Here is a 284,085-nt window from a genome sequence, read left to right as displayed (position 1 = left end):
TATGGACATGACGCTTCTGCTGTAAAAATGCCCAGAGACTCTAAAAAGTTGCATGAAATTTGGGCTGCACGACTTGGTGTGCTGTCCTGTCCAAGACTTCAACTAAGACCTCCATGTGCCAGCTTCCCACCTGCCGAATGGGGGAAATAATCCCAGAGACAGAGAAGTGCAGGTTAGAGGGGACCTGCTCCACTCTCCACAGCCCCATTGGAGGGTCCTGACATTGTGATCTCTGACAGATGTTTGTTTGACTAGTTCTTAAAGACTTTCAGAGACAGTGATGTCACATCCACCCCAACAACCTTAATCACTAAGAAAGTTTTCCTTGATACGTCACTTCATTCTCTCCTCTCTAACTCCTCATTTCTTGTCACCAGGGAGTGAACCTTCTGGCTCTTTTTTGAGGTCCCAGTCATTCCACACTGGCACTAACCATATTTTCCTCTTTCAATTTGTGCATGCAAAAAATTAAATAACAGAAATATAAGATCAAGGTACTTTTCAATAATTTTCATGCTATTTATTTTGTGGTATTTCTGCACTGGCTATTCTATTCATGATAAAACATGTAAAAATTTTTTCAAATAAATTGTCTTCTTTCTACAGTTCACCAAAAGCATAGCTTCAGATGCAGTATTTGTGAAATATCCACAGAACTTACATACACGCTATGCCTTCTATGCCCTGCTGCTTAGAGTCAGGCTGTCATACAACTTCTGAAAAAATTACAGGTTTTATCAATTTCAAATGGATAGGATACATGCCATAGAAAATGTAGACATCAGATCCTGTTCCCCAGAAATTTTCTCAGCCTACATAAATTGTTAATAATATACAGCAGAAATACTGACATCCTGCAAATATGCACACATTTTTCCTCCCATCAGGTTAGAAAGGCATGGCAGCTTTGGATAATATGTGTCATCTCATCATACAAACTCAGCTCTCTGGTTCACACTCCTTCACTTGTTACAAAGCTTACTTCATGTGTTGATCTTATATACACAAACAATCACTGCATGGACCACAGACGATTTCTGTTATGGGATACAGAATTCCAGACAGAAAGTACCAAATTGGCAAGAAGTTCCCAGTTACATGCACAGCACAGGGTAGCAGCAGTGTAAAAGCACAGAAAGTTTCCAGGTAGGCTGCAAGACTCCATAAGGGTCAGTAACACAACAAGAGAGGCTCAAGATGAACACTTTTTGAAATGTATTAGTTTTTGGAAAGCCTGTTTAAATTCTTCATTAAAAGCTGTATAAATGACTGGATTGATCAATGAGTTTAAGTAACCTAACCATGTAAAAAAGTCCAGTAGGATGGGATGAAACCAACAAGCATCTTGGCAGATTGGTAGGACTAAGGACATGACAAAAAAAGGCAGCCAGCAGAAAATGAAAGCTCCCAGAATAATGCCTAAAGTTTTGGTAGCTTTCCTTTCTCTTGCAGCAGAAATTCTTTTCCTTTCCAGGACACTATCTGCAAGTTTTATTTTAACATGATTGATAAATATGGGGGATCGACCTGAATCAGAATGCCCTTCATGAAGGCTGGCATTAATGGAGCAGAGGGAAGACCCAGCAGAGCCGGTAATCAGGTGTGCAGTAGTAAAACGTTTCCCATATAATGAGGGCGGCTTCAGAATCCTGGATCGAGCTGCTACATAAATTCTACCATACAATATCAGAAGGAGCACAGTCGGGATGTAGAAAGCTCCACAAGTGGAATAAATTGTGTAGGAAATTTGATCTGTGTTCACAGTACACTTTGCAATTTCTTCATGAGCTTTCACTTGCCTCCAGAAAAATGGTGGCACAGAAATACTAATAGATATCATCCAGACCACAGCAATCATGAGCGCTGCTCGGCCAGCAGTCCGGCGTTTGGCATATTCCAAAGCATCTGTGATAGCCCAGTATCTGTCCAGTGCAATAACACAGAGGTGTAGGATTGAGGCTGTGCAGCACGTGATGTCTGATGATAACCAGATATCACACAACACTTGGCCAAAGGCCCACGTGTGGGTGACAGTGTAAGCAATACTGATGGGCATTACCAGGACAGACACTAAAAGATCAGTCACTGCCAAGGAGCCAATGAGGTAATTTGCAGGTGTGTGGAGCTTTCTAGTCAGAAAAATTGTAATAACAACAAAAATGTTTGCAAGGATCGTTGCCAAAGTTATAACAGACAGAAGGACTGACAGTGAAATCTTCATCCCTAATAGTGTCCTTTCATCCAAAGCCAGTGGTGTTTCAGTGAAATTTAATGACTTATTTGCTGAGCTCTGGAGAGAGAGCTCTGCTGAATGGTTATACTGAGTCATCCTCTGCTCTGATTTCACTTTTCACTTTCCAGTGTAATCTTTCTGGGATGATGAAGAAAGATGCTTACTTTTTTGCTGAAATAGAATGTTTCATACTAGAGTCCAACACTGAAGAAATATTAACTTGTTGAAAACTTCAGCTTACACAGTAGATGAGGTACTCTCCTAAGCTAGACTTTCCATCACATCACATCAATGACATCATTGTTAAAGCAAAATGTTAACATAATCATGCAGACATGATTCTGGTATATGACAAGTGGTACTGTAAGTGGTGGGAATTTAGGTGGTTTTCATTTACATCTTGCAGATGACTAAATCTTTCTTTATTATCTTTTATTCACACCTCCTTTCTGAACTAATTTTCTGCAAAGCTGCATAAGTCAATACTGAAGAGTGAGAGGCTGAAAACATCTGGGCATACAATTGATGCCCCTGTGCTTGGAACAAAGCTATCCTCAGGAGTATTTTCCCTTCCTCTCTAATAGCTGAATGTCGCATTTTTGATATTTATAAGGGACACTTTATTAGTAGAGTACCCAAGATATAAAACAATACTGTCTGGATTCCTTCTGTAAACATAATTTCTGCCAGATTTGTAAATCAAGACCTCTTTTTGAAAAGTGCAGAGCTCTATTTTCATTTATTCCTCCAGACCATTCAGATTTTCTCTTCAACACTCAGTCTTCAAATGCTGAAGTCAGGTGTTGAGTATCAGAATTCAATACGCTGGCACTGAAGCTCACAGCATGTTCCAAGTACTGAGGTGTTCCTTATGCACATGGTGAATGATTGTAATGCACGCACTTGTGGAGTGGTGATTCCCTCAAAAGACGAAGAATAGACTGGTTAAGGGGATCTGGAAAAAGAAAGTGAATGTTTTAGTCCAGAATGGTGATACAAGAGTTGTGGAAGTTGAGGTATCACAGTATACAGTCTACAGCCTTTCCATACTTTTCTTTAGATTCATTTAGTGTACCCTGAAATCTTTACAAACCTGAAGAAAACATCCTCAGACAGATTTCCTTGCGACCTTTCACTCAGATCTGCCCCCTGAGTACCAGAATGTCACTTACATTATGCGAGCCCAAGCCTTCTTGAAAGAGATCCTGAATATGGGTCATGAACAGCTTTGAAGCATGCTGTGAGGGCTACAAGGAGAGACACCAAACTTCTCCAAGAAGATAATCACCAGGCAAGCCTCCTCCCAACCATTGAGGAAAAACGCCTCTATCAGTCATAACTGGTACAGTTTCATGCCATCTGACACAGAACTGAGAGTCACCGGTTAGGAATCTGTGGAGAAAGAGCATCACATATTCTACGTGAAACACTAACACTTTGGTGTCAAACAGCCTCTCTTGAGCTCCTGAATCCTAACATAAGAAACAACACTTCTTGGTTTTGCATGTTTGATTTTTTTATAAACATCCACCTTCTGTGAGTCAAACTTATTTTTAGCCATGCTTTTTCTTTTGAGGTGTATTTTTCCAATAAGGGGACCTAGAAGAGTCTCATATTTCACACTAGACTATTACTTTCTTGATTTTTTTTTCCAGTAAGGCTAACCTCTTTTCCTAATGACCATTTTTGTCACACTGAGCAAATTTTCAACTTATAAGAATTTTTGCACGTAAGAATGGCGATAGTGACCAAAGTCCATCAAATCCAGTCACCTGTCTCCAACAATGGCCCATACGTTCAGCTCAACCCTGCTGACTTTTTCTGATGCTTTCCCAACTCTGATACATTCTTTTTGAGACAGAGAGACCAGAACCACAAACAGTGTTGAAGATGTGGATGCACCATAGATTTATACTGCAGCATAATCGTATTTTCTGTTCTCTTCTCAATTTCTTTCCTAATGATTCCTGAGATTTACTTTGCTTTTTTAATCATTATATAGCACTGATTTGACATTTCCACAGAACAGTCCCAATTAATATAATTCCAAAGCCATGAGTGGCAACATCAGCATTTTTCCTGTTTGCTCACTTTTTACATCTATCTGTATTGTATTCCTTCTCCCACTTTTTAACTAAGGTTCTTTACAAGTCTGCACAGTCAGTCCTTGTCTTTATTACCCTGAAAAGCTTTGTTTCTTCAGCAGATGTCATCACCCCATTCATGTACTTTCCAGATCACTTAAAGTCTCCTTAAAGTCCAAGTAATTATATCAGTTGGACTTCACTCAATCCATATACTCATCAGCTTTTCTTAATTACTTCAACAGATTTGTGAGGCATAACTTACCTTTACAAAAGACTGTTCCCCAAAACACCATATTTACTATGTGTACAATAATACTATTATTTATTATAATTTCTGCAAACTGGCTAGGTACAGACATCAGGCTTATGGATAAGCAGTTGCCCAGATCTCTTTGGAAACTGGTACCACAGCAGCTGTCTTGCAGTTGGCAGGTGCAAGGGGAGTTTTAAGTAGAGGCTGAACACCCTGCTGATACCATTGCACTTTGGATCTTGAGTTGCATCGAACTCTTTAGCTGAGCACTGTCCGATAGTGAAGATTCGTTATGGTTCGCTTTGGCCAGAAATAAAGGTTCCACTAAACATCCTCCAAATTCTCTTCAGTGAACACGGATGCTAAAGTTAATCTAGCTTCTGTGTGAGAAATTTCCTTCATTGTCCCTGTTGTTTTTTTCCCCATACCTTTACCATCCCTTTAACTCTCTGACTCAGTGATAGAGTTGTCACTTTTAGAGTCTAAGAAACCTCTTTACCTGAACACTGGGCTGATCACACATCCCACGCAGGAGAAAATCTAAACCAAAACCACCAGACAGATTGATTAGCAATATTAAAGACAATGACTGTATTACTTAAAAACTAAAGCCAAGTCCAATCTTGATTTCAGTTACTGAGAAAAGTGATATCGAGCCTTTCCCATATATTGCAAGTATCAGCCATTGTTCAGTGTTAGAACAATTCCAGCAATGTGAAATAAAATGAAGTGCACATCACCCACCCACCCGTATATGAACAAGCCTATTAGTAGTCCTATTGCTTCCAACTGCTGTCAATGACTGTGGAAAAAAAAAATCTGATGTGAAACATGGTATTTTCAGTCAAATTAACTAGTCCAGAGTTCAAATGAATTATTAATCTTCAACATACCAGTAAACAGGACAGCCTGACACTGGGAGAAAGTCTTGCTGAAACCAAACAATGCCTCAACAGATACTGAGTTACTGAATTAATTTTTATAAATAAATGATGTTTTCCTGTGATGTGATCACCAAAGGAAAAGAACCATTTTTTTACAAAAATTCTCCAAGTCAGTTATTTATCATGTACTCAGAAAGAGTGCATTGGCTGTTTCCTGCACCACAAATAAGGCTATCATGACTGAAAGTAATTTTTAGAAGTAACTCCAGGTCACGTTTCTGAACCCCACAACAGACACATCTTGTAGGATTTCTGCTGGGGTCTTCAAAACCTTAATAGCATATATTCTTAAGTTTAATAAAATCATGCACTTGTGCATACAGAAAAAGTCTTTTGATTGTGAGTCATTCACCAAGAAATACATATAGCATATTGAGCAGCTGTTATCCATTCTGATTGGTAGGGCAGCATCTATCAGAGATGTATCAATAACCATGCAAGGCAGCTAGTCAATATTACTCATTGGTTTCAGATTAAAACAGATTATGAGAGTGCATGGGACTCACATAATTTTTGTTCCCTACTTAGAGCTTTATTCTGGATGTTTGCTGTGCTGACATTAAAATATATTCCCCATGTGCTAAATTATCACCAGGGACTACAGACTTATGCAGAATAATTAGTCAAAATAATCCTTCGCTTACAAGCAGTAAGGTGCCACTACGCAGTATAACGTATGAACTGTAAATATGCAAAATTAAAAAAAAAAACCAACACAGTTTAGTATCTAAACAGAACTGTGATCCACTTCAGCTGGTTGGAAGCCCCTGGGCTCCATGAATGAAACTGGAAGGCAGTGGTCTGCTTGGGGATGTGCACAAGGTCAGATAGGATGGTCATAAAAGTTTCTTAAAATCTATAGCCCCTCTATTGCAATGACTTATGCATTTGCTTAATGATATGACTTCATATACTATAAGTAACTATTAAATTCAATGGACTACTGAGAACACAATGTAGCTTAAATATGTGTTTAGGAATCAGGGACTCTGAATCTGCTTTTAAAAGTTCATTTGAATGTACTTCCCTGCGATGCCTGTTACTGTTACTTAATTTGTGTGAGTTGGTGATCACTACCTTTGATATAATAAAAAAAAATTAGTAATGGGACTCCAGTTAGAATTAGTATGTTAGGATGTAATGAATTATAGTTACCATTTAGACAAAATGAATGTCTTCCCAATAATTTAATATTTCAATTAAGTTACCTTTTACTCAAGAAAAAATCCTGAAAAAAGATAAATGATTTTCCTGTTGACAAAAAAAAAAAAAATTTGTTTGCTTAAACTACACACACTGAAGAAAAATAACATTAAATCTCAAGCAGTCATTAAATTAAGACAAGTACAAGGTCATACATATAGTTGCATATTAAGGAAAACAGAACACAAATGTATAGACATACACATCTGACACACTCAGAGCCCAGAAGGAGGAAGAGGCCATCCAGCACCTTCAGCTGAGAGCAATCTCCCAGTGGGACATATTGCCTAGGCACAGTTTACATGATGTCTGGAGCATGAGGAGTATTGAGTAGAACCTGATGATGTTATCATATCTAGATAGTATTATTGTCTTCAGTATGTGCAATTTACAGTCTGGGTAATTGCAGGCTGTTAGCTGTGTGCCTGCAGTTATGTTTACAGTGCTGAAGGCATCAGCCCGTGTCATGCCTCTGGCCTCCCACCAGGCAAGACATGGTATGTTTTTCGCCCACACTTCTTCAAGATGGAAATCCTCTCAGGTGAGTTGGCTGCATCAGCACTGTCCTTGGCCCATCTCTTCTTGGGCTTCACCTGGTCTCCTTGGCCATGGGCTGTGGGTATTTTTTCAGTTCAAAGTGTCTGAAATAAATCTAAGGTGGTGCCGCAGCCTACCAGAGTGAGGTTTTCACAGCACAGCACGTGTGACGTACAATGCATAGTTTGGGGTAAACTGCAGGGCTGTGTTGGATACTTGCAGGCAAGGCTTTCTACAAAGCATGGAGCAAAGGAGGCCAAACCTGTCCTTGCTTTATTCATGCTACTGTCCCTGTGATTTATCCACACTACCATTCCCAGAGTGGCATGCAGGTTTGGCAGTCAAGGGAGGATGGGGCAAACTTAGACCCATGCAGTGAGGATGATGAGAAACGATGGCACAGAGTGACCCTGGAGTGAAGATACTTGACAGTGATGATACAATCACAGCAAGCAGCGCAGTCACCAGAGCCTCTTCTGTAGCCAGTGGGGAGAGAACAGCACCTCCTCACTGAAGGACCACCAGAGACCAGGACTGCCCTCAGCAGCTGCCACTCTCCTTCACCCTAGATGTGACCTGGGCTGACCATGTCCCTCATTTATACACCTCCAACAGTACCAAAGGTTGCATGGGGAGGGACCTTTTGGTCAGTTCCTGGGTCCACATTCAGTGGTTACTTGGAAAGTCCAAGAGGTGAGGAGGTGTGTAATGATACCTTGATGTCCTGGAGAGATTGGGGAGATTCTTTTTCATTCATCAAAAAGAAGGAAAGAGTATTTAAATGGAGAGACAATTTTAGACAGTGCAGTGCTATTTAACTTAGCAGAAGGCTCAGTTCAGGGTCTGGAAGGTGAAGCGAGGCACATATTCAATGTGAAAAGAGAACACACTTTAGCTGTTAGTGATAACCACTGGGATTGCTTCACAGTTCAGGGTCCTTACGTAAAACCAGGTACTTCTTTTGAAAAGATACTTGGTGTTCCAGCTCTGCAGTTAAACTGACACAGTAAGGGCAAGGCAGCAGGAGAGGGTCTCTAGCCTGGTTAAGTCAGAGGAGAAAGCAAGCGCCAGGCTGTGACAAGGCAGGTAAACTTGCAAGCAGGAGGCTGCGTGGGACTGACAGCGCGTTACAACCAAGTGCCATCACGCGGACACGGAGCTGCAGCCCTGCAGGGAGAGCGACCACCAAGGATTGCCGAAGATACTTAGTCCCGAGTGTAAACAGTCATGACACATTTCTGTCTCTTCCAGAGCACAGCTACTATTTCTGGAGAACAGGGCGATTCCTGCAGACAGCAATTTTATGGTGCAGCTGAAAACACTTTCTGACAAGCTCAGCTGCTAAGAGAATGCTTTGGTGCACCCAGGCAGATTGGTGTCAGTGAGGTAAATAAGTGTATACAAAAATAAGTATGTTGAAATGAAAATACAGAATTTGCTCTTTCACTGAATAGAACAAGGAAAAAAAAAGAACAAGATGAAATGTGTTCTAATAAGTTGAACATTTCCTTTAAGTTCACACTGAAGTTAGAGGAATTAGAGAATTCATTCTCTCCCCTTGTAGCTGGGTAAAAACCAGGGGAATTGCAAAGGGATGGCTGAGAAAAGAGCTAAGTTTCAGCAAACTACTGAAAATCCATTTGGTCTCCCATCTTCTTGTAACTAATTCTAATTTTTCATTTAAATGTACAATCTGCTGCTATCTTGCCTAAATAAAACAGGTATATTCTATCATGCTGAAACCTTGACCAGTAATAAAGCTACTCCCTGTGTAAGCTGACAAACACCAGATGGCACTCCTAACAGGAATCACACCTTTGAAAGATACATTTCATAGAACTCGAAAGAGGGAGAAATTTTTGAATACGTTCTTGCATATTTAGGACACTTGACTCAAGCATGCAGCGTAAGAGTGTCTGTGGAGTCCAACTTGGAGATGAGAACCCTGTTCAAACATGGTGAAATACCTTTAGAATAAGCTATAAGAATGTGCAAGTCCATAGATCATAATCAAAACAGGATGCAGCTTCTGGGAAAAAAAACAAGGCAATGCCATAGTGTATTGCACTGAAAAATGAGATCCACAGGAAAGGTAGAGTCTGTGTAAAAGTGAAAAATTGGTAAAATCTGTAAAATGTAATGTGAGTAGGTTTGCATGCATCAGTATAAAGGACTGGATATGCCTCAAAAGTAACCACAGTCCTAACCAGTTTCCTAGCCTTGGATTAAGCTGCCTGAAATACATAACATTTTGCAAAAGCTATAAATAAGATAGAATAAACCTGACAGGAAATAAAATATATATGCACCTTGCACAATAAAGTAGGATTAGGCTGCACTATGTACTGAAAAGTCTGTCACACTGCCATCACAAATAAAGAAGAAAAGTTGGGGGGGGGGGGGCGTTAGTTTAAGAACTGTAATGTGAGCTTGGTTACTTGCTGTCCATTATGCACAAGCTAATGTGCCATTCGAACTTACAGTTAGCACCTTGAAAAGAAAGCAGAGTATCTAGAATAGAAGTAAGTGTCCTCATATGATGAGGAGATGATTTCAACATTGGCTACAAAAGCTAAACTCAGAGCAAAACAAGGGGAATCTACAAAAGTGTCCCTGTTGCCCTGAGACAAGCTGCCGTGTCCCTGGGGGAGAGGGATGAGCACGACTGCAATTGCTCATTTGTTTTCTGCTCAAGCAAGGATCACAAGCTAGAAGGAGAAGCGAAGATCACCTGCAGGAAGCGGCAACCCTCAAGGCCACAGGAAAGCCATGCAGCGTTTATGACAAAGTCTTTCATTGCTCCTCTATTCTCACCCACTGATGTACGTGGCAGAGTGATGTTCTTTACACCTCTGGTTCCAGCTCCTCCATTGTCTCATGCTCCAGCCAGGGAGGAGCAAGGTTCAGGTTTGCAGAGCGCAGGACCACTTTTGCTGGCAGGAGGAAAGAGGTACTGCTCAGTCTCAGCCTCCTCTCCCTCTCCGACAGCCTCCAACCAGGGCTGGGTGCTCTGGGCTGCCAGATCAGGGTCCTGCCCCCAGTGCAGGCTCTCATTTGGCCACAGCTCAGTGGGTGCCTCTCATAGCATAGCATGAAGGGTGAATTCCTCCTACCTACATGCCAGGCAGGTAGTGCACACACCTGTAGACACCAGCCAGTGTAGACATCTAGACACATACCCAGCTCTACTCACACCTCCATGCATTTGGGGAGTAGTTTTCACTGACTGATTCCACCCTGACATTTTACACAGGATCCTGATTCCTGATTTTTGCAGGTGTTAGGAGAATAAATGATTAAAATTCTTCAGACTCTGAGCTGAATCAATAAGAGCATGAGTCTGCACCTGAATTTCTCATGTGTTTAGGGAGTAGCAAGGCTACTTTGTTACTGGCTAGACTGGTTATTCTGATAATTCAAGATGCTTTTGAGATCTCAGGTGTACTTCGCATCAACACCAAACAACTTTTTAATACTGGAACATATTTCAAGAAACAGAGCTCTAATACTCCAGTCATAGCTAGTTTGCACCCTCCTGACCTTTCTTTGCTCTGAGATGTCTTCAACAGTGTTTCGGAATTCAGTGTGCTGTTGCATTTAATGAGTTGTCCAACCAACATGGGGAAATTACAAACCTCAAATACCATAAGTATAGATTAACTGTTGATCAATAACACTGTATTGTGTTAGTTGTGATACAATGAACTGTACATTATCTAAGCCTTTCATTAGAAAAAAGTTATTTTCTTTGTTTTATTACATTAGGTTTATACTGATGTATCAGTTCTGTTTGCTATGGATATAACATTTTCCACCGGTTATGAAATCAGTAATATGAGCCCTGTTTTCAACATTCCCCTCCTTGGCCCCTACTTCAGTCATGCATCACAAAACAACAAAGTTAAGGTGGGATTCAACACAGTCCACTTAGACATCTAAAACCCAGCCAGAGCTGGTCAGCCCGGACAGGCAGCTGAGCCATTTAGGGATGAGCATCTCTCTTTATTGACTGTAAGGGGAGCTGGTACAAAAGAGTTCATGCTTCTAGAGAAGTAGACGCTGTGTATGTTCATTCCAGCATGGTTTATGCAGCACAACTAAATCTCTAATGCTAGGATTATTGTGACTATTTCAAAGCAAATCAGGTATGCCTATTTTGTTTCTTTGATACAGGGAACAGTACTCCGTATGATAAATTGTATACAAAATATTTCCCATTCTAAACAAGCAAATATGACAATTGGCAAGCAAATATTGGCAATGTTTAATACCTTTTCTCCCTTCTCCCCACCTTTTATTTTTTGCTCAGCTTTCAATAAAGTATTGCTATTTTTTCTCTCTTGCCTTTATACACAGCCAACATGTACTAGCTACCCAGCCTATTGTTAACTACCAAGTTACAACTGCTGTTACACCTTATAACTAAATATTACTTAATATAACTAAATATCAACAAGAAAGGTTGGGATTTAGTGGGCAGTGATGCTGGCAAATACTACACTGCAAAAACATACTCCACAGTAAGTTACCAATAATTTCTTTGGAGGGAGCAGGGGCTAGAGCACTTAGCTCTGGCATTACCTAGACTCCCTCAGCTGTAAAATCTCTGATAACAAACATGCACAATGCAAAATCTCCAATAAACTTTTTCTCTCTCACGTTTCCTCCCTCATTATTACTTGATGTCATATAATACGTGGAATTGTAAGAGCCAATGAAATACAGTTGGGTGTGAGATTGTAATGTAGACTATGTCCAAGTGCCTGCAAGGTGGGATCTGGGACAAGCAGAGTGACACTGGCTCTGATCTGGATGGTCTAACTGATGCAGAAGGCCTGACCTGGCACATCTGACATCTAAAGAGTGGCTAATCATCTCAGGCTCCCTCTATGGAGATTACTTTTCCCTCCTGTCCTAGAAGCCTGTTTTAGGTGGTGCCCATTTTTTTCCAGTACCTGCAAAGGAAGCCTGGAGTGATGTTAGCACTTAAAAGCCCTGATAGCTTGAACCTATCAGCTTTGCCTGGAGTCTGGAAGCAGTGGTGGGTAGCAGGAGAACTGGAGCAAGGACAGGAGATCAGTCAGGGGTCTCCTGAGTACCTGCCCTGAAGTACTAGAGCCTGTTTAGAAAAGGATGGGGAATCACTGTTACAGCTTCCTACAGAGTGCCTCTAGACTGTTTTCAGACTAGGGGACTTTTCCAAGTGTTTAATGATGTTCTAATTCCTTTATTTTTAAGCCAACAAAATGTTAGCATTCATTCAATGGAACAATGGGAATTAGGCTCACACTGAGTGCTCTGGAAAAGCCCAGTGCATTCGAAGAAGCCCTCAGTGCTCAAACCTTGGCACTTTTAAAATCAGCTGGAATCTATAACAATAAGTGCTGGAAAGAGATGCAAAGAAGGAAAAGTTCTTGCAGGTCTCATGCAAACTATTTTTGCTCAGTTCAGCACTGCACTGTGCTCTGCGGATCACCCATTGTTGCTTTATTTAACTTGGTTTCAGCGTGCTCAGCCATTCCCATGAGACTTCATCTCTGAGCACAGTGGTCTACTAGGATGTCTCAGGGCCATACATAATGCACCAAGTTTCACTTTTACGTTTTAGCCATTTTTCCTTGCCTGACCTTTCCTCCAGTCCAGAAGTCAAGAAGAATTATATTTTTTCCAGAAAGTATCCTACAGCTTTGCCTGTAGAGGGTTTTGGAAAGCATTGGTTGGTGTGTTAATACTTGCACTTAAATAAACAGTCAAGCATTAAAAATGCAAGCTATGATGGTAGAATTGATCTGCCTAACTATAGACATTTAATCAGAGCATACCCCCTTATTGCCAACACAGAGAATGAGGTAGCTTCAGAAGGCAGCACACTGACCTGTCATGCAGCACTTCCTCACCTAGTAAATAAATTCAGAATGCACTTTTGAAGAAACATGGTCTTGCACTTCTTGGAAGAAGCACTCATCCACCCTGCTTCCCCTTACTCTCTGTCCCAGAGGCAATTCAGGAAGAAACTGGGAATAACTTTTGCTTGAACAACGTCTAGTTGGCAGCTAGATGTGTCAGAGAGCACACAGGGATTTAACCTACACACATGCAGAATGAAACACACAGCAATTCTACCGTGGTGGGAACAAGGAGGCCCAGAAGTTGGTACTTTCAGTAATGGTTTGGGTCATGAAGTGGATGGCATGCTTCATCCAGTGGAATGACACTGGAGGGGTTCCAGCACACTAGGGAACAGGATTAAGAAGCTTAAACACAAGTCTAAGAACAAGTGCAAGATATTTAGTTCAGGTAGAAATGAGCAGCTGTTTTATTGTGTGATGGAGAGTAACCAGCTTGGTAAAAGCTCTGCATAGTGTAGGACCAACATCCACTGTCAGCAGTGTCAGTGATATTGTACCCCAGCAAAACGGCAAAGACCTTGGCAGGTGTGTAACTAGGAATAACACCTCAAATAGATTTTGTTCTGTTCACCTTGGATGAGGCCAATTGGGAGCCCTGCGTTCAGCTTTGGGCACTGGTTCCCAAGAAAATACGGACCACACAGAAAGAGATCAGAGGAAAGCAGTGAGAATCATCAGAAAAGTGAAGGTATGGGAACAAACTGAATGAACAGGACTGTCTGGGCTAGAAAGGACACAGCTGAAGGAGATGTTCAACAGTCTTTATATACATGAAAGCCTGCTGCAGAACAGGAAGGAATAGTCCGCTCCGCATGCCTGTGACTAATACCACTGAAAGGAGAGGGATTTAACCGCAGCAAGGAAGACTGAGCCATTAGGAGAACCTTCCAGATGGTAAGGGTAGTGAAACTCTTAAAGTATTGCTTGGGGATGCTGTGACATCTCCATCATAGAAAGTCTTTAAGGACAGGTCAAACAATCTTTCTGGAATGTGATTTCCAATAACCAATTCAGCACTGGAGAGCAAAATGGATTAGACAAGTCTGCCCTGTGTAAAATGGTGCAAAACATAAGATTTTTTTTCGACTGCAATACACTGTAAAATTAGCCAATTCAAAATGAACAAAAACCCAAGACAGTGCAAGCTTTGCAGAACATCACAGTTCAGATCTGGAACTGGCTCAGGACTCAGCACTGTGGTATTGTGGTGCTCCATGTGGGCAGAGGAATTAAGATAATTTTTATTGCCTTCAAGCACAGACTGGTGAGGAATGACACAGTTGATTGTAGCAACTGTCACTGGGTGTCATCTGGGCACCAGAGCCCCCAGCCTCCACTATTTCAGAGCATGAACAGGAGGAAGGAACTCCCCATGATCGTGCCAGGTAGGAGCACTGTACCAAAATGTTCTCTTTATAGACAACTGCACCAACCCCAGCAGCATTTTTCACATGTCCTGGCTTTCTGAGTGTTGTTCCTTACTAATTCTCTACCCTCCTCTCTCACTGCACTCTCACACTACACTCCTCTGCCTTCTTACTCACTTCCTTGGATACAGACACAGGGTCCCCTGACATACAATGCTTGTTCCTTTTATTCCTGAACATTTGTAAGGCACTGTAAAGTAGCATTCCCGTATATGACCTCTTAAGAGCTCTCCAGCTATAGAAACATAGGCAAATAAGAAGCTGAACAGTTATTGCTCTGACTACAGTGTTGATAGCAATGATGATGCTTATTTTTTCCCTGGTTTAGAATAAACTCCTCTAGCCACCCCAATTTCAATGAGCTCAGAGATGGTAAAATTTCTAAGTTCTCCTCTGCACAATGTCTCTGTGCTTATATAGGGTCAGTAATGGTCAGGTTGGGAGCTGGCAGGACAGACAGAAGGAACATCTCAGATGGGTCCTGCACTGCAACTCTGGGGATCATGGAGGGTGGATCATAATTTGTGTGCACTCTGAAAGGTATCTCTCTTGACATGCATCTCTGAGTGCATCACCAAGGGGGCAGAAAGGAATCTTTACTCAAAAGGCAGAGGAAAAAACAGTCCATTTTTTATGCTAACTTATTATATCAGGATGGTTCCCCTCAGAGCTGTATGTAGGACAACTCTAGCTAGGCAAACGGCTCCAAGATGACTGCTTTGCCTTGCTGTGTACATTCCAGAAGAGAGTGATCTTTGCCATTGGTGTTTGTTCCACATTTAGGTGAGCACTGCCATCATGCTTACTCTGTGTTAGACACTGAAAGTAGCCAGGCCCCTCACATCTTCCTGCATTCTGACATGTCTCAATTTGAGAAATATACTTCCCAGATTTCTAAGAAAGCTGCAAACCAGCATTGTTCACACTGCAGAGGTTTCTTTTTTTTAAAATTTCCTTATTCTCTGCCATGTACTCACACACGCCTGCATTACACATGCTCAATCTCCTCCCAGTCCATCAGAAGTGTGATATAGGGAGTGACCATCAGCTGCAAAGGGGACAGAACAATCTGTAATTTCAGGAAAGATGGATGATTGATGACTGGTGAGGATGCTACTCTGAAACCATCAGGATCTGGGGGTAGATGGGAAAGCCAGAAAATGTTACATGAAAAACAACAGATTGACAATTTGCTTGATATTTGGTCATTTTAATATTTGAGAAGCATGCATGATGTACAGCCTAAATCATGATGTACAGCCTAAATCCTTTGTTATGATGCCACCTTAACTTTGGGGAGAACATGAAAAACAAAAGCAAATTTGTCTTGAGAAACCTCACAGATCCCAGCCATTGCTTCCTGGAATAATCTGTTTAACGCTCCATTGGCAACAGTTCCTGCAATGAGGAAGTTACAATTACTGGCAAAGTAATTCCTACCACTCTGAAGTCAGTTGTCCACTTAGCTTTGCAAAGGGAGTTTCTTCCTTGGGGTTTACGTCAGGCTCACAACTGGGAAAGGGACTGTCTTTGTCTTTGGGGGGAAACGTTATTCTCCTTGAAGTCCTTGTTCAAGTCTCATGCATTGCTGCCCACAGTATCCTGGAAAAATCAGGACCATCTCATGATCACAGGGCAATGCTGGCAGTCCCTGTCCTTGGCTGGCTCCTGCTCTTTGCTGTAGTACCAAAGCTCATCCCCAAAGTGGTTCACATTCATAATTTGCTGCAACCTGTGACATGGTGGCAGTCCACTGGCTATAAGTGAGAAAACAGTGGGCTTTGCCCTGGAAATCCTGGCTTGCATCCAGGCAGGTACACAAGCATGGAAGGGTGAGGACTCCAGGAGCACAACGTGACTGCGAGACTCCTGGCTGTGTGCTAGCACCTAAATGGAGGTGACATTTGGTCACCACCATATGTGAAGAAGGAGTGAGGAAGAAGCCAGGCAGCTGGGTCACTCGTGGTATGCAAACCAGAATGGTGTGGGATAATGCTGGGACGACCGTAACAAGACAAATCTCAGAGCCGCCGTCACCCAAAGCTTTCCCCAGAGCAATCCACAGAAATTTACACTTTTAAAGCGGTGCCTTCATTTACCCAATATCACCCTGTACCTGGAGGAAGAGACCTGCAATACCCATTTAAATTGCCCGTGAGAGCAAAGCCTCCCTTCAAGATAAACTTGCACGATAAACGCCCATGACCGGCGCCGCCTGCATCCCCGCTCTCCGCGCTCAGCCGGGGCTCGGGAGGGCGATGCCGACGCGGGAGCTTTCCTCGCCCCATCCACCGGCGCCCATCGAGCCGGGGCGATGCCGCCGAAGACCCCGGCCTCCACCTCCTGCCCGCCCCGCTCCCGGCCCCCGGCCCCCTGCTCCCCGCTCCCGCGCCGGCACCGGCCTCCGGCGGCGGGTCGCGGGGCGGTGGCCGGCTTGTCCCCACAGCCGCCGGGGCACGGTCCAGCCGCGGCCGCAGCGTCGGGGCGCCGGCGGGGAAGCCCCGAGCGCCCCGTCCCCTCCGGCGGGGCCGTGGGGAAACCAACTTCAACCGGGGCCCCGCGGGCGCCCCCCCCGCCCGGCCGGGCCGAACGGCGGCGGGAGCCCGCCCCGTCGGCGCGGAGGCATCGCCCCGGCATCGCCCCGCCGGCATCGCCCCGCCGGCCGGCACTCACCTGCCGTCCCCGCCGTCCCGCGCCCGCCCGCTCTCGCCCGGCTCTGGCAGCGCCCGCCCTAAATACCGGCGGCCCCGGCTGGGCTCGCCTGCGCCGCCGCCGCGCGTCCCGCTCCGCTCGGCGCCGCGGGGCCCGGCCGCTCCTCGGGCGCGGCGGCGGCGGCGGCGGCGGCGGCTCGGCCCCGGGGGCCGGGCCGGGGCTCTGCCCGTCGGGCTGGGTCGGGGCAGCGAGCGGCCCCCGCGCCGCCAGCGACACCGGCCCCAGCCCCCCGGGACGCGCCCGCGGCGCCTGGAGAGGGGAGCCCCGGCTCCGGGGGTGGGCGCCGGGGCCGCGCTGCCCCGGCGAGGGGGGACGGGGATGGGGTTTGCGGCCCTCCTCCGGGGTGGTCCTCGCACCGGACCGTGCTGCGCCAGCCTGGGCCTTGACCCCAGTGCCGTGAAACACGGCTCTGGCAGGCTGCCGTGTCGCAGACCCTCGCGTTATTTCGGGTGATCGAAAGATAAGTAACCAGGCAAGATCATGATGATGCCCTGAAGGGCAACAGGGCATCATCTACCGCCAAGAGTAAATGTGGGCTGAGAGCTTCGCTGGATGGGCTTGCCGGACTGCGGCAGGCGACGCTTGTATGGGCTTACCTCCGACTTGGGCTCGTACCCCTCTAGCAGTGCAGACATCCCGCACCCAAACCTCAGAGACCCAGAGTGTTAATTCCAGCTCTTCTGGGAGATGCAGTTAGTGTTTTTAAGCTGGTTTTAGTTGCTAATGAGAAATGAAAGCTGTTTTTTCGATGAAGTGGTAACTTCGTTCACACTAGACAAAACGTTTGTATAAAAGCAATTCAAATAGAGCCAAGGTCTTGAAAGAGCAATGCTGAAGTCACAGTCCCTTTGCAGTATCGTTTGGCCTTAAATAGATTTTAAATTAACCATTGCCAACCAGCTGTCTCCAGCTCCCTCTGGCAGCTAATTTACATATTGTGTTATTTTCAGAAAACAATCGCATCGGTTTTGAATACTTACTACTGCTGATAGCCAGGCTCTGCTGTCTACACCATGTTGTCTCAATGTGATGGTCTGAAACTCATTAACACGCAAAAAGTTTGTGACTCTGAGCCAGTCTGCTGTAGCTGCCCTGAGGTCAGTCTCAGAAGAAATGTTATGCTCTCTCCAAAGTTGTCCCAACTTCAGCACCTCAAATAGCTGGCTACTGCTAGGAACAGCAGCATTTTATCTATTCTCCATTGCAATTCAGGACTTAGAACATGTTTTTAAACCCAAAGAAGAGGCTGGGTATTGTGTAAGTCATAAAGCTACAACCTCACTTAAGAATGAGAGGAAAATGGGGGCTTTTCAAACTGCACCACCATGGTGTGAATCTTATACAAAAGAAATAATAATTCCCTGCAGCATCACTTCACTTCCAGGCTGGGAGATGATATGTGGTGAATCTTTTGAGCCTCCAGAATTTCCTAGAGACAGACTGAGGCAAATGTAGCTACAATAGATTTTCTTTGAAAGTCTAGAGAAGATGCCTCTCAGTTTATTTTCCTTCCAAACAATGTGGGTGTTTTTTCATGGGTGGAAATGTGTTTGGTGTGATACAATGTGCAAGGAAAGAGGTTGGCTCTTTTATATCTCCAGCTGAAGAATAAATTCCCCTCTCAGGGCAAGAGATACTTCAGAGAATCTTGCAGAGCTTTGCAGCAGAGAGTGCGAGCTGGTCTGAGGTCTGCGGCCACCCCGAACCAGCTACTGCTGTCCTGCCAGTCACTCAGCCTGACTGGGGAACTTGCATGCTGTAGGCAGAGGACAGATTCCTCATAGCACAGGAAAAACATTTGCTGTAAAGTCGTTGGTCTGGTCTCCCATGCCAGGGCTTCACAGATGTTAGATATTTTTCAGAAACATTCACTCCATGCAGAAAAAGGAAATGTCTGGTGGTTTTCCTTAGGCTGACTGGGAAAACCAGAGAGAATTTTGGGGTGCAAACTGGTCTTCAGGTATTTAAGAAAAAAGAAAAAATACATTTTTCTTCTCCCTCTGACTTTGATCATCCAGCCACTCTCTTGCCTAATAACAGCTATAGCTCGTTTCACTCATGCTTTATAAGGTCAAACTCAGTGTTGTATTTAATTTCCTGTGTTGAATGTCCTGTTTAGAAAAATAATGCAACTATTCTTTTTTGAGATAAGTTATCTTTTTTTTTTTTTGGGCGTGGTGGATACACAGACAGAATTTGTGCACATGCCCAGAGACAGTAAGAATGTGCACCCGTGTGACAGGAAGATCTACAGATAAAGGAGCCTTTGAAACGAGTCTACTCTTTGGTTTAACACTAGGAAAAAAAATATAGCTGCATTGGCAAGGTTGACAGAATCACAAGAAGTGTGGTAGTGATGCTCAGTCTGTAGACTCCTGTGTTGGAGCAGTTGTAGCTGTACATCAGTGTAGCTCAGGTACATTTGCAACCACTTGGTGCTGTCTGAGGCAGGTCCTTTGGAGAAGATCTGGGCTTCACACACAGCTCTTAGTGAGTTTCTTCCTTGCATCCATTTATTTGACTTTCACATGGCTGATTCCATTTTGCCTTTTCAAATTGAGCCCATCTCAGCTGTCCTACCCCTCTAATTTTGTTTCCTATCATGCATGATTCTAAGAATTTCTCATCGCTGTTTCTCACAGCTTGATAATTTCCTCAGCAGTCTGAGCCAAGGTTATGATGCAGCTGAGCCTGGGTCCCTGGGACAGTGGGAGGGGGTAAAGGTCCCAGACATGGACAAGGAGAATTAAACTTAATTCTTCAGAATCTCGAGTGAATGCCTCACCAGTATTGACTAGACTGTTGATTGCTCTAAGGTGGTGAAGTGCATCTCCTGGGTGTTTGATTTCAAAAGGCTCAGATTTTTATTCCCTTGCTGCAGAAGAAAGGCTGAAAACTGGAGGTTTTCATGGTGTGAGAAACAGTTTCCTTCCTTGGTGTAGCTGGAAGGCAATCAAAGATAAAACAGATGCTTTTCTTCGCAAGGGTAGGAGAGTATTGGCTGTTCAATCTTAGGAGTGAGCCCAGGATCTTTGGTTCTGAGCCCTCCTCTGGTCTGATCTAGCTCAAGATCAAACAAACGTATTAGAGTGATGCTGCTTCCTCTACTGTGACTCCCCAGGGAAGTGAGATGATGATTAATTATTTAACTTTTCCAGATATGCTAGGGGAGTGTTTTTACTTGTTTGAGCTGACAGGAGGGGTGGCAATTGGTCATAAAGACCTCTGTAGCACTGTGCATATGCACAAACTGATCTGTTCCTGGTTTACTTAAAGACTGCTGTGTTATACTGAACGTCAGCACCACTGACACAAGTCAAGACAAAATCTCTGAGATTGGAATTATTTTGCTGCCCTCGTTGAAGCTCTCCAAGAGCTGGGAACTGTCACAGTTGCATCGCCCAGAAGATGGGAGGGTCAGTGGACAGGGCAATTCAAGTGAATTCTGAACAGCATGGAAACCACCACCTAAATTCATCCTCCTCGGGAGAAGGGAAATGACATTAAAATGGCTACAGCCTGGATGACGTCCAAGTAAAAATACTTCCTTCCTCATCAGCGGTGTGGCTCCCTGTGGATGCATCACAGTCAGATCCCTTGCTTATGAGAACAGAGATAATGCTTTTTCCTTCTGTAAATCTTGCCAAGCCCAGACTAAAGAAGAACAAGGGGGCTGACATCATCCTGAGAACTACACGAAGTACCTCAAAACTGCTTTTGCTCACTGTTAAACTATAGTCAGAAAACAAATATATAGGCCCCTTCTAATTTTCAGCCTAAGTTTGTCCATTGCTAATTTACATCTATTTCTTCTGTGTCCAGTGGTGTCCTTCCTTGAGGTTTACTGTTGTGATTAACCAACCAACTCTTTTTTGTGTCAACAGAACGTACTGGCTTCTTGTCAAAGAAATTTACTTTGGCTAAGGAAGGCAGATGCATCAAGTGAGGTCCCTCCTCTTGGTTCAGGAATTATGTCTGCTCTTTGGTACTTGATGTCACCTCACTTTTAACATTGAAAACTGAATTAAAGACCTGGACATTCCCAAAAAAGGAGGAATCTCACAGTACTTACTTTTCCTACATGAGTCATTTTCCTCTGAATTCCACGTTTTTGTCACATTCCAAACCTCACAGTTAGATGCTGGCATATGGAGAGTTCTTCAGGCACTGCTTCTCTACAGAAGGTGTATTTTGGCTTTACAAAGCTTTATTCTCAGCCTTGCAAAGGACTATAGCCCAGAGCCCAATCGATCCTTCCTTCTCCTGAGGCTCCTCTCTTTCCTCTCTCTGTATCAAGCAGAGAAATGCTCAGAAATTGGTACAGTATCAAAATACAAAACCTGTCTTATAATTGCTAAGGTAACTTGTACCTTCCCCAAAGAACTAAGGTACTTGTGCCTTCCCCAAAGAGTTGCTTGAACCTGTTTGAACTTTCTGATTAATTCAGAAGATGGCTAAGGAATGCAGCCAGCTTCCAAGAGGTTGTGTTTACTCAATGAAGCTCCATGAGGTCACAGGCCTTATTTACACATAAAAAAAAAATTATGTTACAGCTAAGCAGTAATTTCCTTCCTCAGGGGAGAGGAAGTCTCTATCAGCACTGTTCTTCCACTGATTTAGTGAAGCATTTTTCTGGACAGAGTATATGGTACTGGCTTCAGGGCTGGAGACAACCCACTGGAGGGCACTAAGGCAATCAGGGCACAGGAGCACATTGCTTGAGGAGAGGCTGAAGGACCTGGGCTTGTTCATCTTGGAAAAGGTAAGGGAAAGGGGGATCTAACTGCAATCTTCAGCTAACTAATGGGGTTATAGAGAAGATGATGCCAGACTCTTCTCAGCTCTGCACAGTGAAAGGGCAACAGACACAAGCTGCAGCAAGGGAAATTCCAACTAGACATTAAGGAGAGTGGCAGCTCCTGCTCATCAGACTGTCTCACTGGAAAACTTCCCATTGTCATAAAGGAGTAAAACAATTAAAGCTCTGGGAAGTGTCAGTTAGGAGTGTGGTGGGGACAGAATGGTGCAAATCAACTCATTGAGCCATGGAAGCAGATATCTGGACTTGGAGGCATGCTGCAAGTATCCTTATCTGTAACCAGTCTTGTGATAAACTGCAGCACTGCAGTCAGAGGAAGAGGGAGAGCACTGCTTGGCATAGCAACAGCTTTGAATGATTCATGACATGAGAGCAGATTCATGAGCGAACTCCCAGACAGGGTCCCTCTCTTGTGATTTCTAATAACTGCCTCTGCCAGTTGATTCTTCTGAGGCAAAGACAACCCACCCTGAAGCTCTCAGTACTGGCTAGAATGAAAACACATATGTCACACTGTAAATGAAGAACTGTTCATTTTGATCCTGGTCATCTAGTGAGATTCACATAAGCTTTTCTGTTTGTCCTGTAGCTGATGTCCCAGGAACAAAATGATACATGCCAAGCTCTGTAAAACACATCTGGCTGAGGCTCCATGCTCTTATGCTCGCACTTAAAAGTGGATATTAAAAAATTGGAAAGGATTCTAAATAGTTTGAACTTGAACCAGGAGCTCCCTTGAACCAGACGCTCACCTTGTCCAGATCTAGTAAAGAGACTCAGCCCATCCAATGTCAGAAAAAACAGTTTCATGGAAAAATAGGTTTTGGGAAATAAATTTTATTTCATTCTTTAGGGTTATGCCATGATTAACAGCTATAAAGATGCTGGCACATCAGTCGTACACAGCATTTTAATTTTGCGCGATAGTTGCCTATGGCAGGGCTGTTGCAGAGTCACGTATCCTGGGAGCCTTCCCCAGGTTTCCTAGCCCTCACACTGCTGTGGGGAAGAGGGACTGTCAGGTCTTGCTGTCCATACTGAACTCCCAAGATATACAGGTTCCTGTTTCCAGGTTAACAGGACACAGGTGCTTGCCTTCTGGCTGCTCAGAGCCAAAGGTGAAGGCAGCAGTCCACCAGGAATCAAGGACAAAGCACTCATGATTCACTGAATTGGAATATTTTTAAATTAAAACCGTCATCAGCTGTAATTGCAACTACTGCTTCCCCTCAGGTAAAACCCATCCAGGAACAGAGCAGCACATCTTCTGCACCCCACTTACAGTGGGACAGAAATTGGATGGGGCATCCAGTGAGTTTCACTTTGAAAGAGATGTTGAGAAGACACAGGGGAGTACCCAGAGCCCATGCAACATGTCCACGCACAGTCTGGTTATCGCCATATCCATTACTGGCTGGATCTGGACTCATTGCACATAAAGCAATCATCAGTCACAGCATGGAAAGGAAAGGGCTATAAACAGGCTGAGTCAACATTTATTTCTTTTGACAGTGATCCCTGCATACAACAGCCAAGAATCTTGGATTTTGGGCTGACATTCAGCTCTGACGTTGAGGCCAATTCTCTATGGAGGAAATGTCCCTCTGCCCCAGGTGCTCATTAATGTAAATGCTATTGACTAAATATTTGTGTTCTTGATTACAAGTGATAGACCTGTGTCTGTTATTTGCCATCCTTGCCTTGCCTTACAGGCTATTATGAAATTAAGTGTGTGAAGAGAAGAGCAAGAGAAAATACTGAATACTGAAGCACAATACACTTTGATTTTATTTACAAAACCACTTGTCCCTGTCAACTCCCATTATGTCCCTAACAATGTTTTGCTAAGAGAAATTCAAATATTCAAAGCTGTGAGAAAAAGCAGTCTATGGGAAATGCATGTTCCATTACTCTCCAATAAAGACCTACAGCACACAAGAGTGTGCCAGGCAATGTGACAAGGCACAGGGACAAACAGTGGAGATGTCCTCTGTAGTGGTATCTCAGCTTTGCTGTTATTTTCATAAATGTCAGAGACCCTGAAATAGCCCCTGTATAAGGAAACACAAGTCCAACCACAGAATAACTGGAGGGGGTGCCTGGAGGTCTCTAGTCCAAACTCTTGCTCAAAGCTGGGCCAGCCTGAAAGCTATAGATGAGGTTACTCAAAACCTCATCCAGCTAAGATCTGAAAACCTCTGAGGATGGAGGGTCTTAAAGAGGTAGATTCATAGACTGTCATTTGCCATGATAGGAGGGGATGAAAAAGAGGAGGGAAGTGTTGCATCCCTGTGGAAGCAGTTCCCTTGATGGGAAGCTACCAGTGGTCCCACTGGCACATCCCAGGGGAAGGCATTCCTCCAACAGCACAATGGGCAAGCAGCCAGCAAGATGGTTATGTGTACATAGACAGAGGAAGGAGACAAAACAGATACTGAGGAATAATGCAAGCAAACAAATCAAATTATGTCTTTAATGCATGTTTCAAAATTATGCATTTAATTGTTTCAGTGGCAAGAAGGTAGAGTAGAAAAAAAGGAGAAGGATTAACCTGGGAATGGAAGATCTGTGATCTTCTGGTTCATGATTCATCTAGAAGAATCTGGCCTCCGTGTTTTTAGTCAGGAGAAAGACAGAATGTACAGACAATAAGTAATTCCTCATAATTTGCAAATTTATAAGTAATTACAAATTAGAAACCATATCTGGAAAATAATATTGGGAAAAAAATCTTAAAATAATTTCCATTTTTTTGCATTGGGAAAAAATACATTTTTTCCAAAATCTTTTATGAAATTTTTGAATATTTGGGTTTCTAAATTCTTGATTGGCTATTATTTTGGGGGGTTTGTGCTTTTTTTGTCCAAAATCTTGAATGAATTTTTGTTACTTTTTGGTTCATCTTCTTCTCTTCCTTGTATTTGGCATTGTCTCATTGTGGGTTTTTTGTGGGGGAGCTGAACAATGGAAAAAAGAAACTACCTGTGCTGATCTAAAACCTGTCCAAAATTACACTGCAGAAAGAAAATTTTAAAAGGGAGAAGATATACAACCCATCTGATCAGACAGAATCTAGACTCATAAAGAAGAAAAGACAGGAGGCAACTTCTGGAGACCACTGGACACACCTCCCACTCTGAGCAGATTAGGCTGTTCAGGGCCTGGTCCAGCTGAGCTTCAAATGAAGGATCAGGAGTCCACAACTCCTCTAGGATCCTGTTCCACTGATTGACTATCTCCACAATGAAATTATTTCCTAATATCCCATTTGAATTCTCAGTGTTGCAGCTTGTGTCTGCTGCATCTTGTCCTTTCATTGTGCACCTCCAAGTAGAGACTGGCTATGCCCTTCCATTAGGTACCTGCAGACAACAATAAGATCTTTTTTTCGTCTTCTCTTCTCCAGGCTGAAGAAACTCAGTTCTGTGAGCCCCTCCTTGTACATAATATGTTTCAACCCCCGATCATCTTGATGGCCTCTGTTGGACTTGCATCAGTATATCAGTGTCTTTCTTGTACCACAGACAAGATTGGACACAGGGCTCCAAATATAGTCTCAAAAGTGCCAAAGATGGGAAGATTCGCTTTCCTCAACTTGCTGGCTCCAGAATCACAAAATCGTTTGGGTTGGAAGGGACCTCATGAGATCATCTTGTCCAAGCCCCCTGCTCAAGCAGTGTCAGCTAGAACAAGTTGCCCAGGACCTTGTCAATTCAGGTTTTGAATATCTCCAAGGATGGACCACCCTCATAGTAAAGAAGGTACCTCTGAGCAGCAGCCATGCTCTACAAGGTGTCGACCAACGTCCCATCCATCATCCATGAGCTTGCTGAGAGTGTACTCTGTCCCATCATCTAGGTTGTTAATAAAGACACTAAACAGTGTTGATCTCTGTGTGCTTCCCTGAGGGACACCACTAGCAGCTGGCTGCCAACTGGACTTCGTACAGCTGATCACAACCCTTGGGATCTGGCAATCCAGCCAGTATTCCATCTGCTTTATCACCCACTACCTGACCAATCTGGCTGTGAGGTGACAACAGGAGACCATAGAAACATAGAATCACAGAATGGTTTTTGTTGGAAGGGGTCTTCAAAGATCATCTAGTCCACCCCCCCGCCTCCCATGGGCAGGGACACCTTCCAGTAGATTAGGTTGCTCAAAGTCCCATCCAATCTGGCCTTCCAGGGATGAGGCATCCACAGTGTCCCTGGGCAACCTGGTCCAGTGTCTCATTGCTCCCATAGTAAAGATTTTCTTCCTTATATCTGATCTAAATTTAGCCTCTTTTAGTTTAAAAGGTACCCCTTGTCCTGTCACTACAGGCCCTGGTAGAAAGTCTGTCTCCACCTTTCTTATAAGCCCTCTTCAAGTACTGAAATGTCTTCCTGGAGCTTTCTCTTCTCCAGGCCGAACAATCCCAACTCTCTCAACCTTTCTTCATAGGAAAGATGTTCCAGCCCTCCAATCATTTCTGTGGCCCTCCTCTGGACCTGGTCTAACAGGTCCCTGTCAAAGGCATTGCTAGCACTAAGGTGTAGTTCCTTTTGGTCCTTTGGAACATCCACTGCTTCCTCCTATGACAACACAGCTAGTCTTGTCACAGAAGGCAATCAATCAGGTTAGTTTGGCACAATTTTCCCTTGGTGAATGCCTGCTTGTCTTTCACATGCCTGGCCGGGTGGAAGGTTTCCATCACTTTCACAGGGACTGACATACAGTTCCCTAGTTTCCCCTTCTTGAAGATGGGTGTAACACTTGCCTTCAGGAATCTCCTCCAAATGACTTTTCAAAGATGATAGTGGCCTCACAATGATGTCAGCCAGCTGCGTCTGCACTCTTGGAGGCATCCATCCAATTAGACCCCATGGACTTGCATATGTCAAATTGGCTTGGATGCTCCCTAGCTCAATCTTCCTCTGCTGTAGGACACACTTCACTCCCACAGACTGCGAGAAGGGTCAAGGACATGAGAGGCCTGAGGGCAAACCTTTGTAGTAAAAGGCAGTATCTCAACCATTTCCATGTCCTTTGTCACCAGGTCCTCTGCCTGATTAAGCAAGGGGAGGCAGTTTCCTTACCCTTTCTTTTGCTGTCAATGTATTTATTTATTCTGCACATACCTCACTAGTTCCAGCTTCAGCTGTGAGGACTCTGAAGCCGGAGTAGTGGTTTTACAAGTCAATGTCAAAGATATGCCCTGGGCCATGTTGTGAAGATGTGTCAGGGTACAGGGGGGTAAAAGGAAAAAGCACTGGAGAACTATGTGAGGTGTAGGGACCCAAAATTATCTGGCTTTTCTTTTGGTACCTACCTCCCAGTTTCCAGGCACAGCTTAACCAGACCTTAAAAGACCGCCTAAGTGGAAAGCATGACTGTCTGAGTGAAAAAGTTTAAAAAATTGGCATACTGTTGAGGGACTGCATGTTAAGGACATTTTACTGAAACTAATTAGTTAGCAATGGCTATACAAAATATGCAATGGAAAAGCAATAGTTCTCCTGCTTCCCTGGTTCTAGGGATTTACTGACTGCTAATTCCTTTCAAAATCTAATCAATGCCAACTAAGACACAGATGGCAAAAAGACAGCCTGGAAAGCCCTCTCAGAGGACCTCACTGAAGAAACTGTTTGCCCCAGTAGGAGACTAAAAATTGTGAGAGAATATTTGAGCATGACCCAATGGTCTATTTCAAATACACCCATTCAGTCAGAGCAATACTCCTCTACACAAATTTTAGATGCCTACATCTTGCCATTCTGATGTCCTTTTCCAGACACAAATGGCTTTGGCCAGTGGGATGTAGGGTGGTTGTTAGGGTCTGTGGCATCATTCGTCAACCTTGGGGACATCTGCCTGAGGATGAAATGAGCTCTATGTTCTGGATCCTTCTCAGTATAGGGAGCAGATGTTGCTAATTGACTGTATTTCTGACAGGAGAGCTTAATGTGGCTGCACAGCTAACATAGAATCATAGAATTGTTTGGGTTGGAAGAGACCTTAAAGATCATCTAGTTCCAATCCCCCCTGCCATGGGCAGGGACACCTTCCACTAGACCAGGTTGCGCAAAACCCCAACCAACCTGGCCTTGAACACTTCCAGGGAGGGGGCAACCTGTTCCAGTGTCTCACCACGCTCACGTAAGGCATTTCTTCCTAATATCTAATTTAAATCTACCCTCTTTCAGTTTAAAACCATTAGCCCTCGTCCTATCACTACACTCCCTGTTAAAGAGTCCCTTCCCATCTTTCCTGTAGGCCCCCTTTAAGTACTGGAAGGCTGCTATAAGGTCTCTCTGGAGCCTTCTTTTCTCTAGGCTGAACAACCTCAACTCTCGCAGCCTATCCTCATTGGGGAGGTGCTCCAGTCCCCTGATCATCTCTGTGGCCCTCCTCTGGACCCGCTCGAGCAGGTCCATGTCTTTCTTAGGCTTGGGGCCCCAGAGCTGAACACAGTACTCCAGGTGGGGTCTCATGAGAGCAGAGTAGAGGGGCAGAATTACCTCCCTCAACCTGTTGGCCACACTTCTTTTGATGCAGCCCAGGATATGGTTGGCTTTCTGAGCTGCGAGCACACATTGCTGGCTCATACTCAGTTTTTCATCCACTAATACCCCCATGTCCTTCTCCTCAGGGCTGCTCTCAATCCACTCATTGCCCAGCCTGTAGTTGTGCTTGGGATTGCCCAACCCATGTGCAGGACCTTGCACTTGGCCTTGTTGCTCTTCATGAAATTTGCATGGACCTACCTCTCAAGCCTGTCAAGGTCCCTCTGGATGGCATCCCTTCCCTCCAGCATGTCGACCACACCACACAGCTCAGTGTCCTCAGCAAACTTGCTGAGGATGCACTCAATCCCACTGTCCATCTCTCCAACAAAGATGTTAAACAGCCCTGGTCCCAATACCGACCCCTGAGGAACACCACTCTGTTGACGCGGAAGTCACGGACACTGCGCACAATCAATATGATCAAGCAGATGCCACTTTATTGCCAAGATAGCTTGGTTTATATGTTCATTCTAGTTACTGTTCACGCATAAGCAAATTAGAGATTGGTTAGCATGTGCTGTCCACGCACCTAGTTACACCTAATGATTGGTTATATCAACACTGTACACGCGCATAAACATAAGGCATAATTGGTTGTATTAACTAAAACATGCGAAACTTGTCTCAGTCTAATTGGTCAAGATAAGCTGTGGAATTGAGGTTCTTTGCCAAGTTCCGTTTATCGTGGAATGCGCACCTGTGTTCTTCTAATTGGCATCTTTCTTTTTTTGTCTTCTTGTTTATTCTGTTCAAGGCCTTCTAAAGGCATCTGGAATGCTCTTACTACCGTTAGCTAAATATGTGTCCACAAGCAAAGCATCCTTGAAGTCTGCTGCCTACAAAACATCCTTGGCTCACAAATTGATCAATTCTATCGAGTCTGGATTGTTCACTATGTGCCCATTACTTTCCAAGTATCCCACACCACTCATCACTGGTCTCCACTTGGACATCAAGCTGTTGACTGCAACTCTTTCAGTGTGACCATCCAGCCACTTCCTTATCCACTGAGTGGTCCAAACATCAAATCCATGCCTCTCCAATTTAGAGACAAGGATGTCACGTGGGACAGTGTCAAATGCTTTGCACAAGTCCAGGCAGATGATGTCTGTTTCTCTTCCCTTATCCACCAACACTGTAACCCCCTTGTAGAAGGCCACCAAATTCATCAGGCATGATTTGCCCTTAGTGAAGCCATGTTGGCTGTCACCAGTCATCTCCTTATTTTCCATGGGCCCTAGCGTAGTTTCCAGGAGGATCCGTTCCATGATCTTGCTGGGCACAGAGGTGAGACTGACTGGCCTGTAGCTCCCTGGGTCTTCCTTTTTTCCCTTTTTAAAAATGGGGGTTATGTTTCTCCTTTTCCAGTCAGGGGATCTTCATCAGACTGCCACAACTTCTCAAATATGATGGATAGTGGCTTAGCCACTTCATCTGCCAGTTCTCCGGAGGACCCATGTGTGCATCTCATCAGGTCCCATGGACTTGTGCACCTTCAGGTTCCTTAGATGGTCTTGAACCTGATCTTCTCCTACAGTGGGTGGTTCTTCATTCTCCCAGTCTCTGCCTTTGCCTTCTGTAACTAGGGCGGTGTGGCTGGAGCACTTGCTGGTGCAGACTGAGGCAAAAAAGTCATTGACTACCTCAGCCTTCTCCATGTCCCAGGTAACCAGGTCTCCCATTTCCTTCCAGAGAGGGCCCACATTTTCCCTCATCTTCCTTTTATCACCAACATATCTACAGAAGCTTTTCTTGTTGCCATTGACATCCCTGGCCAGATTTAATTCTATCAGGGCTTTTGCTTTCCTAACCTAATCCCTGGCAGCTCAGACAATTTCTCTGCATTCCTCCCAGGCTACCTGTGCTTGCTTCCACCCTCTGTAGGCTTCCTTTTTGTGTTTGAGTTTGTCCAGGAGCTCCTTGTTCATCCACGCAGGCCTCCTGGCATTTTTGCCTGACTTCCTCTTTGTTGGGATGCATTGCTCCTGAGCTTGGAGGAGGTGATCCTTGAATATCAACCAGCTTTCTTGGGCCCCTGTTCCCTCCAGGTCTGTATCCTATGGTACTCTACCAAACAGATCCCTGAAGAGACCAAAGTCTGCTCTCCTGATGACCAGGGTCGCGAGCTTCTTTTTTAGCATTCATTTATTCACATCTTCATTTATATCAATGAAGCCCTCCTTGGAGTACCCAGATTGTTCCATCCTGCCTCCTTCTGACCAGTGCAGTTGGTCCCAGTCCCACCATCAGAGCACAAGCTCCTTCTTCTCAGGCTCCCTGCAGTTCCTCAGCACAAAGCCACCTGCCCACTCATGGCTATGTGCATGGATGACGTTCTCACTTGTGACTACATGGCTACATGTAGACCATTTGTAGCCCTGGCTTCTTCCCAGAACTACAGAGCTGGCCAGATTTTTGCTGGCAGCTGAGGAGGAAATGGTGCTTCCACATCACTAGAAGACCGATAGAAGAACATGCAACAAAAGTAATAGGCATCAGCCTTCTCTCCTCTTCCAGTTCATGCTTCAAGACCCAGCTGTGAGCTATCTGTTTGCATGCTTAGAAATGTGCCCATAATTAGAATATTTTTAAAAGTCCCCTCCATCAAAAGCAAAATAAGGGAAAAACATAGGGCCATATGCCCAGCCAGAGTGGGACCAACATTTGGCAGCAGCAACTGTCCCTCCAGAGCCATAGCATTAGCCTCCAGGCATGACATTACCACATAGCAGCCAGCCTCTTACTCCACTGGGAAACTGTACTGGGGCTGTCTGGCAACCAGAACCCTTGCACCCAGAGGTAGGCAGAGCTTCCTTTAGTTCACTGAACAAAGATACAGTCAAAGCAATCAGGTTGGTTTTGTTGTGAGGTGAATGTTGACATAAGGACAACAGGCTACTTATTGAGCTTTTGTGTTATATTTGTATCATACCTTAGATAACATCTGAGCCTGGGCTGCTTTCTATTGTTCGTGGATGTTAGTGAGGGTTTTTTTTCTATTACTATCTCCCTTTTTATAACCATGGAGCTACTTACACTTTAATATCATATTTAAATTCCATGCTTTCAAAATAATTGCTTCAGTAACTGGTGTTGTCATTAAAGTAAGGTATTTTGGATGTTTCCCCTGGGTCTGATCCAATTTTTTCCTAAGGAATTTAGCAAGTGCCCCCAGCCATACAGAGGCATGTCACAATGGAGGTTTAGTGCCTAAGAAATTTAGTAATTTACTTCCTTTAAAATTATAGCAGACAGCTAGAGTAGATAAATGCTTTGCTCCTGAAGTTCAACAGATAAAGACATTGCTCATTTTCATAGCACTGGATTAAAATACCTCAGAAACCTTTAAGCACAGCAAAAAAAGAGCTAAGCATTAAAATAACATTTAAATGTCAAATAAAGAAGGAGATACTGTTTATTTTGCCTTAGGAATAAAACTGCTTGGCCCACAGCTCCTCAGACAGGACCGTGATGATCTGTGACGGTAGCAGCTGGCTCTGCACAGCCCTTGAACACCACCACCCAGGCCGGGCAAAGGGCTGCTCCTTTTGGAGAATCCAAAGACACTGGAGACAATGTTGGTGGAGATAAAGTTGTCCCAAAGAAGTGGATCCAAAATCAGACCAATTCCAAACTCAGAGTGCTCCATCTGTGCTTCCTAGTTCCCAGTCAGGACATAAACTGCAATTGGGCAGGCAGAACTGCCCTGGGGCTAAGCTCTGCTAGAAAAAGGTGGGATCACACAGAGATGGGGCAAGCACTAGCACTGACCCATGGAGCATGCATTTCTCCTCTCCGCTCAAGTCATATGTGTGAAGGTAAAGACTGCCTTATATTACACCGCTTAAGGATTAAGCACAAGGGGACTGTAATACAGAATAAGGTCTCCAGGTGGTACTCTCAGAGAATTATAATTGCTGAGCTGAACCTGGCCCAACAGTTCCCCTGGTCACTTATATGTGAGTATTGCCCAGGAGCAAGGTGAAATCTACAAAGCAAATCAGAGCAGGCAGCAGATAGACCACTGTCAGGTAAATGTCTGAAGGATATTTTCGAATTATTACTTCCTCCTTGTATTTATTGTGCCTGCCCTAACACTTGCACACACAGCAGGCACCTTACCAATGGCAAAAATCTCCTGAAAAAGTGGGTGAGTTGAAATGGCACTGCAGCTGCCTGGGGGACTCAGATACTCACCCATCACTCCCTCATTGTAGGAATACTGAGGCTGCAGTCATGCATATTCAATGTCAGTGGGCTATGTGCTATATTCCTAGAAAATGTTCACTTTGAAAATGCTTCAGATCTTCTGTGATGCAGGAAAGCTCCTTAGCAGTTACCTGGCAGTCTGTAGACACTTCTGTTCTCACAATGGAAGAATCCTGGCTCTTGGCAGGGCTTTCTCCCACAGCAAGTTTCCTTACAAGTTGCACAAAGTAAAGAAAATAAGAGTGGTGCTCAATTTCCCTGTTTTGATTCCTGCTTCTAGCTAGGAACAGGGCTTACAATCAGTCTTCCTTTTAAAACAAGCACTGGCAGGTTGCTAGTTACTGCCCTGTGTAGAGCACCACTGTCCCTGCCGAAATTTTAATTCATCGTCCTTGCTGTGGGTGAAGTCACAACCTCTTTGCTTGTTTATCTTCACTCGTTCTGCTCTCGCTTTTTGTAGCTTTTCTCATGAAGCAGGATTCACATCACTTGCTTTAAGCGTCTACAGCATTGCAGCCATCTGAATGAGTCACCTAAACACGCTGGAAAGTCAGTGAGAAGTAGACTCTCCCAGGAAGTGACTGATCTGACCTGGGTCCTCCTTGGATTTGGGTAACTGCACCTTCCAGTGAGTTCACTGCTAAGGGGAGCTCTGGACTGGAAAACCCCACCATTTTCATCCACCACTTCCACAGTACAACTGGGGCATCCTCCAGTGTACCACTGTCCCCAGCATTGCCCCTGCAGAAGAGCAGAAAGAACAACAGCCACCTTCCTTTGGAGCTCTGCATTTGCACCACTGCTTTAATGTGCCAGCTGGGAACCATGTACCAGGGAGGGGACACCCCCCAGCCCACCAACCATCCTTTGCATCACAGCAAGGGAAGATCGAGCCAGGATTGCTACCTCAAATAGGCTTCTCCCAATCTTTCCGATCCAGATCTACCAGCAAACACTGTCCAGAGGAAAACACTGCAAGCCAGCAAGCAAACCTCCAGTGAGGAGGTTCAAGAACAGAGCACCAATATGCTTCTCAGCCTGGAGCATGGGTGGGTGTTTGTCTGGCAAGCTGGCCCTTCACCCTGTTCCTCTGCCTCCTTTGCTAGACTCTTATTACATGGTGTAAAAAGCCCAGTCCATCGTTCTCTCCTGCTCATGGTGAGAGGAGCCACAGTCACAGTCTCCTCAGACATAGCCCCTCTGCTGGTCTTTCCATGGGAAGCAGGAGACTCTTGGTGGAAGTTTCCCTTGGGTGGGGTGAAGCTGCAGCCAGCAAAGCAAAGGGGATTCTGGCATGGAAGCAGGTTCCTGGTTGGGGCAGGAGTGGTGTGTATGAAGAACAGAGCTGGACCACTGCTTATTGAGTTAGAAATTCTGTGATGCCTGTGGACATGACCTCTTTCCTGATGTCATGGTAATGCTGCGATTCTGAACATGTGTGACACAAACACCACAGTTTGATTGGTGTTGATGATTTCACAGTATCTGCCATACCAGTCTTCTCTGCTTTACGTTTCTCTGCAGAGCCGCCACTAAAACATGCAACCCTGCTGTGATGCTGGCTTCACCCATGCCCTCTTCCAGGGCAGGGACAATGAGTGCTGTCACACTGTGTCTCAGCTGGGATTGCGTGTGGAGGCAGACTGGGCTTTCCCTCACCTCCTCTGCTGTCCCAAACTAAGCATGCTTCTTCCAGTTTCCAGAAAACTTCATGGAAAGAGGAGAGTAGGGAGCAGGAGGGCAAGGCACAATGCAGCAGGTTTTGCTTGGACAGAGCTTCCAATACCTCCTGAGTGCAAGAGTCTCAGAACTACCTTGGTTCTATCATGGAGCTTAGGGAGAGGTTCCAGTCCCATAGCAAGAGCAAGTCATCTGAGAAGAAAGGGATCAGAGGAAAGGAAGAGCCCACCCACCAGAGGCACTGGGACATGCCATCTCATGGGCCTCTGCTTGCTTGTTCTTACTGCAGATGTAATTGCTCAGGTGAAAATGTCCTGTCTGCTCCTGGCAGCTGTCCTGTGTGTGAGAAGCTCTGTTAAATGTTCAGGAGCAATTTGTCAGTTTGGGTTCTTCTCCTACTGCTGAACCCTCTCATTAACTTCTGCTTCACTGGAACTAGCTGCATCACTGACTTCTGTACATAATTATTGTATTTCATGCTCTGCATCCAGAGTGGAAAGAAAATCATGCTAGTATAATTCAGGCAATTAAAGACACACTGGCTTACGCTTTGCACACTTTCCATTGCTCCCTCAAAATTTCCAGCACAGAGATTTCTTGCTTTAGAGTTAAGAACACACTACAAGCCCAGTTTTGTTGCTCTCTGCTGAACAGTTATTCAGTAAAATGCTTTTCTGGTGGTTCACACACAGAAAAGAGCAATAATCCAGGCGAGCTGAGGAGACAGATGTGATGTCTTCCTGTTACATGACTCCTCTGAAGGTACTACCTACCAAAAACTTCTTTTGACTGTCCAAACTTGGGGAGTCAGCAGACCCTACTGCTTGTATTTTTGTATTTTCATAAATGTGCTTTCTTCTGCAGTCTTTTTTTATATATATATATACATTCTACAGCTACTATCCAGCTCTTTTTTTTATTAATCGTACTTTGTTCTCCCTTTAATGTCCAACTTTTGCTTGCCTTTCCTCTTGGCTGTCCAAATACAGTGGGAAAGTCTGCTTAGATTTCTATTATCATCCCCAGGTCTGTTGGTCATGCTGTTTCTTGGGCTTTTCCTTATCACTGGAGTCTTGATTTGGCTTTGCAGTTGGGTAGAGGTTGGGAGAGCTTTGCAGTGAGGAGAGAAAAGGTAGTAGTGGGAATATCACACAGGAAACATGGTGAGGGGAGACTGAACACTTGTGCAGACCTGTCCAGGCCACCTGTCCTTCAAAGCCACAAAAAAATAATTTTTTATAATTATATGATCACTGCATTTTAAGAGGCATAAACCTGTCTCACAGGCCATTTGGGGTTTAGGTGGAGGCCTGAGTGCTTCTCTGCAGAAGGGGTGCTGGTTTGCCTCCACCAGAGGAACAGCTTTTCTAAATCTCAGCTGATAGCAAAACAAAACTCCACTCTGCAAAGCACTGGGAAATATTCTCCTGAGCTTCATTCCCTACCACTTCTTCAGACCTGCCTACGTGCAACTTTCCATGTTAATCTGCTGCCTCTGGAAACAACTTACCAGAAAAGACTGCTCTAGTACTGTCTCAGGTCAGACTTACAGATGAATCCCTGGAAACAAAAAGTTACTAAGAGAGCAAGTACAAAACACATCTCCAGTCTCTGTTTCACGGTATGTCTGTCTGAGTGTCTCCATTTCTAGGATGCTTTTCAAGGTGCCTTCCTGGTGAGACCTGGTCTCAGAGAGACAGCCTACCCTGCCAGCCATCTGCTAAACATGACTCTTTCTAGCAGTTCTGCCTGCAGGACTTTGGATAATTAGAATGGAACATTTTGGCGAGTCAGGCCCTTCCCAGATCCACAGAGCTGCCATCCAGCTCTCCCTGGAGCTTCTGGGTCACCTCTCAGCACCCATGGTGAAGAGTATGCCCTTTGTTTGGATGCCAAATGGACTGTGATGGAAAATAGGCTACTCTCATTCAGGTCTAACCTCCAAGGAGGCACACGTGTTCATGCATTTCTTTTGTTTCATAGTTTCGCTTGGTGAAACCTGCAGAATCTGATCCAGGTGTGCAAATGAGACTGCTAATAACCAGCTTGCTGTTCATTTAGACACTCAAGTAATGGACCATAGGCTTATAATAACGGGTCAGAGAGTTAAGGACCTGTAGGAAATTCTTTGTCAGCATCTTCTTTTCCTGAAATAAATTTTTTATAACTATAGCAGAGATTCTGGCATAGTCATGCAGAAACCCCAGCCTGCAACTAGCCATGCTCGTGCCAGAATCCTGCTCTGTTTCAAGGAATCACAGTTCCAGACAGGTATTTTCCAGGACAAGAAATTGCACAGAGTGCTACCCAAGAGGGATGGAGATATATTATTAGGGTGAGGAACTCCAGAGAGATTCTCAGCTTCAGCTTCTCTGAAATCTATAGATATGTGAACAAGAGAAGAGTCAATCTTCCTGTTAGACAAGGGCTGTGCTTCTGTGCTGTGTCAGGTTCGCTTTCCTGAGCAGGCGGGGTGCCGTCACTTCAGATGTGTCAAAGAAAACAGAAGCTATGGGGATTTTGCCATCAGATGTAGAAATCATCTGTGCTTGCCTAAGAAAACTTGCCTCTGAGGAGCAATTAGCAAGAAAATGCAAACCAGTCTGTTTTGTGTTACATGATCATTAGAACTAGAACAAGACTTAACAAAGTGTGTAAATGACACTGCAAGTAACTGACGGGTCTCTCCTGCATCAAATGCTGCTGCAGTGAAAGCAGTATTCCCACAATGATAAAGCACATTGTGGGACTTTTGTGAGATGGGTGATGTTATTCTGTATTTCACTGAATTTCTAGTAAGCTAGTTACGCTTTTGCAGTTCTTGATGTTTACCCTAAATATTTGCTCCTTGAGGTGACTTGTCAACATCTAGAGGAAGAGATCTTCAATGAGCAAAGTAAATATCCTTCTGAAAGAAGAAAGGGGTGACTCTTCCAGGTTGGATCCCTGGGGCATCAAATGGATCTCAAGCAGCGCAAACCACAGTCCTTAGCAAAAAGCTGTAGCTTGACCATCAGAAGCCTGTCATGATTGTGAGCTTCTCTGTAGTCCTTGGAAGAGGAGAAGCTGCCAGAGAAGTGAAGGACAACATGGAATGGGTCTGCTTTTCCTTGGCCAGCCAACACAGTGGTAGAGATAGCTAAGGGGTGAAGTAACTGATAACCACTGAAAATAGGGTATTTAACTGAAAACATTCCTCTATGAGAGGAAAGATCTCTATTTTTATATTGACCATCTGTAGCAGAGCTGGAAAAAGAAATTGTTCCACAATTACTACTTCCTTTTCTTGTCCATAGATCACCCTTTTACATTTTGGGGGGGGGGGGGGCAGAAATGATGTACTGCTGTGACAGTGCATCTATATTAGTAAATAGCTTCTTCTGGGATATAAACATTTTTCTCTTTTAAAAAAGTCCAGAAAAATGACCTGTGACAAACTCAGATGGACTCCAAAGCTGGACAATACAATTTGAAAAGAATGGTAAAAGTGAGAAATGGTTAATTCAAGGCAGAGAGTTGAGAAAAAAAAAAAGAATGCATATCTGAAAGGGCAAAAATTACTCTCTCTCACCCATTAAAACCCTTCTCTCTAATGCACATTCTAGTGATCTCACTATCATGCCATGCTTCACTGGGAGAAAGAGGTAAGCAAACAACATGTGATAACTTCTCTGCCAGAGCAGTTATAGACTGTACTTTCTGTCTGGAAGCTGCTAGGCCATGGCAGAGTCCCTCCTCACAACTACAGACCACCCTCCTAGGCACACACTTGGCACAATCTCCACCTCAACCTCCTCCTACCCCCTTCACCTCGATCTTTGTGAACAAGGCCAGAACAAGCTGCTTCTAGTTTGAAGAGTATCCTGCAAGGGTCACTTTCCCAAGGCAATTTTTTTTTTCCTTGCTGGCAGGAGGGTTCAAAGCTGCTTCCCAAAGAACAAAGCCCACTTGCCTCACGAGTAGTGGAGAGAGCTCAGTCTTTGCTGAGCTGCCACTAACACAGCATGTAAATCACTGAGAGGAACATCTATGGCAGCACAGCTGTCTCCCTGGGAGGGCGGATGAGAGATCTGAATCATCGGCTGGAAGTACTCAGTCTCTCTCCAGTGTCCTAGCTAACTTAAGCACTGCAGTCAAGTGCCAGAGCAAATCCAGCCATAGAGGCTCTTGCTTTTGGTGCAGATGGTCCTTATCCTGATGGTACCCCAAGAAACAGTGCAAGAGAAGGTCTCACCGCAGCTAGCCACAGGCACCCAAGAGCTAGTTGTCTCAGTCTGAGCTTGTCTTCTGGGCTTGCTTTATTGTCAGCAGAAACTAATATATCTGAGGGGGTTACCTGGACATTCAAAAGCAGACAACTGAGCAACCCTCAGGAGGATGAGGTTGATCTGTCCCTCCGGTAATAAAGAGGATTATATAGAGTTACATGAGATTAACCCCACCTGCTTTAGGAGGTGTGGGAAACAGATTCCATAAAGAATCATGTAGCTATGATAAACCTCTATCAAAATGATGCCTTAAGATATTTGCACTGCCTGACTTTGGAGTGACAAACCACAAAGGCTTACTATATTTCATGGGGCTTCCTCCATAAGCAGATAGGAAAAAGAATTTTTACATCTCAATTGTTTTGGGACAGTAGCATTCAAAATATCATTCTTCTGCACACACTCTCAATCCCTAGGCTGTGTCAGAAGTTATCTTAAGTTAGATGATGTACCTGTCACCAGCCAAGGACAGGGAGACAGAGGTGGGACTAGCTGACATTGGCCCCCAAGGCTGTATGAAAGACGCCTTCCCCTGGCTCTGCAGCAGCAGCAGGTCCTGCCTGGCCCAGGGGGTGATGGGGAAGCACAGGAAGAAACTGGTCACACTGCATCAAAGCTGACCCATATCCTGTAGGGTCCATGTTGGTAAGTCTGCCATGGCTGTCAGCACAGTGTAGTCTGGGCTTCAAGTACCGGGGGTGGGCTCATTTCACTTTAGACCTTTACAAGGGAATTGTCAGACATTTGAGGCCCTTGTATAGTTACTGGTTAGAAACGGACCACACAGACCTAGTCAGTGGTGTCAGGATGTCCTGGAAATTCCCATTGTAAGCCACTCTGGCTGAGGTACCAGTGGGTCCAAGCCCAAAGGATAAAACAGAAACTTTAATTACCTGCCTTAAATATGGAAGAACTGAAGCATAAGAGGATGTAGTAGACTCAAAAATCTCGATGTGAGAGACTTTGGTTGCAAAAGATGTCAGGGCATAGGATTATTATGAACTAAAAGAAGACATGCCTGGCATTTATATGGCCAGAGACTACTTGGTGACAGGCAGGATCCATTGCTTTAGAGAACTGTGCTCCACCTGACTTAAAATTGCTCCCCATTCTTAGAGTTCATCAGAAGATGCCTGAGAAGAAAAGTGGGATCTTCACCTTTTTGTGAAACACAGCTGCAAGTAGAAATGTGCAGCTGGTAGACGTGGAACTGTCCTTGTCTTATCCTGAGAGCTGTTGGTGACTTGGTGGGGAATTTGTACTACTCTAACACAGGGGAATTTTTGCAACATCCAATTCACTGAATATTCCTGAGAACCCATTTATTTTTCCTCTGTAGTTGTGCAGTCTTCTTCCTACTGTTAAATGGAAAGATGGAGATGACTTCATCTGTTATATTAAAAATACATTGACCTTAAGCTTCAAATTATACAATGACCAATTTACAGAAATGTCATATTTTAATTACTCTTCACTATGCCAGAAAAAATCATTTTTAAAAGGCAGTTCTAACTACATTTTTTTGTCAGTGGGAGAAGTGCAAGCCAACATTTTGTCAAATGTGCTAAACTTCATGAGGAGGGAGCTGCATATAGCTTTAACTGAGGCTACTGTTTGAGGACAGGCCTGTGTGAAGAGGGCTCTGGCATAAGAGCAATGAGTGATGGCAATGCTTTCGGCAAGAACTACTGGCGAAAAAATCATACAAAGCAATGTCCATCACAGCCTTATATTACTCCCAGTGCAACCCCTTGGGACTTCACTTCAAACCCGAATGACCAATTAATTTGTTTTCTTTGTTATTTGTTTATGGATTGCAGAAATACAGAATAATATAGGTTGTAAGGGATTTCTGGGGGTTATCTGGTACAACCAACCTCCCTAAAACAGGGCCAGCTTTGAAGTTGGATTAATTTTGAAGTTAAATCAGGTTGCTGAGGGCCTTGCATGTTGAATATCTTCAAGAATGGAGACTCCACAACCTCACTGGGCTCCTCTCCCAGTGCTTGACCCCCCTCAGTGTGGCAAAAAATTGGTATTTAGAAACCTAGAGATGATCATTCATATCCCTCTAACAGCCTGAGCATGCAAGTTCCAGCCTATTGGCTGTTTTGCAGGACTGAAAAGTTTGCAAGGCACTTGAAGTAGTTAATGAGATCAAAGTTTCCAGCTCCTTTAAAGCCTGTGAAAATCCCAATCAAACAAACAGCCCATTTTTCTCATGTTTTGAAGTTTTTTTCAGCACAAACTAGACGGCATGCATCCAAATTATCAGAGCAAGTTTTCTTGGGCAGAACATATTAGCCTGCACTTCTTGCTGTGTTCTCTGGAGATGCTTGATAAAGTCTTGAGTCCACATGCTCTGACTCACTCACTGGAAGAGGCTGGGGGAGCTCTCATAGTTAGGTGATTGGCAAGTTGCTTCACCTCTTTAATTTATCCTATCTGCCTGTGAGCATGTTTGTATGCAAAGTAAGACATCTTTGATATGAGATCCAGCTTTATCACAGTTCTGCTGTGGCAGAGAACATCCCAGATGACCAGATAAAGTCAGATTCTGGTATGTTACCCTTAGCGGCACCGAATGCTTTGCACCCAGTGAGAGAGGCCCGTCTTTCTAGCAGTATAGGAGCAGACAGACATTTTGTAGCTTAGGCAGATCCAGTCACTCTAAAATCATGTTTGCAGACTCTGGGGTGTGTAGGTCTATCCATGCACAAGGAATGAAAGCCCACAGTGGCTTCCACAGGATCTGGTTGACTGAGCATTCATGGGAGCAAAGCAGTGAGCTGCAAGTTGAAGCAGACTCTGCACCAGGTTTTCCCAGCGCTGTCAGTGCCAACCCATCGTCCTGGGACAGTATCTCCTTTTGGGGGAGCCACAAGACCATGCCACATCTGCATTGGCCCAGCTGCAGTATCTGTCTGCACAAGTTCCAGAGCAATTCCCAGTCCATCAGCCAGCAGGGAGAAGTGGGAAGCACCTGCCAAGGTTGTCTGAGGGGATGAGGACATCCCCAGGTCTCTCTGTCCATCCCCGCCTGCTGCCCATTGGCTCTGTTCCCTGCTCAGCACTGGGGTCATTTGTGCAATGGCTCGTTTCACGCTTGGACAGCCCAGCCTCTTTCTACTGAGTTCTTCATGCAGCGCAGCCTTTGAGAGCTGCACCCCTTCACTGTCCTGTTTTCCTTCAACACCATGACTTACTTCTGTAGGCTCTACCATCATGGATCAGAGATATTTGTCACAAATGAGGGGAATTGTGGGTGTCTTCTTCAGGTACAGGCAGAAGATGAGAGTGCAAGATCAATTGCAGAGGAACGCTTAAAACTGACCACTACGGTCTGTGACCATGAGGCTTCTTCCAGTTGTTTGAAGAAGGCCTCATCTACTTCATCTTGATCAGGAGGTCTATAGTGGATAGACACTACAACAGCACCCATGTTGGTCTGCCTGCTAAACCTGACTCATAGGCTCTCAACTGGCACCTGACCCATCCCCAGGCAGAGCTCCCTGCATTCTTGCTGCTCTCTCACGTAAAGGGCAACCCCCTCCTTGCCTTTCTGGCCTATCCTTCCTATAGACCTTCTATCCATCCATTACAGCACTTCATTTGTGTAAGCCATCCCACGATGTCTCTGTGATCCCAAGAGGTCATAGTCCTGTATGCACATTTCTGATTCTGCCTCTTTGATCTCTGTGCTGCATGCATTAGCGTAGAGGCATTTCAGAGAGGCACCCAAGCATGCTGATTCCCCAGTATGGGCTTGAGAGCTTTATTTATAGACATTGATGCATTTTTCCAAGTATTCATCTTTTATAGAACTAAGACATTTGGTTGATATTGATTCTTTCTGGGTCTGACTGAACTGATAACCCTTTTCCCTCAGAAAGCTCCAGCTCAGTTTTGTGTATGCTGGGTTTCTTTGGTTATAAACTGATATTTTCAAGTCTAAGCCTTGTCCCAAGACCACACCCAGAAAATCAACTCAGCTGTTTGGCAACTCTGTGAACTACCCATGCTTGGGAGTGATGATGCAAGTATTTTAACAAAGCAGTGTGTTAGAGAGAAGGAAAACAGGAAGATAAACAAGTTACTCTGTGATGAGCAGCTGCTCATCTTCCAAAACGTAGCTGTAGCACTTAAAGCCTCTTTTTTTTGTTGATCTTTTAATTATGAAACTGTTTGGAGAAATAGCTGCTCCCCACATCCTGCAGAGTCACCCTGCTCATCATGGGTGACAACCTATGTGACCGCCTGTACCGGATAGCAAGACCTTCTCACTGCTCTGACCCTGTAGGCTAGAATTCCCAGTAGTTCTTCTGGATGTTCCAAAGACCCACTATTTAGTTTGAATTTCCCAATGCAATGGACCACGCTCAGTCTTTCCTACCTCAGGAATGATTATCAGATAAAACCTGCTGTTCTTCAGGTGGGAGATTTGCATCCCAACACCAATTAGGTAAGGGTGATCACTTGCCTCAGCAATTTCAAAAGCCTGATTTGTCCTTTTATATTATTTATAAAAGCTTTAAAGCTTTTCCACCTTTATTTTAAGAGATGTGACTCCAAATACCACAAAACAAAATGCAAATAATTGGTTTTAAGCTCTTTTGAGTAGTCTAATGCTACACTGATGGTGGATGGTGCGGACCTCTGGAAAGATCTCACAAAACGAACCTTGGGCAAATAGGTGGCAGATGAGCTTAAGCGTGGATAAATATAAGGGAATTCATCTAGTGAAAAATAATCTACACCATATTTAAACAATACAGAGCCAGGAACAGATTTATAACTCAGGAAAGTGATCTTGGGAACATCACTGACACCATTAATTCAGTGTGCAGTGGCAGTGAAAAAAAAAAAAAATCTTGAGCATTATCAGGAAGGGTATTGAGAACAGGACAAAGGACACCACCCTGGCCTATATAAAGCCTTGTCATACCCTCATTTCAATGCCTACATCTTGCAGTTCAGGTCTCTGCATGCCAAGCAGGAACAGAGAAAGGCAAAAATGGTCTAGAGAGGGGAGCAGTTGCCTTCCAAGGAAAGACTAAAAAGGCTGGGACTCTTTAGTTTGAAGAGGGAAATACTGAGGAAGGTAGTGTGATCAAGGTTCACAAAATCCTGAAAGCAGGAGATGTGCTGAAAGTGGAGCTGCTCACCCAGTCCTGCCATACTAGGACACTCAGCTCATTACAGCTCATTGGAGGTGGGTGTAAGACAACCAAGAAGTTCTCTATGCGGCAGGTCATGAGATGCACTGGGCAGCCGTGGGAGCTGCCGACAGCAGCCGGTTCAGAGAGGGACAGAACAAATTCATGGGAAAAAGGTCCATTGGTGGATGCTGGAGGATGAGGCAGGGATGTCCCCTCTGCGGTCCCATGCTTGTGGCTGCTGGAGGGGCGTGGAGGGGGTGGTGGAGAGCAAGCGGCCAGGCTCACGCTCTCCCTGCCAGTGGCATCTGCTGTTGCTGCTGTTGGAGACAGCGCGCTGGGCTGGGCTAGTCAGACCACTAGGGTATTTCCAATGTTCTTACATTTGAGGCCTTTCCACCGGTCCCTTTCATTCATTTTCCACCTCTCCACAAAGAGAATATACTTCCTGCGCCTTTCACAGGGCTTTTGGTAGACACTGCTCTTCTCTTTTGGGCCTCAGTCACAGGCTTACATCTACCAGACCCTGCAGGTCTGAAGCACCTTCACAGTACAACTGTGTCATTCCAGGAGCATTATATTTGGCAGCAATGCCAGTACAGGCAACACCACCCTCTCCCTTGTTTGCACCACAAATCCAGATTAAAAATAACCTATAAAGAAATCTGTCAGTCCAACTTATTGCATGACTGCACTGCACCAGCATTTCAGAAAAGGTACCATGGTCATTTGTGTGAAAGGCTGAAAGGGAAAAGCTACTTAAAACTTGATGACCACTGGAGTGCTTATGAAATTAGGCTTTAAAAATATTATTTATTAAATATGTTTATTATATAAAATTATAATTGAGGTGATTAAATTTTATCTTTTACATAATATTTCATTAATTACATTTATTATGCAGTCTAAAACCTAGGGCCACAAGAAGACAAACTGGGAAAGTTTTTGGTGCAGAAATTTTATAAAGGAAAATTTTCAACACTTGCTTAGAAAAAACAGCTTTGTGTAAAAATTAACCGATGTCCAATGCAAGTAATTAAAGTGAAAGGGCTAGATAACCCCAGAATATAAAGCTGAACATTTATTATGGGTTGAGAAAGACACCACGTTTACTCAAATGTTTAAAATCCTCTTAAAATGTCTGCTTGACTTCTGTCTGGGTTGAATTTTCTACTAGATGCTTGCACTGACTGCACAGTCAAAAATGTACTTTTGCATGATGAGATCTAGGTGATGGTGACTCATAGAGAGTTATGCAGGGTTAGATGAAGACATGTTTTGGGGAACAATTGTGTTGGCTCTTCTCTCTTGTGGGATGCAGCCACTGTGGCAACCAGACATCAGCATAAGTCTAGGATGTCTAGGAGAAGGGATGACTCTGTAACGCAGCCTATATTTGTCACAGTGGATATGTGAGCACATACAGAAAAAGCAGCTGACACACACGACACGTTTAGTGTTCTATACATAGAGTGGATGAACTTTCCTATCTGTGCACAAATATAGATCCAAATGCTGCATCACAGGACTCTCTTCTGCTAGAAAGCTGCTCTGCAAGACTAAACTGACACTCAGGAGTTAAGTAGCAAGATTTTCACTGACAAATGTCTCTCTTGGAGACCTGCGGATACCTTTGACCTTATCCCAATAGTGTGAATGGGGCTGTATCCCTCTGAGTGCTTTGGCTTCTCTTACCCAGCCTAAATCTGCTCTAGAGGGGCTCAGTGACTGCGCTCTGGGAGGGTGCAATGTGATGACAGGCCGGTAGGTCAGCTCAAGAGGAACTGAGCCAAGCTTTGCTGGCAGGTGGGACTGAGATCACTACTTTCTCAACCAGTAATTCACCCAGGCTGGAAATGCTGGGAAAGAGTGACAAGATGAAAAGGGAATCTGTGGTCATTTTTACCAGGTACATTGCGCTGCCTTCACCCGGCCCCAAGTATCAAACTGTCCCTGGTACCAGGGTCAAGGCAGAAATGAGAAATTTTGCAGGAGGCAAATATGAACAGTTGTGTGAGGTGCACCCTCCTTCTGTGGATTAGAGAGTAACATATCTCAATGTACAGGGCTGTAGGGAGAGGATCAGTTTGGAGAAACAGCTTTCAAGCACTGGAAGCCTCCTGGGATCTCTAGATGCAGCTGTGTGCAGCTCATGGGAGTAAATTGCGTATTCCTCTTTAGAGATCTTTTCACTTTCAAGGTTCAGCCCAAAGACATGTGGTTTGGTCTGGTATGGCTGGGGCAACACTGAGGTAAATAGATTCCTGCATCTTTCTCTGAAACATCTGCTCCTGCACAAGGGGGAATGCAGATAGTCTAGTTTCAGCAGCATGGAAAACCAGAAATGTTTCTTTGGGGACCAACAGAAAATACTCTGTTTGATCTGTAATACAGTATTTGCCTTTTGCAGGAGTGGTGGGTTGGGAAGGATGCACAGGTGGAGAGGGGGAGGGGTCTTATTTGCCCATTTTTGTTGACATAGTTTGCTTTCCACTTAGATTGATTTTTAATTAAAAGTATCGTTTGAATGCAAAAAATGGGGAAAAAAAGCCATCATTCTGAAAATGTCAAAAAGAAATGCTTCCGTTTCAAAATGTCAGAAAAAATCACTTGTCGTGCTGAGGCTCTGTTCCAAGGGAAGCATTTATCTCCATTTCAGAAGCTATAAGAATTTGCTGCTTAATTTTCCATTTCAGGGGTCCAGTCTGATCTCTGATGCAAGGGAAACAGCACATAGCTGCTATTTCCCAGCCCTACCATGCAATCGCACCAACACAGTGCTCCCACCCAGGACACTGGCTCTGATTTTCCTGTTGCTGAGTGATACAGTTTTCTTATATTGGAGACTGATGTGACAAAACTCAGCTCGAGATCTTTTTGAGGAGGGGGATTTTTATTTTGTTTAGCTTTTCTAAGTTGACTTTGCATAGTCTGACTCTCACACCCACACTTACAGGCACCAAGACATGTCTCTCAAGGTGGTCTGGACAGGATCACTCGTCCCGAGCTGGAGGACAACTGACACTATTACATCCTCACTGTGTCTCTCCTTTCTCCCTGGTGGGCAACAGTGAACTAAGTTTTGGGCAGTTCTTTCCCTCCCTTTAAGAGTAAACAGTTACTGTGCTGACTCCACTCTCCATGTATCTCAGTCAAAGTTGCTGCCCTTTCTTTGTGCTTCCTCATTCGGGGTATCTTATAGCAGCCATCTGTCTTCCGGTCAGCATAACAGGAAGAGGAAAGGTATATGTGATGTGTGGTACCTTGTTGCCATCTTCCTGTTGTTGGAGTGCATGAGATCTGCTGAACTCATTGCATCATTTTTTGATACTAATGATGCTTTTCGCAGTGCTAACCAATTTGATCGCTTGGTTATCACTGCGCTTAGCCCTTGCCCTGGTTTTCTTTTGGTGCTTTCACACACAGACATTCCCATTAATTCAGATCGAGCTCAATATTTCTATTACAAATCTCTAAACCAGGATGTATTTCAGAGCTGCCCAGACCCAGCTTTTTCATTGTCTTGCTAGTCCGTTTACACTTTACTCATCACCAAAGGGAATAAACCTCTTAGCCAGGTTGGAAAGGGCTGTGATCCATTACTGGTGTTGCCAGTAGGTCTTCAGAGGAATTTTGCTATTTGATTCAAAGCAGCCTTTACCCTTTGCGTCAGCATTTATCATGTGTCTCTAATAGATGATGACAGACGACTTTCGAGCACTTGGTCCTGGAGCAACTATTTGTACATTCCAGCAAGTTTTGCCTTCCTGTAAGTGAAAAGCAAGACTGTCATCTGTCTGCTGTGTTCCCTTGTCACTTCTGTTTACAGCTGCTGCTTTTAAAGCTTCAGCATGTAGCCTGTGTTTTATAGCTCAAAAATAAAAAGTGAGTCAAAGTAATCCCACTCTGATTCTCCTTCCCTTCATTGACCATGTAGGGAACACACAGAGGGTACTTTCAGATCTGAGTTAAAACCACTGCAAAGGTACAAGCCCTATCCTGCTGTGCCTGGCTTTGCAGTTTCCCTCAGTGGGAACTTGGGGACTTTTCTTGACATTAAGAGTTGCTCTGGGGACAACAGATTTGGTGTCGGTGATTTCCTCAGCAAAGAATATAACAAAACTATCACTGGTGCTGGAAAAGCAGTAAAGGAAAGGCTTTTCAAGGTATGTTTCTATAGTTTTGTTATTTTAAATGGTTGTAATAATACATATTGCCTCAGCTGTAACTCAGCAGTTGGTGTACAGTGGAGGAAAGTTGTGGGAAGGCAGAGTGCCTTCTCTCAGCCTATGGCAGGTGTTTAGGGTACCTGAACACTGAGCAGAGTTGGAGGTGCTGGTAGGGCATACATCGTCTCCTCTTGGAGTATTATCTGTAGCTGTTGTTGAGCTGTTGGCACTTACGTTATAAATGCTTAGGGCATCTACAGATTGAAGCCCATTTGCAGTGATGGCTGGAGACACAACACGATTAATATGCCACACTGTCTGCCTTCAGTGGAACCCAATCGGTTGCAGACTAACAAGCAAAGCCCAGCTGGTTTCTGCAGAGCTGCCAGTTAGTAAAACTGCTAGGGCAACTCTGTATGACTAGAAATGTGTTTTCTTGGCATACTAAGGTAAAACAGCTGAAGAAGGCAGAAGCAGAAGAGGATCATATGAAATTAAGAACTGGATGGAGGGAATAACTGCAGTTCTGGAGACTGTAGGATCCTTGAGTGCTTCTACCCGGAACAGCTCAGGGAGCTATTATCAGCTAACTCTGATGGGTTTTCTTTGGACCTGGCTGGAGATCGACCTGCCACCCAAAGTTGGGTGAAACTCTGTTGTTATTCTGCATATGACATCCAAGCTGCCACCAAAGGCAGGAGTTGATGCTACCTTCCTTTGCAAAGCACTGTTCGTCTGATACACAGGGTGCTATGAAAACCAAGGTTATTTGCAAAACTGATGTCCTGTTTAGCCACTCACTGCCTCCATGAGCAAAGATCCATATTCTTTCCTGGTAGCACAGACACCCCCCTACTCCTCTTTGCATGCAAATAATCCTGTTCACATCCTCACTAAGTCAATATATTGCACTTGACTCTCAGAAAATATGATGCTAGGAAGCCCGGTGGTGTCCTTGGTGGACCTGTTCTCTTCTTGCTTGGGATTTTATGGCCATATTCAGAGGAGTTCTTGAATGGCTTCAATAGATGACATCATGGATGTTCTAGGGAAAGATTTATCAGCTGGAGCATGTTGATAATAGTAGTTACAGATAAATATATACTTTTAAATTTAGGCTGAAGATTGTAGAGTCAAAAATCACTGATTTTGACTTGGATATGTGAAAGGCTTCCTCTGTCACTTGAGTGAGTGGCCACACAGATGAACTGGCCTCTCAAGAGGTCCTAACTGGAAGAAGTCCCAAGCAAACTGTTACAACTGGTTTCTTTCAGCTCCTTCCATCCATCACGGTTTCAGCCCAACTGGCAACAAAGCACCACGAGGCAGCTCGCTCACTCCTCCTTCCCTCCCTGCTCCCCTCCAGTGGGGTGGAGAGGAGAACCAGAAAGGAGAGAAAAAAAAGAAGGTAGAACCTCGTGGGATGAGATAAGGACAGTTTACTGGGACAACACAAGGAGAGAAGTTACAATAATAACAATAGTACTAATAAAACAAAAATACAACATGAGTGATGCACAATGCAATTGTTCACCATGCACAACCTGACGCTCTCCCACTTCCCCTGCTGTGATACCACCCTCAACCCCCCAGCCCACTCCCTGGTTATATACTGAGCATGATGTCACATGGTATGGAATATCCCCTTAGCTAGTTTGGGTCAGCTGTCCTGGCTGTGCCCCCTCCCAGCTTCCTGTGAAAATTAACTCCAACCCAGCCAAACCCAGGACACCATCCTATATTATCCCGTGATTCCATGATCTATTAAACAATCCTTTACAGTTTATGGAATAAACTGGCAGATGTTTTTGCTAGCGTTTCAGATGCAATCTTGAATTTTCACCAGCCAAGTACTCATTAAAGCCAGCTAAGTGATTGCTTTTGGTGAGTATTTACATGAGCAAAACAGGAATATTGAAACTTTGCAAGGAGAAAATGGAAAAGGACATAGAATGCAAAACATGAGTGCTCAATGGAGAATGTAGTGTTTTCATATAAACTAGCACTCAGAACTGGTCTTACACAGCATTTTCCACCCAAATGAACCAGTGGCACCCAGTCAGCATTGCTGGAGCTCTTATTGCTCATCCTTGAAGCACTCTTCGAGGCAGTCCTGTCCCTTGGACTAAGGTTGTGATGTGATGCTTCAGACAGGCCAGCTAAACCTCGTGCCACCACCAAAGACGCTGCCTCTCTCTTTGCATGGACACAGGTGCTGGTCTGCTCCTGCCATGAGACAAGGCAGGAGCCCAACGTGCAGAAAATGGTTCAGTCTTTTGGATGGGCTTAGATCTCTGCCAGTGCAGCTGCCTGCCCTGGCTCCCTAGGGATCGAAGAGTGCTGAGGGGGAGCAGCAGGAGGGAGGGGGAATAGCACAGCTCCACTCAGCAGTACCCTCTCTGTAGCCTTCAGGAGTGCCTGGAGTGATGCAGCTACTGGAACATTTCCTGACGTTATAAGCTTAAGAGTGTGCCCAAAGTCCCATGACAAGGTAGACTGCAGGGAGAGGAGGTCCCTACTTCTCACTGGGAGTTTGAGGAGTGAATCCTTAACCCCAGTGCTTCTAAGCCTCAGCCCGTCCTTCAGTCAAATGTTCCCACAAAGACTGTACTGATAATTATTTCATCCTGAAATGCTACACTACTAATAATAGGTAATGTCAGAAAAGGAGAAACCAACTGAACCAAATATTGGCAGAAGATGGGGAGAGAGTGAGCTCTGCTGTCCCAGATGTACAGCTGGTGTGAGAGAGGAGAACATGCCACTGTGGGAACCACTGTCTGACTGGTATCTGAGTCACATTAGGAGACAGTCTCGATTAGCACTGAAGCTGTTGTCACTTGTCACAAGAAGAGGACAGAGTGTGGAAATGCTGTTCTTACCGTTAAATAATATGACTCCTAGTGTCATTGTCCCTGATGAATTGTCAATAATTAGTGCATGCGCTAATGCCATCATCCCTGATGACATGATGGGTTCAAATGCATTTTTTGCTGTGGCTTTCCTTGAGGTCATGTGTGACAGTCTTCCACAGCTTGCTGCTCAGTCCTGCTGCATTTCAGCTGGCAGAGCAATGCTGAGCTCAAGTGCCTGTCAGCATTACAACACAGAGCAGTGCATACGTGCAGCACGGGACGCATACATGCAGCACGGGACACCCAGTGCAGTACAGTTCTGAGTGACAAAATAAGCATCCTTCCAACTTTGATTTGGTTTCCTCAACACTAGGGTGAGCATTCAATGGTCAGGACATGTGCCACTATGGTTGCATGGTGGCTGACCATTCTATGTTCAACATAGGGAGCTTACTGAAGTAAAAGAAAGACACTTGGCACAAGCTGCACTGCTTAATTTACATGTCTACTTTGATGGAAAGGTGTAAACCCCTCACTCAGGTCCCTTGATAAATCTCTCACTCAGGTCATGAGTAGGAGCACAAGGCCTCCAAGATCCATTCCGTCTCCACTCAGTTGACTTGCTCAGCCAGTGTTGTGGCCCATAGTCCTGGCTTGCCTCTTACATCATTCTTATTACATTATTCCTGGCTTGAAAGGGTAGATTTAATAATTTTCCCAAGCATGTAGAAAAATTCAGAATTTACTCTGCTACAGCTTAGGCCTCTTCCCCAGCAGCATCTTGTCATAGGTCCCATAAAGTTTATGCTGGGAGAAAGGAAGGGCTCGCAAACAAGGTGAGAAAACTTGCTGGTGATGAAGAATAACTGATGGTAATCCCAGGGAGGCATGCTGAGAAACACTGCTAGAGCACATCACAACACAGAGTGACAGGTGATGAAAACAGGAGTTGAATTTAATTGGCCATGGATGCAGAAGTGACAATTCTGAAGATCTGCAATGGAGAGAAATTGTCTACTCACACATAGTTTGTGGGGGCAGTTTTCTGCAAAAAGGAACTTTGTGCTCAGCTGTAGCTCAAAACCAAATTATGGAACTGCTAGTAGAAGAACAGAGAACAAAATGCAAGTGATGACATATGTGTCACCATTTCTTGTGTCCACACACATTTGATGCTGGATGGAGTTCTGGTACTCCTATTTCAAATGGGTGCGAAGTCTTTGAAAGGAAGGACAAAAGATCAGATAGGGAATAGTTTTGCAGTGAGAGGACACTAAACAGACTAGGAGCCATCAGGTTGGAAGAATGAGTAGAAGACCACGAATGCAGAGAAGACAACGGGGAAATAATTACTTACCTTCTCACAATTCAAAGACCAGAGCATTCCAGTAGAGTTACTTGATAATGGGCTTAAAACCGGAAACAGGGGACACTTTATCAATTTAGTGTAAAACTTACCATCCCAGAAAAAATTGTTAAGTTTCAAGGGAAAAAATCTCCATTAGATGTAAATAAATTCTGTAGCTGAATTTGGTCCCTTGTTCAGGATGTTCTCAAAGCACTGACTGCCAGAAGCTTGGAAAGGATATATGCTTGCCTTTGCCAAAGAACTTACTAGCTAGTGGTCCTTAATGCCACTTTCATCTTCTTGCATGTAGCCTTTTGCTGATTTAGGCCTCTCTGGGCACTAAAATAACCTCTGACTCCTTCCTGGACTGGAAGAAATGTTGTGTGGAAGCCAGACACCTGGGATCCAGTTGGGTGCTTCTGTGCACCCCAATCAGCAGGGAGGCAGCAACTCTCATATGCCAAAGCAGAGGGCATCCTTCACCTTCCAAGGCTGCTTTCCTCCTTCAGGATAAGATGGAGATACTAACTCTCCTTGCAAGAAAATACTCCTGATGCATTCAAGAAAGCAACCCAGGCAGCCAAAAAAGCAGTGATGGAGAAAGCTCCTTTGCTAGTGAAGCAGTCAGAGGCAGATCCCAGTGACGAGCCGTGTGCTTACACCCAGGGTGCTGCACAGACCTGCAAGCTGACAAATCCAAATCCAGACAAATAACACGCTGTGGACAGCCAAAGGACACTCCCAGTAAGAAAAGCTGAAAATAAGCAGAATTTGGTTGGTACTTACTTTGTAGGCCTGTCCTGGTTTTTGCTGGGATAGAGTTAATTTTCTTCCTAGCAGCTGGCACAGTGTTGTGTTTTGGATTTAGTGTGAGAATAATGTTGATAACACACTGATGTTTTAGTTGTTGCTAAGTAGTGCTTATCCTAAGTTAAGGATTTTTCAGTTTCCCATGCTCTGCCAGCAAGCAGGTGTACAAGAAGCTGGGAGGGAACATGGCCAGGACAGCTGACCCAAACTAGCCAAAGGGATATTCCATACCAGAGAACGTTGTGCTCAGTATATAAACTGGAGGGAGTTGGCTGGGGGGGGTGTATCACTGCTTGGGCATCGGTCACTGGGTGGTGAGCAATCGCATTGTGCATCACTTGTCTTTTCTTGGGTCTAATTTCTCTCTTTTTGTTATATTCTTTTTCATTACAATTTTTATTATTATTATCATATTATATTTTATTTCAGTTATTAAACTGTTCTTATCTCAACCCACAAGTTTTACTTTTTTTTTTCCAATTCTCCTCCCCATCCCACTGGGAGCAGGGAGGAGTGAGCAAGTAGCTGCATGGTACTTAGTTGCTGACTGGTGTTAAACCATGACAGGGCCTCATGTCCATCTGCCCACCCTGGGTCACAAATCATGGTTCAGGTCTGGCAAGAAAGAGAAAATTAATTCATGGTTAAACATGATTCCAGTCCACAGGGCTCTAAGATAACCCCTGTAGAAGGAGGCTGCCTGGACAGCAGGGTTAGAAACCTCCTCTCCAGAGACTTTCTTGCACTAAAAGCTAGTGAACAACTCCACACTAACTATGGGTCCTTAACCATGCTTGGTTTTTCCTTTGACCATATCCATTCAGGAGACAGCCAATCAAGCTGAGACAACAGGACATTTGCTGACTTTGCTGCCAAGTGAAAATAAATTATCACCTTTTTTTTCTAGTCCTGAAGTCTGTGAATTACAGAGACGTTGATTAGAGTTAGCTCTTAGGGCTCAGTCTCTCAGGGTGGGTTTTTTGAGAAATGCATGATTGATTCCCCATGTCCTGCTGTGCTGCATAAGGGGAAGAGCGAGGTATTGGCTGAAGGCTGGGAAATTCTAGAAAGGTGATTATAAAAGGGCAGTCTTGGCAAGTCACTTCAAGCTGTTCTAAAGACAAACTATCTATCAGCTAGTCATAATGTGTTATCTTCCTCCAGTCTGGCAGCAGAACAAGTACTTATATCGTACAAAATGAACAGGCAGCATCACAAAGAGTGCATTAGAAGCAGATACTGGACATCTTTAATTCATCTGACAGCATCACCAACACAGGCTCTTACCTTTTTTTATGGAGCCAAGGCTTTTGCCTGAAACACTGGTCAGTTCTCTCTCCTTAAAATCCATCTTGCGGGCAATCTGTAAGCAAACAGGATTCAATAAACTTATATCTGATTCTTCTGCATACAGGAATGGACTAGTCTCTTCCTCCCACAGGAAATGAAAGAGAACATTTTGAGACAGGAAGATGAAGGCCAGACCATGAGCGAGATCGAAGATGAGATGAAACCATGAATCTCCTGTGCAGCAGTGCCAGCGGGAAGAACAACATCATGCAGCGATTAGGACACAGCAGTCACTGCTTAGTTCCTCCTGTGCTTCAGAAGAGCCATCACAGCCCTGGGAATAATGGTTCCCCAAAAAGGGAGAGAGTAGCAGCTGGATCATGGTTCTTCTTTTGGGTATGTCAGATGGGTAAGCACAGGAAGGCTGAGCTACCTTACCTAAAGGACAAAGATGACTCAAAACGCATGGGTTTGAGCTCATGCGTTTAAGCTCAAAACTTACGTGCTTGTAGCTCATAAATAGATTTACATTAGAAACCAAATGTGCCCTGCCATGAGATCAGTGAACACCCAGAACCTCCTCACTGCAGGGAAGACAGGAATAAACAGCACAGCTGGATCAAGGGTTTGATGAAGAGGAGGATGCGACACTGTCATATGTGAGCTCTGGGATTGAATGGTTGACCCTGGAGACCCCTTTCAACACCACTTTTGATGAGAAGTGTGACAGACCACATTTGAAAACTGCCATCAAAAGATCCATCCCAAGACCACCACCAGTGGTCACTGCTTTGGAAATTTCTTTTGGATCGTACTTCCTCTGTACTGTCCTAGATACCAGCCCCAGTCCAGTGAATAACACTTGACAAAAGTGTCCAGATGGATGGGCAGAATCCATATGTTTTGATGACTAGAAGTGGGCAACAGTTTAATATGTTCAGATTGTGTTAAAAACATTTGAGAAAACTGATAGGCAATTTTTCCAGTAGCCCTACTAAAGCCTTGATTTCTTTTACTATAGTTCTAGTATCTTTAAGCATTACCCTTTTTTCTACATCTCTAGGTTGATGAAGATCATTTTAACTGCAGGTAAATAAAACTGATTTGCCCTACCTGAGCATCCAATGTTAACCCATACCCAGTGATGGACAGCTTTAGCTACCTGTAGGACCTGCAGATCAAAAAATGACCCAAAACTTCTCTTCAACTTCTTGGCTGCCAGGGCAGCCAGTTTCAAATGAAGTGTTATTGCAAGGACTGGAACAAAGTATGTACAAGTTTTTTTGCTTACAAAGGCTTTTTTTTTGTGGTGGTACAAGGGAAGCAAGAACCCAAAGATAATCTCCAGAGTGCTGGTGCCTATGGGAGGCTTCAGGAACTGTGTAGAGGGAAGAAAGTTCATTTGTTCCCATTCAAAATACTAGGGATTTCTACTATCTCTGCAGAAAACTCATCTAGGTGTCTAAATCCAGCTATTCTTTCAATGTAGCTTATTTAGAATACGATTTCCTACACATTTTAAAAAAGCAACCTGAAAAAAAGAAGAAATGGTGATTTGCAAAGGTTTATCTTCTTGACATAGGAACCTGACATTTGAGCTAACAGAGTTTGGCAGCAGCAGGAGTTTTCTGTTTCTGTTTCCAACATCCAAGATAGGTACTTCAGCAGATTTCACAGTTCATGGCTGCCTGCTTGTCTGCAGGTTTTGAAGAAGATGCTGCTTTCTGAGGGCCAGTGTGCCAGGAGCTGAGAGTGACCCCAGCACAGCCATCGCCTCACCGACAGGGTGAAGTCTCACAGGGTCTGAACACAGTGGGCAGAGCTGGCTACTGGTAACTGGGTCCTTTGTGACAGACATGGCAAGTGGTGAATGATGTCCAAGGTCCATCCCTGGAGTCCAGTCAGGAACAAAAGGAGACAGAGCCAGAGGCAGGGCTGGAAACAAGACTACAACATGGGTCCACTGTCCACCCAGGAGTTGGATGCTTCAAGCTGGGCTGGCTTGGAAGAAAGAGCAGGTCACTAAGGACCCAGTCAAGTTTTGAAAACCTCCATTGATGGAGACCCCTCAACCTTTGCAGGCTTCTGCACTTGTGGTTGGCTACTCCAAGTAAAGTCTCTTTTCGGTTCTGTCCATTCAGGCATTCCCTTTCTGCAACTTGTGCCCATTGCCTCTTGGCTGCTATTCAGCCAGAGTAGCCAATGTGTGAAAATGCTACCTGACAAGGCAAGGAGCTGTGGGAGGCTCAAGTAGATCAGAGAGGATGAAACCTCCTCCCAGACCCACCACTTAGCATGATACAAAACTTTTTCTGACTGAACTTTCTGGCTCTTCACCAAGGTGTGGGATGCCAGAGCTCTCCAGGAAAAGATTGGGAGAACTTAACTGCCAAAAAAAAAAATTCCTATCTTGCTGGAAATTGTTGTGGAATATATTCAAGCTATAGAGAACCACTTGGAATAAACAGGATTGTGCAAGGCATATAGAGCACAGAACATTTCAGAAAAGGTTCAGTGTGTAGGATTACATGAGGTATAACCAGCTTTAAAGTGGGAGAAGAAAAATAAAGTTGCTGGTGCAGGTAGCTTGAATTTTCGAGCAATATAATGTTCACAGCTCAGATTTGGAAACTGAGTTTGGAAGCTTGAGTGTGGATAAGAAAAGTCCTACACAACTTGTTGTGCCTGGCTTTTAGGCTTCCTTGCTATCTTTGAACAGAAGAGTTAGGCCAACATGTCAAACTCAGATACCCCCAGTAAAGATTCAAAGTAACTGCATGTAAGTACTTAGATGTATGACATGATTTTCTACAATATGGAGCAGCCATAATTCTGGACCATCCATGGAAAGTGAGCTTGCTTGGTCCTACCAATAACTTTCTAGCACCCTGAAGGAACCAGCCTTCAATGTTTATGAAATACTCTGAGATCCCTGGTTGCACCACTTGCTAGAGTTCTTGAATTTTGCTATGATGGGGTTTCTAAAACTTCCAGAGCAAAGGGTCCAAACCAATTTGAAAACTGTTTCTCCTTCCTCATGGTAGTTCATCAGATTCAGGGTGGATTTTTAGTGCTAACTTAGTGCTAAATTACTTCTAACATTTAGATGCCCTAAATCAGCACACAAACCTATAGGTTTGCATCACTCCAACCACTTACATGCCACTGCCAGTCATACATGACTTTGCTCAGCCCCTGCAATGATCCAAATGCAGCACCTTTTTCATGTTATGGTCTTGACAGGATCTACAAATGAGACTTTCCTCCATTTCATCTTTGGGACATGATCTGTCAGATTTTGAATTAAAAAACAAGGACTGCAAACTCCACCACGTGGCACATGTCTCCCCCCACTCCTGTGAGCCTACTGTCCCTGGGAAGCCTGTCCTGTGCTCTGGGAACCCAACAGGTCAGATAGAGAGAGAATAAACACTCTGAATGCAAGTGGGTAAAGCCTGGCATAGGGGATTTAAGCCTTTGCTCACTGCCCTTGGGAACCACAGCTTGAGCATGAGGCAAAAGACAGTGGAGCAGAGCCCAGTGGAAGCTGGCACAGCTACGCTGTTGATCTGACACAAGCTACTAAAACTTTTGCCTTGCTTTTGACTACTGAATCTGCCAAGCAGAAGAAGAGCACGTACCGATGGGCTCACCATGGTGCGACCAAAGCAGCCATCCTGAGAAGAGACCTTCCTATTTGAGGAGCTGTCATCAAACTCTGCTAAGATGGGCCAGGAAGGAAAGCCCTGTGTGCTTTAGTAAGTGGCTGAGGCTTTGCACACCTAATATAGAGTATTTTGTATTTTACAGACTGTCTAGCAACCTGTATCTCCTGCAACATACTGATGTCATCCATAAGCACAGAACTTCAGTGTTCCCAGACAAACATCTGATTTATGAAGATGGGTTACAGCAAAGCTCAGCTTGAATATGCCAGTATCAAAAAGACAGTCTACCTCTCTTCCATGAGAAAGCGACAGGTTTTCTTATCTCTTTTCCCAAAAGGTACTTACAGAAATACACTCACAGAAGGATGCCCTGCAAGAACACCCTGACTGACCAAAACAAGCTCTGGGATCTCAGGAAAATTTCTGTTAGCAGAAGATAAATGGAAGACTACTGTTTCAAAGAGGAATAATAAACACTATGGAAATCACTTCTGCTTGGAGATGAAGAGTGCCCCTGTCTTTTCTGAGCTGGAAAAAATTGTCATCCTCTTATGAAGAAATGGAGACCACAGCCTCTCCTGAAGACCCGGACTATTAAGTATTTGTAGGCACTCAGCCCATCACTGTTTTTTAATTAGTTACAAATATTTCAAAAGCAAGCACTTTATTTCAGGTCAACTGGAATATTTTTTGGACTGCCCAAAGAGTCTGTTCTACTATTCCACATTTTTATCATAATTTTAGATTAACTTCTGCGGTGACTCTCTGCCACCCCAAAGCTTCCAGCTTTGACAAAGGAAATATAAACCGACTAAAGCATAAATCTGTTAAGCTCTAATTTCAACACAGTGATCTAAATTTGTATTTTTAAATAATTTGAAACACCAAGCAGTGTTCCCAACATAGACCATGTTTCTGCATTGTTTCTCCTGGCAGTGGAGACATCTCAAGGAACATTGTTCTCTCTTAGGCTTCTAAGGTTGGGTTTTTTTGCTTGCTTTGGGAGTTCTAGTGAACCCAGTTAGCTTTTAGAGCTGCACTGATGAAAAACAATTCAAGAAAGACAGGAAAAGAAAACTGGAGCCCTCAAAAGGAGCCCAACAGTCTTACTGACTGTAAGGCTCATTCATTAAATACTAAAACCAGTCCTATGAGTACGAGGAGTCCAAAATGCTTCGCACAGGTGGGCGAGTCTCATGATGTGCTGTGAAGAGAGCTAATCTCTTGTTCTCCCCACTAAGAAAACAGAGAGGCATTTGAAGCCAAATCCAGAGCACACTGTGGTGCTGGTGCCAGGAGATGTCTTAGATGAGTCAAGGCTCCCTTCTGGCTCTCGGAGCACTACTGTGGAATTATCAGCAATATGGTCTGGGTGACTCTCGAGATGCCATACGTGATGGCTTGTTCTTTCTGCCCTATCCTATTGGTTAAGATAACCAGGAGAGCACCCTCCCTTGGAGAACCCCCTAACTATGGAAGTCCTCTAAATATGTCAGAAGACTGAACACCTTGGTGCAAGGACCCTCCTTCCCATCTTAAGGTGCTGCTTCTCCTAAATAACCTTGTGGCCTTTGTATTGGGCTTTGCCACCCCATTAACAATAGGAGTAAACCCCTGACACAGCATCACCCAGACATAATCCAACCTAACACTCAGCCCAAGGGGACACAAAGACACTTGCAGAGGATCACTAATGATGAAGGAGAATGATGAGCTTGGAGGCGCTGATGGAGGTCAGGGGTCTGGGATGAGGTGGGGTTCTTGGTGCCTGCTGAGTGGTGGTATAGGGTATTGGGGGGCTAGGGATGGGGAGGGGCTAAGGACCCCATCCCAGTTGGGGAGAGGTTTAGTGCATGCAGCCAGGGTGTCCTTGGAGTCTGCCCACTGCTCCAAGGCAACAGCCGCAGGGGTGGCATTGGGGGACACCCCATGGCAGGTGGGTGTCCCTGTAGGAAGACCAAACTCCTGAGTGTGGATGCAGGAGGAAGAAGGAAAATGGTAATAGGAAAGAGGGGAGAGAGCTCAGGGACATCTGACCACCAAGGTTTTCCAGGTATGTGAAAAGAATGAAGACAACTCCCCAGGAACCCCTTCTCCACCGCCTCTTGGCCAGAAACATCTGCCCACTAGCAAGGAGAAAGGGCAGTGGCCCATGGCTGCAACACAGGTACAGCCACTGTGGTGAGCTGCAGTTTTTGTTCGTGGTCCCTACCCTTCTTTCCCTGCATCCTCCTGCCACCTTAGGACACAATGATGTGTCTTGAGGTCCAGGCAGTGAGGTCCCTTCCTGGGTCTACCTGTCTTAAGTGGGCTTGGTGTTCAGCTGTCTCTGGAGATTGACTTCAACAAGGGGGATTGTTAAGGGAGACTGATTCTGAAAAGGAATTTCCCTCCCCTCCTTTTCTCTCTGCCCACAGCAGGGCAGCCTCAGGTGTGTTCAGGGCAGGACTGGCACTTTGCAAGAAAAGAGCAACTTGTAGAGGGCAAAAGGAGTGAACTATCAGAAGGATGCACAGATGTGTGGTTGTAACTGTGTGATGGAAATTAAAAAGGGGGAAACTGCTCCTCTGGCTCTGCCGTCAGTGACAGAAGGGTTATGGGGGCTTATAAGAACAGATAATTGCACTCAGGGGCAAGGAGGGACGAGATCACAGGAAAAGGAACTGCATGAGGGGCTAGGGCACTGCAATCATAGAATATCTCGAGTTGGAAGGGACCCATAGGGATCAAGGTATCTCCACTTTAAGATGCAAAAAATAAGCCTCCTCTATAGTGCAGAGGAGAGAGAAAGTGAAGGGAAAAATAGGGATAGCAAAGGCCAAGAGTGGATGGAGGGGGACCTGCTTTCCCTTCCCTTCTCTGAAGCCTTTTTCTGTGCAGTTGGCTGAAAGTCAGGGAGGTCCCAGCTGTCCTGGCGGGCAGGTGATCTGGTCTGCTCCACAGTGTTGACAGGACAGCTGTGAGTCCTTGGGTCCCACCACATCCTGTCCAGTACTGGTCCTGGGAGACACGTGAGGCTGTCAGCAGAGGAGACAGTGACCAAGATAACACAGGTGGTTCCTGCAGTAACAGTCATGAAAATTATGTTGATACACTGTGGTAGGATCCATCTCCTTCTGGACATCAGTGGTGGATGTTCCTGTTGTAGCCAGCAGCCCCAGCCCCCAGAGGAAGCAGGTATCAGGCAATGCTATCCTGTCTCCTGTGCTCCCCACTCATGCAGCAATCCCCAGCAGCGCCATTTCATCTCCCAGTAGGTTCAGGAGAAAGCCCAGAATGAAGGCATCTTGCTTTGCTTCTTCCCATACCAGGTCCCATCTGCTGCCCACCTGCTGACATCTGCATTTCGTAGAGAAAGCATCTCAGGGAAATTAACCTTTGACTGAACCTGACACATCCACTATTTGATTTTATGGTAAATATCCTCTGTACAGACTTCACGAAAATTCTTGTTGAATTAGAAAATTAATAATGAAGCTGGGAAAGATGGGAGTTTGTATAGGAAATGCAGAGTGGGCAAGGAGCTCACCCACAGGGACTCAGTGAAGGTAGAAGTGGAGGTGGCAGGCTGGCAGTACCTGCCTAGCATAGTTGTTCAATGGTCAATGGGGGGAACCATCTCCTTTGATATGCCCCTCTGAAGCATTTCCTTTCAGTGCCTGCCAGTGGACAGACTGTTGAGGGGCTCTTCTGGGTGGGACCTGCCCAAGGTGGGAATGGGAAGACTTGGAAAAGGAGGAATCCAAGATCACTACAGAGGGGGCCAGCTAGGAGCACTGCCTGAGAGCCAAGGGGTGTTCTCAGGAAATTCTGGACTTTGATGGCCTCTGCCTTAGCTAGCTACATTTAGTCATTGGCTTTCCAGCAGGCTAGGTGCATTTGAGAAGTATCTTCCTCCTAAATGGGACTAACTGAAATACAAGCAAAACTCTACCTTGAAAAGGCATCAAAACAGATCTTGAGTCACATAGGTCTGTATAGGGCATGTAATGGAAAATGATGCATGTTGTACTGCAGGAAAAGAATAGAGTTAAGGTATGCAGCACAGTCAGATGAGCTGGATTGCTCACTCTTCTGGTCCCGTTAGCACATACATTCTGCCCATCTGTTAACACCTTATTGTGCTGTCTCATTCCATTGCATCCTTTTCTAGCCCATACTCCGTCTGCAGTGTAGAGAATGTATCGCCTTCAGAGAGTATTAAATGCCCTCCTAATCCTCATTTCTTTTGAAGTCAAAGGGACTGCACTATTCAAAGCCAGCACTGATGAAGAGTCATCCTTTCATCAGAGAGCCTTTGCAAACTGTCTCATCCACCCTAATTTGGGGACTAGATGCCACATGGATAGGTGTCTTGACTAGCCTTCTTCAGTCTTGCACTGAGTACATCTCCACAAGGCCCATTTGTATGCAGAACTATCAAGGAGGTTCATAGGCCTAGGTGAATTGTCATTGCAGCTTTGTCTTTGAGTGGTGCAGTTATGCATCTCACAGAGCTTCAACTCTGCCCCAGAGTGGGTTAAAAATGCAAAGTGTGCGTGAAAAATCTTGTTACTCCAATTCAAGACAGGGGATCAATTCTGATCCCTGTCAAACTGAATTACACTATGCTCCTTTCTATGCCTTGTTTTTACTCTTGCAGTTATTGTCTGCCTTCATGGCAGAATGGAATGACTAATGCCATATATATCCAAATTATTTTGGATTTAGTAAAGAATCAGTCATACACCTGGATTTCCCATGCCTTTTTCCATTTGGATTTCATAATACAATCACAAAGACTTAGGCTGGTGGGGATCTCTGGAGGTCACCTCATACGACCTTCTGCTCCAAGCAGGGCTAACTTCAAAGCTAGAGCAGATCTAGCAGGGTTTTCTCCAGTCAAGTTTTGGAAATCTCCAACGATGGACACTCTACCAGCTCTGGGCACCTCCTCCAGTGGCTGATGCCCTCTTGGTTAACAATTTTTTTTCCTGATGCGCAATCACACTTCTCCTCATTGCAATCTCTGTGAGCTGCCTCTTGTCCTTTTGCTGTGCACCTGTGAGATGAGTCTGGCTCCATCTTCATTATGACCCTCCTTTCAGGTAGTTGAAGACAGAAGTTTGATCATCCCTAACACCTTCTCTTCACTGGGCTGAAGAAGCCCGGTTCCTTCAGCTTCTTGTACATCACGCATCCCCATTCCTGATCATCTTACTGGCCCTCTGTTAGATTCTCCTGTTTGTCAGACCTCCCTTGCCCTGCAGAGCCCCAAGTCATCTGCTGTGATGAATAAGGTCATGTTCCCAGGGTAGCTACAAGAATCAATGCAACTGCACAAACTCAGCAGGGCTCACTGCAGCAAGGATTTCTTTCTTGGCTGTGTTTTAACAACATGTGACAGTAAAGCATGAGATATTGGCAATATCTTTCTGACCAGGCTCTCCCAGAGTGACAGCAGATGGAGTAGAGACAGTCTGCCCCTGAAGCATGTCTGGGATCATCCCTTATTTGCTACTGGAAAAGTATCAAACAGTGTCCAAAGAGTCTTCACCAACAACTGAGAATGGACAAGAGGCTCACAGAGGCAGGACTGTGCTTGCTGTAGGTAAGGCACTTGCTGGATCAGAGCAAAGGCCCATGTCCCCAGGGTACCTGCCAGTGGAAACACCACAGTCAGGAAGGTGGGTCTCCCAAAATGAGGTCTGCCTTTTATGTTTCAGATGTGCTGGTCCTGGGAAATCAGAGCAATGTGCTACATCAAGTGTGGCAGCAGGGACGGGTTTCTGCAGAAGGTGCTGGAGTACAGATATGGCACTGGAGGGTGCTGTGCTGTACTAGGTCTGCACAAGTGATCCCCAGGCACCAGGGCCAGGTGGAAGCTGTGAACCAGAATGACACTGCAGACGGAGATGCTACCTCTATATGCTGCAAGAGGCACCCACACTACATCAGAAAGTGCTGCGCGGAGCTGGCCACAGCCACAGCAGACACCAGCACTACATCTTCTTCCTGCTGGCCAGGGAGCGTTTGGGATGTGGAGATGTGCAGAGAGGATGTGCTTTGGCAAAAAATTCTGGGGGGGTGAGGTGGTGATGTGCCTGCTATCAGGACAGGAGGGTACCCAAACCAGTGTGGACTACCAAGACTGGGTATATTGAACAAAAGAGCAAAAAACACACTGAAGCCCTGAGCTTCAAGGGAGCTCTCCCTTCTCCCAGCACTCGTCTATGCTGTCCCCATTCCCCTGTGTATAAATATTCTCCATCCCAACCCATGAAAAACAAGTGTCCCAGGGCATGGTCCCAGCAGAAGGCATCCACTTTCCTCCATAAGCATCCAGTCCTTGGCCAGAAGGAAAGAGGGACTAGAAAGGACACCCCACACACACCCTCACCCCCCCTCCCTGTGCCCTGGTGCAGGCAAATCCTTCAGCTTACACCTTGGTTTTGCTGGTTTTCAGAGACTTGGCAGTTGTGTGGTAAGTTAAAACAGGACTAACCTGGAGATTAACCTGGGGAAGCTGGATGTGGAAGTGCTGTCAAACCCTCTGTACTTCCCTGCTGGGAATGCACTCCTCTCCATTTCAGAGAGGATTTATAGGCCAACTCAGTGTGGGACCCATGCAACCTGATTGTGTAGTGCCAAGTCATCATTAAAAAGTGTGGGGTTTTAATGGCATCTGGCTGGTCTGGGGGAAACTCAGGGTAGTGTTACTGTGTTATAAATAATGATAAAACTGTTGTCTGGCCATATAAATCTCTATTCTAATATCTTTAAATACTTCACAATCATTAATGAAATGCAGAGGGGAAGAATTAAATTTGTGCTCTACTCTGTTTCTAAAGAAGGCCTGAAAGGATTAGAAAAATCAATACTTTTTCTGCTTGTTCTTTCATTAGAAATTCTGGCCCTGTGTACGCAGCTTTTCTTGGAAGATGCTAAGGTCAGTTGGAGAGCTGCTTAGACTGTAATAACAGAGATTTCATGCAAATTAATCACAAAAACACCCTCTGCAGATATTTTTTGTCTGTAAGTTTTAAATATAATGAATTGGATCTTGTTTTCAAATAAGGAAAATTTTCTTAAGTATTGTGCTATTACTGCTTCTGCATTGCTGCTTTTATCCATTGCTGTTGAAAAATCTATATCTAATTTTGTACATCCTGAGAAATCAGCGAGACCAAGGGAAAAAAGAGATACTTTGCAATGATGGACAAAAGGGCACATTTTAAGCCCTCCTTTCTTAAAGCACTGCGGTTACTGCCCAGAGACCTTGCTTGGTCCATTCAAGTGTGATTTAAGGGGAACTGCAGCACCTAAATCTAGGAAAACCACCAAGAAATTTTCCCCACACTGGTTACATCTGAGGGTGGAGACACTTATCAGTGTGTGAGCCCCCTGTTCAAGCCCAAAGATTCCTACCCTGGAGAAAGAACTAAAGGATGTAAAAATACCTTTTGACAGACTAGCTGTATTCTGTCCTGGGTTTTATTGTCCTGGTGGGTGATGTAAAGTGTCTGTGCTTCAACATGTCAAACTCAATATTTTGATAGGCCTTGAGATGTCCTGTGGTGGCAGACATGATGCAACAGCCTCATGGGTACTGCTGATGCTGCTGCATGCCTCCCCAACCTGCACAGGCTGCACCATCCAGGACAACTCATGCTGTGGCACAGGCAACTCTGGGGGGGGGCAAGGGGTGATCAGCTTTGTTGTGGCATTTGTCCTCTTCAGCAACAATGGCAGAAGCAGGTTAGAAGGGACATGTCCCCTTCTTGCTTGGTTCATGGCCGCAAAGTCAAGACAGGCTGTTGGTGTTGGAGAGCTGGGGGGGATCACACTTCATCTCAGGCAGACAGAGGTGAGGTGCCAGGGTGGATGCAGTCCTAGGGTGGAGAAAGGGCAGTACAAGGCAGCCTACAGTAAGGGGAAAACCATCCTGCAATGCTCTGACCCTCACTGTCCCCTCACCTTGTCACTGTCCCTGCCTGAGACTCTGTGAAGCCCTGGCCAGGCTTAATATACCACAAGGTCAACGTGGGCAACTGTCTCCAGCTACTCCTGCACCTCTCTAGTGCTTGTGCTCAGACCCTTGATCTCCAGAGACCTGCAGGGAGTTGTGCCCTGTCATACACCTGCCTACTGCCCCCAGCCCAGATCTTGCATTTCTTAACCTTTGCCCTCAGGCTTTGTTTTTTTCATCCAATTTCCCTGCCCCAGACTACCATCACTTGGCCTCCCTACTCTTGTGTCCCCATCCTTTCCTTGCCCTGGCAGGGTCCTTTGGGTTTTTTTCTGGGTTATGCCAACATAGTCATAGCACCTCAGAAACACTCTGACTTTCCTTCAGCCGTCTAGGGGGCATGTGAGATGTGAGTCACAGGCTGGCCCATCATGTACCTCCAGTGGCCCACCCACCATGACTGTGCAACTGATTCTGCACAAAAACTGTCCTTTAGGTCTCCAAACAGCCCTTCAGAAGTACCTGCTAGAATTGAACCATGTGTACCATGAGAGCATCTCTTGACATTTGCCACTGTGCAGGCACCTACCATAACCTCCCTGCAGGTAGCTCAGGTCTTCTCCCTTCCCCTGTTGCTTTCTCTGCAGTCCGATGGGGCTGAATAGAGTTAGCACAGCCAGAACATCTGGCATGACCATAACTGCAACAATAGGGCTGTGCACTGCATCTGTCTTCTGCTAATGGTGGGGGCAGCCCCATCTCCAGAGCTCAGCCGGGAACCTGGCCATGGCAGCTACAGCCACCTCCTGCATGGCTGGAGTCCAGAGCTTAACCTTGCAGAGAGAGGGGGCTGGTGCAGCAGTGTCATGAATTCCTGCCACCTCCTGGGTGCTAGGGGCATGAATAATATTCCAAAGTATTGTCTGTAACATGCAGCAACTTCAGCATGTGGCAGGAGCCAAGCAAACTCCTGCTTGCAGGGCCCTTAGCTAGACTTAGCAAATTAACCGGATTCTTCCTTCTGCTCCAGTAAAGATGCTACCATCCTCACTGTCAGACAATAACATATGTTCACATCTCAGCACATGGTCCTAGTCTCTGGCTAAAAGCAGTCCCATCCCATATATAGGGCTGATGGTTTAGGTATCTTTCCCAGTTTGCAATGCAGTATTTTTTTTAACAGTTTCTTATATTTGTTGTTCCCTGGGGTCATAACCACTGCTGTGGAGGATGTCTGGAAGGGTGAAAGGGCAGGCAGCAGGGGGGCATCACGCAATGGTCTCTAAGACTAATCACATCTGAAAGCTGCACAACAACCTTCAGCAAAAGCCAGCTCAAGGCTTCTCAGCAGTCCAGGCAAAATCCACTTTTGTGACTGTGGGAGAGTTGTACAGAAAGACAAGGGTGAGCAGGGGTTACACCCGGGCTGCTGATTCAAGCGAACCATGGCAGGGGAAGGAGGACTGTGAGAGAGCAGGGGGAGATCTGCATGGGCTCAAGAAGGGGCTTCCTCCTCCGTTCAGCAAGCACACACACCCTGGTTCAGCTTCCTGCTCACCCTCTAGTAACACCCCGGCTTCTGGGGACAATGAACGACAGGACCGTAAGGATCAATGAACTTGTCCTACAACCATGACCTCATAATATTAGTAACCCAATCAGTCTAAGCCGAGAGAAATGATACCAAGCTAGTGCTTATAATTAAAGTTTAACGGACTGTGCAGTGAATTTCTGCTTAGCAAAGAGTAGAGCAATTATCATCTATCAGACTTTTTTGCACTGTGCTTGTCATGTTCTGAAGGCCTAACACTGTACTTTAAATTAATAAATTGCCCACCCTGGAACATGGTTTCTAGTGTAACTGCTTTGCTATTTAATTTTTCTGTGCCTCTGTATTAAATCATTCTGCACTTAAACAGCCAGCCAGTGTGAAAGTGCAGGGGAGCAATGCCTCCTCCCCACCAGCTGAAGGACTCTGTTAGTTTGGCACAAGATAAGCGTACGTCAGGACTAGGACAGCATGGGAATGATAAAGTTCTAATAAGGGTGGTTGAAGCCCTGATGTAACCAGAAAGCTGTGTCATTTGCTGCAGTGGTGTGTGTGCCACAGTTGGCAGTTTTTCCTGTGCTGGTGCACAGTGATGCCACCACTGAGGCTGGGGATGGCATGACCAGACAGAGAGGAGCAACAGACTTCAAGGACAATTCAGCTTAACAGCCAGGAGCATGCAACACAGGGCGATGTCAAATCCTGATTCACCATGGCTCTGAATCTTCCCTATCTGCAGAGCAATTTCACTTGGATCACAGACCTCTCCCCACTACTGCAAAATAGCCCTCCCCCCAGTCCCAATGTTGGACAGAAAGTTGATTGTCCCTTTAACCAGTGAGCTATCTTCCAATTGGCCAAGCACCAGAGATACATCTCTAATCCCAAATTCCCTGTTATTCCTCTCCATTCTAGCACTTTCCTCCACGTCTAGTTCACAGGCACTAGTCCTTTCACACTCCCATGATCAAAGGAGACTAATTTTGCTATACTAAAACCCAAGGATAAACTAGAGGACATTCCCAGAGCTGTGCTCAGTTTCCAGGAGAAATCCCAGAAGCAGAGACTTGTACGTGAGAGCAGGAGCAACCAACACTGGTCTTCATGTGGGATTTCATCCCCCATTGGCAGCCACAAGAGTTAACAGAAGCAAGAAAGTTGGAGTTAAACCTCACTTAGGAATGGTTGCAGTGAGATTAACACCATTCATTACTATAGTTAGTGTTATGAAGAGAACAAGGATAAATTCATAGCCACATGAACACCACAGCCTTGCAGGGGTACCACACTTAATGGCTACAGCTGGCTAGGGCAGCTGTGTGGAGAGGAGGACAGGGCTTATGTGGTGCCTGGAGGGTGGTGGGTGCCACTGCTGGGTGCTGCCTCCCTCTGTGTCTGGCGATGTTGATCAGGGGGCCAGTGTGGACCAGCCATCTGAGTTTCCTTTTTAGCTGGTTTTTGGGAAAAAATATATGTGAGATTTAAATACACCTTAAGCTGCCTGTGAGTTCAACCCAAACCTGCCAGCACTGCACCTGAGCTGAGCTGGGTTACCAAAGCAGGAAGAACAGCATCCACCCAGGGCACTTCTCCCAGGCACATGCACTAGCTTCATCCAGTTCCCTGATCTCTCTGCCCACAGGATCTGACCCTCCAGGTGTGCCTCAGGCACTAGCTGTCTAAATATTTATGTTGTGCCACTTTTTTCTGTGTTGCCTCGCTTTGCCTGTATTTGCCAGTCATGAAAAGAAGGGCTCTGTGGTTCGCCCCACTGAATTCACAAGTGATCCTGGCTGCAGCCTGCTCTAGGATCTGCAACCCACCATCCCCATCTCTGCTAGCACACTTGGATCTCCCTGCTCCTTACAGCCAGCACATGCCCCCTTCAAGGACCAGACTGTGAGAGGTAGTCACCTTTTCTCCCTTTTTACCGGGGTTTTTCATTTATATATCTGCTGTCTTTACTATTCAGACTCCATTCTTGGCTACCCACCATACAGCCCTCCACAGCCCAGCCCTTAGCGCAGGCCCCCATGGACACCACCCCCAAGAAGCAGCCGTTCCTGGGCAGAGACTGCTCTGGCCTCTTCGGGATGCTGAGTCAGGAGGAGGTGGGCAGGTTCTAGAAGCACCTCTTTCTCTCCCATGGATGCACCCATGTATCTCACCCCAGGGATTTTTTCCCTTCACCATCTCCCAGACACAGTCTCTTGTGTTCTGCCCTCATGGTGGTTACAGCTGCCTTGGTCACAGTTTTTCTCTGGGGAGAAAGGGTGTTGAAGCACAATAATTTCTACCCTAAACAAGAGATAGGTACTTGGACCCCAGTGCTCACATATTACCTAAGTAGGAGTGGTTCAGTAATTGGTGCCTGGTCTTCTCCCCACCAGTGCCCCTCCCTCATCCACAAACCCTTGGGCCACACAACCTCCACTAACCTTCTCCACTGCCAATCCACAAATGATAACCTGGAGCATGTGGGAACCGAGTGATCAGTCCATGCTTTCCAGGCTTAGATTTAAATTGGGGACACCAAAGCCAGTGTTGTTTGTGAGGCAGACCCTGGGGCAAGCCCACCAACAGATCTGCAGTTTGTGGGACTCAAAGATCCCAGCACAGCCTGAGGAGTGAAGGGGATGAGGATGCGAGCACTGAAAGTGGAGTGTTGCCCTTCACATTTTGGTCAGGTTTACTTTGGACAAACTAAGACAAAGCTAAGCCATTTAGAGCTTAACTGAGCTCTCTTCATCACCTCTCCTTCATCGCCTCTCCAAGACCACCATTTTCCATTCTAAGTGCTATATTCAGGCCCCAAAGTGGAAGCTTCTGTTCCTGTTTCAGAAGTGATCAGGTGCCAGACAGCACCTGAAGCAACTGAACTTCACAACATGAAATCGCTCAAGTAGAAAACCAGAGTGACCTTCTTTAGCAGCCAAACTGCTGAATGTTTTATTTCTTTCTGAGGCCCGAGGTTCCCTCTAGGGGTGCCTTGAGTACTGGGAGCACCATTGTGTGCGAGCTCATGTCTGCCTGGAATGGGTGACCTTCTTATTCCCACACTTGAGCATAATCAGAGGCAAGGCTTTCCCAGACAAACAGACCCAAGAAATTAGGGACAGGATGAGAAAGACAAGGGACCTTATCCCTAGGAACAAATCCTTCCTTAAATAGTCATATGGGTTCAAAGACACCTTACTGCACCAAAACACACTTCACAGGGCTCGTGCCCACAGTTGTAATTCTGTATTTGCCTTGCTCCCTTCTCTCAGGATGTTAAACTCCACCACCTTATGGTGCTATTGCTATTGTAAAGGCTGATCTCCACCTTCACACCCCAGCCAGCTCTTCCTTGTTTCTGAGTAACACATCCAGCAGTGCATCTCCTGGTTCATTGATTATCAGCACAAAGAGATTGTCTCCAACATGCTCCAGAAGTCTCCTGGATTGCTTGCACCCAGCCCCGTTGCCCTTCTGCCCCATTGGGGTGGTTGAGGTTCCTGATGAGCACCAGGACCTGCAATCGTGAGGCTTTTTCCAACTGGAAGGTTTAATTTGCTTCCTCTCCTTGATCAGGCAATGGCTATCTGTGTTGGTCCATCCTCTGAGCCTTACCAACAAGTTCCTGGCTGGCCCACCACCTGTCCCCAGGCATGGCCTGTGCTCTCCAGCCACCGCTTTGCACAGAGCATGCACACTCTCCTCCCGTCTCTCCTGAGCTGCCTGCATCCAGCCATGTGAGCTATCCCACCCATGGCACCTTTGTCTCTCCTCAAAAGTCCTTATTCCTCAGACTCAGTAAATGGATTTTAAAATAAACCAGATATTAATATTTGAAAGAAACAAACTGAAGTCTTGTATGGCTTGCAAACCTCACAGAACTGATGACAATGCACTTGAAATGGTGCTTTGCCCACAGCAAACCTTGCCCTGGTTTTAAGAGGTATTGAGATGTGCATTGAAGAGGACTTTAAGGGAAAGATTATTTGAGTCCTTAGCCCAGGAGCTGTGACCAGTATTAGTTAACTTGGTGAGGACTTGCTAGATCCAACCAACCATCCCCCCCTTCCCCCCTCACCAGCACGATCAAGGAAAACATCCCCAGGCCCATGCCCATGGCCCTCACCCCAGAGCCATGTGGTATCCAGGCATGCTGAGGGTCTCCCCAGGCTGTGTCCTTGTGCACACTGGAGTTGTCCGCTGGGTGCTTCTGGCTTCTCCTCCTCGTTGCAAAGGAAGATGATTTTGTGCCTGCCATTTCCACATGAGCATGACCCATCTGTTTTACCTTCACCTTTGAGGTCCACGATAAGTCTATGCTTTCTATCAGACTGCTCCCCAGACTGGTGTTTCCTGTTCTGTCTTGTGTGTTAATTATTCCAGTACCAGGAAGATAACAGGCAGCACTTCTACTAAAGATCATCCTATCACTTTCAGCTAAATCTCCAGTTTGTCCAGGTAAGCTTGAATTTTAATCTTGTCTTTACAGTTTCTCCTAACTTAATGTCTTTTTCAAATTTCTGCCTGCTCCATATTCCATCTTCCACAATGCACTGGTTATTAATGGGAGTGGATGAAGGATGAATCCATCCAGGCCCTCCCCTTTCCAAGTACCTTTCTGCATTGACAGTGAGTGGCCACTCTCAGAGCACAGCTTTCCCACCAAGAGCCCAACCAAGTGCTGGAACCAGGTGCAGCAACTGACCCTGCTGATGCAGGGGCATGGGATGGCTGAGCTGATCAAACCACATGCTGCTAGTTAGCTCCTCTCCTCCTGGTTGCTCATTCCCAAGGTGCAGCTCTTGGACCATCCTCGCTTTCATCCCAACACCTCCTTGTATGTAATGAGGAGCAGAACTGCTGGTCTGCTGAGCTGGCTGGCATTGTCCCACTTTGCACAAGCCCTCTGCACGGCATTAGGCTGCATGTGACAGTTCCTGGGCTCCAGATCAACAGTGAAAACTGTGGGTGCATGATGAAACCCCATATAAATCCTAAGCAACACAGACATATTTACTAGATAGATTATGGTGCTCTCTAACAGGAGTAATGTTACCTTCATCAATAATTTAACGCAATGACTGTTCCCTCATAAGAAACAAAGACACTATGTGTACTTCGTTGAAAAATTATGGAATAATCTTATTTTTAATGCAGAAAGAAATCAACAGTGATTATTTACAGGGAAAAAAAGCATGCAAGAACCCGTATCTCTAAGAAATCCCCATAAAACAATAGTGTCTGCGTAACACGGAGAGGAAGAGGGTTGGAGAATATGTCACAGATGAGAAAGCAATCAGGAACTGGTGCGTAACACAAACCTTTTAAAAATTAACTTCCATATTGTCCATATGTTGCATTATTTAACATCGTGTGGTTACAATACACTTTGAGTTATCCAAGTTGTCAGCTCTGAACCAACTTCCTATGGCTCTAGAGAGGTCTGGGACAGAGAAACATTTTGGAAAACTTCCAGTTAAAGCTGCTGTTTGAGAGACTGAGGCATGAGAGTTGGGGTGTCCTCTGGGTAAGAAGCAGGTTCACACACAAGGCATCGTCTCTGCAGTCTGGCAATAACAAGCCTTGGGTACCACTTGCAGAAGTGAGTCTGGTACTGCAGGATGCGTTCAGGGATGGTCCTACCTGGGCTGGCACACAGCTAGCAGGAAACAGCCTGAAAATACCTCTCATACACTTACACCAAGTGATCTCTCAGCTGCCCAAGGAGCTTCACTAGCCTGGGTCAGCTGAGCCCTCCATTCTTCACACCCAGCCCTCTGAGGCCATGTCTTACCCAAAGGGACAAGTCACAGAATCTCAGCAGTGCTGTAGTGGGAACCCCTGGAGGTCTCCAGTCTACCCTCCCATGTGGAGCAGGACTATCCCCAAAAAGAGATCAGGTTGGCTATGGCTTTGTCTAGCCAGCTCTTGGTGGAGAATGGAGGTGTCCCACCTCTCCAGTGACCTGGGCCAGGGCTGCACTCTCCTGGGAAAGAAGCTTTTCTTCTTCCAGTCCTTACTGCACATGCAGGCATCACGCCCCACCACAAGCCGGGCAGTGGCCCTCTGATTACAGAGAAGAGCATGACCCACTTACCCTCCAAAGCAATCTTCCCCCAACACGCAGGCTGTCTTGGGAGACCTCACTCAGATGCTGCCTCGACCTCCTCCATCAGCTGGAAGAGGAGGTGGCTGAGACCGGCCTCACAGCTCATGCTCCAGGTCCCTCACCTGGCCCATGGCTGCACAGGCTCCTTCTTCTTCCACCACCACTGGCTATGGTGAGCTTTCAATGCACAGTGTTCTTGCAGGATGACATGTGGGTCAAAGCATCCTCTGCCTCTGTAAAGCAGCTCAGGCAGCCAGTATCAGGCATGCAGCATTTAATGACACTTCCCCAACAAACCCTTCCCCTCTACAATTCATCTGTGGCTCAGGGACTGTACTTTGTAACAGTACTGCTAGAGAAGGTTTTCTTCTCAGACCAGTTTCTGAGAATATGTAAGCCCTTAGCCTCCATACTATCCTACATAACCATGTCTACATGCTTCACTATGTGCCAAGAGGAGGACTAGTTGTGGTTTGGTTTGCATCCACCAGTTTCTTCTGATGTCCCCAGCTCTTACTCTGAAAGAGGTAACAGGAGATCTGAGCCCTCCAATCTACCTGGGATAATCCTTAACACAGTCCTCAGGCATCTTCCTTGCAGTCTAATCTGTTCTTATCTATTCAGTCACTTCTCTATCACAAGTTATTCCATAACGTCTGTTACCTTTGCTGCTCTTTTCTGAATTCCTCCCTGGGCTAGTTTAACTTCTTGAAACAGACAGGAAGGCTGCAGACAGCATCACTATACAGACAGGCTAGGGATTTACACAGCATTGCAAACAGGTGTCTTGCATTCTTTTTAAGTGCTTATCTAATAGTTTCTAACATTTAACTCTAATTCAGAGCCCACTGCTGCCTCGGTAAAATCAGGATCACGTTTTTTTACACTTATAGCTTCTCACTTCCAGTAACTTTCCTAGCCTTGCTGAGTAGCCATCATGGCCTTTATAAAAAGAGATATAAGCCTCCACTGTGTTATCTTCAAACAGGCTTCACACCTTCTGCAAGTATTTTACTCTGTGGTTTGTTCTTTTATTACATTTTTAATAAGACTTTTTATTTTGATTTTTCATCAAACACTACTGCAGATGACTTTTTGTTATTTTACTGTCCCTGCACAAATAGCATATTAAATACAAGTGAGTCAAATCCTGTGCACTAACCGGGCCATGTCAAAAGTCACTTCTCCTCCTGTGGGTTCCCTATTCTCTGCTCCACAAAGCAGTTGTGCATGGTATCCCTAAATTTAACTTCAGCATCACACCCAGTCTCTACTGGGGTAATTGAAGTCTCTCTTGCTACCCCTTTTCCTGCTTTCAGCCTTTCCAACATCCCTCTGTGTCCTGAGCCAGTTCTAACACTGTTCCTTTAGCTTTTAGGCCTGTAACTTCATTTCAAAAAGGCCACGTGTTATTTGTTGAGCCACTTATTTAACTAATGTGACTTTAATGTTTCCTTAACACATGGCACCACTCCTACACTGACGCTGGAGATCTCTGTTATGTGCCGTGCAACCTGGCATCAGAATGACTTCCTCACACCAGGTGCCTGATGTAATGTACTTTTCAGTGTCCTCATTTAAAACTAGGCCTTCAGCTCTTTTCTTCTGGCATCTGCGAAGAAGAATGAGCCACTTGCAGGGCTACTAGGCTTTAAGTATGAAGCATCACAGCTCCTGTAGCTCAGGATTCTACCTAAGAGGCTCACCTGACTGCCTGCATCCCACTGGCTATCACAGAGGCACCTGCTCCTAAATCAATTACATTTTACAAAATCCCAGCAGCTGCCTTTGAACTACAACCACATAAGCTCTGTCCTCAGCCTTCTGATCCCTCACACTTATTTCTGCCTAAAGCAGATCTAACGGTTTCTGCAGCATAAGCAGCAGATTTCCACTCTGCAACCATCCTTTCGTCCCCCATTGCAGGAAATCACAGCTAATGCTATTTCATCAGTGCCTTTATCTCCCAACACCTGCCAGCTTTCTATTGCAACAATCAGGAAGAGTCAGCACAGCAACATCAAATACACCAGGGCAAGTTACAAGCAGCTGCCTGGGATGAGCATTAGCAGTTTAAATGCCTTGGTAATAGATGATAAAAGCCCTCCTGTTGCCCACCAAGAGTAGCATAAAAAAAGTGAATAACAAAATGTGTGTGCCATGCAGGGGGCATGGGCTACCAAGTCAGCCCCACCTCCATGTTTGCACTAATGGCCCTGCAACAGCACTCTTGTTAGAGGTGTACTGAAGGGCTGCATGTGCATTATTCACTCCAGTCCTGCACACACCATTCTGGCCCTTGTGTCCTTATTCTGTTGGTACTTCAGTCTGGGTCTAAGTGCAACTTCCAGGTAAGTCTGTCTCCCATAAGGAAGCCTCTTTCTCTGGATGCAGCAGAATCCTGTGCTGTGTTGATGCCTGACTTTGGGGCACCTTCCAGCCCAGCCCACCGCTGGAAAGTCTTCACAGTGGAAGCTCAGTCACTCTCCTCCCATCACACACCTGCATGCACCAGAGCCGAGATTTCCCATGCCCTTGTTGAAACCACCAGGTAGCAGAGCACAGGGCTCTCCACACCCAACTATAACTGGCCAGCTGGGACACAGCCCATGGGGACAGTTCTCTGTGGTGAGCTGTGAGCCCCACATCCCTATCCTGGCAAGAGATAGCCTCTTGCTTAAAGCAGAAAGCCAGCTCAGAGTCTTCTGGACACAACAGCCAGAGCAATGACCAAGGATAAGTAATGAGCTCTGCCTGGCACAGGACTAGCAGAGGTGACAGGAACACCTGAGTTGTCGAAGAAGGTCATAGCAAAGGTCTCCTTTGCCCGAGAGTGCCTGGCAGTTGCTCCCAAAGGCACGCTGCAGCTACAGGACGGGGAATGATTTCTTCACATTTTATCTGCAGCTGATTCTGCTGCTTCTTGCTTTCCACATCAATTCCCAGCCCTTTTCTTTAGCTCCCCAACTTTCCTCTCAAGAGTAGCACATGGCAATGCATGGGAAAGGCTTCCTCAGCCTTTCTGTGCAACTCAGGTACCCCCTTCACCACGGTCCCAATTTGCTCCCATTGCAGATACTGCTCAGGCGGAGCTTTCCTTATGCTGCTGCTGTTTTAGCAACATCCACCACCCGAACCTTCCTGTGACCTCCTCAGGACAATTCTGAGGGTCTCTGTAAGCATTAAAAACAGGCAGACATGCCTGTAAAAAGATGGCTTTAGCATCTTGTTTGTGTTTTATAATCATTTTCAGAAGTGACTTTTCAGAAGGCATCATATCCCCAACTGAGGATGGTGCAAAATCTCCCCATGAGGAGACCATCCTTTACTCTCACTCAGCACGTTTGCATTTGTCCTACTTCTATTCCTGTAGACCTCAAAATCATCAAATTCCTCCTCTCTTATATGCAGTCTCCTCTGTACCATTCTTCCCAGGATGCTACACCACAGCATTTTATCAGACTATGTCAGGACTACACAGAAAATATTTTTAAAGGCTACCATGTGTCAGGAACTTCCCCCACAACTCACTTCTGTTTTGATTTCACTTCACCCCAAACCACGTGAATGGAGCCAACAGAAGAGACAAAATATGAACATGAACAATGCCTGTATTTTATTTTACAGCTTCCCTGTACAATTAAAAAAAAATGAATACATGATACTAAAAAGCAAAAATTCAGGCTGTTGTGCCTGCAATGAACACCAACCGGCTGGCGCTGCCTACAGCTTGTCTGCAACCAGGCTGTGGTCTGTTTCACCACAGGTCTTTATTTACCGTGAAACTTCAGAAATGAGTAACCGAGAGCAAAAAGCTGCAGCCAGTTGATCTTTGTTATGCTGAAGACCACAACCTTCCCACAGAGGAACAGGCAGGTGTAATGACTGCCACAAGCCAGGAGGACCCAAGGGCTCTTGCAGGAAGTGTCACATATCCTGATGGCCACCGAGAGCTTCGAGGGCTGGTTTTGTCTTGTCCCCTGTCTCCAGGCTGCGACACAACAGGGCTCGCACCTTCCCCAGGACATGGCCTCCTGCCACTGGTGCTAGCTAGTGCAAGGGCAATACTGGGTCACATTTTGCAGGCTCCTCACAGCAGCCACCATCCATGGTGGCAGGATGTCCAGCCCTGCAGACAGCAGTATTTTTTCCTGCAGTTCGTAGGGAGTTTCCAAAGTCACTCCCCTCCCTAAGAGCAATCACTGAAGATTCTTAACGAGCCAAGATTGGTGGATTTCTTCAGCCCCACTGTCTTAGGTGAATGATGTTTGTCACAGTTGGGCAACATCTACAAAATGTGCTGGCTGCAACAGTCCTGAACAGTTTCTACAGGGATAATGAGCTGTGAGTCCAACCTGCTTTACTCATCCCCTCCTCACAGAAGTGTTTGGTGGCCTGGGGAAGCAGCACCAACGCCAGCTGCTGCCAGCTGAGCCATACCCGAGCCAGTCCCCAAGGAATGGCACCACCAGGACACGTCACCATTTCACACAAATGTCCCAAAGCAGGAGTGTGGCTTCTTCCAAGCCTGTAACCAAAAGGCTGGATGAGGTCCTCTGCCCCGGAGAGCCAGAAGACTGAAAGCAGAGGTCTTCTGCTCCCATGCCAGGGAGATGCTGAAGCCACACTTCAGTAAAACAGTATCTCTGAAGGGACACACAGATCCTGCATTAACCTCTTCTCCTATTCAGAGGTTTCCAAATGTGCCAAGACAGTCAGATCCCATTTGAAAAATCTCCCCACTTGGTCCTCTTCAGCAGCTCTCAGCTCTGCTGAGGACATGCAGTTGTGTCCTGCCACCAGCCACGCAGTGGAGTTGTGTGTGTACAGGTCACAGCATCTTCACTGCACGTATCTCCTTGGAAACAGCATCTTCACTGCACATGTTATCCTGCAGGCAGTTCTCTCCTGCCAGGAGCCTGCTGCTCAGGAGGCACCAGCTGTCTAAGAGCAATTTCTGCAGCCCAGTCCCAGCCCCAAGCCCTCCTGGAGCCATGTTTGTGCAACTGGATGCACATCCACAATGAAAAGGGGAAGAGAGCACCCCAAAAGCCTGAAGCTGGTAACAGCTGGCCCCTGCCTGGCCTTTGAGGAAGGCTGGTCCTTGGGAAGGAGGTCTGGCAGGGTCTTCACAGGCTGCATGTGGACCAGCATCCATAGGGAGACCACCCCTGTCTTAGATGATGACAGATGGGTCTTGTGTTCACCCTGCGAGAACACAGTATGTCCAGTGCTTCTACAAATATAAGACCATCCAGACCATGCATCCAGCCCACCAAGTCATGAAAAATCACACCATGGTTCAAAGGGGAGTGTATTCAGAGAGGGGGTCCTTGCCTGCGGGGCCTGGCTTGGCCAGTTCTCCAGGCACAGCCACTGGGCTGGGCTTTGCCTGGAACAGGAGACTTTCTGGGTTTAGCATGTGCGTATCATATCTAAATATGGATATAATATACTTAACTCTATATAGGCAGATCACACACAGTGACTTTGCAACTCTCCACTCTGTCTGCTGTGACCAGGGTCCATACCTCCCACCCCCCAGGGAAACACTTTTTTTTTGCTAATAAGTGATAAAGAAAGAGGAAAACCAGAGCACGGGCCCCACCACGAGTTTACTCCTAGGCTGTTGTGGATCTCTTCAGCACTGCTCTTGAGGGAGTCCATCTGTGAGCCCTGCATGAGGGGTTGGGGAGCAGCCCCCCCTGCACCATAACCCACACAGCACCGGAACAGGCACACAGGATGCATGGAAATCATTCCTAATTCACACAAGGCAGATGAGGGCAATTGCATATTTAAATCACAAACCCCCAAATATTTTAATGCACTCTAGGTGCCTCAGGATTTCTAATCTGATTTGAAACACCTTCTGCCCCGCAGAAGGTAGCTCCTATTTGCACGGAGGTGCAAGAAGCCAGGGAACCCCCAGACTGGAGAGGGGAAGCAAAAGGCAGGCAGAGCTGCAGGGTCCCAGCCGAGGCAGCCAAGGCACAGGAGTTACAGGTTTTCACAGAATTTCAGTGTGAAGACCTTCTCCCTTGAAGGCACTGCAAGTTTTGGGGTAGGAGGGAGCTGGGCGGAAGAACCTAAATGTGGGAGGCAATTATGGCAGCCATGCCAGACAGATAATAAGACAGATCATCATAGCAGACAATACTCAGGTAGAGGAGCTGTCACACAGATGCAGATGGTTTCACAAAGGGGATAATGGGAGTTCACTGAAGTTCAAGACCACGAGGCGTGCTTTGGTTTCTAACTAGGACTGGCAGACCATCACACATGCACACATGCATGCAGCCACCTCTCTGCACATGCTTTTATTCTGCTGCCAGCATTTGGATGCTACCAATGATCAGCTTCCAGTTAATCATGGAGGTTACTCCAACAATGAACTTTGTATGCTGGGTGCAACAAAGAACAATGAACCTGTCTGGTGTGTAGCTAACTTGAAGCTATTTAGGAATTACAGGAAGGATCATACAGGACTGGACCCAAGCAGGTCCACAGAAGGAAAAGTACTTCACACCGTGATTGGACTATGTCCACCTCCACAATGCTATGGGCTATTCAACTCAATGCAGAGGGAAAAGAAATGGCTCATATCCAGTTTATCTTCTTTTTGATGGATAAAGAAAGATGAAAAGTTTATTCCTCGATAATCCTAACCTCTTTCCTTCTCTTGGTGCCCACTGCCCAGCACCACCTATACCTAAGATGCAAAAGAAATCACCACAACCCAGGTCCAATACTGATCCCTCTCTCCACTGTTCCCTTTGTCTCTCAGGAGACATCATGGAAGGCCAACCACACATGGCTGCAAGCTCTAAAAGCACAAAGCTTGAGACAACCCATAGATATGAGGTGTTGATTCTGCCTGTGAACTACCTAGACTTTTAAAGCAGGCACCAGCTGAGGATGGGCAGGCACCTGGAGGATCTCCTGCCCCTGCTCTTGGCTTTTCACAGCAGCTGTGCAGGGAGAAAGAAACACCGTCTTGGAGAAGCACACTGGAGAACGCTCACAGTCCCCATGCGGGTGCATGAGGGGCTCTGCAGAGCGAACTCCCAACATTTCGCTCGCAGCCCCTGTCCCTCCACATCAGCTCAAAGGCAGGACGGAGCCAGCCTGCATCTCACAGTGCGCAGCTCGGTCCAGCAGCGTGGCAGTGCTCATCTGCCGCCTGGGACACAGACCACAGCACTCCCTGGCTGGCATGCTGCTCTGGTGGGAACCCTTCTAACTGATTAGACTCCCAGTTTAATTAATTAACAGACATAACTTTTTCAATCTCTCTTCCACAATTTGAAGCTCCCTCCCTGCAATCCTTCCTCATTTCCACACTTCTCCCCAATTCAGCTACATCCAACGTTTTCTTACCCACAATTGAGTTGCCCAGCTAGGGAAAAAAACAACAACAAAAAAACCAGAAATCATTTGAGACAGAAAAAGCAAACACTTTTGTGAAAAACATAATTCACTGTCTTGCTACATTTTCCACGTACAACCCCTGACTACTAAGCTTGAAAATGAGGAAGGATTACAGACTGTGACAGCAAATCACAGCAGCATATGCTCCTCACATGGAAAGAGCAGGAGAGGACTGTGTTTCTTACACTGAAAATACTAACGAACGCCTCCTTTCTCTTCCTTTGCACACTGCTGGCCCCACTGCCCTTCTCTGGACACAGATATTGGTGGAGAGGGGAAAATAAAGTGTTTTGAGTTACGTCGTTGAAATGCTAAAGAGGGGCAAAGCACCAAGAATAAGTGATGGATGGGAACAGACTGAAAGAGGTAGCACTATGGATGGTGGTGTTCAGTCCTGTAATTGGCTTCATTTGAGCTCTCTATTCCTTTACAGTAGTTCATAACATCCAGCTTGTCTTTCAGCCATTCCTGAGCACCGAGCTGCTGTCTGCACTGCATCCCCTGTCCTAGCTCTAGGGTCTCACTGCTGATCAACGATGGCCAGCACCAACACCACGGTCTTATGCAAGCAAGAGCTGGGTTTCCTATGTCTGACACAACTTCATCCCTGGTTTTGTTGCCCAGACCCCCAAGCCCTTCAGCCTGGTTCTCATCCTCACACTGCAGTATACTCAGAAAACTTGGTCACATATTACCCAGCCTTCTGCCAAGACTATTTCCATCCCCAGTCCTGTCCTTTAAAGTGGATACAGAACTTCCCTCACATTTTTTCCTCCATTCTTCAATTTTAAAATCTCACTAATGACATTGTTAAGCACCAGCAGAACTCCATCCCTGCTGTACAGGCTGCCTTTATTACCAAAGTACTCCCCCTTCCTGTGGTCCAGCTCCTGTTCAAACCTCTCTCCCCTCCTACAGACACTGGATGCACTTGAGGAAGCTGCAGGACAGGTCTTCCATTGCCTTTGACCACAGTGTTTTTTTAACCTTACATAAGCATTACCACTCCCTCTCCCCACTTGCAAAACCCCAGGAAGGACTTTGTGCAACACCAGGGTAGGACAGCACCTTCTGCTCCCAAATTTCCATTTTCTGTCATTTGAGGTCAAAGAATCAGCTTCAAATTTACATGCGGACTCCAATTCACAAGCTTTGAAACTTCCTACCAGGGCAGTCTGAGAGGTTCTTTCGCTAGCTTCTCTTTTCTTGTCCATCTGCAGAGTTCCTGTCCTGTACCAGGACAAGCTGAAAAGATAGGGCCTCCACTCCACTACGGCTGCAGCACCGAGCCCAGCATGTCCATTTGCATCCCTGTGTTCAGTGTGGAGCACTGGACACCATCAGCCAGCAGCTCATGTTCATAGCCTCCTCCATCCATCATACATGAATTCTATTATCTGAAGTGTCAGCTCTTAGAGACACGATACTGGACAGGACAGACTTAACTAGTTTTATTGCATTATTTGCATTTTAAGGAACAGTTTCAAAGTAGTTTTTCAGTGATCAAACCCCTCCTGGACCTTCCCAGCAGAGACACAGGAATTGGGTTACAGGAGCTGTCAAGGGACCACATCAGTCCCACTGACCTGGGCCAAGAGGGGCTGCAGGGCCTAAAGGGAAGAGGAGAAGATTGTTACTTCTCTTTCCCCAAGCAGAAGGGTTGGCTAATGCTGGAGCTAGGGGACATTGCCTGGACAGTGCTAGCCAGTATTTCTCAGTCTTCTTTTTTCCCCTCTCATTGATGCAGAGAAAACAAAATCACTGTGGGCAGGGACAGTACATCCTTTATTTATAACCAAAGAGGTTAAGTTTTGAATTTTAGGGTTTGGAGATGTTTTATTTTAAAGCCATCCCCTATTCCATTTGCTGCTTATTTGCCACTTTGGGAAAGAGCTATCACACCTGCATCATTTCTCACATTTACTTTCCAATGACCTACAAGACCACAAGTTTCAGATGGAGGAAGGCTAGCTGAAGAGCATCACTCATGTGGCCCAAAGTAAAGTTTGTTATTAAAAAAAAAAAGTGGGGGGGTGTGGGGTGTGTTAATAAACAATTTTTCTTCAGGTGGCAGCAGGTTTTCATTCCACTCTGCAGCAGAGCCCTTTCCTGGTAGTTGGAAAGCACTTTTGCAGATCTCTCATCCAACTTCAAGCCTCAAGTAGGGCAATCCCCCACCCAAGCTCAGGACTGCAGGGACGGAGATCTCCCCAGCCTGTCCCACTGTTGCACTGCTCTCCTCACAAAGATGTTGCTTATGTCCAATCTGAAACTCCCACAACACTATTTGCAGGCATTGAATCTCGCTACCTCCCCTGCTCAGCACATCATCTTGGTAACTGCCCTTCAAGGAGCTGCATGCTTGCCGCTGGATCATGCCCTAGTCCCTTCAGCCAGGCTCTGATGTTTCAGGTTAAGAGGCATCTCTAACTTCTGTCCTGGTAGAAGACCATGAGATCAAGAAAAGATTTAGAGGTGCTGTGTGCTTAAGTATTCATAGCACATTTTTCTGCAGGCCAGCTGGCAATTAAAGATCACCATGCTTTTGCAAAGGGCTTGAAGCTCATTGCTCACGTCAGGCCAGGGCACTTGGCTCTGTTGCAGTATTGAAGCTGTCCTTTCTCTGCCATGCTGCTGGCAATGCTGCAAGTCAGGAGACAGGACAGGCTGAGGCTGATACCAGATCCAAAACACACCAACTCAGGTGCCTCAAAACCAACATATCTTGGAAAAGACAGCCAAGCTCTGCTGTCTCCAGCACAGAAAGTAATTTCTGTTCTCAATTATTTTTTCTTTCTTTCATCTGATCACACCAGATGGAAAAATTAAAAGGCTTCATCTGAGCACAGCATTGCCCAAATGCCACCATGACAACCCCAGCAATGCTGCTTCTTTATTCACACAAAGTCTTCCTGGGTACAGAAATGAATGCAGCTCCACACTGCACTCCTGAGCACATGCCCAGAGACACTGCACTCTTCATGGGTTCCAATACCAAGGCCGTAAGTGCAGCATGATCCAAACAATTCCCCAGGACCTCTTTTTCACATAAGGAGAAACCCTGCAGGAGGTGGTACAGGCTTCACATGAGAGCAGGTCAGGTCAAAGCCTGGAAAGCAGACAGGGACCCAGTTTCCACCCTGCATCAACGAGCGTGCCCTAGGTTGCTGTTAGCTTGACTTTGCCCACAACATGCGCTCCAAAACTCAGAAAGTCATCCTCATCCAGGAAAGGCAGCCCTGGAACTCCTGTGCTGCAACCACCCTCCCCACGCCAGGTCCTGGGGCCCAACCCTGCCAATCTCTGGGCATCCACCAGCCCTCTCAGGGCTGTAATTCAGCATCTTCAGACACACAGAGGCCCTCAGAGACAGGCAGAGAGGACTGTGGCAGCTGCAGCTAAGAACTTAAGTGTTTTGTAGTTCTGGAGAGGTCATGATCCAAGAGATTTTATTACTTTTTTTTTTTGCAAGACTCCATAGGAAATCCATTTATTTGGCTCAGGAGAGAATTTCATCACAAGGCAAAAAGAAGCTGCACAGAGAGAAAGTACAGAAAGAAGTAGAAACAGTGAAGTCTAAAGCAGAAACCAAGCATGAATTTTTGGAGCACTGGGAGTGATCATCAGGTCACAACTGACAGTTCACGAACTATCAACAGGAAAACAATCATTATCACCTACTTTCCTTTAGTTTAACCTTTTTCTGTAAGTTCCAGGTGGTCCAGGTTCCCCCAAGCCATCCATGGCATTTAACTTTGCACTAGCTCCCCCATAACACCCTGAGGCCATGGTGGTAGAAAAAGGGGTTTTACCGATCCTGGTAAGAGGTTGCTCTCTAAGCCCAGCTTCCACAACCATCCAAAAAATCAACAGCAGCAACATTAACAGCTGCCAGCGATCTGGGCTGCTGGCAGCACTGGTTCATGCAGAGTCTGGTCAGGGGCATTAAAAGCAGCACAGACTAGGAGAAAGCATTAGTAACAAATTTATACTGAAAAATTGTCCAATTCCATTGTAAAGCCCCTCCCAGATGAAGGGCAGGCCCAGGAACACAAAATCTCAGAAATTATCATCAAGGCTGCTGCTCATTTGATTGGAAACAGTTGTTTCTGGAGTTACACTGGCATGAGGCAGGTCACAGCTCCCCGTTGCTGCCCTGTCTCTCTGTGGAGTCCCTGTTACAAACCCCAGCAGAACAGGCTGTGTGCAACCTATCAGCTTACAACAGTGAGATTTCTACACCATTTTTCACAGTTCATTGTCAAATTTTTCAGCTTTCCTTCTGAAGAGAAAATTCAAACACTGGCCTTCGTGTGTTTTCTCAGATAAAATTTATAAAGGGAATGATTTGACTTTTGTAATGTCACAGTGTTTCTGGAAAGGGATCAGTTAGCCTGTGTTTCTTTAAACACATCTCTAATGCATCTGCCCTCATCTATGTGCTTTCAGGTAGGCAAATGTGCAAGTCAAAATATAAAAAAAAAAAATCCAAATTTTAATTTGAAATCCAGTAGGTGGAAATAAAGGGACCTGTAAAGAGTTGCAAGAAACAGGAGACCCAAATGTGTCAATTTTTAAAGTGTGAGAGCTGCACAGCATGAAGAATTTTGGCTATGACTGATAAAGTTGAATTGGGGGGGGTTGTTTGCACCATATGTACCTTCCCTATATGAAGTATAACCAGTTCTTACTCCAATACAACTGGTCGTTATCACTTTCAAAGCAATCTGCACACTGGGAGCAAGAAGTTCCCCAAAAAGATTAATTCCTACCTTAAGGCCCTGCCGTGGTTTAACCCCAGCCAGCAACTAAGCACCACGCAGCCGCTCACTCACTCCACCCCCCACCCAGTGGGATGGGGGAGAAAATCGGGAAAAGAAGCAAAACCCGTGGGTTGAGATAAGAATGGTTTAATAGAACAGAAAAGAAGAAACTAATAATGATAATGATAACACTAATAAAGTGACAACAGCAATAATAAAAGGACTGGAATGCACAAATGATGCACAATGCAATTGTTCACCACCCGCTGATCGACGCCCAGTTAGTCCCCGAGTGGCGATTCCCCTGCCCCCACTCCCCCCAGTTTATACCCTAGATGTGATGTCACATGGTATGGAATACCCCGTTGGCCAGTTTGGGTCAGGTGCCCTGGCTGTGTCCTGTACCAACTTCTTGTGCCCCTCCAGCTTTCTCGCCGGCTGGGCTTGAGAAGCTGAAAAATCCTTGACTTCAGACTAAACATTACTTAGCAACAACTAAAAACATCAGTGTTATCAACATTCTTCGCATACTGAACTCAAAACATAGCACTGTACCAGCTACTAGGAAGACAATTAACTCTATCCCAGCCGAAACCAGGACAGGCTCTTTAAATATACCATGTCATTTTCCTAATTAAAAAAAAAGTACTTTCAGTGTTTGGCTTATACCACTTCAGAGTGACCCAGAGCACGTAAGGAGGATCACAGCCTGGATACGTTTACACAGGCTGAGCTAGATTTACCCAGCTACACACACACACTAAGCTGAAGAAAAGCAAGGCAAAACTGCCTGACATGTTTCAATACTTATCTTCAGTTTTAATGGTGCAGTATTAACTGGTAAATCCCACTTACAGAGTGTGAGGAACAACAGCTCTGAAAAGGGTGATGTTCTCCTTGCAGTATCTCAGCAATCCTTATTCTTACAGTGTAACATCTCGTTTGACTACTCACTTTACCATTTCATTCCTCAAAGTGTAGCAGAAATTGAAGTAACGCCATCAGCCCAAGGTCTGCAATGACAAGAACCGTTCCCAGCTACAGTTTATAGTTTACTGCATCAGAGCAACATCACTGTTGTTCTTCAGCCAAGAGAACAACCAGAGGATGTGCACACTGAAAGTATCCTCTCAGTCTTCTCCCTTCCCCAGCATACAACTTACGCACAAGATTTATTTCCACTTCACAGGTCCCTTTACAAAAAGCAAGAATTCATACAATCAAACACAAACATGAAATATGTTTATTCGTGTTCTGGTGGATTCAAAGGGCAGTGGATGGCTCCGCATCTGGAAGCAGCTAATGATTCCTCCAGACCAGTCCCGGTTGAAAAGTGTCTCCCCTCTCACCCCATGAAAGCAATACGCTTGGTTATTCACAGGATGGTAAACCTACAAGATTTAATCTAACCTTTTTCTGTAATAGGAGACATTCATTGAATTTTGACTGAATGCAACTTCACATCATCCTCTTCCCAGGGAGCAAGCTGCCTGCCAGCACACCACACCAGTTATGAACCCAGAGCTGCATTCAGAGGACTGCACACACAGCACTAATGCCACAATTGTGCCAACTCAAGGTATTCGAGAAGGTTTTGTTTGTCTGAAGAGGATTAGAGCTGAGTCAAACTTCAAAACTTTTGGATTTTTTTTTTTTTCAATTTGCCAAACATGTATGTTACAGGACTAACTCTAATACTTCTTTCTTGGCCAAGTCTCCAAAATAATCTCATGCCAGCTCCTGAACTTACACTTCTGTAGTAGTTGTTTTTAGGAACCATTAATTCCTGCTGTTCAGCAAGACTAGTACAACGTTGCATATAAAAAGGATTAAGCATGGAAAAAACGAGTGTCTTTCTGAGTGATTCTGGTAATGTCTGCACAGCTGAAAAGAAAAACAAAGCCAAACTGAACTACATGACATGTCAGAATGCTTCTATAGAAGAAAGGTATTTTTAAGTAAATACACACATGCACACACACAAATTCTCACCTCTTGAAAACATATCTATGCCGGCACACAGGCCATCTTCCCCCTACTCCCTGGAAACAATCAAATGGAGGAATATTGCAAACACAGTGAGATACCGCACATTAAAGACCACTAGGTGCATTCTGCTCTCTTCTCAGTCCCCCCCTGAAACAAAAACTAACAAGCCAGGATGAAGCCAAACCCTTGGTATTCATGTAAGTGTGAGGTAACTCTCAACTTCATATGGCTGAAGTTTCCTGCAGGACTTGGCACTTCACAGGAATAAAAATCACAAGATCACAACTTCCAATTTGTTTCATCATTGTTTTCCAAACAAGCATTTGGAATTAATTTTGCTTCATGAGAAGTTTCTTCAAGTTTGCTTAAATTGATTTTCTGTCTGATCTGAAGCATCAGGACACTCCAAGAAAATACTCAAAACAGAGAAACTATGAGAAAAGGTCTTGCATTTTGACCTGGCAGCTTAAAATAAAAGTTGCCACCCAAAGGAAGTGATTATGAGTTTCTCTTCTCCTCTTCCCTGCATGATCCAAAGAGAATATGTCACTGAGGACAAGCAACACATGGGAACACTCAGACCCTTGGAAAACAGCCACAAAGCAATGACTTCAAAAGATGTTTATTAGAAAAAATGGACATTACAAGAGGACCGGGTAGGAAACAAATTATACAAGGCACGTGCAGTTTCTAGTACACTGCACAGAACAAGAGAGAAGACTGCAAATACATATAACACACCCACCTGAAACTGCTAACACGGGTAAGTCACTGCTCAGATCACTTGCCGTGACAGGCAGATGCCAAGGTTCTTCTAGAAGACAGTTTATCCATGGTATGTTTTACATTTACTGCAAAAGTACAGATTGTATGCATAGTTTTAATGACAGTTAAAACAAGAGTCATTCAAGAATTTCTACATCATTCTTCCAAGTTGTGGCATTAAGATACTGTATGTCCTAAAATTTTGTTTATTTAATTATTTTAATTCAAGGTAATGTAGATTTCATGTTCTTACACTACATTTTTCCCCTTGAATAATAAAACACACTTGTTGTCTACACATGGTCCTACCTAGCAAAGCATATCTGAGACTATTTGCTTGGTTACCCAAGGAAGAAATCCAGACACTTAATGATCTGTTAAAACAAGATTCACAGGCAAATCCTCTATAACCCAAATCAGAGAATCACGATATATGTATTAGCTAATGCTTTCATCAGGCTTCAGAACAAATGTGACCTCAACTTGACTGAAAACAGGAATTCTTGTTTGTAAAGCACAGCTAATAGCAACCAGCAGTCCCCCACCATAGAGCAGAGAGGAATACTCAGCTGAACTCACAGGACAGAAATAAATGCGCATGAGCAACTCAATAGTTTCTAGCAACAAGCATTACACAGACACTAATTCTCAATCAGGAATACAAACAGAAAAAATACCCTCACTGAACAGATTGGTGACTTTGTATCTGGGTCTCTATCTCAAAGGACAAAAAAATATTTCAGGAGGGGTTAAAAATCTAATCCTCAAATTGATCTCTTTTCCTCCCCAATGCTAAAAACATGCCCTGTTTCTTGACATTTTGTTACCGTTTCAGCAGCTGTCTGATCAATCCAACAGCTGTCCATAAAACTTTAAGGATTATATAAGAAAAAAACAGAACAGATTAACTATTGAGGGCTTGGTTGTCAACCCACTCCCCCCCACCCCCTAAACTTACCTTCTCTGTTATAGCATATCCAAGAGCTGTGCTGCAAAGACAAACAAACATTTCTATCAATGCTGAAATTAATAAATTGAGAACAGAGAAAACCACGGCCAAGAGACACACGGCACCTAAGCCTTCCCCAGATATGTCAGACCACTAGGACTCGACACAAGTACCTGCCATCAGAGTTCACACTGCAAGTCCGTGCTTTAGTGCCCATCACAGTGTCTTTCCTTCATCATCTAAAAACAGTTGAGAGTAGAAATAATTAAGTTGCAAACAGAAGAAAGTTATTATAACAGACCACATGTCCTCTAACCCTATGACAAGGAAAAGAGGAAGCTGGCATTTAACAAATACAAAAGTAGCAAACAAGATCTCTCTTTATTACAAATAAAGTGAATAAAACAGACTTCACAATCTCAAGAAAGGCTCTGCTGCCCTCTTCATTAATGTGGTGAAGCATTTCATTGAGATTGCTAGTTAGTAATATTAATATGTAAATAGCTAATCAACTGTCACATACACATGCAGTTTAAAGAAACCGCAATTAGACCGAGGTGGTGTTACATTATTCTCCCGCCTCTCTGGGAGCATAAAACCAACAGGTAAGTGAAATGAAGCAAGTTGCCTTTTTTACATGCCATCAAATATCCTGAATTACTGAGGTATACTTGGGAAGATCCTGATCAGTTTTTCAAAATAAGTTATAACTCTTTGCATCTGTACAATTGTCTATAAACTAAAACTTAGGACTGAATCTGGAAACAAGAAAACAGGTGACAGCTACCTGAGTTACTGCTTCAGCTCACTGAAAGAAATGTGACATACTGCCAGAGCTGATTTAAGCAATTTTTACACATTTGTCTTTGACACGTTTGTCTGAGGCCTGGTTGAGGATAAATAATCCATGTTCCTTGACTTTAGTGGTAAGGCGTTCTTCTTTTTAACTGTTTCTCCTACACTATGTTGGAAGCTTCATTTAAGCATGCAGAATAAATAAATCCCAACTACTCTGGAACAGATCATTATTTTTTTTCCAAACTGCCCATTAAGGACAGAGAAACTGTTCAGTCAAAGATGGATCAACCTGAATATCCTGCAGGTGAAATAAAATGCAAGTCACTTCACCAATGTCTACACAGGAATTTCATAAAGTTGTGCAGCTGTGACATTAACTGGCATTTACTTGCCCCCCCCCCCTTTTTTTTTTTTTTTTTTTAAGAGAAATCCAGTAGGAACAGGTAAGGATTTAAAATCCTAAATGAGTTTGATGTACTCACATGAATGACAAACCACCAGGCTGCAAGATCTCTTGTTGCCTATGCGAGTCGAAGTGATGATACCTGTCAAGATATCATCAACAAGGCACTATTACAAGAGGCAGTGCACTACCACACTCTCCTGAGAGCATCTTCTAAGCCTAATGGCCAAAAGCAGCAAACAGAACAACCACCAGTTTTGGAGAAACTATGAATTTTAAGATTCAAGAGCTACCTGACAGCTGTGACCACAACATGCTGTTTCCCTAAAAAAGGAATGAAACCAAAGAAATCTTCATTTCTCAAACCCTAAAGAGATCAAGAGACATACATAAAGCCAAGCTGATGACCCAGCATAGGCCAGAGATCAAGGGATCTAGAAAAAAAACACTTGCCTCAAATGGATGTGACCAACAAATTAACTGTTCCAAGAAAGAAAAACGGTTGCTGGGTTTCTGCCATGAGTGTGTAGGTATAAAACTCTAAAGCTCACTCAAACCAAGCTGAACTCTGGACCTACCTAAACTCTTGGGTCACAAGAAGTGTAATTTGCATCAAAAAGCAGATTACCATACCTAGGACTCAGACAATAGAGCAAAACCCCAGAGCCAATAAAAGCTTCATTTCACCCTTTCTGCTGCCTCTTGTACTGTTCTGGAAGATGGAAATTCTTCTGAGTTGGCACTCAGCAACGCTAGGATAACAGCACCGCAGAGGTGGGAAGACCTCAACAGAACAGGAAGGTATTTAGAGTCAATGAAGCAGGATGACCTCAAACACCATCACCTCAAATGTTACCTGCTGCTGCCACACCTCAGGCATTAACCAAGGCTCTAAAGTGATGTCAGGAGGTTCTGCTACTATCCACGGACAAAAACCCACCACAGGTAATGAGGGGACTGAAAAGATTTTACTTATTGTAAACGTAAGATGGGTAGGAGGCTGGAAGACCAAGTTCTGAGAAGTCATCATAAAAAGGGGAAAGGGTCCTAGTCCAAAGGGGAAAGGGTCACACAAAGAGGAAGCACAAAGAGACAAGCACAGACCTCTGCGGCAAAACATATGGAGAGCTGAAAAGCTGCAAGCAAAGCTACAGGGGTTTTTTTTGTTGTGTTTGGGTTTTGACAAGATCAGGAACTTCCATCTCACCAGGCTCTTAAGAGAAACTGGAAAGGATGCAGGTGTACAGGGCCCACCACATTTGTGAACAAAGCAGGAGAAGCTGCAGGCACAGCAGCTTCAAGCCACCTCCGGTCCAAGCTTCTGCTATCAGGCAGAACATTAGTATGATCATGCTGCTTTCAAAGTTACATCCACTCTGCAAACAGCCTGGACACATCTGTGAGCATCCTGATATAACACTGCTCCATCAGACCTGAAAGATGATAATCCAGCACAGTCAGCTCCAATCAGCACCTCAGTGGCTCCATGCAGGGACAGGGATTCCTGCCCCAGCTCCCTATGACATCCACAGTAACAGCTTTACTGAAGAAATTCCATCTTCTCAAACTTCTAGGTATTGGGGGGGGGGGGGGGGGGCGCAGTTGTTGTTAAGAACATGCTAATACCTCCCATCTGTAATGCTGGCAAAACATCAGGAGGAAGAACAAAGCTAGAAAAGCAAAACTTTTAACACTGCAAGGGGCACTAAGGCCAGCAAAGAAAAGTTGCACCAGTGTCTTACCGGTCTTCAGCTCCCAAAGGTCTGCCCTTCTCTATCCAGAAGATGCAGTGCTGTGCAGTTCTTCATGAGATGACCAATGAACAAAATACCAGAACTATCCTTTCAATCCTCCTTCTCTCAACCCAAATCACATGCTGAAAAGCAGGCACTGAACTCCATTTCTGAGAACACAATTGATTTTCATCCTGCTCTGCCTTTCTTGTTGCGTGGTATTACTAAGTCTCACAAATATTCCATGTGAGCCTTGCAAAGCAGCGGGTATCTCAGAAGGCACTGAGGTGAGTCAGGTGACACCCAAAAAGGTGTTTTCAGGCAAAAATAATGGGCTGTTACACAAATACTTTTCTATCCCACCTCCACTAAAAGCTAATTAAGACCCAGCTTCCTAAACGCTTCAATTTAAAAGTATAGAAACCTAGGAAAAAGTGAAATATCATTCAGTTCCTTTTTTTTTTTTTTTTTTTGTTTCAAATGTTTGCAAGGAGAATCAGTTCTAAATTGTAAGGTAAATATGAGTCAAGCCTTCTGACAGAGTGCTGACTGGAGTGCATGAGGAACCACAAGACGTTGAGGGACAGAGCCTAAGTCCACAAAACCTAGAAAACACCTAGAAAAGGAAAAATATTGAAAAAATACAATAAATATTGAAAAGAAACTAGAGTTCTATAATCTTCTGTCCTATTTCTCTATCTGTCAAGTTTGTTTTCTTTGGGTTTTTTTTCGAATGCGGATTGCAAAAGGGACATTGAAGAGCCATCTACTGGAATGCTAAAATTTCTTAGATCAGGATACAACTGAAATTTGTGTGCAAAACTGTAAGAAGCAATTATAATTATTTCAAAACAAAGGTTTGCCCGAGTCATTTCAATTCAAAAAGCACTGGGCTAAAATTAAGCTTGATTTAAGTAGTGAAGTATAGCTTGATTATACCAGGCATTATTCTAACAAGTTTAAGAACATAGTACCCAGGATAAGAAACCATGATGTGATCGCTATTTGTGCTCTGGTAATTCCTTTCACCCCCATTTACTATTCTGCAAAACATCAGCTGACAGATGCATCAGTCAGAAGGTGAAGAGCAGCTTTTCCCTGCAGGCCACGACCCACAGCAGTGCCACAGGCTGGGATTCACCCACAGGTAAACATTTATTTTTAAGTATTTTTATAAATTTAAAAGCATATCCAGGATCCAATTCACTTGATGCTGTGACACTGGTATGTCCACAGAGGCTTTAACACCAGACTGGGCATAAATGAAGTGCTAGGAATGAAATATTCTCAGAAAAGCTTGCAATCAAACTTCGCCAGAGGTATAAAGACAGATAACTTACCAGCCAGCTCAATTCATAGGGCATCATGAATATTCTTCAGGGATTATGAGAGACGAGATGAGAATGGAAGCTAAAACATTATTAGTAGATGAAAGGGACCAGGCACTTGCATACTGCAGATACCAAATAAAAACATGAAGTTTAACTTTTTTGGAGCCTAATTTCTGATTGCTGTTCAATCAACTATAATTTCTAAAATACCTTATTTTATTTAGACAACTAATTGACAAAAAAAAAAAAAAATCATTTTACACAGCCATAGGCTTTTGCTTCTCCTTTCATTCTGCCACCAGACATCATCTTCCAGACAGCAGTAACACACCTGCACTGGCTGAATTGTTATAATGACAGGACTGAACCACGAGTACAGCAAACAAATATATGTTTAATCACACACTACATCTCAATTTTCATCAAGCAATCCTATCTCTATAAGTAACTGCAATCATTCCCAGTCTTTTGTTATTGAAGTCTGATTGTGGGGGTTTTTTTCTTGCCACAGATTTTACAGTCTCAATTTGGAACAGAAAAGAATTTACTGGTAACACAAGCAAAGGCTCCGCGCATCAAAAAGAAGTCTGCCTTTGCTTCATATCAGTGTGGCTTTGCCAGTCCCACGTTTCCTCCTGGAGGTCCTCTTACATATTTACATCCTGCAGTCCCTCAGTGCACAGGGGATTCATAAATTCAGGCATCATCATCTAATTTTTACCTACCAACACAGTAACTGCCAATAGAGAATCAATGTGAGTTATGTAGCCCCCATACTCCTGTTATGCCAAGAGCAAAGCTCACAGTCTCTACTGCCAGATCCAGCTCAGTATCTGAAAGACAGGCATTTTTATATAGCAAAAAAGTCACATGAGACATCCTTGTGGTCTGCTCTGCATTAATTTACTTATCATTGGAAGCTCTGTAAGAAATACATGATGGTTAAAGAGATGTGAAACACACAACATCTTTGCATTTCAAGCTTCATAGAATCATAGAATACTTTGGGTTGGAAGGGACCTTTAAAGGTCATCTAGTCCAACCCCCCTGCAATGAACAGGGACATCTTCAACTAAATCAGGTTGCTCAGAGCCCATCCAACCTGACCTTGAACACTTCCAGGGATGGGGCATCGACCACCTCTCTGGGCAACCTGTGTCAGTGTTTCACCACCCTCAGCATAAAAAATTTCTTATGTTCAATCTACATCTAGCCTCTTTCACTTTAAAACCATTACCCCTTGTCCTATCGCAACAGGCCCTGCTAAAATGTCTGCCCCCATCTTTCTTATAAGCCCCCTTTTAAGTATTGAAAGGCTGCTCTAACGTGTCCCCGGAGCCTTCTCTTCTCCAGGCTGAGCAACCCCAACTCTCAGCCTGTCTTCATAGGAGAGGTGCTCCAGCCCTCTGATCATCTTTGTGGCCCTCCTTGGGACTCACTCCAACAGGTCCATGTCCTTGTGTTGGGGGGCCCCAGAGCTGGACACAGTACTGCAGGTGGGGTCTTACCAGAGCGGAGCAGAGGGGCAGAATCCCCTCCCTCGACCTGCTGGTTATGCTGCCTTTGATGCAGCCCAGGATACGGTCGGCTTTCTGGGCTGTGAGTGCACATTGCTGGCTCATGTCCAGCTTTTCATCCACCAGTACCCCCAAGTCCTTCTCCGCAGGGCTGCTCTCAATCCCTAGGACCTCAACCTGAAACATATACAGCTACAGAAGACAGCACAGATATAACAGAGTGTTATTACTTGCTACTCCTCTGCTGGTTACCAAGCCTACAAGCAACATGTTACTTTTGAAAGTTCAGATTTCACACTAGGAAAAAGCTGTTCCATCGCTGTCATGATTTTTACCATACACTTGTCAAGTAGTTTACCTTGTATCCTTACTCAGAAAGGGTGCTCTCCTCTCAGTGAGACTAATTGAACTGCAGAGGAAGAGATTAAAAAATGGAAAGATACAGTCCACTACAACACTCCCTTAAAAAAAAAAAAAAAAAAAAAAGGCAGATGTTACTTTCTTAAAAAACAACAAGCAACTTTGTCAGGCTTTCTTCTCCCTACCCAAATACTGCTGCTACTTTGTCCCCAGTTATGGTATTCAGAAAAATCTAAGACCTATGAACACAGAAGACCGAGACTACATCATCTGACTATATCAGATTTCTTTTAATGCAACTTTGATGTTACTGCATGTGGTCCTTCAACTGCCCATGCAAAATTCTTTTGGAAACTTCTACAGAGATTCAGGATTTTCAGAGACTTCACATGCATTTTTGCTTCAAAAAAAAAAAAAAAAAAAAATCTAAGATTACTTTACTTGCTTGACTTACACATCTCAAAAGCGGAAGCACTTTAATAAGGTCTACTGTTTTTGTGATGGGCACACTGTAGGAAAGCAAGACGACTCATTCCAGGAGCACACCATCCGAACATGTTCTTCAGATACCTTATAGCGAGATTCAAGTCAAACAGCAAGATCCTCCAGCATGCTGACTGCCAGCTGATTTCATAGCACAGAGTTAGAACACAGTCCTTCAAAAAGATCCTGTATTGCACAAGAGATGCCACATCTTGACATCTTTCCAGTCTTTGGGTGGAATTCCCTCACTCACCCACACAGATCTGTATCACTTGCTTTACTCCCCATCTTCAGCCGGCAGAAAGAACACCCACTATCTGCTGGATACGCATCTCACTATCACTCATTTTTTCTAGCCTTGTGCATGGGCATTATCATCAAATTATTTTATTTTTAACACAAAGGAAAACCTACAAAGAACTTGCCAGCTGTTGTCCTCAGCTGGAGAACTGTCCATCATTACCTTCCTGCACTTTCAGCTGGACACCCGAAATCCTTTCACCTATTTCCCTGTCTTGGCCTTCCTGCTCAATTCCTGGCAACTTCTTCATGGCACGCTTGACTGAACTACTCATTCTTGGAATGAATGTCCACCTGCCTAACACAAAAACATGGCCATATGCAACATCAAGGAGATGTCAACAACATGCTCCCAGTTTGTAACATCAGCCTAACAGAAGTATTTCCCCTTCAGAAAGTAACATGGTCATTGATGGGATCCACCACACTTAACCATTTATAGTTAGTGAGAAGAAATAGGTTGTACAAGTCATTCTCCCACAGCATTTACTTGGGACCACAGCTGTAGGGATGTACACCAAAAGCAGTATTCCAGCCCTTCCACAGCTATCATTGTCAACACTACACAGAAACTGCACTAAAGCCAAACCAGAAAATCAAAGTGTTAGTGTTATCTGAGTTCCCAAAGCAGACTACAGCACTAGCAGAAGAGATACCTGCATTAGAAAGGCCAGCTTCTTGCACTGACAAACATCTGTAAAACTGTATCATTAGATACTGATCTATATGAGATGACGCAAATCACTGTTTGCAAGAACTTCCTTCTCACTCTGATTGCTGGTCAAATAAGGAGTTCTGGATGAGAAAATAAGAGGAAAAAGTGAAAAAACAAAACCATTTCCTAAATTTAGCAAAAAGTCCAATACTTGGCTGTTGAAATTTCTTCAGATAAACAGGTCTCCAACTACATCAAGTCTAGATGAACCTCCCCAGTCTGACCAGCAGGAAGGAAGGACTTGTACAACTACATGGAATGATCCAGAATTGATATATTGTACTAAACAAAAGATGTTAGGAGAACATGGTTCTTTTATCATCTTTAGTAAGCCTGTTCTTGTACTTTGTACCTTTTATAAGCACACTATCTTAAATTTCTTTTCCTGGTACGCTGGGTACAGCACATGTGCAGTTCTCCAGGCTGTATCACTTAATAGTGGTTAATCAACACATATGTATTGCGTTAGGAAGAGCACGACACACATCAACTGTGGAGGTTTTATTCCAGTGGTTAACGTATACATCTACAACATGCACCTTAAAAACTAAAACGCAAAGGCATAGAAGCAGGGAAAAACAAGTCTATTCATGTAAGATAATGGCTGGGTGTATGAGATTAGTAAACAATGCTGCTCACTGCAATCTCTTTGAAAGGAAATAGGTGGTTAAAGAGATGCACAATATGGTGTTCCAGAAATATTCATGTGAAGTACAGTTCTGCTCACTTTTGAAACTACTGTTGTGTCTGTATTCTAATAGACGGGGATTCTTAAAGACTCTACACGCTGCATGGTTCAATGCACGCTGCTTTCCTAGTGGCCCCTTCCAGTGACAACACCAAAATGCAATGCAAACAGACTGGGCATATACTTGAATTAACCATATTCCTACCTTGGCTGATTAGGGAAGGGTTTATTCACAAACCAAAAGTTTCTTCAGAGTTACTCAAAGTCCACTAGAAGTGCAGCAGGAGGAAGATGGTGTCACAACAGGAGTGGTAGGATGCCCGAGGTAAGTGTCACTGTCCTCCTCCAGGAGGTCTTCTGGAGCTCCCCACCCCTAACTCTGGAGCACGCTGTATGCACCCTGCAGTTCCCCACAACATGGAGCTGGAGCCTAGGGACAGTGAGCCAGAAGGTCTGGACACTGTCCTCATTGTTTTGTATATTTGAGGATTACTGCCACTTCCTAAGTAATGGGAAGATTCTCCCACTGCTAGTGAGAAATGAGTGAACTCAGTTTTGTTCATGAGAAGGACCTGTGTGCACTTGAACACAAAATATTTGTTCCAGCCAGCTCGAACAAGCTACACACCTCTGAGGCAAACTACATCCTTCCCTGCTAAGAGACCTTCAGAAGGGAAAATAAGGTCCATTAATGAAGGAGATGACTGGTTATACTGGTCTAATGTACAACTTTCCTTTTTTCCCTGTTTTTCTAAAGGTTAATCTTTCTGTAGAAGTCTTGAGTAGAAAACGTTCCTACCTAATTCACCTCAACTCTTCTCTCTCATACAAACAGCACTGAAAGAAGCCTAACTCAGTAGAAAAATCTTTATGCTCAAAAGATCACATTTGCAGACACATGCTTTCAGTTATACTTGACCGCTCAAACAAGACAAGCCTACCAAAAAAATATGCAATTTTCCTCAGTCTGTCAGAAATCTCTACCTTGCAGGAAAAGTCTTCATGGAAAGCTAGGTTATCATACCTCAATCCCAAAGCACTCGAATTCACGGCTTTTATGTAATTAGAGGGCAGAAACACTGGATTAATGTAAAAAGTTCAAATAAGTGAAAATTAGTAAAGTTAAAGGAATAAACATTCTAAGTGTTGCCTCTGAGAAGAAGGATGGTGACTCCCACCACAGAACTGGGCTCTAAACCCTCAACGCTAGCCTCTAAACTTTGTGCTATAACAGAAGAGCACTGATTTCTAATTTATTTCTTACATTCAAATTTAATTTAAAAATCCATTATTACTAATTCTTGGTTGAGGGAGTAGTGGAGCTAATCACAGCAATTAAGAGCTGGACAACTGCACTGTTTTTCTTCCATGTGTATAAACACACTGCCATTCCCACACTACACAGATCTTATAATATACTAGAAAAAAAAAAAAATTACTTTGAGCTACTCAAGTACCTGCACGTTTATATCTCATTTCAGCAACTTCTACTGATAGAGCCAGACATCTGATGTTCTTTAGCTGCTTCTATTTTAAATCTCAGCTCAGTTGCTAAAAGGATTTTTGAAGCTATTTCCAATGAAAGAGAAAAGATGACCTACATTCGTGGAACTGCCTCTCACATCTGAACAGCCTCTTGCAATGTGGAACATGCAGTCTTCACTGCATGCATCCCACTTTGGCCCAGTGAAAATAGATTTAATTTATGACCTTTAGATTTCACATGCTGCACTGCACACCTTTTTGAACACACTCATAAGCATGCAGTTGAAGACATCTATCTGACATGAGAGAAAGTCTAAAAAACTGTACAACCAAGAGTCAGTCAAGCAACAAATAAAAGGGGAGGAAAAAAGCACATTTATTTTCTATGGACCGCCACTGGAGAAATTACACAGGAGGAAACATGTTGTGAAATATTTAATGTTTACGAGGAACATTAAAGAAAATGTATATTTTAATGCTTTGCAGACATGAGGAATAATGAATGTTTACTCCCATAAAATGGGCAAATTAAGTGCAAAATTAGCTAATAAGCATGTCTACATTCCATGCATCATCTAGAAATGCTGACAAAATTAGTAACTCAAGATCTCATACCTCATGTAGATAAGAATAATATAAAAGAAATTCAAAGAAGAGAATCCTGCAGTATTTTGACCTTTACATACCACATCAAAAACTCATTTGAAAATAGCAAGGTCCATTCAAAAAACCTCAAACCTTGCAAGTGGACTTTGCATCTGTAGTTTGCTGGCTATACAGATCCAAGATACTGCAGGTAACACTTCTGTCTCTCTGCAAAGACAGACAAGCAGAGGTGTACATCCAATCCAAGAAGGGACAGTAAAGAAAAAGTAGAAGAGAGAAGCTACAGATACTACCGTTAAGGCTTTAAGTGTCCTCATTTCTCAGGAACCTTCAATCTGATGTCTCTACTAGCATCAATTGGTTTGTACATATCAGAGTAGCAAGAACTGCAAGCAGCAAGTATACTTCATTTTAACAAGGGATAACAGCACTGATGGTCGAATACTGATTTGAATGTGAATGAGAAGTAGCTGAGAAATTTTGCTAGCAAGCACATTCACTGTGAAACACTGCTAAGGACTCCCTCTTCAACCTGAAGTTTATTTTCCTCTGACCTATATGTTAGGCTCTGCAACACTACCAAAAAGCCTACAGACTGCTTTCTTAGAAGTATGTAATGTATTATCATCCTGTGAAGGTACAACAATTAAAAAAAAAAAAGAAAAAAAATCAAAGTTACAGAAATCTGACACAAAACATATGGCATAAAGACTGACTAGCTATTAATTAGTAGGGTTTTTGTAGTAAACCCCTAAATACTATCTGAAAGAAAATGGGTGGGACAGAAAAAACAAGTATTTGACAGAAATGCTTATATTAAGAGTCTTCTTTAAAGTCACGTTCAGCAAAAATTTTACATTGAATCCAGAACTGTTGGAAAACACAAGGCGAATAAAGGTGGCTGCTCAGCTTACTGGAGTAAGCATGATGGAGTAAGCATGATAGTGCTTACTTATGAGGTTACTGCTCAGCTATCTGGAGTAAGTATGATAGTGCTTACGTTATCTGAGGACTCTTATGATGTATACTACTCCAGTTTTTGACCCTCTTAAAAATTACTTGCAATCCTAAGGTATGCCAGTTAGCTATCATCTTCCTAGTTTTATTTTTAGCACTGTATGAGATCTTTGGATACCCAGCATTAGAGTTCCATGAACACCTTACCAAAGACCTTCCAACTTTGATCTTCCTGAAACAGCCTGAAGTACACTTCAGATGTGGTCACAGAACCCCCACTGCAGCACAAACCAATTTATCAGCTACCTGAAAAATGACCATGCTTGCAAAAATAGAAAGCAAAAAGAATTCATAGCTCTTCTACTCTTCCTGGACAGGCACACAGCAAACTTTGCATACAAGAGTCCAGAAACTTGATGTCCAACTAGAGCCATCCTTGCCAATAACTAACTTGTATTGAAAAATGATCAGCCATATGTATGTACGTTCTTGAACTGCTGCATTAGTGGAGTGTTCCATAAATCTGACAGGCTAACATCTACCTGAAGGACCACTACTGCAAATCACTCTGCCCTTCACAGACAGGAAAGGTAAAGATGCCCAATATGAAGTGCGTTGTGGGCATGGCCATATTGGCTTTCCTTGTTTAGCATTTTCATTTTTTGTGGGGGTTTGTTGGTTGGGGTTTCTTTTGTGTTGTTTTGGGGTTTTGGGGGTTTTTTTGGTTTTTGTTTTTGTTTTTTAAGACCTGCAAGTACTAAATGTTAATTTAATTAACTGGGAAAATAATGAACAAATAATCCACTGACTGTTCCAGGTCTGAGGCCATCAAGTATAATTTAAGAAATCTGACTCAACTTCACAAGCTGTTTCAATGGAGACAAGGTAGTTCTAACTTTTTGTAAACTGCTACGTTTTGAAACTGGAAAAACCCTGAAAAAGGGTTAGACTAGAAGCAGACTTTTACGTACTATCCAGGACTAGTAAAACCGAGGGCCTGATTCTTCCCAACAGTGTACTCTCTTCTCTCTCAAGTCTTCCGAGACCCCTTTTTATAAGTTGAAAGAACTTTAGTTCACCCAGTCCCCTTTCTGAAGGCACTAAAATGCCCAGTAACTAGTTTTAGGTACTGATCATATGACTGGAAAAATACAGATTAACTAAACTGGATTATATTCCCTCAGTTTTTAATGCAAGTACTTAAAATAAAGCTTATTTGGAGGAGAAAAAGCCTTTTGCCCCACCCATATAAATATTCTTAAATATTTTTAAAGACACCATTGTTACAGCTCTGCCAACAAACTCAAGCAACTGGTTACCTGGCGCTTTAAGGAAATTATTTCTACAAGCAAGAATAGAAATTATTTAAGTGGTTCTAAAACCACAGCTAAATAATTTGCCTCTTGCCTATCTGGAGATTCCCCTATTTAGTTTAACCTAACTTTTCTAGGTAGCTCCTTGGTATCAAAAATGTCTATACACCCCAGCATACCAAGCCACTGCTCTCTTTTGCTCCAACACTTTCAAAAGTACTCCTGATGGAAGCTCAGAAGCTTTTCAGAAGTTGATAGAACATAATCCTATGTTCTCTATCATGCAGGTAGAACATAACTAGCAGCCAAAGAACAGGCTAACTTGTCTGTGTGCAAGATGCTCAGTACACAGCTTTGATCTCCTCAACACAGCATTCCAAACAAAGTGGAAAGATAAGTTGCAAGCAAGTATAGCAGGATAAAAACTAGTTTCAAGACTAAAAATTAGGACTACTTTAGTTCAATGCAATTCACCACAGACATGGTATTAGTCAGAACACGTACACTCCTTTAAAGAAATCAGAACTGAAGTGTCTATGCACTGACTGTAGCCAAAAGCTTTCTGTTTTGTCAAGAAAAACCACACAAGAGACTCCTTACATTTCCAAAGGAAAAACTAATCTTGTTGAGGCATCACATGCAAAAAGTTAATCCACATGCTTATCTGTGGATTAGCGTATTACAAAGATATTAAAGCCTCTCCTGTACAACTGATCCACTAACATGGAGCACTTAGATCAGACAATTTATTTGAGCTTTGGAAGGAAGTGTGTGTAATTGCCTAGAAGGCTTAGCAGCTGGGTCACAAACATTGCACAAGGTTGCTCTTACTTGATGCACAATAGCTAGAACCTGCCTAAAGACATCCACAGGAAGAGTTTGTTCTACATTTAACAAAGTAATTTTATTCATTTAATTTAACAGAGTAATTTATTCCTTTGCACTGAAATAAAACCAAAACTTTGCCTTAAGTGCATCCCAGTCTTCAGGGCAGCAGTTTCCAATACACTTCCCACTCAGAGCAAGCTCACAGAAAAGCTCTGCAACAAAGACCTGGTGAGAAGTACCAGATCAGCACAAGCTCTTCAATATGAACTTTATCAGAAGAGGAGGCAGAGGAAATTTTTCTTCTAACTAAAAGCAGGACCCGTCACAGCTGCTGATAATGGGCTGCAGGCTTAGACTTCCTCAGCTATACAGCTTTTCTACCTCTCCTCTTTCCAATACTTTCAAGAGGAAAAAAATAAGCAGAACATATTTGCTCCCACTCCTCCAACTGGAAACAACCTAAATACCCGAGAGCACAGTAACAGCCAGCAAACCAGCAGAAACAAAGAAAATAGGAAACATGGGGAAGATTGGAATGCATATTTCATACCCTAAGAACACCTACTACTGCTGGCTATTCAAGGGGGAAATAAAGTGATAAATAAAATATTAACTAACAGGCTGGACCTGCTGCCTTACAGGAAGAATCATTTATGCTCAGTTCTCAGTTTTACTGGGCGAGTGGAGATGTCAGTGACTGATAACTGAATTAACAGCAACACCAATATATTTTGTCAAGCTGCTCATCAACAGCTTATGAGGTTGTCTTCAGCAGCTTGCAACCTCTTCCTGCTGTTCAAAGCGGAATGCTCCATGCTGAATATCTGACCTCAGCCAAAATCTCTGGGAAAACTGTATTAACTGAGATGGTTTGGATGTTGATACCAGCAGCATTTCAACATAACTGCATATTAAAAATTCTTGCAGATAAGTTGCATACTGGCTCCAGTATTTGCATGTTACAGAGCAGAAGTCACTCAGTAAAGATTTGCATGAAAATAAAGCTCATTGCAATGATTTTTCCAAGCTGCCACAACCTCATGGATGCACAATATTAAGAGTAGGAAGAACTCCTCTCCTGTGATCTCAGTGTTGCTACTGCCAGCACTGAGCAGAACAAAAAGGAGGAAAGAGCTCACCCAGAACAATGGGGAAAAAAATCTGTAACTGCAATTGATTTCAAGTGAAAACGCACAAGGATGAGTTCAAGATCTCCAGTCTTGATAAAACAGACATGAAACTTAAAACAAGGTGTTCTTATCCTTTTTGGTGTTTGTTCTATAGGTACTACCAGCAAAAAGTTACACTAATTCTCTACCTCAGTGGTTCAATATATTGAATTTTAAAACCTGATTAAAGTAGGGTTCAACATGGCATCTTAGAATGTGCATCAAAGAATTCTTTCAGAAAGTAGTCCGCATCCAGGAGCTGGTTAAAATGTGAGCCTAAGAAACATCAAAAATTACTGCTCGTGCAACTTGTATTCAGTTCTCCTGAGTACATGCATTACGATACTATCTTCAATTATGCACTTGAACTATTTTTAATCACAGGACTTTTAGCGGCATTTCACTTCCCCTTTTTCTGTAGAAGTTAAAGCTGCACAGTAGGGAATTTAAAAAGAGAAAAGACCATCCACTACTAAGACAGCTGAATGCTCTCCGGAATTACATTTCCTTTCCTATCACAAAATTAACGCTTATACCACATCCCCTCTTAAATTCAAGTTGGATATGCATTTTCTGCATGCCGAATTTGAAATGTCTGAAGACACATCAGAATAACGCCACAGAAACAGGTACTGATGCAACAGATACTCATTCCTTGAAATTAAAATGGAAACACAACCACCTCTCAGAGGCTGCTGTGAAGATTTAAAAAAACAGAGAAAGAAGTAATCGTGTATCTTACACAAGCTCTGCAGGAAGTTCAACAGGAAAGTTAATGAGCACGATTGCATGCTCACTGGTGCTAAGGAAGGAAAAAAAATGAAACTGTACTTGAAGCAAGGAGGGCAGAACTAAAGTTTGGTCCGCTCTTCATTCTTTCTTCCTTTTTTTTTTTTTTGCATTTAACGCAATTTGGTAGATTATAATCACAGAAATACATTTTGAAGTTGTGTTTTAAATTCATAAATCTCACTGATGAGAGACTGATGTTTCTGTTTTATGAAAGGAGTACAGCCCATTGTGTATTCCTACAGGTATCTCCAAATTCCATGTGTGCAAAAGCCAATCCACTTAGGGGCTCCCCCCCACCCCGTAACAACCTTGCTGTCTGCTTCATTTCCAAGAGACAGGCCACCTGAGCATATTCAACAAGTCCTACTACACTTCATATTATCAGTAATTCCATGTGACCATGCAGATTGGACAATCCAGAGTTAAAAGAGATCCTCTTATTTCTGTTTAAGATCTTTCAAGTGACACGGCATTGATGAGTTTGTGCGATCAAAACTGTTCTCAAATTGAGGTATGCCAAGCAAAGTTTATCTCAAATTAAACAAGTATTTCACATCTGAAAAATCCTTACAAAATACCTCTACTCACCAGTTACATTTCTTCTGTAGCTGGCATCAGAACTGGCATGCTATTCAGTTCCACAATAAAGAATGACTGAACCTGGAATGCTCCTATAGCCTAGTAAGCTCTTTCCGACTTCTCCGCTCCTTTCAAAGTACTGCATAAATGTACAATCAGGAAAAGAAAGGTCTTGACACTTCTGGCTGAGAAAAAGTGCAAGATGAGCAGGTGTCATGAAGGATTCAACATGTCCAAGTATTTCAAGCTTGATTTGCAAATCTGTTCTTCAGCTTTTGCTATTTCTTTGTCTAGAATCAACGTATCATGCCCTCCACAAAAAAAGATTACTAAACTCCAGCGGTTTTATAATGGGATCAACTACAACTGCCCCTTGGTTTAACAGCAATTCTCTCTCAATTAATGCCTTCTAAGCATTATCATGTTCAATAGAGAAATGATCCAAACTCATGATATGCCAGTTTTGTTGTTATTTTCAAGATAAAATTATTTTAGAGATCTACTTGGACACATTTCTTAAGAGCATTCTTAGACTTTGAAGAAGTGTGCTGCAAGTCCTTTGCTTTTTCATGGGGGCAGGGGGAACAAACATACCTGGATTTAATTACAGAGGAAAAACTTAAGTGTTCAAAATCTTTTCTGCTTCCAGTATGCCTTAAATAGCATCCAGTTTTCTTTCGAAGCCCAAGTCATCTTTATTTTCAAATTGATTTCAGCTGTAAGAACCTATGCCATGCTCCTCTTGGACATGGACAAATTTAAATTTAACCTTTACCTTCAGCACTTGGAATCTCTCCATGGTAATGGCAGATTTTCAACAATATTCCAGTGATCAGGTCTGTGGAGCTCATCTCCTCCCTCCTCCCACCCCAGCCCTTTAATCTTACTGAATGAAATTAGAAAGAAAGTTGTCTTACCGATAACTCCAAGGTTAATGTCCCTTGCGAACCCCACCTAGCAAGTCGACATCATGACATGTCAGGTCAGCCTCAACCACGCTTCCCTGATAGTCAGGTAAAAGGAAGGAGTTAAAATACAAAATTGACACTTGCAGATTTCTGGACATCAGAAAATGTGATGCAATATATTCTGAACTGTCTTTCAGAGCTTCTGGTAACCTCCAAGTTGTTAAAACACTTCTTCAGACGGATTCTCCTGTTCTAAAATTTCAAACGTTCCTGATCAATAACCAAATATTGCAGATCCACCTTGACTATTTTGTTTGAATGAGAAAAAAAGCTTAAGATTTCCCTTTAACACGAATGATTTCCCCCACCACCACCACTCTACACATTTTATCAACTAATATACGCTCAACTTAGCCACTCTGGGTTTCAAAAGACATTTTAAGCCAATAGACTGCAACAGCGTCATTCAAATTCTAAGTTAACAGAAGCTCTAACTTTTTTTTTTTCTTTTTTTATTTAGAAAAAACAGGAAACACAACTTGGTACACTCTTTCTATAAGGCTCTGATCTACTTAAGTAGTTCATGTGAATGACAGAATTCAATCTGGGAAACCTTCACTGCACAAGCAATCCTTAATCACACAAGTATTCCAACTCGAGTCATGCACAATCAAAGATTATTCATGACACATTTGTAGGATAGGGTCCTTGCTGTTCTACGTATGGGCCACCATCATTTTTGGATAACAATTAAGTCTTACCGAAAATACATACATCTGCATTAGGGTCTACAGGTCTAGATGTCAAACATGTTTTACTAAGAGGTTTAAGACTTTTTGCTCAATACTTCACATTTATTTTTCTGCTAGCCTTATAATAAGAGTGCCTTCTGTATTTTTTTTCTGTGTAGTTCAAAATACAGAAATGGGCTTCATGTCCAAATGCAGAGGGGACAAAAAGTAGTCAGGTTTTCATACAGAGTCACCAAAATCATGTGGTGATCTTCTACTTAAGAGTTTATTTTGAAAAGGTTTAAGCAATGCAGATGTCATTCTTTAATAAATAGACTACAGAAGCTGAGTCCTGAAAATTAAACAATTGCTACAAAAAATTAAACCTTTAATGCTTTGAAAAAATGCAGACTATGTTTAATGAATTAGTAAAATTAAAAGCTGAGTTTAGTAAACTGATTTTGTTAATAATGTGAAAGTAAGTCTATAATAACACAATAGCTGTAAAAATCTTTTGCTCAAGTTTTGGAATTGCTAGGAATCTGGCAACCTACTTATTTTTAAGTCAAACACCTTATCAATAACAGACATTTAAGCAACTGCTATAAATGAGTGATCAAATGATTATTAAAATCCCATTTCATGGCTCCTCCTCCAACGCCAGCAGGACACTCATAAAAGTTTAATATTGGTTTGCAAGTTGAAATCCATTTTCAACATGTTCTAGAAGAGGATTTTTGCTAAGTTATACTGAAGAAACGATCAAAACAGTGCACGAGAGTAAATTTAAATTTATTTTTTGTTTTGACTATGTATCAGAATTGTGCTGAGAAAATAATGAAAAATTCTCCCCTTGAGTATCTGTCATCAGGCGTGGTAGATTTTTCCACTGTGCTACAATATCTTTGTTCAATAATTTTTTTCAATAATTTTGTTAAGTTCTTCAAGTTCAGTATACACCACTACTCGAGTAAGTTGTAGTACACATTATCTTTAAGGATTCAGTAAAGCATTGCTGCAAATTTAAATGATGAATTTGAGTATCCATAAATCACGTAAATCGAAGAACTTGATATATCTTGTAAATATAAACTTTTAATGATTTTAATTTTAAATTATAAAAATGTATAGCTCACTTCCCATATTCAATAAAAATATTAGGATAAATGGTGATTTGGGCAGAAATAAATACAAGATGCAGCTTTACAATTCTTGAGGAAGACAATTTTAACATTTTTGTTCCTTAGTTGTTTTGTAAACATTATAATTGAAGCATTTCACTTCCTCCCCACACCCCCCATAAGCATGCACTGACACTTCACCTCTCCTGGGCTGACACTTTAAACGTGCAGTATGTGAACACTATCTTTCTTGCATAATGGAGAGTACTTTAAATTTGATTCCAATTAAGCTCCCTTGTACCAGATCCCCTTTACAATGATTACTGAAAAGCAAATACTTATTGGGACTACAGGGTTCTGCTCAACACCACACAAGCTATGTAATTATTATAAAGTCATACTGATAGGACAGCAAATCCTTGTATTAAAACAAAATTACAAGCCAGATCCTTACCACAAGTAAAAGCCTGAAACATATACCCAGGCAATACCCCTCTGACTTCACTGCTCAAGTAAGGAACAGAGAGGACAGGATTTGGTCCCATTAACTTTATGAAGAAAAAAAAAAAGAACAACAAAACACACAAAACCAAACCAAAAAGGGCTTTAACATACTAAATACTAATTTTAAAAAGCACTTTAAATTATTTATGAGTAATTCTATTAATTTGAAAGGAAGAGCCTGACACAGGGGCAAACCCATTTTTGAGAACCAGATACACATCCTCACTTCAATTCAGGTCAAAACTCAAACCATGCAATCGTATACCAGACCCACAACAGTAAAGCGTGGGAAGGCTCATCTGTTTACATTCTGACATAATACACTTGAGAGACACCAGACAGGAATAGAAGACAAAGGGAGGAGTATGACCACTGAAGTTTAACTTCCTCAATAGTCTGTGTTTAGAATGCTGTAAATCAAGTATGAGCAATGTATTTGATTTGGATATTTAGAAGTCCGGCAATAGTTTTCTTTAGGGAAAGTTTAAATCCGTTTGTTTCTCTCTTTTCTTGAGAAGCAAATGTTCTTCATTGGGGTACAGAATGGCTCAGATGCAACAGAAGAGTAATGTCATGACTTGCCAGTTAAAATTGACATCTGGGAATGTCCAAGACAAGGGTCAAAGCAACACATAATACCCCAATAATGTAGCTAGTAATGCCCCCAGAAGATATTACTTATTTTTTTTAAACAGCCTTTATTACAAGGCATGAGAATTCTAAGGCAAATTGTTCATCATGGCAGAACATCAAATTAAATGTCAAGACAGAAATAAGCAGAATATGGAGAGTATGTTTGTGTTATCTGTAGCAAGAAGTTAGTTTACTGTGCCACAGCACTTAATTTATAATTCTCATTCCTAGTCAAATATTATCTTAAATTAGACTAAGATGCTTGAGATCAAAACCATTTCCCTATGTGTTTGTACACTGAATAATACACAATGCCTGGTTCCTAACAGAATAGCCTCTAGAGGGACTCCACAGTACATAATAAAAAGGAACAAAATTAACACCATTGTAGGCTCTGCTTCCTTCTCCACATTACATTAGAATATTATATTTAAATTAGATCTCTGAATGTTTGGATACATTTCAACACTTTTTAAAAGGAAAAAAAAGTTTCAAAATTAGATGCTGGTAAGTTATTGAACAGCAATTAAACAAAGAGTGCCCTTTGGGCTATCTGTAATTTCTCCTAGTTTTCAGTCTGATGTCCACAGTGCTACATGTTGGAAAGCACAAGAAATTTTGCATGAATTTGATCACTCACATAGGCAGTTATACTTTGAAAACAGTGTTTTTCACAAGAATTACCAATGAAATAATGTTTTAGGACACAATTGAATTTGAAATAGGTAATGTTTTGAATAGATTTTTGAGTTTTATTGAAATCTTACATGAACAAGAAATTGGAAATACAATCACATCAAGGAACAAATTGCCACGGCTTTGACGTTTTAAGCCAAACAAATTTTGTAGGGCAGATTTTCAAAAAGGTGTGAAGTTATAACAATTTAAAAACACAGTTAACCTACTTCTAGGAATGCAAAACATACAATCATGTTATTTTCAATACAAGAAAACTTAATTTGTTGTAATTTCTTAAAACTACTAAGACAAAGCACTAGCTTTTACTTTTATGTACAGCATACTCCTATGTAGTCTATCCCAAATCCAAAAAAAAAAAAAAAAAAAAAAAGGAAACTGTCCAAAACCAGAGGTTCTGCAAAATCATGATTGAACAGTGTGCCATTCCTGCTTTTAAACTGCTAAAATGAAGCCTAAAATGATAAAAGCATTGAAACCCCATATGGAGTTCAGGAATTCTGCAAGCCCAGTAATGTCCAAGTGCGTTTATGAAAAAAGAAAACTAAGAGACTCGAGTATATACACAATAGAGTGATTCTTCAGCCCAATACAAATGGCAGCCAATCGCTACTGAAGGATGAAACATTAAGCCAATTTTGTTTTGAAGGATGTAGAGCTATAGCCAATTCTATGTTTCCAATATTCTCAATCCCTCCTCACTTGTCTACTTCCACTGTTGCCCATAAGTATCCTGATAAAATTCCTGGTTGTCATTATTGTAACCATAGTTACCGGCATAGTCACCACCTTGCTGGAGCGGCTGTTGAGCGATGGGTTGGGAGCCCCAGTTCTGCTGGTTGTTGGTCTGACGGCGCTTGGAATCAGGCTGGTTGTACCCATCTGCCTTTCTCTTGCCTCCTACGTTGCCCCCACGGTTGCCCCTGGCTCCACGAGCACCGCGTCCTCTCTGCTGCTGTGCAGGACCCCCTCTCCCACCCCTGGCTCCTCTTGGCGGTCCCATGGGTGCCCCCCTCTGTGAATATCCAGCTCTACCTCTTGGTGGTGGTGCTCCCCGCCCCCTAGGTGGTGGAGGGGCACCTCTCCCACCCCTTCCTCCTCCTCCTCTTCCTCTTATAGCATAGCCATCGTCATAGCCATAATAGGGATCTTCATAGCCACCACGGTAGTCATGATAGTCATAACCATAATAATCATCATAATAATCTTCATAGCCATAGTAATCTGGGGGATAGCCATATCCACCTCTCCCTCCACGGCCTCTGCCTCTAATAGGAGGTGGCATGCGAGGTGGAGGGTAGTAATAATAGTCTTCATACCTATTAAGAAAAAGAAACATGCAATTATTTATCTTCAAAAGTCTCCCAAAATAAAGTATAAATTTCCCCTTGTTGATTAACAATACATAACATAGAAGAACCTAAATGATTTTTCTCCAAACTAGCTCATATTTTACAGCAGAACTTCATTCTGCAGTATTACAGTAGTGAAGAATGAACACTCACGCAGTACTTCTGGAAGCCTGTCTGGCAGCCTGACGTTCTTTCCTTTTCTTATCCGGTGGCTTTGCTAACACTATTTCAATTTCTTCCCCTTCTATCTCTTTCCCATTCATTTCATTCATAGCCTGTACAAAAATTAGAAGAGAAACATCTGAAAATTTGTTTCCATTCAAAAGGAAACTAAAACTTACTGAAAGAAACCAGATGGTTAGACTGCTCCAGGCAGAACTATGCCATGTGCTTCATTTCTGTGTTACTTAAACAGAAAGTTACGTATCATTCTTTCAAGTCCCACTTTATTCCCAGTTACAGTGAAGCAGCATTTGAAAAAAAAAAAAAAATTCTCTTTGTATCTTAAGGTAAAAGAATGGGATTAAAACATATTGAGCATTATTTTTTAAAAAATCAGACATAACACCATCCCTTTTTATGTTCCTACATCCCCTAGAAATGTTTCGGAAATACATTGACAGAAGTTCTCACTATTCACACTGACATGAACACTCACTGTACTTGTAAGCCACGTAGAGCGCACGCACACAAAAAAACCAGTATTTTTTTTTGTGCTTCATAGCTAGTTGAATGTGCTACATGAGTGCCTCTGAGGAAATAAAGTATTTCTGAGGACGCATACTTAAGGGGAAGAAGAAAAAAAAAACCAAAAAACAAACCACTGAAACTTGGTGATCTCACCAAGTGAGGCAAGAAAACTTTTCCTCCAGAATTTTTCCAAGAAAATTTTCCCAAAATTTTTCCAAGAATTTTTTCCTCCAGAAAAGTAGTGCATTAATTATCAAATGCATGCACAAAAAGAACTTAATATACATAGACAAAGCATGATTAGAACTACACCCCACAGTTCTTTACCTGGCATTATGTGCTTTGCGTTTAACATTTCTGGGTATTAATATTTGCATTAACAAAGGCTTTACATGTCTGTACAGCTACACGCCCCAAAAACATTAGAGATCATGAAAATTTATTTTAAAGGAGGTATGCAACTAAGTAGACACTGGAATCAATGAGCCAATTCCATGCATTCCGCACATTAATACCATAATGCTTTCATTAAAAAACAACGCGCCCATACACAAAAATATCTCAAAATTCATAAACCAATTTAATGGCCATAAATCAGTCACATGGGGCAGATGTGGTAGTATTCCAACTTGTTTCAGAGAAGATGAGCATTAGATATGCTCTGCTGTACTGCATTTGATCTATCTTTTCTCATCTGCTACAAGTTTTCAGTTGCTCAAATCTAACAGAGCATTTAGAAGTACGGTCTACTGGGAAGGGACTGGAGCGTGTTTAAAGACATACTATAGTAAAACATGTCAGGAGGTGTTGCAGACTTACCCTTTCTGTCAACAATCTCCTACCTTCTCTTGGACATGGTCTAAACCTATCCAAACTGACTTCAACTTCATTAAATATGAGTGACAGTCATCCTAAAGCCAAACTCAAGAGTATTCTAAACCCTATTTTGGTGGGTAGGAAAATTGTAAGCGATTAAATGGTTATAAAATTATTAATAAAGGATGAGTAAAGAGCCTTTGAACTGTCTATGTAGCCACAAATACCACATACAGTATACTTGCTCAAGACTCCCAGGTGCAAAGCATTTCCTCCCATAAACTGTGGATTTAAAACACAGATGGAGTAATTTCTATAGAATTCAACCCACTGAAGTACAAACAGCAGATATTAATGATCTTCTCAACTGCTCTTAGATACAAAGGAAGACACCTTTGAAGCTTACAATAGTGACCTCCGATGTTTAAGAAGTCATTTAAAAGAAACCTTCTAAGGAGCACATAGAGTTAAAAATAGCTAATGCATTAAGGGAGTTGCTAGTGCCATTCTCCTCCCCTTCACAAGGCATTTTTTTAATTACCTTGCAATTTCTATTCAATACTTTTGTCACTCCAAAACTACACAGAGCCTTTAAATAGGGGTCTTTGAGAGACAACTGATACCTTCTGACAGTGTTTCCTCAGAAAAATTGTCTAGGTTGATTTTTTTTTTTTTTTCCTTCTTCTCTAAACTCTCCTGCATTGGTCTATACCTCTTTTCCAGTCTACTTGTTAACTTGCTACATCTGCAAGTTTCACATCCTCCTAGCTACTGAAATCATAGGAACAAAATCATTAGTGTTAAAATTCTCACAATGGGAACCTTATTAAATGGGCTGTACAAATCGTCTTATCTAGATATTTACTGTAGAATTTCTTAAAACCATTTGTACAAAAATAAACTGCTCACATCAATTTAGCTAGGAAAGAATAATCAACCTACCTTTACTGCTGCACCTCTGTCCTCAAAATGAACAAAAGCATAATCCTTCAACTTCTTTACTCTTTCCAGCTTTCCAAATTCAGAAAAGGATTTCTCAAGGATTTCTTCTGTCACAGTAGTGGCCAAGTTTCTTACAAATAAAACTTTCACCTGGTGAAAAAATAAGAATGAAAGCTGTAATCTTTAAAAGTCAAACCTCAATGGGAACTAACAAACTAGTAAGATGTTATTCCCTCCTTCTCTGCCTTAAGAAATTTTGGGTAACCTTGTAAATTCTGTACCTGTTTCAAAAAAAGAAAAAAAAAAACAAAAAAACAAACCCCCACACAACCAAAAAACCAACCAACCAACAAAAAAAAAAAAAAAAAAAGCCTTGTAGCTACCTGTATGAAGTTTCTACAACTTCTCTCCTTCCACAGTTCCCTTCCATGACCAGAAGAATATCCAGCTTTGATTTTCTGCTTCTGGGATGCTACAAATCCCAGTAAAATTTTCATAATAGGCCTCAAGAGCAGCAAAGAGTTATCCCAAAACACGGGGATAAAGAGCATGTCATTCCCTACCCTGAACTTCACCTTCATCTCACTCTGGAAAATAGTTTTATAAAATACCCACCTAGCATTCATTATCAGCAGAAGCAGATAATGAACAGACTGATGTGCCAATCCAGCAGGGTAACACTGTACACTACTAGTTTAAATGTGAACAGTAGGTTAAAACAGCATGTTCCCAATGTCTTAAAATGGCAACTAATCTGCAGTGCTCAGACCATGCCAGTTCACATGGCTTACTATGCAAATGCCCTCTAACTGCTTTTTGTGCCTCAAAACTAGCACTGCTCAGCTGGAGCAAATCTTGGTCACTATAGCATAAAGAAATTCCTCCCAAAGCACAAGAACATCCAGTTAAGTTTTAATTTACCTTTGCCATGACTTCTGGATCAGGTTCCTCTACTGGATCAGCCCATTCCACTGTCACAACATTTCCCCAGACTTTTACTTTCCCACTCATCAGGCGGCGGCGAGCTTGTGCTGCTGACTTGTGATCCTCATATTCCAAGAAGCAGAAACCTCGATTCTTCTTCTTATCATCAGGTTGATGATACAAGATTACATCCACCAAACCCTCTGAAAAACACGTCTTTAGTATTAAGCTTCAAAAGGAAAGAAAAAAAAAAAACCTAGAGTTTACTCTAAAATGCCTTCACTTGTTTTTTGTAATACACAGCCTTTGAATTTAACACCTGAAAGGGGGAGGGAGCATAAGAAAAGCAAAACAAATAACAGATATCCATCCAATTTACCCAGAAACAGGTCACCTAGCAGGTGAAATTCTCCTGAACAAACTTACCTCACAATTAGGCCCTGCAAAACATCAACCTGAACAGTTCACACAGTGTTAGTTTTTCTATATTTTGTGTTACAATTTTTACATTTTAAAGCAGTCAGCATTAAGACGTGGCATCTTCCCTGCCTCGAGGGGAAGCTGGAAAGAATTTCTTTCACATCTCTCCAAAAAGAGAAGAGACAACTAAACGAGTATTCACCTTCTGCTTTCACCACTTCCCTGAAGTACTTATAAATAGCAATCCTAAAAAAGAAGCAGTAGGTTAAAACTCTCCTACAGGAACAAGACCAGGCAATCAAGATCTCAATCTCTTATTTAAAGCAGAAGCATCCTTGCAGTGATGAACTGACTTCTTTTCTTCCTACTTGCTGCATATACTGGGAACAACACTGAAGAACTGGGACAGAAATTAATCTGTCATTAACTATTTCTACAGTATCATTGCCTCTAAACTGATCTAGTATTCCCTCCTCCCCATCATTCCTCAACATTACATCTGTTTGAGACTCCCCAAAAATTTCTCAGTTGTGAAAGCAGAATCTACTGTAGATAGTTACAAATACAGAGCTTTCAACAGGAAGCTAGAACAGGTAATATAGAATTAGGACCTTCACTTTTTTCTGAGTTCATTTGTGCTGTATCCATCTCAAATTGTAAACCTACAACATCATTCATTTAACAATCAGTAAAAAAGACACTAGTCCCTTTACACTCCACCATAAAATATATTTGATACATAAAATTTATACCAGAAACAAACTTGGAATCCAACTTGGAAATAATTTAAATGATAGCTGAACGCATCTGTCAAGTAACTAGACCTACAAAACAGAGAGACTGAATAGGATCACTGTGAAAAACTCATTAAGGAGGTCTTACCTGTGACTTTACTGAACTCTTCCAATATGTTTTCCTTAGTCTTGTTCTTTGGAATTGACCCAACAAATAACCTGTTGTTTGCCACGGAGATGCATACTCCAAGGTGCTTCCCAGGACGGATTTCATAGTTGTCACACTGAGAAAATAAAAAGCCATTCATTTGCTTTATCCACAATAATATGGATAAAAAGATCCCCCAAAATCATAGAATCATCTATTTTCTTCATGATCTGCTATTTTTACACGTAGCATATTTAATCTGCATTGCAAGAGAATTACTAGAACTGCAGTATTTGGGTCAGCATTCACTTGGAAAAACATTGCCGAGCTTAGGTTTTCCATAGAAACTTCTGAAGTTCTGCTGAATAGAAAGCTACAAAGAAACTGATGCACAAGGAACAATGTGTAACATACAAATTGCATGGGGTAAATTCATTCACCTACTGTTTATCTTAAACTTGAAAGATCTTCCTAGACAACTGGTGACTGCTTCCTGTGCTGGGACTCAATGTCAGTCATTGGGGCTGTTATTAATAAGCAAATACATAGCATTATAGATACTATGAGTTCTTCCACTTCACTTTGATAGCTTTTAAACACTGAACATATTTGCTGTGAGATACTCAAAAGTGTGAATCAGTGTGTGACCTTGTTCCCACCACCACCACCTCCCACAACAGGGATTTCTTGGACCTTGTAAATGCCAGGACTCTATAAATTTTACTGTTAAGTTTTAAAACTTCCCATTAAAAAAAGTTAGCCTGCTGCTTCATGCTTGTCCCCACAGTTGGATTACTCTGAACACCAACACTCCTGACAGGTCTTTAAAGGTACAAGAGTTCAACCTTTAAAAAAAAAAAAAAAGTAAGAATTCAAGATAGACATCATCTTTGTTTTAGGTACGATTTTCAAACACGGCCTAAGAGGATGGATGTTTGATCATCAGCCAGCTTCTGAAAACCTCGTCCAACCCTTTAAAAGCAAGTTTTCAGCCATTTTTACCCTAGCTGAGACATAGCCATACAGATGACAGAGCAATACCTTCAGTAACCTTCATGTTCAAGAACTAGAATAATGTTAAGGTACCATAAGCTATCAAACAAGATCACTTTAAGGAGGACAAAAACATTTCAGAATTTTGCTTCATGTACAACAGTGATTCACAACACAATAAAAATTTGTGTTCCAGTGCCATGAACTTAATCTGAATCCGCTTTTCAAATTATATCTTATCTTACAAAGCCATTTTACATGCAATCAATCCCATTCCCGATCCCTGGTACCTGCAAACACAAGCAGAAGGCCCACCTGGTGTACAGAAACCAAGACTTCAAAATTTCAAGTTTGTTTTCTGAAAGAACCTCACTTTGCTATCAAGGTTTAATTAGCTCCAAAATTTAGCATGTGTCTGTCCCATTTTCCTTTCCCCCAGTAGTCTGTGGAAAACATTTCACCTAAATATAAGCCTGGCCACATTTCCAGATAATAGTAGGGTGGAAGAGGGAAGGGAAGGGAATCCAGATATAGGACTTAAGGAATATATTCACACAAATTCACTTATTTGGTGCAATATCCAGGGTATGGAGGCCAGTCTTCCACCAGTGGCACATCATTTGTTACATCTACTGTCACTTCAGCGTTTTCCCTTTCATCTCCCTCAATCAGTAAAAATTTAAAGTAACAACTCTGAGCACCTTCAACTCGGTCAAAAAAAGAAGTTTCAAAACAATTTTTCCTTCGTAAGTGACAGTAACTCATATCCACCATCTTCAAACACTGAAACCCAGAAGCAATCAATTGCAAAAAAACATATTTTGTGCATCTCCTTCAGGAAACATCCAAGTGGGTTCTAGAAAGGAAAAAGCCTAAGCAGGGACATGCAATTCCCAGCCCTGGAAGGGCCTAACATAACAACTGTGACTATTTCTAAATACATGAAAAAATTTGAGGGAACAAAAACTGGAACATTTGGAAGCAACAACTCCTTCTGAAGCCTTTACAATGCATCAGAAGCAGTTCTTAAGTTTCTCTAGGTTTCATTGTTGTTTGGGGGTTTTTTCCCCTTCCCCCAGCTTAACTAGATGTTTAAGTTCCCTACCACCACCATCTTCTTCATACAGGATCAGCTGAATTCTGCTAAGGCAAATGAGATAAAGCATTTCACCTGTTTTGGTTCAAAGTACAAGCAGTATTTCAGAGCCATGTCCAAAATCTTGTGAGATACACATTGATCTTTCTAATTCTACTTCCTCTTCTCAGGCAGAGGCAAGGCCAAATGAACCAGGGCCCCAATCAGACTGCTGTCTCTCATTTTAATTCTCTATGGATTGCTCTGTGTCCTGTGCCAAACTGTCTAGATGCAGGCCAAGTTAGGTTTCCATATAGTGAGCGGACTGCATGACTGCCATTGGAAAGAACTAAAGGCCACCGTGAACCAAAAAGAGCACCAAGTCAGAGACCTCATCCACACCAGCAGCAGCAAAACAAAACATCTCTAATTAGCTCTTTATAGTAGGAAGGGTGATAAAACTTAAACACAGCGAAGCTTAAAGAATATATTTTCCAGTCGTAATCAAGTAAGCTCTTACTATAATCACCCAAGTACGCTAGCAGACTGCAGTAGGCTATAGCAGACTACAGTTCTAAAAGTAGAACATTATTTGTATATACTAAATCAAATCAGAAGGCAATTTTTAAGAAAGTAAAATTTTGAGTCTGTCAATGCATGCTTTAATGAAACACTTCAAAGACTTCATTATCTAAAAGATTACCAACGTGCCTGCTGTTTACATTATCTCATCCAGTCTGAAAATAAGTTACTCACCAGTTTGACTGCTTCCTGTGCTGCATCTTTACTACAAAAGGTAATGAAAGCGTAACCTCTGTTTTGACCAGAAAGAGGATCCATCATGAGGCGCAGATCCCAAATTGGACCAGCTTTCTCAAAGAGTGGTACCAATTCATCTTCATACAAGTCTCGGGGAATCTTACCAACAAAAACCTAAAAATGAAGAAGACGCTTAAACAAAGCTTTTTCAGAAATCCAAACTCACTTAATACTTGAAAGTTCCTGAGAAAGGAGTACATTGAAGCATAAACCATCACAGCAGAAACACTGTAGCCATCACTGCAGCCAATGTTATTGTATGTCCTACTAAGTCTTCTAAATGTCCCACTGTTAGTACCAGGTTTTATATATGGAAAACCTGGTTTTGTTATTTATATTGAAGAGGCTGTAAATTTCCACCACTGAAGAGGTAAACATTTCTTACCTGGTTGTAATTTTGGCAATTAAAAACAAAGACCTTACAAGACTATCTAGTCGGGTATCCTATATTAATGCAGGCCAAGCACTTCCTTGCTCTTGCAGTATTTTCAAATCATTTTGTAACTCAATCTTCATTAGAAAGCTACAGAGACAGAAAAAAAAAAATCTACAAAAATCCTTAAATCGCCCAATGCACATTTTCTACTTTTAATATATACCGTAATCTTATTTCTTGTCTGTGTTTGTTTCAGCTTCCACCAACTGAATGTTTTAGTACTTGTCTGAGAAAATCTGCAGTCCTCATTTTTGTTCCTTAAATAGAATGACAATAAACTTTGGTAAAGTTTTGTTAAGGAGTTCAATCTCTTCAGCTGAGGTCTCCCTAGAAAGCTTCCCTCCCCAATTTTTTAATCACTGCAGCTCTCCTCTGAATTCTCAAAATCTCTGAATTGCTAATACTAGCAAAATATTCCAAACTCCCATTAAGATCAAATTCTATTTATTTTAGTTTCAAATATTTTTTTGTAGCAAAAAAAGCTAGGATTTGTCAACCTTTTCCATCAAGGTAAGGCCTTGCTGTAGTCACATCTGGCAATGAAGGCTTAGCCGATAATTCCAACACTGAAGACACTCAGAATGTTCATGCAAGCATTGATATGAACAACCTCGTGAGGACAGCATGATGACTCTGATTTTGAAAATGTGGAACACAAATTATTTTCCTCCAAAGGAAAACTAGAACCTTCAGATGTTTCTGTATGTTATACAGATATTCCTGAAATTCAGTTTCCAGAACATTTCTTTCACTTAGCTTAGCCTCTCTCAGTTCAGTGTGAATGCCAACTATGATTTATTTGCTACTGGGGAAAAAAAGGAACTGATTTATCATACTGAGCGAAACTTTAATGGCAGAGCCAACAGGCCTTCCCTGCCCCCGTCTCCCCAAAAAGCTTAGAAACCCCTACAGATAGGTATTTCCATTGTCATTACCCAGAACATTTCATTCTAAAATCCATGTGCAGTTTTAAAGACAAAAAAACTGATACCATCATGGAAATGCACAAGACAACTTGCTACTAAGACAGTGAAACTGTCAGCTGAACTGTCCACAAACTGTAACTGGTTTTAAGTCAATCAAATGTAAAAAGTCTGCATTAAATTCTGTTTCATATGCCACCATTTCCAGCTGAAACTGAAGGTGACACACCAGAACAGAAGACTTGAGGAGAAGAAAAAACCCTAATCCAAATACAAACAAAGTCTACTTTTCCAGCTATTTACCAAAGATTTACCATCCTGAAAGCTTCCGTTTCCTTCTTTCTGTCCAGTCTCTTCGGCTCACTCTCTATAAACTTTAGACCACCGACAATTCCACAAGACTGCTACTACAGTTCAGTTCAGGTAATACACTCTAGGAGCTAGTATGAGAAACAGAATTAAGGATTTAATTTGAATACATTCATATCTGACCTATATTCTAGAGTAACTTCCATCTATACTGGAAGGACTAGATAACTCTGTGGGAGTAATTCGCATCTAAGTGAATTTGCTTTGAGCCTGTAAACTTAATATGTTAATGAACTACAAGATCAATATTAGACGTGACAAACACCAGGTGAACATCTTGCAAGGGACAGAAGAAACATCTGCAATAACTTTTTTTAGATATGTTAATAAGCTTGAATAAAGTTGCTGAAATAAAAAATAATGTAAATATCGGATGTCTTATTTCATTTTTTAGTTCCACAACAAGAGCACTGTGGAAAAACTTTGGAAACTGGCATAATCAGTGAAACAATATAAGAGATCTTGAGTAGGTAGGATGCAACCGCATCACTTCTGGGCCTTTGTTGGAATTGCTGACCATTAGACTTACTCTTTCCAGTTTTGCTTCCTAAAGAACCTGTACGAAGTACTCCATTTTACTTCTTCCTTATTACTGTTTTAGAAGATGAATTATGAAAAGCCTTAACTAGGAAAAATTCAATTTCAGTTTCATGAACAACTTTAGAGAGCATTATTGGGGGTGCAATCCACTTCTGCACTCTAGATGATGCATCCTTCAGTTATTTCAACAACTGAGCCTCTTCTGTTGTCATCACAAGCTAATAGAAGTGTACTGCAGCATTGCAAGAGCTTCTTCAAAACCTCTCTCCTTCCAATAGTGTTTTTCATGTGCTTTGCAGTCAATCTGTCCTAAATGTCAGATTTAAAGTGTTAATTAACATAGGCCGCATGACTGCTTCATCTCATCCAAATCTACAATCTTCATTTAAAAAAAAAAAAAAAAAGTGGAAGTGGAAAAAAATTCTGACACAATGCAAAAACCTTTGAACCCCCACGGTTCTTCCAGTACAAAAGCAACATTCCATTTGTGTATTAAATCCAACACAAGCTTTGTCTAGTTCAACTCCTGCTGAGTTTATTATACCATTGCTTCTTAAGTTAGAGTTATTACAGTATCTGATTCTTCCCATTCAATTTATTATGGACAAAAGCAGTTTAAATTGCCCCAACATCTTCAGTAACATAACGTTTTCCAGATTGCAAGTTAGCCTCACAAACTTTCTCTGACTTTTTATTACAAATTCTGACCATGCACCCACAGAGGAGCAGATGCAATACCAACTTACCATTCACAGAGCTAAAAGTAATTCTGCATTCTTGATAACGACATTCAGAGATGATGTTTATCATATACTTATCCAATAAATCTCAGCTCTGAAAAGGACATGTAGCAATTCCTCCATTTTATAGTCTAAACTGTTACATAGATATCTAAGCTTGCACATCATCTGAGCACATCATGGGCAAATGGTCTATTTACAGAATTTTCAAGTTTTTATTTCACATCACTGAAAAACACTGAAATAGAAGTCTCTCAAAACTTTAGGAGTAGAACTTACTTTACCTGGAGACCCCTCAATAAAACTGAAACCAATCCAGCAATCAGTACAGACTTAAGTCAATAACTTTCTTCATGCTAGCTGCACTGTGCTAATTTTGAAAAGTGCTTTCCCCCATCTCTATTACAGTGGGGTAAAGGGCTGGTATTTTACAGTTACCAATGAAGCCTTCTGTTCTTCAAATCATGCCTTAAACGGTACTATATTAATTTACACCAAGAGGTGAAAGATGGAAATCAAGTACCACACCAGTCACCACCTCAATTTTTGGTCTAACAGTCTGGACAGGCCATAGGCATGTCAGGTATTTTTTTTTCCCTCCTCTGAAGAAAAAAAAAAAAAAAAAAAGATCCTTCAATTTTCCTCAATTTAACAACTAAAAGCTCCTCAGTCACCAGACTGAAGATAGGAGTGAAAAATATGTATTTTAACCTGTTCAGCAAATACAGCTCAACTTCATTAGATATTACACACAAATGCAGACACTACAGATATGATGTTGGATTTACCATCCAGCATTATCCAACTGAAACACTGAATGCTTGTCTTGTTTGCATGCAAGCTTCATCATGCCTGACTAGTAGTGGACTTAGGACTAAATTCCTTTTGCTCCCCATACACTTAAACTCCTCCTTGCTGTGACTGAATTTAATGAAATATTTATAACCTTGTCTTTCCTTGTCTTGTCTGCACTTAATTTCAGAAGTTACTGAAATTGCTATGTAGATGTTACTACTGCCTATGCGTCCTCCAATGTTGCTGAGCAACTGGTTTATTTTAAACCACAATTAGACAACTTAAAGTAGTTTTGTGTAGGAAAAAAAAAGGAATTTAAGAATACAAAAAAAATTCTTTTTTCAGCATTGCTTGCGTATACACTTTAGTAAAATGATAAACTACAATTAGCATAGAGCAAGCATACTTAAGCAGAGCTTGAGAAGTTATGCAAATCATCAGTTACTGTCTTCCAGTTCAAGGACCCATTCTAATCATTTCCCCCTGCCAAGGAATTTATTTTTCTTCATGGAATATGAATATTCCCTTTAGAAATCATCCTTACTGTGACCCTTTTAAGCATCTTCTTGACAGCATACACAAAAGCTTCAGCATCTCAAAGGGTACAAAACTAATCTATAAGCTGAAAGACGTTCAAGAAATTGACCATTTTCTTAAATCTAATCTGGTGGTTTATAGAAGAATCTCCAAAAGAACTCCTCTATCAAAGACTAGTCACAACAGTGCAATTAAAAGCGTTCAGAGTGTTTAGAATAAACTACAAAACAACCTGCTAGAGACCAAAACCTTGCAGAATAGGTAAGTGAGGAAATACACAGCTCAAGCATTTTCATAACCAAACTGAAGTTTGCTCATAGCTTGCTAGCAAGATGCACAAGTTCAAACATGACCTCGAATTTCCACATATGCTTACTGACTAGACTTTGTCCTTCAGGGGACAAAAAAAAAAAATATATAGATATAGATATATAAAAAAAATTCTTTAAAACTCTTCCGACCATCTTTAACTTTAAAAAGAACAGCTGGTGTAACAGGGAGTAAGAAAAGGCAGAGAAAAAGACCTTAGAAATTTTAATCAAAACAAAGGAACACTGTACAAGCCCCTTGAGGATAAGCAGTTATCAATGTCTGCAGATGCAAACGACAAAGCCAGTGTGAGGAGGAAACACCCAAATAATTGTTTCCATTCTTACCCAATAAACACTCCCATAAACATCTCCAAGCATCAACATCATGTGACCTCACTATGAGCAAAATGCTTTACATGGGAGGAGCAAATCCTTAAATAAAATGAATACTCAAGTTTAATATCAAAACCTATTGCAATTATTTTCTCCTCCAAGCTTCTGCACAGCTGTAACTACTTTGTCTTTATTAAAGAATTACATTCCAAAAAGGTCCAGCTGCTCTTAAAGCCCACCCACTTGAAAAAAAATACATTGGACAGTTTCACCCACATAATCCTTTCAGCAAAGTGTTCACTATGGCAATTTGTGAATGTTCAACATGCTGAACATCCATAAGATTACATATCAATACTGTAGTTTTACTGCACGATGTTCAAGTACATATTGAAAGAGAGTTAAAGCTGCAGTTAACATGTAATGAATTCCACTTTATGTTTTAAAAAGACACATTAGTTGGTGTACAAATATTTACAGCAGAAACATCTGATACATCTTCAGGGAAAAAACTCCACATAGTACATATCTTCTTGAAATCAGTAACAGTACTTGGGTATCCTTAAAAAACAGAAGTTTGCCATTACTGACATCAATGACAGCTCTGGCATCAACATACCTGAGCTGGCACAAGCTGAGAGCTTCAGTATTTAAGTAAGTTTCAAACACAAAAGATACACTGCTGCAATCCAAAGGGATACATCTTGTGTTTTTTCATATTTTTACCCACAGTATTAGAAAAGAGGCATTTACATTCCTATATAACCAGAACTGTTGTGGACAAAAGAGAAATGGTTCTCAAAAGCTTAAAGAAAAAACAAACAAACGAACAAAAAAACCAAAAACAAAAACCAAACACACTCACCTCACTTTGGGAAAAAAAAGTGCCACAATAATCTCCAGTCACTTGTGTTCAAACACACTCTGCCCAGTCTACCAGATCATAAGATCATGTTTAAGTTGTTGATTACTATGCCTCAGAGCTCAACAGCAAGAGCTAAAGACTAAATTTAATAGAGCATATACCAGTTTCAGCAAGGTGTTCAGCATCTCAGCCAGTCAAACCAAGCAGCATGTCTAAAGCAATAATTAGTCTTTAAATCCCAGAAAATGCCAGCAATAAATTAATTTGTTAGAGGTATGGTTTCTATAAGTAGTTGGGTAGGTATTGTTACAGCCTCTAATGCTGGATTCATGGCAGAAGCATTTATGTTCTTATCTTAAGGGAGTTTCCACAAGTTACCCATTCTAGCAAGCTTCAGGAAACTTAAAAGTATAAAAACATACTCTTAATAGTATTAAAGCACAGCCAACTTCACGGGTACCATCACCGATAGGACAAAATACTTAAGATGAGTCAAGTATTTTCAGTCATGAATAGAACAGTTCAGTTCAAAGGGAACTACAACAATCATCTAGTCCAACTGCCTGATCACTTCAGGGCTGACCAGAAGCTAAAGCATGTTATTAAGGGCATCGTCCAAATGCCTCTTAAACACCGACAGGCTTGGGGCATCAACCACTGCTCCAAGAAGCCTGTTCCAGTGTTTGACCACCCTCTCAGTAAAGAAACGTTTCCTAATGTCAGTGAAGCATGGTGCAATTAAATAAAACTATATACCATCATATAATCACCCTGGCAACACTACTAAGTTGGTAAACAACTTTTAAGCCACCTTTCTGAATGCAGAAATGCAAAAATTTACAAAAGAAAACAAGCTACATGGACTCTTTCAGTGCAGTACTTTCACTGTCAGTCCATGCAAGCATTCAAGGATGTTTTCAGGTAGACTGAAACAAAAGCAAACAAAATTCCTTAATAATTACTAATCTCAGTTGTCCTCTTCAAAACTCTGTGAGTATCTTTATACAATACACAAGTCTTTTTCACTTTCAGCACTTTGCATTAAATAAACTTTGCTACTGTCACTTAAATACCATTTATGTTGTAAACAGAATCAAGTACCTTTGAGTCACACTTTTACCTATCTATATAGCTAATACCTACATTGGTCACTTTTTAAGTGATGTACCATAAGCTCTAGGGTGGACCATGAAGTCTGACAATTTAATGATCTATTTTACATTTTAAGAAATTTTACATAGTCTTTCCTAGTATATTACACCTGCTTTTTCCCTATTATCCTGTCTTTTGCAGAATACTGAGAGATAAGAAAGACTAAGACACACATAGAAGAATGCTTTCCTCTACAATACTTGAAACTTTCACTTGTAATATAGTTTATTTTCAAGGATTTCTTATTTATCAGTTTGCACAAACACACAAAATAACAGTCAGATTCGTCTGTATATACTAACCTCTGTTCCAATACCAGGCTGAACACCAGAATATACAGTATCTGGAGGAGGGCCCCCATACTTCCTCTGTCCTGTAGTTACATCCAAAGTGTAGCCAGTCCTCTCTAGCAAAGCCTGTAAAAACCCGTCACATTAGCTACATGGGGGAGGATAGTGGGTTAAAATATAAAGAATAATAAAAAAGCGTCCCAAGATAAGCATTTGCTTATCTGCTCCTTGCCACATTTGATAACAAGGCATATATAGACAGACAGAACCTACAAAAAACCCCCATTATTTTGGAGGTTTAAAAGACACCACCTCAAACAGCAACATTTGTTTTACACTACAAGGTCACTGGAAAGAACTAATTTTTCTTTTCCCTTATTTTCCATTCTGTATGTAGTACCCCAAGAACTCCAGAACACCAGACAATTCTTTTCACCCACTCTGTACTTAGGTGTTTGCACAACAGAAGAGTTACTTAATATACTAATATCTTGCTGAAATACCCAGTCAGTCTCAAAGTAATTTTACAAGTGCGTAAAAGCTTAAGATAAAAGGACAACTAAGACAATTCTTAAATAGATATCAATGTTTTCATAGACCTTACATAACACTAAGTTCATGCATTTTTGGCAATTGTGTCATCAGGAATATCTGCATTTCAAACAAGCACTCCCTCTTTTGAATCTCTATCATGTGTACATTTCTTTAAAGCCAAGTGTAAATATAGTTATCCAGGTAGTATTGATACTTTTTAAGGACATCCAAAATTACTTCAGTCTGTGTACAGGTAATATACCAGGTACTACAGGGTAATCAGTATTTTCTAAATGTTACCTTAATCTTTGCTTCATCTGGTCCCTTCGTTGATTCCTGTACTTTGCTGCCTTGTTTCTCTCTTTGCCTGTAGGTCTTCATAACTCCACATAAAAATGCACTTTTGTTCTGTAGATACAATTTACAAAATAATTCAATTGTGTGTATGACAAGCCCTGGGAATCCACCGAATCTTACACTCCACACCGTGAGGTCACTATACCAAGCCAATGCAATAAACAAAAATGTCAAAAGAATCCTTTACAAAAATATAACAAGTAATTGAACAAACTTGTCAGACTGAAAAAATCATCAGATTCCAGATAGTATTTTTACCTTATTTTCTCAATTGCACGCTCATTTTTATTATCTGGGAGCTTTTGCTTTGCACTCAAATACCTACACATATAAGGCAATTTTTAACAGGCTTGTGATTTGGATTTGAAATATAAGAACACAGCAACATCAAAGAATTTCTAAGTTACAACTCTCCTGCCAATAGTGCCAGAACACTATTTATACTTATGTGCTCAGACTCCTGGAGCTCTCACCTTACCTGTACATGCGACAGGTCACTTTCTTTAAACTGCTGTAATACAGAGAGGGCTCCTTCTTCATTAAATTCCCTAAGAGCATCAATTGCTCTTTCATCAAGATCGACATAAGCTACCAACCCTAAAAGTTAAAGATAAAGAAGTTACAGGTTTTCTATTGAATTTCATACAAACTAAGAACTATGCAGTTTGCTTTTAAAGTCAAAAAGTTACGTTCCATAGCAACAGAATTATACATTTAATATAATTACATATTCCTACACAAGTATATGAAAGAACATGAGTACAACAATGAAAAAAGTTAAATTAAAATGTATATACCTAAGCACTAACTGATGTGCAAGATTATACCCCATGTGTAAACAGTTTTCTAACATTCAGGAAGCCAATCTGCTGCATAAAAGCAGTATTACACACCAGGGTTTGAAACAATGAACTCTGGCTCACTTCTAATAATTTGGATTTTGTTTGTTTGTCTTTCGTTTTAAGCTTCACAATTCTCTTGAATGGAGCTGTTCTAGAGTAAGCTGACTTGAACATTACAGGTATCCTATTGTACCTGGAAAAGGAGCTACTTAACTGATGAACAAATACTTATGAAGCTCTACCCCACAAAATATTAGGAAGTAGAATGGTTTGTTCACTCTTTCCTCCAGCTTCAAAAAGCAAAAATCAGTGGGCTACCTATATGTCTAAATTATTCTTTTTAAACTCATTTTGTTGCTCTATGCAGTTCCAAGAGCCAGAATTCAAAAAGGTATTATTTCGAGCCCTGCTATGTATCCGAAAAGGCTAATGTTAATTTCACAGGTACAGACTCCCCCAAGAAACACTGGACCAGTTCTGAAGCACTTCTTTTTTAAGAATCTTTACAGGTTATTTCTTTACTTTTGTAATGCATTTGCATAAGCTGTGGAGCATGAGAAGTATAGATTTTGAGATTTGCACTTTTTAAACGACACAGCAAAATTTAGGACAGATACCAAGAACTCCACACACTTTGCAACAGCTTGATCTCCAAAATACACAGATTATTTAACTGCTACTTGATTTCAAAAATGCACAGTAGTGCCAAGCCCAAGGACTACATTTCAGAAGTGATCCTGCATATTGGAAGGCACCTGTATCTTTCATGTAAGACCTCAGCAGATTAAAAATCCCTAAATTCAACCCCAAATTTAGCTCGGGTGTCAAAAGTAGTTTGCTTCACTGACAAACCCCTGCACAATGCAAACATCTTCAGTGGCATTAAGGAAGTGTGATTAAATGTTTTCAGGTTACTCATGCAGTGGAATTATACTAGATAGTCAGGTTCTGGGCTGAAAAGCTTTTAAATCCCTTGAGAACTCCTCACAACACAGCCTAACTGCAACACGTTAGAGCCCCACAAGTTCCTCTGCCCAGGCATTTACACCTTCTCTCAAACCATCAAGTGCACATCATCGTGACCCACAGTTAGAAAGTGCATGTCTAAAGCCAATAAAAGCTGGTAAAGGCTTGATGAAAGCTCACTGTGAATGACTTCCAAAAGACATCACCCGCGTGAGCCAGAGTATCATACTGAAGATTGGTCAGGTATTGTTTTTGAACTGCCTTCACTTGATCAGTGGAATTTTGACTCTTTTCAACAAAAACTGTCATCTTGCCACCAAGGCATTCAAGATCAGCACACAGAGCAGTTCTACTGCTTCTTGTAAATCTGTTCACAGAACACACTCTAAAGAGGAAAAGGAAGCCTCTGTCTATAGGACAAAATAAGGGGGTTACAAAAACAAAATAGAAAAACCTTTGTATATAAAGAAACCTCTCTAGAAGTTGCAGAGAGCACTTGCTACCAGCAAGGTATTACTCGATTTGCTAGATAGCTTAGTCCTCAACTTTGTTGAAAAGCGGTTAATGTCAAACTGAACATTTCAGTGTAATAACCAACATGGATTAAACTGTCCACTCAGAACTAGAGAGAACAAAAAATCCACAGGCAGACTCAATTCAAATGTAGTCCCAGGCAAGACAAGCTAGTAGCTTCCCTTGCTAAGTCACCTATCCAGCTTCTGAGTGTTTAAGAACCACTGTGAGGAGTTGACAGTAGAAAAGTAAAAGCAAAATGATGATTCGGATTGAAGAAAAAAAAAAAAAATGTACAGTTTAGTATGCTCAAACATACATCTTTATTTGACATCTAAGAAACTAGTGCTCTGTGCCCTAAAGCAACTAAGATATCACATACAACACTAAGGATGTGTCAAGTAATTAGTCAATGTCAAACCCAATTTGCCTTTAGGGAAGTCAAAGTAGCAAAACATTCAGAGCTACACAGATCAAAAACAATGAATTTTTAAACCTTAATCTATAAAAATTTGAAAATGGTATGCCCTCACTTTCATAACCAATCAGAAACAAGAAATGCATATTATACCTGTCTGAAATATTTCATCAAGTCTCTCTGCCACCTTCTGTGGGAGGCCTGCCTCTATCAGTGTCTTGTAGTGTTCTGTGTGAGTTACACTGGAAGTATCCATTGGTTCTTCCTCTTCTTTTAACTGTACCGCATTACCATTCACCTGATTAGCCATTTTATTATGCTGCTGGAAAAAATTCAGGAGCTATATTACAATAAGCCAGAAATAACTAGTTTGTAGGACAATGCATGATTTATCTAAACTAATTTGTATACATGCTGCAAATGACCTGTATAAAAAGTTTTATTTAATACTTTTTGGATGCAGCTGATCTAAGTTTCAAAAGAAAGTACAACCCTTAATACTGTGGAAAATGTACATGGAAGAATTTACATAATTTTTTTAAAAATGTACTTCATGTACATAACGATGTCTAAACTTTATCTGCTGATTGTCAGTAAGTTAACTGGTTACCATAGCAGCTAGAATGTACGGGGATACAATAATAACATCCTTCAACGAAGAATCAGAAGAGCTAGTGCTATTTTCATTTCCCATTCCTCTACTTTTAAAACAATTGTTTAAAATGTAGTGAACACATAACCCTGCAGGGTAGCGTAATGTATAAAAATGTCAATACTTGTTTGCTAATTTTCACTTTCTTGGCTTGTTGCCATGTCTTCCTTCAAACCCAACATGCTGCATAAGACTAGCCAAATACTTTCTCACAACACTGTCAGAACTCAGTAAGGATAGAAAGAGAAAAATTGCACTCTAATGCACATTATGATTTGAAGCTGCAACTGAACTGTTTCCACGCTTTCGGTTTTACTCAAATAGGAGCTCTACAAATCACAGCTACTTTTTTTATAATATATAATTTATTGGTTTAAAAGGAAGCCATGACTGCAGCATCTTCAGTTCTTACATTAATAAAAAGACTTGCTTTCAGAATTAACAAACTGATTCCAAATATGCGCACTGAAAAATGCACAACTATAGTCTCAGACAATTCCAGTGGGCTTTGCCAAATTCATTAAAAACAGTTTCAATTTCTCAATTAGCCAGCCAGCTGATATTTAGTAGTCTCAAATAAAAAGGCTGACAAGAGACAATTCAACTACCCAGCAGAGAACATTAGGATGATCAGCTGTTAAGTTCAGAAATGAAATGAGCCTTGGGCTTTAAAAGATAGGGAAGAAGTCGATGATCAGCAGTGAAATGATAACCAGATAGACATATGCAGCATGGTCAGAGCAATGCAATTAAGTACTGGAATACAGGTATGAAGATGATTCAAGAACAGTTGTTTTTTTTTTAAAAACGCTGAAGCCTCAAGCTATTTACTATGCTGCAAAACGAGTCTCCAAACATAACCACACCTCTAACAGTCACTTGTATACCCATCCCTTCTAGACTACAGCTCATGAACTTTTCGTAAGATATCCTATGAAGATTTGCAAGCTTGAGCAATGAAAAAAAATAATCATTTTTCTTCAGACAGAAAAGTAATGATTTTACTAAAGCTGTCTTGACTTGAAGGGCAATTTTAGAGAGATGTAATGCAGCCTCACATTGCTTCTCTGTCAGATGCCACTTCTTTATGCAATTAGTGAGGAAAAGAAAGGAAGTTTTCTGTAGCTACATAGCACATATAAATGTACACACACACATTCTGTTACTTGATGAAGAGGAACTGCTTTCTAACCCATTCAGTTTACTTAAAAGCAACCGTGACTATGGCTAATTACAGAAGAAAAAAAATGCTACCTGAAGACTACAACACTGCTTACCTATTATTACAGGTATTAACTGAACTCTCAAAATACTAACTGAACGTGAAGTTTCTATAGGTTACAAACATTACGGAAAACAAATCAGCTAGATGTCTGCTTGCTAGATAGCCTCTGCAAGATCTCAAATTTGAAACAGTGCAGGGCAGGGCAGAGGGTGCTTAGTTAAGCTTAAAGTGCTTTAGGTACAGTATCATTCTCAATCCCTCTTCTCAAAAATGCATAGGATGATATACACAAAAGAGATACATGGAGGGGGTTATTTTTGTGTTCACCTTTTTACTGCCTTATATCTTTCACCTAGAACTCCTGCATCTCAAAAGAGTTACACATATATTGTCTTCTCTGTACACAGCAAAAAACAAAACCCACCACCAAGAACTGTGAGGCTAAGCCAATACATAAAAACGGAAAAGTTATTTAAAACAACTACAAGTACCTAAACTTTAATGGCTTATGGTGATGCTCCTGGACATTTTTTTTTGTGAACCCAGATCAGCTTTCAAATGCCGCATACGCAGAAGTTTAGCACTGTTCTCAGTGTTGCCTAACTGAACAAAATGTTGACAGCTATTCTGTGTTGAGGCAGAAACTCATCTGCAGTTCAGTAACTCCTGACAGGCAAGATTTGCAGCCTAACGGCATGAAAAGGTATCTACCTTTATCACAAACGCACACCAGTGTGTGGAGCAATATCTAACCCCTAAGTATCAGATTACTACACAGCACCACAGTTGATCAAATGCTTTTTTAAGTAGGCTTTTAGACAATGTAAATTAAGTCTCAGCATCTTAACTCACTAGCTGTATGGTTTATTTTTACTTAATAATTAGTATCCTCATAAAGAACTTAAGTCAAATGCAGTGCACATTCACCACCCAAAAAAGTTCAGTTTGGGTGTTCAAATCTTAGCTATTTCCTGTCACACAAACTTAATTTAAAAGACTTTCTTAAAGAAATTTACTCTGGAAAATTTTGAAGTGACATAGCTGTCAAAATATTCAGGTCTCGACAGCATCCAGAAGAAATATATTTCTTTTCACAGTTATAGTAGAGATTCCCTGCTGGCTTTTCAGGCTTGGCCTGAAATCTAAGATTAGACTGACTTTTCTTCCTGAATGATCACCAACAAGCAAAACTACATCTCTTACAATACTGAATCTGCACTTTGAGTTCAGCAGAGATATGTGGGTGAAAGTCATAGCTGAAAAAGATCATTTAGCTCTCCCTCTAGATAACATCAACTAGATGTAGCTATCAAGAAAAATATTTTTTAACTGAAGTTTATCAGTAAGGAAAACACACTATGATTTTATTAGCACTTTTGTTCTCCTCTAAGAAAATATTAAAAGCATATTAAAGAGGAGCGATATCTACATTTGCATGCGCAGTGTGTCCACGTGACTCAGCCTATGACAGGCTGGGCCACAGAGAAGAGCACCCACACGCACTCAAGAGTTTTTCATCTGCATTAAGTAACTCAAATATCTAGGAAAGAGGGAGACTGGTTGAATCAAAAAGATTTTAAGTGTGGATTGTAAGTAAAGGATTATGTATATTAGTATGTGTGGCATATGTATTTGTTTTTAAAACATGCAGAAATGGATGAATTTAAAACAGTGTCCACAAAAACGTGCTTACCAAATGAGCAGCAGTAATAAATACACATTGGGGGCAACTTTACACAGGCAAGGAGAATTTCCACTGGTACCCGAGAGGTTACCTAGCTTTACCGCCTCAGAACTGTGTGTACGGGGAAGGGGAGGATTGTCTTGTTTCAAACTTCACACTGTTGTTGCCAGCAACGTTTTTCTGAAGACCATGAATACTTCATGAAATAAAACATGTTTTTAGCCATCCACTATCTTTCACCTAGAACTCCTGCATCTCAAAAGAGTAATTTGCAAAGTGACTAGTCCCTTTTTTAAGCTCTAATCATATGACTAGTAGGCGGTTAAAGCTACAGGTGCTTCTAAATTACCCAGAAACAACCTTCTTTTTCATGTTCAGTAACTCAAATGGCTCAAATAGTAGTTTTCCTAGAAAAAAAAATTAACACACAACTGAGCCTGATAGCGTATGGCATGCTGAAAACAGAAACTTGATCTCAGCCTCAATCTGACAGTCACTGGTTAAACAGCCATGATGTTACTATTCCCTGTATTTTATACCATGCCTCTAACAGAGGTTGCCACCCACAGACTATCTAAGTATAACTCCATCCAATTAATTATAAATTCACAGTCTAGTTAACTCAAAACATGCTTAGTAACAGCTTAAATGAGAAGGAATGGCAATTTCTGGCAAAGGGACAATATCTCAAACTACCATAACCAACTTCACAGTGATTATACATCAATACTGTTTTCAGCCTTCTGCTATGTAACTTTTGATTTCACGTAGGAACTAAGCTTGTTTAGCTCAGGTGCACAGCAAGTATAACTAATTCATACCTAAAAACTCCACACCATGGTCATTCAACTTGCTTATGTTACTATTCCTTCTATCCAATATATTACCTGTGTCAAGCATGTAAGTTATACCATATTAAAAACAGCATTGAGGGGAAGTTTTTGAGGGGTTTTTTTGTTTGTTTTGTGGTTGGTTTTTTTTAATGAACCACAAGAAAACAAGTGTAGTCCCTACAGTTATGCCTTACACTTCAAGAAGGTTCTTGTCAAAACAGGAAGATAAGAAACACATGAGCGAGGGGAAGATAAGAACTTACATTAAAAGACTGAACTGGGGCTTTATTAAAGCCTCACTTGTTCACAAACATTACTGGCACACCCCTTTTACATGAAGGCATTATAGCCACTTCTTTTGTACCATGGCTTATTCAATCACAGAAGGTACATTTTAATAGCTTAATTATGATATACTACATGTTTATTAGCATGAATTACAAGAAGACTTGTTTCAAAGTTATCACACCCTGAAGACCTTTACACATTAGCCAGGTTTCCATACCAGCATTTCAGTGGCAGACTATCTACAACAAAGTATAGTTAGCACCCTCATCCCTCCAGCACAGAGTTCTCAGCCTTTCCCACTCCACAACCCCATGGAATGAAAAAATCTGAGAACCTCCATCATGCTGCTAAGCAAGAGACTAGCACTGCCCATACAGAAACTATGCTTCAGTATCTACACAAGCGTCATTGGGAGATGACTTTACCACAACAGGTTAGCAAGGTGCACATCAGTGCCACCAAAATACAACACTGACTGCATCAGCAGCTACTACATTTTGCTAACCTGAACTACAAAGTCTGTACATGCTCGTTTCTAACTGGAGTTGGCCATTCATAGCTCCTCTGGTTGTTTCGGTTGTACAGACCAACATTTGTGGCACTCCAGTCCAAAGCAACACTTCAACAAAAATGAGCTTTGTTCTGACAAATTTATCCTCAAAGAATTTTTCAGATCTTTGCCTAAGAAAGCAGGGAGTACTGCTTTTTTAGACAAAACTAGTAAGTTGAGTGTTAGCAGGAGGCTCAAATATTATTCCAACAGTGTTCACATCTAGACAGAAAAACTGAGAGGTAAGGACATTAAGTACTCATGGGAAATACAGTTTCTGGGATACAAAATTATCAAGCAGACTCTGCTAGTTTGCAAACACCACGGTTTGGATAGGTAAAAAAAGAAAATTACACTGCAAGATGCAGAATTCTGGTTGGATTACCTTTACTTTTAGGAGACATGTAAAAAATTCAGTGTCAGACAAAGTGTAAAGAAGAGGAAAAAAAACCAAACAAAAAAACAGCTTCATGAGCATTATTAACATCCTTTGCAGCACAAACTGCTGGTGGGATCCTTTAGTGTAGTATGTGGGGGAAAGGGAATCCAAGCAACTTTTTCAAAAAGAGCAGTCCAGCATAGCTTAAGTACATAGTTAGCCACATTCAAAAACTGACACATAACAAGGCCGCTAAGACCCAGTAACTACAGCCTTATTTTATAAATAAGAGTAATAATGATGTATTTAAGCAGAACTTCTGAAGACCTGCTAAAAGGCCATTTAAGAAAAACAACGTCTTAGCAACAGAATTCTGGAGAACTCCTTCGGAGCATCTGACAAGCGTCACTCTGTCAACCGGAGTGTGAAGCGCGAACCGGTGCAGTGCAGTTCTCCCTCCCCACAGCCGGCTCTATCGCGATACGCGCCACGCAGAATTTCAGAGCGCGCTACGACAGCGACGCGTTTTCTGCGGGAAGCTTTCCTCAGCCCCCGCAGGCGTACCGCAGCGCGGGCCGGGCAGCGGCCGCTGCCTCCCAGGGCGCCAGAGCGGCGACGGCATCGCGGCTCCGTGGCGCGGGGACGGGGACCGAGGAGGGACCCGACCCCCGCGCACCGGACGCTCCGCCGCTACCCCTCGCGGCGGCACCGCGAGAAGAGCGCATCCCGGCCCCCCGCCGCCTGCAAGCCTCACCCGCAGGGCCGGGCGGAGCGGGGGGCAGCCCCAGCCCGCGGCCGCGCCGCCCTCCCCGCCGCCAGGCCGCAGGGCCCGCCCCCGGGCCGCTCCCCGCCGCCAGCTCCCGCGCGCGGCCGGCCCGCCCGCCCCGGCCTAGCGGAGCGGCCGGGCCGCGGCCGGCGCCCAGCGACGCCCCCGCCTCGCTCTCCTGCGCGGCGCGAGCGCCCCGGGCCCGCCTCCGCCAGCGCTGGGCCTACCCGGAGCCCCACAGCCACCCGCCCCGCCGCAGGGCCTACGCGGGAGCCCTCGCGCGCGCCCCCCCCCCCCCCCCCCCGGCCGCGGAGCCCGCGCCGCACCCCGCCCCCCCCACCTCCGCGCGAGGCGGCCCCCCGGCGCCCCCCGGGGACTCACCGGAGCGGGGCCTGCGCGGCGCAGCTCGGGCCCAAGCAGCGACGGCAAATGGCGCGCGCTCCTCCTTCTCCTCATGGACGGCGGCGCGACCCCGGCAACACGCGGGGTTTCCCGGAACTGTTTCCAGGGACCACTGCTTCACCCACTCAGGAACTCACGCTCTAGACGAGCAGCCGGCGGCGCCTATGAGACTTGGGAGGCGGGATGCGCCGTTCCTCCCGGAGACCAATGAGAAGGAGACGCCGTAACCAATCGCGCAGCGCCTTCACCCCGGCGCGCCGGTAGGGCCGGAGCTGGGGGGATTTAAAGGGGCAGCGCCGCCCGTGGCCTCCCGAACAAAGGGAGCGCGGGGAGCGCGCAGGGCGTGCGCGGGGCCGCCCCCGCCCCCGCCCCGCCCTTGCGGCGGGCCGGGCCGGGCCGGGCCGGCGGTGGAGCTTCCGTCTGAGGGGAGCGGGCCCGGCGTTGGCTCCCTGCGGCCCGGGGCCGTCGGTGCGGGGGCGCTGCCCGGCAGGGTTAACGCCGGCCCGGGGGGCGGGCGGCGGGTGGAGCAGCCGCCGTGCGGGCCGGGCCCAGCCCAGCCCAGCCTCCCACGCTAAGGCTCCCGTCCCGCGGGTGGCGCCGAGGGGCCGGCTGTGGGCACGGGCGCTCTGCGCCCTAGGTGCCTCGTGCTGCCGGGCGAAGCCGTCCGGGGCCGGGCGGGCTCTGCCGGTGCCCTGTCCTGCTGTGAGCCAGCCGGTGCCGCGGCCGGCCTGCAGGCCGGGAGGGGAGAGGGGAGGGCGAGCAGCAGGAGCGGCGGTTCGGGTCCTTCTGAGGATGTCGGCCTGCGGGACGCTGGTGTCTGGGCCTGCTAGTCTGTAATTAAACCGTGACTGAACGTCACTTGCTTGCTTACCTGATTTGCTCGATCAGGCTCTTGATGAGCACGGGCTTGATGCAACGAATACGTAAGTCTGGAGGAAATCAGCTTGCTGGCGCCCATGGGGTTGCGCTGCTTCATCTCCTTGTCCTGCTGTTGCACAACATGAAAGTAAATGTGTGCTTGGTTGGGTCAAGTCGCGTCCCAGAGTACTGCGCCAAAGTGAACCCATATGTCTGTATGTATATATACAGTCATGTGAATGGTCCCTCTTGAGTCTGGTAAAGAAATAAAAACAGTAGCTCTCATACTCTCAGAGAAGGTCCTTCCAGGAGTTTAACCACAAAATGACTCTCCTGAAGACTGCATGCGTCTGCACAGTGTATTAAGTGTGTGTATTTCCATCACTGTTAATGTGGAGCATGGGTAAAAATAATATGTGTTGCCTGATGTAAATAAAAGAAGCAGCTTTCTGATCCAGAAGTTGAGGCAAACTCGTACAGATATTGGAGGCGTTCAGTCTATCTTGCTGAACTTGTCTGGTGGCAGACACGCTGCTTTTCTTGTGAAAGTTGCACGGCCTCTGTGACTTCCCTCTCCAGACTAGGCAGTAGTGACAGCTCTTCTGTGCTGAATGTAGGGTCTACTGTAGCACAAAGATGGAAGGAGATAAAATTGTTCATTGCCTTATCCATTCAAGTTCACTGCAGCAGTTTATTTTACTAGGAGTTAAGAATGGTAGGTTTAAGGAGTTCTCGCAGCACAAAAATTGAGAATTGAGGGACCTGAGCATCTGTTGCTTTAGTGGTGCTTAATAAATGTCCTGCAAAGCTCTTAAATATTTTATACTATAGTACCCAGGACTGAAATATGGAGTATACTGACATATCTCCTGTCAGCTGACAACTGAACGTGATGAGACTATAGCAAAATGTATATTGAGGTATGTACGCTTCTGGTAGTATAATAATTTCAGTTGTTGAGCACTACCAGATCTTACAGCAGGAAGATTCCTAATGTACTAATTGCCAAAATAAAAGCCTTGATGGCGTTGCTGACAGTTTCTTATCTGTTCTTCACTGGTATTTCCCAAGCCCCTTGTAGGTAATTAATTATATGCAGATAGTTGTGAGCATTAGCAGGCTGCGGGTTTTGGGAGTAGGGCTTTTTTTTTGGTAGTTCTCATTTCCTATCCCAAATCAATATTGATTTTGTGTTAAACCTGGCATGGTTTTGCCAGTACAGGACTTTAGCATGCTATTTTTCTGCTAAGAGATTAATAATTTAAGCAATTCATAAATTGGTGTTCATAAGATAGAATTTGTAATTAAACGTGGATTAACTCTAAGCTGCCACTCTGATGAGATTTCCACACAATAAAATCCTTGTTACATTGAGAAAAATAGTTTGAAAAATTGTCTGCTGCGTGCTACAGACTGCACATACGTTGTCTGTAACAGGCTCAACTGAATTCTGACATGAAGGCACATCCGCATCCTTCAGTACATTTAGGGTTGTCTGCCTATGCCACCTGGGAACAGGTTGTTAGTTCTGAGTGAATCATGCTGCACTTGTCCCAGTCCTTTCCTTCCATTTTTACCTTTGGCTGTTCTTGCCCTCCATGTTTCAGGGGTTCACCATCCTTTCTTTATAAGCAAGCTCTGCCCTGCTTTTATTCTCTGGGTGCTTGACTGTTAAAGGCAGCAGGACATCAGAAGAAGATATCTTCTATGTGTACTGCCATTTAGTATAAAGGTGCTAGAGCTCCAGACTGGCTGTAGACCTCAGCCCTTTGGCTTATGGACCACGTTCTGTTATATCACTCCAGAATATCTGCAGCTACTACCACTCTAGCTTGTGTGTCTGTTTTGGCAGCCATTTTGCTCTTTGGTCTCATGCTCCATACAATAGCTTCAGTCCAAAATGATCTGAATATTGAACACCAGGAAGTTCTAGCCAGGAACAAGCTATGGCCTGCAGGTAGTAGGATTAGTCCAGTGCCAGACAGCAAGCTGAGCCTGAAAGGAGGTCCTAGATGCTCTGGGATGAAGAGTAATTTTAATTTTTTGCTAGATTTTCCAATTTTAATTTTTGCTAGAAAATCCGGGAATGATAAGAGTTACAGCTCTCTCTAGCTGGAACTAAACAGATGCACACAGGACCTGATTTAGTCCTGGGCTGAGACGAGGCAGAACAAAAACCATCTTGGAACCAAGGACAAGGTTAACCTCTGCTGCAGAGAGCTGGTTTGCATCAGTCTGAGAGGGCAGGCAAGAAGTCTCGCTGCCTCATGAACATGCAGAAGGTTGTGGTGTCCCTGCAGTCACCAGCTGATAACGGAGAGGTGAGACCATGGTGCCTGGCAGTTACCCTGCCTTTGTTTTCCTGATTCCTTCAGCACCCAGGAGTCCTAGGGTGCTACAGGGGAGAAAGGTGAGCATATCCATTAGCCAACAGAGTGAAGGAGGTGAAGGGATCAGGCTTTTCAGCAGCTGTGTGTATTTAGCCTGTGACCTGTTGACATATTCCTATTGTCTTAATGGCCAGAGGTTGAGTTTTGCTGAGGCTCAGCCTGTTCCTGTCAGTCTGTCACTCCTCTTCCAAGCTTGCACTGAAATTCTTTTGTTTCCACATCAGTGGCAAGATGAGTTGATTCTGCTGTAGCTTGCGTGTGAGCTGTTAACATGTATATGGAATATGACATTTTCCAGTGCTTTAGACTTTTTATTCTGACCAATTATCAGTGCAGCTATTATGGATAACGCATCATGGATGTGCCTGCTTCCAGCAAACATACCATTCTCTGGTGCTTTTCATGCAGCTCTTCTCACATGTTTGCTGAAGCCCAGGCTTTGAGAGGAGGTTTGTCTTAAAACAAATCTACAGGCTTTATTTATCAGTGAGGAACTTTCTGAAAGCTCCCAGTGTGTTCCACCCCTCTCTAAAGCAGGGAAACGCTCAGGAAAATTTCTACCTACAGAGGCCATCCTGCTGTTATTAGCATGTTATTTTTTGCACATATGTTTATTTTGCCTTGCACAGAGCCAGTGTAGTTGATTTTGGGAAAACGTAAGTATATGCTTTGTCTTTGTTCTACCTCGTTCCCCTTATCTGCTCTGGAGTGGGGAGGACTAGTGTGACGAAAAGGCCCAAAGAGACCAGACTGGGCAACCTGGGTATCTTGCACTAAAACCAGCTTGCTAAAGATCTTGGATGTATCGCTTTTCTCTCTCGTCACTTCTGTGGCCACCCCTCAGCCAAGGATTCTTGGCAATTTCTGTTATATTTGTGTAGGACGCAGCACAAACTAAGCACCTTGGGAAGAAGCTTGTTTGCTGCAGCAATAATCAACAGCTCTGCTTTAGCTGAAAAAAGTGCACTTTTCCTGCTTCTGCAGTGGCCAAGAGGTGTTGGGCCATGATCTATAAGAGCAAGATACAGACAGAGGATCTGGGGGTAAGGAGAGAACATAAAGGCCATTCCAAGAAGTGAAGCTTTTTCTTCACGAATCTGCGCTGTAGGTGGCTGTTGAGTGTTAGGGTGTTATGAACGGGTTCAGTCCAACCCTGAGGAAGAATCGAATGACGAGGGTGCACCAGTGCTGGCAGGGAAGAGAGAAGAACCCCTTCCTTTGTGTACTCCTGTGCCTGCGGGACAGAGGGGGGACTATTCATGCCATCAGCCATTCCAGAGCAATTGAGGAAACCCAGAACAATAAGCCCCTCTATGGCCTGTTACCCGAGTTAAGCACCATCCTTGCAGCCTTACCAGCCTCAAACATCAGCTTTGGGTTTTGGTTGCTGTGCGCCAGAATTGCCTGAAAACAGCTGGCAGTTTGTAGCTACTGATTTCTGAAAGACAACTGAGCCCTGTCCTCCAGGTCACACTGGACTGGGGGGCAGTTCTGGGAAGGTCTCTAGACAGCTCGTACCTTCTTAAACCCCCAGTGATCACATCAGGTCTGAGGTGTAATCCTGTTTTACTCTTCAGCACTCCTGCTCTGAACTGGAGATCTACAGCAAACCGCAGGCACTGAAGTGGCGGCAGTCCATAGCTGGCATCTCTCCATCTACTGGCCCTGGAAACAGATGACTGAACCCCAGATAAACTGCTTGTTTCTAGTCATGCAAATGCTCACATAATCTGTCAGAAGCCCTACGATAATGCAGTGCGCTCCAGGATACCAAACCCTGTTGGTAAAATGTCCATCAGATCAAATGCAATCATCTTAAATCATCTCTGCCTTCTTGTAGCTGAAATGCTTCTGTTAAGATGTCTGTCTGTAACTCAAACTCAGGCATCTTTCACATTTACTTGTCTCATGTTTTTCATCACAAGCACTGTCAAAGGAGCTGCAGAAAAAAACGTTACAAGCCTCCAAGCTGGTGCTATTGCCATATTGCACTCCACTTGGAAGAAAAACCTTAGTAAAGCACCCCAGATCCAGTATACTCACCTGTGATGGGTTGCCGCTATATTTTAAGAATCAGTAACAAGAGACATACATGGAATCATGGAATGGTTTGGGTTGGAAGGGACCTTAAAGATCATCTAGTTTCAATGCCCCTGCCATGGGCAGGGACACCTTCCACTAGACCAGGTTGCTCAAAGCCCCATCCAACCTGGCCTTGAACACTTCCAAGGATGGGGCATCCACAACCTCTCTGGGCAACCTGTTCCACTGTCTCACCACCCTCACAGTGAAGAATTTCTTCCTAGTACCTAATCTAAATCTACCCTCTTTCAGTTTAAAGCCATTACCCCTTGTCCTATCAATACACATCCTTGTAAAAAGTCCCTCTCTGGCTTTCTTGTCGGGCCCCTTTTAGGTACTGGCAGGCTGCTCTAAGGTCTCCCTGGAGCCTTCTCTTCTCCAGGCTGAACAACCCCAACTCTCAGCCTGTCTTCATAGGAGACGTGCTCCAGCCCTCTGATCATCTTCGTGGCCCTCCTCGGGACTCGGTCCAATAGGTCCGTGTCCTTCTTGTGTTGGGGGCCCCAGAGCTGAACACAGTACTGCAGGTGGGGTCTCACATCTGTGTCATTTGGTAACTTACTGCAGAGGCTGACAGTTCAAAGTTCAATAGGAGAAAAAAACACTTCTGAAGAGATGCACTGATGATGAAACTACACAAAACAGGATTATTTATCATCTCCCTTGCCAAAAAGGAGAGGTCTCTCTCAAACATTTACATTCAGCCACCTTTGCTAGTGATCAGACACTACACAAACACATTCTTCTTACTAACCCCAGGGAAGAGGGAAAGACATTTCTGCAATTGAATCTGCATGTAAAAGGTTTTAATGAGCACCAGAAACAGCACAAGAAAAGGGTCAGGGTGCTGCGGCCAGGGCTGGGTGCTGGGAGCTCTTGTAGGAGCTCTGTTGCTCACAGAATTGCCCCTGGTAAACAGTTGGTATAAGAGGTAGGGTGGGTGAGGTGCTTGTGATTTCTAGAGACAAGTCCAGGAGAGCGGTCTTTTGCTAGGCAGAGATATTTGCATTTCACGGAAATGAAACAGTGCCCGTTAACTAGGAATGGCCAGAGTGTCACCAGCATTAAACTAAAGCAAATTGGTTTCAGGGATATTTAGGTTATTGGAACTCCCTGGAAGAGGAGGTCAGTGGGTAGAACAGAGTAGAGAAACCTCATCATGAGGACAAATTGAACAGACGCTACCCAAGGCATTAAGGTTCACAGCCAAGTGGAATCCCTGGTAGGAGGATCGCTGCAAAATCAATTAACATGCCAGCTGGATAAAGAGAGACCTTTCTAGTTTAGCAAAGGTAATTTCATGAGATGGGAGAACACTGCTCCCACCACACACCCCCCCGTCCCTCCTCAGTACTTCTCGCATTTGCTTGGTGGTGATGTTGGCACTTTGGGGCTCCACAAGCTATACAACTTGCTAACCTAGCAAAAGATTGATTGGGCTTAGAACAAAAATACAGGCTATTGAGATGACAGGCTGAATGACTCCGCCAGGAGTCCAACACACCTGAGACAGTGAAAGGGAGGAGAAGAGGTGGAAGCAGGAGGGAGACTGTCCGCTTTACACAGCAACATCGTTAATCCATTCAGCTTCTTCAGCAGCCGTAGTCTGTGGGCATGGCTTTATAATGATCATCTGCCAGTCAAGCCACTGCTGAAAGGGACTTCTCTCTCCAGCCCGCTTGCTCAGTCAAAATCTACAGCTGCCTGTCCTCATCATGTGTACTTCCATTGCCATAAGCTGAGAGAAGTTCAGGGTGACTGCAAAGTCATGAATTAACTAGACGTTCCTCTTCAGAAAATGGGATGGGTTTATGAAAATGTGGGAAGGGACCCAGCACATCTACCAGCGTAGGAATCCCCGCTGAAACCTGTGCAAAGTTGAAACATGAGGAAAGAGACGTGTTTCAGAGTGCTGGTCGGCAAAAAAGCTCTCTGCTGTGTAGCAGGATACTGTACCGCATACCTGAGCTCTGGGGAACTTCAGAGAGTTTGTAACACCTCTCCCTGCGGCATGGTAGATGATAGCAGTCCAAATCACAACACACTCATACTCTCACAGCAAATCCCCTCTCCCTTACAGGGACCTGGGCAGAGGCTCTGCAGCTGAGCTTACATGGCATAGTTAAGATTTCAGTGGTGCACAAAAATGCAGAGTAAATCACAAAGCCATGAATTTAAGCTCTCATCTGTTCCCTTCAGAACATAAACTCATCCTAATATTTATTTCAGTTATTCCATAGTCCACAGTAGTTGCGATGCCAAGAAATTGGTCTTCAATGGGGACATCTCACGAGTGACTCCACAGCTTTTGGGGGAAGCCAACCAGCTGACAGATATAATAGGGAAAAGATTCTGAAACAGGTAAAAATTCAGATTTTTAAATGGGTATAAACTAAACAGGTCAATAGTATATTGCTTTTCATGATGCAGTTCTTCCCACCAGGTTTCATATTCCCAGGGAGGTGGGGAGGGGGAGATATTAATATTTTTGGCTCATGTTAATCAGCCCCAACTAAAACCAACAAACCCCACAGACAGCTCTACAAACAACCTCCGCACAACTGACTGCAACACCATCTCCCATAGACTGAGCAAAGCCAGGCAGTAACATACTTCACAGCGCAGCCTCTCTCTTTCACAGCTGATCACACGGATGACATTTTCATTAAACAAGAACAAGAGGTTTTAAGGGCATAGACTCTTCATTAGAGTGAAAGTGCTGTCATTTATAATGCAGACAAGACATACCACCAGCTGCAATGTCCCTCAGGTGAAAGAGAGTGGCCCAAGGGGAGCAGCTGGTTGGGGATGCACCAGTTAACACAGGAGAAACTAGGACACCTTCAGACAGCCAGTCACACCCTTGTCAAAGCACTTTCTACATCAAAGGCTCTGATTTGCCTCCTGCTGTTTCAGACAGGGCAGTTCCAGCCATTTATACCCCGGCCCCACATCCAGCTTCACTGCAACACTTCACAGTGTAACATAATGTACCCTAAGGTAGGGTGCCTTTTACCAGCAGTAGAAACTAAGTCTGTTCAGGCAGATTTACAGGCACGGCAGTGCAGGTGTAGAAGGAAAGGCTGTTTTCGTACCTGCCCATTCTTATTACACAAAATCCCCTTCTTGTCAGGGCTTAGTGCAGTAAGGCCACACTATTTCAGTAGGTCACTTGCCGTATGTTTTATGATGGATTTCTTACATTAAAATCACAAAAGTGACTGAACCTGCATAGAATTAATCTTAATTGATCCTTCTTTGGAAAGGGACTTAGATAAGGCATATCAAGAACTAGAGACAAAAAACCACCATCGGGCAATTAAAGTCTTTGCAGGAAAGACTACTTCACGTAGCAGTCAGGATGTCAGCTGTCACACTCCAGGAACTCGCACCACCACAAGTGAAATCACCATGACTTAGAACAGTATTTTTCTCTCTCAGTTTATGGCACTACACACTAAGTGCAACGAAAGAGCCTTATTTTTTATACTCTGCTAGTCCAGTGAATTGCCATCTTGCCCCTACACCACAGGGACAGTTGAGACAAAGCTATTTCTGTGTGAACGGGTCTCTACACAGGTACCATTTTTCCCCAACTTTCTTGCAGCTTTAACTGTAAAAGTTACCACCCTAAGTACAAATGGTCATTTCTTTGAAATAAATCTAAAGAAAATAGTGAAGTTCTGTACAGGACTGCCTCCTCAAGAGCATATCCTTATTTTGGAAGCGCAATGAAGTTTAAAACCAGACAGTGCATTTTTTTTTTTTCATTAAACAGTTACTGAACAGAAGAAGAGAGACCGAGTAGTTTATTTGATGTTATTGCAGACCACAGTATAATTGGACGAATTTGGATTATGTTGGCCAAAGCATACAGTCTTCAATGCTGTTTTACACCACAATCATATAGGCCATGCACATTCAAGAACAGCATCCGCTTAGTCATCGTCTTTAAGCTTCTTGATCTTATACTTATGGCGCTCAATTTCTTTCTGCAGCCGCTCTATCTCTTTCTGGTGGTGATGAATCTCTTCCTCGTGGTGTTTCCTTAGGGCAGCGAGCTGCTCCCTCTCCTTCTCCCTGCAAGAAAGCACGGCACAAGGTGCAGCACCCGCACACCCGGGGGTCGCCACAACCCTTTAGCGTGGGGCTCGGGAGCCGGCGCAGAGGCCGGACCTTGGCTACAGGTGAGGCTGGCGGAGGCCCAGCGCTGGGCCGCCAGGCCGGGCCCGCTGGCGGTTACCCGGCGGGGCGGGACGGGACGGGGTGGGGGGAAAAGCTGCTTGTGCAGACCCCGCGGCGACGGCCGTCAGCGGGGGCGCAGGCCCCGCCGCACCGCGCTCACCTGAAGTACCGCTCCTCCTCGGCCGCCTGCTTCTTCCCGAAGGCGCCCCCCGCCTCGCGGATGGCGCCGCCGCCGCCGCCGCCCTTCCCGGCGCCTTTGCCCAGCTCGCCCAGCTGCGGGGAGAGACGGCGGTGAGCGGGGAAAGAGAGAGGCAGGCAGGGAGGGAGAGAGGGAGGCCCCCGCCGCCCGCGCCCACCTGGTCGGCGCCCGAGCCCGAGCTCCAGCGCTGCTGCTGCGCCACCAGGGCCCCGCGCAAGCCGCCCCGCGCCGCCGCCACCGCCACGGCCGCCATCGCCCGCCTGCCCTTGGAGCGCCGGGCGGACGAGACCCACCCCTCGCGTCACGGCCCGCGCATGCGCGGCCTTCGCTTCCCCACACACGCCTTTCCCCCGGCGGCGCGGGAAGCTGGGGGCCCGTACGGCCCCGGGCCCGCGGCCCCCCGCCCCCTCCGCTCCCCGCGGCCGGGCTGCGCTTCCCTGTCCCGCGGCCCGGCCGGAGCTCCCCCGGGCGGGGCGGAGGGCCGGGCCGTTCCGTCCCCTCAGGACGCGCCCCCGGGGTCCGGCCGCGGGGCGTCAAGCAGCGGGGAAGGGGTGGACGATGGTGGTGGGAGAGGGGGGGGGGGGGAGGGAGCCTGTTGCTATGGCGCGCGCGGCGGTCACGTGCCGAGGGCGCCGCCCGCCTCGCCGGCCTCAGCGCCGTGCTCACGTGCGCGCGCGGCGTCACGTGGTGCTGGCGATGGCGGCGGCGGGGGAGCCCGGGGCGGGGGGCGCCGCCGAGGAGGCGTTCCTCACCTTCTACAACGAGGTACCGGCGCCTTAGCGCCGCCGAGGCGGCGGGCGGCCCCGCCTCGCTTCCCCGGGCCCTGCCCGCCCGCGGCCGGCGGGCGGCGGCCTCCCCTCCCGGCGCCGGGGCCTGGCGGGCCGCGCGGCGCCTGGCCCAGCCCGGCCGCCCTGAGGGGAGCCCGCCGGGCCCCGAGGCTGGCCCTGGCGGGCCGTGGGGCTGCCCCGGGCCACTGGCGGGAGGGAGGGTGGGGCGGGCGAAGCCGCTGGCGGTGCTGGGCAGGGGGCGAGCGAATGGCCGGGGTGGGCGAGCGGCGGGTGCCGGCGGGTTCGTGGTCGGCCCGGGGAGGGCCGGGCGTTCCCCCGGCTCGCTGCCGCCGGCCCCGCGGCGTCTCCCGCCCTCGGAAAAGCCTCTGTTGTGGCTGTGGGAAGGAGCCAAGCGTTAAGCTCTATCTCGCTCCCTCGGATAAACGCGGTGGGAGTTGTGAGCTCCGCAGCCTCTGAGTGTAGCCCTCCGCTGTGGTCCCCTGCTTGGCCTTTTTGTGGACAAGCTGTCATTCGGGAAGGTGCGTGGGGCCCCTTTCTCTCAGCCTGTGCTAGTCTCTGTTACTTTGTGCACAGCTTGGACATGTTTACCTGAGCCTGCCCACAGAAAGGTAGTGCCAGTCTGGTGGACGCTTATTTCTTTAAATAAAGGTGAACGTTAAATGTAAATGCGTGGTTTGGTTTGGCTTAATACTGTAAAGAACAAAAAGTAAACTGACCTGAACCAAATACTGTGTGGCCAGAATGAAATGGACTTGTATACTTGCACCAGTATCACTTAATGTGTTTAATGGGCTATCCCACCAACAGTGGGTTAAAAGAAATGTTGCAGTAGGTTTCCAAGGAATCACGATGATGGTGCTGGTGTAGGAGCAAAGGTAGGGGAAAAGCCGTGGTTGTTGGGCCAGACATAGGAGAGACAGGCAGAAGTGCTTTATAGGGTTTTTTGTAGTTAAAATGTAATGTTAAAAATACTGTCGTGCTGTAGAAAAGGCTAAAAAATGTTCTCTGCTAGTGCTTCAGTAAAGTAACTACAGGCTTAGGATGAGCAAGAGGTATTGTGAATTGTAGTACAGGATGATGATGGCTGGTGGAGTAATCACGTGGGAAAACAGGTAAGCACGTTGTGATTGTCAGTTCATATAGGTCTCTCTTGTTCTTCAGGTAAAGCAAATTGAAAAACGAGACTCTGTTTTAACATCAAAAAACCAAATTGACAGGCTGACCCGACCTGGATCTTCATATTTCAACTTGAACCCTTTTGAGGTTAGTTTCAACATTTTATCCTCCCTTTGTACTTGGTATACCAATTTGCAGATTTACAGGGTCTTTATTTTAGTAAAAGGACTGAACATAAAGAAAGGAAAAAATTCTCTAGATGTAGATTACTGTGCAGAAGGCTTACAGAAGACAGAAGGATGGTGTATATGTGCTCGCTCTCTTTTTCACTGTTTTATGGCAGGCACAAACTACATGCTTTTGTCCCATTTCCCCTGTGCAACAGCACTGGAAGATTTGGCAGATTAATGAGAATGTAACAGCTACCGGTACCATGCTTGTCAGGTTCTGTTCTGAGCACTCTTGACTTGGCGTTTCTAGTTGTGTCTTCTATTTTGGGTGTTCATCCCACTGAAATTGCATAGTGCATAGAATGAGAGAAGGACTCTCACTGCTCACAGTAGCGAGCAATCTTTTGAGGAGTCACTGGAAGACAGGTAATTCCCTTGCACATTACATAGTTTGATTCCACTTGCTGTCAGTTATAAAGTCTTAACGAGTATGAAAGCCTGAGGAAGACAGTAAATAAAACAATCTGGTGTTCATGTGGAGCTGGCTTTCCCTGTGTGTATTTCTTCCCGATGTCATCTTTATCCGCCTTTTTAAAGCCTCAGGTGCTTTTTGTAGTCCCAATTCAGGGCTGGTCAGCCAGATCAGTCAGCAGATTCACCTTGACAATGTTCAGTTCTGTGTAGGTCTTAGTACTTGACTTGGAAAGTACATTGCGAAAGCCATTTAGAAGTAGACTGTAGCTTTCCTGCGAGAGAGTGGTTTTTATTTACAGATTCTTAGTGTCAGACCATGTGCATCTGCATTGCCTAGGCTCACTTTTTGCTTAGGGCTTCTGTTCAGTAAATTAATTCACAAAAGAGCTTCTAAATGCTGCCACATCTCTAAAGATCAGTAGACAAGTGGGCTCGTTCATGGAAACCAAACAGTAAAACTCCCCTGTCTTCTTTTAAAATGATAAAATGAATGAATTCTTACGAAGTAGTGTGTTTCCTGCCCAGAGTTCTCAGTTATGAATGATCTGACAGTGTCCCAAAGCCACCATATGCTTCCTCCTCTGCCAGACTAAGCATTGCTACAGGACTGGTTGAAGATTTAGATCTATTGTGGCTATTTAGGGATGGCAGCTGTCTACATGAGACTTGAGTGTGGAAAGGACACTGGCATAGTCGGAGGAATCTAGCATTGCTAAAAGTAGAATGTCCTAAACATGGTGTCTCTTAAAATGTTTCTGTTTTACTAGGTGAAAATTCATGTCCTGAAGCAGCTCCCTGATGGGGGGAGCTTTCTGGCATTGTGTCTGTATGCCAGTGAACCAAGTGTTTAGAGCTTGCTGCTAGGAACCTGAAATATGGGGAATATCATTGAACTTGCTCTGCTCTCATGGTCTCTTTTAGGTACTGCAGATGGATCCTGAAGCCACAGATGAAGAGATAAAGAAAAGATTCCGGCAGGTATTTGGCTTTTTGCACTTGAAGCCTCTGGAAGGAAACTAGAAGCTCTGTAGAGATTGTGCAGCTGTGCTTGGGAACAAGAAAAATGGTGGTAAAGCTGTATCTGGGTAGAGGAGTAGCCATTTTGGGAAGAAATGCCTAGAACAATCTTTGTGTCAACAAGAGGAGAGCTGCAGAATGTCCCTGGTCCATGCATGGTATGCTTCTTTGCCTGTAAAGTGTGTGATGGGGCTATTGCAAACTGATATGCCCTTGTATAATCAGCTTATTGAACTTTAGTTCAAAGAGAAGGTCAAAATTCATCAGAAATTAAGAACTGAGAAAAGGTGTTTTTCTCAAATGTATGGACTTGGATCCAGAAATGTATTTTCTGTGAGGTTTCTTTAAGAATTTCAGTGGTCATTTTTGGTGGCTGGGTTACCTGGAACAGCAGCAAGTCTGCTCACAGACCTGTCTGCATTGCCCCATGCAACACAGAAAACATTACCCCAGACTTACCCTGCTGACAGATCTGCAGGAGAAATTTGAGTTTAATCAGTGCATGCAGCAAAGAAACACAATATTTGGAGAGCTGGAGCCTCACACCTGAATTAGTGGTGTAAACATCAAGAACTGTCTTTAGACAGGAAGCTGTGCTGGCTGTCAGAGGAACACGCCTGCCAAGTTGGTGATGGGATATGGGCTGCTTCTATATGTGGGAAGTCGGAGGATAACCTTTTAGTCTGTTGCTGACTTCTCAGTTCTGCGAATCAATAAACCAGGGCTGTCTTAGCTTTAGGCTGGTAGAATACTACAGGGAAGTGTTTTGAAGTCAATGGGATGAAATGAAAAAAGTGCATGGAATTGTGTATCGATCATCTAAAATCAAACATCTAAATACAGAATGTGGAACAGCCAACAGAAGGAAAAAGACATTGGCTGTATCAAATCACAGAGTAAATCAGGAGCATGGTGCTGTTCAGGACTGGAGGCAAACCTTTTTCCTGTGAACTAGGAAGTGCCATCTGTAGAGTTCAGGAAGTAATTATTTTGCATTCTTTGGCACTGATGCAATTTCAGTTGCCGCGCTGTGACTGGTTTTGAATGTTATACTAGGAAAGATGCAGATAAACTAGAAAGTCCGTACAGCAACACCAAAAATAAGAGGTCTGAAAAAAAAAAAATGCCATATGGGGAAAGTTTGAAAGAACTTTCTCTTTCTTTAGAAGAGGAAGGTGGGGGACGTATGCTTTCCAGCCCATTTAAGGTTGCCCTAAAGATCGTAGTGATCAATGTCCTGTCTCTGCTGGGTAAAGAGTACAGGAAGGTGTTTTCTTAACTCTCAGTAAAGGAGCCTAAGGAAAAACTTACCCACTCTATTAAATAGTTTGATACTTGAACAGCCTTAGGGATACTGGAGAACTTCTTGGGAGACGTTGTTGAGTAAAAGGTAAACTTTGGTTGAGGATGATCTTTGTAGGTTTGTTTCTTCTTAAGACCAAGGATACAAAACTTGGGTGACCAAGGGGTTCATAGCAGCTCCAGGCACTGCAGCTGAAAGGTGTTTATATTGTTCTGCACATCCCAAGCTGCAGCTTTTCTCAGACAGCCTGTTTATTACAGGGATTGTATTTGATTTATAAGCTTTTACTGATGCATACTTCTATGTGTTGTCAGCTGATTTGTCTATATACAAAGGAATGTGATCCCCTGTGATTCCTTCTCTCTGAGACTATTTCCCTCCTGTCACAAAAATCTCTGAAATATTCTTCATATTTGGCAATGATCTTGATGGCAAGATCCTTTCTCTTGCAGCTGTCAATATTGGTGCATCCAGACAAAAATCAAGATGATGCAGATAGAGCCCAGAAGGCATTTGAAGGTAATGCTCTCACCCTTTTTCTGGGCTGATAGTAGTTGGACTGCCATTTTTCTGTAGCTGGTTTAAATGTTTATTAGGGGCGGAGGCCCCAGTGACAACAGAAGGAATTGCTGTAGAGGCACTTTAGATGAGGGAGGTGTGTGGGGTGGCATTTCAGCAGAAAATTTCACTAGGTGGCAGTAACTGCATTGTCAGATCACAACAGGGACAAACATGTCCGTTGGGCTTTGAGATTGTTCAAGAAAAACTGCTTAATCTGTGCATTAGATTTTATTCAAAGACCACACGACAGAAGTAATGTGATGGTTTTAGGTGTATGCTTTGCATTATGGTGAGGCATTATGCACCTTAAACTTACGTCATGCCCTATAACTAAATCACTTGTTAGGAGTGGTACTTTCACCCTGCTAACTCCAAAAGGTGTCTGACAGTTTCTGCCATTATTGTACCCCAAATCTCATTTGACTAATCGTGATATCACTTACCTAGATGTATTTAAAAACAAACAAACAAAACCCAACCAAACAAAGCCCCTTTCAATTCAAGGAAATGAAATTTGTATGGTCAACAAGAAGCAATCTTGTGATCCCTTGTGAATGTGACTATTGTTGCTATTAATGTTGATGCTTTTTGTTAGCTGTAGATAAAGCATACAAGTTGCTGCTAGATCAAGAGCAAAAGAAGAGGGCTTTGGATGTGATACAGGCAGGAAAAGAATATGTGGAACACACTGTAAGTATTCTGTAGGAACGTCTGGGGTGGAGGTGAGTGGTAATCAGTCACTCATAATTTGCTTTTTGGTACACCCACTGCATGTTCAGGTCATTAAAAGGTGAGCTGAGCAAACCTCATAATGAAGCTGTGCAGGTGGACTCTGAGCTCTTCACGGCATGAACAAATGTGCTTTGTCCAAGACTGCTGTTGAGCTCAGTGCAAGATAATTCAGTGAAATTCAGTACTTGAAATAATTAGGTCAGACCACATGATCTGACCTAAATATTTTTTTTCAAGTCTGTGAATGAATAATGCAGTTCAAATGTATGTAGGTGGAAGAAAATAGGTGATGACAGCAGGAGACTGCAAAGTTTGGGGGAAAATGACCTATAAGATAAGAAAAGGAGCTTGGATTGCATTGGCCAAGAAGTTAGTTGAGTGATCTGGATGGACTAAAACACAACAAGCTTGAGAAAGCAGATGATATGGGAGAGCTCAGATACTCTAAACCAAGGAACACTTCATGTTCTGCTTGTTGTTGTTAGTCTTTTGAATGTTACAAAGCAAAATAAACTTCCTGCTGGTTTGGATGGTGTGTATTGGATATGAATATATCTTAAAAACAAACAAACAAAAAAACCAACAAAGGGATTGTGTTGAATGAATAGTATCTAACAGTATTTTTAATTACTACAGTTCATGTGACAGTGATCTTGTATGTGTTTATCTGGACCTAGGATGAGGAGGTTTTGGTCTAAAATAAAACATCAATCCAAATCAAGAACTTACTGTCATCCAGAGTTCTTCCCACACAGTGGAGTAGAAATGCAGAACTACTTGGATACAATTATGTAAGCCCTATAAAACTTTTTAGGCTCTCATTTTTGTTCTTAATCTTTAGGTGAAAGAAAAAAAGAAGCAGTTGAAGAAGGATGGAAAACCTCCCACTGTAGAAGAGGATGATCCTGAAGTTGTAAGTCATATACTGTTCAGAGAAACTGGGGAGTACAAAACATGTTTCGAGGAATTAAGAGTCAAAACCAGTACAGAAGTATTTATTAGACTTGTTAGTGTTGTAAATCCTTGCACTTACAGAAGAACAAATTCTGAGAAGCCACTGTAGAGTACCATGTGTTGGGTAATACCTGTATATTTTAGAAAATAGTTTAACTGTAGTGTAAAGAGTAAATATATCATGAGGTTATATAGGTCAAAATACCCAATTCTTTTCTTGGAGCAAGTCTTCATTGCTTGCACATCATGCGGTCTTTTTTGAATTTAATTTATTGTTGTATTCTGAATGCTGGAACTGTGGTGTTCTTGCTGCCAGCAGAGGAACATATAGAACCCACAGCAGCATGTCTAAAATGCGTTAGTGACGTTTTGTAGTAAGAGCTGTTTCAGGTGTTTCTTCCATATAGCACTTGAGGATAGATGTGCTGTTCTGCAACAACTCACTTTTATTAAAAAAGGCATGACATAACATAGTTCTTCTTGCCTGGTTTCTAGTCTGAAAAAGTCAAGTGATATTAGAGGCTTTAACAGAATGGTAGATGATTATCGAACACTGACATCATTAGCCTTACTGTCATCACCTTTTTTTTTTTTCTTACAAAGTCATTTTTTCCTCTTGATATCACCACAGTAACCCCATAACCATCTTATTTTCCATTGATTTTCAGAAGTCTTTGCTGTTCTTTAATAATGAAGTTTGTTTTAAGTATACTGATATTTCCTGGAAAGCAAACGCTAGACTTTTAAAAGACATCAAGAAGATCTGCTGGGAAATTACTATCTAAACAGTGCCCATTTTGCTTTTTTTTGTCAAATGTAACATTGCAAGACTTTACAGAAGAATAAGAGAGCTTGAAATGAACAATTCTATTTAGGCACAGCTTCATGAATACAAATGAAAATTAGACTAATATGGGGCTAATAAGTAGTTGTTTCCTGGTGTCAGGGCCAGAATTTAGTCAATAGTGTTTTATACCTTTTTGTATGCCGCTGCTACTGACTGCTGTCAAGGCAGGATACGGAGTTATATGGACATACATATGCTTTGCATTCTTTTTATGCTTCTTACATTCTTACATAAAACAGACTTCTCTAACTGTGTTAATGGGCATTATTTTAAGACTGGATTTGTGTTTCACAGTTCAAACAAGCTGTATACAAACAGACGATGAAGCTCTTTGCTGAACTGGAAATTAAGAGGAAAGAAAGAGAAGCTAAAGAAATGCATGAAAGGTATGAGCAGCATTCTGCTTGTGCAGTTCAGGCTCTTCTTCCCCCCTCATGCTTCCTCGGAGAAGATAAGGAATCATAGACTCTTAGAAAAGTCTAAGTTGGAACAGACCTCTGGAGATCATCTGGTCCAACCTCCTGCTGAAAGCAGGGCCTTGGATTAGATTAACAAGGGTTCTGTCAAGCTGATTTCCAGTGGTGTAGATTCCACCACTTCTCTGGGCAACCTGTGGGTTGTAGAGCTCTGCGCTTGAGAAATGCAAACAGGAAACTTGCCCTCCTGTATTTAAGGCATTGATATATTTGGTATGCTTATATACTTTTATGTGTATACATGGAGGCCAGCCAAAACAGTGAAATAGTGACTCGTTTCTGCATGTTGTTAGCACACAAAGAATTGATTTTTAATTTTAATTAAGTGCCAGAAATACCCTGTGGCGTGTGTGATCCTGAACTCTCTTAGGTGTTTTGATCACATGTTGCCTGAGCGCTCACTGTGGGGGCACTTCATAGAGTGGCGTTTCAGTACTGGTCAGTGAAGGCAGTCTGGGAGATGGTTGCAGGGCACTACTTTTAATTGCAGATGAAAATTGGGGGGGGGGGGAATTTCATTCTTACCTTGCATGCTGAAGTGTTTATTAACTTCTCAAATTGTGTACTCTCAATAGTTGTAGAGACTTAGAGTTATGAAGGAGTCCAGCTTGTTTTGCCGAGCAAGAGAAGCTGACTCACTGTCAGTGGTGCCATGTCACAGACATGCTGTCAGTGGTGCCAAACCCATCTTCTCTGCTCACTGCTCTTCCAGATTTGAAATAAAATTCTATTTGCTGTGCTCTCTTAGGTGCGTGTATTTATCTCTTCTGATAAGCACTTCAATCTGTCAAGAAACCAGAAGAGCTTTCCAAGATGTTTTGAAAGTATTACTGTGTTTCTTTGAAGTAGCCACTTTTGGGTTCATAACTACTTTCTGGCTTCCCTTCCAGGAAGCGGCAGAGGGAAGAGGAAATTGAGGCACAAGAGAAAGCTAAACGAGAGCGAGAATGGCAGAAGAACTTTGAGGTAATCAGCAACTTAACTTACAGGATGGGCCTTGGCAATTCTTGGCCATGCTGCAGGGAATGCCCCCAAAGAGGGACTTTTTGTCTGCAGGTACTATAAGATAATTTAAGTAGACGCTTAGTAAAGATCCTGCACAAGCCTGGGTTTTGCCCTTGTGTGGGGAGAAAAGCCCACCAATGGGGCTTTGGTATCTCTTTCCAGAACCAGGTCTGGTAAATTAAGGTGTAGTATTTTTCAGCTCTGTCAGCAGTTCATTCCTGTCCCTAGTCAGAAATTTGAATTGCTGCTTAGCCCAGGTCACTGGTGACCAGTAAAACTTAATCTGGCAGCTGTTCAGCCACTAGTGTGGACTGTTGTTGGTACTTTTCAGTCTGGTTGCTAACACTTATGGAATCTGTATCTCCTGTGAGTATCAGAGACCTGAATGACAGTCACTTCCCTTTGACCCTTCCACCCTGTATTCAGGGTTTAGGCGTATCGAAGTAGCTTTGTGGTTGTTGTGCTGCTATTCTATGGGTCAGACCTACAGCCTGCAAAAATACTTGATCAAGCCTGTAACTCTTCCCTCATTACGCACCAGAGGTGAAGTCTCGTGATGTGCCGGGGGTGGTGGGCAGGAAAGAAGTCAGTAACGGTGTGCAGGACCTCATAAAAAGATGAGCTAGATTGTTCATTTAATCCAAAGCCGAATCCCAGTCTATGTTCAAGAGGACTTTAAAAAAGAGGGTGTCTGGGAGAGAAGGGTATAAGCTGGACTGGCTTCCTGTGGAAAGTGGGCAACTAGGACGTTACTGGAGACTCAGCTGGGAAGAGTTTGCGTTCATGTGCTATATAACATGGATATAGGAAGCTGGATATTCTGGAAAACTTGTGTAATGCTGTTACGTTGAGTATGCTATGGGTTTTGTCATGTAATGCCAGAGAGAGAAATGAGTATGTCACTGGCCTTGCTGCTGGCAGAAGTTCTGTGTTCTCATGCCAGAATGGCCACAGAAGTTGGGTGTCATTGCTGTAGGGATGCAGTAAAGCATAGCAGCTGAGGAAATGTCAGCAAGCATTACAAGCAAATAATGATAGACCAAACAAGGGAGCTGCAGAACTATTGGTATTGCAGCTCTGAGTACCTGCATGTCCTCAACCACTCCTGGACAGCTGAACCTCTGCACTTACAGGTATCTTCTCCAGCCTTGCTGGTGACCATTTAATCCATGTGAAAAGAGAGTATCAAAGTTGGGTGTTAATGTCCAAAATGAGTCACTGGAGTGCACAAGAATAAGAAGCTTACTTCTGCTAGTGACCATCACTGAGAGAGGGTGATTGGAGACAAAATAAGACATGAATTCTTGGCTGCTCCTGTATGTGTACTAATTCAGTGGCTGCCTTTAAAATCCATCCAAAAGGAGTATGTGTGTTGCTGCTTCGAATGATATTTAAACCATAAGGGAAAAAAGCTGATATTCTGCAGTTGTGGTTCTGTCTCAGTTTCAACAAAAAACCCCACCCAACAAATAAAGCCAAGATAAAAATCCCAACCTTTAAAGATGCTTGCGTTGTACCTGTGCATTGCTCTTCTTGGCTTTCCTGCTCCTAGTGATTCCAATCCTTGTCTGCATACTGCATCCTAGTTCTGATCCTGTCTCTTTACCCTAAAGACCTGTAGGTTTTGTCCCTCGTGTATGTTCTGCAGTATTTTTGAATCCTTATAGGAGTATTTGTGTCATGCAAGTGGTTGCCTGCTGTTTCTAGGAGCTATTCATAGGCTGCTTTCAGAGCTGAATTACATCTTGATGTAGAAGGAGCAGGTTGGAACATTGACTTTCTCCCACCCTACCCTCAAAATTCACTTTCTTAGTAATTTCAAGAGTAGCTTCCATGAACAAGTTGTAAGAAAGGTTAGAACAGAAGTTGCCATACAGCCTTATCCCTAGCAAAAGTGTGACCACAGAATGGTTGAGGTTGGAAGGGACCTCTGGGGTCCATCTGGTCCAACACCTCTGCCCAAGCAGAGCCACCTAGAGCCAGTTGCCCAGCACGATGTCTAAGGGGCTTTTGAATATCCTCAATGATGGAGACTCCACGAGCTCTCTGGGCAACCTGTTCCAGTGCTCAGTCACCCTCAATAAAAACATGTTTCCAGATGTTCAGATGGAGCCTCCTGTGTTTCACTGGACATCACCCAGAAGAGCCTGCCTCAGTCTTCTTTCCACCATCCTTCAGATACTTGTACACGTTGATGAGACCCTCCCTGTCTTCTCCAGGCTGAACAGTCCCAGCTCTCTCAGCCTTTTCTCCTATGAGAGATGCTCCAGTCCTTTAATCATCTTTGTGGCCCTTCGTTGGACTCTCTCCAGTATGTCCATGTCTCTCTTGTACTGGGGAGCCCAGCACTGGACACAGTATTCCAATTGTGGCCTCACCAGTGCTGAGCAGAGGGGGTGGATCACCTCTCGACCTGCTGGCAATGCTTTGCCTAATGCAGCCCAGGACACTATTTGCTGTCTTTGCAGCAAGGCAAGGGCATGTTGCTGCCTCATGTTCAACCTGGTGTCCACCAGAACCCCCAGGTTCTTTTCTACCAAGCTACTTTCCAGCTGGGTGGCCCCCAACATGTGCGGGTGCCGGGAGTTGTTCCTTCCCAGGGGCAGGACTTTGCATGTCTCCTTGTTAGCTCATTTCTCCAGCCTGCCAAGGTCCCTCTGGATGGCAACACAACCTTCTGGTGTATCAGCCTCTCCTCCCAGTTTTGTGTCACCTGCAAAATTGCTGAGGGTGCACTCTGCCCCATCATCCAGATCACTGCTAGTGCTTGGCTTTCCCCCATCCTGCCATGGGGAAGGAGGGGAGTGAAGCACACAGTTGCTGTAGCCAGAGCCTGTGTGCAGCACCACTATTGCAGGCGTAGCTATAGTCACATGGGCCTTGAGGGTATGGATCCCATGCTGTGAAGTGGATCATCCCTGGCCTTGTTCTGTCCGACTGTGTGAAACCTTCAGCCTGTAGTGATCATAGGCTGGCTTTGTGGGGAGTCTTTTTTTTTTTTCTTTTTCAGCAGGGGATTCTGCTGCTCTGCAGGTAAGCCAGGGAGGGGAGAAAAGAGTGCACCAGAGGTCTTTTCTCATTGTGTCTTTGTGATGAAGCTTGGGGCAAGAAGCATGAGAGAAGACAGCAGTACGTTTCCCTTCTCTCTTATCTGCAGCACAAGGAGAGCTGTCTCAAGGATGTGAGACAGAGTAAGGAAATGGCATGTTCTGGGCTGATGGATTACGAACATCCATTGGGGATGAGGTTTCTTGTTTTCTTTGCACATCAGAGGATTCAGTAGACTCTAGCCAGGGCTGCACATCCCAAGCTGGATGTGCTTATGCTGTGTTTGTAAGCTCACTTGTAGTTCCACTGTGCTGTGTCTGTTGCTCTGGCTCTTCACCGTGTCTGTATGTCCTGGCAGCCAGGGTGCTATGTGCTGGATAAAGGGGAAATTGCTATTGGATCTCTTGAAACTGGTATGTACTGCCTGTTCTCTGGCTCTTGCACATCTTAACTCTCCATTTCCTCTCTGTTGTTCCCAGGAAAGTCGGGATGGTCGTGTGGACAGCTGGAGAAATTTCCAGGCAAATACAAAGGGGAAGAAAGAAAAGAAAAACAGGACCTTCCTGAGACCTCCCAAAGTAAAAATGGAGCAGCGTGAATGATCCTGGCAGCACTGCCCAAGTGCAGCTCCTCAGTCCCCTCCCTGCTTTTAAGGACTCATTGGCACCTAGAGTAAGAATTGCTTTTTAGTAGACTGTTTGTTTCCAGTACAATTAATTATTGGTCAAAGTATTTTTTGTACTCTGTCCATTTGAACTAGGGCCGTAGTATGAACTCGGCCAGGAACCCGCTACATATAGAACACTTGGCTTAGGAGGGTCCCCGCCATTATTGCTGTCCTGTTTGTCTGCTGCCCCGTATCTCGATGTTTTGTACTTCACAGAGATTGTGTTGTTTCACCACTTCCATTTCTAGTTTGAGAGCTGAACAAAATATTGGAAATGCATCTGTACCTTTCCAGGCATCATCTTTCTCAGAAAGTTCAGCTTCGGAAAGGTCCGAACTGGCTCTGGGAATCTGCTCCCAGCACTGTGCAGTGCAGCTGACTTGCAGTTGAAGTCCTGCAGCTCCTCCCTGAACTGAGTGGTGCTTGGAAGGACCCTTCCCCCAAGATCTGATTTCCAAACTAAAATCCCAGCTCTCAGGCTTAGACTTCTGTTAATCTCAGACCAGCTGGTCACTTCCTGTAAAGGAAAAATAACTTCTCTTGATTAATAGTTAAGTTGCAATGGTCTGTATGTAAAATAAATTTTTACCCAAGTTACCGGGTTTTTTTCTTGGAATTATTCAAAGATACAGTTGCAAGGGTGTGAGTTGAGTGCTGGCCACTGAAATGGTGCTGCTCTTCAGCATGAACACTTTCCCTGGTAAGTGTCTGCTATCAGCCCAAAGTCTGTTCTGGCTTGAATTTTGAAGTGATGGTCCTGCAGCGTGGCACCCAGGAGGACAGGGAGAGTATATCTCTTCCCTGGATGCTGCCTGGCTGTATGCAGGTGTGCCAGAGTCTGTGCTGAAAACTGAGCTTGTTGCTGCGCCTTTGGGGAGCATGGATGGGTTTGGCAGGACTTGGGCACCTGTTAAGAGTGTAACTCCTTAGAGCTATGGGATGAGCTCAGACTCATGAGTTTCGATTTTTAAATCCTACTTTGTGTGTATATTTTAAGTTTTTAAGAAATTCTCAACTGTTTAAAGGCATTCAAAATGGAATATACTATGGATTCACATGTGCCTGGCAGACTCCTCTGGAGACCTTTCCGCAAACTCTTCCCATCTGTCCTGATGGCCGTCCCCATACTTGGGTCCCGTGGGTAGATGTCTCCATGAAGATACTGCTGTTCTTCCTCCTCACTGCCCTTAGCCAGCTCCTTTCACTTGGACTTGCTGTCTTATGTGCCCTCATCTTCAAATGACCACAATCCTTTGTGTCTCAGGCATTGGCGAGGTCTCTCTTCAGAAAGATTGGTTCTGCTGCCCTTGAAGAGAAGCCTCCATCTTCTGGTGTCTTAACTGTTTAAGTTTTGATTAATTGCTTTCTATTTCTGCCCGCTAGGGAGGAGCGGCTTGATCAAGTTGTTGTGTTACCAAACAGATTTCTGCAGGAAAAGCAGCTCCCAAGGAAGGTAGTGCTTTCTGACATGGCCTAGGACTTAGATGAATCTGCTGAAAGGTGGCCGGTGCTCTCCACTCGCCTTTGTTTCTTCTTTTCCTCTCATGCACTGGTCAGTGTGACCAGATGTAAAGTGAAACATCCTTCCCTAATAAAACTAAGGTATTTTGGTGTTTTATACATTAACTACCTCTTAGAACAGTAGAATACAGTTCCTGTTTTCTGTGTAAACACAGGAATACAGTTTCTTTACCTTATTTGTCCTGCTAGGTATAACCTGCTAGATAGGTAGCTTGAGCCTGAACCTCAAGGGGCAAAACATAGCTTAAAAAGTAACACCTCGGTGATGTCTGGATGGCATACAAGAGCCAAACAATAACTAGCAGCAGACTAAGGTGGGCTGACAGGTCTGGGAGATGCCAAACTGTGCAGCATTGCTCTGTTCAGGTGCTGAAATTCCTTCTTGTTTGCAGAGCCTGATCCTCCATTAACTGGGAACGCATTGGTAGGACACAACTTCCTTGTCAAGGCAACGATTAGTCACATTTGTTCTGGGTAAAATGTCAGTTAACTTTTGTGGTGCTGTCTCTCAGATGCAATCTCTTCTGCTTCCTGGGTGTAAGAAGTGAGCAGTGCTGGGCAGTAGCTCAGATGATTAGAGTATTTCTAAGTGCAGTCTCTTGCCCAGAGGACATGCTGTCCCTCTAACTTGTCTGCCTCTTGTTCCCCTGTCAAAGTATTTCTAGCATAGAGATCTGTCCCAGTCACTCATGTCCCAGAGTCCTTCCTTTCAATATTGAAATACTGGTCTTTCTAGTACTGTTTCCTTTCAGATGGCATAATGGCTTGGCTGACTGATGGTACTGACTTTTCTTTACATTTTTTTTCAGTTATCTCAGGATGAGTCCTGTGATAGCTTGAAATGTTTATAAGACCTGTGTTAGGCTTCTGATTCTGCTTCTCAGAGATGTGTGTGTTTATAAGATGGTTTACCACTGGGTCTCGAGGAGTGCAGCCTGTGGCCAAAGCCACTGAAGTACTAGTCCTACGGGCTTCTGCAGTTAGAGTCATTTTTTCCACTGGGTATGACTTGGTTGGGGCAGCAAAACATGTAGCTTATAACAATGCTGCTGTTCTCAATTCAATTCATTCTCAATTTAGCTATTCCTGTTTCCTTTTTTTCCTGTCCTGCCTATGATATGCTTCTCTGTCTGAATATGCAGCATTTCTCCTGTCTTATCTACTCAGCCAAGTCCTGTGAAGCTTCCCATCTGCCAGGCAGGCTTTAGCAGCAGCGAAATACCTGGCCCTTTGCTGGATATTTCTCTGGTCCGCTGGAGGGAACCTGGGAGGTTAATTTTTATCCTTGTATTCAGGCTTTGTAAAAGCAAACTGTTTTGAATTGCCTGGGTGGAGATAAGTGGATGCACAACGTGGACACCCACAGGTGCAGGGTGGGCTGTTGCCTGGCCTCTGCAATGCATGCCAAGACAGTGGGATGCATTGAATGAAACGTTGTTTAATTTCAAGAGGTAGAGATGTTGTAGAGGAAGAGATCTCTAGGCCTCCTTCCCCCTTGGAGTTCTTTTAGGCTCAGTGGTCCTCGTAGGCTAAAATATTTGACCTTGATATGCAAGACAAGAAAATACATTGGTGGGAATAAGGAGTAATTTTTTTTTTCTTTTGGAAGGAGAAAAGGTACCAGATAGCTACAGAAGCACTTTTCAGTAGGGTCTTGGCCTTGGTTTTCTGTGGAAATAACTTGTCCTCTGTGTCCAGTTCCCACAGAATGTACACAGGGGTCTACCAGAGTCCGGCTCAGCTCCTTGCTGCTTTCTGGGAGTCCAGAGATTGCTCCTGAAGCTCTTGGTTCCTTTCTGAGGCAGGGAGGTTGCCTTCCCCTTCATATGGAATTTGCAAGGGTGCATCTCCTGTTCAGCAATAGGGGGATGAGGAAGGACCTTTGCGAGTTACTTGGTTTCTTGTGTCTGAAGATAAAAAAGGGAAACCGCGACAGAAACCTACGCGCTTGTGGATTAAAGGGGACAGGGTGCAGGGCATTCCTGTCTGGTGCTACTGTGTAGTCTGGGGATGAGAATGGAGGATCCCCTGAGCATGTAGACAGGCCTAGGTCTAGATTTTGCCAGATGTTCACCAGATTAGCTAGATTACACTGGGTAGAAAAACTATTCAATAAAAGCTAGACCAAGTTATGGCAGCTATAGAAAGCCTGGGTGATCAGCCAGAGATGAAATCTATTCTTGATAAGACATAAACCAGTGTGTTATTTAACATTTATCTTAGTTCGGCAAACACAGTGATGTGCTCTAAATTAGCTGTTCACCCCTTTTCCTTGGGCAGTAACAACTCTTTTGCTGTATGCAGTTTGTATTTCAGGAGTATAACTAGTTGTGGGGGATTAACTACAGCCAATGTAGTGTTGGATAGAGGGACCCAAGTGGGAGAGATCAAGGGCTTGTGCTTTCCACTTCTTCCAGATGAGAGTTTCTTTTGCTAGTCTTTCTTTGCCCTCTTAAAACAACTGAAACTGGAGAGAAACTGTGAGAGCTTGGCCTTAATGTAAGAAGTTTCCCTCAGAAAGAGCTGGGTGATTGCAGTGTGTTATCTAGAGCAAATGGGCTGTCTTGACTTCCTTTTCCTCTTGCAAGCTGCAGTGTGAGCGAGACCTCCCCTGCTCGGGCAGCTGAGCCCTACAATTCACAAGCAGAATAGGGGCATCGTCCCTTGTCTTGTGCACCAGCACAGCGTGCCTGGGCCCAACAGTGTGCGGGGCTGCGCCAGCTGGGTTTGAAACCTCCTCGTTTTTGTTTTCCAGAACTACTGCTGGCAGTGCACCTCCTGCTGCTGGGGGCTCCCCTGCCTTCAGCTCCGGGGCTAACTCCTCCTTGAAAGGTGAAGCTCTCACAGCCCTGCCTTTGTGTTGTGCACAAAATGGGCAGATGTTTGGGAGTGCTGCTCCTCAGGCTGGGGTCCTGTCTTTCCCACTCCGATCTCAGTGCCACGGTGAGCACCATGCACACTTTAGGTAGATCTAGGATGTAGTTGAGCTGCCTGACTCGCTATTGAGGTTTGGCAACCTTCCTACTAGGAAGCCCCCGTCACACCAGCCAGAGGGCTTTGGACTCCCAGGGCAAGAATGGACATGTAGTTTGGGGCAATTAGGTCTTTCTTTTGCAGCAGATCTCTGCCTCAGCCTATTCAGTGCCATTGAAATGGACTGTCCTGCATTATTGGCCTCCCTGGCCGCCTGCTTCATTCATATTCCCTTTCTGGGATATTCAGTTGTCCTGCAGCAGCCGGGAAGTTCAGATGTAGCATTAATATTAACATTAAGGTGCAAAGTCCCCTGCTTCACAGCCACTAGTGGATTCTCATTGAAGCAAACAAGGATGTAACCTGAAAATGATCGATGGGATTTATGTGTCATCCATCTTCTTGGGTCTGGTCGAATTGCTTCCTTTTCAAATGCTGGCAGGCCCTGTCTGGGCCTTGGGTCTAGTCGAATTGCTTCCTTTTCAAATGCTAGCAGGCCCTGTCTGGGCACTTCTGTAACAGTTTTTCTGGGTGGAACGGGGTTTGCAGGGGTGCATTTTGATGACATGGGGAGCACCTGTAAAGGAAAATAACACTGGCACGCATGCCAGTGCAATTGTTGCAGTTCAAATCACAGAACTGAAATGTTTTGGGGAAGGACCTCTGTCGGTCTTTAGTTCAACCTTGTGTTTGAAGTGGGGCTGTCATTAATGCTAGGTGAGGTCAGCTGTGGCTTTATCTAGCCAAGTGGTAAGGATGAGACCCCTGGCCTCTCTGGGTTCCTGTCCCAGGAATGCACAGCCCTTCTAGGGAAAATATTTCACCAATGTCCATCCTGACTGTCATTCACCCCAGTTTGTGGCCGTTGCCCCTTGTCGCACCATATGCCACTACTGAGAAGAGTTTGCTTCCGTCCTCTTTGCAACTTCCCTTCCAGCAGCGGCAGGTAGCGATCAGATCGTCCCTCAGCCTCCCGGCTATCCCAGCCTGGCTCCCTCCGCAGGACGTGACCCAGGGCTCAGACCGTGGTGGCAGTTCTCTGCAGCATCACCAGTACCAAGCAGAGGAGATATTAACTGTCATTCTGCTGTCCCCACTGCTCCTAGCATAGCCTAGCTTTCCTTATTCACAAGAGTACACTGGCAACCTTCTCTGTTGAGGAAGGCCATAGTTAAACTGGTGCAGCTTTGCTGTTTGGTTGGGAAATTGGGGTATTTGCTGCAGCTCTGCATACTGCAGTTGGGTGTCTGGCAGGCTTAGATGGGTGGACTACAGGACATGCAAACAGCCAGTTCCTTCTGATAGCAGTGCAGGTTGTGTGCCTGCTCTGATGTGCTTTCAGCATGCTTTTGTGCACCAAACAGTTGTGATTGTCTGGCCTTTCAGGGCTGTCTCAGAAACATCACGCCTCCTTCCTTGCAGAAATCAGTGCCCGTTCTTAACAGCAAGGAAAACCCAACATTTCCTTGTCAAACAACACACAGTGAATAAAAGGAGCAGACAGAAACACATGTGATTACTTGTTATAACACGAGTGACTCAGGTGGATGTTATGCCCATGACCTAAGTGATGCCAGTGCCACAGTACACATCTGGGGAAATCCCACGTGAAACCTGAGCAGAGCAATGCCAGAGCTGCTGCCCTGGGACTGTGGCAGCAAGAGGGAGTGGGTCCCCCATGTGTCTGTCCACCCTTTCTTCCCAAGCTGAAGGAGCACAAGAACCAGGATGGGTTTATAATGCTGCACAGAGGGCAAGGAAACTAGCTGCCACAGCCTGGAATATTTTTCTGGCTAATGTTTCCCCATATGGGGACTCACACAGCAAAGCGGTCTCATCCTGATGCTTTGCCCTGCTGCAGCAAGTCTCCACCTCCAAGGGGAGCATTTGAACCAGCACTCGCCACTGTGTTGTCTCCTGGTCCCGGTATCTGGAAGGAAATGAGAAGCACAGAGGATGGATCTGCCGAGGGCGCTGGCCCCCCCTTGCCAAGCTGAGACCACCTCTGCAACCCTGGCCTGGCCGGGGAGTGTCCCTGCCCTGGAGCTGCTGCAGGGCAGAGCTACCCCATCTCAGGCCTGCAAGGCACCGGATGACATGGGAGCGTGACAAGCCCCTGGCCAGCACAGAGCCTCCGCCGCTGTTTCCCTACCACTGCCTGCTTGAGGAAGGGCCACAGGAGTCCGTGTCAAGCTCCAGGGCGCAGCTGGGGCACGTCTGAGCCGTGTCACAAGTGCCAAGAGGGAAGTGAGTCACTCACCTGCGAGGGAGCGCTGCGCCCTCCTTCCTGTCCAAGCCTCTTCCCAGGCAGGAGCATGCTGACGGCTCGGCCCTGCCAGTGGCTCGGCTCGCAGCAGGGACCTGATGGGCTGGGGTCTCCTGGACCAGGTGCTCTGTGGCCCTGAGGTAAGAGGCTCCTTTCCCTTCTGCTTGCTCTCCCAAGGTGCTGGCCTCCCTCCCCGAGCGCCACGGGGCTCCTTCTGTGTCTGGGTGTCTCGGAACATGGGCTGGCTGCGCGTCCCCCCTGGATCTCTGAGCTGTGGCATCTTGGATAGCTCCAGGGGCTTCAGAGCCATCCTTGTCCTCCCCATCCAGGCATGCTGGGAAGACGTGTGCTCGCTCCCCATGCCCAGCAAGCAGGGATGAGGTGCGTTGCGATGGCATGAGTCAGGCTAGCGCTGCCGTTGCCTTTGGGGCTGTGGGGAAGGGGACTGCCCTCATCTGGGTCCCGTCCCACCCCTGGGTGGCAAGAACAACCCCAGCTTTGCTTGGATGCTGCAAAGCGAGGTGAGGAGCCTTGCCATGGACTTTCCTCCTGTGAGGAAGAGGAAGCAATGTTTGGAGCCTCTCAAGGAGCCCAGCCCCTGCCTTTGCCTGGAGCAGCAGGAGCAGAGTGACCCCGCTGCGGGCAGCCCAGCGAAGGCATGGTTTTCCCCTCTGACAGAGCTATGACAGCCTGGGGCTGCAGCACATAAATCCTGACGTGGTGGCCTGTGGAGCTCATCCCTCTGCACAGTGCAGCAGGGCTGGACTTGGGCTCCATCTGCCAAAACCAGCCGGAGCCTGCCCTGCTCCCTGCTTCGCCTGCTGCCGATGAGGCAGCGCAGCTCTGAACAGAGACATTTCCTGCCAGCCTGGGTAGTCCCAGCAGCACCACAGCGAGCAGCAGAACCTGTGCCCTGCCTTTGCAGCTGTCAAATGGCTACCAGGAAGCGTCACTGCTCGCTGCCCCAGGAGGGGCTCTCGGACGCTGAGGTGGATGTATTTCCAGGCCGAGCAACCCCAGCTTCAGGGCATATTCCTGCAGAGTTGGTAATAAGGTGGGGACATGCTGGGCTCTGAAATGCTTGCAGGGGAAAGCTACAGAGTTTATTTAGTATTTCTTTCCTGCAACAAGCAAAAGGAAACTGTGCAGAGTACGAGATGAGTAGTGCAAAGTCACAGACAGTAATGCTTAGCGTCAGATCATCAGCCGCTTCACCTCGAAAGGAACTTCATGTCCTTTCAAAGACCTGTCCTGGCACGCAAGAAGGCATCCTGGTGACCAGGACCAGCAGGGATCACGCTCACCTGTGTGCTGGTCCTGCACCTGCACAACTCTAAGACTGGTGGCAGCGGCTGGTGCTTTCACAAGGTCCATCTTGGTATGTCATCTTGTCCTTGTTCACTGCTCTTGTCACTGAACAGTGCAGTCCACAGTGCACGCAGAGCCTGTCAGCTAAAATGCTCCTCCTCTGCACTCCATAGAGAGCTCTTCTCCACTAATACAGTGTGGTTTTGCTCTTGGAAAGAGATCTCTGGATATTTGCTTAAATACTATATTTTCAAAACCAAGACACTTTCTGATACCTGCAAAATTTATATGTGATCATCAAAAGCGGGTATGCTGCTAACAGGCTCCATCTCAGAAGGAAACGACCCCAAGGAAATATGCTAGAGGCAGACTGCATACAAGGAGGCAGTGTGCATTTTTCACAGCAGTGTGCACTTGCCGCGAGAGTGCTGATACGGTGCCAGAACCAAGGGGAACAGCCCACTGTCTACCAACCAGCTTGCATGAAGTTATCCCCAGAAAACATCATTTGGAAGAGCTGCTCCAAGATCCAGCATCCTGATACAACAACCTAAAGTACCATTAATGCTACCTAACAGCATCGTATGGGAATCAGTTATAGTAAAAGCAGCTTATTTATTAGATTGTAAGTTTACTTGATAAAAGTAAAGGCATATTCAAGCTTTTTTTTTTTTTAACTTGGCCTTGCATGGCATTCAGTGTTGTCAGACTTTGCGTGCATCCCCCACACTGGAAGAGTGGTAAATAACATTGAGAACAGGGCAGTCAAAAACTGCCAGGACCACTTACTAAGCCAGGCCACCGCAAACAAAATGCATCTTAATAGTGGATTCAAAGTTACGCACTCAGAAACAGGCAGCAGTCCCAGGAGAGCAGGGAAACAGAGTCCCCGGGCTGGAAGGGATGCGAGAGGGAGGAGTGCTGGCTGAGGGTTCTGTATGAGGGGTAATGGGACCTGTCAATGCATAACAGACACAAGGCAGTTCAGGAGGGAGGGGGGGGATTATTCTCACCCTTTCTCTATTGCCTTGGTACTGGGAGTGCTGAGTCTGGGTCCCCTTCTACTTTTCATGCTTTAAATGCAACAGCTGAAAATGGAGATGATGAGGAAGGGAACTCCCCAACTAAATAAGAGATGGACAAGTGCAAGCCCGGCAAGAGGCCAGTCTACATGACCAAGTGGTTGTTCTGGGCATTTCTGTGACTCTCAATAGCTTGAGGCCTAACCTGAGCATTTGAGGCAAGGCTGAAAAATTAGTAAATCCAGAGAGCAGTGAGGAAGCACTGACATGGTCAGGTCCCAGCTTGGGGCAGTTAGAGGTGTCCTGACTCCAGTGGGAGTGCTTAAATCAGAAAGCAAAGCTTGTGTCACTGGTAGAGTTTCTACCCATCAGGTCTCTTTGTGTCTCTCGCCACTGAACTTAAGTTTTTGTTGTTTGGTTCTCTGGGTTTTACAAAAGATCTTTTTCGCTGAAATTCAGTGACGTGCATGTGCCCCATCAGTGGCAGAGCCAAAGCAGGGCTGAACAGAGGAAGGATGAAGCCTTCTGATGAGACTCCTCCCCAGGCCAAAACCTCCTGGGCTTTCATTTCCTCTAAGAACTTGGCTGCAGCAGGACAGCAAGCTTTGTTTGGCTGTTGCTACAGCCTTTGCAAGCGCTCCCCTTCCCTCCGTGACCAGACATCCTCACGGGCTGCTCTTCCCAAAGGCATGGACTGGCTGCCAGCCAACCTCATTAGCATGCTTTTATTTTGTTTTTAATTTAAGCTCCCAGAAGCAGTCTTAGGGGCATAACTGGGGCTCTGTGTGGTCCATGAAGGGTCAGGTTCTTCAGTCCATCTTTATAGCGGCGGATGGGGAAGGGGGAAGGAGGGAGGATGGCAGGTGGCAGAGGGAAGGAGACTGCTGCAGCCTTCATCCCAGCACAGATCTGTAGCATCACTGCAGGAGCCTCATCTCACCCTTCAGGTCACCCTGACATGGCCTGACAGAGGCAGAGCCTGGCTGCCCCCTGGTCCCCAGCTCCACACAGCCAGCCCTCCAGTGCAGCCCACCCTGCTGAGGCAGGGCAGGGTAGAGCAGGCTCTCCCACCTGCACAGTGCTGTTGCTGCGGGGCTCCCTCACGCTGGGGGAGTTTGGGTTCCGCTCAGCTCAGGTGGCTTCTGAGTCCCTTGGACACCCCATGCTCTTGCTGTGGGGGACAAGGGTGATCCCACAGCAGCTCAGGGCACATCCAGCTGTGGTGCCAGTTGTGGTGTCCATGCACCTCTGGGTTGTTTGGAGCTTCCCCTGAGCAGGCCCCAGAGCAGCAGGACATCCTGGTTTGTGAGCGGTTTGCTGAACACTTGCACAATGCCCTGCCAGGCTGGGAGCTCGGCTGGGGCTCCTGGTGTGGGCCAGGCACCCAGGTGCACGGCCTGCCTCTGCTCACCCTAGGGCACCATGGTGAAGTGAAGGCTTTGCCTGCCCCTGGCTGGGGACATACAGACACCAGCATGGACGGCGGGTGGGTTCTGGCACTGCGCTGGCTGCCCTGACGCCGCGCAGCCCATCGCCTCAAGATGCCTAAGGCCAGGCAAGCCAAAAGTCAGCGTCCTGGCACAGCAGCGTTGCTGCCGTCCAGCTTGCCCCCTCCGTCATTGCCCCGTCTCCCCAACTGATGAGGAGGTTGCTGTGTCCCAGCTCAGAGCCAGGGCTCACTAGCCCAACAGCAAAAGCATGACTTGAAGGTGTTCCAGGGTCCATGCCAGCTCCTGGCTCTTGGAGAAGTTTGGCTGGTGCCCTCAGCTGGTGTGGCCCAGGGGACACAACCCTCAGCCTGTCCCTGGTGGCTCTCCCAAGACATGACACCACACCATGGGGGTCTCTGGTGCTCCTCACAGCATGGATGTTACCAGGGCCTACCATGGGCTGTTTGTCATAGATGGCATTTCATGAGAAGAGCCAGGAGAGCCAGCCTTCCCAGGGGAGCGCCAATGCAGACTGGCTTCTTCTGCTTCTGCTTGGGCCCATGTTGTTCCACATCAGCCTTGTTGCAGGCTCAGGCACCTCTTTGTGCTGGTGATGGACTTTGTGGCTCTGTTCCTATGTGTTTCACACTGAACCCAGGCACCAGACGCAGTGCTTCAGTTCCTGTAGGTGTCTGCAGGTATAAGGTTTGTGCAGAACATGGTGCAGATGCTTCAAGCTCACATCTGCACTGTGTGCACGTGTAAGAGCAGTGACTGCATGGAGGGCAGGTTAACCATCAGCATGGGAGCTACAACTTGGGATTTACAGGTTAGCTGGGACCAAGCTTTGCTTGTCATTGGTGTCTCCCTGAGCACCCCACCAATTTGCATCACTGTGATGAGTGTTCTTCAGGCTGCCACAAATAATGGTGGTCATGATGTGAAGGTGGATGGGCCAGGTGAAGACCTGCCATGCTGTGGTGTCTCAGTGTCCACTGAAGGTCCCTGAGATAAAAGGAGACTTGGGATGGCTGGATTCCTGGGTCTGTTTAGCCCCAACACAAGTGTGAAGGATACTGCTAGGGAATGAGTCTGTCCATGGGATATATGAGTTTCCTGGCACTTCCTTTCCTTGAAGTTATTAAGTGAAAGCTCTTCTGGCTTCTGCTATTCATCTGTTTGGAAGAAGGATGCCCACATACTGTCTAATCCCAGATCTAACCAGGGACATGGAGTGGATTCCTATTCTGCCTCTAGAGGAAAATCCCAGTTTGCTCCCTTTCAGGATCATCAGAAGCAGAGATAACTTTGAGGAAACAGCTTTAAGGACTTACCAGATCTTTGCTGTGGTTAATTGCCTTTCCTCTACAGCTTATTTTATTTCTCATTTCCTTTGAGCTGATGTCACACATTTCCTCTTCTCTAGTGACTCTGCAGTCATGCTGCAGTTGCTCCCATTCTGGTGTCCTGTTCTTGAGAGCTGCCTGTGTGGAGACCTTCCAGCCCCAGGTCAGAGAAAATAACACTTGGCAGAAGACTGAGCATCCTCAGTAAAACACCCATCACTGCTCTACTAAAGCTGAAGATGGACATTTCATGCTGAATCCTTTCGACTGTGGTAAGCAGAAAATATACTTTATTATTACTATTCCTCTTAGAATATACTTTTGCTGATGGCATAGTTTGTGTTAGCATGGTCTTTGCACATTGCAGCCATGAGGCAGTAAATCCTTATTGGGAGAGCATGGCCCATGGGAAAGTGTGTAGACTGGGAGCAGAGTCTGCAGTTCCCCCAGCCATGCTCTGCTGCGCAGCTGGTTACTTCCACCTCTAGTTCGGCATATAATGGAGTTGACGATATAAACCACTTGGGATTATTGGCTGGTGTACTAGTGTACAAGGTAGTGGCTTGGGCTAGAGTTGCCAGGGTTTTGGTAACGCAGCGCAGCCTGCTGCAGCAGAGAACAGGACCCACACTCGCCAGCCCACACCCTGACCACTGTGCCTGTTCTCCTTCTGCTGGCACAGAGAACATTTATGTGTTTTATACAAAGGGGAATTGCTTCAACAGGAGAGGCTGAGTGAGATCCCCCATACGGTACTCCAGAATCTAGGGCTTAGGACATCTCACAAGTATATGGGAGATGTAAGCTCGAGTTCCTCAGGCTGAAGAGGGAAGTGGGTATTGAGTAAATTTAGTGGGGAATGGTACCATGCTCTCTTCTAGCTGTATTTTGTAGAATATCTGGCTTGACAAGTGAGAAGGGAAAAACAACTCTCTTGTGGTTCCCTGAAGGACCTTGGCATTGGCACCGCACAGCCTACTAAGGCAAAGACAGATGAGCTCTACCAAGTGCTGTTGGGACCAGGAGACAGCACTGCCATCTCCTACAGCCCACCTTTCCCAGAGATTTCTAGCAGATTTAACAATGTAGAGCAGGTCCTTGCACTCATCTCTCCAGGTCAGAGCACAGCCCCTTAGCTCAAACCCATCTTTTGTGCAGGGCTTTGCAGTGGAGGGGGACGTGCAGGTTTGCTCTCCCTTGCACCCCATCTGCTAAATCTGGCAGCTGATGGGCAGGCCTGGAGACCCCACCAGTAAAGTCCACCAGAGCTCCTGGGCAAAGCTTGGAGGCTGCCCAAGCCCATGTAGAGCACCAGAAATGGAGGGGTAGATGGGCAGTGTCCCACGGCACAGTCTAAAGGGACTTTGTGAATAACAGTTATGCCTATGTATTGGATATGGGCACTTCTCTCCTTCTCATGACTTCTGCTAGTGGGATGCATCACCTTTTTTTTTTCCCTACTCTTGGTATGTTCAGGTCTGGTGCTACAGTGATAGAGCACCTTTCATTGCGAAGGTTCCAGCCCCAAGCACCAGAACTATTTGCTGCAGTTGGCAGATAGTCAGAACAGTGGGTTTACAATGTGGATTTGAAAAAAATTAAGTTCTCTAATGATCTTAGGTAATTAGGACTTTTTTTTTTCCTTATTCTAGTGTCAGAATAGTGTTATCAAACACACAGATCCCCACTAGTTTCTCCTGCCCCTGCACAGCCTCACCTCTTCCCTGAATGTCTGCATCTGCTAGGTGCCCTCCCAGGCTGAGAGATGCAAACCTTTCCAACTGGTATATGTCCTTACCAGAGATGGTCCCTCAGTGCGTGGGAGAGCTGGGCTTAGACACAGACATTTATTTAAGGCCATGCTGTGACAATTACCACTTTTCATTCATAGATGAGGGTGTGGAAGCAGATCCATGAGATGACCAGTAGGACTTGCCTTGGGTCCTGCATGAATCAAGGCTACAGCAGGGAACAGGTCATGGGCCCCTGCCTGCTCTGGGACCTCTCCGCAGGGCAGCAGGGAGTGACACATTACTCCTCAGGGATGTGCCAGACCTCTGTGGCCATACCCTGAAGTGTCATGGCCCAGAACATCCTCACCGCCTGGCGACCATCACCTGAATCAGCTACTACCCTTTAGAGATCAGTGGGTTCTCAGCAGGGTGGCAGAGATCAAGGTGAAAGAGGACAGATACATGTGTCACCTGGCCAACTACTAGTACTGCCACAGCTACTTGTTAATTCACATGGAACATGGCTGAAAGATTGAGTTTAAAGACACTCAAACCTCAGTGCTGCCCAGCATGCAGCAGCCCGTGAAGGTCCAAGGACAAGTTGTGGATATCTGTAGTTGTCATGTCCTTAGGGGACCTGTGAGGGGTGAGGAGGGACAGACTTGGGAAGATGACTATTGCCTTCCTCTCCTAACAACCGGAAAGAAGTACCGAGTGGTTTGCAGAGTTTTCTGAAGAAAGGAAGAGCTTTCTTGAGCTAGAGCTGACTTCCCATTTGCAGAGGAAAATTGCAAATGTGCAAAGTGTGAATGAGGAACCAACGGCACATGGTCACAAAGAGAGACTCAACCTAGAGAGGGTGAGATGGGGGTTTATGTCATTAGCTGCTGCTGGGGAAGATCCAGAAAGTTTTGAGGCAGGAGGGTGCCTTCTCAGGAGGCAGCAGTCTTTGAGGGAAAATGCTTGTCTGTAGGGCTGGCAGAGCTGAGGCAAGCACATCACAATGTGCAGCACCTGGCATTCCCATCATAACTCGCACAAGAAGTTTAGGCTTCGTGATTGGTGGTACATTTTACTCACTCTCAAGGAAAACCACCATGTTCTGCAAATTAGGTTAAAAACCCAGCAAGTTTACCATTAGCGAGCAACCTAGTGTCCTTGCTGGTGGCTCTCAAACTGCTTTATCTGCGTTAGTCAGTTAACTTCCCATGAAGGAAGAGGGAGAGAAAAAGCAGATCTGCAGGACTGTGTCAGGAAGAGGCTAGTGCCTGCCCAACATCAGACAGGGAGTTGGCGCTAGAGCCAAGAACAGGCATGTACGTCCTCTGGATGGTAAAAGCAGCAGGTTAAAGTATACAAGGTATTAGACCGAATCCATGTAAATCTGAGACAAGAACACGTACAGTATTGATGATGCAGGATTTTGGTATGTCCAAACTGTAAGCAAGATTTGAAGAAATACTAACTGAGGTAGGGACTGGTAATATTAAAAATCTGAAAGTGTCTCTTTAGGGACAGTATTTGTCAGCAGCCTCATGAGCGACACAGGAAAGTACAGAATTGCTGCTGCTGACACTTGCATTTGATGCAGAAATGGTAGGGGGACAAAAAAAGGGGGGAGCCAGATTGGTTTGATGACAACTTGAATACAAAATGATGGCACAATAGACAACAGCCAGGATTTTAAGAGAGAGAAACTGTAGTTAAAGTCAACAATGTACCACAAAACATCACCCTTTAGGATTAGTGACTCATCTTTTACATGGTTCACTGAGTAAAAAAAATTGAGAGGTCTGGTAGCCTATTAAGTGAACATGAGATCCTATAGCACCTGCAACTAAGAAAACAAATACAGTCTTTAAAAGTGTAAGCAGGAAAATGTCAGAAAACAACAAGTAGAGGGTGACTCTGGGAAATGGCAATAGTGAGACATTTTTACCAGATACTGTTTCACTTCTGGAATTTCTAGGTTAAAATAAATGTAGGCAAGTTAGAAAGCATTAGCAACCACAGGGGGGAAAAAGAGACCCAGAAAACCTGTTTGCTTATAGTAAAAGATTAAGAAATGTGAGACGGAGCAGAGTAACAGATTATTTTATCTAAGAACCCTGATGCATAAAAGTCTTTTGAGATTAGAGATTAGTGATCTGATATCCACACTGTAACAAACAACACCGGATGAAGACACAAAGGCTAGTAAGGTGTGGAAATAGGATCAAAGAGAGGACCAAGGGGACAGGGCAGGTGTCTGTGGCTGGAGCCAAGGCATAGAGCAGAACTCCTGTGGTCACAGACAGCTGAAAATGAAAGGTGGGTTTTGGCTTAGCAATGGCACCATACTAATCAGCTCGTTTTATGCTTTGTATTTTTAGGTAAGAAGAAAAGCTACATCAGGAAGTTCTGCTTCAGACGTGCCCACTCAGCACCATGATGTCTGGAAAGGGTAAAGGTGCTGCTGAAGGTAGTGCTGATTCCTACATTTCATGCCACATAGACTCTGAGTTTCGCTACAACCTCTTCACTGTTTTCTACAGCATCATTTTCATTCTGGGCTTTGTTGCCAACTGCTATGTGCTCTGGATTTTCAGCCGTATTTACCCAACCAAAAAACTCAATGAAATCAAGATATTCATGGTGAACCTGACAGTAGCTGACCTGCTCTTCTTGGTTACGATGCCAATGTGGATTGTTTACTATCACCACCATGGAGACTGGATCATGCCTGAGTTCCTCTGTAATGTGGCTGGCTGTTTATTTTTTGTTAACACCTACTCTTCTGTTGCCTTTCTGACGGTCATCACATACAACCGTTACCAAGCTGTGACTAATCCCATTAAAGCTGCTCAGTTTACCACCCAGAGAAGGGGTATCTACTTATCAGCAGCTATCTGGATCATAATAGTGGGCAGCTCTTTGTATTACCTTTTTGACAATAATACTAATCAGGAGGAGATTGATTCGAAGAATTTCACACGGTGCTTTGAGCGCTATAACTCTTCTAGCAGTGTTTCAGCTGTTCTCGCCATTCATGTCATCATCTGCATCCTCTTCTATATAATTTTCCTTTTTATACTAGGCTGGAACATCATCATTATCAGGACACTGTTCTCCAAATCAGTGCAGCCACGGAAGAGTGCTCATGTCAAGCAAAGGGCACTCTGGATGGTTTGCACAGTGCTGGCTGTGTTCATCATAAGCTTTGTACCTCATCACATAGTGCACCTGCCCTGGACCCTGACTGTTCTGGAGCAGTGGAAGAAGGAAAACTGTCAGTTGCGCCAACAACTCAACGATGCTCATCAGGTGACTTTGTGCCTCTTGAGTATGAACTGTGTGTTGGACCCTATCATCTACTGCTTCCTCACCAAGAAGTTCCAAAAACATCTTTCAGAAAACCTAAAAAGCATGAAAGGGAGTCGCAAGTGCTCCAGGCAAACCACTGACACAGTGATTGAGGGCACCATTCACCAAGAGGATGCCATTAGGATCTAGTTCAGCCCTGTTCTGACTGCAGATTGAGATGCGTGAATTAGTCACCCATCTTTTCTCAAGAAGAGGCACTGAGGCACACAACAGAGGACCAAGATATTACAGTTCCTTTTTTCTATTAGACAGAAGAATGGACACTCATTTTTTCTATCACATGCAACTGGCAGAACAGGAACCTGCAGTAATCTGGCAGAAAAACACCTTCTGTCTGGGCTGATGTTCTCATGGGCACTAAGAACAGCTCAGACGATCTGCTTTTACATGAAAGAAATGTGTCACTGAGTCTCTGCAGTGCGCAGCTAGAAGCAAAGTGCACTGAAATTATCCATTGTGTCAGCCCAGACAGCACCATCCGTGGTCCTTTGCCTGCCCAGCTCCCACGAAGAATCCAGTATCACAGCTGTAAGAGACTTCTAAAAGACCTGGAAGAACAGACTGAGATGCTAGTATCATCAAGTGACTTTTCTAAACAGTTTGCGTGGTTCTGTGAAGAGAGTCTGAGCTGAAGAAGCTCTTGAGTGGCTAGAAGGGACGTAATCCAAGGAGTTCCTCAAATGCCATCCAAGAAGACATCTGCGCCTCTGATCCCTTCTTACCTACTCGCATGGTCTGCCAGGGTCCATACTCAACAGATGTCTGGGTGTAGCTATTATAAACTTTTGCCTTTGCTCCCAGCTCTTGAATCAGTCAAGTAACTGGACTAGTAGGCAAGAAAATGAAGACAAATTGGCAGTGCCTCAGTCCCCGTCCCCAGATCAGCATTATGTCCAAAGGGGACTATTGTCTGCCCTGACTTCTTTTATGATAGCAGAACTGGCAAACCAGCAGCCTCTTGCACTCAGTTTAGTAATTCTTGGCTGACTGCATGTGTCTGTGGAAATCCAATCTCACTTTGGAGGCTCCAGATAACAGAAGATTATTGTCAGCATGGGCATTATGATAAGAAGAAAAAAAGCTTAAAACGCTTCAGTATCTTTGTTCTTATTTATTTAAGTTAGGGTTGTAGCAAGCAACTGTACGTTATTCCTTCCCCCAGCCTTTCTATTTCTGCTATGAAGAAATTAAGCTGACTACTTCTTGATATCCTACCACAAGTGAAGTATTAGGTCAGGTCATGGCTACTTTCTGAGCAAAGCAGTGCTGCACAGTGATACAGTACACTTGACAGACATGTAATTCATGTACTCCCACGAGCCTGGAGACTCCTCACTCAGGGCTGGCTGCAGTCAGTTGGAGCCCAGGGCAAAGTGCTTTTCCAGGGGTGCTGAGTTCTGTTACCAATCACGAGACACTCAAGGTTCCTTTTCTGACCCAAATTGCTTAATCCAGCACAGGAAATTGGGCAGGGAAGGGAACTTACTTGTTTTCACAACAGTTTTTGGTTCCCTAAACTACATAGGAGTGTCTGGTTGATGACAGAATAAGTGTATCATCTGACCTGTGACACCAATTCTTCATGTGCAAGGACAGCAGCCTTCCTACACCCACCAGAGAATGTAAAAGATAAGCTCAAGTCTTTCCAAAGATAGGACCAATGTCTGTATCAGACTTTGCCTACATTCAGTGGAGATATGGGTCCTTCAGCTTTTATGTTTACTTGTGTGAATGAGCAAAAGAACTAAGACATTTCTTTTTCTGATGCCATCTGCCAGGGCCAGCCATGCACTCCAGGCCCAGAGCCAGGCAAAGGAAAGAATCTGATCACAACGTGAATGCATTTCCCTCCTGGTCCTGGATTCTGCTCTAGTAATGGCCACCCATAAAGAACAGCTGCTGGCACCTCTTAGCAGAGAGATAATTCCCTGACTATGTCCCTCAGCCATGTCCAAAGCCTTGCCCTGAATCTGCAGTCATCCAAGCCACAGCACACAGCAAGGGGGGCGATTTCTGTAATTTAAAAGCCTAAATCCCGCTTGCTGGAGGAATCTGCCTTTGTATTGCTGCCCTCCCCAGATGGCACGTTCTGGCCAAGGAGCTCCTGCAGCTGGCAGGTGGGGTGGAGCTTTCCTCTTTTCCCCTTGCCACCCAATGGGTTAGCAGAGCTCTCTTGCTTCACAGCCCCTAAAGCACCGAACAGATGAAGTCTGGCAACTCTTAGAGGAAATGAAAAGAGATTTTATGTGGAGATCTGGTAAATGTGTGATCTTCTTCTACTGATTCCCGGAAAGCTTGCAACAGAATTTACAGTTTAGGCTACCTACTGTGGGTAAATAACATGCTTTACTCCACAGAAAACAGCTGTAAGGCCAGTGTGGGCTCAAAGAACAAATGTAAACGTGCATCTAAGGAAAAGGGTAAGCAGAAGAAAAAGCCCAAAGGATGCTTCAGGAGGATACGTTGCAGTAATTAAGTCAGTAACAATGCATTTCTAAAAACCAGTCTGAGCTTTTACTTCTGTTCCTGGAATTACTTTCTCAGTTTTACCGCAATGTTGCATTACCCTGCTTTACTTTGCAATAAAATGGATCCTCAAAAGTTCTTTTAAATAAAGCATGTTCCCCAAGTGTTTTGCCCTTTAACTTCTCCCAGCTTCTCATCTTTCTGTATTTATGCTCAAGGGAAAAACCTAGTGTCCTAGTTCGGCTGGGATAGAGTTAATTTTCTTCCTAGTAGCCGGTACAGTGCTGTGTTTTGGATTTAGGATGAGAATAATGTTGATAACACACTGACGTTTTCAGTTGTTGCTAAGTAATGTTTAGTCTAAAGTCAAGGATTTTTCAGTTTCTGATGCCCAGCCAGCAAGAAAGCTGGAGGGGCACAAGAAGTTGGGAGGGGACACAGCCAGGGCAGCTGACCCAAAGTGGCCAAAGGGTATTCCATACCGTGTGATGTCATGCCCAGTATATAAACCGGTGGGGGGGAGCAGGGCTGGGGGGAGCTGCCGTTCGGGAACTAACTGGGCATGGGTTGGCGGGTGGTGAGCAATTGTATTGTGCATCACTTGTTTTGTATATTGCAATTCTTTTATCATTACTATTTCCCCCTTCCTTTTCTCTCCTATTAAACTGTCCTTATCTCAACGCACGAAATTTCACTTTTTTTTCCCCGATCCTCCCCCCCACCCCACCGGGGGGCTGCGGGGCGTCAGCTGCCCGCCGCGTTGAACCACGGCACCTCGGTGCCACGACACGGCCTGAGCCTGCGGGTGCGCGACCGTGCTTAACGCCGCCACGTGAACTCTCGGGAGGGGCGACATTACGGCCTCAGCAAGTTTTGACCTGCTAAAAGGGAAGAGGAAATAATTTCAGAGAAGAAACAACTTCTGGAGAACCTGCCAGAGCCCTCCAACGCCCGGCCAGACTAAAAGCCCCGGAGCCTCTGCCCGGCACACGCGGGAGGTTTTCTGCAGACTCCCGCGGCTCTGCCCCTCCGGCTGAGACCTGGCCCACCGTCTGCAGTAACCCGCACCGCAACACCTCCAGCCATCAGACAGCCAACCGGAGGGACGGCCCTGCCAGCCTAACAAAAACCAAACCCCAAAGCGAGGCAGCCGCGGTGACTCCCGGCCGAGCCGCCGAAGCCCCCTTCGCCCGCTCTACTCGCGGCGCCCGGCACTGGCGGGACCGGTTACCCGTTTCAAGGCGGCCGGCACCGCCGCGGCGGCTCTCGGCCCGCCCGGCTCTCGGCCCGGCCCCGCCGCCACCCCGCGCCGGGCTGAGGCGCCGCCGCCGCCTTCGGGCCGGCGGCGTCACTTCCGTCGCGGCGCGCTCTGCTTCCGGGCGGCGGGCAGGGGCGAGGAGGCGCGGGGCCGCCGCTGCCATGTCCGCTGCGGGACGCGCTCCCGGACCCGGCTCCGGAGCCGCCTCTCGGTAAGAGCCCGCTGAGGGAGGCCCGGCCAGCGCCGCGCGCCCGGCGCCGCCGCGGGGAGGGCGGCGCGCGGCCTCCCCCGTCCCGAGCGCGGCTTCCCCCCCCCCCCCCGCGCCGCTCCCCCGCCTCGGGCCGGGCCGGGGCCCGGCGGGCCCGAGCTCGTCGGCCGCGGGGGCGGAGGCGGCGGGGACGACGCGCGTGTGAAGCGTGTGCTTCCTCCGCCGCCGAGCGCGGGCCCGAGGAAGGCGGCGAGGGGCGCCGCGGCCGGGGCGGGAGCGGGAGCGGTGGTGCCGGGTTAGAGCCCGGGGCTCGCCGCCCCCGGAGCCCGCTGCCGCCCCCCCGGGGCGCGGCGGGGTGTTCCCCGTAGTCCTGGTGCCTCAGCCGCTGGTGGTGGTGCTTGGAAGAGCTGGGAAGCGTCCGAAAGGTGCAGCAAGACACTGACTGACTCCCTTAGCTCAGCTCAGGTCCTGAGGAGTGGCCTATGCGAGGTAACCGGGAGAAAGAGCTCGCCCTGGGACGTGCCCGGGGCTTGGTGGGTTGGTCACAGGGCCAGCAGCAGCAGGCAGCCTCAGCTCAGGGCAGCCCTGCTCAAACTGTGCTGGCTTTGCAGTGAGACAGTTGAACGTATCTGCACTTGGTTGTTGGATGGGTTTGGTCGCTCACACCGGAGCTTGTGCAGACAGGTCCAAGAGGATGTGTTGGGGCTTGGCAGGGCCGTGGTCACTTGGGCTTCACAAGCTGTGCTGGATCCAGATCGGCTGTGCTGGACATTCCTGGTTCTGGGAATGCTGCGCAGAGTTGCTGAAGCTTTATGTGGAGCCAGCTCCAGCACAGCATGCCTTATTAGTTTGGTTTCTGCGCTGCATGATGTGGCTAAATTGTTTCCAGACTAGAGCTAATCCTCGATGCAACATAGCTGTAGTAATTCAGATGGAGCATCGTACGAAAAAGTCTTGGTGGACTTCGCTTTCAGTATGGAGCTGGCTTTACTTCTGCTTCTGTGATCCACTTAATCTGTAGCGTAGTAACTTCCAACTGGTAATTAAAAGTCAACCATGCTAATTAAGATAAGATTTTTACAATTATCATTTTCTGCCTCTATTGTTTGGTTTCCTTTAATTTGGTCTGTTGCAGATTAACTTAAATTCATGATACTGAAGAAGATAGGTTTTGTTGAGAATCATGGCAATTCACATGCCTCAGGTCACTGTTTCCGAAATAAGCTGCTTTTAAAAATGCACAAAGATAGTGGCTTCCTCAGCCTGCAAAACTACTGACCTATCAGACTGTACCTATCATGTTTTGGTTTTTTTCTTACCGCCTCATGGTGCGATACTTCTTACTTGTGCAGTTCTGCAGTCCAGTTTTTGCCACACAAACAGTGATACACAGGTACATTCTCACTGCTCTGTGTCTAAAAGGTAGCTGAGGTTAAGGTCTCGCAGTTTACAAGCCATTAGAATTACTGCACAGTGTCTTTCTGCAGCTTTTGCCGCCTCCTCAGCTCTTCCACGCAACCTCAGCAGCAGTTATGGCACCTTGGTAACTGTGTATTGTTGGGTTGTGTGACAAATTTGATTGGAAAACTGTCACTTGCCCATCACAGATGTATGCAATAGCTGTAGTAATTCCTGAGTAATTGGTGACTCCAGAAGGGTTTATAGCTTCTCAAAACTTTGCCCTGTAAATATCCAGATGTTGAATGAGTTTTGAATTGAATATGTCAGAGTATACTTTATTAAATGGGTGTCCGTGGTTTGTGTTAATGGGTTGGAGTACCTCTACAGCAGATTAATGTACGATTTCCTAACTTTTGTATGCCAAAGGGTAGTTATATATGACTAAACATGAAACTGGATAAAATATACTGAAATATTTTAATTGAATGAAAAGCCTTAGCAAGTACTGTGTTGCCGTGTGCAAGTCGTGTTATGCATAAAGATTCAAGGCTTAAAGCAGATAATACGTCATTGTGGACATGACTAACTCAGTGCCTGTATTCTTAGTTATCAGAAGTAGGATTTTTTTTTTTTTTCCCCTCCCTGCAAATCGGTGCTTTTTTTTTTTTTTTTTTTTCCCCTGAAAGGTGCTCCTAGACAATGGATGTTTGTTAAAACTTGTACTGGGTCTGCAAAAGCCTGTGATTGAAAAAGGGGCTGTCAGGACAGAGATGTCAGGGATGTACAGGAAACTTTTGAGACCTTAAATGGAATCATGTCAGGATTTAACAACTGATGGTCTTGCATCAAGCAGTGTCTACAGACAGCCCACCCCCAGACATGGTCTTTTGCAGCGGCTTCTGAGTGTTTTTATCACCTAAACGGTGACCAGTGGCACACACTGGTTAGTCGTAAGTTGAGGAAGGTCTTTTTCAGCTTTTTCTTGCTTTGTCTTATCCTTAATTTATTCTCTTTCTTTCATCCTAATTTGTCTGGAAGTTATTCCTTTAATTGGTTAAAGGGCAGTAAAACAGGCATCTCTTCAGCAGTGTTCTCTCTGGTGGCCCCTCTCTAGCAGTGATTCAAGGATAGTTCATGCAAATGCTATGACTGGAGGCTCTCCAGTACCTGAGGGAGTAACTTCAAATCCTTTCTTCCTTCTTGCAGCCACTTCCAGAGCTTCAGTGAAGGTGGTGCTGCAAGGGTTCAGATCTCCTCCTAATGCATTACCCAAACCTGATGTTTTAGGAGAGCGCTGTGGGCAGAATACGCAGCATGTCATAGCAGAGTCTTCAGTGTATAGTGTCATTTTGATCCACACCACACCAGTCACTGCTGTCTTGTCTTTTGCAGGTTGTCACCAATCAGTCCCATAACTGGACAATATAACTAGAAAACAAGCTTTGTATTTAGAAAAATAATTTAGTGTTGTGATGAAGCTGATTGGGAACTTTTTCCATCTCGTAAATAAACTTTTGGGGTTAAAGGTGTGGCTAGTCTAATTTCAGAGGTGATTGGACAGTTCTTCAGTTCTGCAGAATATGGGTCTCTCCTGAGTTGAAACCAGTCTGCAGAGCTATTCTCACATCCCAAGAGCTTCCTTCTGAGTCTTGAAATTTGCATTGTTTGTGTTTGAACACTGGCAGTGCTGTTTCTCTGAGAGTCACCAAATGGCCCATAACATAAAGTGTATGGCAGCTTTAAACCTTGGGTGATGGTTCATAATTCTATAAATATCGTACTGTCATATGTAGTTCCATTTTGAACGTTTTACAAATCAGTCTCATACTAATGTCTTGTCTTTGACAATTTTTTTCCCTATTCTATTTGAGAGAGCTTAAGAAATTCTTCCTTAAGTATGATTGATTTAAGATGATCAGGGTAGAAAAATGCATGTTCGGGACCAGGATCATTTGAAAAAGTAGGTGATTGATTATTCTTCAGAGCAGAAAAGAAAGTGGCAGCTGTTTTCAAAACCACATGGAGGTATTCTGAAGTAGGCCCGATCACTGGTTTCCTATCAAAATTTCTCCATGCTGCTTTTTTTGGTAAAGGCATAGTTGTTCTCGTATACCTATTGGGGAAAATACTGTCACAGAAAACAACCCCATTGGTTCAAGGCTTTGAAGTTTAACATAGAAGTCTGGTCCCATTTGCAATACATCTGATGTTTTGTTCAATACCTTTTTAATAGCTCTTGAAATCTCAGAAGCCAGTGCCTTGATTATTGTGTGTACTTTAAATCCCCATTTCCTGTCCATCCAGAACTTTCGGGGTATAGGGAGGGGAGCCGGCCTTTTTAGAAGATGAAGGGACTCGAAGATAACAGGGACTACTTTATTTTTCTTCATTAACTTGGCTGGTATTCTGGAGAACTATAAAGACACACGAGGTTTAATTCTTTTTCTACTGTATCATTTTTATTCTCTATCCAGTAGTGAGCTCTCATGCCAAGCCTGCTGCTACGTTGACCTTTCTGGATATGAGGAAAAATAAATTCTTCTGGCTTAAAAAAAAAAAAAGTTACAAAATACTCACTCTTGCCTGACCTGAAGAAAGCCAAAAAGTCCCCGTGAGTCAATGATACCACTGCTGTCAGCATTTTAAAATAAGGTAGCAAAAGTAGTTTGACAATTCTCTGAATTACTAATCTGTGAGTAACTTTCCAGGACCTAAAGAATTTAACTTTATGCTGAAGAAAAAACAGCATCAAGTTGTTGAGTAAGTTTCTCTAATCTCAGAATAAAATGACCTTTTTTGTGGATGCTGTTATAAAAAACATACATAATTGGTCTTTACTGAAAGTGTTAGTTCTTGCTGAACTACCAGAATCCAGTGTATGTCATGCAGCTGCTCCTTCCAATGAGGGAAGTAAAAAGTGGACTAGTTAAGAGAGTTTTTGGCAGTCTTCATTAACTGGAATAGGCCTAAGTCAAAGAGGACAGCCCTGTGGGGAATTTCTTGATGTTGACAGATTTTGGAGCTAAAAGTCAGCAGAAAATACTGTGGACTGTTCTTTCTCAAAGGTTACCTGTTACATATGGCAAGGAAGAAGATAGTAATTCCTTGGGCTCTCATGTAGCCTGAAGGCGTGTGTCATCCTGTTGTTTCAGCCGAAACTTCAGTCCTGTTAGTCCTCACCCAAGGCCCCTGGCTTCCTTGGGGATGGGCATGTGGTCACAGGTGACAGAGCCAGCAGGGCTCCGAAAGTTGCGAAAATCAGTTGTGCCTGCTTTTCTTGACCATCCCAGTTATCAAATAAAACTGATTGCAACTTAATGAAGTGTAGGGTTAAACAGTCTTTGATTGCAACTGCAGTAGTTTGCATAATGTGATTCACTTTGCAACTGGTGTCAGCTAAAATTAAAATGCACAATATTATGACTTGCTGCAACTCAACTAATTACGTTTATCTTAGTAAAACAACAATCTGGTCATCCCTGCGTTCATTTTGCTTTCTAGATTTTCTGCAATCATCAGAAACTTCAGAACAGACAGCACTGTTTTTGCTAGGATTTATTTGTTGTCTGGTTAGGGATTAATTCTCAGTGACAAGGTCTGAAGAAAATGTACTTATAGCAATGAAGATATCTTCATGATCTTGTTTGTTTCCTCCTGGAAACAAGCAACACTTGCACCTACCAGGTTAGAGGACCTGGTTTACATGATGCCTGAAGCCGTGTAATTAATTCTCTCTTTGGGGGGGGGGGGGGGGGCAGTTTGTTTTGTTTGTTTTTTAAGTATTGACCAGAGAAAAACAGACACACGCTCTGGAAAGGTGCAGACACAAAGTTTGAGTCTGTTCTTGTGACCACAGTTGTGTGAACCCTGAAGTCTTATGCTTTTCTTTCTCACCTCCTCTTTTTCTTTTTTCCTCCTTAAAAGCAGTAAGTTTAAAAAAACAAACAAACCAACCAAACCCCCAAACCCTTGATGGTCCTCCATCAACCCCTGTTGACTGTTTTGTTGCTCTTTGTGTCGTTGCCATTTGACTGAATCTGGTAAAACAGTTTGACTGAGACCCCTGTGGATCAAGAACAATCTCAAACGAGGCTTCTTATCTTATTGAAATGTCAGACTTTTCCCCGCTGTGTTTCCTTTGTCCATATCTTTGGTATGTGTCCTCCTACTCCTTCAGGGCCTTCAAATGATTTTTCTGTGTATGTAGCAGAAGTTGAACATGCATTTAGCCACCCTGTGGTGTTGCTGCTTGTGAATGAACCCAGAGGCTCCCTAATTGCAATAGCAAGTAGTAATCCATGTTGGGTTACTGAATGCACTGCTTTTCTACGTGTAGAAGACTTGGAAGAATGCAGCGAGCAAAAGCTATCTTTTTCTATAGTAAAGAAAAAGTTTCAAGTAGGGCAGGTCCAAAGACTAAAAGCTTATGTCACCACAGTTTTTTTCTCTGAAAGTATATTTTTGTTTTCTGGAGAAGAGTTGTTGATTGAAATGAGTCATTTGCTTTTAGAAGTTAATATATTTGAGTACTCTTGAACTGAAAATATTTTGTATGGGCTAAATATAAAAAGTTATGTAATGACTAAATTGGCAGTTAGATAATTCAAATAAATAATGGCATGAAAGAGAAAAAGGGAAATGGGAATAGATGGAAGGACAACAAGGAAGAGAAAGGAAATATGAATCTGTTTTTTACTGTGGAAGTTTTGTTGTCCTGGCTGCAGTATCTTGTGAGGATTATGTGGAAACGTTGTACTATTTTTGTGCATTTGAATGTAGCTTTTTTACTGATCGTCCTAGTCTGCAGCATAGGTAAGCTGGAAGCACTCTCAGTAAATAAAATAACAGCCCCTTCTCTTTTATAAAAAATAATGCATGACATACTCAGGATCAGCTCAGAGATTCTTAGGTTGCATGTGAGTTGGTCACTGGTAGCATGTATTAATTATGATTAATACTGAAGAGGACCTGAACTAACATGAAAGAAAAAGAGAATTGGGAGAAATGGGACCTTTAGGGTAGATTTGGAAAAAAAGTCATCAGGCATTTCTTTGCCAAAATTGTACCTAGCAGAGGAGATGGTGCTTCCATTTGTGAGATATTAATTCTTATTTGAAACTTGACTGGCCTGCCAAGAGCAGAGAGGGAAAAGGATTTTGCCAGTGAGCTGTAGCAAGAAGCGAATCTTTTACCATCTAAATCTGCATTTGTTTGATACGTGCTGATAGTACTGTAATGCCAATTGTAAGTTTTGGGGTTGTTGAATTCCAAATGGAATGTGTTCGTTCTTGTTTTGGGTGACTTGTGATACAATAGTATTAACTAGTTGTAGATATTGTGATCATATCGATTATTTTGTGTGATTAGGGATGTTCTTTTGATGGTGTTTATAGAGAGCTAACCCCACGGTTATGCTATCCGTGCTGTAACAAGCATCTCTGAAATATGGTGGAAGGAGGCTTTCACTGGGATGCGGTGATGCCAGGGTACCAGCTGTACAGAAATGGTGGGGTAGGGTATAGAGTGGGAGATGGGCACTGTGCATGAAGGGGTTTTATAAAGGGTAGCAGCATTACAAATACAGGAAAAGAGAAGCACTATTGGGTCTGTATGGGTAGAAATCCCAGACCTACAATGTGCTACTAGGATTATACTGGCAACCCCTGGATCAGGGCAGTGATAGTGATCAGGAGCTATTAAGTGAGATCAGAGAAGCTGCAGATTTGGGGGAGTTATAATGGGAGATTTCAACTACCTGGACAGAGACCAGTTCTGTGCCTCCTCAGAAGGCGAGGTAGAGAGAACATTCTTCTAACTCAATAAATGACTGCTTCCTACAGCAACCAAGTTTAAACTGACAAAAGCTGCTGCTTTTTGGAGTGTCGTGGTGCATAGGACCTACTTTAAGCTAGAAGTGGGATGCCTTACAGCAACCACAGTACAATTAGATATAACTGAGTAGAAGGGGACAGCAGACAAAAAAAATCCAGCACATGGATATTCAATTTCAAGAAATGGAAATACCTAAAAATGAATCAAGTAGTTTTAAAATCCCCCAAACCATAAAAAGATCTGCCCAAAAAGTGAGCAGCCTACAGGGACCTTGGAATCTGTTTAAAAAACAGTGTGTCAGAAGCCAAGATATACCGTTTTAAAGCGAACAGATTGGTCTCCCCCTAAAAATCCCTCCGTGACTCAATGGGAAAGCTAAAAAGCCATCATGGGGAAAAGATGAGCATTTAAAAAATGGAAGGCATGGTGGGTGAGAACAGGGAAGTCTATAGCGTAGCATAGCAGGTGAAATGTAAAAGGAGAATTAAAAAGGGTGAAAGGGAAGTTGAAGAGCACCTTGCACCAGAGGCTCAAACCAGTAGTAATATGTTCTCTAAATCCATCAAGAGCAGGAATCCAGCTAGTGATTGTGTGGGACTTCTCGGTGACCAAGGGTGATGGAACAGGCATCTGGGGATGGTAAGGCATAACAGAGAAGCTCAGTGAATTCCTTGTTGTCACTGTTACTGCTAAAGATGGGCTCTAGAGGACATCCTGGGAACACCATATAGGTGACTGACTTCCAGCAGCAATAAGATGATAGAGTTATAAATGACAAAATCACTGCTTACTGGAAGATACACTCCATTGGAAAAGAGTCAGCATGGTTTCTGTAAAGGGAAATTCCACCTTGTTAATGTACTGGAGTTGTGCAAGTGCATAAGTAGAGGGGAAGCAACAGCTATCACCAAATTTTCAGAAAACCTTTGACAAAGTTGTATTAAGCTAAGTTTCCCCAGGCTTGGAGGAGAGGCTCTCTATCACTGGAATGCTGGTGAAAGCATAGATTTGGACTGCAGAGGACCTCATGAGGTGGCCTCCTTCAGTCTGCTCACAGAAGGTAGGTTGTTCAGGGTCTTGTCCACTGGGGTTTTGAAAATGTGCAAGGGTGGCCATTTCACCACCCCTGTGGGTCACTCTTCCAGTGCAGACCACTCACATGGTGAATAAATTTTTCCTTACATTGGCTGGGATTTCCCTTGTTGCAATTTATGACCATTACCTGTTTCTCTAGGTGCTTGAGATGAGTCTGGCTGTGTCTTTTCTATGATACCTTTTTAGCCTAGGTCGAGACAAGCCTTCATTGCTGCCAGGACTCACAGCTGACTCATGCTGAACTTTTTATCTACCAGGATCTCCAGTTTCTTTCCTGCAGAACTGTGACCTCTTGGTTTGTCCCCAGCCTGTCCTGTTGCATGGGGTTGCTCCATCCCTAGGGCAGCACATAGCACTTGCCCTTGTTGAACTTCACGAGGTTCCTGCTAGCTCATTCTTCTAGCATGTCACAGTCATCTGAATTGCAGTTCTGCTTTTCAGGCTTTTGGACTGCACCCCTCCAGTTTGGTCTTATCCACAGATTTTTTTTTTTTTTAAGGGCTGTTCTGTACTGTTGCACTGGTCATGATGAAGATTTTAATATTGTGTCCACTACCAGCTTTTGTAGGTAGCTTTTTGTTACCAGCCACTAGATTGTAGACCTGTAATCACACTCCTTTGAACCTGGCAGTCCAGACAGTTTTTCATCCACCATGTAGTCTGTCCATAGTTTATACCTGCCTAGTGTGGCTGCAAGGATGCTGAAGGGCTCTGCGTTACTAAAACGAGATACAGAATATTTATTGTTCTCTTATTCCACAGAGCAAATCATTTCGTCAGAACGGGGAGTCAGGTTGGCCAGGCACCATTTGCCTTTGGCGGATCCATGCTTCTTGTTCCCAGTCGCTTTCTTGTCTGTCATATGCATGCAAATAGTCTCCGTGTGGATTTGCTCCACAGTCCCCTGGGACACTGGGAGGAGACAGGCAAGTCTGACTGGCTTGCATCTCCTTTATTGCCTGTCTTGAAGGTGACATCGGTTACCTCCCAGATTGATAGGACCTTTCAAAAATTATAGAAAGCAGTTGCTTCTCCATCCTATTTGGTCTTATGGAGTTGTGTATGTCCAGTTTTCTTAAGGCGGTCTCTAACTTCATCTTTCTGTACCACGGTTAGTGTCTGGGAGCAGCAGGGACATGCTAGTCCCTAAGGGAAGGGACGCTAAGTGTGGTAGCAAGGCAGGCAGCAGCATTGGCCTCACCAGTAAGGGTACAGTCCCTCAGGATCCACGGGGTGAGCAGGGCAAGCTGGCGATGGCACGTAGCTGCGTTAAGGCAAGAGCCTGGGTTGGCAGACGGATCCACAGTGAGGCAGCTTTGCAGTCACGCTGGGAAGTCAAGTCCGTAGCTCGGGTGGGTGCCAAAGGCGAGAGCCGCAGCTTAAAAGCAGTTCCCAAGGCAGGGAGTGGAGGCCTTTGCTAAAGCCTCAGTAGAGCTTTCTGGAAAAGCTGTCACCAAGGTCACCAGCTGTACTGTCTTGGCCCTGAGCCCAGGTAACCAAAACCCTAGGAGGGGGAATATTTGCTGGGGGCCCTGACAGGTGGCACTTTCTTCCTCCAAGCTCTGCCATGAGGCACAAGTACTTGGGAGGCCTGAGAGCAGATCTTGATGGTAAAGCCTGAAGCAAGGAAGACATTGAATACCTCAGCCTTTCCTGTGTCCTCGGTCAGTTGATTGCCTGCCCTGCTCAGCATCCAGCCCATGGTTTTCTTGGTCTTTTGCTGCCAGTGTGCTCACAGGAGCCCGAGAAGCCCTTCTTGTTGCCCTTTGCATCCCCTGCTGGATTTGAGCCAGCAAAGCTTCTGATCTCTGCATGCTTCATCAGTTCTGGTGAAGTCCTCACATGTATCTGGTCTTTGCTTTACTTCCCATGTGCTTCCTTTTTGAACTTAGTCAGAAGTTCACTGTCCAGCCAAACTGTCCTCCTTCTGCATCTGCGCATTTTCCTGCGTGCTGGGATGGACTTCTTGTGCTTGTCTCTTGTGCTTGGGGGAAGCTGTCCCTGAGGATCAGCCATCTCTCCAGGGCTGCATTGTTCCTTCAGGCCCTCCCATAGTACCCTACCTGTCAGATTAGTCTCCTGAACAAATGTAATCTAGCTATTTTGTTACTTGTCATCTTCACTTCTCCTGGGATCTTGAACTCTTACCATGTTACATCACCACATAAAAAAATTATCTTTGATGCATTGAGAAACCTGACTTTTGTTTGCCCCACTGTGTTGCTCTCACAGCAGATATTGGGGTGGTTGAAGTCCCTCTTGCAAACTGTGGTCTGTGATCACTAGGTTTCTTCAGCTGTTTAAAGATGGCTTCATTCACTTCTTGACAGAGGTTCTGTAGTGGACATCCACCACACTATTCTACTTTTTTGGCTACCCTTATCCTGACTGTACAAGAGGTCTGTTCATCATCCTGTAGCAGAGCTGGTTTGTCTGAGCATTTTTGTCACCCTGTCTTATGTGTGCTGTTCTCTACCTGGTGGGTCTTCCCTGACAAACCTAGTTCAAAGCCCTCTAACTCCGTTAGCAAGCCCAGGTAGCAGAGGACAGGGCTTAGTGGTCACTTTAAAGGCTGGAGAAGAGAGCACTGAGGTACCCTTAATGGTGGTGCTTAGACTGGTTTTGTCCAGCATTTTCACCAGTGATCCAGAGAAATGAATGGCCAGTGAAATCTCCAAGTTTACTGATGTTACTGAACTTTTGAGTCATAAAAAGCCACACCAAAGGCAGAAGGATATCACCAAACTGAGCAGTCAAAAAGGTGGCAGAGGAGCTTCAGTGTAGATGAATTTACAGAAACTTAAGGTAATTACCATAAATATGGTTTAGATTGCTTTCCCTAAATTAAGGGTAATTCATCTAGGGAAAAGCAATCTAAACCATATTACATGAGGCTGAACTCAGAACAGGCAGTTACGACTCCAGGAGGAGAACCTGAGGACAGTGATGGTTCATTGAAATGATTACTCGGTGTAAACGGCAGCCAAACAAAAAGCCAACGATGTTGGCTGTCATTAGGAAGGGCGTCGAAAACAACAGACAGAGACATCATTTTACCACTTTGTAGTAAAGCTGCGATTGCAGCCACATCTCATATACTACATGCAGCTCTGGTCGCTGCATCTCAAGAGGGAGCAGAGAGGGGCAGCAGAACAGTGATCGTAGGGGATGGAGCAGATGGCTTACGAAGAGAAGCTGAAGGCTGGGACTCTGATTTGGAGAGAGAATGTAAGCAAGGTGTACAAAATCCTGAAGGCAGGGGACATGCTGAAAGTGGAGCTGCTCGCCCAATCCTGCTGTACTAGGACTGAAGGCACTCGGAAGCTAGTTGCTGTAAGACAGCTGAGAATTTCTTCATGCGGCAGGTTGTGAGCTGCGCTGGGCGGCCGTGGGAGCTGCCGACAGCAGCCGGTTCAGCGAGGGACCAGACCAATTCATGGGAAATAGGTCCATTGGTGGATGCTGGAGGATGAGGCAGGGATGTCCCCTCTGCGGTCCCATGCTTGTGGCTGCTGGAGGGGCGTGGAGGGGGTGGTGGAGAGCGAGCGGCCAGGCTCACGCTCTCCCTGCCAGTGGCATCTGCTGTTGCTGCTGTTGGAGACGGCACGCTGGGCTGGGCTAGACGGACCATTTGTCTGACCAGTAGGGTGTTCCTGTGCTCCCACCTGCCTCTGCCAGCAGGACTGATGCTGTGTAAAGCAAATGGTGTAATGAATCTGCTTCATTAAAAGCAGTGGCTTTTACTGGGCAGCTGAGCATTGAACACCATCATTTAAACTGTTTTTCTCCCTGGTAAAAAATCTCAAATATCCAGTACTTTATTCTTTCTTTAATTTTTTTTAGTAGGTTACTGTAGCAACTGTTGTTGCTAAGACACAAATAGCTACAGATGTTCTCAGAACTGATTGCACCGTGATAAGTACCATGGCTGCCTCTAATGCAAAATAACAAAAGAAATGAGTAAATTTACTGTGGTCACAACCTTTTTAATAAAATCGTGGTAAAAGTTGAGTACTGAAACAGTTTCTCTAATAGAACTATAGATTAATTTTCTGGTAGCCTCTGGTAGTAGGTATATGACTTTTTGATATGTATTAGTGAAATATTTTATTGAAAATAAAGTTTAGAGCTGCATGATGTAAATAATTCCTTTTTTTGTGGTTACGATGATGCAGATTTGCTGTCTGACTGATAGAGGATTAAAAATTTCATTTTTTTTTTTCCGGAAATTTTGTAATCTATTTGAACGTGTCTGAAGTGCCTTCTAGAAATTAAAGGCAGTGTGCTCTGCTGTTTGAAAGTTTGTTTTAAAAAGCTTTTAAGACAGCATTTTTTTTTCCTCCGGAGCTGCAGCTCTAGATATTTGCCACCTATTTATCAGTTATCTAAAACACAAAAACGTATGCAAGCCACAAGATACCAGGTATCTTATCATTTGTGGTCTTTGCAAAAAATCCGTTAAGTCTCAATGCAAGTTGAATCTTCATGAACAGAGGAGGTAATTGACTTTTCAACTTTTCTTACGTTTACATGAATTACTGTACTTTGGTTTGTAACTAAAAGGTTAATTGCAGTTTCATTTTCTTGTGCCGTGTGAGCTATGCATGTTAGAAGAAATTGCCGACTTGTTTCTGGGCTCAGTGGATTTCTCGAGGATGAATTTGTTATTTCCAAATTTTCCTTTTGTGAAAACAGTTCTTTTCCCCATTAAAAATTTCCCTGCTGTGTTTCAGAATCAAATTTAACAAAATTGCGTAAGAACTGGGAAAGCAAGCTACGTGTGTGTCATTGTTTAAGGGAAGTGAACTGCAGACAACCTTAACGTTGGTAGCCCTTCAGCGATTTAAAAATAATGTGAAAATTCCTATTAATGAAATAGGCATCGTTTAGGGTAAAACTCTATTTGTATTGCCACATGTAATTTCAGTAATTTTTTCACTTTATAAATACTGCACAATTTTTTTTTCCATTTTAAGAGTATGAAATTTTAATCAAACCATGATTTTTCAATCCTACAGGACTGTGTTTACAGGCTTGTCATGGCCACTCGTACCTTCAAAAATAGGGCATCCAGCCTGCCTTCCCCATAACTTTTTACAGTGTTTTATTCTGAGTCTTCCCTGGTTAATAAAGAAGGGAGGAGAGAGCACAGAGAGAGAGCAGTAAACAATCCAGCAGATCTCACGGCAAAGGTTTATTCTTTCCTATTCTTCACAGTATTTTGCAAATATCTGTGTGTGTGGTGTGTGTGTATCTGGGTGTGTGGGTGTGTGCATGGAGAGTGAGAAGCGAAGAATAGCAGAGTATAAATCTTTGCCGTGAGATCAGCTGGATTTGTTAAAGATACTAAATCAGCAGGCTGCTGTATAGCACAGCTTTCATTCATTAACTCTATTCTGTTTTCTTTTTTTTAAATGGCTGCTCTCTGCTGCTGAAAAAGGAAACTAGTAGAGAGCTGTACTTACAAAGGGGGTGGATTTAACAAAACAAAGCTTGAGATACGGTGCATTGAAGACGGATTTTAGAGGGAATTTTTAAGAATTGTTTTGGAGAGCAAGAATGCTGTGTGAGGAGTTGATGTTGATAGTGTTAGAGGGTAGGATTTGGGGGTACCACAATTTGAAGTTAGAAACCCAAGTTCCTTTTCCCTCTTACCTCATTTGTATTTTCAAACACTGGAGTAATGCACCTATTCTCATCTGCTTGGCAGTCATGGGATGACTGTCAGATACTGAATGTGCAGCCTTAATATGATATTTATAAATTAACTTGTGAACACCATGGGAAGGTCATGCATTATGTTACTTGCAGGTCTGCTTGTGAAAGCAAATTATTTGTATTAAGTATTACATTCCTTAGTGGAGGACGAAAGCTAGATGGGCCACTCCTCTTCTGCTTGCCCCTGCCTTTCTTTGCATGTCACTGGAGTTGCATTAGCATATTAAATACTGTGATTCCCTTTTCTGTAAAGTTTTTTGAGTTTGTAGTCAGACTCACCAGATAGAACATTTTACACACCCAGGCATCTATTTACTCACTCATTTTGTTTGCATCATTGTGATGGTTCAACTTCATGAAGAATTTCCATTATCTTGTTTTTGCCTGAAGGAAGGAAAAATGAAGCTTAGTACACAAAATTGTTCAATTCCTGACACCTCCTTAACGGGCTGTTTAATACACAGACTAAACTAGGAACCAGGCTGATGCTGTCATTTCCTGTGATCTTTAATCAAGCTGTTTAAAAACAAAATGGGAGGTGCTTCAAAACTTTAGAGAATGCCTGTTTTTGCCAAATCCTCATGAGAGATCCTGTAGGAGCGGGCAGTGGGCTGGGTTTGCTTGCTCGGTGTAGTCAGAACACTAGTTTGGCTATGTTGAATACCAAATTGGAAATATTTAAGCAGCTCGGCTGATACGGGATGCTGAGATATGGGGAAGGATAAAATTGTAAAGAAATTTGCTGTGGAACAAGGACGTTATATCCATACACCTGCTCACACCCTGATGTGGAGGGGCACAGGTCGCTGCCAGCATGGGAGATGGCTGATAGCTTATTTTGCCTGAAGATTAAAACTGAAGTCATAAACCTTCAGAATAAAAAGCACTTGGTAGCTGTGCAGTGCATAGTAATGTCAGTATGTGTCTTTTCTCTCTTCACTTTTTGTATTTATTTCTTTGGGTGTTTTTAATTAAATTTAAAAAAAAAAGGGGGGGAGGATCTACCACATCCTGCTGTGCCAAGTTCTGCTCTTCTCCAAAAGAAGTGGTTTGTCACGTGGTGAGTGGCACAGAGTAAAAGCATATTGCGAGGATAAACTCTGCTGTGGTCGGGTGATGGCTTAGATTGCTTTGGCTGCACTCTCTGATCCCATGTGCATGTAGTGTAGCAGCATGACACAGATTACCATGAAATGCGCCACTGGAAAATACGGGAAGCTTAGACGACTCTTCTGCCGCTTAATTCATATATTCATTGCTATTCCTGGTAAGGTGCTGGCCCTTGAGTAAATAAGGAGAGGAAATAACTGTATAGATTACATTATTATGCATACAAAACATTATGGATACTGCCATAAAAGACAATAAAAAATGTTTCTATAAATACATTAGCAACAAAAGCAGGGCTAAGGAGAATCTCCAACCTTTATTGGATGCAGGGGGAAACATAGTGACAAAGGATGAGGAAAAGGCTGAGGTACTTAATGCCTTCTTTGCCTTAGTCTTTAATAGTAAGACCAGTTGTTCTCAGGGTACCCAGCCCCCTGCACTGGAAAACAGGGATGAGAAGCAGAATGAAGCCCCCATAATCCAAGGGGAATTGGTTAGTGACCTGCTACACCACTTAGACACACACACACAGGTCTCTGAGGCTGGATGGGATCCACCCAAGGGTACTGAGGGAGCTGGCGGAAGAGCTCACCGATCCACTCTCCATCATTTATCAGCAGTCCTGACTAACCAGGGAGGTCCCGGTTGACTGGAGGTTAGCAAATGTGACACCCATCTGCAAGAAGGGACGGAAGGAGGATCTGGGGAGCTGCAGGCCTGTCAGCCTGACCTCGGTGCTGGGGAAGGTTATGGAGCAGATCATCCTGAGTGCCATCGCATGGCACATACAGGACAACCAGATGATCAGACCCAGTCAGCATGGGTTTGTGAAAGGCAGGTCCTGCTTGACCAACCTGATGTCCTTCTATGACAAGGCGATCTGCTTAGTGGATGAGGGGAAGGCTGTGGATGTTGTCTACCTAGACAACAGCTTTAGTAAAGCCTTTGACGCCGTTTCCCACAGCATTCTCCTGGAGAAACTGGCTGCTCATGGCTTGGACGGGCGTACTCTTCACTGGGTAAAAAACAGGCTGGATGGCCGGGGCCAAAGAGTGGTGGAGAATGGAGTTAAATCCAGTTTGCGGCCAGTCACAAGTGGTGTTCCCCGGGGCTCAGTATTAGGGCCAGTTCTATTTAATATCTTTATCAGTGATCTGGACGAGGGGATCGAGTGCGCTCTCAGTCACTTTGCAGATGACACCAAGCTGGGCAGGAGTGTTGATCTGCTTGAGGGTAGGAAGGCTCTGCAGAGGGATCTGGAGAGGCTGGATCAATGGGCCCAGGCCAGTTGTAGGAGGTTCAACAAGGCTCAGTGCCGGGTCCTGCACTTCGGTCACAGCAACCCCATGCAGTGCTACAGGCTTGGGGAGGAGTGGCTGGAAAGCTGCCCGGCAGAAAAGGACCTGGGGGTGTTGGTCAACAGCTGGCTGAATATGAGCCAGCAGTGTGCCCAGTGGCCAAGAAGGCCAATGGCATCCTGGCCTGCATCAGAAACAGTGTGGCCAGCAGGACTAGGGAAGGGATCGTCCCCCTGTACTCAGCACTGGTGAGGCTGCGCCTCAAATACTGTGTTCAGTTTAGGGCCCCTCACTACAAGAAAGACGTTGAGGTGCTGGAGTGTGTCCAGAGAAGGGCAACGAAGCTGGTGAAGGGTCTAGAGCACAAGTCTTATGAGGAGCGGCTGAGGGAACTGGGGTTGTTTAGCCTGGAGAAAAGGAGGCTGAGGGGAGACTTTATCGCGCTCCACAACTGCCTGAAAGGAGGTTGTAGTGAGGTGGGTGTCAGTCTCTTTTCCCAAGTAACAAGCGATAGGATGAGAGGAAATGGCCTCAAGTTGCAGCAGGGGAGGTTTAGATTGGACATTAGGAAAAATTTCTTCACCAAAAGGGCTGTCAAGCATTGGAACAGGCTGCCCAGGGAAGTGGTTGAGTCACCATTCCTGGAGGTATTTCAAAGATGTGTAGATGTGGTGCTCAGGGACATGGTTTAGTGGTGGACTTGGCAGTGCTAGGTTTACGGTTGGACTCGATGATCTTAAAGATCTTTTCCAACCTATATGATTCTATGATTCTATGATTTTATTTTAACTTTCTGTTTAATAGATATAATTTTATTACCCTAACTAAAGCTTTGTTCTTAGGGAATTAGTGGCTATTTTAAAGTAATATAAAACCATATTCAAACAGCTTTTTTTCTAATCAGTATAATTACTGCTTGTTGGTTTTATCACAGTGTCCTTGACTTTAATTATTTGCAACTTGAGAGAAGAACTGTTCCTCAGCCAAAATTTTATATTCAAAGCCAAGGCAGATGGGCTTGAAAAGAACAGAATGAAAGTGAATAGCAGTCTAGCCTGATGCTAATAGCGGGTAGCTTTCAGAAATTATATCCATAGTATTTAGTTCGAGCAAGTCTGACCAAGCTAGACTTTGTGTTTTAGGATTTTTGAAACAGGATTTAGTGCCAGAAACTGTACATAGCTTGCCAGGGCTTTTAATAGGGAATTACTGGCATAGCAATCTTGTGCAGAACAGAAGGCAGGCAACTGATCAGTGCAATTCTGCAGTCCATTCGTCTGCTTTGATGCCTTCTGTTTTGAAGTTTAGATAATGTGTCTCCATAAATTGAGCAAGCAAAATAAAACAACATGCAAAACACCTCTCCTTGGTATTTTACATTGTTAGTGTTCTGTGCAAGTTGGAATTAAACCAGGAAGGCTATTCAAACCAAGTCTAGATTAAATAAAAAATATTGTTTAATTCACATATTACAAAATAATTTTCATCAGGTAAATAATGAAAACCACCCCATAAAGGGAAGAAAGTATGGTATTTTGCTGGTTTTCAGAAGCATAACACTTGACTCATTTTTCTCAACGTTTCTTTCATTGCTGCAACTCATTTGATGGCTTGTTCCACAGCTGGTTACGTTTTGTGCTGGTTTTCTCATTCACAAGCCCAGTGGCTGGCAGTATTCTCACTGCCAGAATCTACTTTTCAGACCTCCCTCGCGTACACCCAAAAATAGAAATCGGTATAGGTGGAAAAAATGACCAAACCCCAGCTGCCCCCAAAGCTGTTAAACACCGATTTCTTCTCTTCTGGGGTTAGCAAACATCAGTCCCCTTTGGGAAGCTGTGGCTTTGCATGGGACGGGGAGCAGGACTGATGGTGGTCACTGTTCTCCTGCCTTGCAGTTGCGTTGGCACCCTCTGTCATGGGTGCAACTGCAGCAATTTGGGCTCGCTATGGAACTGAATACATGAAGATCTGCTTTGATACCTCTTCTGTTGCGGGCCCTTATGGTTTTAAAATGTTCTATAGCGGAAACTGCGTGATAAGCTTATCTGAAGCGCAGTCGCCTTGAGTTTTATGCAAGTTAAAAACCTAATTTTGAGATTTGAGATGCCACAAAAAAAAAATCAGTGTTGTTTTTCTTCACTTTTTAGAAATCAATTTTGTTCATGGTGAGTGCTTGCTAAGTGAGATAATACACCGAGGTGGCTCAAGCTGAGCAGGTGCAAAGCACTGGGTTTGTTTTTTGGAACAAGCCCTGGGCGGTGCATCTGTGCGTACCTCTCCTCCTGGGCGAGGAGGCGGCTGGCAGCACCCGGGGTGCTCGGGGCTGGCCGGAGGGCAGGGTGCACTGCCCTGGGACATGTGCCTGCTGGAGGGCTGGAGCTGGCTGACGGGCGGCCGGGGGGATTAGCCATTTTGGAGGGCGCTCTTAGGGAAATGAAGGCGGCCGGAGCAGCTGCTCCCCGGATCCTCCTCCCCAGGGGCTTTGGCGCTGAAGCTGTCAGCAGCTTTGCTCAGCCTCTTCTGCGGGAGGAGAGAGGCAGGCAGGTCCCCTCCCTGGCTCCGCACTCGCAGAGGTAATGGCAGGGAGAGGCTCTGACCTTGCTCGTGGTCCAAGTGCTTTCTGTGCCTGGCCACGAGAAGTCGTGTGGCGGCTCTGCCGGAGAACTTGGTGATGGGGTAGGTGGTATAGGTTGAAAGGCTGCGGAGCTGTATTTACATCACTGTGACTTAGGTACTCTGTTTTGCCAAAGTGAAACATAAATAAGATGGTAAAATTATAGTTTAATTTACTATGGCTGTCGCTGAAAAGGGGCATCCTGCTGCCCTGCTTGCGTGCTCTGTCTGTTCCCCATCCTGCTGGCTCCCCCAAGCACAGGGCTGTGTGAGACCAGAGCTGATCCCACTTAAAGCAGCTTAGAAGAAAAATTGTGCTTGGGTGCCTCTTTTTTTTTTTTTTTTTTTTTCTTTCTTTTTCCTTAGAAGGTCAGATCCCAGATCCAGACTGCTGTTCAGCCACACAAGCACTTTGGTGGCCACAAAAGAAGGGGTGTCAGGTGAGCAAGAGTGGGTTGCTGGAGGTAAGGAGGGGCAGGAGCTCTTCCTTCTGCAGTAGCTTAAACTGTTTGTGGTGCAGGAGGCCTTTGCTGGAGAAAGACCCCATCACTCCTAGCTAGTCAGGTGTACTGGTTAGGGACATCCCTTTCACCCAGAAGTGCATGCTGCTTCTTGTTCTTCCCACTTCTGTGTAACAACAGCAACGAGCACCAGGTCTTTGCCAGATGTCTTCTGCCCAAGCTGCGATTTCTGGAGGTACGGAGTATTCTCTAGAAGAAAGCGTGAAACCACCAGAGGTCAAGTTTTCACTAGCCATCTAGGCAAGCGGTTACTGCTCATCTGCTTTGGTTCATTCATTTCCTTCCAGGTGCCACAAGACGCCCTACTCATTTGGGAAGAGAGCCTTGTTCACAAGAGTAACTAACATACTCTGACATGACTCTGGGAATATTTTTGTCTTTCTAATTATTTAGATCCTCCTCAAAAACAAAATTAAAGAACTGCTCACAGCTTTTAAACAAATCATGGAATGGGAAGTTACTGCTGTATGAATCAAAGTGTGATGTGAAATCTTTTTCCATACTGAAGAGTTTAGTTTGGGATTTTTCTAAGAAATTACACGATGAAACAGTGTCAAATAACAAAACTGAAAGACAAGGGACAGGACAGCACCCATTGGTATCAATTTAAAATATTCTTGCTGTTGGCCATGGTATCCTGCGCTCCTATTCATAATCTTAGAATGCCACAGTTTCTCTTAAGTCTTGATTTTTCTCTGTTATTCCTACAAAAAGTAAAAAGGAAATAAGCTTTTATATTTAAAATAAAACTGATTAAAACTGATGGAGGAAAAACGGGAATGGTGACAGTAGTACTTTGTATTGTATACTTTCCTGTGTGTGGTGTGAATAGGGTAATTTCAAAAGAACCTGAGTTATTGAAGAGACTTATTGTAAATTCAGTTGATTACAGTTAAGGCAATAAAGGTAAGTAGCTTTGATTAGGGGAGCCAGCCTTGGAAAATACTCAAACCCTCAATGAAATTTTACCCTGGCATATATGATACACCCTGGCATGTAAAACCTTTACCTGCCCTCAAATAAGGGAGAAGAAATCCTTTGTGTTTTCATGGCTAACACGAAATTATTCCAGGCTGCAAAGCATCTCCGTGCTCGGCACGTGGTGCTCCACCACAGGCTGGCTGCACGTGCTTGGAGTTTAAGTAGGTCTGGCAGGGGCCAGGAGGGGGAAATAGCAATTGTTTTCAGGACACTGGAAAGTTCTTTCTGTTAACTTGTTTAGTCACTTTGCATGGAGACAATTCCATGATGTGAAGGTGCCTGAATGCTCCAGACAGGAGGGGAAAACAGAAAGACAGAGAGAAAGGAGAGCTGGGTAAATGGCCTTCTGCATTTCCACTGAGATTTACAGCAAAACTTTCATGGCTGTGGAGACAGGAATAGGTTGTACCTCAGCACAGAAAGTCGCTGTATTTGATTTCTTCCAAACCACTATGTGATTTTCAGCCTTTTTTCTAATTTCTGTAATCCACTTAGGTTCTGCTCTGTGTGCAATAATGCACACATGTGCGTATGGAAGAGACAGCTCTGCTGGGATGGGAGAGGAGGCACGTACTTGCTTTTGGTGCAGTTGAGATGGAGCTTGTCTAAAGAGGTTAGGGCTTGTTTTTAATAAACTGGCTCTGAGATGAGAGGGTGAAAGAAGAGCAATCGAATGCATAGGTCAGACTGTTAGTGAACATTGGTTGGGCAAAGGAGGAAGCCGTGGAGGACACATGCATTATCTTTTGCCCAGCAAATTGCAAAAATTAATCAGGTTGTGAAAGTAACCTGCAAAATGTCCTTTTCATGGTTTTAAAACCCTGGGGGATAGCAGCTCTTTGGTATAGTATGTAAGATCTCTATGCTAAATGCTACTGGGTTACTTAGCTTCCAAAATAAAAATTATTTTATAAATTTTCACCAAAATTCTCTTTCTGAAAGATGCAATTGAAATAATAAACTTGCTTTGTGAATTTGGCAATAAACAGTACTGCATATAAATACATTTAGGTGTACAATCTTGTCCTGATTTTTTTTTTGTTTGTTATATAAATGTTCTAAATTAAAACAGGTTAGATTGAATCACGCTGTTTACTGACCTAGTAGACCAGACTTGATCATTTAAAGTGCCTTTAAAATCATGGTGCACATGTCTGATTGATACATTAGCTCCTGTAGTCAGTATGGTACAAGTAAATGATGTAGAAATGTGCCACGTGCATTAAAAAAGTCTGTATCTTGAAGCTTAAAGCTAAATCCCTTGTTTATGAAATCTTCCCATATATGAATTGCATCTTTTACTTGGGAGATGGGAACACGACTTTAGAAAGCTTGTGGGTGGAATATATAACAATTAATGTCCTCTGATAGCCTAAATGATAAGCCCCCCAAAAAGTACATAAAGCTATGAACACCTTTTTTTGACAGGCTTTGAAGACTGCTGAGGAACACACGATTTGAATCATTTAAGCATTAGAATAGTAATACCCATGGAAGAGCCACAAGACTTACCCGAACAACCAGTAAGTACATTTAAAAAGGCTAAAAATTAACATATAACACAAATCGGTGATCTCACAAATTCAGTAGAAAGTTATTTTAATTAATAATGGAAAATAAGGCTTGTACTTAGTATATTTATCTAGAGGTGAAAAATCATTTTGCTGTTAGTAAAATGTGTTGTACATTTCATTTACTGTAATCATGCAGGCAACAGTAATAAAAGGAAGAGTTATGTATGCTTAAACTCTATGATGTTTCTAAGCAAAATTGTGCCTAATAATTACTCAGAAAACCAGACCATTTCAAGCCTGTTCTGGAGAAATTAAAATCCACTATTTTAATGACAGAATCGGCATGCTGGTTATTACAGTGTATATAGTCTTTAATTCGTCTTCTGCTTAAGATCTTGAAAAGGTCCCGTGATTCATCATCTCCACAGGTGGAAAGCATTTTTTTAAATTCTTATTTAACAGTGTGTTCAAGTAGGGAAATGTGACTTAAGTTAAAAATTGCTGTCCAGACATCTTAGATATTTGCAATACTGTCTGTATCATCAGTAACTGATAATGTCACATCACAGAAGTTTTGGGTAGAGTGATTATTAATACAGTATGATATCAAGTTAAATTTGTATGTCTGAAACATAATAGCATAGGAATTAAGCAAAAAAGCTTATATTAAATTCCCAAATTAAACCTGATGCAAACTCAACAAGAAATTGCCAAGTTACCTTGAGAGTGAGGCTTATTTTAATTTTGGAGACCTTTTCAAATGCATACAAAAATAGAGTAATATGCTGAGGGCAATTTGGTAATGTTCCTATTGAAAAGATTTTGGTGCTTTTTTAATGGAAGAATTTTATGTTCTTCATTTAACTAGTTAGAAAATACATTGTAATGACTTTTATGCAATTTTATGACTTAGGAACAAAGTTGAATGAAATGGAAATGTAAATTTACAGTTGTTCAAAATATTGCTTGACACAACCTTCAAATTATATGTACATAATAGGCACAAAAAGTGAAACTAATCAGCAAAAACATGTAATATGAACTCCAAATATTTGTAGGATGTAAAAATGAATTAAATGTGTGTATTAAAAAAGGAAATATCTGTAATTACATCCTTATACAATGAAAACTGTCTTTACAAAATTTTATTCTTCAGGGCATGAGAGACAGGGTAGAGCTAATTTTTAGTAGATGAAAGCATCCTCTGTAAGCAGATTCTGCTGTAATTTTCAGCTGAAGATTTTCTTGGTAATTTCTTTCAATTATTTTATGCCAGTCAGTCATTCTGAGACAGAATATAAGACTATATTGATCACAACTAATAAGTGACGTGGTATTTTGAGTATAGTGGCACATTCTTGCAGAAGGAAATGAAAAGAACAATCTTTTTGTTTTTTTGTAGTGAGACCATTTCTGAAACAAGTTCATTTTCCTAATAAAAAGAAAACTGAAGTCAGCTTTGCAAAATCCTCTCTGCCCAGTAGCCCCACATTGATACTGTATAAACTTGTTTTCTTTCCCAAATCATTTTGCTTTTCTTACTCATGGGAACAAGATTAGTATGTTACTTCAAAAAATGATGTTTATGGCAAACCATTGATAACTGAATCCAGAAAGGAGCCTATAGAAAACTCATCAGGCTTTGAGTTCAATGTATTTTACTTTAAAAAAAAAATAAAAAAAGAAACCAGGTCATTTTCTTGTGTTGGTGTGGACTGATGCTAATAATTGGTCCAAATGTATACAGTGAGTCTTTTCTAAATGAATGTTAGACTTCTCACTTACCTCACATACTGCCGCCTGGCATGTTAAACAGGCATGTCTTTTGTCCTGTTTTTTTAATGTTTCTTCCCTTTTCAGACCTGAATCAGAATGGAAAAGTTTCTGTGTACACTGCAGTGCTAGTAAACAGAAACAGACATGGGAAATAAAACAGCAAAGGGAAGTTTGGGGGAAAATGATTGAAAGTGACCTCCTGACCTTCTAATGAGAATTACTAATTTATAATATGTTATTAACCTGGATTAGTTTTTAGAAGTAATCCTGTATAGTAATCTCTCAGTTGTTGAATGCATTGTGAATGCATGTAGTTGATTTTTATAATACTGTATTTAATCCTTAATGCTAGAAAATGACAAAAATCTTTTTATAAGGGATGGTGAACTTGTGTTACACTCATTGCAGACACCCACTGGGTTGCTTTCTGTTTGGAACAACTTATTGTATTGGACAGCAATGGCAAGCCGGAGTCAGTGATAGGGAGAGCATGATGTTGGGAAGGGCTCCAGAAAGAACCAATGCTGCCAAAACTGTAGAAAAAAAACGATGGTCATGTGTTTGGGCTGAAGATTTTTCTTAATTGAAATTGGCAAAGGGTTTGCAATAAAATTCTGTGTTCCTGACTTGTGTGCAGTCCTCCGTTCACAACGACATTGCTGGGGTCTTAAATGGCTTTGGCAGCATTTGCTCCAACAAGTCATCGCCTCGCTTGTTGGCTAGCTGTGAGTGTGGGGGTTTCCCTGGTTCTGCTTGGGCTTGGAAATTAGCCTGCGAATATCAGTCCAAGAGTTGGATTCAGTCATAAAGCAACTGTTATCTTGATGTCAGGAGGAAAACTTTGTTTCTGCTTTGATTCTGACTGTAAGTAGAACTGAACTGCAGTGCTGGTAGATCTGGGGCAGGAACAGAGTTTTCCAGCACAAAGAATAATTTGGATTTTCAGTTATAGAAATTTGTGATTTGGGAGTAGGGATCAGCTAGAATGTGTCACCTGACTTTATTTTTTTACTTTTTTTTTTTTTAAATCAACATAAGCCCAAAACTGATAGTGAAGTAAAAAGATGGAGGTAGGAGCAAAGATGTACCTTATGAGACATATCATTCGTTGTAGTGCAGCAGGAGAGCTTAGTGAGATAATGTCTGAAGTTTCTAAAGCTGAAACTTGAATCATTGAGGTAGACCACATCTTTTTCCTTGTTTTCATTTCTTTTTTCTTTTTTTTCTTATTTTTAAAAAGAGTGAATTCATTTCTCCTGAGTGAAAAGTCTTCAAACTGTGATCCTGTCACTTGAGAGGGGACAAAAAACCCCTCAGCATCTCTGCAGAGGTTTTTAGAGGGAAGTGTGTTTTGAAAAGAGGAGTTTGAAGAGGTTTCGGCAGCCTTTTCTAAAGCTCATGCAGGAGGGGATGAATAGGTGGCCCATGTAGGGTTTGGGTTGGCGTGTGATAGTGCAGGGCTCAGCTGGGAGTCTAGCACATCATGGCAGCACTCTTATTGTGCCCTGAACATCATCCTTAAGTTATTGTCACTAGGTGCCTTTTCTGCATTAAGTGTGTTTTATGACATGTGGCAGGAGAGAGAGAAAATGCTTTCCAAGCTCATGAAAGACTGTTTAAAACTGTTCCCTCCCACTTAAATTTGTAGCATAAGTTGCAGGGATTAGTGATGGGTAGAAAATAGGGTTTGCAGCCCACTAAAGTTTCAAGATTTTGTAAATGTTATTGCTTAGCATTAAGACGTTAGGGAGAATTTCTTTTAAAAATCTACAGAGATGGGGACTAGCCAAGGCTAGCCAGTTGAGGCAGGAACCTGATAGATAGAAATTAAAAATTGCTGTTTTACTTGACTTATGCTGCATGCTCGCACTGGCTGTCCCATGTTCCAGAGCCGTTTAAAGAGAGTATGAAACCCGCTCCAGATATTTATTCATATTTTAAAAAGAAATTAACTACTGACTTAAAGGAAAACTAATTTAAAATATTGTTCTCTGTACAACACTACGGGCATGTTTCTGGCAGAGGGGGAAGATCTCCCATCAGAGGAGGACAAGGCTCGATGGCCTTTCAGTGTAGATACTCATCAAGGCAGAAGTTCCAGTCCAGGAACCAAAGTCAGCAGAGCAGTGGTTTGAGCTCAAGTCCTGACTATCAAGAGGTGTTCTAAGAACAGCTGTTCCATTCTGCTTGTGATGAAAATGTCAATAAAACTGATGTGTTCTTGCAAAACCTTGCTTCTTTTTTGTTTGTTGGTTTTGGTTTGTTTGTTTGTTTGTTTTGGGGGTTTTTTTGTTTGGTTGGTTTTGTGGTTTAGTTTTTTTTTTGTAAGTGAGCTGATTTCTCTGTCTACCTCCCATACTAAAAAAAACTACTGAATTGAAGAAGCCAGATTTTATCGAGTACCTGGCTGGAAACAGCAGCATTCCGCCTATGAAATCCAAAATTCAAGCTGCCAACTCTTAAGTTAATTTTTATTTTTATCCTCAGTGTACTTTTGGTCTGAAGCAGTTTGATATTTCTTTTTCTGATGTGATTCATTTTTTTCTATCTCCCTTCCATAAGAACCCTGTGGGCAGTTTGGCACCCTGAGCTCTCTGGTGCAGTGTTGGTGGCTGAGATCCCAGCTCAGGAGCGGGTGGCAGGGTCCCAGGGAGGAGCTGGAGAACCTGCTGCAGGACAGAAGGACACCGAAAGGAGTTAAGGGGCACCATGGATGGGCAGCAGCCATGCTCTGATAACTCAGTTCCCCGGGGGAGCTGGGGGAACACTAGTCTGCTTTCCCTTAGTGCTGTAGTTAACTTCATCTTTAGGTGGGGAAGGCTCATACTGCTCCTTTAGGCCCTGGACCTCGTGGCAATGGGGACCAGAAGTAGCGTGTATTCCCAGCCAGGCAGGAGAGGGGTTCTGGAGAAGACTGTGAAGCTGTGGGGCTAAAGAACCACAACAGGAGTTAACTTCAATGCCAGTGTTACAGCTCTTTGCTCAGGTTGAAGTGATGAATGCCAGAAGATTGGAGGCTGTGCAATATCTAAGCCATTGTACTGCCATAGTGTTTTGTCATTGCCTTTGCCTTTTTTGTGTGTGTGATGAGTGCTAATGAAGTTTGTAGTGTTCTGCTGTGAAATGGCAGAGGAAATAGCTGCTGGCAAGACTGGTACAGAGATGAAAGCAGACTGAGCTCTAAAATACTGGTAATTTCATCAGGGAGAGAAGATTGTCCTTTCAGCTTTCCCCTTTCCATCCTTACTGTTTGCTTACTCCTTTCCCCTTGCTGCTGCCTTGAGTCTTTATCCTTTTTTGTACCTCTGCCTCCCAGCACCCCCTACCCAACAGGAATTCACCTGTATTTTATTAATTTATTTTTTTAAAAAGGTTTTGAACACATTTTGACCTCTCATGCTTAAATTGCATTTTCCTGGCTTTTTATTTTTACTCACCTGAGAGAGACAAACTTGAATAACATGATGAAGTTTTTATGCTAGCGGGTTTCATATGTGGCAACAGTCTTTCTTTGACTACTGTATCCAACTCAGAGGGCTTTACAGCCTGATACCCAGCACATACCTTCCCAGACCCCGTTCACAGAAGATGTGCTAAACAGTGCTGTCTGCTAAGTGCCCTGTGGGGACCAGGATGAACGGTGAGTGCAGCTGGCTGCCGAAGCAGCAAGTTTGGCATCTAAACATGCTCCAGAAACGTGGAAGGCTGTAAAACTTTCTGCTAGAGGGAGAAGGTGGGGGAAAGAAAAGCCAGTATATCACAGGAACATCTTGCTCAAAAGACTACAGGCTACAGAAACTAACCCTGTCATCCTGCCGACAGTTTCAAAGTTCTGCCTGCATGCAGAAAACCAAATTTGTGTTCAAGCCAGTGCTTTCTGTTGTGTAATACCCTATATAGGAACTGGATCCAGCTGGCCACCTACAAAAACAGAATAAATGCTGTATTGTTTTTTACTCAGCAATGAAAATTGGAACTCCTAACTTATTACAGAAAAAATATTCAAGTTTCTATCTTTATGTAATATTTATACGGGGGGGGGGAAGCAAAGGACCCATGTTTATGGCAGTTGTGCAGAGTAAGATTTTCTTAAAATTTATGGCTGTTTTATTCAATGTCCATAAAATTGTCCTTATCAGACATTTGTAGCTGTATATCCCATCATCTGTTACTTACTTAAATAACATGGCAATTTTGCTAACATGTTCAGCTTTAGCACTTGTTTTCTAATTAGGAAAAAGCTTGTTTTGAGATGAACCCATGGTTACACTGGTTAGGTCTGAAGTTCAATGCAAGGCTTTCTGTATTTAAACACTAATGTGAACTCTATAGTAACCAGTGGTGATCTGCTAATGGAGGTGTGTGTGCACAGATTCTGTCAGTGACAGCTCTTCTTAGTTGTGTCAATGAATGTTTTTGTCTTTGCAGGTGAAAAAAGCCAAGATGCAGGAATCCAGAGAACAAAGCTTGAGGTACGTAATTTTGAGTTTGATTTTAGTGTGGAACAGTTATTAATGTTCTTTTATCATTATAAGCTTCCATTTTAGAAGCTTGCATATAATTTTATTTTTCACAGAGATAGGGCAAATATAAGTCACTTTTGTATTTGATACAATTTTGAGATTAAGTTCCCAATTAAAAAAAATTAACTGGCCCTTTGGTATTAAGCTTTTATAAAAGTGGCTACAAAGAGTCTTAATTGCATCATCAAGCATCCTGTTTTTCACAGAGTCTGATGAGACTGTCATGTACTGCACATACCATGCATTTATTCTGGTGAGACTCAGAATATTTTAATAATATCTGTGCTATGATTCTTAGCAAAACTATGTGTATAACTGTTTTGAGAAATTAAACCCTCTCAAATTGATAGCCTCTTCTGTTTAAAGCTGTTGTGTTGTACTATTTTTAGCCTCAGTAGATGCTTTCTGATGTATATCGTATTTAGGAGTTAATCGCTATTATTACATATAGTGAGAATAGCTATATTAGGGTTTATTTTGTTCCTGTGAGTAGTAACAAATACCGTGAAGAAAGATTTCTTTTTGGAGCCTCTGACATCCCAGTGTGAGTGAGGAGGGAACACTGTGTGTGCCATTTATGCAGGAGTGGATGTGATATATTGAAGCCCTGAATGGGGACATTAGTATGTATTTTTTTAAAGAATCAAAGGGAATACTTTAGCAGGAAACAGTGAGCAAGCAGTGAAATTCATTGTATGTCTAAAAGTTAGAAATTTGCGCTAATCACTGCAAGCTCCCTTTCTAGCCAGTATGAGGAGAGATGAACCATAGCCTAAGAGGATTTTTTCCTCTCTGTTGGCTACAAAGTTGCTGCGGGCAGCAAGGGCAGGTCTCAACGTGCTGGGGTGAATGGTGTTGATTCTCCTTCAGCACCTTACCCTGCTTCAGTGCAATCACAGCTTTCCTACAGGCGCCAGTAGCTGCAAGATTGGAGTGTAAACATCCTTGTCTAGTATTTAAAAATAGAAGGGGGGGGGGGGATAAAATTGCATTTCTAACCTGCTTAAATATTCTATTTAAATATTCTGGCTCTATTTTGATAAAACTATATATGATTTTAACTTTGACCTATGGAATAGCTTTAAATAATTTCTTAGACTGTTTCTCCTCAGCAACATGATTTTCAGCCGATGTCAATACTCTGGCTGTATTTGTTTTAGCTGAATTGTGGAAGTGGGGAAGGGAAGAGCTGTATCCAGTGAGGGTCCTCTCTTGGGAGCATTAAGCATCTGTAAGAGTCTTAATGCTTTTGTGAATACAGCATGCTCAGCTGGTCTGCGGGATGCTCTCAGTGGTGCAAGGCAGCCACAGTGCAAGTGAGAATTTTTCTCCGAGTCTGTGACAGTTGAAAAGTTGTAGATGATGGAGAGTAAGAGCACTTAGGATGGATGTGTCCCAAGAGCCACAGATGCGTGTGTTGAGGAGCAGCAGTGATAAAGAGAGCAGAAACATGGGCTGGTATAGCATGGTCAGAAACATTATTTTATCTATTACATTTTCCATGGGAAGTGATAACAATGAGCAGCTCTCAACCTGCTTGCAAACTGCATGCCATTTAACAGCCGTAGGTTGACTATCTGTGCCACAGAATCACAGCATTTTTTTCCACCAAGAATAACAGTACACAAATACCCTGAGTCTCCGCAGAAATATGTTATTTTCTTGCAAAACTCATGCTATATTATGGAAGCCTGTTCATCCACTAGTATTGAGAAAGATTTCCAAGGATTTCGATTATAAAGGTTTTCAGGGGGAAAAAACATTTTGGTTAAGCTTCAGTTTCTCTCACCAGCCAAAGGAAGAAAACTCACTTGTCTTATAACCAAACCCATGGCATTTCACTGGCCAGCTCCCCCCTTACCCTGTCCCAGGTAAGCTGCACCTCCTGCGCTAGGGGATTATCTCCAACCCATCGTGGAGCTAGGAGCTGGACAAAAGGGGCCTGTCACAGCCTGAAGGAGCAGTCCAGGGGAGGATGGAGCTACCAGGGCACTGCTGGTTGATATCACACACTCCTCAGCTTCTCCTTCCCTGCAGCCTGCAGGAGCCAAGTAAATGCTACTGTGAGTGGTATATCGTGGCCCTGCTGTCACAGACTCCCGTGTCCACGGGAGGTTGCCTCACTGCTGGGTTTGTCCCTGAAGACCAGTGCTGAAGCATCCTTGAACTGGCTGTCACTTCTGTACTTAAGAAATATTTGCGGGTTACTAGATTATTTTGGATTTTTCATGCACCATTTCAGTTACTTGTCAATGTTTGCTTTATATGTAGAGTAGGAAGTACAGATAATTTCTTAATGAAACTGCTTTTTCCTTTTATAATTGCCTTGTTGGCTTTAGTTTTATTATTGCTAGTTCTGCAACACAGCTTTTCATGAAGTTTTGAGGCATCTGTGTGTTATTCAGATATTCGCAGGCTGCAGTTTTACAAGGTGAAGGAGCCAATACAACTGCTTATTGCTGCTGAGAGGGGGAGTTCTGCTTGTAGCTCAGGTGTGCACCAAGCATGGTGCTTGCTGGATTCCTCCAAAAGCTGAGTCTATTCAGTATCCCAGCAAAAATAACTGCAGAGTTTTTGTGCTGGATGAGCAAATTAAACTCTCATGGAGAGCCTGAAGGGTGCCTGAGCTGACACAGGTTAGCAGAAGGCTGTGCCCAGGCTGCAGGAGAGAAGTTCATACTTGCCATTTCAGGCAGCGGCTCCCAAGCTGCTAGGTCTGCTGAGCTGTCAGTGAATCTACAGCCTTATCTTGAAAGACCAGTTGGTGAGTAAATGTGCTGGAGATGATAACAGTTTAATGTCTAATTAGAGCTGCAAATCTCTCTCTTGGGATCTCTGTGTGAAATATCAGAGTGCAGAGGTAGTTTCTGCTAAGAGTCAGTTTGCCTTGGTTAGGAAGGTTGCACCCAGCAGTCACGATGCCCAAGGATGTTAATGTAAGAGTTCATAATGCTAACAATTAGCCTTTGTTTGTCCTGGCAGTCATGTGAGCAACGCAGAAGTCAGCGATCAGAAACCTGAATCTTCAAGCCTTGGTTCAAACCTTCCCATGTCCAGTGAGAGTAAGTATCTTCTGGAGTTCTGCTACCACTGTCTTTCCTCTTTTCTTCCACTGGTCTCATTACTTTGCTTCATCAAGCACAAGCTTTGTCTCCTCCTTGTAATCGTTAGCCTGTTGTCACTATCAGTTGTAAAGTGAAAGTTTGCTGTGGTGCTTACAAAGCGTTAATGCCTGATAGTAAGCAAACACCTCTAACAAATTTTTTTGTGTCACTTCCCCCCAGCTTGCTGCTGGTTACTGCTATGTCTTATCTGCCTTATACATGATTTTTCTTGAGGGAAGGGCTTCAGTTGATCAATAATAATGTCTGTTCTAAAAGATGTTATTTTTATAAATCATTATCTCTACACAGCTGGTTGGGTCTTTTGTAATACTATGCCATACAGTTAATCTTACATTCTGAACTGTATTGAATGTCTGCAGAAATTCCTTATGAAATTTATGGAGGAGAAACTGAGGCAGAAAATAAAAAGATTGCATAGTAAGTGAGACGTGGAATGTATCCTTTCTTCTGGAAAATGAGGGCTGGAGGTTATTACAAAAATAGGATTCCTGTGTAGAATACCTTTGACTACCCATACTTATTTATAAGTGTAAATCAGCTCAACTTGACTGAAAATATGTAATATGTAACTTTCCATTGCTAACTGATTGCATCTTTACTATTTTAACCAATGTGCTGTGATGTTGCAGTTGCAGGAGTTACCAGAAGTTTTAGCCTGCAAAATCTGCTGCCTAACTGGATAAGTCATTTACAAATTCCAGAAGTTGTATGCAGTAATATTGTGGGCTTTTTCTTTTTTACACCATTACCTGATTCTTTATATGCTATTTTAAAAATAAGAATTCTAGAAATACCATTACTACATTACTATTCAGATGAATATTGACATTCTTTAAAAAAAAAAAAGGAAGACATTTTTGCATGAGGGATGTGATATCTGACAAGTGTTGAATGAAAGCCCTTAGGTTCCAAAGTTCCCAGTTTGTGTTTCCTGTTGTATCCTTGTACTACATGGGCTTCACACCATGAGTAAAGGCAAACACTGAGGACTAGAGGGAGGTGATTCATGGAGCATTCAGAAGGTGCAGCGCGTATGGCTGATGGTTTGTATTTCTCAGCCACTTATGCTCAGATTACATTAAGAGAAGGTTATTTAGGTAGCAGAATGCAAATGTTATAGTTAGGGTTGCCTGTGCAAACTAAATTGCTCCCCTTAGTGGATGTAACTGGTAAGAGAGCTAACTACATGATACAAGAGCAATGATGTTGTAGGACTGTTCCAGATAGGGAAAGCCCAACTTGGAGCACATCACTGGCACCTGGAGCAAATCCCAAGGCAAAGTATGCTGCCATCTGTGACCATATTTTTTTTTGAAGGCTGTTAGCTGAGTCTCACTCCAGAAGGGAGAGGGAAAGAGCAGTCTTTTATCATGTTAGTGATGGAAGATCCAGGCCCCTGGACCCATACGAGAGATACACTTTTATCCTGGATCCCCTCCTAGGCAGGGTTGGAACCTGGGTGCTTTGCCTGCTTCCAAACTGACGTCAGATGAATAAGCTGGATCCACAGCAGCACAGCTGTTTGCTAAGATTTTGGGTATGGTGCTTGTAGATCCAAACTGGTAAACCCACATACTGTGCAGATTTAAAGTCACAAAAGTCATCTAGCTTGGAGATCACTGCAACATACTGCGGTATGGGGGTGGCATGTGCCAGAGAGGCTGTACAGTGCCAAATTCTGTGCCAGGGGTCCTGCATGTCGTTGCTTTACTAGTTTGATGGACAGCTGAGTATTTATCAGGTCAGCTCATCTGAATCCAGGGGGTTTTTTTTAATGGCTCTTGGGTTAAGACATACCAGCTCAAGCCCCCTTCACCCCAAACCAGAATGCTGTAATTAAGAACTGTCACGGATGGGGTATACTAGAGCCATAGGCAGTGCTAAGTGAGAAGATTTTGAACATTTACTCCTTGGATTTGCAGCCTGAGTGACTCTTTCTTACCAGTTTTAGAGTGCAATTGCTGTGGATTTATTCAAGCAGAAAAATGGAAACATCCCGTTAAATGTAACTGCCAAATTTCTTTAGCGGTCATCTGAATTTGAACTCTGAGCCTTATGCACTGCAGCTCCACCTGTTGTCACTTGATGTGTGGGATTAAGTTTGTTGAGCTGAGAGCCGCTCCTTTTTAAAGGAAAAACAGATTGCTGGAGTCATGCTCTGGGTAGAGTATGTAGAAAAAGGGAAGGGAAGAGGAAAGCTTGGCAAAACAAGCATCTGCTTTGGTCTCTGCTCTGGGACACAGAAAAGAATGTTAAGCTTAGCACAGATGAAGACCCTTTGGCATATGTAAGGTTTTGGGCAGGGCTGAAATCAGTTTTTTCATGAAAATTGCAAAAGATGACGGTACCAGCTGGTAAAGAGAAAGAGCACTGTTACAAAGGGAGAAATAGTATTGACTGAATCATCTACCTGCTGTGAACTGGCAAGAAAAATATTTTTGTGCTGTTTTAACAGTGCATGGTATGAGAATTTGCTTTGAAACAGATATTCAAGGCAGTAAAAAACCTTTGTAAATCCTATGTCTTGGTTAAAATGTACTGTGCATGCTGATATTTAATTGTCATTATTTGTTGGGTTTTGAAATTGCCTGTGTAACTATACAAACTATTTTTTTTCCAGTTATGACATGCACTGATTATATCCCAAGGTCATCAAATGATTATACCTCACAAATGTATTCTGCAAAGTAAGTCGAACAATTGTTACTAAATGCTGTAACTCTTACTTTTTTCTGAAGTTATCTTTTTGCATCTTTATGCATTTCTGTAATGCTGTAAATCACACTTTCATATCTTCTGGCAACAGATACTCATTGCTATGGACACTGAAGCTGATAGAAGTCACCCATTGGCTTCAGTGGCTGTTGTCTTATGATCACAAGGTTAAATGAGCCACTTCAAGTAATTAACAACACAATAGTCCTGTTGAATAATGCCCGTAATATTTGAGGAACAAACAAACTGGACATAAATTAATATAAGGGGAATATAGGATTTTCTGGTCATTTACCACATTTGGGGATCTTAATAATTCCTCCCATTGTAGCATAGTAGGCCTTAATCCCCCGTGCTTGCTTTTGTGTAGTGTCTTTGTGTGTTCCACTAGTTTTGACACGCACTACTATATTGTGTTAGCTTTAGGATTTGGTGTTGTGAGGCATGATAAGTGAAACTAATAGCTCGTGCCTGTTGGAATGGGGAGTTTGTTCTTCCCCTCCTACCCTGCCATCCCAGTCCAGGAATAAGCACTAGTGCTCTGGCATCATGGAGGAGAGCGTTTTTCCTGGTGTCACGGCAAGAAACAGGCAGCATACATGAAAACAAGAGCCTGTCGTGTTGGGAAATACAAGCAGGTATTACACTAAGAGCACGTGTCACTGTGTATTGATTCTTCTTCCTGAAGCAATTTTTTTATGTGTCTTCTGGTTTGGAGGCTGAAAGATGCATAATGTAAATAGTTCTTTTTTACTTTTGTTCTTTCTTTTTAATAAGGCCATATGCACATATCCTTTCTGTACCTGTATCGGAAACAATGAGCCCTTACCCTGGTCAGACTCAGTACCAAGCACTACAGCAGTCTCAGCCCTACACCATCTATCCCCAGACCACCCAAACCTACGGACTACCTCCTTTTGGTAAGAAGTAACCTTTCAAAGACTTTTCAGTGCCTGCAGTCTTATGTCTCATTAAAAAGCCAATGTTAAGCTTAAACAGGTGTGTTGGAGAGAGGAGTTTGTACGAGAGCACATGCCTAACTTAAAATTGTAGGTCGGTACCTACAGTACTGATGGGACTTCATATTATAAAATATTATTTCTTACAAAGCTGTTTTCCTGGCCATTAATTTGGATGTCTCCCCATGAAACTTGCCAGATGGTTCTTAGTTTGGGATCGTAATTTTCTGTAGTTGTGGTATAGCTGTGTTTGTGCAGTTTCCTTGTCAGTGAAGTCACACAAGACCCCATACTACAGCATCTCTGCTGAAGGTATTTTTCCTTTCCTTTTTGCTGGCCAGGATTGAGACTTTTTTGTTATTTCATCTTTCACCAAATGTAGATTTCATGCTAAAATGTCTCCAAGTTTACTAGGCAAATAAATTTGCTTAAGTTGCTCTAATACTTGAGCCCTCTATTAGCCATTCCAGTTTTTGCAAATGATTGAAGGATAAGAGTCCTGTCATAACTGAGCAGCTAAAGCATGATGACAGGGTTTGAGCTATGCACCCTGTGCTTCCTTTATAGTGTGTGGAGGGAGAGACACACCTCTGGGGTGTTGGTCTGTTTTAGAAGATAATGGCCATCTTTCTCCATGATGTATAAAGGGAGTTGAGGATGAGTAGTGCAGACAGAGACATCTAACTTCTGGGTGGATTAGCTAGTGAAAGGAGCTGCCTGGTCTTTCCTTGTACTCTGTATATTAAAGCATCGGGCACTGGGGAAAAAACCACGATTGACTATCCCCTGCGGGTATGAAATTTTATGACTGATTATTAAAAATTAACATTTTAACTTCTCTTTTCATTTTTGATGTTGCCCTGCTTGGTTTCATATGTAAATATTGTATATTGTTGCCAGCTCTCAAAAGTGCATGGTGGTGGAGGCTGTTTTGCCCCTTAGCACCTAGCTCTAATGAGAGGGGAGAGCATTGCCCTTCCATGCAGGTAACCTGGAGGAGCACCACATGTGCTGTCAGTGAGCTGTGCAGCTGTGAGATAGCCATGAAGTGTCTGTCTCAGGAGCTTGTGGTCGTGCTGCATAACTACATAAACAGAGCCTCTTAAAGAGTTATCTGTAGTGCTAAAATCTTAGTATCTTAGAAGTGTAAAAGGATGAATTTTTCTTTAGCTGAAGAACTAGATGCCTTTGAATAAAACCAGCAACATTTATGGCTTTTGTTAGCTGCTGACACAGCAAGGACTTTTATATAAATTACAAAGCAATTGATTTGTTGTGGTATTTTTGAAAGATGGTGTAGAAAAGATGATACAACTAGGCTTAGTTTTATTAGACATAAGTTACATTACTAATTCTGTTTAATAAGGCACAAACTGTTATCTTTATGAGAAAGGTCAATATGTAAAATGAATCTACATACCTTTTTTTTTCTTCATATATCTACGCCTGGGATTCATGAAAAGGAGTTTTCTTGTGGTTGAGGGATCCTTAGGAGAAAATGATGGTTTCGTAGTAACTGGGATGCAAGGGTTTGATCAAACAGTATCTGCCAAATCTCATTTGCCCACTATTAATGCTGAGACACATTGTTCTGACTGATCACTTGATTGCCATGAAGTGGGAGCATTGCAGGGTATAAGTGTTGGGCTGTTTTATTAGCAACTCAAGGCTCTTCAGAAGAACAGGGTCATTTGGGTGGCTGTTGGTATTTGCTGCTTCTGCGTTTCTAGCTCAGCCCCTGCCAGTAAGGTTCAAGTATGACTGCCGTTCCAGAGATTTTTAAAAACAACCAACCCTCCCCACCACCTGCTATGATGGTGATCTCAGGATTTTTAGTGGACGAGGACCTAGTTTACTCTGTGTTACGTGTCCTGGGGAGCTGAAGGTCTCTGCCTGTTGTGTTTTCTGAGCTCCCTTCATTCCACCAGGAGAGCTTTTTGCTGGAAAGCTGAACCTGTCTGTGCGCAGAAGTCTGATGCTGTGTCCATACCCAGGTCTTCAGTTGCCAGTGCAGTTTGTGTGCTTTCTTTCTAAATGCTCTGTTCACTTTCTTTTTGTCTGGTTGTAGCGTTGGGTGTTGTCACAACGGTCTGTTACCTACAAACCGTGCCCAACCCCATGTTATGGTTGGTGGAACACACTTCTCTTCCGTGGGTGCCTGCACTTTGGTTTCAGTGCCTTGTTGTACTGGTTTTTTCTATGTCTGAACAGTGGCTGGTGGTTTTCGTTACTTCATTTATTTGGTGTTTGTTGTGGACAGTGCAGTGACGCTGCTTTGTATGTTCTTAGGTATTTTACTGTGTCATGTTTTGTTTTTTTTTAAAGGCAAATATGTGTAAATAGGTGGAATGCTCCCTTGAAGTGTTAGGCCAAAATGTCTAAAAAGGTGTTTTAGACTTACTTCTAAAATTTGGGGGGGGAGGATGTAGGGGGTTTTGTTAGTGTTTTTTGTGTGTGTGATGTTTTGTTGGTGATAGTGGTGGTGACTGTATTGGGGGGGGGGCGGGGGGTTGGTTTTTTTTAATCCAAAGGTTCTGGAATTTGGGTGTACTTAGCTGCTTCAGTGTTATACTCTGAATGTAACAGCAGAAATTCTTCTGAAGACCTAGGCAAGAGATGAGCATTTTCTGTTGACTTCATAGGAACTTTTGTCTGTTAAACATCTTCTGAAATGTCATCAGTTACTGAAATGTCTTGGTATGGATTTTGAGGTCTATTATTAAATACCTGAATTTTTAGTCTGAATTTTAGTGTTAGGAAGATGTTAAAAGTCATATTTCCAGTAATGGAAATCATACTGGAGTGGTATGTGCTCAGTCATACTGAGAAGATGGACCTTGTATGGTGCGATGGACAGGTAGAGGGTAGAGGACTGAACATGCAGTGCAGAGGAAATTCTACAAATTGTTTCTGCTCACAAAATCTCCATTGAGCAGGTGAGGGCTTTGGCCAGCTTGGTCAGATGTTTTACCAGCATCAAAGGGCCTGTTCTAGAGGTTTGCATGACTTTCTACTGTGTATTTGTTTCTATGCCAAGAAGGCGGCATCATGGATTATCTAACTAGAACAAAGCAAATGTATTTTAAATATGAAATTCAAGCAAGCTGACAAACACAAGGATAGTCTTGAGATGCCTCAGGTCAGGATGCTGCTTTCAGAGAAGAGATGACCTATGCTCTTGTCAATTTATCACCTCTCCTTGTGTTGTAATACTTTTTTGATGCTGTTTAGTGCATTGTTCTGCATGGGACATACTTGTGGTCTGGAGAGATTTTATTAAAGAAGCATTAAAATAAGAGTGGTGACATACAACCTGCATACGCGTGGCTGTAAGTTGGTGTTAGAAACACTGTGGTTGTGATGGTTTACATTAACTCAAGAAAAAACTACAGGTGATGGGCTGTCTTGTATGGGGCCTTTCCACACACGTACATATGTCCCGTGACATTCTTCTGCTCCAGCTGCAGTGCTGCCGTTGGTCATGGAGGGGTCTCGTTCCCCCTCGGCTGGCTTCCTCTGTGTCATCCTTGAGGCTGTGCTAGCTTATAAATGCTGTCTTGCAGAGCAAGAGGGAAGGATATGTGCCACCAGGCCAAGAGTGTGCCTTGCTGTATGGAAAGTAGAATGTGTCTATACTGAGAGATGACAAAGAGACAGTCATAGAAAGCGGGGCTGAAAGATGCCTTAACACACGACCTGAATCAGTTCCTGCACTCGCATCCAGCCAGCCCTGCAAACACCTCTGATGTCTGTGTCTGACCTGGTGTTACACTTCTCGTGATAATTATCCTGCAGCTTTCAGAGTTGGTTTATGTTTCATTGTCACAGTTAATTAGGTACTTCTGTGTGTTCTGTGACTGTCTCATTATGTTGCTGTCTGCTCCTTGTCCATCTATCTTGCACTGTAAGTTGGTTACTGTCCCCTCTGAAAACTACTCACCTATTTGAAGATTGTGGCACTCCCTTTGCAGACTAAACAAATACAGCTACTCCCACTCTCCTTAGAGGATCTGTTTCCCATACGTTTTATTTTGGAATTTCTGCAATATATCTACAGTCTTTCCTAAATCAGTCTTCCGTTTTGTTTGCTGATTATCACGGTTCTAGACGTTTGAAACAGTAACGAAGATGCAACTTCAGAGTCGAAGAATCAAAACCCTGGTGCAGCTGTACAGATAGGTGAATGACTTAATTTGACTCATAGGTGACAGTTTGAGATCAGGTATGTAAGTAAATCAAAGAGCCGTTGCAGAATTTAATTCTGACAAAGCTGCAGCATAGAGCGAGCTCTTGAAGTTGCTGCTCTTGTCCAGCTCTACAGAGTCTCCCATGTCTTCTGGGTAAGAGACTTAGAGCTCACAGCCTGTGGCTCGTCCTGCTAGAGCAGGTGAAAGGCTGCAGGTGGCTTTTGTAGCCTTGGTACTGTTTTTTGGGGGGGTTAAGAAGGAGGGTGGTCTTTCTGCTGGCCCTGAACTTTGTGTCTAGCTCCAAACGACCTTTGTCCCTCTGCTTTGCACACTTCTGCTTGTTTTTAAGTAGATCCTCTGAAGTGATAGTCCTGCTTTCTAACCAGGGCCAGGGAGAAATGCCTTTGACTTTGGCTGTAGGTCTGGAAACACTTAAACAAAAGCCTGAAGAGCCCTGAAGAACCAGGCCTGAGCTGAGCTACTTCAGTCAGATGCTGTTTTCACCCTGTCAGTGCAGTAGACTAGGCCTTAACACAGCACCTGAGCTGAAACCACACCGCTTATGTATGCCTTGTACAGATGAATTACACTCACTTTGCTGTCTCTGTGCTTTGCCCAGTGTTATTACAAATGCTTTCCAGAATGGCAGGAAATCTAGAAGAAAAATTTAGATTTTTTTTTTTTTTTTTTTGAGCTCTATATTCACTGTTGTTAGTCTATGAAAATTACTGACTTGTGGCTTCTTCTCAAATATTCAACCCAAAGCCCAGTGAAGTAGTGGAAACATTGACCTTGACCTTAATAGGTACCAACTTCAGCCTCACTATGTGATAGCTGAGGTTGTTTGCAGTGCTGTGCAACTCAGTCCAAACATCAGAGGGATTAGCAGTTCCTTTATACCGACGTGGCAGTGAATCTTACTGTGACACTAATAGATTTTTAGTTGAAAGCTTTGGAAATTGGTCTTGTTGGTGCTTTTAATTTTCTCTTTTTCAGCCAGTTTTGTCAGCAGCTCTAATCCATGCACAGCCTGACAGTCAGCACTTACTATTGCAGAAGTTAAACATTTTCCATGTGTGATTTGTTACTTGCTTTTGTGACGAGCAAAAATCTTAATCTGAGGTAGCAGCATGCTGTTTGGTCCCAGCATATTTGTTTGTAACTGGTCCAATTTATCTGATTCAGGTGCACTGTGGCCAGGTATGAAACCTGAAAGTGGTTTAATTCAGACTCCATCTACAAGTCAGCACAGTGTTCTTACCTGCACTACAGGGTTAACCACAAGCCAGCCCAGCCCAGCACATTATTCTTATTCCATTGAAGGTAACTTGGCATGGTTTTTATCTGCATCTCTCTCCACCTAATTGAGTCCAGATACCACAAATAGAGAGGCTTGCACGTTTGTTCTTGGTTTGTGCATGCTTCTTTATGCTTTGCCTCTTTTCTCTTTGTGCGTGTGTATGTGTGGTTTTGTGTTTGCTACATACCTCTGTATGCACCAGGCTGGCTTGTTGGTGCCATGCTGATGGACTTAACAGGGTGAAGAGCAAATGGGAAGGGGAGAGCAAACTAAATGTTGTATTCTTGCATGCCTTTACTGGGAATGCTCTTGCAGCTCAAGCTCTTTGTTGGTGGTCTTTAGCTTGATGTGAGGAAATACACTGACTGCCATTGGATTTTTTTTTTTTTTTTAATTACTTCTGGAGGTAGATGGCTTTCATGTATTACAAACATCCCTCCCCCACCCCAGTTGGTAGATCTGCTAGAAAGTGAATTTCTCAGTACAGAACTAGCCTACAAATATTCCAACTGCTGGAAGTGCCACAGCTAAGAAGCCAGGTGCTGAATTGCGCTAGCTTCCAAAGCAATTTTTAGGAGTAAATGTGCCAGTTAGCTGAATAATGGAATGTTGTTGCTTATGGCAAGTATGTGCAAATTGTTTGGTTTTTTTTTTTTAGGTAGGATTTTTGCCATTTATGTTTGGGTGTTGAATTGTGAAAAATTGTCTCTTTCTCTGTAGTTTTTAAAAAGAATTTCAGGAATTCTTAATCTATTTCTTGTGTCATACTTTCACAGAATAAGTCAGGGACTTCAGGAGATCTTTAGTTCAAGCTGCTGCTCAAAGAAGAGTTGACACTGAATTCAGAACCAGGTGGCTCAGGGCTTTATCCAGTTGGGTCTCAAAAACCTCCAAGGGTGGAGATTTCACCAATTCCAGTGCCTGACTGTCATCATGGTGAAACTTTTTTTCTTTTATCAACTCAGAGCATCCCCTCTTTCACATTGTGACTGTTTCTCTCCTTCTCCTGCTGTGCACCTGCAAAAAGAGCCTGGCTCTGTCTTCTTCATAACCTCTGTGCACGTACCAGCAGGCTGCTGTCAGGTTCCCCAAAGCCATCTCTTCTCCAGGCTGGACAGTCCCGTTCCCCCCAGCTGCCCCTCGCAGGCCACATGCTCGAGCTCCCAGACCATTTTGGTGGCTCTTTGCCACACCCACTGAATTTATCAACATGTTTCTTGTGCTTAAGGCCCCAAACTGAATGCCATATCCAGATGTGGTCTAATGAGTGCCAAGTAAATGGGAATAACTCTTAAAATTAGCAATAAGTGGATTTTAACATATCTTTCACTGATAGGAAGGCCATGCGGTATGTCATGGTAGTTGCTCAGCTTGTATCATTGTGACAGTAATGGCCCAGTGTAATGTTTATCCTTAATTTACTTTTCACATTTATAACATGAGCAATGCAACAGTGGAAATACTACCTTCCTTCAACTATAACTTTCCTTGAGGTACTCCCACCACCAGAATTACAGCACCAGCTTTAATTACCAAGGGTCAGAAATGGTTCTGCATAATGTGACCTCTGGCAGGTTTGCCAGTGAGGTACCATGGCGAGCATGTGAATCCCTGGGGATCGGTGAGGTAACAGAGCCACCATCAGGCCTCGCTCTGCAGAAAGATTTCAAACCATTTGATCCACGCTGCTGTGAGAATGTGTGATTTGAGGAGAGTTTCCCTGCAGGCTGCTCCTTGAAAGTGTGAAAAAGTCACCTGAATTGTGTAAATGCTACCGCTTTTTTGAAAAACTTTTTGCAAACTGGCAGGAAACTCTTCCTTTTTCAGATTTGCTACATTTCCTTTTTGTCAAATTAGCAAGCAGCCCACTGAGGGGTCAGGTCAGTACTTGGGCCTGTGCAAGGGAGGTGGTGGAGAGCAGGAGCTGGAAGGATGGACAAAGTTGCTTTATTAGTAATCTCTTGCAAATCTATCTTTTTCTCTCCAGTCAAAATAGTAGGGTGATACACAGTTGTACGATGCTGCTGTCCCAGCAGAGGTGTATTTCAGTGCATGGATATGGTTTAGTCTGCAGATGGTGGACTGAAGTAATGGGATATTTGAACCCTGGTAAATGGTCAGATACACTTAGTGACTGGGAATTTTGCTTTTTGTACTCACCTGAGCTGTGGCCACAGTGGTACATCGCAGAGGCACTTGGAAGCACTGGGAGCGACGTGAGAGGAATGGCTGCTTCTTGCCTCGCCTCCTCTTTCCCTGTGAGAGCAAAGCAGCCAAGTGAAACATAAAATGCGTTAATTGCAATTTCCCTTCCCAGCACATGAAGCAGGTTGAAACATCACTGAAAATGAATGAAGCAAAACCAAATGGGATGAATAAGGCAGGGGAGGTAGGGTTATAAGGTCTGAAGATGAGGTCTGGAAGTGGGGAGGAAAGAGAGGAGAGAAGAAAAAGAGTCACAGCGGTTTCAAGGCAATACTTGTGTTTGCTGATCTTTTAAACCTGAGACCATGAAGTGGTCCCTTTTGTCACATCTGTGCCAAAACATTTTTGCATGGTTTTGGTGCATTCACAAGTAACAGCAACTGACCCACAGTGCAGAAAGAATTGGTTAATCTGTGTAGTGGGCGCTGCTTGTAAAGATCTGATGTGTAACACTGTATAGATAAAGGGTAATTAGAAAAGAAATGTTGGAAGGAGACCAGAGTTAAGATAAACAATGACGTTCATACGAGGGAATCTTTGTTTTTACCAGAATCCCAGCACTTGGAATCTTTTTTTCTATGATTTCTTAACTTCTGTTATCTACCTCAGTTGAGAAGCGGCCTCTTCAGAGCACTACAGATGAGAATTGCTTTCTGTTTGCTCTCCATGATAATCTTGAGAGAGGTGGTAGAATAATCTGTCTTCTAGATAGTTCATCTCCTCTGGCTTTGCGGCAGGTTTGTTCTGCGTTAGCGAGGATCTTTTCTGGAGAGCTGCTCTTCGCAGTGCCCTAGGAAGTGACATTTTCTTGAGGTAATAATAGCCTTGATCATTTCCGTAACATGAATAGTTAGAAGGAGTCTTATTTGGAAACTAACCCCTGTTCTCTAGCAGTTGCTTATGAGGAGTATCTGTGACGGGTACCTTACTCTCACAGCTCTGCTTCTAGTGGCTGCATAGCTATTGTAGGTACTTGAGTATCTTCATTACCATTATTGCTGTTCAGTGCAGCCTTTTTTCCTTTTCCTAAATGTTCTCCCCCCAGAATTCTCTCCCATCTGTTTTTGAACGCTGCTGCTCCTATCTGAGGGGATTCCCAGGGGCTAATTACTTACCTTTGTTTCTGCTTCCGCAGAGATGCCACCCTTCACGTTTCTCACCTCTTGTAAATACTGTGTATTTCTGCACCTCTTTTAAGATATATTTCTTTTGTTTTTCATCTTTTTTGAGGCATATTTTGGATCCATTCCTCTTTCCAGGAGCTGTTCACCAGGTAGTATCTGTGCTTGCCGTAACACAACATACATTGATTAAGAGTTCGTGGTGGAGTCTGTTTCCCTGGGGTAGAAAGACTGAAGTCTTCAGAAGCTTGAGTTCTTCAGTCTTGGGGTGAATTCCACATGGGTGTTATTTGCAGAAAGTGAGGGCTTTTCTCAGAGTGATGGTAAAGTAGGCGATACTGTGGATTTCTGCAGGTCTTTTCATAAGCATCTAAAAGTGATTTTTGGTTTTGTTTGTGTGCAGGGAAAGAAGGTTTAGCAAAAGAAAATATTTCTTGGTGGCACCTGATTTAGTACATCCTGATTTTTTTCATACTGATTTCATTATTTGTTTTCATTAATCCTTGAGGGTCCCAAAACCCCATGTCAAGTAACGTTTAATGGAGTGGCTCTGTGGCTGTAAAACCACAAAATCTGCTAAATGACTGGTGTTCCCAGATGGTGCTCTAGCAGCCTCTTCTGTGTTTTGGAGGAAGCAAATGCAGTGACATGAAGGCTATTAAACATCTTAAAATTCATACTAACTACTACATGTCTCTAATAATTTGTCCTACAAGCTGTTGACAAATTATTTCAGAAATTCTCATCCAAAAACCAGTTGTAGTCTCACAGAGATATGGGAAGATATGTTTGCCTTCTCCAGTAGGAAGCACCCTTTTTATACTATTTGAAATATTTTTACTGTTTCCTTAAATTTTTTGATCTAATTAGACTAAATTTGCTAAGTCCAATGCAGAAAGATTTTTTTTTTATCAGAGCTGATTTAAACACATTCATATCCATTTTACTGATTTATTCTGATTAATTTTCAATTGCTACTAATTGAACATCAGAATGTGATTGTTGTCTTCTCAAAACCTTTAGTAAAGATGTGAAACCATTTTAATTGTACTCTAGTTGCTTATCAGGCATGGAGGGAAAAGGTTTCTGAAACATTTGAAAGTACTGTTTTTAAAGATATGCTAGCTCTCCTTCCCTGTAAGCCCAGTTGAAATGTAGCTGGTTCCAAAATACACCCCAACTCTTTTTTGGCTCTTACAAGCTGAGTGCTGCTGGAAGCACAAATGCTTGCACATAAGCCTAGTAAGTACTTACTTCACAACTTGGATTAGTCTCATCTCCTGTGCTTTTCTAGAAGCATTTAATGCAGTAATTCTTAATTTTACAGCATCAACTACCAATGCCAGTCCAGTCTCTACATCCTCAACTGTTGTCAATATTTCCACATCAGCAGTAGCCAGCATCTCGCAGGTAAAACTTCTTCCTTGTTATATTTATGTGCAGCATCTCCTTCGCCTTTAACACATTACTCAAAACTAACAAAGGAAGGCCAAATATTTGCATCACTTCAAATGGAGCACAATGGGTACTAGAGCTATAGGGCTCAGTATGTAACTCAAAGTCAGCAAAATTACTCTTGCTGTCTCTTTGACCATGACACTTTTCCCTTTGGCCTTCACAACAAACTCACTTCATCTGTTCAGAGCTGTTTCCTTGTCTGCAGATTGTGTGGTGAATCTTAAACAGGGTACTGAGATCTCTGCAAGAGAGACAGTGGAGAAAAAACAGTAGAACTATTTTGAGAACCAAACCTACAGGGAGGATTATAGGTGGATGTTTTTTGAATGCCTTTGTTCTCCCTCAGCAAGAAGAGGAAAATAGGTTGCACACAAACAAAACTAACAAAAAAAACCCAGTAAAGTAGGAGATGCATTCTGATGGTGCTAGAATAAAACAAAGTCAAGAAGCCCTGCAGCTAGCACAGAGCCCTTCCCCCTGACTGACCTGCTGTGGGTAATACATAGCACTGTCAGCGGTTAACTGCCATTCTGAATATTTAGATATACAAAGGAACCCTTCAATGTCACAGCTTTGCAGAAGAAGAATACAGGAACTGTGGAAAATGCAATGGATGCACAAAAATCCTTGTATGCTTATGCTGTTGCTTTTTAAGGTTCTTTCATTAACATAAGCTTGCTTGGAGCTGTAAGGGGAAAAAAGGTTTTCTTTCAGTAGTGCAGACCAAGGTGCCTGGTTCACAAATCCAGGTTGCTCTTTGAGGGAATTGGGAGTGCACAGTGTGCCAGAAGAGTGTGACATGACATTTGGGGTGGCTGCTTTCTTTACTATCAGTAGCAGAAATTAAAATCCTCAAGCACAGCTTCAGGTGCTCAGTGATCTCCTCCTAAATGAGGAAACAGTCTTCAAAAATGGATACCTTTCATCACAGCATGCAAAATAATTGCTTGCTGAAGTCAGGACATGAGTAAAGGCAGTTTATCTTGTAGCTCTTGTGGCTGGGATTGCACGCTCAGCCAGTGCCAAGACCACTTTCTGTCTCTGTCAGTACATCTCGTATCAGAAAGTAAAATGCAAGACAAACCCACAAATTCCAGAGCACAGACAGAGTGGACTGATGCCTTGGCATCCACTCAATACTCCCCTGTTACTGTCACATCATTCATAATGAATTTCATTTTTTAAGAAACTGGAGGCAGAGGAGTGGCCCTGTGATTGCTGGCCTCCTGTCTGCAGAACCTGCCTGTGCGGGTGCCCGTTGGGAAGTCAGATCTCTCAACCCTTTTGGGGGATGTCTTGCATATGCAGAAAGAAACAGCATAAAGTCAGACTGCTCTTGCTGGGATTTCTCTTTGACAGGCATATTCTAGCATAAAAGTCATCTTAATATAGAGTGTTTTCTGAAAGAAGTGTCCTATCATAACTAATCCTTTCCTCTAACAGGAATATCCTACGTACACGATCCTTGGCCAAAGTCAGTACCAGACGTGTTACCCGACTTCTGGCTTTGGAGTTGTAACACCAGCAGACAGCAACACAGAGAGTACTGCATTAGCAACAACTACGTATCCAGCCGAAAAACCAAACGCCATGGTGCCTACGCGGACAGTGCAGAGACATTCCTCTGGTAATGGTTGGATCTTTAGCAAGGTGGCTGCAAAATACCTGTGATAAACAGTACAGTGTGCAGACATGGGGAAAACTTTTTTTCCAAAAGGTAATTGCAGCACCTTTGTGTGCTGGCTGGGACAGGACATTTGCCTTCCATTGTCAGACTGGTCTCACTGGTGTGCAGAGTATTATGGTGGGCCAGCCAAACTTACATATTGGAAGTCTTCTACTGCTGCAATTTAGGAAGCACCTACCACATGCTCTGAATGTCCAAGGGAGAGTGAGTTCCAGGGGTGACTTGATGAGTTGCCAACAGCAGCTCCCTGGGGACTGTTGGTTCTGTTATGTGTTGGTGCTGGGTGTTCACTTGGGCTATAGGGCAGTTGTTGATATCCAGTCTCAATAGCTCCTGCTAGCTCTTTCCCTCCTGCAGCCAGATATTCAGATTACCTGACAGCCATGACATAGCTGCCAATCCCAGTTATGGGAGTCCTTCGGGACTGCTCATGCATTTTCAAGAGCTGTAGCTCAGCCATCACCTCTTGATGAGTTGGTCTCTGATGTGCCCAGGAGTACATCCTTTCCTTTCTTCTGCTTCATCATGTAAACCATTTTTGAAATGACAGCTGTTCTGCTGTGCTTTGCATGTGAGCAGATCTGCATCTGCATACCGTTAAGTTACCCGGCAGGCGGAGAAGATTTTAGCTGGTAAGAGATGTAGAATGTGGATTGAAAAGGTTTAACTGACTATTCTAGAGAAGTCACATCTTTGGCTTTTTCCACTAATGCCATGTCAGGTACCAACCACAGTGGTGTTGACTAAAATTTCATCACCAAAAATACAGTTTTCTAAACTTAACAAGGACAAGAGCAAAGACTTGGTGCTTCTCCCGGTGTCTTATGCAAGGAGTTATGAGATTCTTCCTGTGTTGTTGAACAGTTTTAAATTGAAGTCTGCTGCCTGTTGCAGATTGGTAGGCTGGGGAAAAAAACCAAAACAGATTCTGTTCATTTTTGTTGGTGCCCTGGGTCTGGCCGGGATGGAGTTAACTTTCTTCGTAGCAGCTCTGCTGATGCTGTGTTTTGGATTCCTCACTAAAGCAGTGCTGGTAACACACCAGTGTTTTGGCTACTGCTGAACAATGCTTGTACAGTGTCAAGGCTTTCTCCCCTCCACAACTTCCCCCTCACTCCCCCACCCAGCAAGCAGGCTTAGGGCAGACAAGAACCTGGAAGGTGATGCAGCTGGGACAGCTGACCTGAGCTGACTAAAGGCATTTCCCATACTATATAATGTCATGTTCAGCAATAAAAACTGAAGTAGAGGAAGAAGGGCAGGGTGGGGTTCAGCTTCCAAGGTGGCTCTTGCTTGGAGATAGGCTGGGCATCAGCCTGCTTGTGGGAGGTGGTGAGTGATTGGCTTTGCAGCACTTTGCCTTCTCCATCTTCCCCGAGTCCAATAATACCTGAACTCTGCCAAGTCCTCAAATTCACTCAAGCAACCTGAAAGCAGGGATGGGTGGCTGCCAGTGAGCAAAGCATACAGATCAATAGTCTTGAACTCAGTCTAGTCAGTCTGGAACTTCCAGACCTCTCTGAGCTTTACCTTATGGGATGCTACAGACAGGGGATGGCAAACACCATGCTGTGATGTTGTAAATCAAGAAGCATGGTGCTTCAAGTGCTGCAAGGAAGCAGTTGCTCTCTAGTTGGGCTGAGCAACAGCAGATTTACCCATGAGAATTTGTTCTTATTTGATGTTGAAAACCTAAGGAATTGACCTGTTATTTCAAGGCATTGGTCAGGGAATGGCCCAGTTGTTAATGTTTTCAGTGCCATTTTCCTAGCTCAGGAATTCTCCAAGTTCACCATTTTGCATGAATTTAATGGGAATTGCAATGTCTCATCTTGAAGACCCAGACTGAATTCAAGCTTTTTCAGGTCCCCTGTCCCCTCTGCCTTCCTGCTACAGTTCTGGTCCTGTTTCTGAACTAGTTAGGCAGACGTCTGGGATGTTAATTCTTTTGCCTGAACTGTTAATAAAGGATTCAGAGAATATCTCCTGTCATGGTTGTAATATTCTGCACATCAAAGCACTGATTTTTTTTTTTTTTATGGTGGTGCTTTACTCTTTTCCCTGGGAAGGGTGTTCTTACCAGTAGCAGAATAAGCTCCATAATGTATCCTGGTCAGTCATGGCCATGGTGCTTGGCCAACTCTGTGTCTCCAGTGCCGAGATCATCCCTGTTATTCTTTACTAATTCTTGGGTAGGCCAATGGAGCTGTAGTCTAAGTATGTCTGTTTCACAGTTAGCACACTGTGGATTTGTGTGTGATTAACACACTCCAAATAGCTCTGTGCACTGGCTACTGTTTAACTGTTAGCCAAAGGCTTACAGTGGCACAGGAGTGAGTAGTGTATGCAGAGGTGGAAACAGCATGCGTTGTATAGTGTTGCTTGACACAAAAGGCATTTGACTAGTCCAGGAAATCTGGGAGGGAGAAACATCGTTAAATACTTTCTTCTGTACACTCCTTCCAGACCGAGGGTTTGTGGTGCTCTCTCAAGAAGTATTAAGACAAACAATTGAGTAATAAAGTGGTTCCAGGGTAGTGACACGTCTGAGGGGTTACAGGCCTTAGGATGGAGGGTGCTCTGTCTTTGGCATTATACTGAAGGCAGGATGCAGTAAGTAGCTCAGTCCTTGTGGATTGAATTGAGGAGGCAGAGCTGTTTTGAAATGATGGGACAAAGAAGTAATGTTTTATGTTCTAATAAGGGTTCAACTGCTACTGCATCAATAAAGCAAGATAACATCTTACCTTTTGCAAAGGCGGTTTGTGGCCAAATGCTATAAGCTTTATGTTGGTGTTTGTTTTGAGACATGAGGGAGTAAGAGCCATGTGATTTCTTTCTTCTAGGAGATGCATCCACAAGTCCTTCATTATCAAGAGCAACAGCAAGTAAAGAGTTAGATGAGCAGGCAAGGAAAAACATCCCTGGGAAGAACAGGGGGAAGAGGAAAGCAGACACCTCCTCCTCACAGGACAGTGAACTGGAGGTAAGTAGTAATCTTGTTTTCTACAAGTAGCATTGCAGAATAGTGTGGTATTAAAAGTCCTCTCTTTCTTTCATCCTGTCTCTGTGGAAATGGAAGGGTATCATAGAATAGTTTGGGTTGGAAAGGACCTTTAAAGGTCATCTAGTCCAACCTCCCTGCAATGAGCAGGGACATCTTCAACTAGATCAGGTTGCTCAGAGCCCCGTCCTGAGGAGACTGAAGTAGACGGACGCCTGGAATCTTGAGAGCAGACAGCAGACGACCCTTTATTGCTAAAACACACACATACTTATAGTCACATATTCTGCAAAGTCACTGTACACGCGCACAAGCATAAAATATGATTGGTTATATCAACACTGTACACGCACATAAACATAAGATATAATTGGTTATACTAACACTGTACACGCGCATAAACATAGGACACAATTGGTTATACTAACTAAAACATGCGAAACTTGTCTCAGTCTAATTGGTCAAGATAAACTGCCGAATTGAGGTTCTTTGTGCCAAGTTCCCTTTATCGTGGAATGCGCACCTGTGTTCTTCTAATTGGCATCTTTCTTTTTTTGTCTTCTTGTTTATTCTGTTCAAGGTCTTCTAAAGGCATCTGGAATGCTCTTGCGACTGTTAGCTAAATATGTGTCTACAATTCCCCCTTTTTTGTTTTTCAACAATTAATAACATGCTATATTGCCCTTTGCAAAAACCTATGAACACAGTTAATTAAACACAGCAAAAGCAACATTATACCTAATAAAATACATAAGAATAAAAGACTGTTCAGGTAATGCCAATGACACACAAAAAGAGGTTTGATTAATAGCTTTAGCCAGTGTCACCCAAACATTCTTACTGTCCCACGGTGTTAAACGATGTGGATCAATCACCAGTGCCACTGTCATGCTGCTTACTACAGTCAGCGTGTTCCATATCAATCTCAGCATAAGGTTTCGTCCATTTAGTTAGAATCCACTTTGGCCCATTTTCTGTAATGACACAAGCATAACCTCGGCCCCACATTATTATCAATGCTTCTTTGGCATCAGCATTATCTGTTTGCTTTTCAATAGCATCTCGCAGACGATCAATAAAGGACATACAAGGTTCCGTATTACCCTGCCTTATACTTGTAAATGATTGTTCTGGCTTTCCAGCTTCAGGCAAGCTCTGAATTGCCTTCAGAGCTAAGGAAGCTGATTCTTGTAATGCTTCCACCGGTAGCCTCGCTTGCCTATTAACATCTGCAAAGTCACCAGTCCCCATCATTTGTGCAGAAGTGATCATATACCACGGATCTCCTTCTGGGCGGTCCAAATTTCTTAGTGCCGCTAAATCACATAATTCTGCCCATTTCACCTTCCATAATAGACGCTGAGTCGGGGTTAAAATCATTGTAGCCAATTGTGTACAGTCAAAGCCCGTTAAAATTTGACCAGAAAATATATTCTCCAATAACGCCTGACTAAACAGAGCAGACAGTCCATTAGCCATTACTGTTTTCCGTACTTCTTTTATTAAATCCCAATTGAAAGGTTGCCACACGTTTGGGGCATTCTGCCTGACTGTAACTGGAAAAGCCACAGGATTTATACCTTCGGTTAACATTTTATCATTTATGTCCTTCCATCGCTTTTTTATAGCTTCTCCTGGGGATGTATCTGTCTCATAGGGAGGTGCAGAGGGGATAGGTCTCTGCTCGAGAGGCAGGTTACTTAAAGGTTGATCGTTGCCTCCATTAATGACATCTCCCTCGGTGTTTAATTCCTCATCACTGTCCGAATTATTTACCACCTCGCCACACACACTTCTCTTTTTTTCCGGGGTATCTTCAATTGAAATTTTTACAGCAGCAGCCACCTCCTTTTCTGCCTTAAGGGCTTTCAACGTTTCCAGCACCAATCTCCACATAGCGGAGATTTTCTGAGCCTTCACGTCCCCACGTGATACAAAGTCCCAAATTACTTTTCCCATTTCTTCCCAATTTTTAACTTCAAAGACTTCTACATTCGAAGTGGGGGCACCATGGTCCTTAAGCCACTTCAGCATCATACGTAAAGTATTTGAATCATACTTAATCCCTCTCACGGAGAGGATATGCGAAAGCATTCGTACAATTGCCCCTTCTTCCACAGACATCTGGGCACCCATTTTAATCCTCCTAGCCGCTCACCTTACTTCCAAACGAGCAGGGTGATTGATCTCCCGGGAGAAGGTTGTCTGCTCAGTCCAGCTGGCTAGACGATCGTTCGGCTAGAGTCTCCTCCGGACGCACTTCCAGCAATTCCAGCATTTTCTCGGCCCGCAATCACGTCGGGGTCACCATTTGAGGAGATTGAAGTAGACGGACACCTGTAATCTTGAGAGCAGACAGCAGACGACCCTTTATTGCTAAAACACACACATACTTATAGTCACATATTCTGCAAAGTCACTGTACGCGCGCACAAGCATAAAATATGATTGGTTATATCAACACTATACATGCGCATAAACATAAGATATAATTGGTTATACTAACACTGTACACGCGCATAAACATAGGACACAATTGGTTATACTAACTAAAACATGCGAAACTTGTCAGTCTAATTGGTCAAGATAAACTGCCAAACTGAGGTTCCTTGTGCCAAGTTCCCTTTATCGTGGAATGCGCACCTGTGTTCTTCTAATTGGCATCTTTCTTTTTTTGTCTTCTTGTTTATTCTGTTCAAGGTCTTCTAAAGGCATCTGGAATGCTCTTGCGACCGTTAGCTAAATATGTGTCTACACCGTCCAACCTGACCTTGAACGTTTCCAGGGATGCAGCATCTGCCACCTCTCTGGGCAACCTGTGCCAGTGTTGCACCACCCTCATCATAAAAAATTTCTTCCTTACATGTAGTCTGAATCTACCCTCTTTTAGTTTAAAACCATTACCCCTTGTCCTATTGCAACAGGCCCTACTAAAAAGTCTGTCTCCGTCTTTCTTATAAGCCCCCTTTAAGTATTGAAAGGCTGCAATAAGGTCTCCCCAGAGCCTTCTCTTCTCCAGGCTGAACAACCCCAACTCTCTTAGCGTTTGCTCACAGGAGAGGTGTTCCATCCTTCTGATCATGTTTGTGGCCCTCCTCTGGGCCCTCTCCAACAGGTCCATGTCTTTCCTGTAATAAGAATTTGAGAAATTCCCATGACCCATGTTATCTGAGAACTGGCCCAAATGAGTTCTTCAGTGGTCCTTGACAGGCATCACTTAAACACATCTTGGAATCATAGTGGCATCAATGGAGGAGACATTGGGATGTCTCTAGTACAGCCTCCTGCTCAGAGCAGGGCTGTCCCCAGCACTAGAACCATGGCTTTGTCTAGCTGAGTCTTGAGAACCTCCAGGTTGGAGATCCTGTACCTGTCTCCAACTGGAATCTCCCAAGCTGAAAATTTCCTCTTCTTTTTCCATAGCAATTTTCTGCCTGCCACTGCTGAGAAGAATTTGTCTCCATCATCTTTGCAGTTTCCTTTCAGTTACTTGTGGTCTGCTATTAGATCACCCTTAGTCTCCCCTTTGCTGAGATAAACCATCACAGCTCCCTCAGGCTCTTCTCTAGGTTGCTGACCATCTCGACAGCCTTTTGCTGGCCACTCTCTAGTTTCCTCACATACTTCTGCAACTGGAAATGCAATCTGCGATGACCTTCCTAGTGCCAAGCAGGGTGAGACAACACCTTCCTTCTGTCAGCTAGGCACACTTAGTATTCTCCAGCGTGCAGTTCATCTATCCACAGGGAGAGAGTGCTGCTGGCTCATACTGTGCCTGGTGTCCACTGTACCATCCAGTTCCTTCCAGCCTGGACCAATATGAGGCATTATTCTACCCCACATGCAGAATCTGCAGTTACTGAACTTCTAGTTCCTGCTGGCCCAGTTCTCAAGTGTATCAAAGTCCTTCTATACTGAAACTCTGCTATTCCTCATGGCAGCCAATCTGCCTTATTTATCATAACAAAGGTGTCTGATAAACACCAAGGTCATTTACCTGGTACTCACCAGATCACAGACAGTAAAATTCTACCCTAGCAGGGCTCTAAAGTTCATTAGCACTCTAAGTTTTTGCTTTTATAACTGTAAAAGCAAGAGAAGTTTTCAGAATAGTTTGACCAAGAGAGCCTTACTCTGAGTGTGTAGTTGCACTGTAGCAGTATATAAACTCCACTGTGTGAAAGAGTTCAGTAATGTGTTCAGCCTGCAAGATGAATACTGTTGTTCATATCTGTTAAAAGCACACTGCAACTAACCACAAAATTAACCCTAAAACTTGCTCCTTTATTGTATCTCAGTGCTTGGAATATCTCAGCTCTAACCTGCTTTTACTCTCTACTCAGCGAGTGTTTCTCTGGGACCTGGATGAGACCATCATAATCTTCCATTCACTTCTCACAGGGTCTTATGCTCAAAAATATGGCAAGGTAATATTGTCTTTTCTGTGGAAGAAAAACCATATCTGTCATGCAGAATTAAATGTTAATCTTTGGAAAAGAAATAGAAAATGATATTTTGTTTTAAATGTGTAATGTGATGCTTTTAACTTGGTGGTGGTTTGGGACGGGGAAAGAACACTAAATTTGGCTTTACACAGAGCTAGGATATGGACATCACAAACACTTCCCTTCAAACAATACAGGTCTTAAAATGTCAAACTGTTTTTATCATCATTGGGAATTATTGAGGTCATAGCACATAGTGAAAGGAAGTATTTTTTCTCCTTCAAAATATATTGAAGATTTTTGAATGTTTTGTTTGTGTTGCCTCTGAAAATGCATCAGTCCCTGCAATGCAGTACTGAAGTGTTTTGTTACATTTTGGGTCAATGTATTGCCAGAATGTGGCTTTTTTTTTTTTTTTTATCAAGTTGTTTAAAATATTAGGAAAGTGGTAGTTCACACCACTGAATGCAGATGGAATTCCATCAGGCTTGATATACAGTGAAAACTCTGTGCAATGTAACTGACAAAAGATTTATCACCATTTACTTCTGCCTGTAACCACAGTGAATTTACATTTTCTCGTTTTGCCAGGATCCAACTCTAGTGATTGGCTCAGGTCTGTCAATGGAGGAGATGATTTTTGAAGTAGCTGATACTCACTTGTTTTTCAATGACTTGGAGGTACGTGGCAAATGTTTTTGAAAAGCAAAACTCAGCATTACCTAGTTAGAATTACACTGCACCATTTGTGAGGGCTATTGTGTTTCAGAGCCACTTAATGCTGAAACATAACAGTCTGCCAAAACTGAAGTGGTTCTAACCACAACCAAATCAAAGAAGTGTGCTCTTTTATCTGAGACAGGCATTCTGCAGACTTCTAGTGTTATGAGCTCTCTTAGTTCTCTGATGGGTTTCTACTTGAACCTGTATAAATAAAAAGAGTGATGTCTCCTTTGTCTTGTGTTTGCATTCTGGACTGGTAAGCACCTTGCTTTCACTGATCCCGTTTTGAAATGGAGACCAGAGATGTGGGTTAAAAGGTAACCTTGAAAGTATCAGTTCTCAGGGGCTTTGACTAAGCCAAGGACAGCATACAACTTGTGCATCTCAGCCAGGGTCTTAGTAGATTTCATTGGCTATGTAACAACTGTGAAGGACACGCTTCCATAGACAAGCATGCTGTACACATGGAAATCTCACAGAACCCTCCATTTTTCTTTCTTGCAAGCTGTCTCTGCTGCTTTCCCATTCCCGTCCTGCCTCAAGGACTCCTGATCAGTTTCCATCCTCTTTCATGTGCAGTATTCTTTGCCAAATTAAATACATCTCACTGTTCTGCACCATTTCCACAGAAGTTGAATATAATTCTTTGCTTTAATCATGGCAACGCCCTATGCTGTCCTGTGATATATTATCAGATAGTAATGGACACAGTAATGTGACCTATACAAGAAGGTGTGAAGTTATGCCAGAATCTGGAATTAAATGGTTGGAAATAGCAAATTTCCTGACTTGTGTGTTCTTTGATATGAGCCCACAAATATGGATTCGTGAACCTAATTTGCAGATTTTACAGGATTAGTTTAAAGCTTAGGAAGGCTGAATATGAACAGTGAACAATTAATTGTAGGTACCTCACTGATGTACATCGTGGGAAAACAAGATGTTTTTGTTGATACAAATAGAAACTTAAATGAAATTTCCATTTGTGGCTGTGACTACTTGCAGCTGTGAACTTTGCAAAGGTGGTAATGACAGTTACCTCCCTGCCCCAGAAAAAAAAACAAAAACAAAACCCAAAAACCAGAACAAAACACCAAATACAGTCTCTTGTGCTGGAAAGGTAGACATAGATATGTTAACTATGTGATCAACAACAACACTTATTGCTGTAGGTGTTGGATAGTAGCAGCAGTGAGAAATTCTTGAAATGGGGAAAATCCACTTCTTGTCCTAAGGTATTTGCAGTTTATCTCTGGGTTAAATCAACTGTGCTAAGCACCAGAGCCTTGGCAGCGCCACCACACTGATGTTTCACTCCAGGGTTCATGCTATGGCTCTCCATTAACAGGATTGACTGTTATGTTGATGAAATGCAATATCAGTACTTGACCACATAATGTGGTTTTGGGATATGTTTGGTTTTGTTTGGTTTGGTTTTGTGAAATGGCAAAAGGGTTTCAAATGACAAGTGAGCTTTGAGTCCAACCTGTTTAGTGAGTGTCAAAGTCCTTTTTTGCAGACAACTCGAAATGTCATAGAAACATGCTTTTTTCAGACTTTTCTGGTACTTCAAATCCCAGTCTTGGCAAGGACCTCTAGGTGCTGAGAAGTAAAACCTAGTACTGGAAGTCAAAGCTAATGGAAGCTATGTATAAGTTTATGGAGGCAGTATGGCATGGCTTGTTGCTGTTGGGAAGTGTGAGGGGATTGTTTTATATCGTACTTTCTTTAATCTGCAAATTTCAGTATGTTTCTGGATTACAACAGCGTGACTTTATTTTTATTTTTTTCTTAAACAGGAGTGTGACCAGGTACACATTGAAGATGTGGCATCTGATGACAATGGCCAAGATTTAAGGTGATGTACTGATGAATGCATGAAATGTATAGCTGATGTAATCTGTTTTCTGTGGGGACTTCAAACCCAAATGGGGTTAAGGAATGGAGGTCAGTATTGTGCAGGGAATGAAACTTGGCAAATGGTGTTTGTTTGCTGGGTGGTATTTCTCTGAAGACGTACAAAACATTAAGACTTTCAGAATTATAGTATGAATTATATTGTCCATTGTTGAATGTTGCCTGTGCGCTCAATGACTTGTGATGAATGGAGGATGAACACTCCAGACTTCATGATCTTGACCTTTGAAAGTCTCCCTGTGGTTTGCATCCCTCTGTGAGCTGATTGTGCACACTATCAGGCAGGGTGAGGGCAAGTTTTCTGCTGCATTAATGAGCTGAACTGGCTCATGGAAAGGTCAGAAGTGCCTGTCTGTCAGGAAGAAAGAAATACAGGGAAGGTGGTGAAGCAGGACCTGCTTCCTGCAGTCATGAGCTGGTAAAGCAGCTCATCTGCTTGTGGAGCTGCAGCTGTGGTGTAAAGACGCAGATGTTATGTTTGGAAGATACTGTGCTGGGGTTTATCACTGCAGGATGAGAAAGGGGTTAGTGGGAAGGATGCTCCGTATCACAGAGGAGTGAGCAGTCAAAGACCAAAGGAAGGTTTTGTAGTGGAGAGTGTGAAAGAAGAGTTGAATTAGTACATTTCAGTACAGCAGTTCAGAACCAGCAGCAAATGTAGTTGGATATCAGAGTACGTTGCCCATAGAAGTAAGTTTCTGCTATTGGGGTGCAGTGGTGGTTGTGCAGAGTTCTTCTGTGAGGTGCTTTTCTAGCTGCTGTCAGAGCTGAAGTCTGCAACCCCACCAGAAAAGCTGCAGTGATTCTGCTGCTGTGGCACATGTAAGAGATCTGCTTTTCTGAAATAGCAACTACAATTTCTCCACGGATGGCTTCAGTGGCTCAGGAAGTAACGCAAATCACAGCTCATCAGTTGGTGTCCAGGGTGGAGTGGACTGGATGAGAAAACTGGCCTTCCGCTACCGCAGGGTACGAGAGATCTACGACAAATACAAAACTAATGTTGGAGGTGAGTGTTCACCTGCGCCGATATCTGAGCACTAAACAGAGTTTGTGGTGCCAGACGCCGTCCTTCCTCAGAGCTTTTACTTTCCTGAATGTTTGAACATGAAAAGTAACCATTCTCCTAGTGCTAAATGGGATCAAATCTCCATGGAATCTAAGAGGGTACGTCTTCCAAAACCGAACGGTGTGCCAGTGCAGTCTGTGAGTTATCATGTAGATAGGGATGGTCAGTCAATTTTGTATCTAAGAGAAAATTTTGGTGCAGTGTCCCTTTGCTATGAAAGGCTGCCTGTCACTCTGCTTAAGACTGGCCTAAATGACTTACATATCACGCTGCTTAGGAGGTCTTTTCTCTCGTGTCTTCACAAAATCTGTCTTTTATCATGCCATTGTCAAGAAATACAGTGTTCACCCTTTTGGCTGTTTTGCTTATAGTCTGACATAACATCTCTACCATCTGTTCACAAAGTCGCTTAAAATCTTCTAGTTTTGCTTCCCTTCCAATGCCAAAGTAGTAATACTGATGCAAACCACATATATCAAATGTAGATGAATTTTCTGTTTAGTCTCAATCTTGGCATTGACATCCCTGGGAAAGGGGTGCTGCTGGAGCAGCTCACCTGGCAGGGTGACTTGGCCTGGTGGGTTGTGGGTTTGGATACCCTTTGCCTACACAAAAAAACCTTGATAAAATGTTTTATTGGACATATTTTCTAAAAACCAGGTGGTCAAAACTGTAACTTTCAGCCTTAAAAATCTGTCGATACAAGTCTGCATTTCAGTATGCTGCAATTACCTTATTTCTGGTAGGGATCAGACCATTATTCCATATTTTGCACATGGGAAACCTGGATGCAAAGTTTTTCAGGACCTGTCTAAAGCCACATGGTAAAGCAGTTGTCAGTGCAGCCCACAGTGGGTCCCTCCATGGCCTCATTGTCAGAGGACTGGTGTACTTCAGGGCTGGTTCGTATGTCATGGCTGGAAATTGGGTGGAGAGAGGTTCCAACTCAAGCTGCTCCTTGTTGTATTTACTGGCAGGAGCAGGTTTGAGTGTATGGGCTCCATTTCTGGCTGCTTTTAATTCAAAACTGGATGCTTTGAGAAAATGTTATCTAAAAGGGATAAAAATACGGGAATAAAAAAAGGGGGGGATTAAAAAGATATCTAAAATGGATTAAAGTGGAAAGGGTCCTTGGGAAGTAGGAAGTCAGAGAGGGTGACTGCAGGAGTTCCTTCCCCTGCTGTCTGTGGCTCAGACACACCTACTGCTGCAAGTGCTTTGTACAAGAGAAGTGCATTTTGTTGCATGTATCCTGAGAAATGGTTTTAAATAATTGGAGAAAAGTATCTAGCCAATTCCCCACAGTCAGAGTAACAGATGGGTGTCTGGGCTGATCTGTGTCACTGGAAGCTGATTTCTCCCATTGCCTTGAGACAGTCTCAGCTTTCAGTTGCCTTCAGTACTGTGCTATTTACTGCAGAACAGGCAGCTGTTAAATTGAGTGATGGCTCTCTCTGTGTTAGACTTGCCAACTCAGCTGGGAAAACTTATGTTGCTTGCCTTCCAGGCCTTCTTAGCCCGCAGAAGAGGGAAGCTCTGCAGCGACTAAGGACCGATATAGAAGTGCTAACAGATTCCTGGCTGGAAACAGCATTAAAGTCCCTGCTACTTATACAGTCCAGGTATGGGAACTGTGTATATTGCTTTCTGAGCCCTTTCTCTCACTTAGATTTGCATGCAGTGCTGTGTTGCAGCAGTGCCCGTGTGTAATACTACTGCTGTTTGTCACAGGTAACTGGGAATCAAAGTGAGTGAGCAGGAACTCCACTCATGAGCACCCTTTGGGATTTTTCTGCTGCAACATCTGTTGTTAGTAAGGTCCCCATAATAGGACTGTGCTCGCAAAATGGCATTTCTGCCAGAGAATGTCTGTTTAAAACAAAAAGCAAAACCAGACAAAAACCACAAATCAATATCTTGGCCTAAAGAGCCTCTTGAAACAAAGCACATGGCTGTTTGGAAAGCTGAGCAAGCTGCCCAGAGTAGCTGTCAGCACCACTGGCCATAGATGTGCTTTTACAAGTGTTTTTTCTTCTTTTAGAAAAAACTGTGTGAACATCCTGATCACAACCACCCAACTGGTGCCAGCTCTTGCCAAAGTTCTCCTGTATGGATTGGGCGAGGTGTTTCCCATCGAAAATATTTATAGTGCTACAAAAATAGGTAAGGAGTTGTGCTAAGTACCTGGCACTGAGGCGTCTGCTGTGGATTAGCTGGGATTTTTACACAGGAAATACAATTTCTGCAGCTGAGCAGCCCCCATGGCTGCTGTGGTACAACTGGCCATGTAATAGTGGTGGCTTCTGGCCTCGCAGGCTGAACTGGTGTTATCCTTTTCCCAGTAAGACAAGAATGTGTTTCTCTACGGGGAAGAAGGGACCGGTTCAGGCTTCTGTTCTGTTCAGAACTCTCTGCCTAAGGCTCACGATAGTGGGATTGTCTTTTGGCAGGTAAAGAGAGCTGTTTTGAGAGGATCGTGTCACGATTTGGAAAGAAAGTCACCTATGTGGTAATTGGAGACGGGCGTGATGAAGAGGTTGCAGCTAAGCAGGTGGGTTTCTGACTCCACAGAGGTGGGATGTGGGTTGATGCAAAGGGAAGTTATTGCAGCAGTCTTTTTCTGCAGGGACTCTTTTTCCAGGGCTGAACGCTTCAGGCCGGGGCAGCCAGAGGGAAACTTTGCCTTTGATGCAAGAGATCTTTCACTACATTAAAATGGGGAGTTTTCTGGCTCTTGGGGCTTTAAAGTTTCTGGTTCACTGTTGTTTAGAATTGCGTATAACATTGTCCCTGTAAAACAGTATCTTGATGTAGCATGTCTTGATCATAGCATGCAGTTAGGATAATGCAATTTCTCAGGAGCACGGAGGGACTCAGGACTTGCTTGCCAGCAGTCAGATCAATACACAGCATCTACTGTTAGTCTGAATTGCAAACAAGGATCAAACAGTTTGACTGATTTGGACAGGCCTGAGTAGGTTGTTCAGTCATGCTAATTAAAGGCAGTAAAGTGCACAGATGACTGTCAGGACATCGTCTCTGCACTGTCTGCCACATGCCAGAGTTGTCTACGCAGGTTCCCTGGGAGCCCTAGAAAGGCTTTCCTGGGTGAAGCAGCAGCTCGCAGCCAAGCACTGAGATTTCCATCATGAGTGGGCAAAGCAGCTGATAGTCAGTGCCGGTGCCCATCATAAACAGATGTGCAGATAAGATAGGCTTCACATACTGATATGCATATGGCTGAGGTCCTGCCTGAACATGGTATGCTCAGACGGTGCTGTCAAAAACACCATATTGCACAACACTACAGTGGTACCTTTACTGCTTCCACTGAGCTGTAAAATCACTCCGATAAACCTGACTTTGTCATCTCTCTGTTATAGCACAACATGCCTTTCTGGAGGATCACAAATCATGCAGACCTTGTGTCCCTTCACCAAGCCCTCGAGTTAGACTTTCTGTAAGAAGTTGGAGCAAAGGTGTGACTGCAGCTCCTGCAAGCCCTCTCCATCGCTGGGGAGGCAGAAATCTATTACATTTGGGAACTCACTTTTCAGCTTGATGAAGAAAACATACCTAATGCAAACTGTACAGTAGAACGTGACACCAGTTTGTTTCCTCAGGAGCACAGGCCCTGCCAAGTACAAAGGTGTCCTATAAAGAAGCACTAGACTCAGCAGAGCTAGAGCTTGTCTGAAGAAGAGACTTACAGAAACCAGCTGAATTCCTCTAGCAGGTAGTCTCCAGAGGGAAGGGGTGATACAACAGCAGAAGTATTTGTAAGAGCCTTCTCCTTTCTATTCAGCTTAGTTGTAGAACCCAAGTAAACACAAAACCTTATTTTTGTAGAAAAATACTGATGGCAGAGCTGAACCTCCCTTGTTTCGCAAAGCTGAAAAGAGCTATGGTTTTTTTCGTAGGAAATATTAATGAAAATGTCAAAAATACCTCTATTGCTGTGAAATGTGTCCTCTCTCCTTCCCTGGGTGTTCAAAGCAGTTAATTTATTACAATGTCCTTATGTTATTTCCTCAACATGGGATTACTGGAAAATAGATATGGGAATGTTTCTGGGATACGTGGTTCCTTATAGAGGAAATTGTTGGTGTTCTGAGTTGATCCCGGTGGCTTCTAGTCAATGTGTGCACAAGCCCTGTTAACAAGCAGGAGATCATTGGATTCCAGCTATCCATGACCCAGACCATACATCCCACAGATTTTCCCTGTAAAAGAAAACAAAACTGCCTATGAACATTAGATACAGCACAACACTATTGCAGACTGCTCAGATGTGAATAGAGTCCTTGTCTGGACTAGGAATAATTTGAGAGAACTAAATCCTCATGAATGTTACAAAGAAGAGTATGGTTATTAATCTTCACCTCTGCTTTCCTGACTCCGTTTGTGAGAGTAAGTTCCTTTTAGTAGAATCAGATTCAATTTTCTTGTATTCTTCTTTGCATTAGCCTAACTACATAGGTAGAAACAACACTCACGTTAAGAGGGACTTAATTTTCTAAGACACTGTGACTTGGCAGCCTGGAGCGCGCTGACCTTAGGAGTGATGGTTACACTGATTTTTCTGCTACCATCTTGGAAAAAAAGGCTGAAGTCAGTGACCTGCAGTACCACTGGCCCGCAATAGCCAGCTGGAGACTGGGGGCTGGCACGGAGCGCTGGGTTTGTGCCAGGTCGGGCTGTGTTCAGTGATATCTGCCTCCTCCCGGTACCCTGGTGGCACCAAATCAGCAGGTGCCTTGAGTTTCTGCGCAGAGGACAGATGTCTGCTGCGCCCCACTGCACGCCTCTGCTGCTCCTGCTGAGCCAACACCACAGCTGCACCCAAACCCCTCCAGATCTCTGGTCTCCAGCCCAGTGTGACCCATCTGGGACCCATGGGGGACTGGTCTGAAAGCATGTCACTTCAGGGAGGACACTGACCCACTCAGGCTGTGCCCACAGAAGCAGGTGATGTGTTTGCTGCATTCCTTTCATGGCATTAATTACTGAGGAATAATTTCCATCAGTGCTGGGGGAGTTGCTGGGCCAGCACAGCACATGCTCTGCTGTGCCCCAGGAGTGTCTGTTCCTGGGCCAGCTTTGGTCACCACCGTGGAGAAGGTGCCTAGAGCAAGGGGTTTGGATCCCCAGAGCTAAGGGACTGGACACAGAGGTCTCTGTTCTACATGTTCCTAGCTCCAGTTTCACTTTTAAAAAAAAAAAAAAAATTGAGGGGAGATTCTCTTTCTCCAAGGTGGTCACAGGAGTTGGGAGTGGTCTGCTTTCCATCTAGCTCCTTGCTAGGTGTTGGCTTTGTGCTGTGATCTCAGGCGGATGCTCTGGGTCTGCATATTTCCCCAGTAACTCTGCTTCAAGAGCATGCTGTCTGCGTAGAACCTGCTGCCTGCAAGCAACATGACCTCTCATCCCATTAGAACAATCTGAGGAGCCAATTTCTGCTGTGGGTGTTACTGAACAGCTCAGTGGAGGGGATGTCTTTTGGCTGCACCAAGAGCTGCCACTCTGCTCACAGCTGCTGGCCCAGCGGAGCCCCTGGAACAAGCTGGGGACATGCTGTTTAGTGCCCAGCAGCAGGGTTTGAAGAGGAGCAGGAGCCCACGGGGTGTGTTTGCCCATCTGCCATGTACATAAGATGGAGAGCTCAGGTGTGTTACCAGGTGTTCCCACACAGCTGGGACAGCCCATGTAGGTGTGTGCTGGTGTTTCACAGCAGGTTGGGGCCCGTGCAGAGCAGGGAGAGATGCTACAGGGCTACAGCTCCATTACTGCTGGGTCCATAGAGTCCAGTTCAGCTGGGGTCCCTGTAAGGTGTTGTTACTGTGTCAGCCGGAGCAGAGCTGGTAAGCAGTGAGCCACGCCGAGAAGCAGCCCCATTGCTCCCAAGGTCTGAAATGTTACCAGAAGATCAGGATGTATTTGCAGTCACAGGAGAGTCTGTGCTGGATCCTGAACATCTCTCTGCGGGTCCCCAGCCCATCCAAAGGTCTCCTGTAAGCGGGCATGGGAGATGTCCCAGCCTGTGAAACAGCCTGTTCGGACTGGCTGAACCCACTGTGGCTGGCTGAACTTTGGGATTAAACCCTGTGCCTTAACCTCGCACCATCTGGCATGGCTGAGCAGCCCCTTTGCTTCACTAACGTCCAAAGCAGCTTGCAGGAGAGCCGTGCTGGCCTGTGCTGGGAGGTGGGATGTGTTTTGCCCAGGCACTCGCAACGAGTGCTGGACCCAAGGTACCAAGCAGCCTGGCAGCTGGCTGGCTTTGCTTTGTGTTTGTTTACTTTAAGAAGTTTTAAGGAAATTTTAAGATGTTGGCAAAATTTTAGCTGAGTGTGGAACTCTTGCAGCCAGTGACATTTCATACTGATATTTATACGATGTTTCCTTGAATGTATGTAAAGTACTTTTATAATAGGAGGTTGATGGTACATTTCTGTGTTTATGTTTAATAAAGGTTGACCTGGCTATTTTATTTTTACCTCTGCCGGCTGAATTTAAGACTTTTGCTGTCTCGTATGGCAGGAACAGCATCTCTATCCAAGCATTGATTTTCTTCTCTAGGCTTTCCCGTTACCCCTGACCTGGCTGTAGCTGAACTGGTGACAAACCCAAATGCCTGAATGACAGCCAGCCTGCTGGCCCGGGGCGCTGACACCAAGCCCCCCTGGGTGCTGCTGGCCTCCCCTCCAGCTTCACCGCAGCTGCGGAGGCTTTAAAAACCCCCTAAACTACTAATATTTGCTGCCTCCGAGAGCCTGGGGGGGAGATGTCCGTGCTGGAGCGCATGGAAAGCAGCAGGATCCCTGCAGCCTGCAGCAGCCCTTGCAGGGATCCCTCGGCAGCAGGAGAGGGGTGAGCCCTGGGCGCTGCTGGCTGTGGAGCCTTTGGTCTGTGTAATGGGAACTGTCCTATGAACTGGAAAAAAAAAAAATAAAGTCTTTATTTTCTATAGTCACTGCTTCAGCCTGTTCTCTGACACCCCTTGTAGTCAGTCCCTGTACCCTGCCATGGCCTGGGCTGGGATCGCTGGCACCAGCGGCGTTCAGGGTGATGGTGCCACAGGTCGCAGCGCAGCCACTGGCACAAGCAGCTGCCGGAGACCCCGATCCTCTGGGGTGTCCTGTGGGAACCAGCAGTGGAGGTACCAGCTCCTTCGCTCTGCTGTGGTGCCCAGGAGAGGCACATGGTGCTTGGCTAGTCCCACACAAACTTTTCCTTCCCTTTTTCTTTTGCACAAGGTCAACAGCCAACCCTCCTCCCAACTCTGCTGTGGTGCCACTGTCCTTGGCCACAGGCTTACAGTGTTATAGGAACAGCTGTAAAACAAGCATTTCAGATACTCCTCCAGCTGCATCCTGGTATGGGGGGTTCCCCTCCTGGGACAGGGTCTGACAGGGTCCTGCTGGGAGCACAGGCAACGCAGGCAAGGGGCCAAGGGCCAACACTGGGCAGCGAGTATGTGCCACGGCTGCTGGCTGGGCAACAGCAAAAAAAGCCAGGGGCTGTTTTGGGGCCTGCTTGTGTTTTTGCACCAAGCTGGGGGCAGCCCCGGCTGGGAAGCAGTGGGTGTCCACGCCCAGGAGCCAGCACAGCCCCACACTGATCACATCAATGGCCACGTACAGCTGAGAAACTGGTCACAGCCAGCGCCAGCCTAGTCACCACGTCAGGAGCACCGCCCAGGCTGTGGTGGTGGTGGGAATGCCAGCAAAGGGACTATGACGTGTCCGTAATAAGCCAGAAGCACTGAGCCATGCTGCAGCCATACACCAGGACACAGCCGCTGCCCTCCCCCCCCAGGATGGGTTCCCGTGGCGTTGCTGCACCCTGCCAGCCTCCACCCCACAATCAGCATTTGCTGCTCGAAGGAGAAAAGCAACGATCTGGGGCAGCAGCAAAGGGGTGACCTGCCCAGCCCAAGCCCAAGCCCAGCTTCAAGCATCAAGCTTCAGCTCTGCCCTCCCTCAGCCTGCAGCAGGAAGGGACCCGGCAAACGTGGCAAAGGGCAGAACCAACGTTTCTGTGCACAGAGAATGCGCCTTGGAACGTGCCCGGACCCTGCACCATCCCGCAACGCCCTCTCCAGGGTGCAGGCACCCCACTGCCCCTGCCCACCTGTGGCAGCTGCTCTCCCAGCACAGGGGAGTCTCTGCCTCCTTCCCCGTCCCTCTCTGAACATGGTGATAACAGGCGATCTTTAATCTTAACAGCAAAACAGGAGGAGGAAAACCCTGGCTGGAAACAGAAAGATCAGATAGCCACTGCCAAGGAGGGAACAAGTTCTCCCCCACCCACACCCACCTCCCCGAGCAGCAATGGCAGCAGTAGGCACAGGAGAGGCACAGAGAAAACAAACAAACCATTGCTTTTTTTTTTTTTTTTTTTTGGAAAACGCTAATAATAAATAACAAGAGAAGCTGACACTGCAGTGCAGTCACAACATGCTGGACAACCCCCCCCACAAACACCATGGCTCTCCCTGAGGGCACAGCCATGGGAGCTGTGCTGTGTGCCATGGGACTTGCCGGGTGCTTGCACATCACCCCTGGTTTCCGCCAGGTCCCTCTAGCTGCCCAAAACAGCCTGGGGAGAGGGGGGCAGAACTGGGAGCAGGACTAAAACAACTCTATCTTGCTGGCAAGTCACTTTGGAGAAGCCAGCTTCAGACAGCAGACTCAAGAGCAGCAGCCCCATTCAGGAAGCGCTGCCCCAGCGGCCAGGAGACAGGCAACTGGGCCTGGGCCAGCCACTGCATTCGCTTGTTCATGAGGTCTGGCACCGACAGTGAGCGCAACTCCAGCCCGTTGGTCCTCCCATTGGCATCCACCTCATCAAAGCCACCCTCTTGCTGCGCCCGCACGTTGGGGTGCAGCCACTTGTAGTAGGTGACTCTCAGCACCAGCCCCAGCAGGTAGCAGGGCAGGGCAGTGGAAACCACCGGGATGAGGTACGAGTGCTCGTCAGAGGGGGACCGGCACCAGAGCCAGGACAGGGCCAGCAGCGTGCTGTCCACCAGGATGAAGCTGTGATAGATGATGCTGCGGTACAGTGTCCTCCCCTGTGCCACATTGAACCAGCTGAAGTAGAGGATCACGGCCACCATGGCCCGGTAGAGCTGCTCGGGGCCAGGTGACTCCATGAAGTCCGTGCCCTGCAGGCTGACCCAGAGGAACATCGCCAGCCACACAAGCGGGAAGTGGATAGCCACGCCGTAGGGCCAGAGCAAGGCAAAGAGGGCAACCGCGAGGATGCGGGGGCAGATGAGGAAGAGGTTCCACAGGAAGTAGATGATGGAGGAGCCCAGGCTCAGCTCATACTTGTCCTGCAAGAAGGAGCGCAGGGACTGGTGGTAGTCCAGTAGAGACCAGGTCACACACAGGAATGCAGTGCAGATCCCCAGTCCTGCAAACAGTGGTGGAGATGCTGAGGGCAGATTGAGGGGGGGCCCAAGCCAGCTCAAACCTCCTCCTGCCCAGCATTGCTAAATCAAGCATCCCACCAGCTCGCAAAGCAGCTGCTGCAGAGGGCCAGAGCCTCAGCACCTGCATCTCTCCCCTCGCCTTCTACCCTCCCCGAGGAGGAGGCTGGTGCCCGCCCTTGCCCAGGAGATAGGGAAGAAGCGACAAGACCCAGCAGCTCTGCAGAGCCTGTCTCCCAGCCAGGGAAGCCCCCAGCCCACAGAGGCAGGAGGAGATGAGTGCTGGCTCCACCCAACCAGCACTCCCTGGGCTGGGCTCCCCATTTCACTGCAGTGACACTTGCTCCCCACCCCAGGACGGGCACCAAAGCGCCTCCTCGGCAGCCTGCGCTCCACCCTCCGCCCACATCCACAACAACAGCATCTCCCCGCTCCCCAGCAGGCTCCTGATTTCTCTACCTGACCCTCAGCCTCTCCTGGGGCACATAGGAGAATGACCACCCAGGTCCCCCAGCTTCAACCTCCCACCCCAAGCCCAGCGTAGTCACTGGAGCATGCAAGTGCAGGACAGGCATCCACCCTCTTGTGTATCACATCAAGGGAAGGAGTGATGTGGAAGAAGAATGACACCTCAAGCAAGGACAGACGAACAGTGTCCTCCTGGGTCCTGCAGCCCCCAGACAGCCCATCTGGTCTGTCCCTTCCAAGCCCGCTCTGACCTCAAGCCTGGACCCCCGCAGCCCCCCTGCCCTAGCCCCAGACCCCTCACCCTGGGAGGGCTCTGCCTTGTTTGTCTGCAGGATAACGTAGAGGAGCAGGGTGAGCTGCGGGGTGTTCTCCAGGAAGGTCTCAAAGAGGCGCAGCATGCTGATATCGTGGGAGAGGAAGGCCATGCGTCTCTGCTCCTCCTCCTCCTCTGCCTTTGCCCAGCACACCTTCCAGCCCACCTTCAGAGCGTGGAGGCACCTGTGTGGGGACCCAGCCAGTGGTGAGGGGCTGCTGGGTGGCAACGCAGCACGCCCCTCGGTCCTCACGCTGCCCTGGCAGGACAACTTTGAAATGCTCCGGTTTATGCTGTTTTCTTCCCCCCCGGAGGGGAGGCACGGTGCAGCCACGCTGCTTCCCCAAACAGCCGGGAGAGCCGAGGCTGAGACGAGGTTTTGAGGTGTTCGCTGCTCCCACAGGATCTGACACCCAGCCCTGCTCCATTTGGCAAGGAGGCCTCTGGCAGCGGTGGCAGCACCGGGAGAGGGAGCAAACCTGATCCTTTGGGACATGGGCGGGAAACTTCAGCTAGAGGGAGGCGGGTGGCTCCCACCGACATGTTTCTACCGGGCTCCAACCCGGGGCTGGGCCAAACCGCTCTGCCCGGGGAGTCCCTTGGACATCCCGACAGCCGGGGATGGGGGCAGGGGTGTTGGGACGTCCAAGGGGCTCCCCGGGCAGGGCGGTAGCTGCAGGAGGTCGGGCCCCTGTCCCCCCCCCGCAGGAGCAGGGTGAGGGGGCAGCGTGGGAGGAGCAGGGGGGAGGCTGGGGCGGAGCGGAGGGGCCGGGGCGGGGGGGGGCAGGCACCAGAGGGCCGCCGGAGGGATGCCTCGGGGGGTACCGGAAGAACGCCGCGGCGGGGGTGCGGTACCGTACCTGAAGAGGAAGCCGAGCTGGAGGAGGTGGAGGGCGGCGAGCAGCCACCGGGGCACGTCGGGGCGCAGGGCGGGCGGGTCGGAGCGGAGCCAGAGCCAGCTGCAGGCCTGGGTGGCGACCGAGGCGGCGGCCAGCAGCGCCAGCGCCAGCGCGGCCCAGCCGGGCTGCCCGCCCCGCGCGTACTCCGCCGCCACCCACCCGTCGGCGCACACGTCCAGCGCCGCCGCCGCCGCCCCCGCCGCCGCCAGCAGCAGCTGCCGCGGCCCGAACCGCGGCGGGGCGGCCCGCGGCGCCATCGGCGGGACCGGCGCGGCCCCGCCCCCCTCCCGGGCAGGCCCCGCCCCCTCCCGGAGCCGCCCCCTCCCGGGAAGCGGCACCCGCTGCCCGCCCCCCGGCCCCCGCCCGCGGGGCTCCCCGCACTCGGCGCGACTCACGCGGCGGCTCTGCCACCCCCCCCGCCGGACAGAGCACGGCCTCGAGCCACGGACCGGCGCTCGCCGGCACTGCTTTCTCCGCGACCTTTCCGGTCCTTCACGGCAGCCGACCCCCCGCCCCCGCCGCGGGAAGGCCTGCAGCCCTCGACGCGAGCGTCCACCCGCGCCCCTCCGCAGGAGGCTGCTTCAAAAGAAACCGGGGGATCGACGCCACCCCAGGAAGCGGGTCTGGGAAGCGTCCGCCTTGTAATCCCGTTGCAAGCGGGAGGATTTCAGGACAGGGCCGAGGCCAGCGCTACCGAGCATCTCCCGCTCTTCCCTTTCAGGGCGGCGTTCGCCCCAGGGAGCTCCGGTGCAGCGGAGCTGGGGGGCACAGGGCCCAGCCGGGGGCAGCCAGCCCCGAGGCACTGGCAGAGGGGGCCCCAGCCGGTTCCAGACTCCCACACCGAACCGGCTGCCCTAGGGGCAGCCAGGAGCGCCCCGGCACAACCCGCGACAGCTGCCCTCAGGCACCCGCCACACCGCTCTGGCACACACTCTGAAGCGGTACCAGGGGCAAATGCCAACCGCGGCCGTGAAGCCCCAGGGCCGCAGGCAGCCGTTCCTCCTGCACCCTTGCTCCTCTTCCGATGCAATGCATCCATTCCACCGCGGCCACCCCGGTGGGCACGCCACCACATTTGCGTGCCCAGCCTACACTGCTCCACTGGCGGGCTTGGGTCCTCGCCCCTGCAGCCCCCTCCGCGCCTTCTGGGTCCCTCAGGCCACGTGTTCTGAGCACAACACCCCGCTGCTTTGTGAGCTCCCGCTCTGCCATGTCAGACCCCGGGAGAGCGCAAGAGCTGTCTTTCACAGACAACACCAATATTCCTTCTACGTCTCCTTCACCCAAACCTAAAGGGTCTGACGCCATCACTTTGCATTGGTTCCCTCGAGGTTCTCGGACAAGCTAGCAAAGCCCAAGGTTGGTAAATCACCAAAGCGTTCAAGGTCAGCTTGCAATGCCCAGCTGAAGGAAGAAACTAAGTGGATGCAAGTTAAGAGAGCACAAAGGGAAGAGCTGTTTATGTTCAGCAATTGGGGGAAAAAATAAATAAAAAATTTAAAAAATAATAATAATCAAGCTTCTTACCCTGGAGCCTTGTCTTGGGCACTGACACATGAAAGTCATGGCCCAAACTTGCTGAAGTTCATACACCATCAAAGGAAGAACTAATCCCACCTGGCTCTGCTCATAAGCCAAAGGCAGGGCTGCTGCTGTACAAGGCCACCAAAACAAGACCTTCCAGGTCACCAGTTGTGTGGTCTTTCCAGAAGCGAAGCGTGTGCCAACATGAGGAACCCACCTGGCAGCAGACTCCTCGGGAACAAGTGGCAGCTCACAGCTCTCATGCACAGTAAGTTAAAGTCACCGGGAAGCCTGGTCTTCACTTGATTTGCGAGAATACCTCGGAAGTCACAGCGTAAGGGGGACGGACTCCCTGATGCAAGTCAGTCTGGCACAAAAAGACTTTGTAGCAATCACTGCCCTTTCCTGATACATCAAGCTTTTCTAGATTTCACATCAACATCACAGAGCTTTTAGTAAAACCACTGATTTTGTCTTGGTTTCAGAGTGAGTTCTCAATGCCAAAAGCATTCACAATTGCCGATTCGTGTGCATCGTGAACTCGTGCTCTCTTCGTTTTCTCTTGCTCTCAGTCATTACAGTGCTTGCCGGGGACTAAGAAGTCCTAAGAGCAAGCAGAAAAATAAAAGCCGAACACTGATGATGGCAGAGGCAGAGCTGCTGGTTTTAACACACTCCTTGTATTTTGTAAAATCAACTTCCCTGATGGCACAAACATGATCAACGCGGCAGGCCTCCTCGCACGGGGTGAGGTCATATCTGACAGAGTTAAACTCATAGTACTGCTGCAGATAGTGTGGATCCTTTGATATCCTCTCCAGCACTGTTTGCATGGAGCGCAGAGAGCCATCAGGGACTTGGAAGGCTTCTGTCAGCCTATACTCTTCCTCCCATGTTGGGAACTCTTCCTCCCACGTTGAGGCCATCATGTTGGCACGAGTTAGGTTCAAGTAGTAAGTCACCATATCCTACAGGGAGAGAAAAACAACAAAACGAGGACAAATCAGGAAAGGATCGGCCCTTGAGTGAAACGTTTGGCTTGGATGCAATCATCCACTTCTCCCAGATGCTGGTGTGCAGCATCACAGACACATGTATTCACTGCAGGCAGCGCATCTCCCTGCCCAACAAGGGGTGAGCTGCCTCCCGACAGGTGCTTTCTACAGAGGTGTGAACCTGGGGACAGACACCTCAGATGAAAGCCTCTAGAACTCACCACAAAAGCATCCTGTTTCGTAAGGGAGGAAGGGATGGCTTTTCTCTTCTTGACTTTTATCTCCAAACATCAGGAAGTTTGAGCATGGCCTGCTTCAAAATCACTCTGTTATTTACTACCAACACTATCCACTGGCAGAAGCAAGGGTTAAGTAGTGTTACTTACTGAGTGAAGTTATTTTCTCAACCGTGAACTAACTAAAAAAAATAAAGTTTTTCACAATTTCTGTTCTCAGTCTTTCCCCCTCTTTCCCTCTGCATCACTAGCTCCCTAGCCTTCCACAGTGTATTTCCACACTCATTTCTCATGCTATAAACATGTAAACAGAGCATCTACAGAGCTGCTTTATCCATGGCAAAGAAAGGCACAAAGACCCTATCCTCCACCTCTTTGCAAGTAAGAGACAGAGGAAACAGAAGCTGCCCCTACAATTCACCAAAATTCAGATCCATTACAAATGAATAAATTTAGCAAGCAGGGGGACCCAAATAATTTTCTAGATGGTTAAAAGTTTTTGGAGGGAGTTTGACAAGTCTGTTAGTCCTCAAAGAGGAGTTGTGCAATCCACATTACCTGGGTAGTAACACAAGCATCAAAGGAAACTAGCTACAGACATGAAGAACGCGACAAAACCGGTCCTGCACTGCCCTGGGGAACTCATCCCAGCAAAAGGCCTGGGCCAGCTGACTGCAGTCACCTTGCCTTCACTCACTGATGTTCTCACTAAATTTTTGTGCTAGACATAAGGCTGAAATAGCTTGGTTTGGGTCCTCTCCTTCATAGCTGCTTGGGTCCTGTAGTCCCGCCTGTTAAAACCACGTGGAGGAATTAAAGCACTCTTCTAGAACTGCAGCATGCAGCACATGGGGATCCCCTACCAACACTTGAAGGGTGTCTGGATCATAGTCAATCACCCGAATCCCAGGGTTGTTGGCTCCATTGTTCACTCCAGGTAATGTTGTTTTCCAGGGAGTCACTCCAGGGGCCAGGAACATGACATTGATTGGAGAACCTTAACAGAAAGGCAAAACAACCCACGAATAGGGACCTTGGCTTGTATCACACCCTGTCCACGCAGCAGTGAGCACCCCGGGAACCGATCACACTGCAAACAGCAGCTTTGTCACCAGCCCTAGTTACAACAGTGCATGCATAAAGATCAGCACATTGAACAGCATCAGGGGTTGAACATGGGACTGCTGCAGCTGAGAAAAGGCTTTCCACTGCTGTCAAAGACTCTTGCAGTGAGAGTGCACAAGAGAACCACACTCAGCAAAGGAGACCCAGAGCACTACCCGTAACCCCAATGCAAAGATTAGCAACTGCTCCCTTATGTCTCAGCTGATGTCCAAAACCCATCAATAGGGAGCAGGCAAGAAGTTGCAAGGCATTGAGGGGAAACAACAAAATGGAGGGTAAACAGGAAGGAGGGCTGGACCTACAGGCTGGGGGTGGAGATCAGAACCACTGTTGTCTCTTGTTGACCAAAGCATTTCACAAGCCTTTTCTGGCTTCTCAGCTACATTCAGATAACAGCCACTGAAAACAGTGATTTTCTGGGCATTGGCAGAGCTATCACACAAATGCTTGCGTGGCCAGAACCAGTACCTGTATCACTGTAAAACATCCGAAAGCTGTCTGTGTGATGGTGCCCAAAAAACTGGGCAGCAATCACCCTGTGGTGCTTCTGCACGATTTTCAAGTATCGTTCATTAAAGCCACTCCGGAACCAGGGCATGCCTCGTTTCTTCTCGAAGAAGCCAGGAGGGACGTGCCCCACAATGTAGACCTACAAAAGCAGGAGTTGCACTGAACGCAAAGCCCACACTTCCCTCACCATGCTGTGACTGCACAGAGGGGAGAGCAGGAGCAAGAAGAGCTTCCAGGCTGGTTGAAGCCCTCTACAGAGTTTGCTTATTCATTTCTTTTAATACCATTTCATCTGCTCTAGAGGCATTGGTCAGTGTTTCTTCCAGCCACTGGAACTGCCCTCCAGGATCTTCCTCACCAGCTGTCTCATTATTCTTGTCATAGTACAGATTGGTATTGAGCACAACCATTCGCCCCCTTGTCCTTGGGCTGGGCAGCTTCTCACTGTAGAAAGCTCCTGAAAAATGCAACCGACAGGGCAAGAGCTGGAGGTCTGGTCACGCTGACTGCTGTGACCCCAGATCCCTTTGTTTCCATCCCTCTCACCATTCCTTGGCAACAGCCACAGCAGAGTCACTGGACAAGGGGCCAGCAGCGCTCTGACCACCCCAGGATGGGGATTTGGAGCGACTCTTCCCCATGTGCCTCTTGTCATGCCTATGCCTCTCAAGGTGAAGGGAGGCCCTGCATGGGGACAGTGTGCAGCACCAGGAGCTGGGCAGCTCTAGACAGCCAAAGTGCTGCCTGTACCTGCACCTTTCTTAAAAGATCTTTTTAATTCCACTGAAGCTGACCACTCTGCATTCTCCGAAGGGACACTTTCCAGTAACTCGAGGAAAGCAGGAGAGACTAAAGCATAAAGAAATTTCTTTTCTCACAAGCAGAACTCAGTGCCAGAAATCAGCATTAAATTGGACCCTTCCTCTGCAAATACTCTATAAATACTGTTGCTCGGAGCATAGAAGCAGGGAAAACCATTCATGGTATTCTCCTAACCACCCCCATCTCCCAGAGAGCTGCCAACATGAGCCAGTGGTGCATACCTGCTCTGAAAAGAGGAGTGGAAGCATCATTCAGCCAGGAACGCCACAGTTCAGCTGTTCGGTTGTAGATCCTGTGCTCCTTCCCTGGAAACTGATTCTTGGGGTAGAAGTCATGATTGCCCATCGCCGCATAGACTTTAGTATCTAGAGACAGAGAAAAGGAGGCACAGAGGAATCCATGCTTGCTTCAGAGTTCCTCAGCACCAAAGCTCCCCGAGACACTCACAGACTTGGAAAGAACAGCATGAATTGAGAGCTTTGCAAAAGCGAATCATCCACACCACAGCCATATGGTTGCATTGACTGGGACTACAACACTGCAAAGACCATCCCTCCTTGGGACAAGCCACCCCAGAGCCATGGCTTTACAGATGAATCAGTGAGCTTTCACCATCAATAACGCTCCTTCCCCCACTGCTGACATGGATTAAGTGTGAGGAAAACTTGCAGCCTTTTCTGTCTTAATGACTAATTACAGAAATGTTTATTTTCCTCTCTTCTGAGTGAGCTAACCTGAAACAATGAGTGCGCATCAGACACCTCAATTCAGACACACCTCATGCCATACAGCAACTAGGAAGAGGACAAACAACTCCCAATGACCACAGGCCTTCCATCCCTTTCCCCTTTCCAATTCTGTCATTTTTCCACCCTGGTAAGCTCTTCCTATGAGACTCTGTGCCCCTCTCCCCTTCTCATCCCTTCAAATCCTACCTGGAAATGTCTCTCTTATCAGAGAAGTCAGATTTTCTATTATGTGCAGAACCTTTTCTTCTCCAAGCTTCTCATTGGGGACGTGAGGAGTATCGTCTCTAGAAAAATAAAAGCAGCACAGTCACTGTCTGTGACTAACAGGTCAAATGCTTGAAGTGATAAGCTGTATTGGGTTTGTGTGGCAAGGTTTTGGTAGCAGGGGGGTTACAGGGGTGGCTTCTGTGAGAAGCTGCTAGAAGCTTCCCCTATGTCCGATACAGCCAATGCCAGCCGGCTCCAAGACATACCCACTGCCGGCCAAGGCCAAGCCCATCAGCGACAGTGGTAGCACCTGTGTGATAACATATTTAAGAAGGGAAAAAAAATAGCAGGGGGCACAGCAACTGCGGCCAGAGAGAGGAGTGAGAACATGTGAGAGAAACAACTCTGCAGACCCCCAGGTTAGTGAAGAAGGAGGGGGAGGAGATGCTCCAGGCACCGGAGCAGAGATTCCCCTGCAGCCCCTGGTGAAGACAGTGGTGAGGCAGGCTGTCCCCCTGCAGCCCATGGAGGTCCACGGTGGAGCAGATATCCACCTGCAGCCCATGGAAGACCCCACGCCAGAGCAGGGGGATGCTCGAAGGAGGCTGTGACCCTGTGGGAAGCCTGCGCTGGAGCAGGCTCCTGGCAGGACCTCCGGATCCGTGGATAGAGGAGTCCATGAAGCAGGTTTTCTGGCAGGACTTGTGACCCTGCAGGGGACCCACGCTGGAGCAGTGTGCTCCTGAAGGACTGCAGCCCATGGGAGGGACCCACGCTGGAGCAGTTCATGAAGAACTACAGCCTGTGGGAGGGACTCATGTTGGAGAAGTTCATGAAGGACTGTCTCCCATGGGAGGGACCCCATAGTGGAGCAGGGGAAGAGTGTGAGGAGTCCTGCCCCTGAAGAGGAAGGAGCGGCAGAGACAAGAAGTGATGAACTGATGGTAACGCCCACTCCCTGTCCCCCTGCACCGCTGGGGGGGGGGGGCAGAGTAGGTGGAGAATCCGGGAGTGAAGCTGTGCCCTGGAAGAAGGGAGGGGTGGGGGAAGGTGTTTTAAGATTTGGTTTTATTTCTCATTACCCAACTCTGGTTGATTGGCAATAAATTAAGTTTATTTTCCCAAAGTCGAGTCTGTTTTGCCTGTGACTAATTGGTTGAGTGATCTCTCTCTGTCCTTATCTCGATACACGAGCCCTTTGTTATATTTTCTCTGCCTTGTTCAGCTGAGGGGGTGGGAGTGATAGAGCAGCTTTGGTGGGCACCTAGCCTCCAGCCAGGGTCAACCTACCACATAAGCAAGGCAGAGAAACTTGCTTACTGCTCTTTGAGCCTTCTAGAAAATAAAGTTAAAGCTTTTGGGGGGAGGAACCAGTGCTATGTTAACTGGCCAAGGCACTGAAGGAGTTTCAAGGAATTGCTCAAAGTGAAAACAGGCTCCGCTTTATTCTACCTTGAAAAATCTGTACACAAGCATAGGAAATGGAGGCTCACTCTGCCTCAGTGCATTTAATAGGCACTAAAGCTGACTGGAAATATTGCAAGGAACAGCATTTTGCAATCTCAGGTCAACATCTGATCAGCAATAGTGAAGCAAAGCTGTTTGCACAGCTGTTTTAACAGCAGGATAACAACTCTCATTAAAATGAAACAAAGGAATGCCTCCAAAAGTGCAGCAGATACACACTTCTATGTTTTCAGTAATATGCTTATGGCATTTGTAGATGATGCTGGGCTGTCAGCAAGCCCATCAAAGAGGAAGATCAAAATTCAACATGATGTCAAAGAACTGGGGGAAATAATTTGAAGGAAAAAGAAAAGTCAACATAAAGTCATAAGGACTGATAACTACTTCTAAGTAAGAACAATCATCTGCAGAGACAGAAAATGAAAACGTGGGGTCAGGCAACAGCACTACAAACTAGGACTAGAGGTTACAGCAGGTTACAGGTTGATGTTGCACTGCTAGAAGAAAAGCAAACGTTACAAGGGGACATATATACTTAAAATAATCATGCAAAATAAAACTTTTACTGTCTGCAAGTGCTATTGAGGCCTCCTGTGGAATAGAGTGCCCACTTCTGGAGACCATACTAGGAGAAAACATGGGGAGGCTCTTCACACTTATAAAGCAAAACAGACCCTTTTTGAGACAAGTCTCCCAGATGCCTCTTCACAGTTTGAAGAAATGCTGCAAGTCTGTTTTGCAATGCTCTCCTCCCACTGCCTCTAACAGGCAGGACTAGGTGTACCAACAGAAAGAGCACATCCCATTCCCTCAAGTGTTCCAGGTACTCAGAGCCTGTGTGAAGTCAGACAGGGCTGGCAACAATTAAAAAGAAAGGGAAGGACGATCCTTTCCTTACCTTACTGTTTCTCACTGCTGGGGCTTGTTGGGAGCCTCTTGCTGGCGTCGAGAGGCCTTGTTGTGGTTATGCTCTCCTCCAAGCCTCCACTTTGCATCATAAGGCACATCCTTACCTTAGCTCTTCAAAACAGTTGCCACGTAGAGACCTGGATCCCTCACAAGCTCCTTATGCCCCAGCCCTCCGGCTGCCCGTTCTCCCATCCAAAGCCTGGCAACCCTCTGAGCAGGCAGGACCGTGCCACAGCCTGAGGGCAAGGCGTGACCCCAGAACCCCCACTATCAATGCCTGGAATATTTGGTGTTTCTCCTCTCGGAGAAGCATCTCTCTAACGAGGCAGACACCGTCCCTCAGCCCCCAGGACTGCAGCGGGAGGACGGAGAAGGCGAGCTGAGGAGAGCCCCACCAGTGGCGGGTTCAGAGCCCCTCCGACCGCCGCTGCTGGGGGGGCGGCCGGGCAGCGGATCCCCCCCTCCCGGCGGGACGCCGGCCCATCCTCACCCGGTCCAGAGGATGAAGTCCGGCCGCCGCAGGCGGTTCCTCATGGCGCGGACTGCGGAGGCGAGCAGGCGCCAGGGCGCGTCGCAGAGGTAGCTGCCCCAGGGCCCGGCGGCGGGCACGGCCCGGGAGCCGGCCGAGGGGCACACCTGCCCGGCACCCGCCGCCGCCTCGTAGTCGGGGTCCCAGTGGAGGTCGGTGACGTGCCAGAAGCGCCCTGCCGCTGCCGGGAGACGCCGACGCTCACCGGGGGGCGCGGGGCTGCCGCCGGGCACCGCTCGGGGCCCCCCCGCCCGTCCAGCCGGGGAGCGGGGCACGCTGCCTCCCCTTACCTGACAGGGCCGCGGCCAGCGGGCAAAGCAGGAGGAGCGCGACGGGCTGCATGTCGGCCAGCGGCTGCCGTGCCGTGCCGTGCCCTGCCCTGCCCTGCCCTGCCCTGCCCTGCCCTGCCCTGCCCTGCCCCTCACCTGAGGGCGGCCGGGCAGCGCCCACACTCAAAATGGCGCCGGCCGCTTCCCCCGGCCTCCCCCTATTGGAAGGAGCTGGAAGACGGAGGGCTGCGATTGGCTGCCCGCCGGCGGAGCGGCGCTCGCGGGTTGGGCAGGTGCCGGAGGCGGGAGGAGGGGCGCTGCGCGCGGGCAGGCAGGCGCCCGACGTTCGGCTGCCGCCATGTGGAGCGGGCACGGTGCGGGCCGGGGGCGGCCGGGCCGGGCCGGGGACGGCGCCTGGGGTCGGCGTGGGGCGGCCGGAGCCGATGGAGACGAAGACGGAGACGGCGGGGGGGGGGGCGGGGGGCGGGGGGCGCGGCCCCAGGCCGCCGCCGCGACCCGTGATGGCGGCGGGGACGGGGGTTGGGGGGGCGCGCGCTTCCCCGCCGCCGCCTCACGGGCTCTCCCTCTCCCCCCTCAGGGACCTTCGACGGCGGGTACGGCACGGTGGGCAGCTCGGGGCCTGTGGGCGGCTACACGCAGTCCCCGGGTGGCTTCGGCTCCCCCGCCGGCACTCAGGCGGAGAGGAAGCAGGTAGGGCGGGAGCGGGGCCTCGGCCGGCCCCGGGGCGCTGGGCCGCAGCGGCCGGAGGAGCGGGGAGAGGGGCGGCCTCTGCGCGGCGGCCACTGACGGCCCCGCCATTCCTTGCAGAGAATCCGCTCCCAGAACATCGTGCCCTGCACCGTGTCGCAGCTGCTGGCCGCCGAGCAGGTCGACGAGACCTTCCGGATCCGCGATGTGGAGATCTCGCAGGTGGGCGGCGGGGGAAAGCGGCGAGCAGGGGGCCTGCGGGTCAAACGGACTCGTTTCCTGGGGCCTTCCCCGATAAACTCTTCCCTCTTCCAATGCAGGTCACCATTATGGGGATCATACGGCACGCTGAGAAAGCACCAACGAACATTCTCTACAAAGTGGATGACATGACAGCAGCCCCGATGGACGTCAGGCAGTGGGTTGATACTGATGTAAGCATCAGATTTGTTATGGACACGCTTCTTTAAAAGCTTTTCGGAGCAGTGGAGAGAGAAAAGTTGCAGAATAGTAGAATATCTCAAGTTGCAAGGGACCCATAAGGATCATCAAATCCAACTCCCTGCTTCTCGCGGGACTTTTTTATCAAAAAGATGTGGCTTTTCTGAAGAGCGTTTTAGGGATAACAACTCTCAGAAATCCAAGGGAGATGCTGCTGTAGCAGAGATCACTGGTGCTGTACGTGACTCATCTCCTGTTTTGTAATACATGCACAATTCTACGTTGAATCACTTTTTATAATTTTTTAGAGTTTAGCTGCTGAAGCTCAACCGTTACTTCATAGCTGAACTGGGACATGCACGCTCTACTTCTGTGTAGAAAGTCAAGGAGAGAAAGTGAACAGAGATGTTTTATGTGGCTCTGTGATTGAGATGAAGACACGTACCAATGAATGTTGTCTGGTTTTCTGATGCATGACTGCTGAAGTGCTGATAACTTTCACTAAACTCATGCTGGTATAACAGGCCTTTAAAGCTAGCCCATGTTATTGTGAGATATATTTGAAGGCTAACAGCTGAGTTCAGCTGAACAACTTCGGGAGAGTAATTAGGCAGACATTCAGTTGGCTTAACTGCAAGTTTATCGTAACTATGCCAAGTTGTGTAGTTGAACACCTGCTTTTTTACTATTTGAGGGTTCTTTCCTCCTGTGAAAATCTGGGAAGTGGACAGAGACAGCAGAGCAGACAACTGGCTTTGACTGCTGTCAAGTCTACAGTGTGTTCAAACGAGCAAATATTTTTTTCTCTATTTTTCATTTATGGTTATGTTTACCTAGCTGCTCTTACTGGACATAGGAATGCATGCGGTTTGTGTTTGCTTGAGATAAGCCTCCTTTCCTAAGTCATTTATTGTGATAATTGAGAAATGGAAACATGAATCAGCAAAACCTTCCTTTCTCCTTTTCCTCTCTGTTAGGAGGCAGGTGGCGAGAATGTTGTGGTACCTCCAGGAACTTACGTAAAAGTAGCTGGTCATCTTCGGTCTTTCCAGGTAAGATCATGTTACCCATATCTGACTCCAAGTCACGAGGCTGGAGCAGTAGCATGAAGGATTGGTGATCTGGCAAAGTGTTAGGGGGCTCCCTTTAGAATATCCATTTAATCATGGTCTTTGCTCATCCTTTCCTGTGGACAAATCCTTGAATGTTTTTGCCAGGGCTGTATTTAATAACACTTTAATTGTTTCTAAATGCAAAGGACAGAGGACCCATTTAAAATGCCACTCTTCATCAGTACGTTGTTTTCAGCGGAACAGAGTACTGGCCACCAGGCTCTTGGGTGTTTGCACTGTGGAGCTTACACTAGGTTCTGGTTAATGGGGACGCTTCTTGTAACATATTATGTGATGTGGTTGCCTCATAACTAAATATTGTAACTAAATATATGAATAAATATTCAAACAATAGTGCATGCATTAAAGCAAAGTGCAATTAATTACCAGCTGGTTAGAAGGAGAAGTTACCTTGTCTGCATTGTCTTGCAAAATCACATATGAAAATGTAAGTTAGAAAATTTTGGACTAGTTACATGCAGACAAGCTCCCTACCCGCCACTGTCCCTGTTCCTGGAGAGAATAGTTGCATTGGCTGTTAAGCATGTTCCGGTTGCTGTGATGTTAACTTTTTTTTCTTTGCTTTATTTTTTTTTCTTCTCTGAAAGAATAAGAAAAGCTTGGTGGCATTTAAGATCATGCCTCTGGAAAATATGAATGAGTTCACCACACACATACTAGAGATTGTCAATGCACATATGATCCTCAGAAAAAATCTTATGGTACGTACTTGAAGATCCTGATTCCATCTTGGCCCTTACTGGGTTACTGGTTATCTCCCAAAGAGAGGGACCTCTTGGTTCATTGGGGAAATTGTATACCAGTTGTGGGGCTGGAAAGCTTGAAGCTGTTGCAGCGCTACAGTGAAGGTGTAACAGGAGTCCTGGCTTCTTTGGAGACAGATTTGTGTTGCAGTCCATTTCCAGCAGTTTCTTTTGGAAATCTATTTTTAATTACTGTCTCTCTGAAATAACACCAAGTCTTTAATGTTGTGGGTTTTTGGCAGCCTGTATAACCACAGCAGTTTACTCTCATAATTTCAGTCAGCATCAAGAGTGCCTCAGTCATTCTCCTCCGCTGGGATAGGTGATGTGGGGGGCTATGGAGGAGGTGGCAGCCTACCAGTGAACGGACTCACAGCGCATCAGAGTCAGGTACGTGCAAGCAGCTTCTCCAGGAGCACAGCAGTCGCAAGAGAGGCTGCTGTGGCATGATGTAGGACAAAGAAATGCAAGCTTGGTTACTCTTTGAAGTTGAATAGTTCTTCCTCAACCTTGTCACTGGTAGAGAAGCTCAGCTGTGTGCTAATGGTGGTTCTTGCTTTTCCAGGTGCTGAACTTGATTAAAAACTGCCCTGTCCCAGAAGGTATGAGTCTTCAGGAGTTGAAACTTCAGCTCCACAATATGAGCATGTCAACAATCAAGTAAGTGTGTAGAAACAAAGGATGTTCTGGAAATTCAGGCAGTCCTTCCTGGAGTCTGATAAAAGGAGGCAGAGAGGAAAATAGTGGGCAAGCCCAGATCCTTACTTGTGAAAGAGCACTAGTAATTTCATATGTTCCCAGTTGGATGTGGTAGTGAGCCAGAGCTTTTGAAGTCTTCAACAGCTTAGAATGAACCATTGTCAGCTGAAGGGGTGATAAAATGCTTTGCTCCCTATTTTCAAAACAAGCCATTGAACGGTTCAGTAGCAAACTAATAGCTACCTGGGAGTCCTGCAGTGCCTCAGCAGTATTTTCTCCTGTTCAGGGACTACCTTGCCCTCTGCACACCGATCAAAACTTGGGAATAGACTGTTTCTGTTCTCTTCTCCTTTGCTGTCTCTTAGAACTTCTCCTCCCTGAGACTTAGAAAAATAGTGAAGCCTAAAGACAGTAGTGAACGTCCATTATATTTCTGTGTTCTGTCCCCTTTGAAGCAGAGTTGTAGGTACTGCTTTTACCTGGGAAGTACTGAGAGTGGTGGCCTTCCCCTCTGTGGCAGGCAAAGTCTAAGAGATGCTGGGGGAGCAGATTGCCCTAGCTTTGGAGAAGCTTTCTGAACCTACTGACCGGTGCAGCAGCATTTAAACTGCTCATAGGATAGAGCCACCGAGAGCTTCCCTTGGCAGCTGCCACAAGGAAACAGTAGGGATGGGGTCTGTATGTGGGAAATCCCTGAAAGGTGTTGATATGAACTAGTTAACAATTGCTTTTTTTTTTCTTCAAAGGCAAGCCGTTGAATTCCTTAGCAGTGAGGGACACATCTATTCCACTGTGGATGATGATCACTATAAGTCGACAGATGCTGAGTGAAGTTACTTCCAGCTGGATTTAGTTCTAAGCAAATGCTTGTCCATGTATCAAGTTATCCTGCGGAGCTTTGTGACGTGGAAGGTGATCTTTACTTTTTCTAGGCTCTGAAAGTCCCAGTTACTCTGTGAGTGCCTCCTTGTAATTCAAGGACAAGCAGAACGTATACGATTCTGTTAACTGGACTCGATTATATGCTGTGACCATGTGACTGAAAGGATAAAGAGACATGGGAAAACTGAACTCCTCAAAGCTTCAGAGCCTTCAGTTTGTTTTTGTATCCTCAGAGGATGCCTGTGTTAGAAAGAGGTTCTTCTTTCTAATCTTGTCCTGGGCAGATTGTCTTTTGTTTCTAGAGCTGTATCTCCTAACTCAGCTTTCATTCCATTTCATTCACTAAGTGGGTAGCCAAGAGTAATATTCCACTAATGTACAGTAATCATGAATAGATTTTTAATTGGTTTAGTTTATACTATGAGGTGATCTTGTTACTACAACTTTTGAATGTTTCCAATAAAATTTTCACTTGGGTAGTCTTGCATGCGTGTGTGGCTCTAGAGGCTTTTCTTCCCTAAAAAAGAAAAGCATCTGTGTTGACAAAACTTAGCCATGTGGGTAAAAACACAGCTCGTGCTTTCAGAGTTTCTTTAACTATACTTATTTTTTCCTTAGCTTTTGAAGTAAATTGCTTTAAAAGGTCAAACTGAAGCAAATGTCTGGAAACTAAGAAATTAAATAATGGTACTACTGAAAAAAGCTACACATTGTATCAGTGTTCCAAATATAGCCAGGATCATTTCTACCACGAGAAGTACTTTAGCTGAAGCTCAAATTAATTATGTCACATGGAACAAGTTTTTCTTCTTTAAACTATTTTTAAAGCATAACAGAGAAAAACACTAAGTTATGAAACAGCAGGGCTGATATTGGTGATGTATCGGGGTGGAGATAACAGGTTTTCATTTCCTGTTTCTCTGCACAATCCTGTGTTGTTCAGGAAGGCAGTGTGCTGAGGGCAGCTGCTTCAGCGTATTTCTGTCCTCTTAGTCATGATATGCTTCCTGTTCTATAAAATGCAAAGCTGAAAACTACCTTCTGCGAATTGTTTTGCATTTGTTAATGGGAGCACTTCAGGAGTTCATAAATATTCAGGAGCATTTTTCACCGTGACGGCGTGTAGCTGTTCTCACAGGAGGAACTTTTGTGGTGAATGTGTTGCTGAAAAGCAGGACCCCGGGATCTTTCAAGCTGAACGCTGAGAGACTGAAATGTGCTTGCTGCCCGCCAGATGGGAGCCTGGTTTGCTGCGCTGCGCTGACCTGTCCTTCGACTGCTGCCTGCCGAGTTCCCAGGGGCACGAGGCTTGCTGGAAAAACAGCACAGGCAGCTAGGGCTGATGCCGGTGGGCTCACAGGCTGGTCAACTGCAGCTGCCACGGGAGCTGCAGGTTGTGGGGCTTTTGTTACCTGGGACTGGTGAAGTGACCTGGCTTTGAAAAACCCTGTATGCACATCTGTGGGGCTGGCTGCTGGACACAGGGTGTCTGCTTCTGGCGTTCATGCTGGGGCAAACCCCACTGTCCTGCTCAGGTTCAGAGAGTGGCACAGCTGTAGTCCACAGTGCACTTCTGGGGCTAAAATGTGCTATAGATAGATGTATAACAGGTCAGCTTCCAGGCTGTGGAGTCCAGCAGATCTGGAAGCTAAACCTACTGTCATTTCCCTTTTGCAGGAAGTATGCAGGTTAGAAGGAAAATCCCTGATTTTTGGAAGTCAAGGTGAATGGAATTGCTTGCAGTAAAGAGAGTAGTTGTGTGACTGGGCAAAACGCTTGTGATGCGACTGGAGAGGAAAAAATCATCAGCTGGGGAGGGAGTTGAAGTCTTTGCGTGGTCTCCATTTGCTGTTTGATATTCAAAGCATCCAGGAGCATCTGCTGTTGTCCAGGTAGAGGGACAATTTGGAATAGTTCTTAAGGGACAGAAGCATTGGCTGCTTCACAGAAAGTCTGCATTTAAAACTGTCTGTGAACTAACGGTGAAATCCAAACTCAATGCTTTTGGCTCAAATAAAGGAGACAAAAACACTTGGGCATTTTCAGTTGTTCTGGTTTCTTCTATGCTGTGCTCCCCTCCTCCTCCCTGGAGCCCATCTTCTCCCCAGCCATAGTCCAGCAGTTAGTTTTTTCCCCGGGAGAAGGAAAAACTGGATTCCGGTGTGACTTAAACACCTGTTGGCCCCTGCCACTGGGGTGGGTCTCTCGGCTGAAGCTTCGTACATTGTATGAAGACAGGTGGAGAGAGTTGGGGTTGTTCAGCCTGGAGAAGAGAAGGCTCCAGGGAGACGCTATTGCGGCCTTTAAATACTTAAAGGGGGCCTATATGGAAGATGGAGAGATGTTTTACCAGGGCTTATAGTGACAGCACAAGGGACAACGGTTTTAAACTGAAAGAGGGTAGGTTTAGATTAGACATAAGGAGCATGGCACTGGAACAGGTTGCCCAGGGGGGTTGTAGATGCCCCATCCTTCCAAGTGTTCATGGTCAGGTTGGACGGGGCTTTGAGGAACCTCGTCTAGTGGCAGGAGTTGGACCAGATGATCTTTAAAGGTCCCTTCCAACCCAAACCATCCTGTGATTCTCTGATCCTACGCTTTGGGTGCCATTAATGAGTGGCTAGTGCCTGTTTGCAGATGAGAGCTGGGTTCTCCCTCCTTGGGTAAGTATTCATTGAAAGGACCTCAACAGCAATAGTCAGTGTCTCTCCCACAATGTTGATTTGAGGAGAGCATGCTGATATGGAGTGTAAATCCCAGGGCAGAACCAAAGCCAGAGAAGGAAAGCAGCCCAAACCCAAGGTAGGACTCAAGCCAAGTTCAAATGAATGAGACCCTCTCTGCAGCTTTGGGACTCTGCCCTAGGCACTGAGTGAGGAATAACATGAACTGAAAAACTGAACCCAAAGCTACTCTTCACTGGGAGGGGGGGGGGAAACAGGTTTGATCTTAAATGAAATTTAAAATTTATTTTCCAGCTCTGATTTGAAAGAGGAGTGCAGTGTGTGATGCAGGATTGAAATGCCTGCTCGCTTTTGGTGTAAAGCTCTCCCCTTGTCAGCTCTCTTCTCTTAATGCACATCAGGACTATGAAGTCTTTGCCGCTTTCCTGGGGCTTTGCCAAACTTCCAGGAAAAGAAGAGTTGAACTTTGGTCCTTATTTGGTTTCAGGTCATTTTTTGCATCCAATGCCATGAGTGCAGCAGGGGCCTTTGTAGGTGTCAAGAATCTGCAAGACTGCAATGAGCATGCTCGCAAGCAGGAGGGGACAGTGGAGGTCTAGGACAGACATAGCTTCCAGATGCAAGTGGATGAGCAAAAAATGGATGAGCAAACCAGCAAAACCTAAAGCCACAACGTTTTTACAGTGTTTCTACAACCTTGGTAAGAAATTAGGCTAGAGAGAGATGCATGTTTGGCTGTACTTGAGAAAAATGCAGCTTCTGCCTTATGAAAGTGCGTTTCTGACATGCAATTGTAACAACATGTCACTCCATGGTTTGAGCCCCAGCTGGGGCATAGCTTGCACTCTGTGAAGTATGTTGTCATGTCTCCTCCAAACCCCATCCCACACCATGTGCCAACAGTGTCTGGACATGCTGGCCTCAAAGCATCTCCATCTGGAAGCATCTGTAATCCCAGCCCAGACACCATGGCACCACAGTGGAGCTCAGTGAGCTCCGTGTCCCAGGGCCTGGGCTGGCATCTCGGTGCCATCTTGGTGGCCGCCCAGCTGTATGCTGGTCTGGTGCTGTCAGAGAGTCCCACAGGTGACAGCTGAGGACGCAGCCCACAGCACAACTCGGGGGTTTATTCTGTGCCCGGGGCTGCCCTGATGGCATACAGGCCGCTTGCCTTTAAGGAAAGCGGGCACCTTTCTGCAGGATCGAGGCAGTTAGTTGGAGGTTGCGCTGTGGATCCCTAGGGCTGTATTTAGCCTCTGCAAGCAACCAATGTCATGTAAGGTCTCAGAGTATTTGGAGGCTGGGTGTCTTCCAGGAACTAAAGGACTAGAAAGGAAAAATTGCCTGCATTTTGCAAATTGTCTTTTGAATGTTGTCATCAACAGTTTCGTAATCATGTTCTGTGCTGTTGCTCTCCGTGCCTGGAAGGGAAGAGAGAGCACAGCCTGCAGACACGCACCGCCATGGACCGTGGCAGAAACCCCGTGCCCTGACCTGCTCTCCTCACCTCCCTGCTCTGAGCTGCGCCTGGATGCGGCGGGGACCCAGGGTGGGGAGGAGAAGGGCCCCTTGTGGTGTGGTGGCAGCTGCTTTGCCCCCACGGACACCAGCCTCTGGGGCCACGGGTCCCCTGCGATCTGGGGGGGGGGGTGGGAAGGCGTTCCATGGCAGATGGAGGCCAAGGGCTTGTCAGTGGCGCTCACTGCGCCATCATCTTCAAGGTCAAGCCTTGCTTCTCCTCGTGTGTGGGACAAGGGGTTGGGGCGGCCTCCCCATGGATTCCCCCCCCCATGTGTGGGACAAGGAGATGGGGCAGACCAGACCCCAACCTGTGGGATGCAGGGGTGTGGTGATTGCCTGTGGGTCCCCCCCTGCATCTGTAACAAGGGGATGGGGAGGTGCAGCCCCCATGGGGGCCCAGCTGGCTGGGGTGTGGATGTCCCCAGCTGAGCATCCCTGCCCTGCGTCCCTGTGAGGACAGCCCTGAGGAGGGGGGTGCCCAGCAGCACCCCCAGTTACGCTCGACCAGCTGACACTGCCGGGGGGCCCCGTCCTCCCGCCTGGGCAGCACGTCTCCGGGCTGAGCCCCGCGGAGGGGTCGGGGCCCGGGAGGTGCCGGGGGCCTCACCTGCATCCCTGGGAGGTCCCCGCCGGCCGTGCTGGCGGGGGGTGCTCAGTCGGGGCGACGCCGGGAGCGGCGGCAGCGGAGGAGCTGGGCGGGCGCTCACTGGCGGGGGGACGGGGGCCGAGGGGCGCCTTCCCCCAGGGCCCGTCCCTGCCTGCGCCGGCTTGGGGGGGCCGCGGGGGGCGGCGGGGGCCGCGCTGCCGGGCAGCTGGGCCAGCAGCTGGTAGTAGAAGGCCTCGGTCAGCTCCTCCACCCGGGACCGGCGGGTGCACGGGGCCGGGGGGCGGACGGGCCCCTCGCTCAGCAGGAGGGAGAAGTCCAGCCAGCGCGGCGGGATCTCAAAGCCCTCCTCCGGCTCCTGGCAGAAGCTGCCCACCAGGAAGGGCTGGTTCAGGCGGGCCTCCAGCCGCAGGGCGGGCAGGGCGCCCAGGGCGTCCCGCTCCAGCCCCGGGTCGGGGGCCACCACCCGCACCTCGCAGGGCAGCGCCTGCCGCTCCAGCAGCTCTGCCAGCCCGTACTTCTTGCTGTCGCACGTCTCCTCCACGAAGCCGCCCCCCAGGTCCAGCGGCAGCAGCAGCTCCCTGCCTTCCTCTTCCTCCTCGCCGTGGCGGTGGCAGAGCAGCCGGGTGCTGGGGCCGGTCCCCTGCAGCCCCCGGGGCTCCAGCCGGTCGCCCACGCCCAGCGGGGGCACATCGTCCCCCCGGCCCTCGCAGTCCCGCGTCACCACCACGCGCAGCCGCTGGCCGGGCTGCAGGCCGGCCGCCAGCTCTTGCACCCCCGTGAACTGCCGGGGCCGCAGCCGGAACCGGCCCTGGTAGGTGCCGGACAGGAGAAAATGGCGGCCGCTGCCGGGAGCCGAGGCCAGGACTCGCCAGGCGCGGGAGCAGCCGTGGAGCCACAGCTGCTGCCCACGCTGCAGCCGCGGCACCCAGGCGCTCTTGAAGACAGCAGGGCCGGCCGGACCCTCCAGGATCTCGGCCTGGGCCGGCAGCACGTCCTCCATCCCCAGCACCTCGCTCAGCAGCAGCGGCCGGGCGAAGTGGATGTGCTGCGCCTCCTCCGTGACGTCCTCCACGTCCACCTCCAGCGTGGAGGGGATCTTCACCACGTCCCGGCGCACTGCAGGGGCAGAGCTGCCCTGACCCCGTGCTCAGCCCCTCACCGCCCCCCGTCCCGTCCCGTCCCGTCCCCGTCCCCTGCACCTGCAGCCACCCACACCATGTGCATCGGGGTCCCGGCACCAAACTGCTGTAGGCCCCCGACCCTGCAGCACCCTCATCCGGGCCCCACAGCATCCCTGCCCTGACCCCATGGCCCCGACCCCCCAGCACGCCAAGCCCGACCCCACAGCATCCCTGCCCTGACCCTGCAGCACCCCGCCTGCCCCGTCCGCACTCACGGTGCATGGCGGCGTGCACCTCGTAGACGGGGCGCAGGAGCAGGGCGTGTGGGCCGACGGCGGGGCACAGCAGGGGCTGTAGCCGCCCGTCCCGCCGCCCCAGCGCCTGGTGCAACGTCAGGCCCTGCTGCCTGCCACCCTCTGGGAAGTGTCCCCGCAGTGTCTGGTACGGCCCCCAGGCTGGGGCAGGCTGGAAAAGACCTGTGGGACAATGAGGCTGAGCCCACGGGGCCGTGAAGGTCTTCCCGGGGAGGAGGGCACCCATGGGGTGCGGGCTGGGGCAGGGCAGCCCCACTCACCCTTAAACGTCGGTGGCAGCTCCGTTGTCTGCCCTGTCTCTGTGTCCTCACAAACAACCTTCTGCAGCACCACGGCCATGACTTTCAGTAGGTCACCCGTCGACAAGCAGCATTCGTTGCCCGAGATCTCATACACGGACCCTGCAGGGTGAGGAGGGAATTTCCTCAAAGAAAATACCTCTACCGGCATTTCATAGAATCACAGAATGCTTTGGGTTGGAAAGGACCTTTAAAGATCATCTGGTCCAACCCTTCCGCCGTGGGCAGGGATATCTTTCACTAGATCAGGTTGCTCCAAGTCCTGTCGAACCTGGCCTTGAACACTTCCAGTGATCGGGCATCCACAACTTCCCTGGGCAACCTGTTCCAGTGCCTCACCACCCTCTGTAAGCTGTCCTTTACTGCTTCCTCAGAATACCTGCAGGTGATTGGCGCTCCTGTCCCACACTCGGGAGCTCCTGAATGGACTCAGACATAAGAAGGAGGTGCACGAGCAGTGACAGCAAGGGCAGGTGGCCCAGAAGTAGCAGAGAGACATGGTCTAGCATGCAGGGATGGAGTTTTAGAAAAGCCAAAGCCTGCCTGAAGCTGAATCTGTCGAGGGATGTGATGGGCAACAAAAAAAGGCTTCTGCAAGTACATCAACAGCAAAAGGACTGGGGACAACATCAGTCTGCTGCTGAATGGGGCAGGGGACCTGGTGACAAAGGATGCATCAAAGGCTGATGTGCTCAATGCCTTCTTGGCCTCAGTCTTTACAGGTATGACCAGCCTTCAGGACTCCCCCGAGACCAGGGGAAAAGTCTGGAGTAAGGAAGACCTGCCCTTGGTGGAGGAGGACCAGGTAAGGGAGCACTAAACAGAGTGGACATACTTAAGTCCGTGGGGCCTGTTGGGATGCACCCATGTGTGCTGACTTTGTGAGGCCACTCTCTATTATCTTTGAGAAGTTATGGGCAATCAAGAGGGGTTCCTGAAGCCTGGGGAAAAAAGCAGATGTCACTTCTTTCTTCAAGACAGGCAAGAGAGGGACCTACAGGCCAGTCACGCTCCCCTCAAACCTGGGAAGGTGATGGAGCACCTAATTCTGGAAACCAATACCAGACACATGAAGGATGAAAAGGTGATTGGGATTATTCAGTATGGATTTACAATGGGGAAACCATGCTTATCCAACCTGATCACCTTCTACAATGAGCTGACTGGCTTGGTGGACGAGAGGAGAGCAGTGGGTATTGTTTACCTTGACTTCAGATTCTTGGCACTATCTCCCATCACATCCTCATAGAGAAGATAATGAAGAATGGGTGGGATGAGCAGACACCGAAGTGGACTGAAATCTGGCTGAACAGCTGGGCCCAGAGGTGGTGATCAACAGCATGAAGACTAGTTGGAGGCCAGTCACTAGCAGTGTGCCCCAGGGATCGATACTGGGGCCAATCCTGTTTAACTTCTTCATTAATGATCTGGACAATGGGGCAGAATGCACCCTCAGCAACTTTGCAGATGACACAAAACTGGGAGGAGAGGCTGATACACCAGAGGGTCATGTCGCCATCCAGAGGGACCTTGGCAGGCTGGAGAAATGGGCTGACAGGAACCTCACGCAGTTCAACATGGAGAAGTGCAAAGTCCTGCCCCGGGAAGGAACAGCCCCTGGCACCTGCACATGCTGGGAGCCACCCAGCTGGAAAGTAGCTTGGTAGAAAAGAACCTGGGGGTTCTGGTGGACACCAGGTTGAACATGAGGCAGCAACATGCCCTTGCCTTGCTGCAAAGATGGCAAATAGTGTCCTGGGCTGCATTAGGCAAAGCATTGCCAGCAGGTCGAGAGGTGATCCTCCCCCTCTGCTCAGCACTGGTGAGGCCACAATTGGAATGCTGTATCCAGTGCTGGGCTCCCCAGTACAAGAGAGACATGGACATACTGGAGAGAGTCCAACAAAGGGCCACAAGGATGGTTAAAGGAGAAAAGGCTGAGAGAGCTGGGACTGTTCAGCCTGGAGAAAAGAAGGCTCAGGGGGACCTTATTAATGTCTGTAAATACCTGAGGGTGCAAAGAGGACAGAGCCAGGCTCTTCTCAGTGGAGCCCAGTGACAAGACAAGAGGCCATGGGCACAAAAGGAAACACTTGAAACTTCCTCTGAACTTAAGTGTCTTGATTTTGGCTGAGATAGAGTTAATTTTCGTTCTGGTAGCTGGTATAGTGTTACATTTTGGATTTAGCATGAGAAGAGTGTTGATAACACACTGATGGTTTTAGTTGTTGCTAAGTAGTGTTTATACTAAATCAAGGATTTTTCAGCTTGTCATGCCCAGCCAGCAAGAAGGCTGGAGGGGCACAAGAAGTTGGGAGGGGACACAGCCAGGGCACCTGACCCAAAGTGGCCAATGGGGTATTCCATACCATGTGATGTCATGTCTAGTATATAAACTGGGGGGAGTTGGCCTGGGGGCAGATCGCTGCGCTGGAACTAACTGGGCATCAGTCGGAGAGTGGTGAGCAACTGTATTGTACATCACTTGTTTTGTATATTCCAATCCTTTTATTATTATTATTATTATTGTTATTATTATTATCATTATTATTTTCTTCCTTTCTGTTCTATTAAGCTGTTCTTATCTCAACCCATGAGTTTTACTTTTTTTCCCAATTCTCTCCCCCATCCCACTGGGTGGGGGAGAATGAGTGAGCAGCTGCGTGGTGCTTAGTTGCTGGCTGGGGTTAAACCACAACAATAAGAAAACATTTTTTTACTGTGGTGGTGGTCAAGCACTGGAGCAGGTTGCCCAGAGAGGTTGTGGAGTTTCCGACACTGGAGGTATTCAAAACCCAGCTGGACAAAGTGCTGAGCAACCAGCTCCTGCTGACCCTGCTTGAGCTGGGTGTTGGCCTGGATGATCTCTCGAGGTCCCTGCCACCGCGGTGATTTAGTGATTCCCATCACAGGTAGTCATGGTATGTGCCATTAACAAATACCAGTTACACAGTGGGGGCCTCTCTGCTTGGCCAGCTGTGATGATGTCCCCCAGGGCAGTGGGGAGGGGGTTGAGCTGTGGTCTGGCCCTGGCCACAGGCTTTGTCTTTTCTGGGATGTAAGCCAAGCCCGGGTGTCCTGGCACTCATGGGTGCATGGATGTCCCTGAGGGAGCCCCAGTCCCTGTGGCTGTGGTGGGGCCAAGGGGACCCCTGACCCTGGGACTGCAGAAGGGGGCCATGGAATGGGGGTGGAGGGTGCGGGGGAAGGAGGGCAGCTGTTCAGGGAAGGGCAGAGCTGGCTCACGGTCTTAGCAGTGGGCAGAGGTGGGACTGGCACAGATTCACCCGGTGGGCAGGGCGAGCTGGTGCCTTTGGCCATGGTGGGAGCATGTTGGTTTAGGGCCCTGGCACACACGGCCGCCCCGGTTGGTCAGGGCAGGACGGATGGAGCCAAGGCTGGACATGCCGTCGGAGATGGGCTGGATATTGCCACCCGAGCCACAGAGAGATGGACACTGCTGCAGGCACTGCTGCACCACTGACCACCGCTCACTTGTGGAGCGCAGGTGGGAGCAGCGGGGTGAGACTGGGGGGAAGAGTGTCTGTCTCCCGTGAGTAGGGGGAACCTCAAAGTGGAAATGTGAAAAAATACACCACAGGAAAAGGTGGATGAAAGCTAGGAAGTTTCATAAAGTACTGCGTGTTGTGTAAGCCCCAGTCCCCCTCCTCCAGCCCTCCCGTGCCCCATCACACTGTGACAACATCAAGGGCATGGTCTGAAAAGGGAGGAAACACACAGCCAGGCTGCACTGCCTAGAGCACGGAGATGCCTCACATCCTGGGTGCAGAGACCCGGTTAACTCCATGCACACGTGCCATGGCTGGCCCCCTTGGCTGGCAGCAAGACACATAGACACACGTGGCTGTGGATGCCCTGCACAGGACCCCAAAGCTCCACCGCAGTACCAAGCCAGATTGGTTTTGCAACATAAAGCAGGATCAATAATGCAGAGGATGTGAGGAGTGAGTGGCTGGGAGAGGAGCCCGTGAAGGGGCCGAGACCAGCAGCAGTTTTGTTTAACATCTTGGGGACCCACCCAAATTTTTGCTAGCAAAAAGCTAGAAGTAGTAAGATCTTCAGTAATGGCAGGAAATCCAGAAATGTTCAAGAAATAGCATCAGTGCAGGATGGCACATCTGCAAGGTGCAACACTGATTCCCAATGCACTCTGATCTGTCTGCAAGGTCCAGCACTGTTCACCACCAGCCAAGGGAACACGCAACCAGGAGGTTAGCTGAGGGGTCTTTGTTGGGCTGATGCTTATTTCTAAGGAATCAAAATACCTGGAAGCTTGTACAGCCCATGTCCTGGAAAGCTTCCAGCGCTGGTAACCGTGCAGGGGTCATAACGGGAGAAAAGCAGTGTGGAAGAGCACAATGTGAATGGATGGAGGCTGAACCAATGTAACTCAGATGAGAAACGCAGCAGGAAAGATTCAGTGCTTGATCATGCAGCAAAGGGACAGGGGTAGATGTGCCTTACCTGGAGCCAGAGCCTTTCCTGGAGCAGGAGCTCCTCAGGCTATGCTACCACATCACAATACCCTCCAACCCAAGCAATACCCCCTTCTGCCCTTAAATCTCTGCATTCATTGAGCTGCTACCAAACCTTCTGTGCAGCCCCAAAATTCTCCCCTCCCTGGGATGAACTCATGACAAATGCCCTGCTGTGCGAAGCAGAAAGCACCAGCTACCTCACCGCGACTACCAGCAACTGCGAAACAAACTGACTGCTGCTGTTGAAACAGCAGCATTTTTACTCATTTAGCAACGTTAAGATGTTATCAAAGCCACCAGAAGTCTTTGGGAAAGCTAAACATCCACCCCAACTGAGCTACAGAGAAGCAGAGTGAGACCACCCCAACCAGTTCTGCTCTTCAGAAGTCAGTGTAACCTAAACAAATGCTACAAATCCTACAAGTCTTGATGGTAATGGCCACATTGGTGTTGCCAGGATCCCACTGTGCATTCCCAGCATTTTTGGAAGCCCCCAAATCTAGCAAAAGCATTTGCTAATTTCTGGTTCTCTTTCACCACCAACGCTGCCACCAGCTGAGGAAGACATGTTGGTCAAGGCTTCTCCTCGACCTAAGATGTCTCCAGGGACATGACCTGGGAGGAAGCAGAGGGCTCAGACCAGGCGGCTTCCCTGTGCCCTTGCTGGACTCCTCGCACCAGGGCCAGGGGCAATGCTGTCCCACTTTCCTCCAGTGACCGAGAATGTGGCTCCATTCCTGCCAGATCCACCGCCAGCAGGTAATTCACTGCCTGGGACGAGAGCTGTACATGAAGCGGAGGACCAACTTGGATGGGTTTTGGTGCTCCACCGCTTGCCTAGCAGCACGACTGAATGCACTGGGGCACTCAGCTGGGTGTAGAAGAGAAAGTTTTTTGCAAGAAGCTGTGCCCTAGGCACCAGTGTCTGGTGGTGGCATGAGGACCTGTGCCTCTCCCTGGGCATTGGCACCCTGGGGGCAGGGGACCAGCCATCTTCAGGGCAGGAGAAGGGAGCCTGGCCTGCAGTGGCATGGTGGGGGGAGGTGGCACAGCCTTGGGGCACCCTTTGGAGGCAGTGGGCACCCAGCACTCACCTTGGAAGTAGACACCAGAGCAAATCCTGAGGATGCGGGGCAAGGTGGCTGGGTCCAGGGAGCAGATGTATTCCTGGAAGGAGAGAGGCTCCATGGCTGTGCTTCTGGGTGCTCCGGGGCACTCTGCAGAGAGGGGAACTGCATGGGAAGCAGCTCTAGCCTCTGCTTTCACTTCTGCCTGCCTTTCACTTCTGCTTCTAGCAGTGGCAAGTTCCCTCTCTGGCCATAGACCCATACTGCTGGCAGCCCTCCAGCCTGCACAGATTGAATGCTGTGCTGCTGGGACAACCCTCTTCCTGGGCCCCATCACCTGTCATGGCTTGGTGTCCCCCAGACCTGGCCCTGGTGGTGCCGCTGGTGCTGAGGGTGGGTGAAGGCATGGACCCCCCTGCTCTGTCATAGTGCTGTCCTGGCTGGACCGATGCTCCAGCCTGTCCTACCCAGGCTGCATGCATCTCCTGTGTACCAGCCTGCCCTGCCCTCTGTGGCTGGGGCCAGAGAGAGCGATGGTGCCGTGGAGCAGAGGGCAGGTCCGGGCAGACCACGCCAGAGAAAGCAAAGGGCTCTGTCCAGATAGCCCTCACCCCTTACAAACACACAGGCACCTCCATCCTGCTCACCTCTGGGCTTTCAGACCCCACTTGCCCTAGCACAAACATCCCATGCATCATGCCCTGGCTGTGTTCAGCATGTGGAAGAGAGGGGAGTTAGTGGGTCTGGACTGCGTGTCACTGCGGCAGCACCAGCTGTGGGAAAGGCAGAGCCACATTCCCACACCTCCACGACAGGCAGCAGCACCCATCTCTCCTGCAGAGATGGGCCCCGTCCTTTGCCAAAGCAGCTGAGCAGAGTCCCCGTGGCTGCCAGCCCCACAGGCTGCCAAGGTAGAAATGGCAGTTCCAAGAGCTGCTGCTCCTGACGAACTTCTTTGTAATGATTTTCCTTTAACTTCCCGTATGAATCAAACCAAAGCTGCAGGCTAAGAACAGGAGCAGGATGGGACAATGTAGATATGAAACTTGGAGAAAGATATTTTTAAGTAGATGATGCAGAAAAAGAGGTCTTTCTGATTTGACTCTAGCTGAGAAAGTCAGCTGCACTTAACAAGAATTTGTGTTTCCCATTATTCAGTACAGGATGAATCTGAGGGACAGAGGGTCCTGGCGCGTCGAGAATTCTCCTGCACAAGGCAATTTCAGCATGCCATGCAGGGTGTCACGGCAGCAGGGGTATCTAGAGGACTTTGGGCCGAACTGACACTTGGAGCTGGACTATCTTTGGCAGCAGAGCAAGTCAGACGTGTCAAGGTCTTGACAACCTACAAGGATGGAGACCTTCCACCCCTCTGGTGATCTGCTGAAGGGCTGCACCACCCTCTCAGAGAAGATGTTTTCCCAACGCCCAGCCTGCATCTCTCTCACTATCTTGTCTGCTATTGCTGGGAAGAATTTGGCACCGCTGTCAGCAAAACTGTCCTTCAAGCAGTTGTGGGCTGCTGTTAGATCGCCCTTCTCCTCTTCACCAGACAAAACCAGCCCAGCTCGCACAAACACTCCTTGGAGGTTGTGTGCTCAGCCCCATGACCATCTTGGTCTCCCTTTGGTGGTCCCTCTCCCACATCCCTCTTCTTGAACACGGGGTTTAACACTGGGTGTGGTATTCCCAGTGCAGGCAGGCAGCAGGGATAGCTTCCCTTGATCTATGAGCCATGATCTGGTCTTAGTCCAGCACATAGTTTGCCCTGTTCACAGCAAGAGCACAGGTGTGGTGTTGCACGTTTAAGAGTGGCAATATAGGGGAAAAGTTATGGGAACTGCCATATATCAGCTTCCCTTGGAAAGCCAGCAAGATGCTGACTCTGTTCCCCAGCAGGACAGGTTGTCCCAGGTAGGCAGGCTCAGCATCACTGCAGAAGGTAAACAGATGCTGAGCCCATGCTGATGGGACATTGCAAGATTTACAGCTGGGCAGCAGCACACAAGTCCACGTGGAACTAGAGGAATGAAGCTAAAGCGGGTAAAAGAGCCTAAGCAGCAGCAGTTTAGATGCCATCAGCTTTATCATCATGAAATGGGAATGGGGGACAGCGCCTGGGAGGAATATCCTTTGTACCAATAGCTGGGAAGAAAGTGTATTTTATTGTATCAAACAATGTCAAGAATCCCTGAAGGGCAGGACCAGACTAACCATGGGAGGTCAGGAAACTCTCAATACAGTATAGAGAAGCCCCCCAACCTGCAGAACTTGTCCCTCCAGGGGTGTTTTGCTGCTTTAAGGCAGAATCCAGGGAGAAGCTGAACAGATGTATTGCTCTGGACATCACAGGGCAAGTGCAAGAGCCAACAGCAAAGGTCTCCGCACACCAAGTATCTATTCTTTCATTCCCAAACAGGCTCTAAAGAACCAGCCATATGCCTAGACAGTCCAAAACCCCAGTGGCAAGGCTGACTCCAGGGCCCCTCTGCAGGGAACAGGTGACTGTGGTTGTGGTGGGTATCCGTGGCAAACCAAAGCGTGGATTTTTGTACAACTGAGACCTATATTTGCAGCTGCAGGAAGAGAATGAGGGTGTCCCCTTCCGACGTGTTGGTCTAGTTAAAACAGAAGAGCCTGACCACAGCCACCCCTGCATACTTGTGCTCTGCTGCCAGTCTGGGGAAAATGGGAGGGGGACAGGGAACAGAAGGAATTAGTTTGAAAATCAGTCATAGAAAAATATGTCTAAAAACAAAATGTCACTTCAGGAACCAGAAACCTACAGTGGCCTAAACTGGACAGCTCAGCAGCCCGTGGTTCAGCACGTAACAAGCTGGTTGTGGTTGGAGAAGATACCAAAGACTGCTCTTTGCTGAGGTTTCCTCCCAGGGACATGTGATAACCTAACACTGAGCAGAGCTGGCACAGAGGAAAGACCCAGCACTAGCGCAGCTCCGTGGAGTGTTTCTGGGACACCGCTGGTCCAGCAGCCCCTGATGGCCAGGGCAGGTGAGCAATATAGGGAAACGTGCTCAAGGGGGATGCCAATACCCCAGCTGTAGAACGTGACCATGAAAGGGCAGCTGAGGACCCAGTGTGAAAATCTCCCATGGGAAGTCTGGAAAATAAAAGCAGTCATAGCGGTGTCCAAGCCCTGGACACAGATACAATGAGCACAGCCACGGAGAGCAATCATCGTCAGCTCAAAAGCTCACTGGCTCTTGCCTGAAAGAGGCTTCTAGGAGCAGGTCTCCAGGCTGCTGAGCTCCAGCAGCAAAGAGCCAGGGCTTGGCCACAGTGAGTCAGAACAAAGGAGGAAGCAGCACCTCTTCAGGAATGGGGAAGAGCTGCAAGGAAAGGGGCATGAGGAGAAGCAAAGACATGTTCAAGACAGCTCACTATGGGCCAAGGGGCTGAGCAGCTCTGCTTTGGGGCCAATGAAGCCTGCTGTCCTCTCCTGGTAGCTCAGCCTTAAGCCTGATTTCATCAGGGGATGGGTAAAGCAGGCTGTTGCTTTGCAGCTACCCAGAAGCAAGTTTAGCAGACTCATGAGCTTTGGGATGCCTCTGGGAAAAACAGAGCAGTTGTAGGAGGAAAAGGCAGCAAACCTGTCAGGGCTCCATCATCCCAAACACGGCCAAAACACTGAGCTGAATAAATGGGTGGAGCATTTTCACTTCCTCCCACTTGCCACTGGGCTGTTGTGCGCCTGCCTGCTCTGCCTGTGAGCAGAGGGACAGGCCAGACACAGTGGGGCCCTGAGAACTGCTCCTATATTCTACATGCTAATTGAAACAAGCCCATCCCCTTCCACGAACAGCCCTCACTTCCCCACAACAAGCAAGCGCTCTGCAGGGGCTGAGGAAAGACCATTCTTTCCCCATAGCAGACATTTCCACATCCGCCACCTGGGGCCTGACGCCAGGATGGCTTAGGCTAGACACATGGTCCCTGGACTGAAGGTCCTTTGTGAGCACTGTCTCCACCTCTCCAAGTTCAATTTCAGAGGTGATGCTGCCCAGCAGTTGCCCCTTCAGAGGGGTCCCCTGTGACAGCAGGGCAGTATATAGAGATGCTCCAACTCAGCAGCATGTGCAGCAAAAGAAATCAGAGCACCAAGTGCTAAAACTGCTCACCCCAGGAAGCAGGACCCAGCTCATGGCTAAGGCCAGAGGAGCTGTGCAGCAGAGAGGCCAAGAAAAGAGGGAACGTCAATAGCGGAGGGCTCTGATGGCACTGCAGGGTCATGTACAGCGCCTTGATGATACTGTCCATGCTCGCCTGTCGAAGCTCACAGGCGCTTCCCTGCCATTCACTACCCAGACCTGTGCTAAGGCTGACCCAGCATCACCTCTTACTACACAGGACATGCCCTTATGTTCTCAAAGGTCAGTGACTGGACCCAACTGAGACAGTATCTCCCTGCAAAGGGATCCCCTCCTCCTACTTCAGGCAATCACGTACCACCACAGAACACAGCACGGGGTGGTGGGTGAACCAGGACCCACAAGCAGTTTTCTTTCTTACCCTGCTAAGGCTCTAACAAGGGTGAGGATAGACAGTAGTAGGAGCAGGAGACTTCCATCAGAGGAAGTTGTCACCTTCTGCCTCATGCAGTGAGCCAGGAAACAACGCAATTGCTTTTCCCCCCCCCTCCAGTTGTGCATTTACCTGAGCAGAGCAGAACACACCCATTGTTAACATCGTGGACAATTATAGGTGAAAATTCTGCTGGAAATGGTTTGCAGAAATTCAAATGCTGAACTAGGTAGGAGCGATGGACTTGACCAGGATTCCGTTCAGCAGCAAGCAACTGTAAAGCCTACATCTTAGTACAACTAGTTGTGTTCTAGTTGAGTAACTGAGATGAAGTTGTTAAGAGATAACAAGAAAACCATAAAACCTCTCTAACAGATGGGGCCGGTGATATCAAATGAGGGGAAAACTGCTAGCCAGCAACTGTCACTTGTCAAAGGGCTATTATCAGTTCCACACAGTTGCCTTTTGCGAAAGACAGGCTGGGCAGAAATATCCCTTTTACTAGAGATTGGTTATTCCCCCCCCGCAAAAAAAAAAACCCCACATAACCCAAGAGGAAGCAACGAGCACACAGCAAACAGTTCACGTAAGTCACATGAAGTTTCTGTGCTCCTAGGCTGATAACCACACATTAACAAGGGAAGAGCAAACAAGCACTGCATGTAAAGGAGAGCTCTTTCTGTAGTGTTAGCAGCTCATCTGAAACATTCACGCAGTGCTGTCTCCTGGCTGAGAGGAGGCTGCTGAAGAGATGTTCCTGTGCATTGTTTTAGCTTTCACTGTGCTCGCTGGCAGATCTTGTGTGCAGCATCTCATAGGAGCATTTACAGCGAGTCTGCAGTGCAAAGAGCTTTTTGGCAGCTGGTGCTGGCAGGAGACAGATAAGCTTTACAGCACAACAATGGTCACTGAACGAGTAGTTCTTTCTTCTCCGGTTAGGACCGGTTGATCACATCAGGAGTCCTGCATTTCTCTCGAAAAGATTCAAAGCACACTATAAGCTACCTCCCTACTGCCTGCCATAGGTTGTACTCAGTATCACACGGAGATGACAGTTTTTGGTGCTACTGAAACCCTGACCGAGCCCTGGGCAAATCTCTCTGCTGTGCTGTGCCCTAAACAACGCTTCAGGATCTGCCCTGAAACAGCCAACAGCCAGGCTCTCTGCCTTCATAGCAGTCCCTGTGAGCACAGGACACCCTCCACCCCTGTGTGTAGGGCTGTTAGCTGCCTTGCTGCTCCCCGAGTCCCTGCCATAGATGCTCTAGATGCTCAGGGAGACACAGTGATGTTCTGTCATGTCCCTACTGCTCAGGTGACAACTGGTGGATAGAGCTACTGGGAAAACACACCACTGGTTTCCTATTCTCACCCATAGGGTACCATTCCATCCCACACGACATCAGAGATTTTATTACCATTTATTTCTAGACTTCAAACTTCTCACCTGGGCTTGTTACACTCATTTTCTTACTCTGCCCATTTTAGCCACGACCTTGGCCACTAGACAGCATTCCCAGGCTCAGAGAGGCAAGATGTTTAGCTGTCAGCACCCTCCATTGTACCAGTTCTCCTACCCATAGGGTTTAATCTCTGTTTCCTTCATGTAGCCTGGCTGGAAGAAAGGGTAAGTGAAGCAGAGACACAGAAGCAGATGTGCTCAGGGACAGGCAGATGATCTCTGTGCTATACGACAGAGAAAAGCTCCCATGGAGAAGTCAGGAATGAGCCTTGAACTGGCCAACTTCAGGTCACAGGGATGAAAATCACACCAATCACAAGCAGCTACAGGGAGCAAAGTTGTATACCTGCTCTTCTGGTGTCCAAACTCAACTGGGGAAACATAAAAATTGCCTAAAGAACAAGTGAAGTTTCCACAGATTTTAGGCAGTCCCCAAGTCATTCTGCACTGCTTGTCAAAGTCCTAAACTTTGCTGCTGTTTGGCTGCAGCTGGGGGCCTGCAGTTACAGCATGTAGGTCAGAGCTCCTCAGAAGCAGGAACTGTGATCCTGCAAGCAGGGCCCCAGACAGATGAGAACAGAAGATATGTGAAGTCAGGGGATCACATCAGCTGCTAGGATCCAAGGAAAACTGGTCCTCAGTCTGAAGCATCCTCACCTTCAAGGTTTGTAACACTCCCTGCAGTGGAGCACAAGCCTCTGACCCATCAAGAAGCAAGAATTATCAGAGGTACTTGAGGTATGAGTTGAAGCAGGCAGTGGAACTACTGCTTAAATAGCCCATTTCCAGGCTTTTCCTCATCCTCACCAAACCCTGAAATGGTTATCAAAGTAACTGAGCACTCTGGTAAGTCTGTATGGGAGAGGTTAATAGAGAATGAGCTCCTGGTAACAATTCGAGTTATAAAACCAGTATTTTTACAAAGACAACTGGAGAAAATTGGTTGTGCCTCCTTTCAGAAAGGACTTGCCCTGGGGTGATACAGGCATAAACACACCATTGCTCACCCACCCGGAGAAATGCTGCTTCCATTTGCTCCAGGCTCAAGCAAGGGAAAGCCTCTGACATATCTAGTAGCTGGGGAACCTCAGGCAGGAAATGACCCATCACAGCCAAGATAAAAGTCAGAAAAGCCTCTGTGGCCAGCCATGACCAGTTACTAGGTTAGTCCAGCATTACTGGCCAGTTCTTCAAAGGCCAGCAAACACACAGGCAGCTGCCCATCTGGGTGTCTTTGCAAGATGACAGTAAACAACCTGGGACATGGTAAGATGTATCAGAATGACCAGAGCAGTATTTAAGCTCTAGTACTAGCTCTAGTATTTAAGACTTCCTCCTCCTCTACCATTCTGCAAATGTGATTGAAACCTTTCACAGATGTATGCCAGAATATATGACAAGACAGACAGCTATGTACAAGAGGGTGAACAGCAAAGATTCAGGCTCTTTAGCTGCTTCTCCCTTAAAGCTTCTCTGAAGACGACGTTAGTTCTGGGAAATGCATAAGAAGCAAAAGACACCACCAAAGCAACCATCAATGCTGCTGGAAAGCTATTGCTTTTGTGGAGCAGGCAGGACCCCTGAGAGAGGCAGGGGAAGCATCATGGTTAGTCTCAGGCATTAACAGGATGCCAGTATGTGAGGTACCTCTTACTGCTTTACTGGTTATGGGACCTTCAGGAAAGCCTAATTTAGAAGACTGTGACCCAAAACACATGGCTGTCTATCCTGAACTCACCACAATCTTACTTCACACTCTCTGTCTTGCACTAGCATTCCTGTCTGTTACACCAGGCAGGTAGGTCCCAGTGACGCCACATAGTTCATATGAATGAGGAGCTGTTCCTGGTGTTGAGTAGAAGTGAAAGCAGAAACTTTTTTTCCCCTTTACCTACCACTGCTAGATTAAGACAGAGTTTTGAGATCAAAGAACCTACAAATTACCTGA

General features: G+C 45.2%; 10 protein-coding genes and 1 long non-coding RNA gene across 35 annotated transcripts; 4 read left to right on the top strand and 7 right to left on the bottom strand.

Annotated features, from left to right (window-relative positions):
• Positions 1-495: 495 nt before the first annotated feature.
• HTR1D (5-hydroxytryptamine receptor 1D) lies at positions 496-17,380 on the bottom strand. 7 transcript variants are annotated; one of them, XM_052811684.1, is made up of 5 exons: positions 6,162-8,657; positions 5,322-5,375; positions 5,073-5,113; positions 3,406-3,625; positions 496-3,309 (listed from the first exon to the last, which is right to left on the bottom strand). In XM_052811684.1, exon 5 carries the CDS (start codon positions 2,327-2,329, stop codon positions 1,193-1,195), a length of 1,137 nt encoding a protein of 378 aa, XP_052667644.1. In that variant the 5' UTR covers positions 2,330-3,309; positions 3,406-3,625; positions 5,073-5,113; positions 5,322-5,375; positions 6,162-8,657; the 3' UTR covers positions 496-1,192. The 7 variants fall into 7 exon arrangements, with proteins under 7 accessions (XP_052667644.1, XP_052667641.1, XP_052667639.1 ...); XM_052811681.1 differs by having other exon boundaries at positions 496-3,188; XM_052811679.1 differs by lacking the exon at positions 6,162-8,657 and adding an exon at positions 17,267-17,380 and having other exon boundaries at positions 496-3,625.
• Positions 17,381-88,520: 71,140 nt separating this feature from the next.
• Positions 88,521-102,150, bottom strand: LOC128152567 (uncharacterized). The gene is made up of 3 exons (XR_008238698.1): positions 90,909-102,150; positions 89,638-89,867; positions 88,521-88,765 (listed from the first exon to the last, which is right to left on the bottom strand). It is a non-coding gene; the product is annotated as an uncharacterized LOC128152567 (long non-coding RNA).
• An 8,158-nt stretch (positions 102,151-110,308) lies between these two features.
• Positions 110,309-137,026, bottom strand: HNRNPR (heterogeneous nuclear ribonucleoprotein R). Of its 5 annotated transcripts, none has more exons than XM_052810940.1 (11): positions 136,871-137,026; positions 130,266-130,431; positions 127,852-127,970; positions 127,317-127,424; positions 126,495-126,608; positions 119,129-119,305; positions 116,305-116,440; positions 115,000-115,205; positions 114,079-114,228; positions 111,784-111,905; positions 110,309-111,597 (listed from the first exon to the last, which is right to left on the bottom strand). In XM_052810940.1, exons 1-11 carry the CDS (start codon positions 136,943-136,945, stop codon positions 110,985-110,987), a joined length of 1,986 nt encoding a protein of 661 aa, XP_052666900.1. In that variant the 5' UTR covers positions 136,946-137,026; the 3' UTR covers positions 110,309-110,984. The 5 variants fall into 5 exon arrangements, with proteins under 5 accessions (XP_052666900.1, XP_052666899.1, XP_052666898.1 ...); XM_052810939.1 differs by having other exon boundaries at positions 130,266-130,434; positions 136,871-137,023; XM_052810938.1 differs by having other exon boundaries at positions 130,266-130,452; positions 136,871-137,009.
• Positions 137,027-146,013: 8,987 nt separating this feature from the next.
• ATP5IF1 (ATP synthase inhibitory factor subunit 1) lies at positions 146,014-146,928 on the bottom strand. The gene is made up of 3 exons (XM_052810946.1): positions 146,763-146,928; positions 146,567-146,679; positions 146,014-146,301 (listed from the first exon to the last, which is right to left on the bottom strand). The coding sequence occupies exons 1-3, from the start codon at positions 146,856-146,858 to the stop codon at positions 146,160-146,162; spliced, it is 351 nt and encodes a 116-aa protein (XP_052666906.1). The 5' UTR covers positions 146,859-146,928; the 3' UTR covers positions 146,014-146,159.
• A 314-nt stretch (positions 146,929-147,242) lies between these two features.
• DNAJC8 (DnaJ heat shock protein family (Hsp40) member C8) lies at positions 147,243-174,227 on the top strand. Of its 4 annotated transcripts, none has more exons than XR_008238697.1 (12): positions 147,243-147,370; positions 148,555-148,656; positions 150,075-150,131; positions 151,926-151,992; positions 152,630-152,724; positions 153,608-153,679; positions 154,862-154,953; positions 155,934-156,009; positions 159,576-159,768; positions 165,680-166,663; positions 171,710-171,901; positions 173,521-174,227. XR_008238697.1 is itself a non-coding variant. In XM_052810945.1 (9 exons), exons 1-9 carry the CDS (start codon positions 147,302-147,304, stop codon positions 159,696-159,698), a joined length of 753 nt encoding a protein of 250 aa, XP_052666905.1. In that variant the 5' UTR covers positions 147,243-147,301; the 3' UTR covers positions 159,699-160,360. The 4 variants fall into 4 exon arrangements, 1 of the variants encoding a protein (XP_052666905.1); XR_008238696.1 differs by lacking the exon at positions 165,680-166,663 and adding an exon at positions 161,147-161,216; XR_008238695.1 differs by lacking the exon at positions 165,680-166,663.
• Positions 171,809-179,354, top strand: PTAFR (platelet activating factor receptor). 2 transcript variants are annotated; one of them, XM_052810943.1, is made up of 2 exons: positions 171,809-171,901; positions 175,735-179,354. In XM_052810943.1, exon 2 carries the CDS (start codon positions 175,790-175,792, stop codon positions 176,852-176,854), a length of 1,065 nt encoding a protein of 354 aa, XP_052666903.1. In that variant the 5' UTR covers positions 171,809-171,901; positions 175,735-175,789; the 3' UTR covers positions 176,855-179,354. The 2 variants fall into 2 exon arrangements, with proteins under 2 accessions (XP_052666903.1, XP_052666904.1); XM_052810944.1 differs by lacking the exon at positions 171,809-171,901 and adding an exon at positions 174,095-174,221.
• A 1,197-nt stretch (positions 179,355-180,551) lies between these two features.
• EYA3 (EYA transcriptional coactivator and phosphatase 3) lies at positions 180,552-245,447 on the top strand. Of its 7 annotated transcripts, XM_052812091.1 has the most exons (19): positions 180,589-180,660; positions 201,725-201,842; positions 202,658-202,752; positions 208,948-208,991; positions 212,025-212,104; positions 214,788-214,854; positions 215,660-215,802; positions 221,214-221,351; positions 225,982-226,064; positions 227,556-227,739; positions 230,646-230,785; positions 235,147-235,230; positions 235,840-235,929; positions 237,771-237,829; positions 238,737-238,897; positions 240,465-240,579; positions 240,999-241,120; positions 241,408-241,508; positions 242,341-245,447. In XM_052812091.1, the coding sequence occupies exons 3-19, from the start codon at positions 202,720-202,722 to the stop codon at positions 242,419-242,421; spliced, it is 1,725 nt and encodes a 574-aa protein (XP_052668051.1). In that variant the 5' UTR covers positions 180,589-180,660; positions 201,725-201,842; positions 202,658-202,719; the 3' UTR covers positions 242,422-245,447. The 7 variants fall into 7 exon arrangements, with proteins under 7 accessions (XP_052668050.1, XP_052668053.1, XP_052668054.1 ...); XM_052812090.1 differs by lacking the exon at positions 201,725-201,842 and having other exon boundaries at positions 180,552-180,660; XM_052812093.1 differs by lacking the exons at positions 201,725-201,842; positions 221,214-221,351 and having other exon boundaries at positions 180,552-180,660.
• A 1,914-nt stretch (positions 245,448-247,361) lies between these two features.
• Positions 247,362-250,345, bottom strand: XKR8 (XK related 8). 2 transcript variants are annotated; one of them, XM_052810775.1, is made up of 3 exons: positions 250,035-250,345; positions 249,163-249,359; positions 247,362-248,377 (listed from the first exon to the last, which is right to left on the bottom strand). In XM_052810775.1, the coding sequence occupies exons 1-3, from the start codon at positions 250,328-250,330 to the stop codon at positions 247,638-247,640; spliced, it is 1,233 nt and encodes a 410-aa protein (XP_052666735.1). In that variant the 5' UTR covers positions 250,331-250,345; the 3' UTR covers positions 247,362-247,637. The 2 variants fall into 2 exon arrangements, with proteins under 2 accessions (XP_052666735.1, XP_052666734.1); XM_052810774.1 differs by lacking the exon at positions 250,035-250,345 and having other exon boundaries at positions 249,163-249,866.
• A 1,160-nt stretch (positions 250,346-251,505) lies between these two features.
• On the bottom strand, positions 251,506-259,550 carry SMPDL3B (sphingomyelin phosphodiesterase acid like 3B). Of its 3 annotated transcripts, XM_052810771.1 has the most exons (8): positions 259,437-259,550; positions 259,108-259,321; positions 256,221-256,318; positions 255,507-255,650; positions 254,748-254,920; positions 254,422-254,602; positions 253,692-253,825; positions 251,506-252,565 (listed from the first exon to the last, which is right to left on the bottom strand). In XM_052810771.1, exons 1-8 carry the CDS (start codon positions 259,486-259,488, stop codon positions 252,173-252,175), a joined length of 1,389 nt encoding a protein of 462 aa, XP_052666731.1. In that variant the 5' UTR covers positions 259,489-259,550; the 3' UTR covers positions 251,506-252,172. The 3 variants fall into 3 exon arrangements, with proteins under 3 accessions (XP_052666731.1, XP_052666732.1, XP_052666733.1); XM_052810772.1 differs by lacking the exon at positions 259,437-259,550 and having other exon boundaries at positions 256,221-258,029; positions 258,607-259,223; XM_052810773.1 differs by lacking the exon at positions 259,437-259,550 and having other exon boundaries at positions 258,607-259,223.
• Positions 259,487-264,508, top strand: RPA2 (replication protein A2). Its single transcript, XM_052810621.1, has 10 exons — positions 259,487-259,505; positions 259,577-259,789; positions 260,014-260,126; positions 260,244-260,345; positions 260,444-260,557; positions 261,542-261,616; positions 262,285-262,398; positions 262,720-262,830; positions 263,006-263,100; positions 263,886-264,508. The coding sequence occupies exons 1-10, from the start codon at positions 259,487-259,489 to the stop codon at positions 263,968-263,970; spliced, it is 1,041 nt and encodes a 346-aa protein (XP_052666581.1). The 3' UTR covers positions 263,971-264,508.
• A 2,455-nt stretch (positions 264,509-266,963) lies between these two features.
• THEMIS2 (thymocyte selection associated family member 2) lies at positions 266,964-276,425 on the bottom strand. 2 transcript variants are annotated; one of them, XM_052810769.1, is made up of 5 exons: positions 276,161-276,425; positions 270,529-270,669; positions 270,230-270,430; positions 268,834-269,949; positions 266,964-268,126 (listed from the first exon to the last, which is right to left on the bottom strand). In XM_052810769.1, exons 1-5 carry the CDS (start codon positions 276,393-276,395, stop codon positions 268,032-268,034), a joined length of 1,788 nt encoding a protein of 595 aa, XP_052666729.1. In that variant the 5' UTR covers positions 276,396-276,425; the 3' UTR covers positions 266,964-268,031. The 2 variants fall into 2 exon arrangements, with proteins under 2 accessions (XP_052666729.1, XP_052666730.1); XM_052810770.1 differs by lacking the exon at positions 270,230-270,430.
• Between the last annotated feature and the right edge of the window lie 7,660 nt (positions 276,426-284,085).

This window comes from Harpia harpyja, chromosome 16 (genome assembly GCF_026419915.1).
Source record: "Harpia harpyja isolate bHarHar1 chromosome 16, bHarHar1 primary haplotype, whole genome shotgun sequence".
Lineage (NCBI taxonomy): Eukaryota > Metazoa > Chordata > Aves > Accipitriformes > Accipitridae > Harpia > Harpia harpyja.
This window is presented reverse-complemented; position numbering and strand designations above follow the sequence as displayed.

Excerpts from the sequence above, each read along its gene's own strand:
- ATP5IF1 (XM_052810946.1), bottom strand. The coding sequence starts at position 146,858 with ATGGCGGCCGTGGCGGTGGCGGCGGCGCGGGGCGGCTTGCGCGGGGCC. Across the intron at positions 146,680-146,762 it reads CGGGCTCGGGCGCCGACCAG|CTGGGCGAGCTGGGCAAAGG; the intron begins GTGGGCGCGGGC and ends CTCTCCCCGCAG. Across the intron at positions 146,302-146,566 it reads GAGGAGGAGCGGTACTTCAG|GGAGAAGGAGAGGGAGCAGC; the intron begins GTGAGCGCGGTG and ends GCTTTCTTGCAG.
- RPA2 (XM_052810621.1), top strand. Across the intron at positions 260,127-260,243 it reads CTCAGGCGGAGAGGAAGCAG|AGAATCCGCTCCCAGAACAT; the intron begins GTAGGGCGGGAG and ends CATTCCTTGCAG. Across the intron at positions 262,399-262,719 it reads TCCTCAGAAAAAATCTTATG|TCAGCATCAAGAGTGCCTCA; the intron begins GTACGTACTTGA and ends TCATAATTTCAG.
- XKR8 (XM_052810774.1), bottom strand. The coding sequence starts at position 249,670 with ATGTCCCAAAGGATCAGGTTTGCTCCCTCTCCCGGTGCTGCCACCGCT. Across the intron at positions 248,378-249,162 it reads CAAGGCAGAGCCCTCCCAGG|GACTGGGGATCTGCACTGCA; the intron begins GTGAGGGGTCTG and ends CACTGTTTGCAG.
- HTR1D (XM_052811679.1), bottom strand. The coding sequence starts at position 2,329 with ATGACTCAGTATAACCATTCAGCAGAGCTCTCTCTCCAGAGCTCAGCA.
- DNAJC8 (XM_052810945.1), top strand. The coding sequence starts at position 147,302 with ATGGCGGCGGCGGGGGAGCCCGGGGCGGGGGGCGCCGCCGAGGAGGCG. Across the intron at positions 148,657-150,074 it reads TCAACTTGAACCCTTTTGAG|GTACTGCAGATGGATCCTGA; the intron begins GTTAGTTTCAAC and ends GGTCTCTTTTAG. Across the intron at positions 154,954-155,933 it reads GCTAAAGAAATGCATGAAAG|GAAGCGGCAGAGGGAAGAGG; the intron begins GTATGAGCAGCA and ends CTTCCCTTCCAG.
- PTAFR (XM_052810943.1), top strand. The coding sequence starts at position 175,790 with ATGATGTCTGGAAAGGGTAAAGGTGCTGCTGAAGGTAGTGCTGATTCC.
- HNRNPR (XM_052810938.1), bottom strand. The coding sequence starts at position 136,945 with ATGAGGAGAAGGAGGAGCGCGCGCCATTTGCCGTCGCTGCTTGGGCCC. Across the intron at positions 130,453-136,870 it reads GCCGCGCAGGCCCCGCTCCG|CTCCTGAATTTTTTCCAGCA; the intron begins GTGAGTCCCCGG and ends ATTGTAATATAG. Across the intron at positions 127,971-130,265 it reads TGATGAAATATTTCAGACAG|GGTTGGTAGCTTATGTCGAT; the intron begins GTATAATATGCA and ends TTTAACTTTTAG.
- THEMIS2 (XM_052810769.1), bottom strand. The coding sequence starts at position 276,395 with ATGGGTCTATGGCCAGAGAGGGAACTTGCCACTGCTAGAAGCAGAAGT. Across the intron at positions 270,670-276,160 it reads CTCTGGTGTCTACTTCCAAG|GGTCCGTGTATGAGATCTCG; the intron begins GTGAGTGCTGGG and ends CTCACCCTGCAG. Across the intron at positions 269,950-270,229 it reads GGTGCACGCCGCCATGCACC|TGCGCCGGGACGTGGTGAAG; the intron begins GTGAGTGCGGAC and ends CTGCCCCTGCAG.
- SMPDL3B (XM_052810771.1), bottom strand. The coding sequence starts at position 259,488 with ATGCAGCCCGTCGCGCTCCTCCTGCTTTGCCCGCTGGCCGCGGCCCTG. Across the intron at positions 255,651-256,220 it reads GATAAGAGAGACATTTCCAG|ATACTAAAGTCTATGCGGCG; the intron begins GTAGGATTTGAA and ends CTCTGTCTCTAG. Across the intron at positions 254,603-254,747 it reads CCTCTAGAGCAGATGAAATG|GTCTACATTGTGGGGCACGT; the intron begins GTATTAAAAGAA and ends CTGCTTTTGTAG.
- EYA3 (XM_052812090.1), top strand. The coding sequence starts at position 202,720 with ATGGAAGAGCCACAAGACTTACCCGAACAACCA. Across the intron at positions 214,855-215,659 it reads TCACAAATGTATTCTGCAAA|GCCATATGCACATATCCTTT; the intron begins GTAAGTCGAACA and ends CTTTTTAATAAG. Across the intron at positions 238,898-240,464 it reads ATACAAAACTAATGTTGGAG|GCCTTCTTAGCCCGCAGAAG; the intron begins GTGAGTGTTCAC and ends CTTGCCTTCCAG.